Source organism: Podarcis cretensis (genome assembly GCF_951804945.1).
Source record: "Podarcis cretensis genome assembly, chromosome: 7".
NCBI lineage: Eukaryota > Metazoa > Chordata > Lepidosauria > Squamata > Lacertidae > Podarcis > Podarcis cretensis.
The window spans coordinates 30,226-316,274 of record NC_137176.1 but is presented as its reverse complement, the minus strand read 5'-3'; the positions used below and the strand labels follow the sequence as shown (position 1 = coordinate 316,274).

Here is a 286,049-nt window from a genome sequence, read left to right as displayed (position 1 = left end):
AAAAGAGGAAATCAAACCAAGGGAAACTCCCTAAATCATTTAATAACCTTCAAGAAAATCTGGATTTAATCGACGCCTGGAGGCATAAAAACCCAGTAACGAAACAATTCACGTATTTCTCAGAACCACACCAAAGTTGGGGCAGAATCGATCAGATATGGGTTTCAAGTGAGTTATCAATAAGCCTCAGCGCCTAGGGCTTGCCGATTGAAAGGTCGGCGGTTCGAATCCCTGCGGCGGGGTGCGCTCCCGCTGCTCAGTCCCAGCGCCTGCCAACCTAGCAGTTCGAAAGCACCTCCGGGTGCAAGTAGATAAATAGGGACCACTTACTGGTGGGAAGGTAAACGGTGTTTCCGTGTGCAGCTCTGGCTTGCCAGAGCAGCGATGTCACGCTGGCCACGTGACCCGGAAGTGTCTCCGGACAGCGCTGGCCCCTGGCCTCTTGAGTGAGATGGGCGCACAACCCCAGAGTCTGGCAAGACTGGCCCGTACGGGCAGGGGTACCTTTACCTTTACCTTTTTATCAATAAGAATAATGAAATGTGAAATACAACCCAGAACCCTTTCTGACCACAACCCAATAGTGTTGGAAATAAAATGCAAATCATCAGGCCCATATAGATGGAGATTGAATGAATATTTACTTGAAAATGAGGAGATAATTGAAAAGGCTAAGACTACCCTTAAAGAATACTTTGATATGAACCTGAATAAAGAAACAAAAATTAACGTGGTTTGGGACGCCAGTAAGGCGGTCCTAAGAGGATTTTTTATTCAGCAAAATACCTATAGAAAAAAATTAAGAGAATCAAAGAAGGAAGAAATAGTTAAACAATTGGGGGAATGTGAGAAAAAACTAATAGCGAACCCTAGAGACGAAAGGACCAAACAAATTTCTAAAACGCTGCAGACGCAATACTCGATATTAATAAGTCAAGAAGTAGAATGGAGAATTAGATCAATGAAGCAAAAGTATTTTGAGCATGCGAATAAAACGGGACGGCTATTGGCGTGGCAACTTAGAAAAAGGAAAAAACAGAATGTGATTAATAAAATTAAATTAGAAGAACAAATAACTGAGGACCCCGGTAAAATAGAGGAAAGGTTCCTTCAATTTTACGAAAATTTATATAAAAAGAATGAGGAAGACACGGAAGAAATAGATAAGTATTTGGAAAGGAATAGTGGAGAACAGATGACGGATGAGGAGAAAACCTACCTAAACAAACTAATAACGGTTGATGAGATCAAGGAAATGATTAAGAGGATGAAACCTGGGAAAACACCAGGCCCTGACGGGTTATCCCAAAAGTATTACAAAATCTTAGAAGAACATCTGGCCCCGGTCCTTTGTAAAGTGATGAACAATATTTTACTAGGAGGCTCGGTGCCCGACTCTTGGAAAGAGGCACACATCACGTTAATCCCCAAATTAGAATTGGATAAGCTGGACATAAGAAATTATAGGCCGATATCATTACTTAATAATGATTACAAATTATTTGCAGGAATAATGGCAAACAGGCTTAAAAAATACCTATCGAAATCTATCCACAAAGATCAAGCAGGATTTCTCCCTAACAGGTACTTAAAGGATAACGTAAGACACATAATAAACATCATTGAATACCTGGATCTTAAGATTGATATCCCCGCAGCTCTAATTTTCATTGATGCTGAAAAGGCATTTGATAACGTGTCATGGAGGTTTCTACTAAAAGGCATGGAGAGGGTTGGTATAGAGGGGCCCTTCCTGGAAGGTATAAGGGCGATATATGCAGAACAAAGGGCCAAATTGATTATCAATAATAACTTAACTAGCTCATTTGAGATCTCGAAAGGTACAAGACAGGGTTGCCCTCTATCCCCCCTACTATTCATTATGGTATTGGAAGTGATTACAAACAAGATCAGGGAAACCTCCGAAATAAAGGGAATCAGATTAGGGGACAAAGAATATAAACTAAAAGCTTACGCCGACGATTTGGTGATATCACTAGGGGATCCAGTAGTGAGTATTGACAAAGTTATAGAGTCGTTAGAGGAGTTTGGAAATCTGTCCGGCTTTAGACTAAATAAAGTTAAAACTAAAATGCTGACAAAGAACTTAACTGAAGAGCAAAGAAGTCAGTTAGAGTTGAAAACGGGAATTAAGGTGGTGAAAAAGGTGAAATATCTGGGCATTTGGATCTCCACGAAAAATATAAATTTAGTAGAAGATAACTACACAAAGACCTGGAAAGAGATTAAAAAAGACCTGGACACCTGGGGCAGGCTAAGACTGTCTTGGTCGGGTAGAATGGCCGCAGTTAAAATGAGTATTCTCCCAAAGCTGCTATTTTTATTCCAGAACATTCCGGTGATTAGGGGCACGACATCATTCAAAGACTGGCAGAGAACCCTGTCCAGATTCATTTGGCAGGGTAAGAGAGCAAGAATTAAATTTAAATTACTCACAGATCGTAGTGACAGGGGAGGATTTGCCGTCCCTAATCTGAAACTGTATTATGAGGCCGCGTGTCTGTGCTGGATCAAGGATTGGATTGTTTTGAAAAATGTAGATCTGCTGGATTTGGAGGGGTTTGACGCCAGATTTGGCTGGCACGTGTACCTATGGCAGGATAAGGAGAGGGCCCACAAAGGATTCTCCAACCACATAATCAGAGGTGCGCTACTTGAGGTTTGGAATAGAAATAAGAAACTTCTAGAAAAAGACACCCCATGGTGGCTATCGCCAGTCGACATTTTGACAATTAAAAAATCTAATATGGAAGGTCAAAGATGGACCTATGAGGATCTATTGGTAAAATCAGACAAAGGGTGGAAGCTTAGACCCTATGAAGAATTGAAGGATAAATTAACAACATGGTTGCAATTTTACCAAATCAATTCCCTATGGAATGAGCATAAAAAAACAGGGATGAGCGAAAGAAAGTCCAGATTTCAGGTGGAAATAATAGAAGGAAACTCCAAACTCCTATCTAAAATGTATAGTCAATTATTAGATTGGGATATGAAGGATGAGGAGGTAAAGGAGGTAATGACCAAATGGGCCATAGATCTTGGGTACAATCTGGACTTCGCCAGATGGGAAAAACTCTGGAATAAGGATATGAAATTCACAGCATGTGTTGACCTTCGAGAGAACCTACAAAAAATGATGTACAGGTGGTACCTTACCCCTGTGAAACTAGGAAAAATGTACAAGACGGGGGACAAGACTTGCTGGAAATGTAAGGTGAAAGAAGGAGACTTCCATCATATGTGGTGGGCCTGTGAAAAAGTAAAAAGGTTTTGGGGGCTTATTTATGACGAATTAAAAAAAATTTTGAGATACACCTTCCCCAAAAAGCCGGAAGCCTTCCTTTTAGGGATGGTTGGGAAGGAGATTAGGCAAGAGGACCAAACCATGTTCCAATACGCAACGGTAGCCGCCAGGATATTGCTAGCGAAAAACTGGAAAACCCCTAATATTCCAACCATCAGAGACTGGCAATCCAAATTATTTGAGTATATAGAGCTAGCAAGGATGACACAGAAGATCAGGCATCAGAAAAATGGAAAATTTATTAATGACTGGAGTAAATTCCTTACATATATGGAAACAAATTTAGGAAACATTAAAATCACAGTAGGCGATATATAAAGTCTGAGAGGTGTAAACAAAGGAGATAAAAAACACCCCGCAGGAAGATAGCGTGGGATTACAACTCAAGCCGTTTCTGAAGGGAAGTCAATCACTGTTAGGGGATGGGTGGGTGGTTTTTTTTTTTGTTTTTTTTTTGTTTGTTTTTTGTTTTGTTTTTCCCCTCTTCTTTTTCTTTTTTGTATTTGTTGGAGGGTTTGCACCTGTGTCTTCGTTACTTTTTGTCTGTTTTTTGTATGTATTGTAATATTGCTGCTAGGAATCTGTTTCGAAAATGTAAAACCAATAAATATATATATATATATATATATATATATATATATATATATATAGCATGGAGGAGAGGACAGAACCCGGAGGCACCCCTGAGGTGTGAATCTGAAAATACTTTTTTATTCATGTACTTATTAGGTCTTATTAAAGGTACCCCTGACTGTTAGGTCCAGTTGCAGACAACTCTGGGGTTGCGCGCTCATCTCGCTCTATAGGCCAAGGGAGCCAGCTTTGTCCGCAGACAACTTCCAGGTCAAGTGGCCAGCATGACTAAGCCTCTTCTGGTGAACCAGAGAAGTGCACAGATATGCCGTTCACCTTTCTGCCGGGGCGGTACCTATTTATCTACTTGCACTTGACGTGCTTTCGAACTGCTAGGTGGGCAGGAGCTGGGGCTGAACAACGGGAGCTCACCCCATTGCGGGGATTCAAACTGCCGACCTTCCAATCGGCAAGCCCTAGGCTCTGTGGTTTAGACCACAGGGCCACCCACACCCCATTATTAGGTCATTAGGTACCATCTAAATTTGAAATCACCTGAAGGCATGGGCGTAGCCAGGGTTTTTGTTTGGGGGGGCAAGCTTTTGTTAGGTTAGGGGGCAGAACCTCAGATTTGTATTGATTTAGGGGGCAGCTACCCCCTGCCACCTACCCTTAACTACACCCATGCCTGAAGGGCTCCAGCCCACACACTCCTGTATGAGCGTCTCCCCAACCAAGGGCTCTTGAACACCCTCCATTCTAGGCTGTGACACACTTTCGTTTACTCTGCATGCAATGTGATCCCACCACTTCTTTGGGAAGCGGTGTACACACAATGCCAGCTTCAATCCATATCCACCCTGTATCTACCCTGTCATGTCTCCAGCCCTTCCCTCAAGATAAGCCAGTATCTTTGACTTCTCACTCAAGCAGCTGGATGCTTCCATTTGTGTTTATTTCTGGTGGCCAGCAGCTGCTAAAGCAAAGACTCAGTATGGCCCCAGGGAAGAAAACTGCTCATGATGACAGCCCTGTGAAGAACATCAATTTTGATTTTAATTAATTTTTATAATATTTTTATAATGTTTATAATGTTGTACTACTTTAGTATTGTTAGCCGCCCTGAGCCCGGCTTCGGCTGGGGAGGGTGGGATATAAATAAAAATTATTATTATTATTATTATTATTATTATTATTATTATTATTATTATTATTAACATGCAGGCAATCTTAACATAGGAGTAGAACTTCTGTTTATTCAGTGGAGAGCCACACGTGGTGACTTTTACATTCTCCCCAAAGGAGACTGTGTTTCACATGCACCTTGGTTCATGTAGAGATGACTTCTCCCAAGGAACAGTATGTGAGGGCATCCCCTTAGTGAGACAGGGTGAAATAGGAATAATCGTAGTCCCTCCAAAAGGGTTCAGTTTCTTAAGGAAGACTGGACCTTCAGAAGAAGAAGAAGAGTTTGGATTTGATATCCTGCCTTTCACTCCCTTTAAGGAGTCTCAAAGCGGCTAACAATCTCCTTTCCCTTCCTCCCCCACAACAAACACTCTGTGAGGTGAGTGGGGCTGAGAGACTTCAGAGAAGTGTGACTGGCCCAAGGTCACCCAGCAGCTGCATGTGGGGGAGCGGAGACTCGAACCCGGTTCCCCAGATTACGAGACTACCGCTCTTAACCACTACACCACACTGGCATGCTTTGAGGCTCAAACCGGTTGGGACATAAACAGAGACCAGAACAGGATTTAGGGAAAGCAAAGCGGCTATCAGCCTGATCTTTATTAAAAATTGAACTGTTGGCAACAGGGTTCCCACTCACGTAGCAGGCGACGAAGAGAGAAGCTCAAACAAGAGAGAACTCTTACTTTTATACCTTTTAATTTCCATAGACATGAATCAGACAAGGAGGAAGACATCAGACAAGGCGTGGTGAGAGGATTAGAACATGTAAGTGGTGTGTTGGAAGGGGAAGAATCATGTTAATGGTTGTGTCACTGTTTGTGCTTGGTGTACAGAAAGGGGTGTTTGGGCTGGTTCCTGTTTTCCAGCGATCCTGCTAATGGCTATGTTTTCCTTTATTTACAGGGAAACTGTAGAACTGCCCCAGTGGGCTGACAAAGGAGATCGTTGACAGGATTTTATTTTGGGAGTTGCTTATCTCAGTGGGTGTGATGCCCTAGTCTGCATTTCTTTATTTGAATAAAATCTATAGACTGGTATATGTGTGTGTTTCATTTCAGGCACAGTAGATGGCGCTGGGTGTTTTACACTTAGTTTACATAGCAATATAAAGTTTGACACAAAGTTATAAAAACATAGTAAATAGCGATACAAAGTTATACAAAACTATATTTAAAATGCTTAGATGTTTTAACTATGTTCAAAGAGATAATATACACAAAACTAACAGTTTAAAGATACAGTTACATAGTGAATGGTAAAAGGCAATAGGCATAAGAATACAGTCTGGTCTGTATATAAATTTACTTAAAGATCCTCTCTCTGATCGTTGATTTTTCTTGCAACAAGGGCCTACCCTTAAAGAAGAGACAGGAAGAGAGGGAAATGCTGGAAGTAAATAAATGGCTGCTCAGATGGTGTCAAAGGAAAATACAGACAACCTGCATTTTAGGTGCCACGAATATGTGTGCAAATACTCACACATGCACAGCACCAAACCTGGAAGTGTTTCCACCAAAAAACCTTTCAGGGGAGCATTTGCAACTGTTTGGCTCCATTTTTGAGTGAATTGCAGAACGTCAGATTTTGGGTGAAATTGTGACCGCACGGCTTAGACATTTTTTCAAAAAAATGTTTTTCCGCAAGTTAAGACGTCGAGGACTAATTGTTTGTCCGATGATAAAAACCCTTCTGTTTCCAACGAAAAACATTTCAGGGGAGCATTTGCAACAATTTAGCACCATTTTTGAGTGAATTGCAGAACATCAGATTTTGGGTGAAATTGTGACTGCGCAGCTTAGGGATTTTTTTTTAAAAAAAATGCTTTTTCCACAATTTAAGTCATCAAGGGCAAATTGTTTGTCCAATGATAAAAACCCTTCTGTTTCCACCGAAAAACCTTTCAGGGGAGCATTTTCAACAGGTTGGCACCATTTCTGAGTGAATTTCGTAACGTCAGATTTTTTGTGAAATTTTGACCCCACGGGTTAGGGATTTTTTCAAAAAAATATTTTCTGCAGCTTAAGGCGTTGAGGCCTGATTTCTTAGCCTAGGATAAAAACCCTTCCATTTTGACCACCAAACCTTTCAGGGGAGCATTTTCAACAGGTTGGCACCAATTTTGCGTGAATTGCATAATGTGAGATTTTTGGTGAAATTCTGACCCTGTGGGTTAGAGATTTTTTCAAAAAAATATTTTCCGCACTGTAATGGTTCTAGGGTTGCTCATGCGTAAACCGGTGCAACAGCTGGCTGGGTTGCCTGAGTGAACCTTTTCTGTCCGGACAGCCACTCACCCGTGGCTGTCTCAATCACTGGCAGAATCCGTCAGTGGGCGTTTCTTGAACTTCTTCCAGCAAAGAAGCTCTTTGACGCCTAGTCTCCTCCTACTCTCCCTGCATGGAAGCCTTCTGCACAAGGAGGGTGTGGGCAGCAGAGGACCCTTACTCTCCCCGCTGGTCCCTGGCAAGGAGTCATGGGACCGCCTCGCCGATTCCCCCACCTGCCCCCCTTCTCCACTGGTGCTACGCTGATTCTCTTCCCCAGAAGATGGGCTGCCTCTCCCCATCCCGGAACGCTCTCTGGGACCCCTCCGGAGCCCGCTCTCTCCCTCCGGCCCTGATGGCAGTTCCCTGACATGCACCTTAAGGCTTTGAGGCCTGATTTCTTAGCCTAGGATAATAACCCTTTTGTTTTCACCGCCATACGTTTTAGGGGAGCATTTTCAACAGGTTGGCACCATTTTTGAGTGAATTGGATGATGTCAGAATTTTGGTGAAATTCTGACCCCGCAGGTTAGGGATGTTTTCAAAAAAAGTTTTTCCGCACCTTAAAGTGTCAAGGCCTGATTTCTTAGCCTAGGATAAAAACCCTTCTGTTTTCACCACCAAACCCACATTCTCAAACACAAACGTCGTTGTAGAATGATTAGCTTTATGTCTTGCCCATCCACCTTCTTAGGAAGGCTGCCCCCACTCCATAAGCACCTCTACAACATTCCAAACCAAACATTCCAAACCAAACTATGAAAAGCTCAGGGATGAGGAAGCACTGCTGATGGAGATATTTAGTGATCTCAATGGAATTTACCTCACCAGATTGTTATCCCCAAGATGGATGACCAGAATATCAGGATTAGGCTTAGGGCAGGGGATAGGTGAATGTTCAGGGTTAGAGTTAGTGCCTGGATTTTTTGTCATGCTTTTTAAGCTTCTAATGATATTGCTTCATTTTTATGAGACTGGATAATTCAAAAAACTAAGCAAACTACCTGAAACGTAGCAAAACTAAGAGAAATGCGAAAACCAAAAGTGAGATACCAGAAACCAAACAAGGAAGGAATTCATGAAAAATGAAAATTGCCAGACAGAGACTTCAATCAAATCATTACCAAACTCACCAGAATCCCCAAACCAATTGAAAAGAAGTAGAAATGTGAGAAGCAGAAGAAATACCACCAGAAACCCCCAACAAGAGGGAAAAAATAAATTGCGCATGTCAGAGCTGCTCCTAGGTCCCAGCTCACAGAGGACCAACGCGAGGCTGTCGTTATGTACAAAAGTCTTTATTGAGGTTCAGTTTCCATTTCAAAGCCGCAGCGCGCAGCTCTACGTCTTAAACCCTAGACCGGCGAAGTCCCGTCTGAATCTCCTCCCCTCTGACACCAGTTTAAGATCCTAGCCCTGCTCCACCTTTTCCGCTGCTTTCTCCTCCTCTGGGTCCTCCTGCCCGCTGGGGCATCCCCCTTTCTGGACTCTTCTGACGCTGAGTCGCTTAACTCCTCCCCCTGCCTCCGGCTGGCTTTAGGACCCGGTTCCCAATCCTCATTCTCTGCTGTCCCGCGCTCCTGTACATTTGAACTTGCCTCTCGCGCCAACCCAGTGACCTTCCTCCTGACCGTTACACTACTTCTGTCACTGCTTCCCTCTTCCGGGATACTGGCCGGATCTGACCTCCCCTCCGTTGTCTGACTCTCCGATGGAGGTGTGGCAAGCCCTGCCTTATCTTCTCTCCCTGGTGGGGAATGCACTGGCCCCGATCCTTGGGACTCTTCCCCCCCACTCTGCTCTGTACTTGTCGGGTACCGCTTGCAGCATGCCCAGTTGTAGCTGTGGGTCATCCTCTTGCCCCTCGTCTTCCTGGTTAGTCATGATGCAATGTTCTGCGCAGTAGGAGGAGCAGTAGGTCAATTTACGCTGGTACCATGCCAATGCCGGGCTGTGCCTGTCCAACCAGCTCATGCCCAATACTATGGGCGTGTCTGACAGGTGGGTGACATTGAAGCTGATGACTTCGCGGTGATTTCCTATTCGCATCACCATTGGCGGCGTTTGCTGTACCACCTGTCCCCCCAGCAATTCTCTTCCATCGACTGTCACTACTTTTAGGGGCATCGTGGCAGGCAGGAGCGCTATGCTATGTTGCTTGATGAAATCCACTCCTATAAAGTCTGCATTGCTACCAGAGTCAATGGTAATAGGGACTTCCATGGTGAGCCCAATGGGAAGCTGGAGTGCTGCGGTGAGCTGCACCACTGGTTTGGGCGGGAGGGGGTCTGTGGGCTGTAAGATTCCTGGGGACTGCTCCACTGACTCGTCTGGCTGGGCCCAAGTGGCTCTGCTTCCAGCCAGACTTCGTCGTTTCCCTGCTGTGGTTCTCTCTGCTGAACTGCTTCTGTTACTTTTGCTGAGGCTGCAGTATGCTTGTGGAGCCTCTGGGGGCACTCTTTTGCCATATGCTGAGCACTTTCGCAGATGTAACACTTCCTGTTCCCTCTAGGAGGCTTCACTTTGGCTGCTCCTGGTGCTAGGGCTCTGGTTGCTGACTGAGCCTTGGCACCACCTATCTCCATCGGCTCCTCTCCCCCTCCCAGTGGAGGCGTGGATTGAGCGCGCGCTGAGTCCCTGGGAAAGAAGGGAGGTGCTCTCGCTGGTGTGCGTCCCCAACGCCCTTCGTCTTTGCTCCAGGGACGTTCTTCCAGACGCACCCCAATTGTCAGCGCTCTCTGGACAACTTCTTGAGTGCTCTGGGGTCTCTCCCCCCCTTGCGATTTCGTCTTTCACAGCCCCGTTCAGCCCCTCCCAGAACAGGTCCCTGACGGCCGCTGAATCTTTTTCCCATCCCAGCGCGTTGACCAATGCAAAAAAGCGGGAATGATATTGCCTTACAGTGGCTCTGCCTTGTTTCAAACCATGAATCTCTCTTCTAGCGACATCCACATCTATCTCTGATAAAAAACAAGCGTCCATTGCCTTAATGAAGGCTTTTGCGTTTTGGAGGGCTGGATCATTATCTCTCCACAGATTGCGCAACCACGCTTTAGCTTCTCCATGGAGATGCGTATGAAGCCTACTTTCTCCTGCCCATCTCTAAAGTCCTTCTCCAGTAACTTTAGCGCAAAAACCACGTCTGCTCTGAAGTTAGGATAGTGCTGCCGACTCCCATCAAAATGAGACACAAGGCTGCCTCCTCTCTTTCCCAGCCCAATCCCCTCTGGTCTGGCTCCCGGTAGCCCCTGTTTAGTCAACATTTCCAACCTGGCTTGCAGATCCTTGCAGACAGCAGCTGCTTCCTCTTCTCTCCTCCTGGACGCTAGTATTTCTGCGTTAAGTTGTGTCACTGCATTTTGCAGGGCTGCCATTTGTTCTTCGGTAGTCATCTTGTGCTGCTTTCGTGAGCTCGCAAAGTACCAATCTTCGCCCCTCTCTGCGTCCACTCACGTTGTGAGGTTTATAAGGAGATGGGACTTACTGTCAGAGCTGCCCCTAGGTCCCAGCTCACAGAGGACCAACGCGAGGCTGTCGTTATGTACAAAAGTCTTTATTGAGGTTCAGTTTCCATTTCAAAGCCGCAGCGCGCAGCTCTACGTCTTAAACCCTAGACCGGCGAAGTCCCGTCTGAATCTCCTCCCCTCTGACACCAGTTTAAGATCCTAGCCCTGCTCCACCTTTTCCGCTGCTTTCTCCTCCTCTGGGTCCTCCTGCCCGCTGGGGCATCCCCCTTTCTGGACTCTTCTGACGCTGAGTCGCTTAACTCCTCCCCCTGCCTCCGGCTGGCTTTAGGACCCGGTTCCCAATCCTCATTCTCTGCTTGTCCCGCGCTCCTGTACATTTGAACTTGCCTCTCACGCCAACCCAGTGACCTTCCTCCTGACCGTTACACTACTTCTGTCACTGCTTCCCTCTTCCGGGATACTGGCCGGATCTGACCTCCCCTCCGTTGTCTGACTCTCCGATGGAGGTGTGGTCAGCCCTGCCTTATCTTCTCTCCCTGGTGGGGAATGCACTGGCCCCGATCCTTGGGACTCTTCCCCCCCACTCTGCTCTGGTGGGGAAGCTGGTCCTGATTTCCAACTACTGCTCTGGGAGTCCCTGCTGCCCCCTTGCTCCTGGGGCGTTCCCCTTGGGAACCCCCTACCCCTGGCCACTGGCGCCCCCTTCTGTGAATCTTCTGGTTCGCTGGAGAGGCTCATGGAATCCCTCGGTCCACTGTCCTCTTCTCCTACGCTCCCCTCGGATTCTTCCCCTTCGCTCTCCATCTCCTCTCTTCCCTGTGCCTCTGCTCCTGAGCCCCTGACAGCGCAGAAACCCCAAAGCCAGTTAAACCTTAGTTTTGCATGGTGTGGGGGTGATTTCACTTTTCCCTGAGATGTTTACTGTGTGGGTTTCTTGTGGTTCTATTCAATTGGTTTTCTCATCTTTGGTGGATGTGGTTTGTTTCTGTTGTTTCTGGTTCGTTTTGGGGATTATGTTGAATTTGTTTCTATTGGGGTGGTTTTCGTTTCATGGATTCTTTTATATAAGTTACGACTGTGAAATATACTCAGAGTCCTGTATGTATTTCATGCTCTTTATTGCCCACCCAAACATCAGGCTTTTATATACATTATTTACACAATGAGTCCCGTCTGACTGGCTAACTCTGCTTCCCTCCTGAAGCCTGGTTGGCCGGGAGGAAAAGACCAATCAGTTGTTGCATTCTAGGATCCTACTTGCCTATTTTTCTAGGATCCAAGGTTAGTACATAACAGATTGGGTGCTGGATTTATGGTGCGTTTGCTTCATTTCTAGGTTTTTTGGGTTTTGCACCTTTGAGTATATTAATTTTTATGAGATATGATAATCCCAAGAAAAAAAGGAAAACCACCAGAAATGAAGCAAAACCACCAGAAATGTCTAATCACCATTCCAACAATGAAGTCAACCACTAAAAACACAAAAACCTATTGAAAAGAAGCAGAAGAAACATGTAAAAGCAACATCAATAGAAAATGACAAAGAAGCCAACCAACCCCAAACAAAGCAGATCCACCAGAAACCCAAGCATTCAAAAGTATTACCACCAGAATGCAAAAACACGAAAACTTCTCAAAAGAAGCAATAAAGCAAAAGTCCAAAAAACAAGCGAAACCCATTGGAAGAGAAATGAAGCCAGCCGCAAAGCACATTCACCAGAAACCCAAGACTAAGTGAAAACTAGTATGCTATGTTGGTTAATTTCTGTTGCTTGAAGTGCTTTTGGACTCTGTGATAGGAATTTTATGGTCTTAGATATATGGTAATGTTCATAACTGCACATACATAGATCAAGACAGGAAGACCAACCTAGAACCATTTTGATTCCTAAACTGACCAAATGTTTTCTCTGCAAAGTCAAACTGGAAAAGCCTCCCCATTGCCATAAATTGCATGCTTGTTGAGTTTCTGGTTTTGCTTTTTAAAAATTGGTTTCCAGTTTCTTGTGGCATTGCTTTGTTATTGGTGGCTTTACTGCTTCTTTTTTGTTTTCTGCTGATTTGTTTAATTTGGGGTGGTTTTGCTTGTTTTTTGCATCTAATTGTTTTGCTTCTTTTACTTTGAATGGTTTTGCGGTTTTGGGTGAGATTGTTTCTTTTCCATTGATTTGGCTTGGTTTTCATTGGTTTTTGTGCTTCTCTTGGTATTTCTTCCATTTTATGACCAAACACCAGAACACCAGAACTCAAACACCAGAAACACAGAAACAAATCACAAACAAAACACGAGAAACACAGAAACAAATCACAAAGAAGCAGAACTACCAGAAACCCAAAGAAATACAAACCCATGGAAAGGCAAAATCATTGAGAACTGGCAAAAAAGCAAATTAATCAGAAATCCAAACAACCTATGAAGATGATGCAAATATCAAAAGAAACACAAAAGCCAATTAAAAAACTGCTAAATGAAGCAACACCACAAGAAACAAAGAAAGCATCATGACCTACAAAATGAAGCAATAACACAAAACAACACAAAAAGAAGCAAAGTGTTTAGGATTAGGGTTGGGTAAAGGTTAGGGTTACAGTGAGAGTTGGGTTTGAGTTGGATTAGGGTTAGGAGTTAGAGTTAGAGTTGGGTTTGAGTTACAGTAAGAGAAGAACAGCAGCAGGAGAAATATAATTTTATTACTTAGGGTTAGGGTTAAATTAGGTTTAGGTTTAGACTGAGGCTTAGGTCTGTGTTAAGGTGAGGGTTAGAGTGAGGATTAGGTTTGAGTTAGGGTGAGCATTAGGGTTAAGGTTTGGTATTGGGCTGGATTTGAGTTAGGCTAAGAGAAGAACAGCAGCAGGAGCAATATAATTTTATTATTTATACTCCACCCAAGTCACTTGTGGCCAGCTTTCAATAAAAGGTAAAAACATGAGCGCACTCAAAGTGAATGCTCATGAATGTAGAAACTCTCAATTCCCATAGAATTCCCAAAGACGACCTGGGAATTGTAGCTCTGAGCTTCTTTGCAGAGGGTTGGACTAGATGACCCTTGGGTTCCCTTCCATCTCTACCATTCTAGGATGCTCCCTGTCTTTCTCTCTCTCACACACACACACACACACACACACTCACTCACTCACTCACTCACTCACTCCTCCTCTTCTTTTCATGACAGGCTCACCTTTTCTGCACTCCTAGCTCGGAAGGGCGGAAGAGGCTGTGCTGCCGCCATGCTGGGCGAGGGCACGGGTACCGGAAGGAGGTGCCGCCGGAGGCGAGGCAAGAGGACAGGAAGGGGAGGGAAACGGGCGGAAGAGGCTGTGCTGCCGCCATGTTGGGCGAGGGCACGGGTACCGGAAGGAGGTACCACCGGAGGCGAGGCAAGAGGACAGGAAGGGGAGGGAAATGGGCGGAAGAGGCTGTGCTGCCGCCATGTTGGGCGAGGGCACAGGTACCGGAAGGAGGTACCACCGGAGGCGAGGCAAGAGGACAGGAAGGGGAGGGAAACGGGCGGAAGAGGCTGTGCTGCCGCCATGTTGGGCGAGGGCACGGGTACCGGAAGGAGGTACCACCGAAGGCGAGGCAAGAGGACAGGAAGGGGAGGGAAATGGGCGGAAGAGGCTGTGCTGCCGCCATGTTGGGCGAGGGTAGGATTACCGGAAGGAGGTGCCAGCGGAGGAGAGGCAAGAGGACAGGAAGAGGAGGGGAAAGAGGTGCTGCGACGTTGGGCCAGCAGAGACGTGCCAAGCCAGGCTGGCTCTCTCTCTTTCTCCCACCCACTCTCTCTCGACCCCGCTCTCCCCAGGGGGCAGCCCTGCCCTCCGGCCCGCCCTCACCTGCCTTTCTCCCCCAGTGGCCTTCCTCTCGTGCCCCTTGGCGGAGGGATGGTGCGGGTGGGCTGCGGAAGTTTATATACAGCAATATACATACCTAGATATAGGTGTGCGTTTGTAAATAGATATAAATAAAATGGATATATGCATATGTGTGTGTATATATGCAGTGCTTCTTTTCTAAAAATAATGTTTGGGGGTACTCTCATTTTGACTCAAGAAAATCACCATTTTATAGTTCTAACCGGGAAAAATAAATACAGTAAATGGACAAAAGTACATTCACAAAATGGTTAGGGGTATTCATTCCCCTGCGTCCCCCCCCCCCCCGAAAAAAGCACTGTATATGTTCTGCCAAGGGCAGGCTTATTTCTGGATCTGGGGCCACTAAGCACGCCAGTGGATGAAGAATAAGCAATGCTTTGTTTGCATAAGGTTAACAGATAGCAGCAGGCATACAAAACACAAATTACAGCATACCAGAGAGGAATCATATATATATAATTGATATATGTGTCAAAACAAAATAAAAAAATTCCTTCCAGTAGCACCTTAAAGACCAACTAAGTTAGTTCTTGGTATGAGCTTTCGTGTGCATGCACACACTTGGTATCTGAAGAAGGTGCTACTGGAAGGAATTTTTTACCAATCTGTAACTGATATATGTGTGTCAGTGCATATACAGTCAAACCTCAGTTCCCAAACGGCTCCGTTTTGGAATGTTTCGGCTCCAGAATGCTGAAAACCTGGAAGTAAATGCTCCAGTTTTTGGAAGCCAAACTTCCAACGCAGCCTCTGCTTGAGTGCAAGAAGCTCTTGCAGGCAATTGAAAGCCATGTTGTCTAATGTTTTGGAAGCCGAACAGGCTTCTGGAATGGATTATGTTCGACAACCAAGGTTTGACTGTGTCTGTGTGTGTGTGTGTGTACATAAAATGGATTTGTGGATATATGTATATGTATGTGTATCTATATATATGCATGGATATATGTATATAAATAAAATGGATGTATGGATGTGTGTGTGTGTGCATATATATATATATAAATATGGATATGTGTATGTATATGTGTGTGTGTCCATAGATAGATAATTTATATTGATCAACCATCTTCGTATGAAGGGCACTCTATATACAATGTACAGAGTGTCACAACAAGCCGTTTGGAAAGCTCTGGTGTAAAAATATATATATATAATTGTCAGGGACTCAGCGGGAGCGCAGGGAGGAGAGGAGATGGAGAGCGAGGGGGAGCAATCCGAGGGCAGCGTAGGAGAGGATGACAGCAGCCCGATAGATTCCGTGAGCCTCTCCAGCGAATCGGAAGATTCACAGAAGGGGGCGCCGATGGGCAGGGCAAGGGGGGACCCAAGGGGGACACCCCAGAAACAAGGGGCCAGCGGGGACTCCCAGAGCAGCAGTTGGAAATCAGGACCAGCTTCCCCACCAGAGCGTAGTGGGGGGGAGGAGTCCCAGGTATCAGAGCCCACATATTCACCACCAGCGAGAGAAGAGGAGTCAGGGGTGGCCACGCCTCCATCGGAGAGCGAGGGAACGGTCAAGAGGAAAGTTGCCGGCTGGGCGCGCACGCCAAGTTCAAATGTACAGGCGAGCGGCACAGAAGGTAGCCCGGATAGGGAACCAGGTCCTAAAGCCCGCTGGAAGGAGGGGGAAGAATCATCAGGGTCAGCGTCAGAGGAGTCCAGAAATGATGAAACCCTAGCGGGCAGGAGGGCCCAGAGGAGAAAGGAACTTAGGAAGAGGTGGAGCAAAGCAAGAGTGTTAAACTGGTGTGGAAGGGGTGGAGACTCAGACGGGACTTCGCCGGTCTAGGGTTGAGACGTAGAGCTGCGCGCTGCGGCTTTAAAATGGAAACTGAACCTCAATAAAGACTTTTGTACATAACTACAGCCTAGCGTTGGTCCTCTGTGAGCTGGGACCTAGAGGCAGTACTGTCAGAGCTGCCTCTAGGTCCCAGCTCACAGAGGACCAACGCTAGGCTGTAGTTATGTACAAAAGTCTTTATTGAAGCTTAGTTTCCATTTCAAAGCCGTAGCGCGCAGCTGTATGTCTTAAAGCCTAGACCGGCGAAGTACCGTCTCAGTCTCCTCCCCTATGACACCAGTTTAAGATCCTAGCCCGGCTCCACCTTTTACGCTGCTCTCTCCTCCTCTGGGTCCTCCTGCCCGCTGGGGCATTGCCCTTTCTGGACTCTTCCGACGCTGAGTCGCTTAGCTCCTCCCCCTCCCTCCGGCGGGCTTTAGGACCCGGTTCCCAATCCTCATTCTCTGCTGTCCCGCGCTCCTGTACATTTGAACTTGCCTCTCGCGCCAACCCAGTGACCTTCCTCCTGACCGTTACACTACTTCTGTCACTGCTTCCCTCTTCCGGGATACTGGCCGGATCTGACCTCCCCTCCGTTGTCTGACTCTCCAATGGAGGTGTGGTCAGCCCTGCCTTATCTTCTCTCCCTGGTGGGGAATGCACTGGCCCTGATCCTTGGGACTCTTCCCCCCCACTCTGCTCTGGTGGGGAAGCTGGTCCTGATTTCCAACTACTGCTCTCGGAGTCCCTGCTGTCCCCTTGCTCTTGTGACGTTCCCCTTGGGAACCCCCTACCCCTGGCCACTGGCGCCCCCTTCTGTGAATCTTCCGATTCGCTGGAAAGGCTCATGGAATCCCTCGGTTCACTGTCCTCTTCTCCTACGCTCCCCTCGGATTCCTCCCCCTCGCTCTCCATCTCCTCTCCTCCCTGTGCCTCTGCTCCTGAACCCCTGACATCCATCCCCCCCTCGAAGCCCCCCCTTCCCCCCTCCCTCTCTTCTGGCGTGGGTTCTGGGTGCTCCAATGTTGTGGGGGTGAGTGCAGGATACAGTTCTTCCCCCGTGGTGTGCCTCCAGCCGGGTAGATCCGGCCAGTCCTCCATGGGCTCGTCGACGTCGATCTCCTCAGCTTCCATCTCTCTGCCAGTGTGTTCGAACCCCAGATCCTCCCCCAACACATCCATGACCTCCTCTCCCCCTGTCGCCTGGGGTGACGCTGTGTGCGCGGGCCCGCTCGGCAGTTCATTGCGCCACCCCACCACAGGTTGATCTTCCCACCAATAAGAGCCCCCTGTTCCAAACCCTGAGAGGGACCCCTCTGGAGAGCTAGTCTCTGGCTTCGTGTCCTCCTCTGAAGAGAAACCCCGGAACGTGCTGGCTGAAAGTGTGGGTGTGAAAAGATATTCGTCGAAATAATCCTCCGGCATGGGCCTGTGTGGGAAGAGTGCATGGAACTCGTCTTTGAGGTAGTGCTCCTCCACCGCATAGTACGGTACCCAGCTGTTGGCGCTGGCCGGGGTACCTTCCCTGGTGAGGAGATATTCAACCCCCTCTTCCCCCCATCTCTAGTCCAAAATCTCCGTGACCTCGTTGAGCGGCCCCGCCCTCGGCGACCCCCCTGTCGTGGGTGCGTCTCTAAGCGGGATAGGAGCTGTCCCTGGCTCTTGAAACCTGTGAGGTGCCTTGTAGGGCATGAGCACCGATCTATGAAAGACCGGGTGCATTCTGGATCCCTCCGGTAGTGTCAACCGGAAGGCCACTGGGTTGATCTGTGCCTCGACTTGGTACGGGCCTAGCTGTTTGTGTCCGAGCTTCTTCTTAGCTAAGGATCTGGCCGGCACTGCCTGGGCTGCTAACCAGACCCAGTCCCCTACCCGTATGTCCTCCCCAACTCTCCTGTGTTTGTCTGCCTGCATCTTGTACACTTGTTTAGCGAGCTCCAACTGCCTTCGGAGCAGGGAGCTCGGATTGGGAGCCAGGTCCTAAAGCACGCCGGAGGCAGGGGGAAGAATCCGGGGACTCTTCAGCATCAGAAGAGTCCAGAAAGGGCAACACCCCGGCGGGCAGACGGACCCAGAGGAGGAAAGAACAACGGAAGAGGTGGAGTAAGGCTAGAGTCTTAAACTGGTGTCTAGGGGGAGGAGACTCAGACGGAACTTCGGCGGTCTAGGGTTTAAGACGTAGAGCTGCGCGCTACGGCTTTGGAATGGAAACTGAACTTCAATAAAGACTTTTGTATATAACCACGACCTGGCGTTGGTCCTCTGTGAGCTGGGATCTTGGGCAGCTCTGACACGTCCTTTTTCAATTGAGATGGAACCAGAACACCTATGCTTGATTTGGGCTGATAACAAACGTAACTGCGATTTTTGGGTGAATGTGCATTCTAAAAGATCCAAAAACACCAATTTGAAATAAGCCCAATCAGAGCTTTAACATCATCTTTTTATGTAGATGGAACCCAAAGGACCTTTTTGCTTTGGTTGTGGGTGATTCTGGTGCACTCCCAAAAAACACCATGCTGTCAGGGACTCAGCGGGAGCGCAGGGAGGAGAGGAGATGGAAAGCGAGGGGGAGCAATCCGAGGGCAGCGTAGGAGAATATGACAGCAGCCCGATAGATTCCATGAGCCTCTCCAGCGAATCGGAAGATTCACAGAAGGGGGCGCCGATGGGCAGGGCAAGGGGCGACCCAAGGGGGACACCCCAGAAGCAAGGGGCCAGCGGGGACTCCCAGAGCAGCAGTTGCAAATCAGGACCAGCTTCCCCACCAGAGCGTAGTGGGGGGGAGGAGTCCCAGGTGTCAGAGCCCACATATGCACCACCAGCGAGAGAAGATGAGTCAGGGTGGACCACGCCTCCATCGGAGAGCGAGTTAACGGTTAAGAGGAAAGTTGCAGGCTGGGCGCGCGCGCCAAGTTCAAAGGTACAGGCGAGCAGCACAGAAGGTAGCCCGGATAGGGAACCAGGTCCTAAAGCCCGCCGGAAGGAGGGGCAAGAATCGTCAGGGTCAGCGTCAGAGGAGTCCAGGAAGGATGAGACCCTAGCGGGCAGGAGGGCCCAGAGGAGAAAGGAATTTAGGAAGAGGTGGAGCAAAGCGAGAGTCTTAAACTGGTGTGGAGGGGGAGGAGACTCAGACAGGACTTCGCCGGTCTAAGGTCGGGACGTAGAGCTGCATGCTGCGACTTTAAAATGGAGACTGAATCTCAATAAAGACTTTTGTACATAACTACAGCCTAGCGTTGGTCCTCTGTGAGCTGGGACCTGGAGGCAGCTCTGACAGTAAGTCCTGTCTCTAATTTCAAAGAACCTCGCAACGTGAGAGGACGCAGCGAGGGGCGAAGATTGGTGCTTCGCGAGCTCACAAAAGCAGCACAAGATGACTACAGAAGAACGACTGGCAGCTTTGCAAGAAGCCGTGGTACAACTTAACGCAGAAATACGAGCGGCAAGGAGGAGAGAAGAGGAATCAGATGCTGTCTGCAAGGATCTGCAAAACAGGTTGGAAATGTTGACTAAACAGGGGCCACCGGCAGCCAAATCAGAAGGGATCGGGCTCGGGAAGAGAGGGGGGAGCCTGGTGTCGCATTTCGATGGGAGTCTGCAGCAATATCCTAACTTCAGAGCAGACGTAGTTTTTGCGCTAAAGTTGCTGGAGAAGGACTTTAGAGATGAGCAGGAGAAAGTAGGCTTCATACTAACGCATCTCCATGGAGAAGCTAAAGCGTGGTTGCGCAATCTGTGGAGAGATAATGATCCAGCCCTCCAAAACGCAAAAGCCTTCATTAAGGCAATGGACGATTGTTTTTTATCGGAGATAGATGTGGATGTCGCTAGAAAAGAGATTCACGGTCTGAAACAAGGCAGAGCCACTGTAAGGCAATATCATTCCCGCTTTTTTGCATTGGTCAACGCGCTGGGATGGGAAAAGGACTCAGCGTCCGTCAGGGACCTGTTCTGGGAGGGGCTCAACGGGGCTGTGAAAGACGAAATCGCAAGGGGGGAGAGGCCACGGAGCACTCAAGAAGTGGTCCAGAAGGCGCTGACGATTGGTGTGCGGCTGGAAGAACATCCCTGGAGCAAAGATGAAGGGCGTTGGGGACGCACGCCAGCAAGGGCACCTCCTTTCTTTCCCAGAGACTCAGCGCGCGCTCAATCCACGCCTCCACTGGGAGGGGGAGAGGAGCCGATGGAGATAGGTGGTGCCAAGGCTCAGTCAGCGACCAGAGCCCTCACACCAGGAGCAGCCAAGGTGAAGCCTCCTAGAGGGAACAGGAAGTGTTACATCTGCGAAAGTGCTCAGCATATGGCAAAAGAGTGCCCCCAGAGGCTCCACAAGCACAATGCAGCCTCAGCAAAAGTAACAGAAGCAGCTCAGCAGAGGGAACCGCAGCAGGGAAACGACGAAGTCTGGCTGGAAGCAGAGCCGCTGGGGCCCAGCCAGACGAATCAGTGAAGCAGTCCCCAGGAATCTTACAGCCCACAGACTCCTCCCGCCCAAACCAGTGGTGCAGCTCACCGCAACACTCCAGCTTCCCAATGGGCTCACCATGGAAGTGCCTATTACCATTGACTCTGGTAGCAATGCAGACTTTATGGGGGTGGATTTCATCAAGCAACATAGCATAGCGCTCCTGCCTGCCACGATGCCCCTGAAAGTAGTGACAGTCGATGGAAGAGAATTGCTGGGGGGACAGGTGGTACAGCAAACGCCGCCAATGGTGATGCGCATTGGAAATCACCGCGAAGTCATCAGCTTCAACGTCACCCAACTGTCAGACACGCCCATAGTGTTGGGCATGAGCTGGTTGGACAGGCACAGCCCGGCATTGGCATGGTACCAGCGTAAATTGACCTTCTGCTCCTCCTACTGCGCAGAACATTGCATCATGACTAACCAGGAGGACGAGGGGCAAGAGGATGACCCACAGCTACAACTGGGCATGCTGCAAGCGGTACCCGACAAGTACAAGGCGTTTTTGGAGGTCTTCTGCGAGAAGGAAGCGGACAAGCTGCCTCCCCACAGACCCTACGACTGCAAGATTGACCTCCTGCCGGGGGCAACGCTGCCAACCGGAAAACTGTACTCCATGTCTGAAGACGAACTGCAAGAGCTCAGGGAGTTCATAGATCACAATTTGAAGCGGGGATTCATCCGAGAATCCAAAGCAGTGGGGGGCAGTCCTGTGTTCTTTGTGAAGAAAAAAGACACGCCCCAGAAGAGGCTTGTAGTTGATTTCAGAATTTTAAATTCGAAAACCAAGCCCACGGCTTTCCCGATGCCCAAGATCGACGACTTGCTCGCGATGGTGAGGAAGGGACGCATCTTCACCAAGCTGGATCTACGAGGGGCGTACAATCTTATACGCATGCGGGAGGGCGACGAGTGGAAGACGGCCATGTTCACGCCCTTGGGCACCTATGAGTATAGGGTTATGCCTTTCGGTTTACAAAATGGCTCCCACTGCTTCCAAGCCTTCATGCATCACGTGTTAGCGGGGCTCCTCTACAAGAAGTGCGTCTGCTTCCTGGACGACATTCTGATCTTCTCGGAATCGCAGGAGGCTCACGAGAGAGATGTCAAGGAAGTCCTGCAAAGACTACGGGAGCACAGGCTTTACGCCAAGCTGGAGAAATGCCAGTTCGACATGACGGAGGTGGATTTCCTGGGCTACAAGCTGTCCGACAAGGGAATCGCCATGGACAGCGCCAAGGTACGATCAGTACTGGACTGGAAAAGCCCGCGCAATCGGAAGGAGGTCCAGAGGTTTGTCGGCTTTGCTAACTTTTATCGCAAGTTCATCAAGGGTTTTGCTATGCAGACGGCGGCCATCACGGACACCCTCAGCTCCAAGAAGAAGAAGTTCATCTGGACGGAGCAGGCGGAGCAGTCCTTTCAGAAACTCAAGCGTCTTTTCGCTTCCGAGGAACAACTGCTGCATGTGAACCCCAGCAAGCCCATGAGGGTGGAGACGGATGCCTCCGACAGAGCCGTGGGGGCAGTCCTGTTGCAGCGAGACCCGCAAGGGGATTGGAGGCCGTGTGCTTTCTACTCCAGGAAACTCAGCAAGTCGGAGCAGAACTACACCATCTGGGACAGAGAGTTGCTGGCCATTCATGCAGCATTCAAGGCGTGGCGGCACTTCCTCATCGGAGCCAAACACACGGTGCAAGTTCGCACGGACCATAAGAACCTGGAGTACTGGCGCACGGCGCGGTTCCTGAACCAGAGACACATCCGCTGGGCGGAGTTCTTTGCGGATTTCGACTTCAGGATAGAATATATCCCCGGAGACAACAACGTCATGGCTGATGCGCTATCCAGGAAGCCGCAGTATCTGGAGGAAGCAGCACCGGTAGCGGCCAAACACATTTTCGCACCCAAGGCGTGGGCATGCGCTTCTGCCACAGTAGACCTGGAAGCGATACGGCGCGAGCTGCGAACAGATTCCTTCGCGCGCTCCAAGATGGAGGAGGTGCGCAGCGGCACGGCAAAGGACGACGAGTTCCAGATACGCGACGGACTGCTCCTCCGCAAGGGGGCCATCTACGTACCGGGAGATGAACTCCGCGCGACAGTACTGCAACAGCTACACGACGCACCCAGCGCCGGACATTTCGGCAAGGAAAAGATGGTGGAATTAGTAGCCAGAGACTTTTGGTGGCCCAAGATGCGGGGAGAAGTCGCGGAATATGTCACGAGGTGCGACACCTGCCAAAGGGCCAAGCCAGTACACAGACCGCCGGCGGGACTGTTAGAACCGCTACAGACCCCGTCCGAACCGTGGGAGAGGGTAGCCTTGGACTTTGTCACTGACCTGCCCAGCTCGAGGGGCAAAACAGCAGTACTCGTGGTAGTCGACATGTTCACCAAGATGGCGCACTTCATTCCTTGCGCGAAGGTGGCCACAGCGGAACAGACAGCCAAGCTGTTCATAGACCACGTGTTCAAGGTGCATGGCCTGCCACGGTCTATCCTGTCCGACAGGGGGCGCCAGTTCATCTCGAGTTTCTGGCGGAAGCTGATGGGGATCCTGAACGTCAAGGTCAACCTAGCGTCGGCAAGACACCCGCAGACCAACGGACAAGCGGAGAGGGTCAACGCCGTCATGCAGCAGTACCTGAGATGTTACGCCAACCAGCAGCCCTCGACCTGGGTGGACTATCTGCCCCTGGCCGAGGTTTGCCTACAACAACACACAACACGTGTCCACGGGGGTGACACCGTTTTTTGCCAACCACGGGCGACATCCCAGGACCTTCCCGGGCTTAGAGAAAGAGGGGGAGGGGGAGCCACAGGGAGCAGAGGCATTGGCAGAGGAGTTACAGGAGGTCCATGAACAGCTCCGTAGACAGTTAGACCTAGCAAAACACGTATACAAGATGCAAGCAGACAAACACAGAAGAGTGGGGGAGGACATACGGGTAGGGGACTGGGTCTGGTTAGCGGCCCAGGCAGTGCCGGCCAGATCCTTAGCTAAGAAGAAGCTAGGACACAAGCAGTTGGGCCCTTACCTAGTCGAGGCACAGATCAACCCAGTGGCTTTCCATTTGACACTACCGGAGGGTTCCAGAATGCACCCGGTCTTTCATAGATCGGTGCTAACGCCCTACAAGGCACCTCACAGGTTTCAGGAGCCAGGAACAGCTCCCAGTCCGCTTAGAGATGCACCCATGACAGGGGGGTCGCCGAGGGCGGGGCCACTCAACGAGGTGACGGAGATTTTGGACTCGAGATGGGGGGAAGAGGGAGTCGAATATCTCATCGCAAGGGAAGGTGCCCCGGCCAGCGCCAACAGCTGGGTGCCGTACTATGCGGTGGAGGAGCACTACCTCAAAGACGAGTTCCACGCACTCTTCCCACACAGGCCCATGCCGGAGGATTATTTTGATGAATATCTTTTCACCCCCACACTCTCAGCCAGTACGTTTCAGGGGTTCTCCTCGGCTGAGGAGACGGTTCCAGAGACTACCTCGCCGGAGGGGTCGGTCTCAGACTTGGGTGCGGAGCGCTCTTATTGGTGGGACACTCAACCCGAGGAGGAGTGGCGCAGGAGACTGCTCAGAGGGCCCTGGCACGCAGACTACCCAGAGGAAATGGGGGAACAAGGGGGCATGGACGGGTTGGGGGAGGATCCTGGTTTCGAGCACGCCGGCAACGAGATGGAAGCGGAGGAGAGCGACGTCGATGTACCCGTCACGGACTGGCAGCATGCCAGGGGGGAAGACCGGTATCCGGCATGCACCCCCATAGCATTGGAGCACCCGGAACCCACGCCAGAAGAGGGGGAGGGGGAAGGGGGGGCTTCGAGGGGGGGATGGATGTCAGGGACTCAGCAGGAGCGCAGGGAGGAGAGGAGATGGAAAGCGAGGGGGAGCAATCCGAGGGCAGCGTAGGAGAATATGACAGCAGCCCGATAGATTCCATGAGCCTCTCCAGCGAATCGGAAGATTCACAGAAGGGGGCGCCGATGGGCAGGGCAAGGGGCGACCCAAGGGGGACACCCCAGAAGCAAGGGGCCAGCGGGGACTCCCAGAGCAGCAGTTGCAAATCAGGACCAGCTTCCCCACCAGAGCGTAGTGGGGGGGAGGAGTCCCAGGTGTCAGAGCCCACATATGCACCACCAGCGAGAGAAGATGAGTCAGGGTGGACCACGCCTCCATCGGAGAGCGAGTTAACGGTTAAGAGGAAAGTTGCAGGCTGGGCGCGCGCGCCAAGTTCAAAGGTACAGGCGAGCGGCACAGAAGGTAGCCCGGATAGGGAACCAGGTCCTAAAGCCCGCCGGAAGGAGGGGCAAGAATCGTCAGGGTCAGCGTCAGAGGAGTCCAGGAAGGATGAGACCCTAGCGGGCAGGAGGGCCCAGAGGAGAAAGGAATTTAGGAAGAGGTGGAGCAAAGCGAGAGTCTTAAACTGGTGTGGAGGGGGAGGAGACTCAGACAGGACTTCGCCGGTCTAAGGTCGGGACGTAGAGCTGCACGCTGCGACTTTAAAATGGAGACTGAATCTCAATAAAGACTTTTGTACATAACTACAGCCTAGCGTTGGTCCTCTGTGAGCTGGGACCTGGAGGCAGCTCTGACACATGCGAATTGAAATAAGCCCAATCAAAGCTTATTCGTCTTTCTACGCATATGGAAGCAAAAAGACGGTGTTGTGTTATTTTAGTCTCATTCCCACACACTTTGCGATTTCTGGGTCAATCTGCATTAACACCAAAGAGGTAAAGGTAAAGGTAAAGGTACCCCTGCCCGTACGGGCCAGTCTTGACAGACTCTGGGGTTGTGCGCCCATCTCACTTAAGAGGCCAGGGGCCAGCGCTGTCCGGAGACACTTCCGGGTCACGTGGCCAGCGTGACATCGCTGCTCTGGCGAGCCAGAGCCGCACACGGAAACGCCGTTTACCTTCCCGCTGGTAAGCGGTCCCTATTTATCTACTTGCACCCGGAGGTGCTTTCGAACTGCTAGGTTGGCAGGCACTGGGACCGAGCAGCGGGAGCGCACCCCGCCGCAGGGATTCGAACAGCTGACCTTTCGATCGGCAAGTCCTAGGCGCTGAGGCTTTAACCCACAGCGCCACCTGCGTCCCAACACCAAAGAACACGACTTGAAATAAGCGAAATCCAAGATTCTTCTTTCTATGTAGCTGGTACCCAAAACAACCTGTTTGGCTTTGTATAGGCTTATCACACTTCACTTTGCTGTTTGTGGGGCAATGAACACGAAAGAACAATCCAAGCTTATTCTTCATTTTTCAATTGAGATGGAACCAAAACACCTATGCTTGATTTGGGCTGATAACAAACATGTAACTGCGATATTTGGGTGAATGTTCATTCTAAAAGATCCAAAAACATCAATTTGAAATAAGCGCAATTAGAGCTTTATCATCTTTTTATGTAGATGGAACCCAAAGAACCTTTTTGCTTTGCTTGGGGCTGTTTCTGGTGCACACCCAAAAAACACCATGCGAATTGAAATTTGCCCAGTCCAAGCTTATTCGGTCTTTCTACGCATATGGAAGCGAAATGACGGTGTTGTGTTATTTTGGTCTCATTCCACACACTTTGCGATTTCTGCGTCAATCTGCATAAGCACCAAAGAACACAACTTGACATAAGCGAAATCCAAGATTCTTCTTTCTATGTAGCTGGAACCCAAAACAACCTGTTTGGCTTTGTTTGGGCTCACTACACTTCGCATTACTATTTCTGCGTGAATGAACACCTAAAGTACATGTCAGGGGCTCAGGAGCAGAAGCACAGGGAAGAGGGGAGATGGAGAGCGAACGGGAAGAATCTGAGGGCAGCGTAGAAGAAGATGACAGTGGCCTGAGAGATTCCATGAGCCTCTCCAGCGAATCGGAAGATTCACATAAGGGGGCGCCAGTGGCCAGGGCAAGGGGATTCCCAAGGGGCCAGCAGGGACTCCCAGAGTAGCAGTTGGAAATCAGGACCAGCTTCCCCACCAGAGCATAGTGGGGGGGAAGAGTCCCAGGTATCGAGGGCAGAGGATTCCACACCAGGGAGTGAAGATAAGTCAGGGCTGGCCACGCCTCCGTCGGAGAGCCAGACAACGGAGGGGAGGTCAGATCTGGCCAGTATCCCGGAAGAGGGAAGCAGTGACAGAAGTAGTGTAACGGTCAGGAGGAAGGTCACTGGGTTGGCGCGAGAGGCAAGTTCAAATGTACAGGAGCGCGGGACAGCAGAGAATGAGGATTGGGAACCGGGTCCTAAAGCCCGCCGGAGACAGGGGGAGGAGTCAGCCGACTCAGCGTCGGAAGAGTCCAGAAAGGGGAAAGCCCCGGCGGGCAGGAGGACCCAGAGGAGGAGAGAACAACGGAAAAGGTGGAGCAGGGCTAGGATCTTAAACTGGTGTCAGAGGGGAGGAGATTCAGACGGGACCTCGCCGGTCTAGGGTTTAAGACGTAGGGCTGCGTGCTGCGGCTTTGGAATGGAAGTTGAACTTCAGTAAAGACTTTTGTACATAACGACGATCGGGCGTTGGTCCTCTGTGAGCTGGGACCTAGGGGCAGCTCTGACAGTATAAAGTTTCTTCGTCCTTTTTCTATTGAGATGGATCCAAAACACCTATGCTTGATTTGGGCTGATAACAAACATGGGGGAATGTGCATTCTAACCTCAAAAACACGCCAATTTGAAATAAGCGCAATCAAAGGTTTATCATCTTCTTTTTATGTTGATGGAACCCAAAACACCTTTTTACTGTGGTTGGGGGGGTGAATCTGTTCCACACCCAGAAAACACCATGCGAATTGAAATAAGCGCAATCAAAGCTTATTCGTTGTCTTTCTAAGCATATGGAAGCGAAAAAACGGTGTTTTGTTATTTTGGTCTCATTCCACACACTTTGCGATTTTTGGGTCAATGTGCATTAACACCAAAGAACAACTTGAAATAAACGAAATCCAAGATTCTTCTTTCTATGTTAGCTGGAACCCAAAAAAACCTGTTTGGCATTGTTTGGGCTCACTACGCTTTGCTATTTGTGGGTGAATGAACACCGAAAGAACAATTCTAGCATTCGTCCTGTTTCATTTGAGATGGAAACAAAAAACCTATGTAACTGCGATTTTTGGGTGAATGTGCATTCTAAAATCCAAAAACACTAATTTGAAATAAGCCCAATCAGAGCTTTATCATCTTTTTATGTAGATGGAACCCAAAAGACCTTTTTGTTTGGTTGTGGGTGATTCTGGTGCACTCCCAAAAAACACCATGCGAATTGAAATAAGCACAATCAAAGCTGGTTCGTTGTCTTTCTAAGCATATGGAAGCGAAAAAACGGTGTTTTGTTATTTTGGTCTCATTCCACACTGCGATTTCTGGGTCGATCTGCATTAACACCAAAGAACACAACTTGAAATAAGCGAAATCCAAGATTCTTCTTTCTATGTAGCTTGAACCCAAAACAACCTGTTTGGCTTTGTTTGGGATCACTACACCTCGCTTTGCTATTTGAGGGTGAATGAACACCGAAAGAACAACCCAAGCTTATTCGTCCTTTTTCAATTGATATGGATCCAAAACACCTATGCTTGATTTGGGCTGATAACAAACATGTCACTGCACTTTTTGGGGGAATGTGCATTCTAACCTCAAAAACACATCAATTTGAAATAAGCGCAATCAGAGCTTTATCATCTTCTTTCTATGTAGATGGAACCCAAAGCACCTTGGTGTTTCTGGTGCACAACCAAAAAACACCATGCGAATTGAAATAAGCGCAATCAAAGCTTATTCGTTGTCTTTCTAAGCATATGGAAGCGAAAAAACGGAGTTTTGTTATTTTGGTCTCATTCCACACACTGCGATTTCTGGGTCAACTTGCATTAACACCAAAGAACACTTGAAATAAGCAAAATCCAAGATTCTTCTTTCTATGTAGCTTGAACCCAAAACAACCTGTTTGGCTTTGTTTGGGATCACTACACCTCGCTTTGCTATTTGAGGGTGAATGAACTCCGAAAGAACAATCCAAGCTTATTCGTCCTTTTTCAATTGATATGGATCCAAAAAACCTATGCTTGATTTGGGCTGATAACAAACATGTCACTCTGCACTTTTTGGGGGAATGTGCATTCTAACCTCAAAAACACACCAATTTGAAATAAGCGCAATCAGAGGTTTATCATCTACTTTTTATGTAGATGGAACCCAAAACACCTTTTTGCAGTGGTTGGGAGGTGAATCTGTTGCACACCCAAAAAACACCATGCGAATTGAAATAACCGCAATCAAAGCTTGTTGTCTTTCTAAGCATATGGAAGCGAACAAACGGTGATTTTTTTTTTTGTCTCATTCCACGCACTTTGCGATTTTTGGGTCAATCTGCATTAACACCAAAGAACACAACTTGAAATAAGCGAAATCCAAGATTCTTCTTTCTATGTTAGCTGGAACCCAAAACAACCTGTTTGGCGTTGTTTGGGCTCACTACACTTCGCTTTGCTATTTGTGGGTGAATGAACACCGAAAGAACAGTTCAAGGTTATTCGTCCTGTTTCATTAGAGATGGAACCAAAACACCTATTCTTGATTTGGGCTGATAGCAAACATGTAACTGCGATTTTTTGGTGAATGTGCATTCTAAAAGACCCAAAAACACCAATTTGAAATAAGCCAAATCAGAGCTTTATCATCTTCTTTTTATGTAGATGGAACCCAAAAGACCTTTTTGCTTTGGTTGCTGGTGATTCTGGTGCACATGCGAATTGAAATATGCCCAATCAAAGCTTATTCGTCGTCTTTCTACGCATATGGAAGCGAAAATACGGTGTTTTGTTATTTTGGTCTCATTCCACACACTGCGATTTCTGGGTCAATCTGCATTAACACAACCTGAAATAAGCGAAACCCAAGATTCTTCTTTCTATGTAGCTGGAATCCAAAAAAACATGTTTGGCTTTGTTTGGGATCACTACGCATTGCTATTTCTGGGTGAATGAACACCTGTCAGTGGTGTTCCCCCTCGCTCTGCATCTCCTCTCCTCCCTGCGCTCCTGCTGAGTCCCTGACACCTATGTTTGATTTGGGCTGATAACAAACATGTAACTGCGATATTTGGGTGAATGTTCATTCTAAAAGATCCAAAAACATCAATTTGAAATAAGCGCAATTAGAGCTTTATCATCTTTTTATGTAGATGGAACCCAAAGAACCTTTTTGCTTTGCTTGGGGGTGTTTCTGGTGCACACCCAAAAAACACCATGCGAATTGAAATATGCCCAGTCAAAGCTTATTCGGTCTTTCTACGCATATGGAAGCGAAATGACGGTGTTGTGTTATTTTGGTCTCATTCCACAATTTGCGATTTCTGCGTCAATCTGCATAAGCACCAAAGAACACAACTTGACATAAGCGAAATCCAAGATTCTTCTTTCTATGTAGCTGGAACCCAAAACAACCTGTTTGGCTTTGTTTGGGCTCACTACACTTCGCATTACTATTTCTGCGTGAATGAACACCTAAAGTACATGTCAGGGGCTCAGGAGCAGAAGCACAGGGAAGAGGGGAGATGGAGAGCGAACGGGAAGAATCTGAGGGCAGCGTAGAAGAAGATGACAGTGGCCTGAGAGATTCCATGAGCCTCTCCAGCGAATCGGAAGATTCACATAAGGGGGCGCCAGTGGCCAGGGCAAGGGGATTCCCAAGGGGCCAGCAGGGACTCCCAGAGTAGCAGTTGGAAATCAGGACCAGCTTCCCCACCAGAGCATAGTGGGGGGGAAGAGTCCCAGGTATCGAGGGCAGAGGATTCCACACCAGGGAGTGAAGATAAGTCAGGGCTGGCCACGCCTCCGTCGGAGAGCCAGACAACGGAGGGGAGGTCAGATCTGGCCAGTATCCCGGAAGAGGGAAGCAGTGACAGAAGTAGTGTAACGGTCAGGAGGAAGGTCACTGGGTTGGCGCGAGAGGCAAGTTCAAATGTACAGGAGCGCGGGACAGCAGAGAATGAGGATTGGGAACCGGGTCCTAAAGCCCGCCGGAGACAGGGGGAGGAGTCAGCCGACTCAGCGTCGGAAGAGTCCAGAAAGGGGAAAGCCCCGGCGGGCAGGAGGACCCAGAGGAGGAGAGAACAACGGAAAAGGTGGAGCAGGGCTAGGATCTTAAACTGGTGTCAGAGGGGAGGAGATTCAGACGGGACCTCGCCGGTCTAGGGTTTAAGACGTAGGGCTGCGTGCTGCGGCTTTGGAATGGAAGTTGAACTTCAGTAAAGACTTTTGTACATAACGACGATCGGGCGTTGGTCCTCTGTGAGCTGGGACCTAGGGGCAGCTCTGACAGTATAAAGTTTCTTCGTCCTTTTTCTATTGAGATGGATCCAAAACACCTATGCTTGATTTGGGCTGATAACAAACATGGGGGAATGTGCATTCTAACCTCAAAAACACGCCAATTTGAAATAAGCGCAATCAAAGGTTTATCATCTTCTTTTTATGTTGATGGAACCCAAAACACCTTTTTACTGTGGTTGGGGGGGTGAATCTGTTCCACACCCAGAAAACACCATGCGAATTGAAATAAGCGCAATCAAAGCTTATTCGTTGTCTTTCTAAGCATATGGAAGCGAAAAAACGGTGTTTTGTTATTTTGGTCTCATTCCACTTTGCGATTTTTGGGTCAATGTGCATTAACACCAAAGAACAACTTGAAATAAACGAAATCCAAGATTCTTCTTTCTATGTTAGCTGGAACCCAAAAAAACCTGTTTGGCATTGTTTGGGCTCACTACGCTTTGCTATTTGTGGGTGAATGAACACCGAAAGAACAATTCTAGCTTATTCGTCCTGTTTCATTTGAGATGGAAACAAAAAACCTATGTTTGATTTGGGCTGATAACAAATGTAACTGCGATTTTTGGGTGAATGTGCATTCTAAAATCCAAAAACACTAATTTGAAATAAGCCCAATCAGAGCTTTATCATCTTTTTATGTAGATGGAACCCAAAAGACCTTTTTGTTTGGTTGTGGGTGATTCTGGTGCACTCCCAAAAAACACCATGCGAATTGAAATAAGCACAATCAAAGCTGGTTCGTTGTCTTTCTAAGCATATGGAAGCGAAAAAACGGTGTTTTGTTATTTTGGTCTCATTCCACACTGCGATTTCTGGGTCGATCTGCATTAGCACCAAAGAACACAACTTGAAATAAGCGAAATCCAAGATTCTTCTTTCTATGTAGCTTGAACCCAAAACAACCTGTTTGGCTTTGTTTGGGATCACTACACCTCGCTTTGCTATTTGAGGGTGAATGAACACCGAAAGAACAACCCAAGCTTATTCGTCCTTTTTCAATTGATATGGATCCAAAACACCTATGCTTGATTTGGGCTGATAACAAACATGTCACTGCACTTTTTGGGGGAATGTGCATTCTAACCTCAAAAACACATCAATTTGAAATAAGCGCAATCAGAGCTTTATCATCTTCTTTCTATGTAGATGGAACCCAAAGCACCTTGGTGTTTCTGGTGCACAACCAAAAAACACCATGCGAATTGAAATAAGCGCAATCAAAGCTTATTCGTTGTCTTTCTAAGCATATGGAAGCGAAAAAACGGAGTTTTGTTATTTTGGTCTCATTCCACACACTGCGATTTCTGGGTCAACTCGCATTAACACCAAAGAACACTTGAAATAAGCAAAATCCAAGATTCTTCTTTCTATGTAGCTTGAACCCAAAACAACCTGTTTGGCTTTGTTTGGGATCACTACACCTCGCTTTGCTATTTGAGGGTGAATGAACTTCGAAAGAACAATCCAAGCTTATTCGTCCTTTTTCAATTGATATGGATCCAAAACACCTATGCTTGATTTGGGCTGATAACAAACATGTCACTCTGCACTTTTTGGGGGAATGTGCATTCTAACCTCAAAAACACACCAATTTGAAATAAGAGGTTTATCATCTACTTTTTATGTAGATGGAACCCAAAACACCTTTTTGCAGTGGTTGGGAGGTGAATCTGTTGCACACCCAAAAAACACATGCGAATTGAAATAACCGCAATCAAAGCTTGTTGTCTTTCTAAGCATATGGAAGCGAACAAACGGTGTTTTTTTTTTTTTTGGTCTCATTCCACGCACTTTGCGATTTTTGGGTCAATCTGCATTAACACCAAAGAACACAACTTGAAATAAGCGAAATCCAAGATTCTTCTTTCTATGTTAGCTGGAACCCAAAACAACCTGTTTGGCGTTGTTTGGGCTCACTACACTTCGCTTTGCTATTTGTGGGTGAATGAACACCGAAAGAACAGTTCAAGGTTATTCGTCCTGTTTCATTAGAGATGGAACCAAAACACCTATTCTTGATTTGGGCTGATAGCAAACATGTAACTGCGATTTTTTGGTGAATGTGCATTCTAAAAGACCCAAAAACACCAATTTGAAATAAGCCAAATCAGAGCTTTATCATCTTCTTTTTATGTAGATGGAACCCAAAAGACCTTTTTGCTTTGGTTGCTGGTGATTCTGGTGCACATGCGAATTGAAATATGCCCAATCAAAGCTTATTCGTCGTCTTTCTACGCATATGGAAGCGAAAATACGGTGTTTTGTTATTTTGGTCTCATTCCACACACTGCGATTTCTGGGTCAATCTGCATTAACACAACCTGAAATAAGCGAAACCCAAGATTCTTCTTTCTATGTAGCTGGAATCCAAAAAAACATGTTTGGCTTTGTTTGGGATCACTACGCATTGCTATTTCTGGGTGAATGAACACCTGTCAGGGCTGTTCCCCCTCGCTCTGCATCTCCTCTCCTCCCTGCGCTCCTGCTGAGTCCCTGACACCTATGTTTGATTTGGGCTGATAACAAACATGTAACTGCGATATTTGGGTGAATGTTCATTCTAAAAGATCCAAAAACATCAATATGAAATAAGTGCAATCAGAGCTTTATCATCTTCTGTCAGGGACTCATCGAAATGCATGATTCTTCTTTCTATGTTAGCTGGAACACAAAACAACATGTTTGGCGTTGTATGGGCTCACTACACTTTGCTTTGCTATTTGTGGGTGAAAGAACACCGAAAGAACAATTCGAGCTTATTCATCCTGTTTCATTTGAGATGGAAACAAAACACCTGTCAGGGACTCAGCGGGAGCGCAGGGAGGAGAGGAGATGGAGAGTGAGGGGGAGCAATCCGAGGGCAGCGTAGGAGAAGATGACAGCAGCCCGATAGATTCCATGAGCCTCTCCAGCGAATCGGAAGATTCACAGAAGGGGGCGCCGATGGGCCGGGCAAGGGGGGACCCAAGGGGGACACCCCAGAAGCAAGGGGCCAGCGGGGACTCCCAGAGCAGCAGTTGGAAATCAGGACCAGCTTCCCCACCAGAGCGTAGTGGGGGGGAGGAGTCCCAGGTATCAGAGCCCACATATGCACCACCAGCGAGAGAAGATGAGTCAGGGTTGGCCACGCCTCCATCGGAGAGCGAGGGAACGGTCAAGAGGAAAGTTGCAGGCTGGGCGCGCATGCCAAGTTCAAATGTACAGGCGAGCGGCACAGAAGGTAGCCCGGATAGGGAACCAGGTCCTAAAGCCCGCCGGAAGGAGGGGGAAGAATCATCAGGGTCAGCGTCAGAGGAGTCCAGAAGGGATGAAATCCTAGCGGGCAGGAGGGCCCAGAGGAGAAAGGAAGAGGTGGAGCAAAGCGAGAGTGTTAAACTGGTGTGGAAGGGGCGGAGACTCAGACGGGACTTCGCCGCTCTAAGGTCGAGACGTAGAGCTGCGCGCTGCGGCTTTAAAATGGAAACTGAACCTCAATAAAGACTTTTGTACATAACTACAGCCTAGCGTTGGTCCTCTGTGAGCTGGGACCTGGAGGCAGCTCTGACAACACCTATGTTTGATTTGGGCTGATAACAAACGTAACTGCGATTTTTGGGTGAATGTGCATTCTAAAAGATCCAAAAACACCTGTCAGGGACACAGCGGGAGCGCAGGGAGGAGGGGAGATGGAGAGCGAGGGGGAGCAATCCGAGGGCAGTGTAGGAGAGGATGACAGCAGCCCGATAGATTCCGTGAGCCTCTCCAGCGAATCGGAAGATTCACAGAAGGGGGCGCCAATGGGCAGGGCAAGGGGGGACCCAAGGGGGACACCCCAGGTATCAGAGCACACATATTCACCACCAGCGAGAGAAGATGACTCAGGGGTGGCCACGCCTTCATCGGAGAGCGAGGGAACGGTCAAGAGGAAAGTTGCAGGCTGTGCGCGCGCGCCCAGTTCAAATGTACAGGCGAGCGGCACAGAAGGTAGCCCGGATAGGGAACCAGGTCCTAAAGCCCGCCGGAAGGAGGGGGAAGAATCATCAGGGTCAGCGTCAGAGGAGTCCAGAAAGGATGAAACCCTAGCGGGCAGGAGGGCCCAGAGGAGAAAGGAACTTAGGAAGAGGTGGAGCAAGGCGAGAGTCTTAAACTGGTGTGGAAGGGGAGGAGACTCAGACGGGACTTCACCGGTCTAGGGTTGAGACGTAGAGCTGCGCACTGCGGCTTTAAAATGGAAACTGAACCTCAATAAAGACTTTTGTACATAGCTACAGCCTAGCGTTGGTCCTCTGTGAGCTGGGACCTAGAGGCAGCTCTGACACACACCAATTTGAAATAAGCGCAATCAGAGGTTTATCATCTACTTTTTATGTAGATGGAACCCAAAACAACTTTTTGCTGTGGTTGGGAGGTGAATCTGTTGCACACCCAAAAAACACCATGCCAATTGAAATAAGCGCAATCAAAGCTTGTTGTCTTTCTAAGCATAGGTTTCAGGGACTCAGCGGGAGCGCAGGGAGGAGAGGAGATGGAGAGCGAGGGGGAGCAATCCGAGGGCAGCGTAGGAGAAGATGACAGCAGCCCGATAGATTCCATGAGCCTCTCCAGTGAATCGGAAGATTCACAGAAGGGGGCGCCGATGGGCCGGGCAAGGGGGGACCCAAGGGGGACACCCCAGAAGCAAGGGGCCAGCGGGGACTCCCAGAGCAGCAGTTGGAAATCAGGACCAGCTTCCCCACCAGAGCGTAGTGGGGGGGAGGAGTCCCAGGTATCAGAGCCCACATATGCACCACCAGCGAGAGAAGATGAGTCAGGGTTGGCCACGCCTCCATCGGAGAGCGAGGGAACGGTCAAGAGGAAAGTTGCAGGCTGGGCGCGCGTGCCAAGTTCAAATGTACAGGCGAGCGGCACAGAAGGTAGCCCGGATAGGGAACCAGGTCCTAAAGCCCGCCGGAAGGAGGGGGAAGAATCATCAGGGTCAGCGTCAGAGGAGTCCAGAAAGGATGAAACCCTAGCGGGCAGGAGGGCCCAGAGGAGAAAGGAACTTAGGAAGAGGTGGAGCAAAGCGAGAGTCTTAAACTGGTGTGGAAGGGGCGGAGACTCAGACGGGACTTCGCCGGTCTAAGGTTGAGACGTAGAGCTGCGCGCTGCAGCTTTAAAATGGAAACTGAACCTCAATAAAGTCTTTTGTACATAACTACAGCCTAGCGTTGGTCCTCTGTGAGCTGGGACCTGGAGGCAGCTCTGACAGTAAGTCCCGTCTCTTTCAAAGAACCTCGCAACGTGAGAGGACGTAGCGAGGGGCGAAGATTGGTACTTCGCGAGCTCACAAAAGCAGCACAAGATGACTACAGAAGAACGACTGGCAGCTTTGCAAGACGCCGTGGCACAACTTAACGCAGAAATACTAGCGGCAAGGAGGAGAGAAGAGGAATCAGATGCTGTCAGCAAGGATCTGCAAACCAGGTTGGAAATGTTGACTAAACAGGGGCCACCGGGAGCCAAATCAGAGGGGATTGGGCTCGGGAAGAGAGGGGGGAGCCTTGTGTCGCATTTCGATGGGAGTCTGCAGCAATATCCTAACTTCAGAGCAGACGTGGTTTTTGCGCTAAAGTTACTGGAGAAGGACTTTAGAGATGAGCAGGAGAAAGTAGGCTTCATACTAACGCATCTCCATGGAGAAGCTAAAGCGTGGTTGCGCAATCTGTGGAGAGATAATGATCCAGCCCTCCAAAACGCAAAAGCCTTCATTAAGGCAATGGACGATTGTTTTTTATCGGAGATAGATGTGGATGTCGCTAGAAAAGAGATTCACGGTTTGAAACAAGGCAGAGCCACTGTAAGGCAATATCATTCCCGCTTTTTTGCATTGGTCAACGCGCTGGGATGGGAAAAAGAGTCAGCGTCCGTCAGGGACCTGTTCTGGGAGGGGCTGAACGGGGCTGGGAAAGACGAAATCGCAAGGGGGGAGAGACCACGGAGCACTCAAGAAGTGGTCCAGAAGGCGCTGACGATTGGTGTGCGGCTGGAAGAACGTCCCTGGAGCAAAGATGAAGGGCGTTGGGGACGCACGCCAGCAAGGGCACCTTTCTTTCCCAGAGACTCAGCGCTCGCTAAATCCACGCCTCCACTGGGAGGGGGAGAGGAGCCGATGGAAGTAGGTGGTGCCAAGGCTCAGTCAGCGACCAGAGCCCCAACACCGGGAGCAGCCAAAGTGAAGCCTCCAAGAGGGAAGAGGAAGTGTTACATCTGTGACAGTGCTCAGCATATGGAAAAAGAGTGCCCCCAGAGGCTCCACAAGCACAATGCAGCCTCAGCAAAAGTAACAGAAGCAGTTCAGCAGAGAGAACCACAGCAGGGAAACGACAAAGTCTGGCTGGAAGCAGAGCCACTGGGGCCCAGCCAGATGAATCAGTGAAGCAGTCCCCAGGAATCTTACAGCCCACAGACCCCCTCCCGCCCAAACCAGTGGTGCAGCTCACCGCAACACTCCAGCTTCCCAATGGGCTCACCATGGAAGTCCCTATTACCATTGACTCTGGTAGCAATGCAGACTTTATAGGAGTGGATTTCATCAAGCAACATAGCATAGCGCTCCTGCCTGCCACGATGCCCCTGAAAGTAGTGACAGTCGATGGAATAGAATTGCTGGGGGGACAGGTGGTACAGCAAACGCCGCCCATGGTGATGCGAATTGGAAATCACCGCGAAGTCATCAGCTTCAATGTCACCCAACTGTCAGACACGCCCATAGTGTTGGGCATGAGCTGGTTTGACAGGCACAGCCCAGCATTGGCATGGTACCAGTGTAAATTGACCTTCTGCTCCTCCTACTGCGCAGAACATTGCATCATGACTAACCAGGAGGACGAGGGGCAAGAGGATGACCCACAGCTACAACTGGGCATGCTGCAAGCGGTACCCGACAAGTACAAGGCGTTTTTGGAGGTCTTCTGCGAGAAGGAAGCGGACAAGCTGCCTCCCCACAGACCCTACGACTGCAAGATTGAGCTCCTGCCGGGGGCAACGCTGCCGACCGGAAAACGGTATTCCATGTCTGAAGACGAACTGCAAGAGCTCAGGGAGTTCATAGATCACAATTTGAAGCGGGGATTCATCCGAGAATCCAAAGCAGTGGGGGGCAGTCCTGTGTTCTTTGTGAAGAAAAAAGACACGCCCCAAAAGAGGCTGGTAGTTGATTTCAGAATCTTAAACTCGAAAACCAAGCCCACGGCTTTCCCGATGCCCAAGATCGACGACTTGCTCGCGACGGTGAGGAAGGGACGCATCTTCACCAAGTTGGATCTACGAGGGGCGTACAATCTTATACGCATGCGGGAGGGCGACGAGTGGAAGACGGCCATGTTCACGCCCTTGGGCACCTATGAGTATAGGGTTATGCCCTTCGGTTTACAAAATGGCTCCCACTGCTTCCAAGCCTTCATGCATCACGTGTTAGCGGGGCTCCTCTACAAGAAGTGCGTCTGCTTCCTGGACGACATTCTGATCTTCTCGGAATCGCAGGAGGCTCACGAGAGAGATGTCAAGGAAGTCCTGCAAAGACTACGGGAGCACAGGCTTTACGCCAAACTGGAGAAGTGCCAGTTCGACATGACGGAGGTTGATTTCCTGGGCTACAAGCTGTCCGACAAGGGAATCGCCATGGACAGCGCCAAGGTACGATCAGTACTGGACTGGAAAAGCCCGCGCAATCGGAAGGAGGTCCAGAGGTTTGTCGGCTTTGCTAACTTTTATCGCAAGTTCATCAAGGGTTTCGCTATGCAGACGGCGGCCATCACGGACACCCTCAGCTCCAAGAAGAAGAAGTTCATCTGGACGGAGCAGGCGGAGCAGTCCTTTCAGAAACTCAAGGGTCTTTTCGCTTCCGAGGAACAACTGCTGCATGTGAACCCCAGCAGACCCATGAGGGTGGAGACGGATGCCTCCGACAGAGCCGTGGGGGCAGTCCTATTGCAGCAAGACCCGCAAGGGGATTGGAGGCCGTGTGCTTTCTACTCCAGGAAACTCAGCAAGTCGGAGCAGAACTACACCATCTGGGACAGAGAGTTGCTGGCCATTCATGCAGCCTTCAAGGCGTGGCGGCACTTCCTCATCAGAGCCAAACACACGGTGCAAGTTCGCACGGAGCATAAAAACCTGGAGTACTGGCGCATGGCGTGGTTCCTGAACCAGAGACACATCGGCTGGGCGGAGTTCTTTGCGGATTTCGACTTCAGGATAGAATATATCCCCGGAGACAACAACATCATGGCTGATGCGCTATCCAGGAAGCCGCAGTATCTGGAGGAAGCAGCACCGGTAGCGGCCAAACACATTTTCGCACCCAAGGCGTGGGCATGCGCTTCGGCCACGGTAGACCTGGAAGCAATACGGCGCGAGCTGCGTACAGATTCCTTCGCACGATCCAAGATGGAGGAGGTGCGCAGCGACACGGCGAAGGACGACGAGTTCCAGATACGCGACGGACTGCTCCTCCGCAAGGGGGCCATCTACGTGCCGGGAGATGAACTCCGCGCGACAGTACTGCAACAGCTACACGACGCACCCAGCGCCGGACATTTCGGCAAGGACAAGACGGTGGAATTAGTAGCCAGAGACTTTTGGTGGCCCAAGATGCGGGGAGAAGTCGCGGATTACGTCACGAGGTGCGACACCTGCCAAAGGGCCAAGCCAGTACACAGACCGCCGGCGGGACTGTTAGAACCGCTACAGACCCCGTCCGAACCATGGGAGAGGGTGGCCTTGGACTTTGTCACTGACCTGCCCAGCTCGAGGGGTAAAACAGCAGTACTCGTGGTAGTCGACATGTTCACCAAGATGGCGCACTTCATTCCTTGCACAAAGGTGGCCACAGCGGAACAGACAGCCAAGCTGTTCATAGACCACGTGTTCAATGTGCATGGCCTGCCACGGTCTATCCTGTCCGACCGGGGGCGCCAGTTCATCTCGAGTTTCTGGCAGAAGCTGATGGGGATCCTGAACGTCAAGGTCAACCTAGCGTCGGCAAGACACCCGCAGACCAACGGACAAGCGGAGAGGGTCAACGCCATCATGCAGCAGTACCTGAGATGCTACGCTAACCAGCAGCCCTCGACCTGGGTGGACTACCTGCCCCTGGCCGAGTTTGCCTACAACAACACACAACACGTGTCCATGGGGGTGACACCCTTTTTCGCCAACAACGGGCGACATCCCAGGACCTTCCCGGGCTTAGAGAAAGAGGGGGAGGGGGAGCCGCAGGGAGCAGAGGCATTGGCAGAGGAGTTACAGGAGGTCCATGAACAGCTCCGTAGGCAGTTAGACCTAGCAAAACACGTATACAAGATGCAAGCAGACAAACACAGAAGAGTGGGGGAGGACATACGGGTAGGGGACTGGGTCTGGTTAGCGGCCCAGGCAGTGCCGGCCAGATCCTTAGCTAAGAAGAAGCTAGGACACAAGCAGCTAGGCCCTTACCTAGTCGAGGCACAGATCAACCCAGTGGCCTTCCGTTTGACACTACCGGAGGGTTCCAGAATGCACCCGGTCTTTCATAGATCGGTGCTAACGCCCTACAAGGCACCTCACAGGTTTCAGGAGCCAGGGACAGCTCCCAGTCCGCTTAGAGACGCACCCATGACAGGGGGGTCGCCGAGGGCGGAGCCACTCAATGAGGTAACGGAGATTTTGGACTCAAGATGGGGGGAAGAGGGGGTCGAATATCTCCTCGCAAGGGAAGGTGCCCCGGCCAGCGCCAACAGCTGGGTGCCGTACTATGCGGTGGAGGAGCACTACCTCAAAGACGAGTTCCACGCACTCTTCCCACACAGGCCCATGCCGGAGGATTATTTTGACGAATATCTTTTCACCCCCACACTCTCAGCCAGTACGTTTCAGGGGTTCTCCTCGGCTGAGGAGGCGGCTCCAGAGACTACCTCGCCGGAGGGGTCGATCTCAGACTTGGGTGCGGAACGCTCTTATTGGTGGGACACTCAACCCGAGGAGGAGTGGCGCAGGAGACTGCTTAGAGGGCCCTGGCACGCAGACTCCCCAGAGGAAATGGGGGAACAAGGGGGCATGGACGGGTTGGGGGAGGACCCTGGGTTCGAGCACACCGGCAACGAGATGGAAGCGGAGGAGAGCGACGTCGATGTAACCGTCACGGACTGGCAGCATGCCAGGGGGGAAGAACTGTATCCGGCATGCACCCCCACAGCACTGGAGCACCCGGAACCCACGCCAGAAGAGGGGGAGGGGGGAAGGGGGGGCTTCGAGGGGGGATGGATGTCAGGGACTCAGCGGGAGCACAGGGAGGAGAGGAGATGGAGAGCGAGGGGGAGCAATCCAAGGGCAGCGTAGGAGAAGATGACAGCAGCCCGATAGATTCCATGAGCCTCTCCAGCGAATCGGAAGATTCACAGAAGGGGGCGCCGATGGGCAGGGCAAGGGGGGACCCAAGGGGGACACCCCAGAAGCAAGGGGCCAGCGGGGACTCCCAGAGCAGCAGTTGGAAATCAGGACTAGCTTCCCCACCAGAGCGTAGTGGGGGGGAGGAGTCCCAGGTATCAGAGCCCACATATGCACCACCAGCGAGAGAAGATGAGTCAGGGTTGGCCACGCCTCCATCGGAGAGCGAGGGAACGGTCAAGAGGAAAGTTGCAGGCTGGGCGCGCGCGCCAAGTTCAAATGTACAGGCGAGCGGCACAGAAGGTAGCCCGGATAGGGAACCAGGTCCTAAAGCCTGCCGGAAGGAGGGGGAAGAATCATCAGGGTCAGCGTCAGAGGAGTCCAGAAAGGATGAAACCCTAGCGGGCAGGAGGGCCCAGAGGAGAAAGGAACTTAGGAAGAGGTGGAGCAAAGCGAGAGTGTTAAAGTGGTGTGGAAGGGGCGGAGACTCAGACGGGACTTCGCCGGTCTAAGGTCGAGACGTAGAACTGCGCGCTGCAGCTTTAAAATGGAAACTGAACCCCAATAAAGACTTTTGTACATAACTACAGCCTAGCGTTGGTCCTCTGTGAGCTGGGACCTGGAGGCAGCTCTGACAGTAAGTCCCGTCTCAAACAAGAACCTCGCAACGTGAGAGGACGCAGCGAGGGGCGAAGATTGGTGCTTCGCGAGCTCACAAAAGCAGCTCAAGATGACTACAGAAGAACGACTGGCAGCTTTGCAAGACGCCGTGGCATAACTTAACGCAGAAATACTAGCGGCAAGGAGGAGAGCAGAGGCATTGGCCGAGGAGTAACAGGAGGTCCATGAACAGCTCCGTAGGCAGTTAGACCTAGCAAAACACGTATACAAGATGCAAGCAGACAAACACAGAAGAGTGGGGGAGGACATACGGGTAGGGGACTGGGTCTGGTTAGCGTCCCAGGCAGTGCCGGCCAGATCCTTAGCTCAGAAGAAGCTAGGACACAAGCAGCTAGGCCCTTACCTAGTCGAGGCACAGATCAACCCAGTGGCCTTCCGTTTGACACTACCGGAGGGTTCCAGAATGCACCCGGTCTTTCATAGATCGGTGCTAACGCCCTACAAGGCACCTCACAGGTTTCAGGAGCCAGGGACAGCTCCCAGTCCGCTTAGAGACGCACCTATGACAGGGGGGTCACCGAGGGCGGAGCCACTCAATGAGGTAACGGAGATTTTGGACTCAAGATGGGGGGAAGAGGGGGTCGAATATCTCATCGCAAGGGAAGGTGCCCCGGCCAGCGCCAACAGCTGGGTGCCGTACTATGCGGTGGAGGAGCACTACCTCAAAGACGAGTTCCACACACTCTTCCCACACAGACCCATGCCGGAGGATTATTTTGACGAATATCTTTTCACCCCCACACTCTCAGCCAGTACGTTTCAGGGGTTCTCCTCGGCTGAGGAGACGGCTCCAGAGACTACCTCGCCGGAGGGGTCGATCTTAGACTTGGGTGCGGAACGCTCTTATTGGTGGGACACTCAACCCGAGGAGGAGTGGCGCAGGAGACTGCTCAGAGGGCCCTGGCACGCAGACTCCCCAGAGGAAATGGGGGAACAAGGGGGCATGGACGGGTTGGGGGAGGACCCTGGGTTCGAGCACACCGGCAACAAGATGGAAGCGGAGGAGAGCGACGTCGATGTACCCGTCACGGACTGGCAGCATGCCAGGGGGGAAGAACTGTATCCGGCATGCACCCCCACAGCAATGGAGCACCCGGAACCCACGCCAGAAGAGGGGGAGGGGGAAGGGGGGCTTCGAGGGGGGGATGGATGTCAGGGACTCAGCGGGAGCGCAGGGAGGAAAGGAGATGGAGAGCGAGGGGGAGCAATCCGAGGGCAGCGTAGGAGAAGATGACAGCAGCCCGATAGATTCCATGAGCCTCTCCAGCGAATCGGAAGATTCACAGAAGGGGGCGCCGATGGGCAGGGCAAGGGGGGACCCAAGGGGGACACCCCAGAAGCAAGGGGCCAGCGGGGACTCCCAGAGCAGCAGTTGGAAATCAGGACTAGCTTCCCCACCAGAGCGTAGTGGGGGGGAGGAATCCCAGGTATCAGAGCCCACATATGCACCACCAGCGAGAGAAGATGAGTCAGGGTTGGCCACGCCTCCATCGGAGAGCGAGGGAACGGTCAAGAGGAAAGTTGCAGGCTGGGCGCGCGTGCCAAGTTCAAATGTACAGGCGAGCGGCACAGAAGGTAGCCCGGATAGGGAACCAGGTCCTAAAGCCCGCCGGAAGGAGGGGGAAGAATCATCAGGGTCAGCGTCAGAGGAGTCCAGAAAGGATGAAACCCTAGCGGGCAGAAGGGCCCAGAGGAGAAAGGAACTTAGGAAGAGGTGGAGCAAAGCGAGAGTGTTAAACTGGTGTGGAAGGGGCGGAGACTCAGACGGGACTTCGCCGGTCTAAGGTCGAGACGTAGAGCTGCGCGCTGCGGCTTTAAAATGGAAACTGAACCCCAATAAAGACTTTTGTACATAACTACAGCCTAGCGTTGGTCCTCTGTGAGCTGGGACCTGGAGGCAGCTCTGACAGCGGTAAAGATGGAAATGAAAATAACAACAGCTGGCTCCTTCAGATGGAGAATGAATGACACCTTATTTAGAGATCCAGAGGTTTACCAAAAGGCCCAAAAGACTTTGAAGGACTACTTTGAGATAAATCTGAGGACAGAAGTGGAGGAACGAGTGATCTGGGACGCAAGCAAGGCCGTGATGAGGGGTTTCCTGATACAACAGAATTCCTTAAAAAGGAGGAAACAGCATGAGAAGAAAGATAAAATTTTGGAAAAGATAAAAGATAGTGAAAAGAAATTGAGATCTAAACCAAAGTCACATGAGATCTTGAGAGAAATTAAACTGTACCAGAAGCAATATATGGAATTGATGAACCAGGAGATTGAATGGAAAATTAAGCGAATGAGACAAAAGACATTCGAATCGGCAGATAAATGTGGAAAACTCCTATCATGGCAATTGAAGAAGAGACAGAAATTGAACACAGTCACAAGTTTGGAGGTAGATGGAAAGAACATTTCTAAACCAAATGAGATCAGCAATTGCTTTCAGAGTTATTTCAGAAGACTATACGCACAAGGGCCGGAAAACGAAAGAGAAATGGAAGAATTTCTCAAGAAATATGGATTACAAAAAATTTCGCAACAAAGTATGTTGCTCTTAAATGAGAAAATAACTGAACAAGAAATAGAGGGTGCCATTCAAAATATGCAATTGGCGAAATCTCCAGGGCCAGATGGATTAACCTCCAGATACTACAAAGCTTTGAAGGACTGGATAATACAGCCGCTTAAGGAGGTTTGTAACGAGATATTAGAGGGGAAAAGGGCACCTGAGACGTGGAAAGAAGCTTTTATCACACTTATACCAAAGACTGAGATTGATAAAAAACAGATCAAGAACTACCGCCCTATATCATTACTTAATGTGGATTACAAAATTTTTGCAGACATTTTGGCAAAAAGACTGAAGAAGGTGCTGGTGGAGGAGATTCACAAAGACCAGGCAGGCTTTCTCCCGGGTAGACATATATCTACTAATGTAAGGATTATAATTGACATTATAGAAATGTTGACAGTAAATATTAATAGAAAGGCAGTTTTAATCTTTGTGGACGCGGAGAAAGCCTTTGACAATATATCTTGGAAATTTATGAAGAAGAATCTCCATGGGATGGGGGTAGGCCAAAAGTTTGAAAATGGTATAAGTGCAATTTATTCTGAGCAAAAGGCAAAGTTAATTGTAAATAATGTGGTCATGGATGAACTACCTATTGAAAAAGGGACACGGCAGGGGTGCCCAATATCCCCATTACTTTTTATATCAGTCCTGGAGGTTTTGTTAAATATCATTAGGGGGGACCAGCTGGTAAAAGGGATTCAGGACGGAGCCAGACATTACAAATTGAAGGCCTTTGCAGATGACTTAGTATTGACCTTGCAAGAGCCAGACACTAGTACCAGAAGAGTTCTAGAATTAATTCAAGTATTTGGCCAGGTCGCAGGATTTAAGTTGAACAAACAAAAAACCAAGGTACTGGAAAAAAATTTAACAAATGTTGAAAGAGAGAGATTCCAAGAGGAAACTGGATTAGTGGTGGCAAAGAGTGTAAAATACCTGGGGATTAACATGACATCTAAGAATGTAAACCTATTTAAGGATAACTATGATAAGTGCTGGACAGAGATAAAGAAAGACTTAGAAATATGGTCGAACCTGAAGCTTTCCTTGTTAGGTTGAATTGCAGTAATTAAAATGAATGTATTGCCTAGAATGTTATTTTTGTTTCAGACATTACAAATTGTTGATAAATTGGACTGTTTCAAGAAGTGGCAGAAAGATATATCTAAATTTGTCTGGCAGGGCAAAAAGCCCAGAATTAAGTTTAAGATACTTACCGATTCTAAAGAAAGAGGGGGGTTTGCCCTGCCGGACTTAAGACTGTACTATGAATCGGCAGCTTTCTGCTGGTTAAAAGATTGGCTACTTCTTGAAAATGCAGACATTCTAGACTTGGAAGGATTTGATAATAACTTCGGTTGGCATGCATATATTTGGTATGACAAGGTTAAAGTGTACAAGGGTTTTAAAAATCACATTGTTAGGAAAGCACTATATAACGTTTGGATTCGGTATAAAGATTTATTGGAAAATAAAACTCCCAGGTGGTTTTCACCAATGGAGGCCAAGGAGGTAAAGAAACTCAATATGAGAACTAATTAGCCGAAATATTCTGAAATTTTAGAACAAGAAGGTGGTGAACTTAAACTACAAAGTTACGAGAAAATAAAGTCCAAGGTACGAGATTGGCTCCATTATTTTCAAATAATGGAGGCCTACAAACAAGACAGGAAAATTGGTTTCCAGGTGGAGAAATCGAAATTAGAAACAGAACTGTCAGAACCCAATACTAAGAATTTATCAAGAATGTATAACTTGCTGTTGAAGTGGAATACAATAGATGAGACAGTGAAGTCAGCTATGGTTAAATGGGCACAGGACATAGGTCATGACATTATGTTTGCTGACTGGGAGCAGTTATGGACCACAGGTATTAAATTCACGGCATGTAATGCCCTACGAGAAAACATTATGAAAATGATTTACAGGTGGTACATGACCCCAGTCAAGCTTGCGAAGATTTATCATTTGCCCAATAACAAATGTTGGAAATGTAAAGAGACTGAAGGTACCTTTTTCCACCTTTGGTGGACCTGCCCAAAGATTAAGGCCTTCTGGGAAATGATTTATAATGAGATTAAGAAAGTGCTTAAGTGCACCTTTCACAAGAAACCAGAGGCATTTCTCTTGGGTATGGTCGGCCAGCTGGTGACGAAGAAGGATAAGAATTTCTTTTTGTACGCTACTACGGCTGCAAGGATTCTCCTAGCAAAGTATTGGAAGACACAAGAGCTACCCACGCTGGAGGAATGGCAGGCGAAAGTGATCGACTTTATGGGACTGGCAGAAATGACCGGCAGAATCCGCGACCAAGAGAAAGAGACTGTGGAAGAAGATTGGAAGAAGTTTAAAATATATCTTAAGAGTTACTATAAAATTGAGGAGTGCTAAAATGCTGAGGGAGAGGAAGACGTAGAATTGCAGTGGTAAATTGTGTTTAATTTAGGGTGAAATTGAAAAGGAGAACGAATTTATATTTAATTGGCTAAGAAGGGCTGCTGAACAATTGTTTAAAATAAAGGATGCAAAAAGGGGAAGTGTCAGGGACTCAGCGGGAGCGCAGGGAGGAGAGGAGATGGAGAGCGAGGGGGAGCAATCCGAGGGCAGCGTAGGAGAAGATGACAGCAGCCCGATAGATTCCATGAGCCTCTCCAGCGAATCGGAAGATTCACAGAAGGGGGCGCCGATGGGCAGGGCAAGGGGGGACCCAAGGGGGACACCCCAGAAGCAAGGGGCCAGCGGGGACTCCCAGAGCAGCAGTTGGAAATCAGGACCAGCTTCCCCACCAGAGCGTAGTGGGGGGGAGGAGTCCCAGGTATCAGAGCCCACATATGCACCACCAGCGAGAGAAGATGAGTCAGGGTTGGCCACGCCTCCATCGGAGAGCGAGGGAATGGTCAAGAGGAAAGTTGCAGGCTGGGCGCGCGCGCCAAGTTCAAATGTACAGGCGAGCGGCACAGAAGGTAGCCCGGATAGGGAACCAGGTCCTAAAGCCCGCCGGAGGGAGGGGGAAGAATCATCAGGGTCAGCGTCAGAGGAGTCCAGAAAGGATGAAACCCTAGCGGGCAGAAGGGCCCAGAGGAGAAAGGAACTTAGGAAGAGGTGGAGCAAAGCGAGAGTCTTAAACTGGTGTGGAAGGGGCGGAGACTCAGACGGGACTTCGCCGGTCTAAGGTGGAGACGTAGAGCTGCGCGCTGCGGCTTTAAAATGGAAACTGAACCTCAATAAAGACTTTTGTACATAACTACAGCCTAGCGTTGGTCCTCTGTCAGCTGAGACCTGGAGGCAGCTCTGACAGTAAGTCCCGTGTCCTTCAAAGAACCTCACAACGTGAGAGGACGCAGCGAGGGGCGAAGATTGGTGCTTCGCGAGCTCACAAAAGCAGCACAAGATGACTACAGAAGAACGACTGGCAGCTTTGCAAGACGCCGTGGCACAACTTAACGCAGAAATACTAGCGGCAAGGAGGAGAGAAGAGGAATCAGATGCTGTCTGCAAGGATCTGCAGGTCAGGTTGGAAATGTTGACTAAACAGGGGCCACCGGGAGCCAAATCAGAGGGGATTGGGCTCGGGAAGAGAGGAGGGAGCCTTGTGTCGCATTTCGATGGGAGTCTGCAGCAATATCCTAACTTCAGAGCAGACGTAGTTTTTGCGCTAAAGTTGCTGGAGAAGGACTTTAGAGATGAGCAGGAGAAAGTAGGCTTCATACTAACGCATCTCCATGGAGAAGCTAAAGCGTGGTTGCGCAATCTGTGGAGAGATAATGATCCAGCCCTCCAAAATGCAAAAGCCTTCATTAAGGCGATGGACGATTGTTTTTTATCGGAGATAGATGTGGATGTCGCTAGAAAAGAGATTCACAGTTTGAAACAAGGCAGAGCCACTGTAAGGCAATATCATTCCCGCTTTTTTGCATTGGTCAACGCGCTGGGATGGGAAAAAGACTCAGCGTCCGTCAGGGACCTGTTCTGGGAGGGGCTGAACGGGGCTGTGAAAGACAAAATCGCAAGGGGGGAGAGACCACGGAGCACTCAAGAAGTGGTCCAGAAGGCGCTGACGATTGGTGTGCGGCTAGAAGAACGTCCCTGGAGCAAAGATGAAGGGCGTTGGGGACGCACGCCAGCAAGGGCACCTCCTTTCTTCCCCAGAGACTCAGCGCGCGCTCAATCCACGCCTCCACTGGGAGGGGGAGAGGAGCCGATGGAGATAGGTGGTGCCAAGGCTCAGTCAGCAACCAGAGCCCTAGCGCCAGGAGCAGCCAAAGTGAAGCCTCCTAGAGGGAAGAGGAAGTGTTACATCTGTGACAGTGCTCAGCATATGGCAAAAGAGTGCCCCCAGAGGCTCCACAAGCACAATGCAGCCTCAGCAAAAGTAACAGAAGCAGTTCAGCAGAGAGAACCGCAGCAGGGAAACGACGAAGTCTGGCTGGAAGCAGAGCCGCTGGGGCCCAGCCAGACGAATCAGTGAAGCAGTCCCCAGGAATCTTACAGCCCACAGACCCCCTCCCACCCAAACCAGTGGTGCAGCTCACCGCAACACTCCAGCTTCCCAATGGGCTCACCATGGAAGTCCCTATTACCATTGACTCTGGTAGCAATGCAGACTTTATAGGAGTGGATTTCATCAAGCAACATAGCATAGCGCTCCTGCCTGCCACGATGCCCCTGAAAGTAGTGACAGTCGATGGAAGAGAATTGCTGGGGGGACAGGTGGTACAGCAAACGCCGCCAATGGTGATGCGAATTGGAAATCACAGCTGTCAGGGACTCAGCGGGAGCGCAGGGAGGAGAGGAGATGGAAAGCGAGGGGGAGCAATCCGAGGGCAGTGTAGGAGAATATGAATGACAGCAGCCCGATAGATTCCATGAGCCTCTCCAGCGAATCGGAAGATTCACAGAAGGGGGCGCCGATGGGCAGGGCAAGGGGCGACCCAAGGGGGACACCCCAGAAGCAAGGGGCCAGCGGGGACTCCCAGAGCAGCAGTTGGAAATCAGGACCAGCTTCCCCACCAGAGCGTAGTGGGGGGGAGGAGTCCCAGGTGTCAGAGCCCACATATGCACCACCAGCGAGAGAATATGAGTCAGGGTTGACCACGCCTCCATCGGAGAGCGAGTTAACGGTTAAGAGGAAAGTTGCAGGCTGGGTGCGCGCGCCAAGTTCAAAGGTACAGGCGAGCGGCACAGAAGGTAGCCCGGATAGGGAACCAGGTCCTAAAGCCCGCCGGAAGGAGGGGCAAGAATCGTCAGGGTCAGCGTCAGAGGAGTCCAGGAAGGATGAGACCCTAGCGGGCAGGAGGGCCCAGAGGAGAAAGGAACTTAGGAAGAGGTGGAGCAAAGCGAGAGTCTTAAACTGGTGTGGAGGGGGAGGAGACTCAGACGGGACTTCGCCGGTCTAAGGTCGGGACGTAGAGCTGCACACTGCGGCTTTAAAATGGAGACTGAATCGCAATAAAGACTTTTGTACATAACTACAGCCTAGCGTTGGTCCTCTGTGAGCTGGGACCTAGAGGCAGCTCTGACAGTAAGTCCTGTCTCAGATTTCAAAGAACCTCGCAACGTGAGAGGACGCAGCGAGGAGCGAAGATAGGTGCTTCGCGAGCTCACAAAAGCAGCACAAGATGACTACAGAAGAACGACTGGCAGCTTTGCAAGATGCCGTGGTACAACTTAACGCAGAAATACGAGCGGCAAGGAGGAGAGAAGAGGAATCAGATGCTGTCTGCAAGGATCTGCAAAACAGGTTGGAAATGTTGACTAAACAGGGGCCACCGGCAGCCAAATCAGAAGGGATCGGGCTCGGGAAGAGAGGGGGGAGCCTGGTGTCGCATTTCGATGGGAGTCTGCAGCAATATCCTAACTTCAGAGCAGACGTAGTTTTTGCGCTAAAGTTTCTGGAGAAGGACTTTAGAGATGAGCAGGAGAAAGTAGGCTTCATACTAACGCTTCTCCATGGAGAAGCTAAAGCGTGGTTGCGCAATCTGTGGAGAGATAATGATCCAGCCCTCCAAAACGCAAAAGCCTTCATTAAGGCGATGGACGATTGTTTTTTATCGGAGATAGATGTGGATGTCGCTAGAAAAGAGATTCATGGTTTGAAACAAGGCAGAGCCACTGTAAGGCAATATCATTCCCGCTTTTTTGCATTGGTCAACGCGCTGGGATGGGAAAAAGACTCAGCGTCCGTCAGGGACCTGTTCTGGGAGGGGCTCAACGGGGCTGTGAAAGACGAAATAGCAAGGGGGGAGAGGCCACGGAGCACCCAAGAAGTGGTCCAGAAGGCGTTGACGATTGGTGTGCGGCTAGAAGAACGTCCCTGGAGCAAGGATGAAGGGCGTTGGGGACGCACGCCAGCAAGGGCACCTCCTTTCTTTCCCAGAGACTCAGCGCGCGCTCAATCCACGCCTCCACTGGGAGGGGGAGAGGAGCCGATGGAGATAGGTGGTGCCAAGGCTCAGTCAGCGACCAGAGCCCTCACGCCAGGAGCAGCCAAGGTGAAGCCTCCTAGAGGGAACAGGAAGTGTTACATCTGCGAAAGTGCTCAGCATATGGCAAAAGAGTGCCCCCAGAGGCTCCACAAGCACAATGCAGCCTCAGCAAAAGTGACAGAAGCAGCTCAGCAGAGGGAACCGCAGCAGGGAAACGACGAAGTCTGGCTGGAAGCAGAGCCGCTGGGGTCCAGCAAGACGAATCAGTGAAGCAGTCCCCAGGAATCTTACAGCCCACAGACCCCTCCCGCCCAAACCAGTGGTGCAGCTCACCGCAACACTCCAGCTTCCCAATGGGCTCACCATGGAAGTGCCTATTACCATTGACTCTGGTAGCAATGCAGACTTTATAGGAGTGGATTTCATCAAGCAACATAGCATAGCGCTCCTGCCTGCCACGATGCCCCTGAAAGTAGTGACAGTCGATGGAAGAGAATTGCTGGGGGGACAGGTGGTACAGCAAACGCCGCCAATGGTGATGCGCATTGGAAATCACCGCGAAGTCATCAGCTTCAACGTCACCCAACTGTCAGACACGCCCATAGTGTTGGGCATGAGCTGGTTGGACAGGCACAACCCAGCATTGGCATGGTACCAGCGTAAATTGACCTTCTGCTCCTCCTACTGCGCAGAACATTGCATCATGACTAACCAGGAGGACGAGGGGCAAGAGGATGACTCACAGCTACAACTGGGCATGCTGCAAGCGGTACCCGACAAGTACAAGGCGTTTTTGGAGGTCTTCTGCGAGAAGGAAGCGGACAAGCTGCCTCCCCACAGACCCTACGACTGCAAGATTGACCTCCTGCCGGGGGCAACGCTGCCGACCGGAAAACTGTACTCCATATCTGAAGACGAACTGCAAGAGCTCAGGGTGTTCATAGATCACAATTTGAAGCGGGGATTCATCCGAGAATCCAAAGCAGTGGGGGGCAGTCCTGTGTTCTTTGTGAAGAAAAAAGACACGCCCCAAAAGAGACTGGTAGTTGATTTCAGAATTTTAAATTCGAAAACCAAGCCCACGGCTTTCCCGATGCCCAAGATCGACGACTTGCTCGCGATGGTGAGGAAGGGACGCATCTTCACCAAGCTGGATCTACGAGGGGCGTACAATCTTATACGCATGCGGGAGGGCGACGAGTGGAAGACGGCCATGTTCACGCCCTTGGGCACCTATGAGTATAGGGTTATGCCCTTCGGTTTACAAAATGGCTCCCACTGCTTCCAAGCCTTCATGCATCACGTGTTAGCGGGGCTCCTCTACAAGAAGTGCGTCTGCTTCCTGGACGACATTCTGATCTCGGAATCGCAGGAGGCTCACGAGAGAGATGTCAAGGAAGTCCTGCAAAGACTACGGGAGCACAGGCTTTACGCCAAACTGGAGAAATGCCAGTTCGACATGACGGAGGTGGATTTCCTGGGCTACAAGCTGTCCGACAAGGGAATCGCCATGGACAGCGCCAAGGTACGATCAGTACTGGACTGGAAAAGCCCGCGCAATCGGAAGGAGGTCCAGAGGTTTGTCAGCTTTGCTAACTTTTATCGCAAGTTCATCAAGGGTTTCGCTATGCAGACGGCGGCCATCACGGACACCCTCAGCTCCAAGAAGAAGAAGTTCATCTGGACGGAGCAGGCGGAGCAGTCCTTTCAGAAACTCAAGCGTCTTTTCGCTTCCGAGGAACAACTGCTGCATGTGAACCCCAGCAAGCCCATGAGGGTGGAGACGGATGCCTCCGACAGAGCCGTGGGGGCAGTCCTGTTGCAGCGAGACCCGCAAGGGGATTGGAGGCCGTGTGCTTTCTACTCCAGGAAACTCAGCAAGTCGGAGCAGAACTACACCATCTGGGACAGAGAGTTGCTGGCCATTCATGCAGCATTCAAGGCGTGGCGGCACTTCCTCATCGGAGCCAAACACACGGTGCAAGTTCGCACGGACCATAAGAACCTGGAGCACTGGCGCACGGCGTGGTTCCTGAACCAGAGACACATCGGCTGGGCGGAGTTCTTTGCGGATTTCGACTTCAGGATAGAATATATCCCCGGAGACAACAACATCATGGCTGATGCGCTATCCAGGAAGCCGCAGTATCTGGAGGAAGCAGCACCGGTAGCGGCCAAACACATTTTCGCACCCAAGGCGTGGGCATGCGCTTCTGCCACAGTAGACCTGGAAGCGATACGGCGCGAGCTGCGAACAGATTCCTTCGCGCGCTCCAAGATGGAGGAGGTGCGCAGCGGCACGGCAAAGGACGACGAGTTCCAGATACGCGACGGACTGCTCCTCCGCAAGGGGGCCATCTACGTGCCGGGAGATGAACTCCGCGCGACAGTACTGCAACAGCTACACGACGCACCCAGCGCCGGACATTTCGGCAAGGAAAAGACGTGGAATTAGTAGCCAGAGACTTTTGGTGGCCCAAGATGCGGGGAGAAGTCGCGGATTACGTCACGAGGTGCGACACCTGCCAAAGGGCCAAGCCAGTACACAGACCGCCGGCGGGACTGTTAGAACCGCTACAGACCCCGTCCGAACCGTGGGAGAGGGTAGCCTTGGACTTTGTCACTGACCTGCCCAGCTCGAGGGGCAAAACAGCAGTACTCGTGGTAGTCGACATGTTCACCAAGATGGCGCACTTCATTCCTTGCGCGAAGGTGGCCACAGCGGAACAGACAGCCAAGCTGTTCATAGACCACGTGTTCAAGGTACACGGCCTGCCACGGTCTATCCTGTCCGACAGGGGGCGCCAGTTCATCTCGAGTTTCTGGCGGAAGCTGATGGGGATCCTGAACGTCAAGGTCAACCTAGCGTCGGCAAGACACCCGCAGACCAACGGACAAGCGGAGAGGTTCAACGCCATCATGCAGCAGTACCTGAGATGTTACGCCAACCAGCAGCCCTCGACCTGGGTGGACTATCTGCCCCTGGCCGAGTTTGCCTACAACAACACACAACACGTGTCCACCGGGGTGACACCGTTTTTTGCCAACCACGGGCGACATCCCAGGACCTTCCCGGGCTTAGAGAAAGAGGGGGAGGGGGAGCCACAGGGAGCAGAGGCATTGGCAGAGGAGTTACAGGAGGTCCATGAACAGCTCCGTAGACAGTTAGACCTAGCAAAACACGTATACAAGATGCAAGCAGACAAACACAGAAGAGTGGGGGAGGACATACGGGTAGGGGACTGGGTCTGGTTAGCGGCCCAGGCAGTGCCGGCCAGATCCTTAGCTAAGAAGAAGCTAGGACACAAGCAGTTGGGCCCTTACCTAGTCGAGGCACAGATCAACCCAGTGGCTTTCCGTTTGACACTACCGGAGGGTTCCAGAATGCACCCGGTCTTTCATAGATCGGTGCTAACGCCCTACAAGGCACCTCACAGGATTCAGGAGCCAGGGACAGCTCCCAGTCCGCTTAGAGATGCACCCATGACAGGGGGGTCGCCGTGGGCGGGGCCACTCAACGAGGTGACGGAGATTTTGGACTCGAGATGGGGGGAAGAGGGGGTCGAATATCTCATCGCAAGGGAAGGTGCCCCGGCCAGCGCCAACAGCTGGGTGCCATACTATGCGGTGGAGGAGCACTACCTCAAAGACGAGTTCCACGCACTCTTCCCACACAGGCCCATGCCGGAGGATTATTTTGACGAATATCTTTTCACCCCCACACTCTCAGCCAGTACGTTTCAGGGGTTCTCCTCGGCTGAGGAGACGGTTCCAGAGACTACCTCGCCGGAGGGGTCGGTCTCAGACTTGGGTGCGGAACGCTCTTATTGGTGGGACACTCAACCCGAGGAGGAGTGGCGCAGGAGACTGCTCAGAGGGCCCTGGCACGCAGACTCCCCAGAGGAAATGGGGGAACAAGGGGGCATGGACGGGTTGGGAGAGGATCCTGGTTTCGAGCACGCCGGCAATGAGATGGAAGCGGAGGAGAACGACGTCGATGTACCCGTCACGGACTGGCAGCATGCCAGGGGGGAAGACCGGTATCCGGCATGCACCCCCACAGCATTGGAGCACCCGGAACCCACGCCAGAAGAGGGGGAGGGGGGAAGGGGGGCTTCGAGGGGGGATGGATGTCAGGGACTCAGCGGGAGCGCAGGGAGGAGAGGAGATGGAAAGCGAGGGGGAGCAATCCGAGGGCAGTGTAGGAGAAGATGACAGCAGCCCGATAGATTCCATGAGCGATAGATAACAGCGAAACGGAAGATTCACAGAAGGGGGCGCCGATTGGCAGGGCAAGGGGCGACCCAAGGGGGACACCCCAGAAGCAAGGGGCCAGCGGGGACTCCCAGAGCAGCAGTTGGAAATCAGGACCAGCTTCCCCACCAGAGCGTAGTGGGGGGGAGGAGTCCCAGGTGTCAGAGCCCACATATGCACCACCAGCGAGAGAATATGAGTCAGGGTGGACCACGCCTCCATCGGAGAGCGAGTTAACGGTTAAGAGGAAAGTTGCAGGCTGGGCGCGCGCGCCAAGTTCAAAGGTACAGGCGAGCGGCACAGAAGGTAGCCCGGATAGGGAACCAGGTCCTAAAGCCCGCCGGAAGGAGGGGCAAGAATCGTCAGGGTCAGCGTCAGAGGAGTCCAGGAAGGATGAGACCCTAGCGGGCAGGAGGGCCCAGAGGAGAAAGGAACTTGGGAAGAGGTGGAGCAAAGCGAGAGTCTTAAACTGGTGTGGAGGGGGAGGAGACTCAGACGGGACTTCGCCGGTCTAAGGTCGGGATGTAGAGCTGCACGCTGCGGCTTTAAAATGGAGACTGAATCGCAATAAAGACTTTTGTACATAACTACAGCCTAGCGTTGGTCCTCTGTGAGCTGGGACCTAGAGGCAGCTCTGACAACCGTGAAGTCATCAGCTTCAATGTCACCCAACTGTCAGACACGCCCATAGTGTTGGGCATGAGCTGGTTGGACAGGCACAACCCAGCATTGGCATGGTACCAGCGTAAATTGACCTTCTGCTCCTCCTACTGCGCAGAACATTGCATCATGACTAACCAGGAGGACGAGGGGCAAGAGGATGACCCACAGCTACAACTGGGCATGCTGCAAGCGGTACCCGACAAGTACAAGGCGTTTTTGGAGGTCTTCTGCGAGAAGGAAGCGGACAAGCTGCCTCCCCACAGACCCTACGACTGCCAGATTGACCTCCTGCCGGGGGCAACGCTGCCGACCGGAAAACTGTACTCCATGTCTGAAGACGAACTGCAAGAGCTCAGGGAGTTCATAGATCACAATTTGAAGCGGGGATTCATCCGAGAATCCAAAGCAGTGGGGGGCAGTCCTGTGTTCTTTGTGAAGAAAAAAGACACGCCCCAAAAGAGGCTGGTAGTTGATTTCAGAATCTTAAACTCGAAAACCAAGCCCACGGCTTTCCCGATGCCCAAGATCGACGACTTGCTCGCGATGGTGAGGAAGGGACGCATCTTCACCAAGTTGGATCTACGAGGGGCGTACAATCTTATACACATGCGGGAGGGCGACGAGTGGAAGACGGCCATGTTCACGCCCTTGGGCACCTATGAGTATAGGGTTATTCCCTTCGGTTTACAAAATGGCTCCCACTGCTTCCAAGCCTTCATGCATCACGTGTTAGCGGGGCTCCTCTACAAGAAGTGCGTCTGCTTCCTGGACGACATTCTGATCTTCTCGGAATCGCAGGAGGCTCACGAGAGAGATGTCAAGGAAGTCCTGCAAAGACTACAGGAGCACAGGCTTTACGCCAAACTGGAGAAGTGCCAGTTCGACATGACGGAGGTGGATTTCCTGGGCTACAAGCTGTCCGACAAGGGAATCGCCATGGACAGCGCCAAGGTACGATCAGTACTGGACTGGAAAAGCCCGCGCAATCGGAAGGAGGTCCAGAGGTTTGTCAGCTTTGCTAACTTTTATCGCAAGTTCATCAAGGGTTTTGCTATGCAGACAGCGGCCATCACGGACACCCTCAGCTCCAAGAAGAAGAAGTTCATCTGGACGGAGCAGGCGGAGCAGTCCTTTCAGAAACTCAAGGGTCTTTTCGCTTCCGAGGAACAACTGCTGCATGTGAACCCCAGCAGACCCATGAGGGTGGAGACGGATGCCTCCGACAGAGCCGTGGGGGCAGTCCTATTGCAGCAAGACCCGCAAGGGGATTGGAGGCCGTGTGCTTTCTACTCCAGGAAACTCAGCAAGTCGGAGCAGAACTACACCATCTGGGACAGAGAGTTGCTGGCCATTCATGCAGCCTTCAAGGCGTGGCGGCACTTCCTCATCGGAGCCAAACACACGGTGCAAGTTCGCACGGAGCATAAAAACCTGGAGTACTGGCGCACGGCGCGGTTCCTGAACCAGAGACACATCGGCTGGGCGGAGTTCTTTGCGGATTTCGACTTCAGGATAGAATATATCCCTGGAGACAACAACATCATGGCTGATGCGCTATCCAGGAAGCCGCAGTATCTGGAGGAAGCAGCACCGGTAGCAGCCAAACACATTTTCGCACCCAAGGCGTGGGCATGCGCTTCTGCCACAGTAGACCTGGAAGCGATACGGCGCGAGCTGCGAACAGATTCCTTCGCGCGCTCCAAGATGGAGGAGGTGCGCAGCGGCACGGCAAAGGACGACGAGTTCCAGATACGCGACGGACTGCTCCTCCGCAAGGGGGCCATCTACGTACCGGGAGATGAACTCCGCGCGACAGTACTGCAACAGCTACACGACGCACCCAGCGCCGGACATTTCGGCAAGGAAAAGACGGTGGAATTAGTAGCCAGAGACTTTTGGTGGCCCAAGATGCGGGGAGAAGTCGCGGATTACGTCACGAGGTGCGACACCTGCCAAAGGGCCAAGCCAGTACACAGACCGCCGGCGGGACTGTTAGAACCGCTACAGACCCCGTCCGAACCGTGGGAGAGGGTAGCCTTGGACTTTGTCACTGACCTGCCCAGCTCGAGGGGCAAAACAGCAGTACTCGTGGTAGTCGACATGTTCACCAAGATGGCGCACTTCATTCCTTGCACAAAGGTGGCCACAGCGGAACAGACAGCCAAGCTGTTCATAGACCACGTGTTCAAGGTACACGGCCTGCCACGGTCTATCCTGTCCGACAGGGGGCGCCAGTTCATCTCGAGTTTCTGGCAGAAGCTGATGGGGATCCTGAACGTCAAGGTCAACCTAGCGTCGGCAAGACACCCGCAGACCAACGGACAAGCGGAGAGGGTCAACGCCGTCATGCAGCAGTACCTGAGATGTTACGCCAACCAGCAGCCCTCGACCTGGGTGGTCGAATATCTCATCGCAAGGGAAGGTGCCCCGGCCAGCGCCAACAGCTGGGTGCCATACTATGCGGTGGAGGAGCACTACCTCAAAGACGAGTTCCACGCACTCTTCCCACACAGGCCCATGCCGGAGGATTATTTTGACGAATATCTTTTCACCCCCACACTCTCAGCCAGTACGTTTCAGCGGGGACTCCCAGAACAGCAGTTGGAAATCAGGACCAGCTTCCCCACCAGAGCGTAGTGGGGGGGAGGAGTCCCAGGTATCAGAGCCCACATATGCACCACCAGCGAGAGAAGATGAGTCAGGGTTGGCCACGCCTCCATCGGAGAGCGAGGGAACGGTCAAGAGGAAAGTTGCAGGCTGGGCGCACGCGCCAAGTTCAAATGTACAGGCGAGCGGCACAGAAGGTAGCCCGGATAGGGAACCAGGTCCTAAAGCCCACCGGAAGGAGGGGGAAGAATCATCAGGGTCAGCGTCAGAGGAGTCCAGAAAGGATGAAACCCTAGCGGGCAGGAGGGCCCAGAGGAGAAAGGAACTTAGGAAGAGGTGGAGCAAAGCGAGAGTCTTAAACTGGTGTCGAAGGGGCGGAGACTCAGACGGGACTTCGCCGGTCTAAGGTCGAGACGTAGAGCTGCGCGCTGCGGCTTTAAAATGGAAACTGAACCTCAATAAAGACTTTTGTACATAACTACAGCCTAGCGTTGGTCCTCTGTGAGCTGGGACCTGGAGGCAGCTCTGACAGCCAAGCTGTTCATAGACCACGTGTTCAAGGTGCACGGCCTGCCACGGTCTATCCTATCCGACCGGGGGCGCCAGTTCATCTCGAGTTTCTGGCAGAAGCTGATGGGGATCCTGAACGTCAAGGTCAACCTAGCGTCGGCAAGACACCCGCAGACCAACGGACAAGCGGAGAGGGACAACGCCATCATGCAGCAGTACCTGAGATGCTACGCCAACCAGCAGCCCTCGACCTGGGTGGACTACCTGCCCCTGGCCGAGTTTGCTCCTCTGACGCTGACCCTGACGATTCTTGCCCCTCCTTCCGGCGGGCTTTAGGACCTGGTTCCCTATCCGGGCTACCTTCTGTGCCGCTCGCCTGTACCTTTGAACTTGGCGCGCGCGCCCAGCCTGCAACTTTCCTCTTAACCGTTAACTCGCTCTCCGATGGAGGCGTGGTCCACCCTGACTCATCTTCTCTCGCTGGTGGTGCATATGTGGGCTCTGACACCTGGGACTCCTCCCCCCCCACTACGCTCTGGTGGGGAAGCTGGTCCTGATTTGCAGCTGCTGCTCTGGGAGTCCCCGCTGGCCCCTTGCTTCTGGGGTGTCCCCCTTGGGTCGCCCCTTGCCCTGCCCATCGGCGCCCCCTTCTGTGAATCTTCCGATTCGCTGGAGAGGCTCATGGAATCTATCGGGCTGCTGTCATCTTCTCCTACGCTGCCCTCGGATTGCTCCCCCTCGCTTTCCATCTCCTCTCCTCCCTGCGCTCCCGCTGAGTCCCTGACAATAGGTGTTTTGGTTCCATCTCAATAGCAGACGAAATAGTTTGCATTGTTCTTTCCATGTTCTTTCCACCCACAAATAGCAAAGCGAAGTGTAATGAGCCTAAACAAACAGGATGCCTTGCGTTCCAGCTACATAGAAAGAAGAATCTTGGATTTCGCTTATTTCAAATCGTGTTCCCTGGTGTTAATGCACATTAAACCAGAAATCGCAAAGTATGTGTAATGACGCCAAAATAACATAAAACCGTCTTTTTCCTTCCATATGCGTAGAAAGAAGACGAATAAGCTTTGATTGGGCTTATTTCAATTCGCATGGTGTTTTATGGGTGTGCAGCAGAATCACCCCCAACCAAAGCAAAATGGTGTTTTGGGTTGCATCCACTTAAAAAGAAAGACGATAAAGCTCTGATTGGTTTTGTTGCAAATTGGTGTTTTTGGGGTTAGACTGCACATTCACTCAAAAATCTCAGAGTGAAATGTTTCTCAACAGCCCTAATCAAGCATAGGTGTTTTGGTTCAATCTCAATAGAAAGCAGACGAAAAAGTTTGGATTGTTCTTTCCATGTTCTTTTCACATAAAAATAGCAAAGCGAAGTGTAATGAGCCTAAACAAACCCAAACAGGTGGTTTTGAGTCCAGCTACATAGAAAGAAGAATCTTGGATTTCGCTTATTTCAAATCGTGTTCCTTGATGTTAATGCACATTAACCCAGAAATCGCAAAGTATGTGTAATGAGGCCAAAATAACACAAAACCGTCTTTTCGCTTCCATATGCGTAGAAAGAAGACGAATAAGCTTTGATTGGGCTTATTTCAATTCGCATGGTCTATTTTGGGTGTGCAGCAGAATCACCTCCAACCAAAGCAAAAAGGTTTTTTTGGTTCCATCCACTTAGGAAGGAAGACGATAAAGCTCTTGTCAGAGCTGCCCCTAGGTCCCAGCTCACAGACCAATGTGAGGCTGTCGCTAGGTACAAAAGTTTATTGAGGTTCAGTTTCCATTTCAAAGCCGCAGCGCGCAGCTCTACGTCTTAAACCCTAGACAGGCGAAGTCCCGTCTGAATCTCCTCCCCTCTGACACCAGTTTAAGATCCTAGCCCTGCTCCACCTTTTCCGCTGCTTTCTCCTCCTCTGGGTCCTCCTGCCCGCTGGGGCATCCCCCTTTCTGGACTCTTCTGACGCTGAGTCGCTTAACTCCTCCCCCTGCCTCCGGCGGGCTTTAGGACCCGGTTCCCAATCCTCATTCTCTGCTGTCCCGCGCTCCTGTACACTTGAACTTGCCTATCGCGCCAACCCAGTGACCTTCCTCCTGACCGTAACACTACTTCTGTCACTGCTTCCCTCTTCCAGGATACTGGCCGGATCTGAACTCCCCTCCGTTGTCTGACTCTCCGATGGAGGTGTGGTCAGCCCTCCTTATCTTCTCTCCCTGGTGGGGAATGCACTGGCCCCGATCCTTTGGACTCTTCCCCCCCACTCGGCCAGAGTGCGGCTTTAAAATGGAGACTGAATCTCAATAAAGACTTTTGTACATAACTACAGCCTAGCGTTGGTCCTCTGTGAGCTGGGACCTGGAGGCAGCTCTGACACCTATGCTTGATTAGGGCTGCTAAGAAAGATTTTTGAGTGAATGTGCATTCTAACCCCAAAAACACCAATTTGCAACAAAACCAATCAGAGCTTTATCGTCTTTCTTTTTAAGTGGATGCAACCCAAAACACCTTTTTGTACATAACTACAGCCTAGCGTTGGTCTTCTGCTATTTCTGGGTTAATGTGGTACTTTGGTACTTTGCTATTTCTGGGTTAATGTGCATTAAAACCACAGAACACGATTTGAAATAAGCGAAATCCAAGATTCTTCTTTCTATGTAGCTGGAACGCAAAACAACCAGTTTGGGTTTGTTTAGGCTCATTACACTTCGCTTTGCTATTTGTGGGTGGAAAACATGGAAAGAACAATGCAAACTTTTTCGTCTGCTTTCTATTGAGATGGAACCAAAACACCTATGCTTGATTAGGGCTGTTGAGAAACATTTCTGTCAGGGACTCAGCGGGAGCGCAGGGAGGAGAGGAGATGGAGAGCGAGGGGGAGCAATCCGAGGGCAGCGTAGGAGAAGATGACAGCAGCCCGATAGATTCCATGAGCCTCTCCAGCGAATCGGAAGATTCACAGAAGGGGGCGCCGATGGGCAGGGCAAGGGGCGACCCAAGGGGGACACCCCAGAAGCAAGGGGCCAGCGGGGAATCCCAGAGCAGCAGTTGCAAATCAGGACCAGCTTCCCCACCAGAGCGTAGTGGGGGGGAGGAGTCCCAGGTGTCAGAACCCACATATGCACCACCAGCGAGAGAAGATGAGTCAGGGTGGACCACGCCTCCATCGGAGAGCGAGTTAACGGTTAAGAGGAAAGTTGCAGGCTGGGCGCGCGCGCCAAGTTCAAAGGTACAGGCGAGCGGCACAGAAGGTAGCCCGGATAGGGAACCAGATCCTAAAGCCCGCCGGAAGGAGGGGCAAGAATCGTCAGGGTCAGCGTCAGAGGAGTCCAGGAAGGATGAGACCCTAGCGGGCAGGAGGGCCCAGAGGAGAAAGGAATTTAGGAAGAGGTGGAGCAAAGCGAGAGTCTTAAACTGGTGTGAAGGGGGAGGAGACTCAGACAGGACTTCGCCGGTCTAAGGTCGGGACGTAGAGCTGCACGCTGCGGCTTTAAAATGGAGACTGAATCTCAATAAAGACTTTTGTACATAACTACAGCCTAGCGTTGGTCCTCTGTGAGCTGGGACCTGGAGGCAGCTCTGACAATTTCACTCTGAGATTTTTGAGTGAATGTGCATTCTAACCCCTAAAACACCAATTGCAACAAAACCAATCAGAGCTTTATCGTCTTTCTTTTTAAGGGGATGCAACCCAAAACACCCTTTTGCTTTGGTTGGGGGTGATTCTGCTGCACACACAAAAAAGACCATGCGTATTGAAATAAGCCCAATCAAAGCTTATTCGTCTTTTTCTAAGCATATGGAAGCGAAAAGACGGTTTTATGTTATTTTGGCGTCATTACACACAATTTGCGATTTCTGGGTTAATGTGCTTTAAGAGCATGATTTGAAATAAGTGAAATCCAAGATTCTTCTTTCTATGTAGCTGTAACGAAAAACAACCAGTTTGGGTTTGTTTAGGCTCATTACACTTCGCTTTGCTATTTGTGGGTGGAAAGAACATGGAAAGAACAATGCAAACTATTTCGTCTGCTATTGAGATGGAACCAAAACACCTATGCTTGATTAGGGCTGCTAAGAAAGATTTTTGAGTGAATGTGCATTCCAGCCCCAAAAACACCAATTTGCAACAAAACCAATCCGAGCTTTATCGTCTTTCTTTTTAAGTGGATGCAACCCAAAACACCTTTGTACATAACTACAGCCTAGCGTTGGTCCTCTGCTATTTCTGGGTTAATGTGGTACTTTGGTACTTTGCTATTTCTGGGTTAATGTGCATTAAAACCACAGAACACCGTTTGAAATAAGCGAAATCCAAGATTCTTCTTTCTATGTAGCTGGAACGCAAAACAACCAGTTTGGGTTTGTTTAGGCTCATTACACTTCGCTTTGCTATTTGTGGGTGGAAAACATGGAAAGAACAATGCAAACTTTTTCGTCTGCTTTCTATTGAGATGGAACCAAAAGACCTATGCTTGATTAGGGCTGTTGAGAAACATTTCACTCTGAGATTTTTGAGTGAATGTGCAGTCTAACCCCAAAAACACCAATTTGCAACAAAACCAATCAGAGCTTTATCGTCCTTCTTTTTAAGTGGATGCAACCCAAAACACCTTTTTGCTTTGGTTGGGGGTGATTCTGCTGCACACCCATAAAACACCATGCGAATTGAAATAAGCCCAATCAAAGCTTATTCGTCTTCTTTCTACGCATATGGAAGCAAAAAGACGGTTTTATGTTATTTTGGCGTCATTACACATACTTTGCGATTTCTGGTTTAATGTGCACTAACACCAGGGAACACGATTTGAAATAAGCGAAATCCAAGATTCTTCTTTCTATGTAGCTGGAACGCAAGGCATCCTGTTTGTTTAGGCTCATTACACTTCGCTTTGCTATTTGTGGGTGGAACGAACATGGAAAGAACAATGCAAACTATTTCGTCTGCTATTGAGATGGAACCAAAACACCTATGCTTGATTAGGGCTGCTAAGAAAGATTTTTGAGTGAATGTGCATTCTAACCCCAAAAACACCAATTTGCAACAAAATCAATCAGAGCTTTATGCTTGATTAGGGCTGTTGAGAAACATTTCACTCTGAGATTTTTGAGTGAATGTGCATTCTAACCCCTAAAACACCAAACAAAACCAATCAGAGCTTTATCGTCTTTCTTTTTAAGGGGATGCAACCCAAAACACCCAAAAAACACCATGCGAATTGAAATAAAGCTTATTCGTCGTCTTTCTACGCATATGAGAGCGAAAAGACGGTTTTGTGTTATATTGGCATCATTACACTGCGATTTCTGGGTTAATGTGCATTAACACCACGGAACACAACACATAAGCTAAATCCAAGATTCTTCTTTCTATGTAGCTGGAACGCAAAACAACCTGTTTGGGGAGGTTTAGGCTCATTACACTTCGCTTTGCTATTTGTCGGTGGAAAGAACAATGCAAACTTTCGTCCGCTTTCTATTGTGAACCAAAACACCTATGCTTGATTAGGGCTGTTAAGAAACATTTCACTGAGATTTTTGAGTGAATGTGCATTCTAACCCCAAAAAGACTAATTTGCAACAAATTAGTCTTCCTTCTTTTTAAGTGGATGGTACCCAAAACACCTTTTTGCTTTGGTTGGAGGTTATTCTGATAAACACCCAAAAAACACCATGCGAATTGAAATAAAGCTTATTCGTGGTCTTTCTACGCAAATGGGAGCGAAAAAACGGTTTTCTGTTATATTGGCCTCATTACACACTTTGCGATTTCTGGGTTAATGTGCATTGACACCACGGAACACAACTTGAGATAAGCTAAATCCAACGCAAAACAACCTGTTTGGGGACGTTTAGGCTCATTACACTTCGCTTTGCTATTTGTGCGTGGAAAGAGCATGGAAAGAACAATGCAAACTTTTTCGTCCGCTTTCTATTTGTTAACCAAAACACCTATGCTTGATTAGGGCTGTAAAGAAACATTTCACTCTGATTTTTGAGTGAATGTGCATTCTAACCCCAAAAACACTAATTTGCAACAAAACCAATCAGAGTTTTATATTCTTTCTTTTTAAGGGGATGCAACCCAAAACACCTTTTTGCTTTGGTCGGGGGTTATTCTGCTGCACACACAAAAAAGACCATGCGTATTGAAATAAGCCCAATCAAAGCTTATTCGTCTTCTTTCTACGCATATGGAAGCGAAAAGACGGTTTTGTGTTATTTTGGCGTCACTACACATACTTTGGGATTTCAGGGCTAATGTGCATTAACACCAGGGAACACGATTTGAAATAAGCGAAATCCAAGATTCTTCTTTCTATGTAGCTGGAACGCAAAACAACCTGTTTGGGGAGGTTTAGGCTCATTACACTTCGCTTTGCTATTTGTCGGTGGAAAGAACATGGAAAGAACAATACAAACTTTTTCGTTTGCTTTCTATTGAGATGGAACCAATACACCTATGCTTGATTAGGGCTGTTAAGAGAGATTTTTGAGTGAATGTGCATTCTAACCCCTAAAACACCAATTTGCAACAAAACCAATCAGAACTTTATCGTCTTTCTTTTTAAGTGGATGGAACCCAAAACACCTTTTTGCTTTGGTTGGAGGTGATTATGGTGCACACCCATAAAACACCATGCGAATTGAAATAAGCCCAATCAAAGCTTATTTGTCTTTTTCTAAGCATATGGAAGCGAAAAGACGGTTTTATGTTTTTTTGGCGTCATTACACACAATTTGCGATTTCTGGGTTAATGTGCTTTAAGAGCATGATTTGAAATAAGTGAAATCCAAGATTCTTTTTCTATGTAGCTGGAAAGCAAAACCAGTTTGGGTTTGTTTAGGCTCATTACACTTCGCTTTGCTATTTGTGTGTGGAAAGAACATGGAAATAACAATCCAAACTTTTTCGTCTGCTTTCTATAGAGATGGAACCAAAACACCTATGCTTGATTAGGGCTGTTAAGAAACATTTCACTGAGATTTTTGAGTGAATGTGCATTCTAACCCCTAAAACACCAATTTGCAACAAAACCAATCAGAGCTTTATCTCTCTTTTTAAGTGGATGGAACCCAAAACACCTTTTTGCTTTGGTTGGAGGTTATTCTGGTGCACACCCAAAAAAAACCATGCGAATTGAAATAAAGCTTATTCGTGGTCTTTCTACGCAAATGGGAGCGAAAAAACGGTTTTGTGTTATATTGGCCTCATTACACACTTTGCGATTTCTGGGTTAATGTGCATTAACACCACGGAACACAACTTGAAATAAGCTAAATCCAAGATTCTTCTTTCTATGTAGCTGGAACGCAAAACAACCTGTTTGGGGAGGTTTAGGCTCATTACACTTCGCTTTGCTATTTGTCGGTGGAAAGAACAATGCAAACTTTTTCGTCCGCTTTCTATTGTGAACCAAAACACCTATGCTTGATTAGGGCTGTTAAGAAACATTTCACTGAGATTTCTGAGTGAATGTGCATTCTAACCCCAAAAACACCAATTTGCAACAAAACCAATCAGAGTTTTATCGTCTTTCTTTTTAAGTGGATGGAACCCAAAATTCACCGTTTTGCTTTGGTTGGAGGTTATTCTGGTGCACACCCAAAAAACACCATGCGAATTGAAATAAAGCTTATTAGTGGTCTTTCTACGCAAATGGGAGCGAAAAGACGGTTTTGTGTTATATTGGCCTCATTACACACTTTGCGATTTCTGGGTTAATGTGCATTAACACCACGGAACACAACTTGAAATAAGCTAAATCCAACGCAAAACAACCTGTTTGGGGACGTTTAGGCTCATTACATTTCGCTTTGCTATTTGTGGGTGGAAAGAGCATGGAAAGAACAATGCAAAGTTTTTCGTCCGCTTTCTATTGAGATGGAACCAAAACACCTATGCTTGATTAGGGCTGTGAAGAAACATTTCACTCTGAGATTTTTGAGTGAATGTGCATTCTAACCCCAAAAACACTAATTTGCAACAAAACCAATCAGAGTTTTATCTTCTTTCTTTTTAAGTGAATGGAACCCAAAACACCGTTTTGCTTTGGTTGGAGGTGATTCTGGTGCACACCCAAAAAACACCATGCGAATTGAAATAAAGCTTATTCGTCGTCTTTCTACGCATATGGGAGCGAAAAGACGGTTTTGTGTTATATTGGCCTCATTACACACACTTTGCGATTTCTGGGTTAATGTGCATTAACACCACGGAACACAACTTGAAATAAGCTAAATCCAACGCAAAACAACCTGTTTGGGGACGTTTAGGCTCATAAGGGACACGGGTGGCGCTGTGGGTAAAACCTCAGCGCCTAGGACTTGCCGATCGCATGGTCGGCGGTTTGAATCCCCGCGGCGGGGTGCGCTCCCGTCGTTCTGTCCCAGCGCCTGCCAACCTAGCAGTTCGAAAGCACCCCCGGTGTAAGTAGATAAATAGGGACCGCTTACCAGCGGGAAGGTAAACGGCGTTCTGTGTGCTGCGCTGGCTCGACAGATGCAGCTTGTCACACTGGCCACGTGACCCGGAAGTGTCTGTGGACAGCGCTGGCTCCCGGCCTATAGAGTGTGATGAGCACACAACCCTAGAGTCTGGCAAGACTGGCCCGAACGGGCAGGGGTACCTTTACCTTTACCTTTAGGCTCATTACACTTCGCTTTGCTATTTGTGGGTGGAAAGAGCATGGAAAGAACAATGCAAACTTTTTCGTCCGCTTTCTATTGAGATGGAACCAAAATACCTATGCTTGATTAGGGCTGTTAAGAAACATTTCTGTCAGGGACAGCGGGAGCGCAGGGAGGAGAGGAGATGGAGAGCGAGGGGGAGCAATCCGAGGGCAGCGTAGGAGAATATGACAGCAGCCCGATAGATTCCATGAGCCTCTCCAGCGAATCGGAAGATTCACAGAAGGGGGCGCCGATGGGCAGGACAAGGGGCGACCCAAGGGGGACACCCCAGAAGCACGGGGCCAGCGGGGACTCCCAGAGCAGCAGTTGGAAATCAGGACCAGCTTCCCCACCAGAGCGTAGTGGGGGGGAGGAGTCCCAGGTGTCAGAGCCCACATATGCACCACCAGCGAGAGAAGATGAGTCAGGGTTGACCACGCCTCCATCGGAGAGCGAGTTAACGGTCAAGAGGAAAGTTGCAGGCTGGGCGCGCGCGCCAAGTTCAAAGGTACAGGCGAGCGGCACAGAAAGCCCGCCGGAAGGAGGGGCAAGAATCGTCAGGGTCAGCGTCAGAGGAGTCCAGGAAGGATGAGACCCTAGCGGGCAGGAGGGCCCAGAGGAGAAAGGAACTTAGGAAGAGGTGGAGCAAGGCGAGGGTCTTAAAACTGGTGTGGAAGGGGAGGAGACTCAGACGGGACTTCGCCGGTCTAACGTCGAGACTTAGAGCTGCACGCTGCGGCTTTAAAATGGAAACTGAATCTCAATAAAGACTTTTGTACATAACTACAGCCTAGCGTTGGTCCTCTGTGAGCTGCGACCTGGAGGCAGCTCTGACAGTAAGTCCCGTATCGACTCAAAGAACCTCGCAACGTGAGAGGACGCAGCAAGGGGCGAAGATTGGTGCTTCGCGAGCTCACAAAAGCAGCACAAGATGACAACAGAAGAACGACTGGCAGCTTTGCAAGATGCCGTGGTACAACTTAACGCAGAAATACGAGCGGCAAGGAGGAGAGAAGAGGAATCAGATGCTGTCTGCAAGGATCTGCAAACCAGGTTGGAAATGTTGACTAAACAGGGGCCACCGGGAGCCAAATCAGAAGGGATCGGGCTCGGGAAGAGAGGGGGGAGCCTGGTGTCGCATTTCGATGGGAGTCTGCAGCAATATCCTAACTTCAGAGCAGACGTAGTTTTTGCGCTAAAGTTGCTGGAGAAGGACTTTAGAGATGAGCAGGAGAAAGTAGGTGTCAGAGCTGCCTCCAGGTCCCAGCTCACAGAGGACCAACGCTAGGCTGTAGTTATGTACAAAAGTCTTTATTGAGATTCAGTCTCCATTTTAAAGTCGCAGCGTGCAGCTCTACGTCCCGACCTTAGACCGGCGAAGTCCCGTCTGAGTCTCCTCCCCCTCCACACCAGTTTAAGACTCTCGCTTTGCTCCACCTCTTCCTAAGTTCCTTTCTCCTCTGGGCCCTCCTGCCCGCTAGGGTCTCATCCTTCCTGGACTCCTCTGACGCTGACCCTGACGATTCTTGCCCCTCCTTCCGGCGGGCTTTAGGACCTGGTTCCCTATCCGGGCTACCTTCTGTGCCGCTCGCCTGTACCTTTGAACTTGGCGCGCGCGCCCAGCCTGCAACTTTCCTCTTAACCGTTAACTCGCTCTCCGATGGAGGCGTGGTCAACCCTGACTCATCTTCTCTCGCTGGTGGTGCATATGTGGGCTCTGACACCTGGGACTCCTCCCCCCCACTACGCTCTGGTGGGGAAGCTGATCCTGATTTCCAACTGCTGCTCTGGGAGTCCCCGCTGGCCCCTTGCTTCTGGGGTGTCCCCCTTGGGTCGCCCCTTGCCCTGCCCATCGGCGCCCCCTTCTGTGAATCTTCCGATTCGCTGGAGAGGCTCATGGAATCTATCGGGCTGCTGTCATATTCTCCTACGCTGCCCTCGGATTGCTCCCCCTCGCTTTCCATCTCCTCTCCTCCCTGCGCTCCCGCTGAGTCCCTGACATCCATCCCCCCTCGAAGCCCCCCCTTCCCCCCTCCCCCTCTTCTGGCGTGGGTTCCGGGTGCTCCAATGCTGTGGGGGTGCATGCCGGATACCGGTCTTCCCCCCTGGCATGCTGCCAGTCCGTGACGGTTACATCGACGTCGCTCTCCTCCGCTTCCATCTCGTTGCCGGCGTGCTCGAACCCAGGATCCTCCCCCAACCCGTCCATGCCCCCTTGTTCCCCCATTTCCTCTGGGTAGTCTGCGTGCCAGGGCCCTCTGAGCAGTCTCCTGCGCCACTCCTCCTCAGGTTGAGTGTCCCACCAATAAGAGCGTTCCGCACCCAAGTCCGAGACCGACCCCTCCGGCGAGGTAGTCTCTGGAACCGTCTCCTCAGCCGAGGAGAACCCCTGAAACGTACTGGCTGAGAGTGTGGGGTGAAAAGATATTCGTCAAAATAATCCTCCGGCATGGGCCTGTGTGGGAAGAGTGCGTGGAACTCGTCTTTGAGGTAGTGCTCCTCCACCGCATAGTACGGCACCCAGCTGTTGGCGCTGGCCGGGGCACCTTCCCTTGCGATGAGATGTTCGACTCCCTCTTCCCCCCATCTCGAGTCCAAAATCTCCGTCACCTCGTTGAGTGGCCCCGCCCTCGGCGACCCCCCTGTCATGGGTGCATCTCTAAGCGGACTGGGAGCTGTCCCTGGCTCCTGAAACCTGTGAGGTGCCTTGTAGGGAGTTAGCACCAATCTATGAAAGACCGGGTGCATTCTGGAACCCTCCGGTAGTGTCAAACGGAAAGCCACAGGGTTGATCTGTGCCTTGACTAGGTAAGGGCCCAACTGCTTGTGTCCTAGCTTCTTCTTAGCTAAGGATCTGGCCGGCACTGCCTGGGCCGCTAACCAGACCCAGTCCCCTACCCGTATGTCCTCCCCCACTCTTCTGTGTTTGTCTGCTTGCATCTTGTATACGTGTTTTGCTAGGTCTAACTGCCTACGGAGCTGGTCATGGACCTCCTTTAACTCCTCTGCCAATGCCTCTGCTCCCTGTGGCTCCCCCTCCCCCTCTTTCTCTAAGCCCGGGAAGGTCCTGGGATGTCGCCCGTGGTTGGCGAAAAACGGTGTCACCTCCGTGGACACGTGTTGTGTGTTGTTGTAGGCAAACTCGGCCAGGGGCAGGTAGTCCACCCAGGTCGAGGGCTGCTGGTTCGCGTAGCATCTCAGGTACTGCTGCATGACGGCATTGACCCTCTCCGCTTGTCCGTTGGTCTGCGGGTGTCTTGCCGACGCTAGGTTGACCTTGACGTTCAGGATCCCCATCAGCTTCCGCCAGAAACTCGAGATGAACTGGCGCCCCCGGTCGGACAGGATAGACCGTGGCAGGCCATGCACCTTGAACACGTGGTCTATGAACAGCTTGGCTGTCTGTTCCGCTGTGGCCACCTTCGCGCAAGGAATGAAGTGCGCCATCTTGGTGAACATGTCGACTACCACGAGTACTGCTGTTTTGCCCCTCGAGCTGGGCAGGTCAGTGACAAAGTCCAAGGCTACCCTCTCCCACGGTTCGGACGGGGTCTGTAGCGGTTCTAACAGTCCCGCCGGCGGTCTGTGTACTGGCTTGGCCCTTTGGCAGGTGTCGCACCTCGTGACGTAATCCGCGACTTCTCCCCGCATCTTGGGCCACCAAAAGTCTCTGGCTACTAATTCCACCGTCTTTTCCTTGCTGAAATGTCCGGCGCTGGGTGCGTCGTGTAGCTCAGTGTTTCCCAACCTTTTTTGGGCAAAGGCACACTTGTTTCATGAAAAAAATCTCGAGGCACACCACCTTTTCTCCACCCACACGCCTCCCTTTACGGCGCGCTCCCTTCACCCCTAGGGGGATTCCCCCCTCCCCTTCCTGCTCTCTCTCTCTCCCTCCCTCCTTTTCTCCACCCACACGCCTCCCTTTACGGCGCGCTCCCTTCACCCCTAGGGGGATTCCCCCCTCCCCTTCCTGCTCTCTCTCTCTCCCTCCCTCCTTTTCTCCACCCACACGCCTCCCTTTACGGCGCGCTCCCTTCACCCCTAGGGGGATTCCCCCCTCCCCTTCCTGCTCTCTCTCTCTCCCTCCCTCCTTTTCTCCACCCACACGCCTCCCTTTACAGCGCGCTCCCTTCACCCCTAGGGGGATTCCCCCCTCCCCTTCCTGCTCTCTCTCTCTCCCTCCCTCCTTTTCTCCACCCACACGCCTCCCTTTACGGCGCGCTCCCTTCACCCCTAGGGGGATTCCCCCCTCCCCTTCCTGCTCTCTCTCTCTCCCTCCCTCCTTTTCTCCACCCACACGCCTCCCTTTACGGCTGCTCTGCGCGTGCGCGTTGCTGCGACGCTCTTCCAGTCTTTCCCTGCACCGTGGGAGGTAAGTGCTGGCTCCTGACGCGGGTGCGTGCGGCGCCCCCTCCCCCCCAACCGCCTTCCTCCCACGGCACACCAGGCAACGTCTCGCGGCACACTAGTGTGCCACGGAACACCGGTTGGGAAACACTGGTGTAGCTGTTGCAGTACTGTCGCGCGGAGTTCATCTCCCGGTACGTAGATGGCCCCCTTGCGGAGGAGCAGTCCGTCGCTGTCAGAGCCACCCTGGGTCCCAGCTCACAAGAGACCAAAGTCCAGTCCAAGTTATATACAAAAGGTTTTATTGAAGATCATTGTCGTCATTACATCCAAACTCCGTGGCTCCACATCTGTTACCCTTAGATGTTAGAAGTCCCCTCTGAGTCCGTCCCTCCCCTGCACCAATTTAAGAGGCTTGTGCTGCTCCACCTTTTCCTCTCCTTCCTTTTCCGCAGGGTCTTCCTGCCCCCCTGTGTTCCCTCTTTCCGGGACTCCCCAGAGGCTGAGTCTTCTCCTGCCTGCTGCCCCCTCCTTCGTGCTTTAGCACCAGGCTCCTCCCCAGAGCTCTCCCCACTTCCGCGCGCCTCCACATTTGAACTTGGCGCGCGTACGTTGCTCCTGACCTTCCTTTCAACAGCCACACTGCTCCCGGTACTGCTTTCCGCCCCTTCCGGCAGGACGTCTTGCCCCGATCTCCTTCCCCCCTCTGCTCCTTGTTCTGTTCCTCCCGACACACTGGTAACTCCACCCTCTTCACTCCGTTCCGGTGGAGAAGCAGGTCTCGATCTCCAACTCCCACTGGCGGTTCCCCCTACGTTCCCCTGCTCCTGACTGCTTCCCCCTTGGGCTCCCCTTGGCTTGACCAGGGGGGCTCCCTTTTGGGAATCCTCCGATTCACTGGACGGACTCATGGACCATCTCGGGTCATTGTCGTCCTCTTCCTCGTCAGGCTGGAATCCTTCTCCCTCACTCTCGGTCTCCTCCCTCCTCTGCGCCTCTCTCCCTGAACCCCTGACATCCATCCCCCCCTCGAAGCCCCCCCTTCCCCCCTCCCCCCCATCGGGTGCGGGTTGTGGGAACTGCAGCTCCTCGGAGGTAGATGCAGGATACAGTTCGGCTACGTCCATGACCTCTGCTGGCAGCTCGGTGTACGTGTGTTCGAATTCGGGTTCTTCACCCAAAATGTTCGCAGTTCCCTCTTCCATTGCTACTTCGTCTGGTGCTGCCGTCCAAGGCCCCTTCAGCCATTTCTTGCGCCAGGCTTCCTCTGGTTGCTCATCCCACCAATAAGAGGGCTCTGTGTCCACCCCCGAACACGATCCCCTGGGCGAGTTTGAGTTCGGTGTTCTTTCCTCGGCTGAAGAAAAGCCGTGGAAAGTGCTGCCTGAACATGTGGGGGTAAAGAGCCAGTCATCGAAGTACTCGGCTGGCATGGGTCTATGTGGGAAAAGGGCATGGAACTCGTCCTTTAAAAGAGGTTCGTCTAAAGCGTAGTCCGGCACCCACCCACTGGCACTGACTGGTGCACCCTCTCTGACTAGAAAGTATTCTATTCCCTCTTCCCCCCATCTCGAGTCCAGGATCTCTGTGACCTCGTTGAGTGGTTCGACCCTAGGCGATCCCTCCCTCCTAGGTGACTCTGTGCGTGGCTGCGGTACTGTTTCAGACTCCTGAAACCTGTGCGGGGCCTTGTAGGGAGTGAGCACCGACCTATGAAAAACCGGGTGGACTCTGGAACCTTCGGGGAGGGCCAGTCGAAAAGCCACGGGGTTGATCTTAGCCTCCACCTGGTATGGTCCTAGCTGCCTGTGCCCTAGCTTCTTCTTGGCCAACGACTTGGTTGGCATCGCCTGGGCCGCTAACCACACCCAGTCCCCCACCTGGATGTCCTCTCCCACTCTTCTGCCTTTGTCTGCCTGCACCTTATATGCTTGTTTGGCTAGCTCCAAATGTCTCCGCAGCTCCTCGTGCACCTCTTGTAGTTCTGCAGCGAACTGGTCGGCCTCTTGCGGCTCCCCCTCTCTTGGTGCTACGAACCCCGGGAAGGTCCTGGGATGACGTCCATTGTTCGCGAAGAACGGCGTCACCCCCGTCGACGCATGCTTCGTGTTGTTGTAGGCAAACTCCGCCATCGGTAGGTAGTCCACCCAAGCTGTGGGTCGCTGATTTGCATAACATCTCAGGTACTGCTGCATGATCGCGTTGACCCTCTCGGCCTGGCCGTTGGTTTGTGGATGTCTTGCCGACGCTAGGTTGATCTTGACGCGCAGGATACCTAGGAGCTTCTGCCAAAAATTGGAAATAAACTGGCGCCCCCTGTCGGACAGGATGGCCCGCGGCAGCCCATGCGCCCGGAACACGTGGTCGATGAAGAGCTTGGCGGTCTGTTCCGCCGTCGCCACCTTCGCGCAGGGAATGAAGTGCGCCATCTTGGTGAACAAGTCCACCACCACCAGTACCGCCGTCTTGCCTCTGGAACTGGGCAGGTCAGTGACGAAGTCCAGCGCCACCCTCTCCCACGGTTGCTGTGGTGTTTCCAGTGGTTCCAGCAAGCCCGCCGGCTTCTGGTGTACTGGCTTGGACCTCTGACAAGTGTCACATCTGGCGACGTACTCCGCTACTTCTCCTCGCATCTGGGGCCACCAAAAGTCCCTGGCCACCAGTTCTATTGTCTTCTCCCTGCCGAAATGGCCCGCACTGGGAGCGTCGTGCAACTGCTGCAGAACCTTTGCTCGGAGCTCGTCGCTCGGCACGTAGAGGGCACCCTTGTGAGTTAACAGTCCGTCGCGTAACTGGAACTCATCGTCTCTCAGCGAACCCCTACGCAGCTCCTCTATTTTGGATTGTGCAAACTGATCTACCTGCAACGCGCGTCGCACTGCGTCCAGGTCGACAGCGATGGCAGCGCACGCCCACGCCTGCGGTGCAAAAATGTGCCTGGCTGCTATTGGCGCCGCTTCCTCAAGATATTGCGGTTTCCTGGAGAGCGCATCGGCTATAACGTTGGAGTCCCCTGGGACGTACTCTATCCTGAAGTCGAAATCCGCGAAGAACTCTGCCCAGCGCATGTGTCTTTGGCTCTGGAGTTTCGCCGTGCGCCAATACTCTAAATTCTTGTGATCCGTGCGGACCTGCACTGTGTGCTTGGCTCCAATGAGGAAATGTCGCCACGCTTTGAACGCTGCGTGAATGGCTAACAGCTCCCTGTCCCATATGGTGTAGTTTTGCTCCGCTTTGCTGAGCTTTCTGGAGTAAAAGGCACCGGGTCTCCAGTTTCCATGTGGATCTTCTTGCAGGAGTACGGCTCCAACCGCTCTGTCTGACGCGTCGGTCTCTACTCGTATGGGCTTGCCTGGATTCACGTGCAGCAGCTGCTCCTCGGAGGCGAAAAGGCTTTTAAGCTTCTGAAAAGAGCGCTCCGCCTGTTCCGTCCACACGAACCTCTTTTTCTTGGAACTGAGAGTGTCCGTGATCGCTGCCGTCTCCTTTGCAAAACCTCTGATGAATTTGCGGTAGAAGTTGGCGAAGCCGATGAATCTTTGGACTTCCTTCCGATTGCGAGGGCTCTTCCAGTCCAACACCGCGCGGACCTTGGCGCTGTCCATGGCCAGCCCCTTGTCGGACAGCTTGTAGCCTAGGAAATCCACGTCCGTCACATCAAACTGGCACTTCTCTAACTTGGCGTAGAGCTTGTTCTCCCGTAGTCTCTGCAGGACTTCCTTTACGTCCTTCTCATGGGCCTCCTCCGTTTCCGAAAAGATCAGGATGTCGTCGAGGAAACACACGCATTTCTTGTATAGAAGTCCCGCTAGCACGTGATGCATAAATGCTTGAAAGACGTGAGATCCATTTTGGAGACCAAATGGCATCACTCTGTATTCGTACGTGCCCAGAGGCGTGAACATGGCCGTCTTCCACTCATCGCCCTCCCGGATGCGTATGAGGTTATACGCTCCACGCAGATCCAATTTGGTGAAGATCTTCCCCTTCCTTACGGTTGCCAGGAGATCATCTATCTTGGGCATGGGGAAGGCCTTGGGTTTGGTCTTACTGTTTATGAATCGATAGTCCACAATGAGTCTTTTTTGGGGCGTGTCCTTTTTCTTTACAAAGAAAACAGGACTGCCCCCCACCGCTTTCGATTCTCGGATGAATCCGCGCTTCAAATTGTGCTCTATGAACTCCCTGAGTTCTTGCATCTCGTCCTCAGACATGGAATACAGCTTTGCAGTCGGCAACTGCGCCCCTGGCACCAGGTCGATGGCACAATCATAAGGCCTGTGGGGCGGCAACTGGTCAGCTTCCTTCTCGCAGAAAACCTCCAGGAACCCCTCGTACTTGCGGGGTACTGCCTGCACCATGCCAAGTTGCAACTGCTGCTCAGCTCCCTCCTCCTGGCTGGACTGGATGCAATGTTGAGCACAGTACGATGAGCAAAAGGTGATCTGCCGTTGGTACCACGCTACAGCAGGACTGTGTCTCTCCAGCCAACTCATGCCTAATACTATAGGCGTGTCTGAAAGGCGGGTGACATTGAAGCTGATGACTTCTCGATGATTTCCAATCCTCATCACCATGGGAGGCGTCTGTTGCACAACTTGTCCTCCTAGCAATTTCCTGCCATCCACCGTGACTACGTTCAGAGGTGTTGTCGCTGGCAGAAGCGCTATGCGATGCTGCTTGACAAAGTGCGTCCCCACAAAATCTGCGTTGCTCCCAGAATCAATCGTGATGGGGACTTCCAGGGTGGTTCCATTCGGCAACTGAAGTGTTGCAGTGAGCTGCACCGCTGGCTTGGGTGGTAAAGGGTCTGTGCGTTGCAAAAGCGCTGGGGACTGCTCTACAGATTCGCCTGGCTGAGCCCCAGCAGCTCTGCTTCCAGCCAGGCACTGTCGTTTCCCTGAGGTTGCTCTGCTTGCATCATTTCTGCTGCAACAGTTGCTAAAACTGCAGTGTGTTTCTGCAGCCTCTGGGGACACCCTTTCGCCATGTGCTGTGCACTGTCGCAAATGTAACACTTCCTGGTCCCTCTAGGAGGCTGTGCCTTTACTGCACCGGAAGCTGGGGCTCTGGCTGTTGCTTGAGCCTTAGCACCACCAAGTTCCATGGGCTCCTCCCCCTGCCTTCCCAGTGGCGAAGGATGTGACTGACTGAACTCCCTGGGGATGAAAGAAGACGTCCTCGCTGGTAGACGCACCTGACGTTCTTCCTCAGTGTGCCAAGGACGTCCCTCGTGCCTTATCCCAATCGCCAAAGCCCTCTGCACAAGCTCCTCCAGGGTCTGGGGTCTGTCTCCCCTGGCAAGTTCATCCTTAATGGGACCGCTGAGCCCCTCCCAGAACAAATCCCTCACAGGTGCACAATCCTTCTCCCAGCTTAGCGCAGTCAGTAAAGCAAAAAATCTGGAATGGTACTGACGCACAGTGGCTTTGCCCTGCCGCAATCCAAAAATTTCCCTGCGTGCAAGATCCACATCTACAGTTGACTGGAAGCAGGCATCCATTGCTTTAATGAATTCATCTGCATCGCGGCGGGCAGGGCCATCTTCACGCCACAAATTGCGCAACCAGTCTCTGGCCGGCCCATGCAAGTGAGAAACAATAAACCCCACTTTCTCCTCCTCATCTTTAAAGTCATGACGAAGCAAGTGCAATGCATACAAAACGTCTGCTCTGAAACTGGGGTAGTGCTTCAGGTTCCCATCGAAGTGGGTGACTAGTCTGCCCCCCCTCCGTCCAAGTCCAATCCCTTCTGATCTGGACCCTGGGAACCCTTCCCTGCTTGCACGTTCCCACCTGGTTTGCAGGTCCTGGCGGCGCTTCTCCACTTCGTCATGCTTCTTCTGAGACGCAAGGACTGCAGCAGTGAGTTCGGAAACTGTAGTTCGCAGAGCTGTCAACTGCTCCTCCGCACTCATGGCTGTCACCGTTCGTGAGCTTTGCAAAAAAAAAATTTTGCGTTCTTTGGAGGGGACTTACTGTCAGAGCCACCCTGGGTCCCAGCTCACAAGAGACCAAAGTCCAGTCCAAGTTATATACAAAAGGTTTTATTGAAGATCATTGTCGTCATTACATCCAAACTCCGTGGCTCCACATCTGTTACCCTTAGATGTTAGAAGTCCCCTCTGAGTCCGTCCCTCCCCTGCACCAATTTAAGAGGCTTGTGCTGCTCCACCTTTTCCTCTCCTTCCTTTTCCGCAGGGTCTTCCTGCCCCCCTGTGTTCCCTCTTTCCGGGACTCCCCAGAGGCTGAGTCTTCTCCTGCCTGCTGCCCCCTCCTTCGTGCTTTAGCACCAGGCTCCTCCCCAGAGCTCTCCCCACTTCCGCGCGCCTCCACATTTGAACTTGGCGCGCGTACGTTGCTCCTGACCTTCCTTTCAACAGCCACACTGCTCCCGGTACTGCTTTCCGCCCCTTCCGGCAGGACGTCTTGCCCCGATCTCCTTCCCCCCTCTGCTCCTTGTTCTGTTCCTCCCGACACACTGGTAACTCCACCCTCTTCACTCCGTTCCGGTGGAGAAGCAGGTCTCGATCTCCAACTCCCACTGGCGGTTCCCCCTACGTTCCCCTGCTCCTGACTGCTTCCCCCTTGGGCTCCCCTTGGCTTGACCAGGGGGGCTCCCTTTTGGGAATCCTCCGATTCACTGGACGGACTCATGGACCATCTCGGGTCATTGTCGTCCTCTTCCTCGTCAGGCTGGAATCCTTCTCCCTCACTCTCGGTCTCCTCCCTCCTCTGCGCCTCTCTCCCTGAACCCCTGACAGTCGCGTATCTGGAACTCGTCGTCCTTCACCGTGCCGCTGCGCACCTCCTCCATCTTGGAGCGCGCGAAGGAATCTGTTCGAGGCTCGCATCGTATCGCTTCCAGGTCTACTGTGGCAGAAGCGCATGCCCACGCCTTGGGTGCGAAAATGTGTTTGGCCGCTACCGGTGCTGCTTCCTCCAGATACTGCGGCTTCCTGGATAGCGCATCAGCCATGATGTTGTTGTCTCCGGGGATATATTCTATCCTGAAGTCGAAATCCGCAAAGAACTCCGCCCAGCGGATGTGTCTCTGGTTCAGGAACCGCGCCGTGCGCCAGTACTCCAGGTTCTTATGGTCCGTGCGAACTTGCACCGTGTGTTTGGCTCCGATGAGGAAGTGCCGCCACGCCTTGAATGCTGCATGAATGGCCAGCAACTCTCTGTCCCAGATGGTGTAGTTCTGCTCCGACTTGCTGAGTTTCCTGCAGTAGAGAGCACACGGCCTCCAATCCCCTTGCGGGTCTCGCTGCAACAGGACTGCCCCCACGGCTCTGTCGGAGGCATCCGTCTCCACCCTCATGGGCTTGCTGGGGTTCACATGCAGCAGTTGTTCCTCGGAAGCGAAAAGACGCTTGAGTTTCTGAAAGGACTGCTCTGCCTGCTCCATCCAGATGAACTTCTTCTTCTTGGAGCTGAGGGTGTCCGTGATGGCCGCCGTCTGCATAGCGAAACCCTTGATGAACTTGCGATAAAAGTTAGCAAAGCCGACAAACCTCTGGACCTCCTTCCGATTGCGCGAGCTCTTCCAGTCCAGTACTGAACGTACCTTGGCGCTGTCCATGGCGATTCCCTTGTCGGGCAGCTTGTAGCCCAGGAAATCCACCTCCGTCATGTCGAACTGGCATTTCTCCAGTTTGGCGTAAAGCCTGTGCTCCCGTAGTCTTTGCAGGACTTCCTTGACATCTCTCTCGTGAGCCTCCTGCGATTCCGAGAAGATCAGAATGTCGTCCAGGAAGCAGACGCACTTCTTGTAGAGGAGCCCCGCTAACACGTGATGCATGAAGGCTTGGAAGCAGTGGGAGCCATTTTGTAAACCGAAGGGCATAACCCTATACTCATAGGTGCCCAAGGGCGTGAACATGGCCGTCTTCCACTCGTCGCCCTCCCGCATGCGTATAAGATTGTACGCCCCTCGTAGATCCAGCTTGGTGAAGATGCGTCCCTTCCTCACCGTCGCGAGCAAGTCGTCGATCTTGGGGATCGGGAAAGCCGTGGGCTTGGTTTTCGAATTTAAAATTCTGAAATGAACTACTAGCCTCTTCTGGGGCGTGTCTTTTTTCTTCACAAAGAACACAGGACTGCCCCCCACTGCTTTGGATTCTCGGATGAATCCCCGCTTCAAATTGTGATCTATGAACTCCCTGAGCTCTTGCAGTTCGTCTTCAGACATGGAGTACAGTTTTCCGGTTGGCAGCGTTGCCCCCGGCAGGAGGTCAATCTTGCAGTCGTAGGGTCTGTGGGGAGGCAGCTTGTCCACTTCCTTCTCGCAGAAGACCTCCAAAAACGCCTTGTACTTGTCGGGTACCGCTTGCAGCATGCCCAGTTGTAGCTGTGGGTCATCCTCTTGCCCCTCGTCTTCCTGGTTAGTCATGATGGAATGTTCTGCGCAGTAGGAGGAGCAGAAGGTCAATTTACGCTGGTACCATGCCAATGCCGGGCTGTGCCTGTCCAACCAGCTCATGCCCAACACTATGGGCATGTCTGACAGTTGGGTGACGTTGAAGCTGATGACTTCGCGGTGATTTCCAATGCGCATCACCATTGGCGGCGTTTGCTGTACCACCTGTCCCCCCAGCAATTCTCTTCCATCGACTGTCACTACTTTCAGGGGCATCGTGGCAGGCAGGAGCGCTATGCTATGTTGCTTGATGAAATCCACTCCTATAAAGTCTGCATTGCTACCAGAGTCAATGGTAATAGGCACTTCCATGGTGAGCCCATTGGGAAGCTGGAGTGTTGCGGTGAGCTGCACCACTGGTTTGGGCGGGAGGGGGTCTGTGGGCTGTAAGATTCCTGGGGACTGCTTCACTGATTCGTCTGGCTGGGCCCCATCGGCTCTGCTTCCAGCCAGACTTCGTCGTTTCCCTGCTGCGGTTCCCTCTGCTGAGCTGCTTCTGTTACTTTTGCTGAGGCTGCATTGTGCTTGCGGAGCCTCTGGGGGCACTCTTTTGCCATATGCTGAGCACTTTCGCAGATGTAACACTTCCTGTTCCCTCTAGGAGGCTTCACCTTGGCTGCTCCTGGTGTGAGGGCTCTGGTCGCTGACTGAGCCTTGGCACCACCTATCTCCATCGGCTCCTCTCCCCCTCCCAGTGGAGGCGTGGATTGAGCGCGCGCTGAGTCTCTGGGAAAGAAAGGAGGTGCCCTTGCTGGCGTGCGTCCCCAACGCCCTTCATCCTTGCTCCAGGGACGTTCTTCTAGCCGCACACCAATCGTCAACGCCTTCTGGACCACTTCTTGAGTGCTCCGTGGCCTCTCCCCCCTTGCGATTTCGTCTTTCACAGCCCCGTTGAGCCCCTCCCAGAACAGGTCCCTGACGGACGCTGAGTCTTTTTCCCATCCCAGTGCGTTGACCAATGCAAAAAAGCGGGAATGCTCTGCCTTGTTTCAAACCGTGAATCTCTTTTCTAGCGACATCCACATCTATCTCTGATAAAAAACAATCGTCCATTGCCTTAATGAAGGCTTTTGCGTTTTGGAGGGCTGGATCATTATCTCTCCACAGATTGCGCAACCACGCTTTAGCTTCTCCATGGAGATGCGTTAGTATGAAGCCTACTTTCTCCTGCTCATCTCTAAAGTCCTTCTCCAGCAACTTTAGCGCAAAAACTACGACAGGGGGGAGGCTGACTTCCTTTCTGCACCTCCCCCGCTCGCTCCGAATTTAAAATTTAAAATCTTTTCCCTTTTTAAGTCCAGTTTCCAATTACTCACGGATTGTTCTTTTAATCCGAATTTTCAATAGAAGAAGTCAGCGCTCTCCGCCAAATGGCATGCGGCTTCGCTCGGCAGGGGAACCGGAGGACTCATAGCACCACACCCCCCCCGGCACCCACTCCGTAGCCTTTAAAAAGGCTCCTTCGTGAGTCGGGGGATGCAAACGGTGCCCGCCGAGTCACCATGCCCATGGGTTTCAGCGCCCATGGTTTTTGAGGGTCCCCGCGACGCCGACACGGTAGAACCCAGCCTCTGCCGAGCAGGCTCCCTCCGGAGCTCAGAGGGAGTCCGCCATTCGGTGATGGCGCCAACCCGGAAGTGAAGTCCCCAGAGATCTTACAGCCCACAGACCCCCTCCCGCCCAAACCGATGGTGCAACTCACTGTGTCACTCCAGCTACCCAATGGACTTACCATGGAAGTTCCTATCACCATTGATTCTGGTAGTAATGCGGACTTTGTAGGAGTGGACTTTGTCAAGCAACATAGCGTAGCACTCCTGCCGGCCACGATGCCCCTGCACATTGTCACGGTCGATGGCAGAGAGCTACTGGGAGGACAAGTGGTACAGCAAACGCCGCCAATGGTGATGCAAATTGGAAATCACCGCAAAGTCATCAGCTTCAATGTCACCCAACTGTCGGACACCCCCATAGTGTTGGGCATGAGTTGGTTGGACAGGCACAGTCTGGCATTAGCATGGTACCAGCGCCAATTGACCTTCGGCTCCTCCTACTGCGCAGCAAACTGCATACTGCCTACCCAGGAAGATGAGGGGCAAGAAGATGGACCGCAGTTACACTTGGGCGTGCTGCAAGCGGTACCCGACAAGTACAGAGGGTTTTTGGAGGTCTTCTGCGAGAAGGAGGCGGACAAACTGCCCCCCCACAGACCCTACGACTGCAAGATTGACCTCCTGCCGGGGGCGACGCTGCCGACTGGAAAACTGTATTCCATGTCTGAAGACGAACTGCAAGAGCTCAGGGAGTTCATAGATCACAACTTGAAGCGGGGATTCATCCGGGAATCCAAAGCAGTGGGGGGCAGTCCTGTGTTCTTCGTGAAGAAAAAAGACACGCCCCAACGGAGGTTGATAGTTGATTACAGAATTTTAAACTCGAAAACCAAGCCCACGGCTTTCCCGATGCCCAAGATCGACGACTTGCTCGCGACGGTGAGGAAGGGACGCATCTTCACCAAGTTGGATCTACGAGGGGCGTACAATCTTATACGCATGCGGGAGGGCGACGAGTGGAAGACGGCCATGTTCACGCCCTTGGGCACCTATGAGTATAGGGTTATGCCGTTCGGTTTACAAAATGGCTCCCACTGCTTCCAAGCCTTCATGCATCACGTGTTAGCGGGGCTCCTCTACAAGAAGTGCGTCTGCTTCCTGGACGACATTCTGAACTTCTCGGAATCGCAAGAGGCTCACGAGAGAGATGTCAAGGAAGTCCTGCAGAGACTACGGGAGCACAGACTTTATGCCAAACTGGAGAAGTGCCAGTTCGACATGACGGAGGTGGATTTCCTGGGCTACAAGCTGTCCGACAAGGGACTCGCCATGGACAGCGCCAAGGTACGCTCGGTACTGGACTGGAAAAGCCCGCTGTCAGGGACTCAGCGGGAGCGCAGGGAGGAGAGGAGATGGAGAGCGAGGGGGAGCAATCCGAGGGCAGCGTAGGAGAATATGACAGCAGCCCGATAGATTCCATGAGCCTCTCCAGCGAATCGGAAGATTCACAGAAGGGGGCGCCGATGGGCAGGGCAAGGGGCGACCCAAGGGGGACACCCCAGAAGCAAGGGGCCAGCGGGGACTCCCAGAGCAGCAGTTGGAAATCAGGATCAGCTTCCCCACCAGAGCGTAGTGGGGGGGAGGAGTCCCAGGTGTCAGAGCCCACATATGCACCACCAGCGAGAGAAGATGAGTCAGGGTTGACCACGCCTCCATCGGAGAGCGAGTTAACGGTCAAGAGGAAAGTTGCAGGCTGGGCGCGCGCGCCAAGTTCAAAGGTACAGGCGAGCAGCACAGAAGGTAGCCCGGATAGGGAACCAGGTCCTAAAGCCCGCCGGAAGGAGGGGCAAGAATCGTCAGGGTCAGCGTCAGAGGAGTCCAGGAAGGATGAGACCCTAGCGGGCAGGAGGGCCCAGAGGAGAAAGGAACTTAGGAAGAGGTGGAGCAAGGCGAGAGTCGTAAACTGGTGTGGAAGGGGAGGAGACTCAGACAGGACTTCTCCGGTCTAAGGTTGAGACGTAGAGCTGCACGCTGCGGCTTTAAAATGGAAACTGAATCTCAATAAAGACTTTTGTATATAACTACAGCCTAGCGTTGGTCCTCTGTGAGCTGGGACCTGGAGGCAGCTCTAACAGTAAGTCCCGTCTCAAATTTCAAAGAACCTCGCAACGTGAGAGGACGCAGCGAGGGGCGAAGATTGGTGCTTCGCGAGCTCACAAAAGCAGCACAAGATGACTACAGAAGAACGACTGGCAGCTTTGCAAGATGCCGTGGTACAACTTAACGCAGAAATACGAGCGGCAAGGAGGAGAGAAGAGGAATCAGATGCTGTCTGCAAGGATCTGCAAACCAGGTTGGAAATGTTGACTAAACAGGGGCCACCGGGAGCCAAATCAGAAGGGATCGGGCTCGGGAAGAGAGGGGGGAGCCTGGTGTCGCATTTCGATGGGAGTCTGCAGCAATATCCTAACTTCAGAGCAGACGTAGTTTTTGCGCTAAAGTTTCTGGAGAAGGACTTTAGAGATGAGCAGGAGAAAGTAGGCTTCATACTAACGCATCTCCATGGAGAAGCTAAAGCGTGGTTGCGCAATCTGTGGAGAGATAATGATCCAGCCCTCCAAAACGCAAAAGCCTTCATTAAGGCAATGGACGATTGTTTTTTATCGGAGATAGATGTGGATGTCGCTAGAAAAGAGATTCACGGTTTGAAACAAGGCAGAGCCACTGTAAGGCAATATCATTCCCGCTTTTTTGCATTGGTCAACGCGCTGGAATGGGAAAAAGACTCAGCGTCCGTCAGGGACCTGTTCTGGGAGGGGCTGAACGGGGCTGTGAAAGACGAAATCGCAAGGGGGGAGAGACCACGGAGCACTCAAGAAGTGGTCCAGAAGGCGCTGACGATTGGTGTGCGGCTAGAAGAACGTCCCTGGAGCAAAGATGAAGGGCGTTGGGGACGCACGCCAGCAAGGGCACCTCCTTTCTTTCCCAGAGACTCAGCGCGCGCTCAATCCACGCCTCCACTGGGAGGGGGAGAGAAGCCGATGGAGATAGGTGGTGCCAAGGCTCAGTCAGCAACCAGAGCGCTAAGTGCCAGGAGCAGCCAAGGTGAAGCCTCCTAGAGGGAACAGGAAGTGTTACATCTGCGAAAGTGCTCAGCATATGGCAAAAGAGTGCCCCCAGAGGCTCTGCAAGCACAATGCAGCCTCAGCAAAAGTAACAGAAGCAGTTCAGCAGAGGGAACCGCAGCAGGGAAACGACGAAATCTGGCTGGAAGCAGAGCCGCTGGGGCCCAGCCAGACGAATCAGTGAAGCAGTCCCCAGGAATCTTACAGCCCACAGACCCCCTCCCGCCCAAACCAGTGGTGCAGCTCACCGCAACACTCCAGCTTCCCAATGGGCTCACCATGGAAGTCCCTATTACCATTGACTCTGGTAGCAATGCAGACTTTATAGGAGTGGATTTCATCAAGCAACATAGCATAGCGCTCCTGCCTGCCGCGATGCCCCTGAAAGTAGTGACAGTCGATGGAAGAGAATTGCTGGGGGGACAGGTGGTACAGCAAACGCCGCCAATGGTGATGCGAATTGGAAATCACCGCGAAGTCATCAGCTTCAACGTCACCCACCTGTCAGACACGCCCATAGTGTTGGGCATGAGCTGGTTGGACAGGCACAGCCCGGCATTGGCATGGTACCAGCGTAAATTTACCTTCTGCTCCTCCTACTGCGCAGAACATTGCATCATGACTAACCAGGAGGACGAGGGGCAAGAGGATGACCCACAGCTACAACTGGGCATACTGCAAGCGGTACCCGACAAGTACAAGGCGTTTTTGGAGGTCTTCTGCGAGAAGGAAGCGGACAAGCTGCCGCCCCACAGACCCTATGACTGCAAGATTGACCTCCTGCCGGGGGCAATGCTGCCGACCAGAAAACTGTACTCCATGTCTGAAGACGAACTGCAAGAGCTCAGGGAGTTCATAGATCACAATTTGAAGCGGGGATTCATCCGAGAATCCAAAGCAGTGGGGGGCAGTCCTGTGTTCTTTGTGAAGAAAAAAGACACGCCCCAAAAGAGGCTAGTAGTTGATTTCAGAATTTTAAACTCAAACACCAAGCCCACGGCTTTCCCGATGCCCAAGATCGACGACTTGCTCGCGACGGTGAGGAAGGGACGCATCTTCACCAAGCTGGATCTACGAGGGGCGTACAATCTTATACGCATGCGGGAGGGCGACAAGTGGAAGACGGCCATGTTCACGCCCTTGGGCACCTATGAGTATAGGGTTATGCCCTTCGGTTTACAAAATGGCTCCCACTGCTTTCAAGCCTTCATGCATCACGTGTTAGCGGGGCTCCTCTACAAGAAGTGCGTCTGCTTCCTGGACGACATTCTGATCTTCTCGGAATCGCAGGAGGCTCACGAGAGAGATGTCAAGGAAGTCCTGCAAAGACTACGGGAGCACAGGCTTTACGCCAAACTGGAGAAATGCCAGTTCGACATGACGGAGGTGGATTTCCTGGGCTACAAGCTGTCCGACAAGGGAATCGCCATGGACAGCGCCAAGGTACAATCAGTACTGCGCAATCAGAAGGAGGTCCAGAGGTTTGTCGGCTTTGCTAACTTTTATCGCAAGTTCATCAAGGGTTTCGCTATGCAGACGGCGGCCATCACGGACACCCTCAGCTCCAAGAAGAAGAAGTTCATCTGGATGGAGCAGGCAGAGCAGTCCTTTCAGAAACTCAAGCGTCTTTTCGCTTCCGAGGAACAACTGCTGCATGTGAACCCCAGCAAGCCCATGAGGGTGGAGACGGATGCCTCCGACAGAGCCGTGGGGGCAGTCCTGTTGCAGCGAGACCCGCAAGGGGATTGGAGGCCGTGTGCTCTCTACTCCAGGAAACTCAGCAAGTCGGAGCAGAACTACACCATCTGGGACAGAGAGTTGCTGGCCATTCATGCAGCATTCAAGGCGTGGCGGCACTTCCTCATCGGAGCCAAACACACGGTGCAAGTTCGCACGGACCATAAGAACCTGGAGTACTGGCGCACGGCGCGGTTCCTGAACCAGAGACACATCCGCTGGGCGGAGTTCTTTGCGGATTTCGACTTCAGGATAGAATATATCCCCGGAGACAACAACATCATGGCTGATGCGCTATCCAGGAAGCCGCAGTATCTGGAGGAAGCAGCACCGGTAGCGGCCAAACACATTTTCGCACCCAAGGCGTGGGCATGCGCTTCTGCCACAGTAGACCTGGAAGCGATACGATGCGAGCCTCGAACAGATTCCTTCGCGCGCTCCAAGATGGAGGAGGTGCGCAGCGGCACGGTGAAGGACGACGAGTTCCAGATACGTGACTGTCAGAGCTGCCTCCAGGTCCCAGCTCACAGAGGACCAACGCTAGGCTGTAGTTATGTACAAAAGTCTTTATTGAGATTCAGTCTCCATTTTAAAGCCGCAGCGTGCAGCTCTACGTCTCGACCTTAGACCGGCGAAGTCCTGTCTGAGTCTCCTCCCCCTCCACACCAGTTTAAGACTCTCGCTTTGCTCCACCTCTTCCTAAATTCCTTTCTCCTCTGGGTCCTCCTGCCCGCTAGGGTCTCATCCTTCCTGGACTCCTCTGACGCTGACCCTGACGATTCTTGCCCCTCCTTCCGGCGGGCTTTAGGACCTGGTTCCCTATCCGGGCTACCTTCTGTGCTGCTCGCCTGTACCTTTGAACTTGGCGCGCGCGCCCAGCCTGCAACTTTCCTCTTAACCGTTAACTCGCTCTCCGATGGAGGCGTGGTCCACCCTGACTCATCTTCTCTCGCTGGTGGTGCATATGTGGGCTCTGACACCTGGGACTCCTCCCCCCCACTACGCTCTGGTGGGGAAGCTGATCCTGATTTGCAACTGCTGCTCTGGGAGTCCCCGCTGGCCCCTTGCTTCTGGGGTGTCCCCCTTGGGTCGCCCCTTGCCCTGCCCATCGGCGCCCCCTTCTGTGAATCTTCCGATTCGCTGGAGAGGCTCATGGAATCTATCGGGCTGCTGTCATATTCTCCTACGCTGCCCTCGGATTGCTCCCCCTCGCTTTCCATCTCCTCTCCTCCCTGCGCTCCCGCTGAGTCCCTGACAGTGACGGACTGCTCCTCCGCAAGGGGGCCATCTACGTACCGGGAGATGAACTCCGCGCGACAGTACTGCAACAGCTACACGACGCACCCAGCGCCGGACATTTCGGCAAGGAAAAGACGGTGGAATTAGTAGCCAGAGACTTTTGGTGGCCCAAGATGCAGGGAGAAGTCGCGGATTACGTCACGAGGTGCGACACCTGCCAAAGGGCCAAGCCAGTACACAGACCGCCGGCGGGACTGTTAGAACCGCTACAGACCCCGTCCGAACCGTGGGAGAGGGTAGCCTTGGACTTTGTCACTGACCTGCCCAGCTCGAGGGGCAAAACAGCAGTACTCGTGGTAGTCGACATGTTCACCAAGATGGCGCACTTCATTCCTTGCGCGAAGGTGGCCACAGCGGAACAGACAGCCAAGCTGTTCATAGACCACGTGTTCAAGGTGCATGGCCTGCCACGGTCTATCCTGTCCGACCGGGGGCGCCAGTTCATCTCGAGTTTCTGGCGGAAGCTGATGGGAATCCTGAACGTCAAGGTCAACCTAGCGTCGGATCAACCCAGTGGCTTTCCGTTTGACACTACCGGAGGGTTCCAGAATGCACCCGGTCTTTCATAGATCGGTGCTAACGCCCTACAAGGCACCTCACAGGTTTCAGGAGCCAGGGATGGCTCCCAGTCCGCTTAGAGACGCACCCATGACAGGGGGGTCGCCGAGGGCGGGGCCACTCAACGAGGTGACGGAGATTTTGGACTCGAGATGGGGGGAAGAGGGGGTCGAATATCTCATCGCAAGGGAAGGTGCCCCGGCCAGCGCCAACAGCTGGGTGCCGTACTATGCGGTGGAGGAGCACTACCTCTAAGACGAGTTCTACGCACTCTTCCCACACAGGCCCATGCCGGAGGATTATTTTGACGAATATCTTTTCACCCCCCACACTCTCAGCCAGTACGTTTCAGGGGTTCTCCTCGGCTGAGGAGACGGTTTCAGAGACTACCTCGCCGGAGGGGTCGGTCTCAGACTTGGGTGCGGAACGCTCTTATTGGTGGGACACTCAACCCGAGGAGGAGTGGCGCAGGGGACTGCTCAGAGGGCCCTGGCACGCAGACTCCCCAGAGGAAATGGGGGAACAAGGGGGCATGGACGGGTTGGGTTCAAGCACGCCGGCAACGAGATGGAAGCGGAGGAGAGCGACGTCGATGTACCCGTCACGGATTGGCAGCATGCCAGGGGGAAAGACCGGTATCCGGCATGCACCCCACAGCATTGGAGCACCCGGAACCCATGCCAGAAGAGAGGGAGGGGGGAAGGGGGGGCTTCGAGGGGGGGATGGATGTCAGGGACTCAGCGGGAGCGCAGGGAGGAGGAGAGATGGAGAGCGAGGGGGAGCAATCCGAGGGCAGCGTAGGAGAATATGACAGCAGCCCGATAGATTCCATGAGCCTCTCCAGCGAATCGGAAGAGTCACAGAAGGGGGCGCCGATGGGCAGGGCAAGGGGCGACCCAAGGGGGACACCCCAGAAGCAAGGGGCCAGCGGGGACTCCCAGAGCAGCAGTTGGAAATCAGGACCAGCTTCCCCACCAGAGCGCAGTGGGGGGGAGGAGTTCCAGGTGTCAGAGCCCACATATGCACCACCAGCGAGAGAAGATGAGTCAGGGTTGACCACGCCTCCATCGGAGAGCGAGTTAACGGTCAAGAGGAAAGTGGCAGGCTGGGCGACTGCGCCAAGTTCAAAGGTACAGGCGAGCGGCACGGAAGGTAGCCCGGATAGGGAACCAGGTCCTAAAGCCCGCCGGAAGGAGGGGCAAGAATCGTCAGGGTCAGCATCAGAGGAGTCCAGGAAAGATGAGACCCTAGCGGGCAGGAGGGCCCAGAGGAGAAAGGAACTTAGGAAGAGGTGGAGCAAGGCGAGAGTCTTAAACTGGTGTGGAAGGGGAGGAGACTCAGACGGGACTTCGCCGGTCTAAGGTCGGGACGTAGAGCTGCACGCTGCGGCTTTAAAATGGAAACTGAAATCGCAAAGTGTGTAATGAGGCCAAAATAACATAAAACCGTCCTTTCGCTTCCATATACGTAAAAAGAAGACGAATGAGCTTTGATTGGGCTCATTTCAATTCGCATGGTGTTTTTTGGGTGTGCACCAGAATAACCTTCAGCCATGCAAAACGGTTTTTTTGGGTTCCATCCACTTAAAAAGAAAGAAGATATAGCTCTGATTGGTTTTGTTGCAAATTGGTGTTTTTGGGGTTAGAATGCACATTCACTCAAAAATCTCAAAGTGAAATGTTTCTTAACAGCCCTAATCAAGCATAGATGTTTTGGTTCCATCGCAATAGAAAGCGAAAAATTTTGGATTGTTCTTTCCATGTTCTTTCCACCCACAAATAGAAAGCGAAGTGTAATGAGCCTAAACAAACCCAAACAGGTTGTTTTAGGTTCCAGCTACACAGAAAGAAGGATCTTGGATTTCGCTTATTTCGTGTTCCTTGATGTTAATGCACATTAACCCAGAAATCGCAAAATGTGTAATGAGGCCAAAATAACATAAAACCGTCTTCGCTTCCATATGCGTAGAAAGACGAAGAATAAGCTTTATTTCAACTCGCATAGTGTTTTATGGGTGTGCACCAGAATCACCTCCACCCAAAGCAAAAAGGTGTTTTGGGTTCCATCCACTTAAAAAGAAAGATAAAGCTCTGATTGGTTTTGTTGCAAATTGGTGTTTTTGGGGTTAGAATGCATATTCACTCAAAAATCTCAAAGTGAAATGTTTCTTAACAGCCCTAATCAAGCATAGATGTTTTGGTTCCATCGCAATAGAAAGCGAAAAAGTTTGCATTGTTCTTTCCATGTTCTTTCCACCCACAAATAGCAAAGCGAAGTGTAATGAGCCTAAACAAACCCAAAACTGGTTTTTTTGCGTTCCAGCTACATAGAAAGAATCTTGGATTTCGCTTATTACAAGTCGTGTTCCTTGGTGTCAATGCACTAACCCAGAAATCGCAAAGTGTGTAATGAGGCCAAAATAACATAAAACCGTCCTTTCGCTTCCATATACGTAAAAAGAAGACGAATGAGCTTTGATTGGGCTCATTTCAATTCGCATGGTGTTTTTTGGGTGTGCACCAGAATAACCTTCAGCCATGCAAAACGGTTTTTTTGGGTTCCATCCACTTAAAAAGAAAGAAGATATAGCTCTGATTGGTTTTGTTGCAAATTGGTGTTTTTGGGGTTAGAATGCACATTCACTCAAAAATCTCAAAGTGAAATGTTTCTTAACAGCCCTAATCAAGCATAGATGTTTTGGATCCATCGCAATAGAAAGCGAAAAATTTTGGATTGTTCTTTCCATGTTCTTTCCACCCACAAATAGAAAGCGAAGTGTAATGAGCCTAAACAAACCCAAACAGGTTGTTTTGGGTTCCAGCTACACAGAAAGAAGGATCTTGGATTTCGCTTATTTCGTGTTCCTTGATGTTAATGCACATTAACCCAGAAATCGCAAAATGTGTAATGAGGCCAAAATAACATAAAACCGTCTTCGCTTCCATATGCGTAGAAAGACGAAGAATAAGCTTTATTTCAACTCGCATAGTGTTTTATGGGTGTGCACCAGAATCACCTCCACCCAAAGCAAAAAGGTGTTTTGGGTTCCATGCACTTAAAAAGAAAGACGATTAAAGCTCTGATTGGTTTTGTTGCGAATTGGTGTTTTCGGGGTTAGAATGCACATTCACCCAAAAATCTCAGAGTGAAATGTTTCTTAACAGCCCTAATCAATCATAGGTGTTTTGGTTCCATCTCAATAGAAAGCAAACGAAAAAGTTTGCATTGTTCTTTCCATGTTCTTTCCACCCACAAATAGAAAGCGAAGTGTAATGAGCCTAAACAAACCCAAACAGGTTGTTTTGCGTTCCAGCTACATAGAAAGAAGAATCTTGGATTTCGCTTATTTCGTGTTCTTTGATGTTAATGCACATTAACCCAGAAATCGCAAAGTGTGTGTAATGAGGCCAAAATAACATAAAACCGTCTTTTCGCTTCCATATGCGTAGAAAGACGAAGAATAAGCTTTATTTCAATTCGAATAGTGTTTTATGGGTGTGCACCAGAATCACCTCCAACCAAAGCAAAAAGGTGTTTTGGGTTCCATCCACTTAAAAAGAAAGATAAAGCTCTGATTGGTTTTGTTGCAAAATGGTGTTTTTGGGGTTAGAATGTACATTCACCCAAAAATCTCAGAGTGAAATGTTTCTTAACAGCCCTAATCAAGCATAGGTGTTTTGGTTCCATCTCAATAGAAAGCAGACGAAAAAGTTTGCATTGTTCTTTCCATGTTCTTTCCACCCACAAATAGAAAGCGAAGTGTAATGAGCCTAAACAAACCCAAACAGGTTGTTTTGCGTTCCAGCTACATAGAAAGAAGAATCTTGGATTTCGCTTATTTCGTGTTCCTTGATGTTAATGCACATTAACCCAGAAATCGCAAAGTGTGTGTAATGAGGCCAAAATAACATAAAACCGTCTTTTCGCTTCCATATGCGTAGAAAGACGAAAAATAAGCTTTATTTCAATTCGAATAGTGTTTTATGGGTGTGCACCAGAATCACCTCCAACCAAAGCAAAAAGGTGTTTTGGGTTCCATCCACTTAAAAAGAAAGATAAAGCTCTGATTGGTTTTGTTGCAAAATGGTGTTTTTGGGGTTAGAATGTACATTCACCCAAAAATCTCAGAGTGAAATGTTTCTTAACAGCCCTAATCAAGCATAGGTGTTTTGGTTCCATCTCAATAGAAAGCAGACGAAAAAGTTTGCATTGTTCTTTCCATGTTCTTTCCACCCACAAATAGCAAAGCGAAGTGTAATGAGCCTAAACAAACCCAAAACAGGTTGTTTTGCGTTCCAGCTACATAGAAAGAAGAATCTTGGATTTCGCTTATTACAAGTTGTGTTCCTTGGTGTCAATGCACATTAACCCAGAAATCGCAAAGTGTGTGTAATGAGGCCAAAATAACATATAACCGTCTTTTTGCTTTCATATACGTAGAAAGAAGACGAATGAGCTTTGATTGGGCTTATCTCAATTCGCATGGTGTTTTATGGTTGTGCACCAGAATCACCTCCAACCAAAGCAAAATGGTGTTTTGGGTTCCATCCACTTAAAAAGAAAGAAGATAAAGCTCTGATTGTTGTTGCAAATTGGTGTTTTTGGGGTTAGAATGTACATTCACTCAAAAATCTCCGAGTGTAATGTTTCTTAACAGCCGTAATCAAGCATAGGTGTTTTTGTTCCATCTCAATAGAAAGCAGACGAAAAAGTTTGCATTGTTCTTTCCATGTTCTTTCCACCCACAAATAGCAAAGCGAAGTGTAATGAGCCTAAACAAACCCAAAACAGGTTGTTTTGCGTTCCAGCTAGATAGAATGATGAATCTTGGATTTCGCTTACTTCAAGTTGTGTTCCTTGGTGTTAATGCACTAACCCAGAAATCGCAAAGTGTGTAATGAGGCCAAAATAAAATAAAACCGTCTTTTCGCTTCCATATACGTAAAAAGAAGACGAATGAGCTTTGATTGGGCTCATTTCAATTCGCATGGTGTTTTTTGGGTGTGCACCAGAATAACCTCCAGCCAATGCAAAACGGTTTTTTGGGTTCCATCCACTTAAAAAGAAAGAAGATATAGCTCTGATTGGTTTTGTTGCAAATTGGTGTTTTTGGGGTTAGAATGTACATTCACTCAAAAATCTCAAAGTGAAATGTTTCTTAACAGCCCTAATCAAGCATAGATGTTTTGGTTCCATCTCAATAGAAAGCAGACGAAAAAGTTTGCATTGTTCTTTCCATGTTCTTTCCACCCACAAATAGAAAGCGAAGTGTAATGAGCCTAAACAAACCCAAACAGGTTGTTTTGCGTTCCAGCTACATAGAAAGAAGAATCTTGGATTTCGCTTATTTCGTGTTCCTTGATGTTAATGCACATTAACCCAGAAATCGCAAAGTGTGTGTAATGAGGCCAAAATAACATAAAACCGTCTTTTCGCTTCCATATGCGTAGAAAGACGAAGAATAAGCTTTATTTCAATTCGAATAGTGTTTTATGGGTGTGCACCAGAATCACCTCCAACCAAAGCAAAAAGGTGTTTTGGGTTCCATCCACTTAAAAAGAAAGATAAAGCTCTGATTGGTTTTGTTGCAAAATGGTCTTTTTGGGGTTAGAATGTACATTCACCCAAAAATCTCAGTGAAATGTTTCTTAACAGCCCTAATCAAGCATAGGTATTTTGGTTCCATCTCAATAGAAAGCAGACGAAAAAGTTTGCATTGTTCTTTCCATGTTCTTTCCACCCACAAATAGAAAGCGAAGTGTAATGAGCCTAAACAAACCCAAACAGGTTGTTTTGTGTTCCAGCTACATAAAAAGAAGAATCTTGGATTTGGCTTATTTCAAGTTGTGTTCCTTGGTGTTAATGCACATTAACCCAGAAATCGCAGTGTAATGAGGCCAAAATAACATATAACCGTCTTTTCGCTTTCATATACGTAGAAAGAAGAATGAGCTTTGATTGGGCTTATCTCAATTCGCATGGTGTTTTATGGGTGTGCACCAGAATCACCTCCAACCAAAGCAAAAAGGTGTTTTGGGTTCCATCCACTTAAAAAGAAAGAAAGCTCTGATTGGTTTTGTTGCAAATTGGTGTTTTTGGGGTTAGAATGTACATTCACCCAAAAATCTCAGTGTGAAATGTTTCTTAACAGCCCTAATCAAGCATAGGTGTTTTGGTTCCATCTCAATAGAAAGCAGACGAAAAAGTTTGCATTGTTCTTTCCATGTTCTTTCCACCCACAAATAGCAAAGCGAAGTGTAATGAGCCTAAACAAACCCAAAACAGGTTGTTTTGCGTTCCAGCTACATAGAAAGAAGAATCTTGGATTTCGCTTATTACAAGTTGTGTTCCTTGGTGTCAATGCACATTAACCCAGAAATCGCAAAGTGTGTGTAATGAGGCCAAAATAACATATAACCGTCTTTTTGCTTTCATATACGTAGAAAGAAGACGAATGAGCTTTGATTGGGCTTATCTCAATTCGCATGGTGTTTTATGGTTGTGCACCAGAATCACCTCCAACCAAAGCAAAATGGTGTTTTGGGTTCCATCCACTTAAAAAGAAAGAAGATAAAGTTCTGATTGTTGTTGCAAATTGGTGTTTTTGGGGTTAGAATGTACATTCACTCAAAAATCTCCGAGTGAAATGTTTCTTAACAGCCGTAATCAAGCATAGGTGTTTTTGTTCCATCTCAATAGAAAGCAGACGAAAAAGTTTGCATTGTTCTTTCCATGTTCTTTCCACCCACAAATAGCAAAGCGAAGTGTAATGAGCCTAAACAAACCCAAAACAGGTTGTTTTGCGTTCCAGCTAGATAGAAAGATGAATCTTGGATTTCGCTTACTTCAAGTTGTGTTCCTTGGTGTTAATGCACTAACCCAGAAATCGCAAAGTGTGTAATGAGGCCAAAATAAAATAAAACCGTCTTTTCGCTTCCATATACGTAAAAAGAAGACGAATGAGCTTTGATTGGGCTCATTTCAATTCGCATGGTGTTTTTTGGGTGTGCACCAGAATAACCTCCAGCCAATGCAAAACGGTTTTTTGGGTTCCATCCACTTAAAAAGAAAGAAGATATAGCTCTGATTGGTTTTGTTGCAAATTGGTGTTTTTGGGGTTAGAATGTACATTCACTCAAAAATCTCAAAGTGAAATGTTTCTTAACAGCCCTAATCAAGCATAGATGTTTTGGTTCCATCGCAATAGAAAGCGAAAAATTTTGGATTGTTCTTTCCATGTTCTTTCCACCCACAAATAGAAAGCGAAGTGTAATGAGCCTAAACAAACCCAAACAGGTTGTTTTGCGTTCCAGCTACATAGAAAGAAGAATCTTGGATTTCGCTTATTTCGTGTTCCTTGATGTTAATGCACATTAACCCAGAAATCGCAAAGTGTGTAATGAGGCCAAAATAACATAAAACCGTCTTTTCGCTTCCATATGCGTAGAAAGACGAAGAATAAGCTTTATTTCAACTCGCATGGTGTTTTATGGGTGTGCACCAGAATCACCTCCACCCAAAGCAAAAAGGTGTTTTGCGTTCCATGCACTTAAAACGAAAGACGATTAAAGCTCTGATTGGTTTTGTTGCGAATTGGTGTTTTCGGGGTTAGAATGCACATTCACCCAAAAATCTCAGAGTGAAATGTTTCTTAACAGCCCGAATCAGGCATAGGTGTTTTGGTTCCATCTCAATAGAAAGCAGACGAAAAAGTTTGCATTGTTCTTTCCATGTTCTTTCCACCCACAAATAGAAAGCGAAGTGTAATGAGCCTAAACAAACCCAAACAGGTTGTTTTGCGTTCCAGCTACATAGAAAGAAGAATCTTGGATTTCGCTTATTACAAGTTGTGTTCCTTGGTGTCAATGCACATTAACCGAGAAATCGCAAAGTGTGTGTAATGAGGCCAAAATAACATATAACCGTCTTTTTGCTTTCATATACGTAGAAAGAAGACGAATGAGCTTTGATTGGGCTTATCTCAATTCGCATGGTGTTTTATGGGTGTGCACCAGAATCACCTCCAACCAAAGCAAAATGGTATTTTGGGTTCCATCCACTTAAAAAGAAAGAAGATAAAGCTCTGATTGGTCCCCCTCTCCCCCTGTTGCCTCGGGTGACGTTGCGTGGAAGGGCCCTCCCGGCAGTTCCCTGCTCCACCCCACTTCCGGTTGACCAATAAGAGCGGTCTGTGCCAAACCCTGAGATTGATCCCTCTGGGGAGGTAGTCTCTGTCGCCGTTTCCTCAGCTGGTGAGAACCCCTGGAACGTGCTGGCTGAGAGTGTGGGTGTGAAAAGATATTGTCAGTGGTTCAGGAGCAGAGGCACAGGAGGGAGGAGATGGAGAGCGAAGGGGAAGAATCCGAGGGGAGCGTAGGAGAAGAGGACAGTGGACCGAGGGATTCCATGAGCCTCTCCAGCGAATCGAAAGATTCACAGAAGGGGGCGCCAGTGGCCAGGGGTAGGGGGTTCCCAAGGGGAACGTCCCAGGGGCAAAGGGGCAGCAGGGACTCCCAGAGCAGTAGTTGGAAATCAGGACCAGCTTCCCCACCAGAGCAGAGTGGGGGGGAAGAGTCCCAAGGATCGGGGCCAGTGCATTCCCCACCAGGGAGAGAAGATAAGGCAGGGATGACCACACCTCCATCGGAGAGTCAGACAACGGAGGGGAGGTCAGATCCGGCCAGTATCCCGGAAGAGGGAAGTAGTGACAGAAGTACTGTAACGGTCAGGAGGAAGGTCACTGGGTTGGCGCGAGAGGCAAGTTCAAATGTACAGGAGCGCGGGACAGCAGAGAATGAGGATTGGGAACCGGGTCCTAAAGTCCGCCGGAGGGAGGGGGAGGAGCTAAGCGACTCAGTGTCGGAAGAGTCCAGAAAGGGCAATGCCCCAGCGGGCAGGAGGACCCAGAGGAGGAGAGAGCAGCGTAAAAGGTGGAGCAGGGCTAGGATCTTAAACTGGTGTCATAGGGGAGGAGACTCAGAAAGTACTTCGCCGGTCTAGGGTGTAAGACGTAGAGCTGCGCGCTGCGGCTTTGAAATGGAAACTGAACCTCAATAAAGACTTTTGTACATAACGACAGCCTAGCGTTGGTCCTCTGTGAGCTGGGACCTAGAGGCAGCTCTGACAGTTCTTTTTTTAATATATGAAATATTTTCCTCCTTTTTTCCGGAATGTTACAGCCATTTATATTCCAGCTCAGAAGTTGCAGAGACATCCTGACCAACGGACAAGCGGAGAGGGTCAACGCCATCATGCAGCAGTACCTGAGATGCTACGCGAATCAACAGCCCTCGACCTGGGTGGACTACCTACCGCTGTCTGAGGTTGCCTACAACAACACGAAGCACGTGTCCACGGGGGTGACACCGTTCTTCGCCAATAATGGGCGGCATCCCAGAACCTTCCCGGGATTAGAGAGAGTGGGGGAAGGGGAGCCACAGGGAGCAGAGGCCTTGGCAGCGGAGCTACAGGAGTTCCACGAGCAACTCCGACGGCAGTTAGACCTAGCAAAACACGTATACAAGATGAAGGCGGACAAACACAGAAGAGTTGGGGAGGACCTCCAGGTGGGGGACTGGGTCTGGTTAGCAGCCCAGGCAGTGCCGGCCAGATCGTTAGCTAAGAAGAAGCTCGGACACAAGCAGCTAGGGCCTTACCAAGTCGAGGCACAGATCAATCAAGTAGCCTTCCGGTTGACACTCCCGGAGGGCTCCAGAATGCACCCGGTCTTTCATAGATCAGTGCTCACACCCTACAAGGCACCCCACAGGTTTCAGGTGCCAGGGACCGCACCAGGCCCGCTCAGCGAGGCGCCCACGAAGGGGGGGTCACCGAGAGCAGAGCCACTCAACGAGGTCACAGAGATTTTAGACTCGAGATGGGGGGAAGAGGGGTTTGAATATCTCCTCGCCAGGGAAGGTACCCCGGCCAGCACCAACAGGTGGGTACCGTACTATGCCGTGGAGGACAAAGACGAGTTTCATTTACTCTTCCCACACAGACCCATGCCGGCAGATTATTTCGATGAATAGGGATAGGGAACCAGCTCCTAAAGCCCGCCGGAAGGAGGGGGAAGAATCAGGGGGGTCAGCGTCAGAGGAGTCCAGAAAGGATGAAACCCTAGCGGGCAGGAGGGCCCAGAGGAGAAAGGAACTTAGGAAGAGGTGGAGCAAAGCGAGAGTCTTAAACTGGTGTGGAAGGGGCGGAGACTCAGACGGGACTTCGCCGGTCTAGGCTTTAAGACGTAGAGCTGCGCGCTGCGGCTTTGAAATGGAAACTAAACCTCAATAAAGACTTTTGTACATAACGACAGCCTGGCGTTGGTCCTCTGTGAGCTGGGACCTAGAGGCAGCTCTGACAGTAAGTCCCGTCTCACTTAAAAACCTCGCAACGTGAGGGGACGCAGCGAGGGGCGAACATTGGTGCTTCGCGAGCTCACAAAAGCAGCACAAGATGACTACAGAAGAACGACTGGCAGCTTTGCAAGATGCCGTGGTACAACTTAACGCAGAAATACGAGCGGCAAGGAGGAGAGAAGAGGAATCAGATGCTGTCTGCAAGGATCTGCAAACCAGGTTGGAAATGTTGACTAAACAGGGGCCACCGGGAGCCAAATCAGAAGGGATCGGGCTCGGGAAGAGAGGGGGGAGCCTGGTGTCGCATTTCGATGGGAGTCTGCAGCAATATCCTAACTTCAGAGCAGACGTAGTTTTTGCGCTAAAGTTTCTGGAGAAGGACTTTAGAGATGAGCAGGAGAAAGTAGGCTTCATACTAACGCATCTCCATGGAGAAGCTAAAGCGTGGTTGCGCAATCTGTGGAGAGATAATGATCCAGCCCTCCAAAACGCAAAAGCCTTCATTAAGGCAATGGACGATTGTTTTTTATCGGAGATAGATGTGGATGTCGCTAGAAAAGAGATTCACGGTTTGAAACAAGGCAGAGCCACTGTAAGGCAATATCATTCCCGCTTTTTTGCATTGGTCAACGTGCTGGGATGGGAAAAAGACTCAGCGTCCGTCAGGGACCTGTTCTGGGAGGGGCTCAACGGGGCTGTGAAAGACGAAATCGCAAGGGGGGAGAGGCCACGGAGCACTCAAGAAGTGGTCCAGAAGGCGCTGACGATTGGTGTGCGGCTAGAAGAACGTCCCTGGAGCAAGGATGAAGGGCGTTGGGGACGCACGCCAGCAAGGGGACCTCCTTTCTTTCCCAGAGACTCAGCGCGCGCTCAATCCACGCCTCCACTGGGAGGGGGAGAGGAGCTGATGGAGATAGGTGGTGCCAAGGCTCAGTCAGCGACCAGAGCCCTCACACCAGGAGCAGCTAAGGTGAAGCCTCCTAGAGGGAACAGGAAGTGTTACATCTGCGAAAGTGCTCAGCATATGGCAAAAGAGTGCCCCCAGAGGATCCGCAAGCACAATGCAGCCTCAGCAAAAGTAACAGAAGCAGCTCAGCAGAGGGAACCGCAGCAGGGAAACGACGAAGTCTGGCTGGAAGCAGAGCCGCTGGGGCCCAGCCAGACGAATCAGTGAAGCAGTCCCCAGGAATCTTACAGCCCACAGACCCCCTCCCGCCCAAACCAGTGGTGCAGCTCACCGCAACACTCCAGCTTCCCAATGGGCTCACCATGGAAGTGCCTATTACCATTGACTCTGGTAGCAATGCAGACTTTATAGGAGTGGATTTCATCAAGCAACATAGCATAGCGCTCCTGCCTGCCACGATGCCCCTGAAAGTAGTGACAGTCGATGGAAGAGAATTGCTGGGGGGACAGGTGGTACAGCAAACGCCGCCAATGGTGATGCGCATTGGAAATCACCGCGAAGTCATCAGCTTCAACGTCACCCAACGGTCAGACACGCCCATAGTGTTGGGCATGAGCTGGTTGGACAGGCACAGCCCGGCATTGGCATGGTACCAGCATAAATTGACCTTCTGCTCCTCCTACTGCGCAGAACATTGCATCATGACTAACCAGGAGGACGAGGGGCAAGAGGATGACCCACAGCTACAACTGGGCATGCTGCAAGCGGTACCCGACAAGTACAAGGCGTTTTTGGAGGTCTTCTGCGAGAAGGAAGCGGACAAGCTGCCTCCCCACAGACCCTACGACTGCAAGATTGACCTCCTGCCGGGGGCAACGCTGCCGACCGGAAAACTGTACTCCATGTCTGAAGACGAACTGCAAGAGCTCAGGGAGTTCATAGATCACAATTTGAAGCGGGGATTCATCCGAGAATCCAAAGCAGTGGGGGGCAGTCCTGTGTTCTTTGTGAAGAAAAAAGACACGCCCCAAAAGAGGCTGGTAGTTGATTTCAGAATTTTAAACTCAAAAACCAAGCCCACGGCTTTCCCGATGCCCAAGATCGACGACTTGCTCGCGACGGTGAGGAAGGGACGCATCTTCACCAAGCTGGATCTACGAGGGGCGTACAATCTTATACGCATGCGGGAGGGCGACGAGTGGAAGACGGCCATGTTCACGCCCTTGGGCACCTATGAGTATAGGGTTATGCCCTTCGGTTTACAAAATGGCTCCCACTGCTTCCAAGCCTTCATGCATCACGTGTTAGCGGGGCTCCTCTACAAGAAGTGCGTCTGCTTCCTGGACGACATTCTGATCTTCTCGGAATCGCAGGAGGCTCACGAGAGAGATGTCAAGGAAGTCCTGCAAAGACTACGGGAGCACAGGCTTTACGCCAAACTGGAGAAATGCCAGTTCGACATGACGGAGGTGGATTTCCTGGGCTACAAGCTGTCCGACAAGGGAATCGCCATGGACAGCGCCAAGGTACGATCAGTACTGGACTGGAAGAGCCCGCGCAATCGGAAGGAGGTCCAGAGGTTTGTCGGCTTTGCTAACTTTTATCGCAAGTTCATCAAGGGTTTCGCTATGCAGACGGCGGCCATCACGGACACCCTCAGCTCCAAGAAGAAGAAGTTCATCTGGACGGAGCAGGCAGAGCAGTCCTTTCAGAAACTCAAGCGTCTTTTCGCTTCCGAGGAACAACTGCTGCATGTGAACCCCAGCAAGCCCATGAGGGTGGAGACGGATGCCTCCGACAGAGCCGTGGGGGCAGTCCTGTTGCAGCGAGACCCACAAGGGGATTGGAGGCCGTGTGCTTTCTACTCCAGGAAACTCAGCAAGTCGGAACAGAACTACACCATCTGGGACAGAGAGTTGCTGGCCATTCATGCAGCATTCAAGGCGTGGCGGCACTTCCTCATCGGAGCCAAACACACGGTGCAAGTTCGCACGGACCATAAGAACCTGGAGTACTGGCGCACGGCGCGGTTCCTGAACCAGAGACACATCCGCTGGGCGGAGTTCTTTGCGGATTTCGACTTCAGGATAGAATATATCCCCGGAGACAACAACATCATGGCTGATGCGCTATCCAGGAAGCCGCAGTATATGGAGGAAGCGGCACCGGTAGCGGCCAAACACATTTTCGCACCCAAGGCGTGGGCATGCGCTTCGGCCACCATAGACTTGGAAGCAATACGGCGCGAGCTGCGAACAGATTCCTTCGCACGATCCAAGATGGAGGAGGTGCGCAGCGGCACGGCGAAGGACGACGAGTTCCAGATACGCGACGGACTGCTCCTCCGCAAGGGGGCCATCTACGTGCCGGGAGATGAACTCCGCGCGACAGTACTGCAACAGCTACACGACGCACCCAGCGCCGGACATTTCGGCAAGGACAAGACGGTGGAATTAGTAGCCAGAGACTTTTGGTGGCCCAAGATGCGGGGAGAAGTCGCGGATTACGTCACGAGGTGCGACACATGCCAAAGGGCCAAGCCAGTACACAGACCGCCGGCGGGACTGTTAGAACCGCTACAGACCCCGTCCGAACCGTGGGAGAGGGTGGCCTTGGACTTTGTCACTGACCTGCCCAGCTCGAGGGGCAAAACAGCAGTACTCGTGGTAGTCGACATGTTCACCAAGATGGCGCACTTCATTCCTTGCGCGAAGGTGGCCACAGCGGAACAGACAGCCAAGCTGTTCATAGACCACGTGTTCAAGGTGCATGGCCTGCCACGGTCTATCCTGTCCGACCGGGGGCGCCAGTTCATCTCGAGTTTCTGGCAGAAGCTGATGGGGATCCTGAACGTCAAGGTCAACCTAGCATCGGCAAGACACCCGCAGACAAACGGACAAGTGGAGAGGGTCAACGTCATCATGCAGCAGTACCTGAGATGCTACGCCAACCAGCAGCCCTCGACCTGGGTGGACTACCTGCCCCTGGCCGAGTTTGCCTACAACAACACACAACACGTGTCCACGGGGGTGACACCGTTTTTCGCCAACAACGGGCGACATCCCAGGACCTTCCCGGGCTTAGAGAAAGAGGGGGAGGGGGAGCCGCAGGGAGCAGAGGCATTGGCAGAGGAGTTACAGGAGGTCCATGAACAGCTCCGTAGGCAGTTAGACCTAGCAAAACACGTATACAAGATGCAAGCAGACAAACACAGAAGAGTGGGGGAGGACATACGGGTAGGGGACTGGCTCTGGTTAGCGGCCCAGGCAGTGCCGGCCAGATCCTTAGCTAAGAAGAAGCTAGGACACAAGCAGTTGGGCCCTTACCTAGTCGAGGCACAGATCAACCCAGTGGCCTTCCGTTTGACACTACCGGAGGGTTCCAGAATGCACCCGGTCTTTCATAGATCGGTGCTAACGCCCTACAAGGCACCTCACAGGTTTCAGGAGCCAGGGACAGCTCCCAGTCCGCTTAGAGACGCACCCATGACAGGGGGGTCGCCGAGGGCGGAGCCACTCAATGAGGTAACAGAGATTTTGGACTCAAGATGGGGGGAAGAGGGGGTTGAATATCTCATCGCAAGGGAAGGTGCCCCGGCCAGCGCCAACAGCTGGGTGCCGTACTATGCGGTGGAGGAGCACTACCTCAAAGACGAGTTCCACGCACTCTTCCCACACAGGCCCATTCCGGAGGATTATTTTGACGAATATCTTTTCACCCCCACACTCTCAGTCAGTACGTTTCAGGGGTTCTCCTCGGCTGAGGAGACGGCTCCAGAGACTACCTCGCCGGAGGGGTCGATCTCAGACTTGGGTGCGGAACGCTCTTATTGGTGGGACACTCAACCCGAGGAGGAGTGGCGCAGGAGACTGCTCAGAGGGCCCTGGCACGCAGACTCCCCAGAGGAAATGGGGGAACAAGGGGGCATGGACGGGTTGGGAGAGGACCCTGGGTTCGAGCACACCGGCAACGAGATGGAAGCGGAGGAGAGCGACGTCGATGTACCCGTCACGGACTGGCAGCATGCCAGGGGGGAAGAACTGTATCCGGCATGCACCCCCACAGCATTGGAGCACCCGGAACCCACGCCAGAAGAGGGGGAGGGGGGAAGGGGGGCTTCGAGGGGGGGATGGATGTCAGGGACTCAGCGGGAGCACAGGGAGGAGAGGAGATGGAGAGCGAGGGGGAGCAATCCGAGGGCAGCGTAGGAGAAGATGACAGCAGCCCGATAGATTCCATGAGCCTCTCCAGCGAATCGGAAGATTCACAGAAGGGTGCGCCGATGGGCAGGGCAAGGGGGGACCCAAGGGGGACACCCCAGAAGCAAGGGGCCAGCGGGGACTCCCAGAGCAGCAGTTGGAAATCAGGACCAGCTTCCCCACCAGAGCGTAGTGGGGGGGAGGAGTCCCAGGTATCAGAGCCCACATATGCACCACCAGCGAGAGAAGATGAGTCAGGGTTGGCCACGCCTCCATCGGAGAGCGAGGGAACGGTCAAGAGGAAAGTTGCAGGCTGGGCGCGCACGCCAAGTTCAAATGTACAGGCGAGCGGCACGGAAGGTAGCCCGGATAGGGAACCAGGTCCTAAAGCCCGCCGGAAGGAGGGGGAAGAATCATCAGGGTCAGCGTCAGAGGAGTCCAGAAAGGATGAAACCCTAGCGGGCAGGAGGGCCCAGAGGAGAAAGGAAGTTAGGAAGAGGTGGAGCAAGGCGAGGGTCTTAAACAGGTGTGGAAGGGGCGGAGACTCAGACGGGACTTCGCCGGTCTAAGGTTGAGACGTAGAGCTGCGCGCTGCGGCTTTAAAATGGAAACTGAACCTCAATAAAGACTTTTGTACATAACTACAGCCTAGCGTTGGTCCTCTGTGAGCTGGGACCTGGAGGCAGCTCTGACAGCAGATGTTTTGGCAAGTAGACTTAAAAAAGTATTAAATGAAGTAATTCATAAAGACCAGGCAGGCTTTCTCCCAGGTAGACACTTGTTTGCTAACACAAGGAATATCATTGACATTTTGGAACTTGTGCAAACAGACATAAATACAAAAGCAGTGTTCATTTTTATAGATGCGGAGAAGGCCTTTGACAATATCTCTTGGAAATTTATGAAGGGAAATTTAAAAGAAATGGGAGTGGGACGGGGTTTTGAGAATGGGATTGATGCAGTATATTCAGAACAAAAAGCTAAATTGATAGTTAACAATGTGGTTACAGAAGAGTTTAAAATTGAAAAAGGAACACGACAAGGCTGCCCTATTTCCCCTTTGCTATTTATTTTGGTTCTGGAGGTGCTCTTGAATATGATCAGAGGGGACCGGTTGGTGGAGGGAATCCAGGTCGGAGCGAAACAATATAAACTTAAAGCTTTTGCAGATGACCTAGTTTTGACCCTGCAGGAGCCAGAATCTAGTACGAAAAGAGTGTTACAATTGATTCAAGACTTTGGTCGGGTGGCGGGATTTAAATTAAACAAACAGAAAACTAAGGTGTTGGGGAAAAATCTGACAGATACAGAGTCGGAACGGTTTCAGAGAGAAACAGAATTAACTGTGCTTAAAAAAGTAAAGTACCTAGGGGTTAATATAACAGCACAGAATCTGAGTCTATTTAAGGATAATTACGAAAAATGTTGGTCTGAAATTAAGAGAGACTTGGATAGTTGGACAAAATTGAAGCTTTCCTTGTTAGGCCGAATTGCTGCTGTTAAGATGAATGTATTGCCAAGGATGTTGTTTTTGTTTCAAACATTGCAGATTGTGGACAAGACGGAGTGCTTCCGGAAGTGGCAGAGAGATATATCTAAATTTGTCTGGCAGGGCAAAAAGCCCAGAATTAAGTTTAAGATATTAACTGATGCGAAAGAAAGAGGGGGCTTTGCCCTGCCAGACCTAAAGTTGTACTATGAGGCCGCAGCTTTCTGCTGGCTAAAAGACTGGCTACTTCTCGAGGACACTGATGTTCTGGACTTGGAAGGTTTTAACAATGCTTTTGGATGGCATGACAAGGTTAGGATCAATAAGGCCTTTAAGAATCATATTGTCAGAAAAGCAGTGTTTAATGTCTGGACAAAATATAAAGACTTATTGGAGAATAAAACTCCAAGGTGGCTTTCACCGCTGGAAGCTAAGGCCCGAAAAAACCCCAATATGGAGGTCAAATGGCCAAAATATTGGGAAATACTAGAAAAAGATGGAGACAATTGAAAATTGCAGAGTTTGGAGAAAATGAAGGATAAAGTGCGAGACTGGTTACACTACGCTCAGATTCAAGAAGTTTTTAAAAATGACAAAAAGTTAGGGTTCCAGGTGGAGAAATCAAAATTGGAAACAGAACTGTTAGAACCTAAGACTAAGGTACTTTCAAGAATGTATAACTTGCTGTTAAAATGGAACACACAAGACGAAATGGTTAAATCGGCTATGATAAAATGGGCACAGGATATTGGGTACAACATTATGTTTGAGGACTGGGAAAGGTTGTGGACCACTGGGTTGAACTTCACTGCATGTAATGCTTTGAAGGAAAATGTAATGAAAATGATATATAGATGGTACATGACCCCAGTCAAGCTTGCAAAGATATACCATGTGTCTGATAATAAATGTTGGAAGTGTAAAGAAGCCGAAGGAACATTCTTTCACCTCTGGTGGACTTGCCCTAGAGTGAAGGCTTTCTGGGAAATGATTTATAATGAACTGAAAAAGGTATTTAAGTATACTTTCCCTAAGAAACCAGAGGCCTTCCTCCTGGGTATTGTCGGCCAGAGGGTGTTAAGGAAGGACCAAACATTTTTTATGTATGCAACAACGGCAGCAAGGATACTCATCGCTAAACACTGGAAAACCCAAGATCTACCCACACTGGAAGAGTGGCAGATGCAGCTGATGGACTATATGCAACTGGTAGAATCTGAGACCTGGGAGAGGAGAGGGTTGAGGAGGACTGGAGGAAATTCAAGATTTATTTACAAAAATATTGTAATTTGGTTGAATGTTAAGAAGGATGCTAGATCATAAATAACTGCCTACCACTGAATTAGATCTGATTTTGACGATAAGTGAGATTAAGGAAAATATAATTTTTTTGGAGAATTGTTAGATTTTATTTAAATGAGTGGAGATAAGATTGTAAACAAGTGGGTAATTTGCTTGGAAAATTTTTTTTTTGTAACGATGTAAGTGGGAGCGGGAGATGCGAGGAAGTCCAAAGAAGTGATGAAACTATGCTATGATATAAGTAATGTTGTTTATTATTTATGCATTTGTTTTCAAAAAAATTTAATAAATATGTAATAAAAAAAAGATTCACAGAAGGGGGCGCCAGTGGCCAGGGCAAGGGGATTCCCAAGGGGGACACTCCAGGAGCAGGGGGCCAGCAGGGACTCCCAGAGTAGCAGTTGGAAATCAGGACCAGCTTCCCCACCAGAGCATAGTGGGGGGGAAGAGTCCCAGGTATCGAGGGCAGAGGATTCCACACCAGGGAGTGAAGATAAGTCAGGGCTGGCCACGCCTCCGTCAGAGAGCCAGACAACGGAGGGGAGGTCAGATCCAGGCAGTATCCCGGAAGAGGGAAGCAGTGACAGAAGCAGTGTGACGGTCAGGAGGAAGGTCACTGGGTTGGCGCGAGAGGCAAGTTCAAATGTACAGGAGCGCGGGACAGCAGAGAATGAGGATTGGGAACCGGGTCCTAAAGCCCGCCGGAGACAGGGGGAGGAGTCAGCCCACTCAGCGTCGGAAGAGTCCAGAAAGGGGAAAGCCCCGGCGGGCAGGAGGACCCAGAGGAGGAGAGAACAACGGAAAAGGTGGAGCAGGGCTAGGATCTTAAACTGGTGTCAGAGGGGAGGAGATTCAGACGGGACTTCGCCGGTCTAGGGTTTAAGACGTAGGGCTGCGCGCTGCGGCTTTGGAATGGAAGTTGAACTTCAATAAAGACTTTTGTACACAACGACGATCGGGCGTTGGTCCTCTGTGAGCTGGGACCTAGGGGCAGCTCGGACAGATGCCCATCAGCTTCTGCCAGAAGCTCGAGATGAACTGGCGCCCCCGGTCGGACAGGATAGACCGCGGTAGTCTGTGCACCTTGAACACGTGGTCTATGAACAGCTTGGCGGTCTGCTCCGCTGTGGCCACCTTCGCGCAAGGAATGAAGTGGGCCATCTTGGTGAACAAGTCTACTACCACGAGCACTGCTGTTTTGCCCCTTGAGCTGGGCAGATCAGTGACAAAGTCCAGTGCCACCCTCTCCCACGGTTCGAGCGGGGTATGTAGCGGTTCCAACAGTCCCGCCGGCGGTCTGTGCACTGGCTTGGCCCTTTGGCAAGTGTTGCACCTCGTGACGTAATCCGCGACTTCTCCCCGCATCCTGGGCCACCAAAAGTCTCTGGCTACTAATTCCACCGTCTTGTCCGCGCCGAAATGTCCGGCGCTGGGTGCGTCGTGCAACTGTTGTAGTACTCTCACGCGGAGGTCGTCTCCCGGTACGTAGATGGCCCCTTTGCGGAGGAGTAGGCCGTCGCGTATCTGGAACTCGTCGTCCTTCGCTGTGCCGCTTCGCACTTCCTCCATCTTGGATCGTGCGAAGGAATCTGTTTGCAGCGCGCGACGTACCGCTTCCAGGTCCATGGTGGTCGAAGCGCATGCCCACGCTCTAGGTGCGAAAATGTGTTTGGCCGCCACCGGTGCCGCTTCCTCGAGATACTGCGGCTTCCTGGATAGCGCATCAGCCATGATGTTGTTGTCTCCCGGGATATGCTCTATCCTGAAGTCGAAATCCGCAAAGAACTCCGCCCAGCGGATGTGTCTCTGGTTCAGGAACCGCGCCGTGCGCCAGTATTCCAGGTTCTTATGGTCCGTGCGAACCTGCACTGTGTGTTTGGCTCCGATGAGGAAGTGCCGCCACGCCTTGAAGGCTGCATGGATGGCTAGCAACTCCCTGTCCCAGATGGTGTAGTTCTGCTCCGACTTGCTGAGTTTCCTGGAGTAGAAAGCGCACGGCCTCCAGTCCCCTTGCGGATCTTGCTGCAACAGGACCGCCCCCACGGCTCTGTCTGAGGCATCTGTTTCAACCCTCATGGGTTTGCTGGGGTTCACATGTAGCAGCTGTTCTTCGGACGCGAAGAGACGCTTGAGTTTTTGAAAGGACTGCTCTGCCTGCTCTGTCCAGATAAACTTCTTCTTCTTGGAGCTGAGGGTGTCCGTGATGGCCGCCGTCTGCATAGCGAACCCCTTGATAAACTTGCGATAAAAGTTGGCAAAGCCGACAAACTTCTGGACCTCCTTCCGATTGCGCGGGCTCTTCCAGTCCAACACTGAGCGGACCTTGGCACTGTCCATGGCCAGTCCCTTGTCGGACAGTTTGTAGCCCAGGAAATCCACCTCCGTCATGTCGAACTGGTACTTCTCCAGCTTGGCGTAAAGCCTGTGCTCCCGCAGTCTCTGCAGAACCTCCTTGACGTCCCTCTCGTGAGCCTCCTGCGATTCCGAGAAGATCAGGATGTCGTCCAGGAAGCAGACGCACTTCTTGTAGAGGAGCCCCGCTAACACGTGATGCATGAAGGCTTGGAAGCAGTGGGAGCCATTTTGTAAACCAAATGGCATAACTCTATATTCGTAGGTGCCTAGGGGCGTAAACATGGCCGTCTTCCACTCATCGCCCTCCCGCATGCGTATAAGATTGTACGCCCCTCGTAGATCCAGCTTGGTGAAGATGCGTCCCTTCCTCACCGTCGCGAGCAGGTCGTCAATTTTGGGCATGGGGAATGCCGTGGGCTTTGTCCTCGAATTTATGACCCTATAATCAACTACAAGCCCCTTTTGGGGCGTGTCTTTTTTCTTCATCAAGAACACAGGACTGCGCCCCACTGCTTTGGATTCTTGGATGAATCCCCGCTTCAAGTTGTGATCTATGAACTCACTGAGCTCTTGCAGTTCGTCCTCAGACATGCAATACAGTTTTCCAGTCGGCAGCGTCGCCCCGGGCAGGAGGTCAATTTTGCAGTCGTACGGTCTGTGGGGGGGCAGCTTGTCCGCTTCCTTCTCGCAGAAGACCTCCAAAAACCCTTTGTACTTGTCGGGTACTGCTTGCAGCATGCTTGTAGCTGCGACCCATCCTCTTGCCCCTCATCCTCCTGGCTAGTCAGGATGCAGTGTTCTGCGCAGTAGGATGAGCAGAAGGTCAATGGACACTGGTACCATGCTAATGCCGGGCTGTGCCTGTGCAGCCAACTCATGCCCAATACTATGGGTGTGTCTGACAGGTGAGTGACGTTGAAGCTGATGACTTCGCAGTGATTTCCAATCTGCATCACCATTGGCGGTGTTTGCTGTACCACCTCCCAGTAGCTCTCTGCCATCAACCGTGACAACGTGCAGGGGCATCGTGGCTGGTAGGAGTGCTATGCGATGTTGCTTGATGAAGTCCACTCCTACAAAGTCTGCATTACTACCAGAATCAATAGTGATAGGAACTTCCATGGTTAGTCCATTGGGTAGCTGGATCGATGCAGTGAGTTGCACCACTGGTTTGGGCGGGAGGGGGGTCTGTGGGCCGTAAGATCCCTGGGGACTGCTTCACTGACTCGTCTGACTGGGCCCCAGTGCGTCTGTCTCCAGCCAGACTCCGTCGTTTCCCTGCAGTGGTTCCCCCTGCTGCACTGCTTCCTTTACTGTTGCTGAGGCTGCAGTGTGCTTGTGGATCCTCTGGGGACACTCTTTCGCCATATGCTGAGCACTGTCGCAGATGTAACACTTCCTGTTCCCTATAGGAGCCTTTGCTTTGACTGCTCCCGGTGTTGGGGCTCTGGTGGCTGTCTGAGCCCTGGCACCACCTATCTCCATCGGCTCCTCTCCCCCTCCCAGTGGAGGCGTGGACTGGGCGCGCGCTGTCTCTCTGGGAAAGAAAGGAGGTGATCTAGCTGGCGTGCGTCCCCAACGCCCTTCATCCTTGCTCCAAGGACGTTCTTCCAGCCTCACTCCAATCGCCAGCGCTCTCTGGACGACTTCCTCAGTGCTCTGGGGTCTCTCCCCCCTCGCAATTTCATCTTTCACAGCCCCATTCAGCCCCTCCCAGAACAGGTCCCTGACGGCGGCTGAGTTCTTTTCCCATCCCAGCGCGTTGACCAATGCAAAAAAGCGGGAGTGATATTGCTGTACAGTGGCTTTGCCTTGTTTCAGTCCATGGATCTCCCTTCTGGCCACATCCACATCCACAGCCGATAGAAAACAAGCACCCATCGCTTTAATAAAGGAATCCGCATTTTGGAGGGCTGGGTCATTATCGCGCCACAGATTGCGCAGCCATGCCTTTGCTTCCCCATGGAGATGAGTTAGTATGAAGCCCACTTTCTCCTGCTCATCTCTAAAGTCCTTTTGCAGCAACTTGAGCACAAAAACCAGGTCTGCTCTGAAACTAGGATACTGCTGTAGGCTCCCGTCGAAATGGGACACGAGGCTGCCCCCCCTCTTACCGAGACCAATTCCCTCCGGTCTGGCACCCGGCAACCCCTGTTTGATCAGCATTTCCAACCTGGTCTGCAGATCCTGGCAGGCGGCGGCTGCTTCATCCTCCCTCTTTCTGGATGCTGCTATTTCCATGTTGAGCCTTGTGACTGCTTCTTGCAAGGCTGCCATTCTTTCATCCGTACTCATCCTTCCCGATCTTCGTGAGCTCGCAAAGCACCAAGCTTCGCCCTTCGCCGCTTCAACTCACGCTGCGAAGGTTTATGGGGACGGGACTTACTGTCAGAGCTGCCCCTAGGTCCCAGCTCACAGAGGACCAACGCCCGATCGTCGTTATGTACAAAAGTCTTTATTGAAGTTCAACTTCCATTCCAAAGCCGCAGCGCGCAGCCCTACGTCTTAAACCCTAGACCGGCGAAGTCCCATCTGAATCTCCTCCCCTCTGACACCAGTTTAAGATCCTAGCCCTGCTCCACCTTTTCCGTTGTTCTCTCCTCCTCTGGGTCCTCCTGCCCGCCGGGGCTTTCCCCTTTCTGGACTCTTCTGACGCTGAGTGGGCTGACTCCTCCCCCTGTCTCCGGCGGGCTTTAGGACCCGGTTCCCAATCCTCATTCTCTGCTGTCCCGCACTCCTGTACATTTGAACTTGCCTCTCGCACCAACCCAGTGACCTTCCTCCTGACCGTCACACTGCTTCTGTCACTGCTTCCCTGCTGGCCCCTTGCTCCTGGAGTGTCCCCCTTGGGAATCCCCTTGCCCTGGCCACTGGCGCCCCGGTGGACAGGAGGACCCAGAGGAGGAGAGAACAACAGAAAAGGTGGAGCAGGGCTAGGATCTTAAACTGGTGTCAGGGGGGAGGAGATTCAGACGGGACTTCACCGGTCTAGGGTTTAAGACGTAGGGCTGCGCGCTGCGGCTTTGGAATGGAAGTTGAACTTCAATAAAGACTTTTGTACATAACGACGATTGGGCGTTGGTCCTCTGTGAGCTGGGATCTAGGGGCAGCTCTGACACCATGCGAATTGAAAGAAGTCCATTCAAAGCTTATTCGTCTTCTTTCTACGCATATGGAAGCAAAAAGACGCAGTTTTGTTATTTTGGTCTAATTACATAAACTTTGCGATTTTGGGGTAAATGTGCATTTTCACCAAAGAACACAACTTGAAATAAGCGAAAGCCAAGATTCTTCTTTCTATGTAGTTGGAACCCAAAACAACCTGTTTTGGCTTATTACATTTCCCTTTGCTATTTGTGGGTGAATGAAAAATTAAAGCTTATTTGTCCTCTTTCTATTGAGATGGAACCAACACACCTGTGCTTGAATTGGGCTGATAACAAACCTTTGCGATTTCTGGGTGAATGTGGATGCTAACCCCAAAAACAACAATTGGAAATAAGCCCCATCAGAGCTTTATCATCCTCTACGCATATGGAAGCAAAAAGACGCTGTTTTGTTATTTTGGTCTAATTACATAAACTTTGCTGTCAGGGACTCAGCGGGAGCGCAGGGAGGAGAGGAGATGGAGAGTGAGGGGGAGCAATCCGAGGGCAGCGTAGGAGAAGATGACAGCAGCCCGAGAGATTCCATGAGCCTCTCCAGCGAATCGGAAGATTCACAGAAGGGTGCGCCGATGGGCAGGGCAAGGGGGACCCAAGGGGGACACCCCAGAAGCAAGGGGCCAGCGGGGACTCCCAGAGCAGCAGTTGGAAATCAGGACCAGCTTCCCCACCAGAGCGTAGTGGGGGGGAGGAGTCCCAGGTATCAGAGCCCACATATGCACCACCAGCGAGAGAAGATGAGTCAGGGTTGGCCACGCCTCCATCGGAGAGCGAGGGAACGGTCAAGAGGAAAGTTGCAGGCTGGGCGCGCACGCCAAGTTCAAATGTACAGGCGAGCGGCACAGAAGGTAGCCCGGATAGGGAACCAGGTCCTAAAGCCCGCCGGAAGGAGGGGGAAGAATCAGGGGGGTCAGCGTCAGAGGATTCCAGAAAGGATGAAACCCTAGCGGGCACGAGGTGCGACACATGCCAAAGGTCCAAGCCAGTACACAGTCCCCTGTTGGAACCCTACAAGGCACCTCACAGGTTTCAGCAGCCAGGGACAGCTCCCAGTCCGCTTAGAGACGCACCCATGACAGGGGGGTCGCCGAGGGCGGAGCCACTCAATGAGGTAACGGAGATTTTGGACTCAAGATGGGGGGAAGAGGGGGTCGAATATCTCATCGCAAGGGAAGGTGCCCCGGCCAGCGCCAACAGCTGGGTGCCGTACTATGCGGTGGAGGAGCACTACCTCAAAGACGAGTTCCACGCACTCTTCCCACACAGGCCCATGCCGGAGGATTATTTTGACGAATATCTTTTCACCCCCACACTCTCAGCCAGTACGTTTCAGGGGTTCTCCTCGGCTGAGGAGACGGCTCCAGAGACTACCTTGCCGGAGGGGTCGATCTCAGACTTGGGTGTGGAACGCTCTTATTGGTGGGACACTCAACCCGAGGAGGAGTGGCGCAGGAGACTGCTCAGAGGGCCCTGGCACGCAGACTCCCCAGAGGAAATGGGGGAACAAGGGGGCATGGACGGGTTGGGGGACGACCCTGGGTTCGAGCACACCGGCAATGAGATGGAAGCGGAGGAGAGCGACGTCGATGTACCCGTCACGGACTGGCAGCATGCAAGGGGGGAAGAACTGTATCCGGCATGCACCCCCACAGCATTGGAGCACCCGGAACCCATGCCAGAAGAGGGGGAGGGGGGAAGGGGGGCTTCGAGGGGGGGATGGATGTCAGGGACTCAGCGGGAGCGCAGGGAGGAGAGGAGATGGAGAGCGAGGGGGAGCAATCCGAGGGCAGCGTAGGAGAAGATGACAGCAGCCCGATAGATTCCATGAGCCTCTCCAGCGTATCGGAAGATTCACAGAAGGGGGCGCCGATGGGCAGGGCAAGGGGGGACCCAAGGGGGACACCCCAGAAGCAAGGGGCCAGCGGGGACTCCCAGAGCAGCAGTTGGAAATCAGGACCAGCTTCCCCACCAGAGCGTAGTGGGGGGGAGGAGTCCCAGGTATCAGAGCCCACATATGCACCACCAGCGAGAGAAGATGAGTCAGGGTTGGCCACGCCTCCATCGGAGAGCGAGGGAACGGTCAAGAGGAAAGTTGCAGGCTGGGCGCACGCGCCAAGTTCAAATGTACAGGCGAGCGGCACAGAAGGTAGCCCGGATAGGGAACCAGGTCCTAAAGCCCGCCGGAAGGAGGGGGAAGAATCAGGGGGGTCAGCGTCAGAGGAGTCCAGAAAGGATGAAACCCTAGCGGGCAGGAGGGCCCAGAGGAGAAAGGAACTTAGGAAGAGGTGGAGCAAAGCGAGAGTGTTAAACTGGTGTGGAAGGGGCGGAGACTCAGACGGGACTTCGCCGGTCTAAGGTCGAGACGTAGAGCTGTGCGCTGCGGCTTTAAAATGGAAACTGAACCTCAATAAAGACTTTTGTACATAACTACAGCCTAGCGTTGGTCCTCTGTGAGCTGGGACCTGGAGGCAGCTCTGACATTTACGATTTCTGGGTCAATGTGCATTTTCACCAAAGAACACGACTTGAAATAAGCGACATCCAAGATTCGTCTTTCTATGTAGATGGAACCCAAAACAACCTGTTTTGCTTTGTTATGGCATTTTACACTTCGCGTTGCTATTTGTGGGTGAATGAAAACCGAAAGAAAAATCAAAGCTTAATAGTCCTCTTTCTATTGAGCTGGAACCAAAACACCAGTGCTTGAATTGGGCTGATAACAAACCTTTCAATCTGCGATTTCTGGGTGAATGTGCATTCTAACCCCAAAAACAACAATTGGAAATAAGCCCAATCAGAGCTTTATCATCTTTTTATGTAGATTGAACCCTAAACTCTTTTTTTCTTTGGTTGGGGGCGATTCTGGTGCACACGCAAAAAACACCATGCGAATTGAAAGAAGCCCAATCAAAGCTGTCATCTCTCTCATCCGCTCTCCATCTCCTCTCTTCCCTGTGCCTCTGCTCCTGAGCCCCTGACAGCAGAGAAAAACATAAATTAAGAGTTGGTAAATAGTAAAATAAAACCATGTGCCTCCCATTAAACTTGAGCCATATTTTCCTAAGGTTAAAAGGTCAAGAGCAAATGGAAAAAAGCAACTGGCTTGGCTGGAAAAGGGAGGTGTAAACAGAAGAAGAGGTTTTCTTCCTATTTTATTTTGAGGCTGTAAACCTTCCTGTCAGGGGTTCAGGAGCAGAGGCACAGGGAAGAGAGGAGATGGAGAGCGAAGGGGAAGAATCCGAGGGGAGCGTAGGAGAAGAGGACAGTGGACCGAGGGATTCCATGAGCCTCTCCAGCGAATCGGAAGATTCACAGAAGGGGGCGCCAGTGGCCAGGGGTAGGGGGTTCCCAAGGGGAACGCCCCAGGAGCAAGGGGGCAGCAGGGACTCCCAGAGCAGTAGTTGGAAATCAGGACCAGCTTCCCCACCAGAGCAGAGTGGGGGGGAAGAGTCCCAAGGATCGGGGCCAGTGCATTCCCCACCAGGGAGAGAAGATGAGGCAGGGCTGACCACACCTCCATCGGAGAGTCAGACAACGGAGGGGAGGTCAGATCCGGCCAGTATCCCGGAAGAGGGAAGCAGTGACAGAAGTAGTGTAACGGTCAGGAGGAAGGTCACTGGGTTGGCGCAAGAGGCAAGTTCAAATGTACAGGAGCGCGGGACAGCAGAGAATGAGGATTGGGAACCGGGTCCTAAAGCCCGCAGGAGGCAGGGGGAGGAGCTAAGCGACTCAGCGTCGGAAGAGTCCAGAAAGGGCAATGCCCCAGCGGGCAGGAGGACCCAGAGGAGGAGAGAGCAGCGTAAAAGGTGGAGCAGGGCTAGGATCTTAAACTGGTGTCATAGGGGAGGAGACTCAGACGGTACTTCGCCGGTCTAGGGTTAAGACGTAGAGCTGCGCGCTGCGGCTTTGAAATGGAGACTGAACCTCAGTAAAGACTTTTGTACATAACGACAGCCTCGCGTTGGTCCTCTGTGAGCTGGGACCTAGGGGCAGCTCTGACACTTCCTTTTATACTTTGAGAAGGTTTATTCTTCTAAAAAGCTATCTATGATAATGTATGCGTCAGGGGCTCAGGAGCAGAGGCACAGGGAAGAGAGGAGATGGAGAGCGAAGGGGAAGAATCCGAGGGGAGCGTAGGAGAAGAGGACAGTGGACCGAGGGATTCCATGAGCCTCTCCAGCGAATCGGAAGATTCACAGAAGGGGGCGCCAGTGGCCAGGGGTAGGGGGTTCCCAAGGGGAATGCCCCAGGAGCAAGGGGGCAGCAGGGACTCCCAGAGCAGTAGTTGGAAATCAGGACCAGCTTCCCCACCAGAGCAGAGTGGGGGGGAAGAGTCCCAAGGATCGGCGCCAGTGCATTCCCCACCAGGGAGAGAAGATGAGGCAGGGCTGACCACGCCTCCATCAGAAAGTCGGACAATGGAGGGGAGGTCAGATCCGGCCAGTATCCCGGAAGAGGGAAGCAGTGACCGAAGTAGTGTAACGGTTAGGAGAAAGGTCACTGGGTTGGCGCAAGAGGCAAGTTCAAATGTACAGGAGCGCGGGACAGCAGAGAATGAGGATTGGGAACCGGGTCCTAAAGCCCGCAGGAGGCAGGGGGAGGAGCTAAGCGACTCAGCGTCGGAAGAGTCCAGAAAGGGCAATGCCCCAGCGGGCAGGAGGACCCAGAGGAGGAGAGAGCAGCGTAAAAGGTGGAGCAGGGCTAGGATCTTAAACTGGTGTCATAGGGGAGGAGACTCAGACGGTACTTCGCCGGTCTAGGGTTAAGACGTAGAGCTGCGCGCTGCGGCTTTGAAATGGAGACTGAACCTCAGTAAAGACTTTTGTACATAACGACAGCCTCGCGTTGGTCCTCTGTGAGCTGGGACCTAGGGGCAGCTCTGACACTTCCTTTTATACTTTGAGAAGGTTTATTCTTCTAAAAAGCTATCTATGATAATGTATGCGTCAGGGGCTCAGGAGCAGAGGCACAGGGAAGAGAGGAGATGGAGAGCGAAGGGGAAGAATCCGAGGGGAGCGTAGGAGAAGAGGACAGTGGACCGAGGGATTCCATGAGCCTCTCCAGCGAATCGGAAGATTCACAGAAGGGGGCGCCAGTGGCCAGGGGTAGGGGGTTCCCAAGGGGAATGCCCCAGGAGCAAGGGGGCAGCAGGGACTCCCAGAGCAGTAGTTGGAAATCAGGATCAGCTTCCCCACCAGAGCAGAGTGGGGGGGAAGAGTCCCAAGGATCGGCGCCAGTGCATTCCCCACCAGGGAGAGAAGATGAGGCAGGGCTGACCACGCCTCCATCAGAAAGTCGGACAATGGAGGGGAGGTCAGATCCGGCCAGTATCCCGGAAGAGGGAAGCAGTGACCGAAGTAGTGTAACGGTCAGGAGGAAGGTCACTGGGTTGGCGCAAGAGGCAAGTTCAAATGTACAGGAGCGCGGGACAGCAGAGAATGAGGATTGGGAACCGGGTCCTAAAGCCCGCAGGAGGCAGGGGAAGGAGCTAAGCGACTCAGCGTTGGAAGAGTCCAGAAAAGGCAATGCCCCAGCGGGCAGGAGGACCCAGAAGAGGAGAGAGCAGCGGAAAAGGTGGAGCAGGGCTAGGATCTTAAACTGGTGTCAGAGGGGAGGAGACTCAGACGGGACTTCGCCGATCTAGGGTTTAAGATGTAGGGCTGCGCGCTGCGGCTTTGAAATGGAAATTGAACTTCAATAAAGACTTTTGTACATTACGACAGCCTAGCGTTGGTCCTCTGTGAGCTGGGACCTAGAGGCAGCTCTGACAGTATGAAATATATTGGCTTAAATGTAATTATGCAAAGGATTTAAGAAATGTTGGATTCTTATTTCATATAGTTGTAAGAGTTGTAACTATCCTGAAATTAAGTCAGCCATCAGCCCAGCCCCCCTGCCAAGCCGGAAACATCATTAGAGCACATATCTGGTTGTCAGGCCTTTGTTTAAAGACCTCCAAAAGAAGGAGATCTTTCAATGTTGATGTGAACTCAAGATCCTTGACATATGTTTAAGATAAAAATTTAAAACTAATATCCATCTGTTTTGGAGGGCAATAGGGCAAGGAGGACAAGGGGTGAGCTGGTAATTAAGGTTCCTTGTTGAGACAAATGTAAGATAAATGACTTATTTGTCATTTATAGATAGAAGAATATATAGCTTTTTGTTTCCCATAAAAGGCAAAAAGGAAATGAGTGTATCTTTTGTGATTGGTTCTAGCAAACAGCCAACAGGAATTTCAACCAGGCTGATTGGACAGAGGCAGCCACAGGAGGAGCAAGGGGGCTGGGTTAAGGAAATATAAGTGCTGGCCATAACGGCAGGAGGCCAGGCCAGAGCTTGGTAACCATATACCACTGTGCCTCATATTTATTTGTCCGACAAATAAATTATTATTTTAATTTCTCTATTGCTGCGTTGAATATTTCATTCCAGCTAAGCGTTAACCACAAGCAGGGTGCTACAGATCCAGGGCCCAAATCCTGGAGTCAGTGTTCAAGTTCAGAGGCAAGAGCATTTATGTTGCAGGCAAATCCTCACTGGTATCTGCAAGGGAGGCTGGGAGAGACCCCCACCATGCCACCTGAAGCCCTGGAGAGCAGCAGCCAGTCAGTGTAGAGGTGGTGTGGCATAGTGGTAAGAGCAGTGTTTCTCAAACTTGGGTCCAGACAACAGCTGGGAAGAAACAGTGGATCAGAATGTCGGTCTAGGGCCCGGGAGGCCGGGGTTCAAATTCCCGTCTGGCCATGAAGCTCACTGGGTGACATCTGGCCAGTCACTCACTCTCAGCCTGACCTCCCTCGCAGGGCTTTTGTGAAGACAGAATGAGCAGGAGTGGCAGAGCCTAGGAAAAGGGACGGGCCGTCTGTCGTTCTCTCACTTTAGCCTGGAGGCTGATGCCGTAGCTGGTGAAGGCATACTGGCAATGCAGCAGCCCCAGGTGGGTGATCAGGAGCCCACAGTAAGCGGTGAAGGTTGTGGTGAGGAAATGCCAGTAGAGAGCTCGGTCCAGAAACCAGATCTCAGAATGCAGGGTGACAACTGGAAGAGAGAAGAGAGACCGCAGGATGAGAAGAACAGACCACCCCACCTTTCAAGGGGGCCTAGGGATGACGAACTGGGCCTCGGTGCTTTCTACAAAGGATAAAGGCGTTTCCAAGGGAAATTCATCCTCTGAGGCCCTTCTTCGGGTGCCTCCTCCCCGAGAGGAGGGTGGCTACACAAGAACAGGCCTTTTCTGCAGTGGCTCCCTGTTTGTGGAAGGCTCTCTCCAGGGAGGCTCGCCTGGCACCTTCGCGACTTATCTGTAGGCGTCAGGCGAAAATGTTCCTGATATCTTTCTAAATATGTTGGGTGGGGGGATGCTTGTTTTTCTTCTTATTTTTATTATGCATTTTGTGTTTTTTATATTGCAGTTTTAGGTGGTAAACCACCCTGAGATTTGTGGATGAAGAGCGGTATGCAAATTTTAATAATAATAATAATAATAATAATAATAATAATAATAATAATAAAAAGATGAAAGCCAGGCATAGCTTGCTTCAGGAAGACTTCATCACAGGCCATGATAGAGAACAGCCTTTGTCAACCTGGTGCCCTCCAGATGTTTTGGACTATCCGTCCAAAGCCCATCAGTCTCAGCCAGCACAACTATGGTGCAAGGAACAGTAAAGGTAAAGGTAAAGGTAAAGGTAAAGGTAAAGGTAAAGGTAAAGGTAAAGGTAAAGGTAAAGGTAAAGGTAAAGGTAAAGGTACCCTTGCCTGTACGGGCCAGTCTTGCCAGACTCTAGGGTTGTGCGCTCATCTCACTCTATAGGCCGGGAGCCAGCGCTGTCCGCAGACACTTCCAGGTCACGTGGCCAGCGTGACAAGCTGCATCTGGCGAGCCAGCGCAGCACACAGAACGCCGTTTACCTTCCTGCTGGTAAGCGGTCCCTATTTATCTACTTGCACCTGGGGGTGCTTTCGAACTGCTAGGTTGGCAGGCGCTGGGACCGAACGACGGGAGTGCAGCCCGCTGCGGGGATTCGAACCGCCAACCATGCGATTGGCAAGTCCGGCGCTGAGGTTTTACCCACAGTGCCACCTGCGTCCCCTATGCGAGGAACAGTAGTTCTGCCCTATTCCATGACGGGGACTCAGAGAAATAAGAGGGGCTGAAGACCTATAGGGAGTGGGGAATGGGGCAATCTGTCGTCCAGGAATGGCCCTACTGCAGCTAGCGAACCTGACAAAGCTGGTAAAAGGCACTGCTAGCTCCCTGACACTTTCTATTAGCTCTTGCTAACATTGGATGAATTTGTAAGTCACAATAAATAGTTGATGCAAATGAGCCGCAGTTTCTCTCTGGCGCGCATTCTTCCCCCACCTCCTTTCCCCCCCAGACTTTTCCTTCTGGTTTTCCCTTAGCAACCCTTTCCTGTTTTGTGGGGGCAGTGGGGCGTCTTGCAGTAGGACCCCCTCCTAAAGTGGCTCTCTGCTATCAGCCTAGCTTCCTTCCGGGCTTGAGAATCTCCGCAGCCAGTTATTTCCTCCCAGCCTAACCTTCCTGCAGGGTCGTTGTGATGACAAAATGTGGGAGAAATTAATGACGTGCCCCATCTTGGGCTCCTCAGAGCAAAGGTGGGATATCAAGGTAATGGACAAAAATGCTCTAGGGCTACTTTTTTATTGCATTTTTATCCCACCTTTTCCTCCAAAGAGCCCAAGGTGGTTCTCTCCCTCCTCATTCAATCCCCACAACAGCCCTGTGAGGTAGACCAGGCTGACAGGCATTGACTGACCCCCCACCCCATGGTCGAACTCTGGTCTCCCAAGGGGCAAATTGTACAGGGAATGCGTACAATGGAATTTTATGAAAGCAAAACAGTACAGTTTAATGATTTTAAAAGCTGATCAAAATCCATATAAGAGACTGTCCTCAAAGAGTACTATTTACATGGACACCCTAAAAGCTGAGTAGAGAGTCTCTCTGAACAGAAGGCTGTTGTGTACCCCAATATTATCTATAAATATAGAAAAGTCTTGGAAAACTGCTTATAATGAGTACTATTTTAGGAAGACTAAGGACAGATCGTGAAGTTGAGGCTTCAATACTTTGGCCACCTCCTGAGAAGAGAAGACTCCCTGGAAAAGACCCTGATGTTGGGGAAGATGGAGGGCACAAGGAGAAGGGGACGCCAGAGGACGAGATGGTGGGACAGTGTTCTGGAAGCTACCAGCATGAGGGAGGCAGTGGAAGACAGGAGTGCCTGGCGTGCTCTGGTCCAGGGGGTCACAAAGAGGCGGACACAAATAACAACAACAGCAAACTAGCAGCTGGAACCTTGTCAGGAGATAGGAGGCAGATATTACCTTGGAAGGCAAGAGCTTGCTAATGAAGGGGAGTTAAAATAGCTCAAGGAAGACACAGGGCAACAAAAGAAAAAATGCCTTTAAAAGAAGCTTGTAAGATTTAAGATTGCTCAGAAGAGACCAAAAGGACAGAATGTACCCCCAAAGCTAATAGGGAGACCCCAACACTGAAAGAAGAGAACAGTAAGTGACTGCTCTTTAGGAAATCCTTGCGACCTAGGTCACATTCACCCAGGAAGCGAGAAAACTGGCCAACTCCGGAGAATGGAAGACCCTTTGAAGATAAGAAAGCAGCGTTGTAGAATTCCATCCTGTGTCATAAATGATGTCAGAGCAGCAGTTTTCATTGCTCCTACGTCATGAGGGGCTTGCCTTTCGAAATGGGTCCAAGGTCTGGCCTGAAGTGCATACATCGCTTCAGTCTCTCGAGATTAGAGACTCGTTGCAACTAATCAAGGGCAGCTTTCCCTCAAATCCTTGGTCATTTTGACTGGCTAAGAAACTCGTGCTTCAATTCCATCTTCCCCCAGATCTCTGGGAGATTGGCAGCTGATGGAAGCTGTCGTGCAGTGGTTGTCATGCAGCGGTGAGACTTGACTTGAGAAAATAAGCTTGCTCCTAAACAGCACAGCCAAAGAGCATACACAGAGTGCTCAGAGTGGCTCCTTACAGATTAACTGCAGTCCTGGAGCCACTCTGCCTTAGTTTACACAGCAGCAGCAGCAGTAGCCCAATTCCACAGACTTCTCCTGGCTGAGACACCCTCAGGCCCACAGAGCACGTGGCGACTATTTCAAGGGATGTTTAAAACAGAAATTTGAATGTTGTTTTTCTCCTGTCCTTGTTTATCTCCTCTCTGGCAGGTTACTTGATTGGATTGCTTGGGGAGCCCGGCCAGTCTTTCGTAATGATAAATACTTAGTTCCTGGGCTGGTCACAGGCTCACCCTATTCAAACAGAGACATACCCATAAAGACAGGATTTGTGAAGGAAAAGACAATGGGGAGGCTTTTCCATTTTCCTTTGACCTTGCAGAGAAAACATTTGGTCAGTTAGGGAATCAAAATGGTTCCAGGTCAGTCTTCCTGTGCTGATCTATGTACATGCTTGGTTGGTACACTTATGAACATTTAACATATATCTAAGACCTCAAAATTCCTATCACAGGGAGGAGTCCCATGTCTCAGGGACGCAGCATTTGACTGCTAACAGGCTGGAAAGATTTGTGCAGGCCTTGCCAGGCCTTCTAGGCCTTCCTGCTTCTGCTGACCAGAAGCTTGGTCTCAGGACAGGGGTGTCATGGACTGTCTGGATGCAGAGAATTGGGGGGAGGCCCAAGCTGGGGAACCCCCAGGGGAAGAAGGCTCTTAGAAGCAAAGAAAAGCCCTCAACGACTAGGACCCAAATGATTCCACCTCCCTCACGGAGAATCTCTGGTGGTTCCCAGCACCCCTGAGTTTCATCTAGTCTTCACTAGGGATGTACCCTTTAGTGTGACAAGCCAAGCCCTGTGGAACTCCCTGCTACTAGACGTTTGCGGGCACACACGCTAAACCCTGTTTGTGGTGCCTACCCCTTTTCCCAAATGATAAGACAAGAGACCAGAGTATGGGTTCAAATTGGCCACAACTTGATTGAGCTTCAGAAGTGGGGAACTTGGCACAGGCCTTGGCAGGCAACCCTCTCCACCCACCTGGCTGAGGATATGCAGGCAGTTGAGGCCCAGTGAGAGGGGACTGCAAAGCGCAAACTTACACAGCATGCCCTTCCACTGACCTCTTCTGGTGAGTTTGACCTACATGCCGCCGCTCTAGGGCCAGGGACTCCCGGTTTTGCCCTTCAATGGGCCCTACAAGCATGACTGCATCCCCCCCAACTTGATGTTAGACTAAAGGCTACCTTGCCAAGGCCTAGAACCGCCACTCGAGGCCCTAAGGGGCCTCGCAGCCAAGTCCCACAACCGAGGACCAATTAAACCCTGCAATCTATCCAGTCCCCAAGGGCTCGTCACAAGTCGTGGAGCCAGAAGTCATTGCCCAGTGGGGTCAGGTGCACCCCGTCCCCCCGGAATAGGTCAACTCTATCTGCTGTGATGATGGGATGTGGGATAGAGAACCCACCAATTTGGCGCATGGTGTTGCACATGGCCCTGCTAATTTTACTCACTGCATAACTGAGGCGAGAGGGATTGGAAGCCCCCCTCCAGTGAAGACGGGGTAGGAGATTGGACCAGCCGATGGTCATTGATGGGTACAAGGCATGCAGGCTTTTTAAATCTGCCTTTTTGCTCCACTAGATCGTTCTCCCCCACATGTATAATCAAGACCCTTGGAGGGCCATGGGTCGCTGCGGCACTACGCAGCATGGGCATCAAGCTCCGCCAAAGCATGCCCCGCTGGGCCATCCAACAAAAGCATACCTTGGGATGGATATTAAGGTTATGGCCACGATTTTGAGACTGTGCATAATCCGCTGCCCAATGGACAATGCTGTGGCCTATAACCCAGATCTTCATGGTGGGCAAACCTGTAAGACAATTAAATTGCAAGTGATAAGGAGGAGGAGCCGGGACGAATGTGACTTTTGTAGGCTGTTGAGCACCAGTGCCCCAGTGTCTTGATGTGTGCGGGGTCCCAACCCTGTATCGCCACTGAAGTGGCAGCCCCAATACGGAACAAGTGCCCGGAATATTCCTGGGGACTAACACTGCAAGCAGATAAGGCTTTGCGTAAGAACAGCAAAAGAGGCTTGAGCCCAGGAGTCAGCCTCTTTTCTTTTGGCCTTAGGCCCGCCCCTGGCCAGCCGTCCATTGTCCTCCCTGGCCGAGGGCAGGTCAAAGGCCAGCTCAAGCAGGTGGGTGGCACCCGCCCAGGTGAGCCTTGCTCGGTGCCGCAAACCCTGCCCCCTTGTGGGGAAGGGAGGGCGGATATTGTCAAGGAGCAGCCCTCCCTTCCTTCAGAGATCTTTGGAAAGCTTTGTTGGTTTGCTTAAACAGGCATCATGATTTTAACCAATGAGTATTGCTTGATATTCATTGACATTTTCGTGGATCTTTTGTTGATTCTCCCTTCTTCATTTTCCCACTTGCTATATTGCTACAAAGGGACGCGGGTGGCACTGTGGGTTAAACCACAGAGCCTAGGACTTGCCGATCAGAAGGTCAGCTTCACCTGGAAACCCTGATTCCCCTCCTCTGCTACCGTTCTACATTAAGAACACAAGAAGAGGCTGCTGGATCAGGCCCATGGCCCATGGAAGATGCCCTCAGAATACTGCTGCCCTACGATAGAGGGGATTTGGGTTTCCAGGTGAAGCTTGGCAGAACTGAATGGAGCATTTTCCAAAACCTTGCCCCAGCCTTTCGCCTCACAGCCATGCTCAGCTCCATGCCCCTCTGTCTATGGAGCGCAACCTTCTTCCACTTCAATCAGGCCTTATGGTTGCTTAAGAACAGAAGAAACAGAACAGAAGAAAAGGCTGTGCTGGGTCAGGCCAATGACCCATCTAGTCCAGCCTCCTGTTCTCACAGTGACCAACCGGATGGCCGTGGGAAACCAGCAAGCAGCACCTGAGCGCATGAGCCCTCTCTGCTCCTGAGGTTTCCAGAAACTGGGATTCAGAAGCATGGAGGCAGAGCAAAGCATTTCACATGCGCAGAGGTATTTGTCTGCTTGCACATGTGAGGAAACGCTTGTATCAGGTGGTCCGCCAGAAACAAAAGGGTCTCCTTGTGCTCAGGTCAGGAGCAAATGCAAGGAGCAGGTGTGGCAACAAGAGAGCACTCAACAAAATACCCCCCCCCACAAAACTGGCTGACTGACCGAACCCAAAGGGTGCTCATCAATGGTTCCTCTTCATCCTGGAGAAGAATGACTAGTGGGGTGCCACAGGGTTCTGTCTTGGGCCCGGTCTTATTCAACATCGTTATCAACGACTTGGATGATGGACTCAAGGGCATCCTGATCAAATTTGCAGATGACACCAAACTGGGAGGGGGGGCTAACACCCCAGAGGACAGGATCACACTTCAAAACGACCTTGACAGATTAGAGAACTGGGCCAAAATTACCAGCTCCAGCAAATAGGCTTTGTAAAATAGAAAATTAAGTTATAAGTAAGAAAAGGTCAAAATTTAAGGCAATATTTGGTTTAATTTTAAGGTATGAGCAATTGAAAAAAATTAGTCTAAATTTAGAAGTATAATATCTGGAAAGTACAAAATAAGGTATGAAATAAGGTAATAATTTGCTGACATTCTGATTATAAATAACGCAGGGTAAGGAGACGCGAGGAAGTCCAGTTAGTTATAGAAGAAAAGTTATATTGAATGGTTGGTTATATTTTTCTCTTTTTATTATGTATTTTGAAAATTTAATAAAATATTTATTAAAAAAAAAGAGAGAGAGAGAACTGGGCCAAAAGAAACAAGATGAATTTTAACAGGGAGAAATGTAAAGTATTGCACTTGGGCAAAAAAAATGAGAGACACAAATACAAGATGGGTGACACCTGGCTTGAGAGCAGTACATGTGAAAAGGATCTAGGAGTCTTGGTTGACCACAAACTTGACATGAGCCAACAGTGTGATGCGGCAGCTAAAACAGCCAATGCAATTCTGGGCTGCATCAATAGGAGTATAGCATCTAGATCAAGGGAAGTAATAGTGCCACTGTATTCTGCTCTGGTCAGACCTCACCTGGAGTACTGTGTCCAGTTCTGGGCACCACAGTTCAAGAAGGACACAGACAAACTGGAACGTGTCCAGAGGAGGGCAACCAAAATGGTCAAAGGCCTGGAAACGATGCCTTATGAGGAACGGCTAAGGGAGCTGGGCAATGTTTAGCCTGGAGAAGAGGAGGTTAAGGGGTGATATGATAGCCATGTTCAAATATATAAAAGGATGTCACATAGAGGAGGGAGAAAGGTTGTTTTCTGCTGCTCCAGAGAAGCGGACACGAAGCAATGGCTCCAAACTACAAGAAAGAAGATTCCACCTAAACATTAGGAAGAACTTCCTGACAGTAAGAGCTGTTTGACAGTGGAATTTGCTGCCAAGGAGTGTGGTGGAGTCTCCTTCTTTGGAGGTCTTTAAGCAGAGGCTTGACAACCATATGTCAGGAGTGCTCTGATGGTGTTTCCTGCTTGGCAGGGGGTTGGACTCGATGGCCCTTGTGGTCTCTTCCAACTCTATGATTCTATGATTCTATGTGTTGTGTATTGAGTCAAATGATTTTATATCTGTATTATTATTGTCTGTAATTGCATTAGGGTAAAGTAACTGCCTTTTGGTTCCAGAGGGTACAGCTACTATTGGTTCATTTAAGCTGCTGTATTTGGATCCTCTGTCTTATTGGTTGCCTCCAAAAGGCAGGACTGTGATTGCCTGATATTGTTCCCTCCAAAATGTATCCTTTCTAGCTACCGTATTTTTCGCTCTATAACACGCACCTGACCATAACACGCACATCGTTTTTAGAGGAGGAAAACAAGTGAAAAAACATTCTGAATGAAACAGTAGATGTATCATTTTTGTGCTTCATGCTGTGGCCACAGACATGTGATCTGATGGTGAATTTGGGGTGACCCAATGCAAAAATCCTGAGAATCCCTGTGGATCCATGCTTTGTAACCACGTTTTTGCACCATTGCAGCCCCAGGCAACAGTGGGTGTGTGATTTTGGGGGGGCAGGCTGTAGCCATGGACATGCTATGTGCTCTAATGGTGAATTTGGGCTGACCCAATGCAAAGCTCCTGTGGATCCATGTGGATCCATGCTTTTTAACCACGTTTTTGCACCATTGCAGCCCCAGGCAACAGTGGGTGCGTGATTTTTGGGGGGCAGGCTGTAGCCATGGACATGTTATGTGATCTGATGGTGAATTTGGGGTGACCCAATGCAAAGATCCTGAGGATCCATGTGGATCCATGCTTTGTAACCACGTTTTTGCACCATTGCAGCCCCAGGCAACAGTGGGTACGTGATTTTTGGGGGGCAGGCTGTAGCCATGGACATGCTATGTGATCTGATGGTGAATTTGAGGTGACCCAATGCAAAGATCCTGAGGATCCATGTGGATCCATGCTTTGTAACCACGTTTTTGCACCATTGCAGCCCTGTTTTTGCATCAGATCATTGCTATGTGATCTGATGGTGAATTTGGGGTGACCCAATGCAAAGATCCTGAGGATCCATGTGGATCCGTGCTTTGTAACCACGTTTTAAGTGGGGAGGGAAGGAAAAATATAGAAGGGACAAGGAGCATGAGAGGGGTGTGCGGAGAAGCTGGCTAAGAATGCAGGAGAGGGGTTTAAAGGGGGGGGGGGAAAGGAAGGCAAAAGTCCACCCATCCACTCAAGCCAGCCCTCTCTCTCTCTCTCTCTCTCTCATCTGCATGTTTTCCGCTGCCTGCCGAGTCCCCAGATGCAGCAGCAGCAGCAGCAGCACCGGAGCAGGGACGCTCTGCTTTCCTCTCTACTTGCCTGGAGGGGAGGGGTTGCCTGGAGGGGAGGGGATTTCACTGCTCTTTGTTCTGTCTGAGCAAACAGCAACCGAAACAGAACGGGGTGGGCAGTAAGACCCTGAGGCAGAATGCAGGAAAGCAGCAGCCTCCTCTCCTCCATGACGGCGCAATATGATTTTTGCCTGATCTTTGCCATGCACTTGGGACAAACGGCTCCAGGGACCACACATTCGCTCTATAACACGCACAGACATTTCCCCTTACTTTTTAGGAGAAAAAATCTGCGTGTTATAGAGGGAAAAATACGGTAGTTCCCTGTCCCTATAAATGTAGCTCTCCCCTCCTCAGGTCTTAGCCTTGTTGCTTTAATAAAGAAGTGTTACTAGAGAACTGTCTCCAGCATATTATGTCAAGAGAGCTGAAATCACAAACCCCACGTCACAACAACTGGCGTCGAGGATGGGATCCGGAATGCTGAGGAGCGGTTAAACGCAGCCCTGCCTCAGAGTCCGGATTGTAGCTAAGAACAAGACTCACTGGCCAGCTGAGAAGACGACCCTGCCCACAGGACAATGGAGAGTCCAAGGGTATTGGAGCCCTTCCAGCCATCAGGGCCCCACACGTGGGAAGACTACGTCAAACGCTTCGAGTTCTTCGCAGTGGCTCAAGGGATCACCGATGCCAGCAAAAGAAGGGCCACATTCCTGAGCTACTGTGGGCCTGAGATCTACTGTGGGCCTGAGATCTACTGAGACCAAGATGGCCTGGCGGATGGAGTTTCATAAGAGGCAGCAGCGTGCTGGGGAGTCTGCATCTGCATTTCTAGCTGAACTGCTGAAGCTCGCTCAGCACTGCGACTTTCAAGATCTGGAAGAGACTCTCCTGGATCGGTTTATCGGTGGTCTGAGCAGCAAGAAAGCCAGAAGACGCATCGTAGCTAAAGAAGTTACCCTTGCTTCAGCCTTGAAGGAGGCCACCGCCACGGAGAATTATGAAAGAGAGGAGCTTGATGCCAGTCGCAGGGCCCCTAAGCCACAGATAGAAGTTGCGCATGCCATGGACGAGCTAGAGGCTACTCCGAGCCAGAGCCCAGTCCGTGGGGTCGAGTCAGTGCGTCAGGCCTGCACAGTGCGCAAAGATCACAGAGGCAGGTGCCCTGGTTGTGGCGGAAACCATGAGCGGAAGAGTTGTCATTTCCGGGATGCTATGTGCCGGACGTGCGGAAAGACAGGTCACATCGCCAGGGTCTGTAGATCGGCGGCGTTGGGAGCGACTGGAGCACCTAGACTGGAGCATCGCAGATCGCCCACAGAAAACCATGTTCTAAAGGACTGCCACTACGTAACGGAGATCAACGGGAGGGTCGTGCAGTTTCCAGCGCAAGGCAAGGCACACGTCAAGGTGAAGATTGAGGGTCAGCTGTGCGACGTGGAGGTGGACTCCGGATCTGGATTCACTATCGTGTCGGACCAGACCGCGAGGACATTCTTCCCCAGGGGTAAGTTGCCCCCTCTGGAGCCCTTCCCGGCAACTTTGCAGTCATACTCAGCGGGCCGCATCCATGTCATGGGAATGTGTGCTGTGAGAGTACAGTTCCGGGACAAACAGGCGGTACTCAATCTGGTGATTGCGAAGGGCAGTCGCCCCAGTCTCCTGGGCACTGACTGGTTCCCCACCCTGGGACTGAGTATATCAGGGCTTAATTCAATCCAAACCTGCCCTGAGATGAGCAAGGCATTATGCAAAGAATTTGCTGGTCTCTTTAATGGAAAACTGGGTTGTTATAAAGGGCCCCCAGTTGACTTCGAATTGGACCCTGGGATGGCCCCAATCCGACTCAAACCAAGGCGAGTGCCATTTGCACTGCAACCCAAGATCGAAGCAGAGCTGCATAAATTGGTCAAGCAGGGAGTTCTCTCACCCGTGGACTCCGCTAAGTGGGAGACTCCAATCGTCACGCCCCTTAAAGCAAATGGGGAAGTCAGGATCTGTGCTGATTACAAATGTACTATCAATAAGGCACTCAGGGGAAACTCATACCCCATTCCAGTCGTATCACATCTGTTGGCTAAACTGGCTGGGGGCAAGGTGTTCGCCAAAATTGACCTGGCACAAGCTTACCAACAGCTGCCAGTAACCCCACAATCAGCGGAAGCACAGACTATTGTCACACATAAAGGGGCGTTCAGAGTTAACAGATTACAATTTGGAGTTTGTGTGGCCCCAGGGATTTTTCAAGGGCTCATGGAACGCCTGTTAAGAGGTCTGCCAGGGGTCTTGCCATTTTTTGATGATGTTTTGATTGCTGGAAAAGACCCACAGGAGCTGGTTGCGCGTGTCCGTGCAGTGTTGCTCAAGTTCAAGGAGGCGGGGTTGCAACTAAAAAAGGAAAAATGCAGTTTTGGGGTGCCAACTGTGGAATTCTTGGGGTTTAAAATTGATGCACCAGGCATCCACCCCACAGATGCTAAGGTTAAGGCCATCATCGAGGCACCACGACCACAGAACAAGACGGAGTTGCAGTCATTCCTGGGACTTATTAACTTTTATCATTTGTTCTTACCCCAGAAAGCTTCGGTAGCTGAACCATTACATAGACTGTTGCAGAAAAAGAATGTGTGGCGATGGGGGCAGGAGCAGCAGAAGGCTTTTGACTCCTTGCGAGGAATGCTGAGTAGCAAGAGCGTCCTGGCTCATTATGATGAATCGAAGCCGCTGGTCGTGGCATGTGATGCCTCTCAATACGGCCTGGGGGCGGTGCTGAGTCATAGGGAACCGGATGGGTCAGAAAAGCCCATCTCTTTCTATTCCCGTACGTTGTCGCCCACGGAGCGCAGCTATGCTCAAATTGACAAAGAGGCGCTTGCAATTGTGGCAGGAATCAAAAAGTTCCATGATTATGTGTACGGTCATCATTTCTCCATTGAAACGGACCACAAACCACTGTTGGGGTTGTTTAACCCGAACAAACAAACGCCACAAATTCTCTCCCCCAGAATGTTGCGTTGGTCTATATTCCTGAACGGGTTCCAGTACACCTTGACCCATGTGCTGGGGAAATGGTTGTGCCACGCTGATGCGCTGAGTCAATTGCCCCTTCCTGGCGGGAGCAATGAGGATCCTGCTCCAGCGGAGCACATAATGATGCTGGAAACACTTCCGGGGGCTCCTGTAACGGCTACTGATATTGCTGAGAAAACGAGGAAAGATGCTGTTCTCTCCCGTGTGCTCACTTGGGTGGGGAGGGGGTGGCCAGGTGGTCCGCATGAAGACAAATTCAGGCCTTATGCGACAAGGCAGCACGAGTTATCCATGCATAAGGGTTGTCTCCTGTGGGGAGATAGGGTGATCATCCCAGCACCACTGAGAAACAGGGTTCTTGAGACGCTTCACATGGGACACCCGGGAATGGTCAGGATGAAGCCGCTAGCCCGATGTTATGTGTGGTGGCCTGGAATGGACCAGAACGTAGAACAATGGGTACGAACATGCAAGGCATGCCAAGAGGTGCGGCCAGAAGTGGCCAGAGCACCAGTTCACTGGTGGGAGCAGTCCAGATCTCCCTGGAGCCGGCTGCACTTAGATTTTGCTGGGCCATTCCAGGGAAAGGTCTTTTTGGTTATCATCGATGCATATTCCAAATGGTTAGAAGTGGCGATGGTCCCTAGCATGGCATCAGCTGCCGTAATCAAGGTGTTGAGACAGCTGTTTGCAACCCACGGGTTACCTGAGACCATTGTATCAGATAATGGGGAAGCTTTTGTATCCCAAGAATTCAGGGCATTCTTGGCTGATAACTTCATAAGATGGGTCACATCCGTGCCCTTTCACCCATCCTCCAATGGGCAGGCGGAGCGCATGGTAAGAACAGCCAAAGAATCCATTGCGCGCTTAATGGAGGGTAACTGGTCAGCTCGCATCGTGCGAATGTTATTTTTGCAGCATGCGACGCCGTGCACTGCGACGGGCAAGTCGCCAGCTGAGCTGCTCTTGGGTAGAAGATTGGTAACGGTGCTGGATTATGTCCACCCGGATAAAATGCCAAACCGTAATTCAAGAGCAAACCCCCAGGCTGAGACTGACACAACAAGGTATTTCGCCCCTGAAGATCTGGTCTGGGTGAGGAACTATTCACGAGGTTCGCGGTGGGTGGCTGGTGTGGTCACCCGGGCTAGTGGACCTGTGTCCTATTATGAGACCTTGGAAAATGGGGAAGTTTGGAAGAGACATATAGATCAGCTGAGGCGCCGGGCGCTCAGCAGGGAAGAGTCTGATAATTCATCCCTGGCTAACGACGCAGAGCTGCAAGACCAGAGTGAAAATGGCCCAGAGGTGCATTCACCAGGGGCTTCAGCAAATGAACCAGGGTCTGCTAGTCCTCAGGATGACGAGGTACAGGTAGGGGACCCTGAGATGTCTGGGACTCCATCTGTTCCTGACGAAACCTCTATAGCAGCCCCCCTACCACAGGTGACACCCAATCCAGAACCGGCAACACCTGTTGTCAGGAGATCAAGTAGAAGTTGTAGGACCCCACAGTACCTGAGAGATTACATCTGCTGTGCTCACTAGGGGGGGAGGTGTGTTGTGTATTGAGTCAAAGGATTTTATATCTGTATTATTATTGTCTGTAATTGCATTAGGGTAAAGTAACTGCCTTTTGGTTCCAGAGGGTACAGCTACTATTGGTTCATTTAAGCTGCTGTATTTGGATCCTCTGTCTTATTGGTTGCCTCCAAAAGGCAGGACTGTGATTGTCTGATATTGTTCCCTCCAAAATGTATCCCTTCTAGCTAGTTCCCTGTCCCTATAAATGTAGCTCTCCCCTCCTCAGGTCTTAGTCTTGTTGCTTTAATAAAGAAGTGTTACTAGAGAACTGTCTCCAGCATATTATGTCAAGAGAGCTGAAATCACAAACCCCACATCACAACACTATGATTCTATGATTCTATGAAAAAACCCCCAGGGGTAGACTTTGGTGATATGGCGCCCTGAGCTAGGAAACAGCAGGGCTTGAGCTGACCTCTTTGAATTCCGAGGTGCCAGGAGAGAGCCCAGCTTCCATCTACCATAAGGCCTATTATGGGCTGGCATTGAAGTTACAGTGGCCTCTGCCAAAGCTGGCTTCTTCAAAGTACATTTGCAAGCCATTCTGAGGCTGCCTACCCAGAAGCTTAAAAATGGTTACAACTTCTTCTTTTTTTACAATTATATTTTATTGTTTCAATATTTTAAAAATCTAATACAGTCAAAACACAATTTTGACTTTTCTCTTAATTTTCGTCAACTTCCCACCCTGTTTTCCATGGAGTTGTTGTTTCTCTCCTGCTGCACCCCGTCTTCTGTTTGTCAAATCATAACCCCAGTATTATAATCCAATTACTTACGTTGCTCATAGCTCAAGTCCTCCTTACGAGTTCAGCGTACTATAATCCGAAAAAGGCCTATTTGCCCACAAAACTGCTAATTTTGCCAGTTCTGCATAGTCCATTATCTTACTTATCCCTTCTTTGGAACTTCTTTTTCCTTCCATTTCTGCGCATATAGAATCCTAGCTGCTGTTGTTACATATTGTCAGAGCTGCCTCCAGGTCCCAGCTCACAGAGGACCAACGCTAGGCTGTAGTTATGTACAAAAGTCTTTATTGAGATTCAGTCTCCATTTTAAAGCCGCAGCGTGCAGCTCTACGTCTCGACCTTAGACCGGCGAAGTCCTGTCTGAGTCTCCTCCCCCTCCACACCAGTTTAAGACTCTCGCTTTGCTCCACCTCTTCCTAAATTCCTTTCTCCTCTGGGCCCTCCTGCCCGCTAGGGTCTCATCCTTCCTGGACTCCTCTGACGCTGACCCTGACGATTCTTGCCCCTCCTTCCGGCGGGCTTTAGGACCTGGTTCCCTATCCGGGCTACCTTCTGTGCCGCTCGCCTGTACCTTTGAACTTGGCGCGCGCTCCCAGCCTGCAACTTTCCTCTTAACCGTTAACTCGCTCTCCGATGGAGGCGTGGTCCACCCTGACTCATCTTCTCTCGCTGGTGGTGCATATGTAGGCTCTGACACCTGGGACTCCTCCCCCCCACTACGCTCTGGTGGGGAAGCTGGTCCTGATTTGCAACTGCTGCTCTGGGAGTCCCCGCTGGCCCCTTGCTTCTGGGGTGTCCCCCTTGGGTCGCCCCTTGCCCTGCCCATCGGCGCCCCCTTCTGTGAATCTTCCGATTCGCTGGAGAGGCTCATGGAATCTATCGGGCTGCTGTCATATTCTCCTACGCTGCCCTCGGATTGCTCCCCCTCGCTTTCCATCTCCTCTCCTCCCTGCGCTCCCGCTGAGTCCCTGACATCCATCCCCCCCTCGAAGCCCCCCCTTCCCCCCTCCCCCTCTTCTGGCGTGGGTTCCGGGTGCTCCAATGCTATGGGGGTGCCTGCCGGATACCGGTCTTCCCCCCTGGCATGCTGCCAGTCCGTGACGGGTACATCGACGTCGCTCTCCTCCGCTTCCATCTCGTTGCCGGCGTGCTCGAAACCAGGATCCTCCCCCAACCCGTCCATGCCCCCTTGTTCCCCCATTTCCTCTGGGTAGTCTGCGTGCCAGGGCCCTCTGAGCAGTCTCCTGCGCCACTCCTCCTCGGGTTGAGTGTCCCACCAATAAGAGCGCTCCGCACCCAAGTCTGAGACCGACCCCTCCGGCGAGGTAGTCTCTGGAACCGTCTCCTCAGCCGAGGAGAACCCCTGAAACGTACTGGCTGAGAGTGTGGGGGTGAAAAGATATTCATCAAAATAATCCTCCGGTATGGGCCTGTGTGGGAAGAGTGCGTGGAACTCGTCTTTGAGGTAGTGCTCCTCCACCGCATAGTACGGCACCCAGCTGTTGGCGCTGGCCGGGGCACCTTCCCTTGCGATGAGATATTCGACGCCCTCTTCCCCCCATCTCGAGTCCAAAATCTCCGTCACCTCGTTGAGTGGCCCCGCCCTCGGCGACCCCCCTGTCATGGGTGCATCTCTAAGCGGACTGGGAGCTGTTCCTGGCTCCTGAAACCTGTGAGGTGCCTTGTAGGGCGTTAGCACCGATCTATGAAAGACCGGGTGCATTCTGGAACCCTCCGGTAGTGTCAAACGGAAAGCCACTGGGTTGATCTGTGCCTCGACTAGGTAAGGGCCCAACTGCTTGTGTCCTAGCTTCTTCTTAGCTAAGGATCTGGCCGGCACTGCCTGGGCCGCTAACCAGACCCAGTCCCCTACCCGTATGTCCTCCCCCACTCTTCTGTGTTTGTCTGCTTGCATCTTGTATACGTGTTTTGCTAGGTCTAACTGTCTACGGAGCTGTTCATGGACCTCCTGTAACTCCTCTGCCAATGCCTCTGCTCCCTGTGGCTCCCCCTCCCCCTCTTTCTCTAAGCCCGGGAAGGTCCTGGGATGTCGCCCGTGGTTGGCAAAAAACGGTGTCACCCCCGTGGACACGTGTTGTGTGTTGTTGTAGGCAAACTCGGCCAGGGGCAGATAGTCCACCCAGGTCGAGGGCTGCTGGTTGGCGTAACATCTCAGGTACTGCTGCATGACGGCGTTGACCCTCTCCGCTTGTCCGTTGGTCTGCGGGTGTCTTGCCGACGCTAGGTTGACCTTGACGTTCAGGATCCCCATCAGCTTCCGCCAGAAACTCGAGATGAACTGGCGCCCCCTGTCGGACAGGATAGACCGTGGCAGGCCGTGTACCTTGAACACGTGGTCTATGAACAGCTTGGCTGTCTGTTCCGCTGTGGCCACCTTCGCGCAAGGAATGAAGTGCGCCATCTTGGTGAACATGTCGACTACCACGAGTACTGCTGTTTTGCCCCTCGAGCTGGGCAGGTCAGTGACAAAGTCCAAGGCTACCCTCTCCCACGGTTCGGACGGGGTCTGTAGCGGTTCTAACAGTCCCGCCGGCGGTCTGTGTACTGGCTTGGCCCTTTGGCAGGTGTCGCACCTCGTGACGTATTCCGCGACTTCTCCCCGCATCTTGGGCCACCAAAAGTCTCTGGCTACTAATTCCACCGTCTTTTCCTTGCCGAAATGTCCGGCGCTGGGTGCGTCGTGTAGCTGTTGCAGTACTGTCGCGCGGAGTTCATCTCCCGGTACGTAGATGGCCCCCTTGCGGAGGAGCAGTCCGTCGCGTATCTGGAACTCGTCGTCCTTTGCCGTGCCGCTGCGCACCTCCTCCATCTTGGATCGTGCGAAGGAATCTGTTCGCAGCTCGCGCCGTATCGCTTCCAGGTCTACTGTGGCAGAAGCGCATGCCCACGCCTTGGGTGCGAAAATGTGTTTGGCCGCTACCGGTGCTGCTTCCTCCAGATACTGCGGCTTCCTGGATAGCGCATCAGCCATGACGTTGTTGTCTCCGGGGATATATTCTATCCTGAAGTCGAAATCCGCAAAGAACTCCGCCCAGCGAATGTGTCTCTGGTTCAGGAACCGCGCCGTGCGCCAGTACTCCAGGTTCTTATGGTCCGTGCGAACTTGCACCGTGTGTTTGGCTCCGATGAGGAAGTGCCGCCACGCGTTGAATGCTGCATGAATGGCCAGCAACTCTCTGTCCCAGATGGTGTAGTTCTGCTCCGACTTGCTGAGTTTCCTGGAGTAGAAAGCACACGGCCTCCAATCCCCTTGCGGGTCTCGCTGCAACAGGACTGCCCCCACGGCTCTGTCGGAGGCATCCGTCTCCACCCTCATGGGCTTGCTGGGGTTCACATGCAGCTGTTGTTCCTCGGAAGCGAAAAGACGCTTGAGTTTCTGAAAGGACTGCTCCGCCTGCTCCGTCCAGATGAACTTCTTCTTCTTGGAGCTGAGGGTGTCCGTGATGGCCGCCGTCTGCATAGCGAAACCCTTGATGAACTTGAGATAAAAGTTAGCAAAGCCGACAAACCTCTGGACCTCCTTCCGATTGCGCGGGCTCTTCCAGTCCAGTACTGATCGTACCTTGGCACTGTCCATGGCGATGCCCTTGTCGGACAGCTTGTAGCCCAGGAAATCCACCTCCGTCATGTCGAACTGGCATTTCTCCAGCTTGGCGTAAAGCCTGTGCTCCCGTAGTCTTTGCAGGACTTCCTTGACATCTCCCTCGTGAGCCTCCTGCGATTCCGAGAAGATCAGAATGTCGTCCAGGAAGCAGACACACTTCTTGTAGAGGAGCCCCGCTAACACGTGATGCATGAATGCTTGGAAGCAGTGGGAGCCATTTTGTAAACCGAAGGGCATAACCCTATACTCATAGGTGCCCAAGGGCGTGAACATGGCCGTCTTCCACTCGTCGCTCTCCCGCATGCGTATAAGATTGTACGCCCCTCGTAGATCCAGCTTGGTGAAGATGCGTCCCTTCCTCACCGTCGCGAGCAAGTCGTCGATCTTGGGCATCGGGAAAGCCGTGGGCTTGGTTTTCGAATTTAAAATTCTGAAATCAACTACAAGCCTCTTCTGGGGCGTGTCCTTCTTCTTCACAAAGAACACAGGACTGCCCCCCACTGCTTTGGATTCTCGGATGAATCCACGCTTCAAATTGTGATCTATGAACTCCCTGAGCTCTTGCAGTTCGTCTTCAGACATGGAGTACAGTTTTCCGGTCGGCAGCGTTGCCCCCGGCAGGAGGTCAATCTTGCAGTCGTAGGGTCTGTGGGGAGGCAGCTTGTCCGCTTCCTTCTCGCAGAAGACCTCCAAAAACGCCTTGTACTTGTCGGGTACAGCTTGCAGCATGCCCAGTTGTAGCTGTGGGTCATCCTCTTGCCCCTCGTCCTCCTGGTTAGTCATGATGCAATGTTCTGCGCAGTAGGAGGAGCAGAAGGTCAATTTACGCTGGTACCATGCCAATGCCGGGCTGTGCCTGTCCAACCAGCTCATGCCCAACACTATGGGCGTGTCTGACAGTTGGGTGACGTTGAAGCTGATGACTTCGCGGTGATTTCCAATGCGCATCACCATTGGCGGCGTTTGCTGTACCACCTGTCCCCCCAGCAATTCTCTTCCATCGACTGTCACTACTTTCAGGGGCATCGTGGCAGGCAGGAGCGCTATGCTATGTTGCTTGATGAAATCCACCCCCATAAAGTCTGCATTGCTACCAGAGTCAATGGTAATAGGCACTTCCATGGTGAGCCCATTGGGAAGCTGGAGTGTTGCGGTGAGCTGCACCACTGGTTTGGGCGGGAGGGGGTCTGTGGGCTGTAAGATTCCTGGGGACTGCTTTACTGATTCGTCTGGCTGGGCCCCAGCGGCTCTGCTTCCAGCCAGACTTCGTCGTTTCCCTGCTGCGGTTCCCTCTGCTGAGCTGCTTCTGTTACTTTTGCTGAGGCTGCATTGTGCTTGTGGAGCCTCTGGGGGCACTCTTTTGCCATATGCTGAGCACTTTCGCAGATGTAACACTTCCTGTTCCCTCTAGGAGGCTTCACCTTGGCTGCTCCTGGTGTGAGGGCTCTGGTCGCTGACTGAGCCTTGGCACCACCTATCTCCATCGGCTCCTCTCCCCCTCCCAGTGGAGGCGTGGATTGAGCGCGCGCTGAGTCTCTGGGAAAGAAAGGAGGTGCCCTTGCTGGCGTGCGTCCCCAACGCCCTTCATCTTTGCTCCAGGGACGTTCTTCCAGCCGCACCCCAATCGTCAGCGCCTTCTGGACCACTTCTTGAGTGCTCCGTGGCCTCTCCCCCCTTGCGATTTCGTCTTTCACAGCCCCGTTGAGCCCCTCCCAGAACAGGTCCCTGACGGACGCTGAGTCCTTTTCCCATCCCAGCGCGTTGACCAATGCAAAAAAGCGGGAATGATATTGCCTTACAGTGGCTCTGCCTTGTTTCAGACCGTGAATCTCTTTTCTAGCGACATCCACATCTATCTCTGATAAAAAACAAGCGTCCATCGCCTTAATGAAGGCTTTTGCGTTTTGGAGGGCTGGATCATTATCTCTCCACAGATTGCGCAACCACGCTTTAGCTTCTCCATGGAGATGCGTAGGTATGAAGCCTACTTTCTCCTGCTCATCTCTAAAGTCCTTCTCCAGCAACTTTAGCGCAAAAACTACGTCTGCTCTGAAGTTAGGATATTGCTGCAGACTCCCATCGAAATGCGACACCAGGCTCCCCCCTCTCTTCCCGAGCCCGATCCCTTCGGATTTGGCTGCCGGTGGCCCCTGTTTAGTCAACATTTCCAACCTGTTTTGCAGATCCTTGCAGACAGCATCTGATTCCTCTTCTCTCCTCCTTGCCGCTCGTATTTCTGCGTTAAGTTGTACCACTGCTTCTTGCAAAGCTGCCAGTCGTTTTTCTGTAGTCATCTTGTGCTGCTTTTGTGAGCTCGCGAAGCACCAATCTTCGCCCCTCGCTGCGTCCTCTCACGTTGCGAGGTTCTTTGAAATTTGAGACAGGACTTACTGTCAGAGCTGCCTCCAGGTCCCAGCTCACAGAGGACCAACGCTAGGCTGTAGTTATGTACAAAAGTCTTTATTGAGATTCAGTCTCCATTTTAAAGCCGCAGCGTGCAGCTCTACGTCTCGACCTTAGACCGGCGAAGTCCTGTCTGAGTCTCCTCCCCCTCCACACCAGTTTAAGACTCTCGCTTTGCTCCACCTCTTCCTAAATTCCTTTCTCCTCTGGGCCCTCCTGCCCGCTAGGGTCTCATCCTTCCTGGACTCCTCTGACGCTGACCCTGACGATTCTTGCCCCTCCTTCCGGCGGGCTTTAGGACCTGGTTCCCTATCCGGGCTACCTTCTGTGCCGCTCGCCTGTACCTTTGAACTTGGCGCGCGCTCCCAGCCTGCAACTTTCCTCTTAACCGTTAACTCGCTCTCCGATGGAGGCGTGGTCCACCCTGACTCATCTTCTCTCGCTGGTGGTGCATATGTGGGCTCTGACACCTGGGACTCCTCCCCCCCACTACGCTCTGGTGGGGAAGCTGGTCCTGATTTGCAACTGCTGCTCTGGGAGTCCCCGCTGGCCCCTTGCTTCTGGGGTGTCCCCCTTGGGTCGCCCCTTGCCCTGCCCATCGGCGCCCCCTTCTGTGAATCTTCCGATTCGCTGGAGAGGCTCATGGAATCTATCGGGCTGCTGTCATATTCTCCTACGCTGCCCTCGGATTGCTCCCCCTCGCTTTCCATCTCCTCTCCTCCCTGCGCTCCCGCTGAGTCCCTGACACATATAGAAACATCTTTAACTAATTATATCGAATAGCAGGTCACCACAACCAAAAGCTGCAGTATCTAGCTCACCATTGCAATGATAAACTCTAAAAATATAATTGAGACAAGACAATTAATCAGAAATTAATCAGAAACTATTCACTTTGGTTATTGTTAGTGGCTGTGGACATGCCATAACATTACAGCACATGACTCCTTCCCCCCGAGAATCATGGGAACTGTAGTTGACCTCTAAACACAGTGCTATAGGTCCCAGTGCAACACATGCCTGGCTTATCCTAGAGATCACTGTGTGCAAAATTTGCAATGCCACTTGAGCCTAATATTTACCCTGCAATGCCAACCACCTTTGCCCAGGACAATGTATGACACCCTGGACTCAGCTCTTCAAAAATTATTAGAATTTGGACTAAGAAACAGGAGAGTGTTCTGGAAGGAAGGATATTTTAAAATGACTAGAAGATCAGAATTATGAAATGGGGGGGGGGGAATATATTTTAAAAACTCTTCCAAAAATCCCTTTAAAAGAATCAAGTCTTTAAAAAAAAGTCCTAAAAAGTATTTAAAAGAATCCTTTCCAAAAAATTAAAAAATTGTACCGTAGCCCCTTAGAGGTAGGTGGTTGGTCTACCTAGCTGAATCTGGGGGGAAACAAGAGAGAAGAACGCAGGAACAAGTGAAATAAACTTTCTCCCGACAGCGAGAACATGGAAAGGCCTCCCCAAAATTTTTAGTTTGGAATGTATAATTGGCTTTATTGTTTGTATTATGATGTGGCAAGAATTGATTTGATTTGTTATCATTGGTATGTTACTGTCAGGGGCTCAGGAGCAGAGGCACAGGGAAGAGAGGAGATGGAGAGCGAAGGGGAAGAATCCGAGGGGAGCGTAGGAGAAGAGGACAGTGGACTGAGGGATTCCATGAGCCTCTCCAGCGAATCGGAAGATTCACAGAAGGGGGCGCCAGTGGCCAGGGGTAGGGGGTTCCCAAGGGGAATGCCCCAGGAGCAAGGGGGCAGCAGGGACTCCCAGAGCAGTAGCTGGAAATCAGGACCAGCTTCCCCACCAGAGCAGAGTGGGGGGGGGGAAGAGTCCCAAGGATCAGGGCCAGTGCATTCCTCATCAGGGAGAGAAGATAAGGCAGGGCTGACCACGCCTCCATCAGAAAGTCGGACAACGGAGGAGAGGTCAGATCCGGCCAGTGTCCCGGAAGAGGGAAGCAGTGACCGAAGTAGTGTAACGGTTAGGAGAAAGGTCACTGGGCTGGCGCGAATGTACAGGAGCGCGGGACAGCAGAGAATGAGGATTGGGAACCGGGTCCTAAAGCCCGCCGGAGACAGGGGGAGGAGCTAAGCGACTCAGCGTCGGAAGAGTCCAGAAAGGGCAATGCCCCAACGGGCAGGAGGACCCAGAGGAGGAGAGAGCAGCGTAAAAGGTGGAGCAGGGCTAGGATCTTAAACTGGTGTCATAGGGGAGGAGACTCAGACCGGACTTCGCCGATCTAGGGTTTAAGACGTAGGGCTGCACGCTGTGGCTTTGAAATGGAAACTGAACTTCAATAAAGACTTTTGTACATTACTACAGCCTAGCGTTGGTCCTCTGTGAGCTGGGACCTAGAGGCAGCTCTGACAGTTACTAATGGAGAATTAATTTTTAAAATATTCAATCCATTAAGAAGTTCTTAGTTCATCTTCGATGAAGGTTTGCCGGATCATAAATCAGCAAATATAATGTCAATAGAAAAAGAGATGAGCAAGAGGTCTCCTTTCCACTGACATCATCATTCCATCATGTTGTCATAGTGCTGTGACCTCATGTCTCCAGGGGCTTGCCCTTAGCAACGCTGGTACACAGCGACCTCCATAGAGAGTGAGTGTGTTTTCTTTTTCTCCCCAAAGTCAGTGTGGTATATTTAGTTTTAACTTGACATTTGTGTTCCCTTTTAATAAGAATAAGAATGAGAATTTTTTATTTGTATCCTGCCCTCCCCGGCTGAGGCCGGGCTCAGAGCGGCTAACATCATAAAAAAACCCCAGGAAGGACCTTTTAGGCAGAATTTTGTTCCAAAGCCAGAACCATTCAGCTCTTTCAGGGGTTGGCCAGGGTAAAATGTAGAAATTGGAGACAGAGCTATTTGTGGTGGTATCATTACTACTCATGGAATTCCTTACTAATTAAAGTCTCCCTGATTTCACAAGAGGAATAACCATTCTCTATATAGCTCATGTCTGGGAAAAGATGGCATTTTCCCAAGGTCTTACCATGAGGGTGCAGTAAATGAGAATTGGCCCTTAACAGCTTGCTTGGTTCCCTCCCCTGTACGTTTTAGGCTCACGTTCCCCTTTTCTCTGGGATGCGGTGCAGGCTGTGATTTGGGCTGACTTCCCAGAGAGCCTCTGTTGTAAATAAAAATTGCCCTTTTTCCTTATGGGGTATCCAAGAGCCCATATAGAGTCCTTACATGGGTTCCTTATTGGTAGGAGAAGATAGCAGAGGCCAACCAGAGAATATTGAGAAGCAAGGCAGCTAGTAAGCTTGATCTTTATTGATCTATTGCAACAGGGTGCTCCCCTCACCCGCAGGAGAGACGAGGAACCCAGAACAATGGTGCGCAAGGCCTTACATGGACTCTTGAAATTGCCACCCTGTAGACCAAGACCACCCCTGGAACATCATACATACATCACAGAAGGGGTGTAACCTAAGGCCACCCCTCAGATACATCACACCTACATCACAGAAAAGGCGGCCTAAACAGAAATTTAATGTTGGTTTTGTCCTTGTTTATCTCCTGTCTGGCAGGTTACTTGATTGGATTGCCTGGGGAGCCTGGCCAGTCTTTTGTAATGATAAATAGTTCCTGAGCCAGGTCACAGGCTCACCCTATTCAAACACAGACATACCCTTAAGACAGGATTTGTGAAGGAAAAGACAATGGGGAGGCTTTTCCAATTTGACCTTGCAGAGAAAACATTTGCTCAGTTTAGGAATCAAAATGGCTTCAGGTCCAGTTAAAAAAGATTTAGAAATATGGTCTAATTTGAAGCTTTCCTTGTTGGGTCGAATTGCAGTTATAAAGATGAATGTATTGCCAAAAATGTTATTTTTGTTTCAAACTTTACAGATTGTGGACAAGATGGATTGCTTCAAGAAGTGGCAGAGAGAAATCTCTAGATTTGTCTGGCAGGGCAAAAAGCCCAGAATAAAATTTAAAATATTAACTGATGCGAAGGAAAGAGGGGGGTTTGCCCTGCCGGACTTTAAACTTTATTATGAATCAGCAGCATTCTGCTGGTTGAAAGATTGGCTGCTTCTTGAGAACACTGACATTTTGGATTTGGAAGGCTTTAATAATGCTTTTGGATGGCATGCATATTTGTGGTACGACAAGGTTAAAGTGCACAAAAACTTCAAACACCATATTGTCAGGAAAGCATTGTTTAATGTCTGGATTAGGTACAAAGATTTATTGGAAAATAAGACCCCAAGGTGGTTGTCACCCATGGAAGCAAAGGCTCTGAAAAGACTCAATATGGAGGCCAAATGGCCTAAGTATTGGGAGATATTAGAACAGGAAGGAGATAAAATGAATTTGCAGAGTTTTGAGAAATTAAAAGACAAAGTGCGAGATTGGCTTCATTATTATCAAATAAGAGAGGCCTATAATTTGGATAAAAAATTGGGCTTCCAGGTGGAAAAATCAAAACTGGGGACAGAACTGTTAGATCCTAAAACTAAGATCCTTTCAAGAATGTATAACTTGCTGTTGAAACGGAACACTCAGGATGAAACAGTTAAACAGCCATGATTAAATGGGCACAGGACATAGGTCATAACATTTTGTTTGCTGACTGGGAAAAATTGTGGACCACCGGTATGAAATTTACGGCATGTAATGCCCTAAGAGAGAATATTATGAAAATGATCTATAGGTGGTACATGACCCCAGTCAAGCTTGCTAAAATTTATCACCTGCCTGATAACAAATGTTGGAAATGTAAAGAAACTGAGGGTATTTTCTTTCACCTTTGGTGGACGTGCCCGAAGATTAAGGCTTTCTGGGAGATGATATATAATGAACTGAAAAAGGTATTTAAATATACCTTCCTTAAGAAACCAGAGGCCTTTCTCTTGGGTATAGTCGGCCAATTGGTGTTAAAGACAGATAGAACGTTTTTTATGTATGCGACAACAGCAGCAAGAATACTTATCGCAAAGTATTGAAAGACACAAGATTTGCCCACCTTGGAAGAATGGCAGATGCAAGTAATAGACTGGCAGAACTGGCAGAAATGACTGGCAGAATCCGAGATCTGGGAGAAGAAGCGGTGGAAGAGGACTGGAAGAAGTTAAAGAACTACCTGCAGAAACACTGCAAAGTTTATGAATGCTAAAATGATGTTGGACATAAAAATAATATGGCATTAGTGATACAGTGTTAAAAAGTATGCAAAAATGCAATAGAAATAGGGTGAAAGACTAAAGTTATATTATGTCAAAAGTAAACAATATGCTAAAGGTGTTTAAACATAAGGAGGAAAGATCGGAGACATAATAGAAGTGATTTTAATAATTAGAAATGAGTTTTTTTATTTTTATTTTTTTTTTATAAATATTTATTGAAATTTTTTAAAATACAAAATGCAAAAATTATAAACAATATAGCATGGATCATAACACATTTTTCAGAACTTCTTTGGACTCCCTCGCGTCTCCCACTCCCACTTACATCGTTATAAATTTTTTCCAGCAATTTATCATCTTGTTTATATTCTTAAATTTTGTTCAGTTAATTTAATCTATTCTCCACAAATTTTATGTTTCCCTCAATCTCACTTATCGTCAAATTCAAATCTAATTCAATGGTAGGCAGTTATTTATGATCTAGCATCCTTCTTAGCATTCAACCAAATTACAATACTTTTGTAGATAGATCTTGAATTTCTTCCAGTCTTCTTCAACCCTCTCTTCTCCCAGGTCTCGAATTCTGCCAGTCATCTCGGCCAGTTGCATATAGTCCATCAGCTGCATCTGCCACTCTTCCAGTGTGGGTAAATCTTGAGTTTTCCAGCTCTTAGCGATGAGTATCCTTGCTGCCGTTGTTGCATACATAAAAAATGTTCGGTCCTTCTTTAACACATTCTGGCCGACAATGCCCAGAAGGAAGGCCTCTGGTTTCTTAGTGAAGGTATACTTAAATACCTTTTTCAACTCATTATATATCATTTCCCAGAAGGCCTTCACTCTAGGGCAAGTCCACCAGAGGTGAAAGAATGTTCCTTCGTGTTCTTTACATTTCCAACATTTATTATCAGACAAATGGTATATTTTGGCAAGTTTAACTGGAGTCATGTACCATCTATATATCATTTTCATTACATTTTCCTTCAAAGCATTACATGCAGTGAAGTTCAGCCCAGTGGTTCACAACCTTTCCCAGTCCTCAAACATAATATTATGCCCAATATCCTGAGCCCACTTTATCATAACCGATTTAACCATTTCGTCCTGTGTATTCCATTTCAGCAGCAAGTTATACATTCTTGATAATACCTTAGTTTTTGGTTCTAACAATTCTGTTTCCAACTTCGATTTCTCCACCTGGAACCCTACCTTTTTGTCATTTTTAAAAACTTCTTTAATCTGAGCGTAATGTAACCAGTCTCGCACTTTATCCTTCATTTTCTCCAAACTCTGCAATTTCCAATTATCTCCATCTTTTTCTAATATTTCCCAATATTTTGGCCATTTGGCCTCCATATTGGGTCTTTTTCGGGCCTTAGCTTCCAGAGGCGAAAGCCACCTCGGAGTTTTGTTTTCCAGTAAGTCTTTGTATTTTGTCCAGACATTAAAAACTGCTTTCCTGACAATATGGTTCTTGAAGACCTTATTGATCTTAACCTTATCGTACCATAGATATGCATGCCATCCAAAGGCGTTGTTAAACCCTTCCAAATCCAATACGTCAGTGTCTTCGAGAAGTAGCCAGTCTTTTAGCCAGCAAAAGGCTGCGGCTTCATAATACAACTTTAAGTCCGGCAGGGCAAAGCCCCCTCTTTCTTTCGCATCAGTTAATATCTTAAACTTAATTCTGGGCTTTTTGCCCTGCCAGACAAATTTAGATATATCTCTCTGCCACTTCCGGAAGCACTCTGTTTTATCCACAATCTGCAATGTTTGAAACAAAAACAACATCCTTGGCAATACATTCATCTTAACAGCAGCAATTCGGCCTAACAAAGAAAGCTTCAATTTTGTCCAACTATCCAAATCTCTCTTAATTTCAAACCAACATTTTTCATAGTTATCCTTAAATAGACTCAGATTTTTTGCTGTTATGTTTACCCCTAGGTACTTTACTTTTTTGACCACAGTTAGTTCTGTTTCTCTCTGAAACTGTTCCGACTCTACATCTGTCAGATTTTTACCCAACACCTTAGTTTTCTGTTTATTTAGTTTAAATCCCGCCACCCGACCAAAATCCTGGATCAGTTGTAATACTCTTTTTGTACTAGATTCTGGCTCCTGCAGGGTCAGAACTAGGTCATCTGTAAAGGCTTTAAGTTTATATTGTTTCGCTCCGACCTAGAAATGAGTTTTTAAAGAGGGTAAGGATTTGCTGTATTTGATTGGACAAAGAGGAACACAAAAAAGGGAGGCGTGAGGAAGTCAAGAAAGAAAGTTTTGTAAACATGAATTTAAAAATTGGAGTTTTTATTTTTAATTTTTTCTTTTTTCTTGATGTGTATCTGTGATTGTTTTTGCTGTTCTGTATTTTTCTGATGTTTCTTCTTTTTTTGTAAAAACAAATAAATATATTTTAAAAAAAACAAAACAAAATGGCTTCAGGTCGGTCTTCCTGTGCTGATCTATGTATGTGCGCCTATCACACCATCCCATGAGCGGTGTGAGTTGTTCAACTGCATTCTAAATGACATACAGCATTACCAAACCAATAAACAGAATATCTAGTCAACCTTCAGCGGTTCCGAACCTGGCGAGGAGTTGGGGTTGTGGGCTTCATGCCCACTCCATGTGCGCGGGGGTTGGTTCCAGCCCCCGTGAGACTGAGGGAATCCCAGCTGCGTCGTCAACCCAGCCAGCCAGTTGGGTGGCTGGGGGGCGTAGCCTGCCCTATTAGGGCCGGCGCGGACGGGGCTCACCCTCTTTTCACCTGGCCAGCCATCCCGCTTTGGTTTGTATTAATGTTGTTTTGTCTCTTGCTTACCTTTTCTTTAGGCTGTGTATCTCAATTCCTTCGGTGATTGATTTTCACTTGGATTTACCCGCGCATCGGTGTTGTGCCTCCCATCGGATTGCCTGCCTCAAGCCCACCCGTGTTCCAGGCAGCTGCTTTGGCAGCCAGAGCCATTTAGCTCTGAAACAGCAGGGCTGAAACTGCGCTGGAAAACCCCATCGACCGGGTGTTCCCTTCTCTCTGGGTGGCTTCTCTGCAGCGGAGCTTTGCGGAACGCGGTTTGCACGTTCAGCGCCAGCCCATCGCCGTTTAGTCCTTTTACTTGGAAGCGCACAGCTCGCCCGACAGATCAGGTTTGGCTGGGGGTTCTTATTTCTAGCCGCATTCGCAGGGTGGTGGGGCACCTTTAACGTTTGGGGGGAGCTTGGTGGAGCAAAAGGAGGGAGGCTTAAAAGGACACGTCTTTGTCGCTACCCCTTTGCATTTGGTACTGGCCGCGTTGCCTTTGCGTTCCAACGGTTGCTTCTTCACCATTATACCTTTCCAAGAACTTCAGCCAGACTTCCAGATTGGATTTTACCTCTTTAGATAGGCGAACCCTGTGATGGGGTGACCGCAAGCCTGCTGACAACCTCGCGAGGCAGCCGCAAAATGGGTGGCCTGGGGAAACCACCCAGCAAGCAAAGTTCAAATGGCCTAACAACGGCTGAATCTGCCTGAGCGTAACTTTTCTTTTCTTTTTTTTAATGAATATTTATTGGCATTTTCAAAAAACCACACAAAAACAAAAGTAGACAAAAATAACAAAAATACAAAAATCCAATTCTTAAAAAAACAATTAAAAACACATACAATTTCAGTTACATATTTTCATTTAACTTGTTTCTCAGACCTCCTTACACCTCCCCTTCTTGTATTCCAATTTAAATTATTAACTCAGCAAGTCCTTATTACTTATTTCTCAACTTTAACTTAATAATTTAATTTTAGCATGTTGCTATTTTACTTTTCCTCCTTCCATTTCCTCAATTTATTTTTGCAAACCTTATTTTCATTTAATTTAGACCATTTTAGAAACCAATTTTAACTTATCCAAACTTAAACCTCAATACTTATACATCATTACTCATTCTTAAACATTTTTCCTAAAGTCGACCAAAATTTCCCTTCCACGACTTTCCCAATTTCCATACAGATAGCAAAAAATAAAATAAAAACAGAGCAAGTTATAATTATATACCCTTTGGATTCCCAAACTCCACCCGCCCCTTTCCCGGTTTCAGTCCCCAACAAGTGTCCATCAGTTTCAATATACTGTTTAGCCTGGAGATCTCACATCCGAGGCTCTTAAATCTCTTTCAATTCCTCTCTGCTGGTCTTTTTGATAGTCCTTAATGTTAAACCCCAAATCTCGGAGAGGCTCCAGCCCAACAGGATCCATGTTTCTTCCAGCCAGACCTCCATACTTAAAAGTAAAGTCTATGGGGTACTCCAAATCTTGTTTCATACTCCTTTCAAATCCAAATGTCCCCAAAGCTTCAACTTCCATCTTAATCAAATTTATAATCCTTCGGTCTTCAGATCTCCACACAAGGAGATCTCTCAGTTTTCTGCTCTCCAATTCAGGCCAGACTTTCCACATCAGGTTTTTATTTTCCTTTGTTGCCATCATGTCAGGCCTCAAATTGCAGCTCTCCTTTAACATCTGCAAAATTACAGCTGCTCCTACCTTTTCTTCAGGGGCAACATATGTCTCCTCCATATTCTCATGGCTCTCAAGTTTCTCTATTTGTTCAATTGAATGGGCTTCCTGCTTCAAATCCTTATCAGATTCAACAATGTTATTTACTGTTAAGTCCAAAGTTGTGACGTTTATAGCCAAAACATCGATTTGGCCTTGTAACTTTCGCAAGAGAACAAATGTTCTATCCAATTCAGCCTGGATTTTCCCTCCTCCAGCCATTCTTGTAATGTCCCTAAACCCCCTCTAGGGGGATTTTGGTTCCTTAATGTTCCTTTCAGCTCAAATCCAAAAATCAAGTTAGTTTGTATCAGCCCTTCCTTATTTTCAACAAATTGTAACAAATATAACCAGCAGAAACAACAGAAACAAAGTTCTCCTTTTCCTTCTGACAGCTAACTTGACAGCTGTCAAACTCTTCAATACTTCATCAACAGGCTCTCTCGCGGGACGCTCCCGGGTCCGGGGGGGGGGGTGGAACTTCAGCTCCCAAAGTTAATCTTTTATCCTCCAGTAAAATTTCTTATAATGTCAGAACGTGAAAGTTAAAGTCTTTTAGAAAAAAGAAAGAAAAGATTCTCTTGACCTTAGTTAGCAGGTCCTTTGCTTTAGGTTATTTACAAAGGGGGGGGGCGGACTTCCTTTTTAACCCTTCCCCGCTCGTTCCTGATTCAACAAAATTTTCTTTAAATTCCAATTTCCGTACTACTCACGGGTTGTTACTTTAGAGTCCAATTGTTCCAAGGAGAAAGTCACTCCGCAGAAGGAGCAGTCTACTCACAGCACCGCGCCGCACCCTTGAAAAAGGCTCCTTCGCAGATTGGGGGGCGCAAATGGTGCCCACCGAGTCACCACGCTCACAGGCATCCACGCCTGTGATTTTTAAGGGTCCCCGCGTGGCTGCCGCGGACAAGACCCAATCCTGCGGAGCCGGTTCCCTCCGGAGCTCAGAGGGAATCCGCCATTAGACGATGGCGCTAACCCGGAAGTCCCTGAGCGTAACTTTTCTTAGAGGGAGAAGTTGCTGAATGAGGTCCCTAAGCGCAACCATTTTTTCACTAGGAAGTTTTGAAGTTTGGGCGACTGTGTCCAACTCAATGCCTAGGTAAACCATAGTTGTAGCTGGGCCCTCCATTTTATCTGCAGCCAAAGGTACTCCCAGCTGTCCTGCTAAAGATGTGAAGGCTTCTAGAAGGGCCGAGCACTTATGCCTACTATCAGCTATGAGAATAAAGTCGTCCAAGTAGCGCGACACACCCTCAGAGCCTATTCTAAAACGAAGTGCCCAGTCCAAAAAGGTACTAAATGCCTCAAAGGCTGCACAGACCACTGAGCAACCCATAGGCATTGCTTTGTCTACAAAGTAAGTAAAGGTAAAGGTACCCCTGCCCGTACGGGCCAGTCACGTCCAACTCTGGGGTTGCGCGCCCATCTCGCTTAAGAGGCCGGGGGCCAGCGCTCTCTGGAGACACTTCCAGGTCATGTGGCCTGCGTGACGAAGCTGCTTTGGCGAGCCAGCACCAACACAGCACACAGAAATGCCGTTTACCTTCCCGCTATAAAGTGGAACTTATTTATCTACTTGCACTTAAGAGTGCTTTCGAACTGCTAGGTGGGCAGGAGCTGGGACCGAACGACAGGAGCTCACGCCACCGCGGGGATTCGAACCGCCGACCATACGATCAGCAAGTCCTAGGCATTGAGGTTTTACCCACAGCGCCACCCGCGTCCTGTGTCTACAAAGTATGCCCCGTCAGATTTAAAACCCAGCCACCGGAAATCTTCCGGGTGGACTGGCAGGAGTCAGAAAGCAGACTCTATATCACATTTCGCCAGCAACGCACCTTTTCCAAATTTGCGAATAAGTTTAACTGCTTGGTCAAATGAGGCATACCTCACAGAGCAAAGTTCCTGAGGTATCACATCATTGACGGACCCTCCCTTTGGGTAGGATAGGTTGTGAATCATGTGAAACTCACTGGGTGCCTTTTTGGGGACGATGCCTAATGGGGATATATGCAAACCCTCTATGGGAGGGACAGAAAAGGGGCCGGCTGCCCTCCCTGCCTTAATTTCTTTAAGTATTTTCTTGCGCGCCACTTTGGGCATCTCTCTAACTGATTTCTGATTTGGTGGGTCACCTGAATTGGGGGGGGAAGCAGCTGGGATCCTAAAACCTAAACTAAAACCTTCCCAGAGAAATAATGCAGCTGTTCTGTTGGGATAGAGATCCAAAAGGGTTTTTAAGGCTCACGTACCCTTTTTGTCTGGGATGCGGTACAGGCCGTGATTTGGGCTGACTTCCCAGAGACATCACATGAGCGGTGTGAGTTGTTCAACCACATTTTAAATGACACACAGCATTACCAAACCAATAAACAGAATATCCAGTCAATCTTCAGTACCTATAAAAGAACTTCAGGGATAGGACCAGAAGCATTAGCCTCATCCTTAGGATCAGAAGCTGAGGCTCCCACTGATGAGTTGTTGTTTTCAACACAACAAAAGGGATAGTGTTTCACTCCTGCATCTGCTGGAGAACCGCCCCCCCTTCCAACTAACTGAAAGTACAACCTGGGAATATACACAGAAGCCCAAATGATTATTTGGAGGCGGAACAGGTACTGCTCGAAGCTGATGGGGTGCGGCTCTTCCCATGCGCCGGCTTCTTGAGAGCGGATCGGTGTCCTGAAGCGACTCTCTGTTGTCCATGCCTTCCCCTTTCTCCGGGGGGGGGGGGGAGAAGCCAGGGAGTGAAGGAGGTGAGGACAGGTGACCCCCCTAGGCCCAAAGTCACCCCAGGCCTCAAAACCAAATTTCCCCTTTCTCTCGTCTACAACAGCTTTTCTCTGCTCTTCTCTGCTTTCTCACAAGATGCTGCTGCATAAGCAAAAGGTTATTTTTTATCAGTACAAGAAGCCTTCAAAAAGCTAATGAATAGGCTCTGTCAATGCCAGGAATAAGCAGGTCTGGGAATTGAGTCTTATCTCATCCAGTTGCAACACATCTTGGACACGCTGAACGCAAGGCTTCTCAACCCTCTTGGCTTCTCATCCCTCTTTCCTGGAAAGGGCGCTAAGAGTCCCAAGAGTCCCAGGACAGGAGCTTTCTGTTCATGCTCAGGGAAACTCATGAGGCAGGACTCCTGAGGAGGGGGAGAAGGGGGAGGGAACTGGAGGGGAATATATGCTCTGTGCAAATGGCTGTGAACTTGTGCTTGTTTGTGAAGTTATCACACTAGCTCCTTCTACCAAGCCCGGATGATAGAAATAAAGCTCTTTCTCTGAAATTATCCCTTGAGTGCCTGTTTGACTCCCCTTTCCCTCTCCCGGGTGCAATGCTCTTCCCATCCGAGGGCAAAGCCTGAAGAGGCTACAGGAGTTGTGGCGTCCTCAGGCACAGAGGTTTTCCAGGTAGCTAGTCCCAAGGTCCACTTCTGCAGGCAGCGCGCCTCCACCCGCACACAAGACAAGCCGTCAGCAGGAGTCGACTCCTGCAAAGTGGCCCACCAAGGGGAGATCCTTCCAGCAAGGTTTCAGGGCAGACCTTCAGCCAGACCTAGTCTGTCCTGGGATCCACCCATAATGAGAAAACGAAAACAAAACTATTCACACAAAAGGCAGGCCTTACATCCAGGCTTTGACTGACCGTACATTAAAAGACCTTTTCACAAGAGATAATAAAACACAGCACCCAGAATTAGGAAGAGATAACCAGGCTGGAATAGTAGATCATGTCAGATCATTTTCCTCCACAAATTTTACAATATTCTTCCGCGGTATCCACTTCCTCCCCCCTTGGATCGCTTGCTATTTCCAGGTCTGTCAAATATTTGGTCATCCTTCTCACTCTGAGTAAAAAGACTTCCTCATTTCAATGTTTACAAATAAAAATACGATACCAAATACTTTGAATCATTCCCAGATTCTGTCAATATCCAGGATAATATTTCCCAATTGCTAAATTTCCAGCAATCAAAACTGGAATATCATATTCCAGTCTTAATAGATTACCTAAAAATGATACTTGTTATCCAGAGATTCTATTTATTTTTTTAAAATAATTTTTTTTTAAATTTTTTTTCCATGGATTCTACTTCTAACAATATATCTTTAACAATTTTTCATATTTCGACCCTCATCCCCTGGACTTCCCTCGTACTCACATTTTGTTTTATTTCCCTATTGTTCACCTTGCGTATTTGATGTTTCCCCAAAATTTCCTCAATACATATAGTCTTATTTTTTGTTGTAGACAGTTGTGATTGTTCACTGCCAATGAGTCCATTTCTTTATGTTGCCTCTTCATATATGTTGTAAATGGTTCCCATTCTCTTTTAAAGTCTTTGTTGTCCTTTTCATGTAATTTTTCTGTTAGTTTTGCCGGTTCTGCATATTCCATAAGTTTCCCTTGCCATTGTTCTTTCGTTGGTATTTCTTCTGTCTTCCAAGTTTGTGCTAATTAAATTCTTGCTGCTGTTGTTGCATACATAAATAATTTCCAATTTTCTTTTTTTACATCTTGGTCTAAAATTCCTAGAAGGAATGCTTCTGGTTTCTTAACAAAAGTATTTTTAAACAGTTTTTTCAATTCATTATATATCATTTCCCAATAATTCCTAATCTTTTTGCATCTTGCAGGATGGCTTTTTTTCTAAAAAGAAAAAAGAAGAACAAGATCTACCCCTCATATGAGGAGGAGGCCCCTGCCCTACTGCCGGCATTGGCAAAGCCTTCAACATCAGCCACAGAGGGCAGGAGGAGAAATCAAAAGATCTACCCCTCATATGAGGACGAGGCCCCTGCCCTACTGCCGGCATTGGCAAAGCCTACCCCATCAGCGGCAGAGGCCAGACCGGCAGAGGCCAGACCCCTCGTCTTGCCAGGGCTGGTGAAGCAAGACCCAAGCCAGCAGCGGCCCTCAAAAAAGAAGAGCCTTGAGGACTCTGGGCCAGCGTTCCCAGGTGAGTAGGCAGAACCAGATCCCTCTTGGGTTCCCCTTGGCCTTAGACTTAGTGTTTACCTCTACGGATGTTGGTGATCTGACACTAACTAAAAGCGAAACAAAAGAAGTGCCATGGTCAGATCACTTCCTGGTGCAACTGGACTTCTCCGCGACCCTTCCCCTCTGCAGGGAGGTGGGACCGATTCGGATGGTCCGCCCCTGCTACTTAATGGATCCAACTGGTTTCCAGAGAGCGGTAGGGGATGTTTTATCCCAAGTTGGTGGCCTCTTGGCTGATTCCCTGGTGGCCCGTTGGAATGCGGAGTTAACCAGGGCTATTGACTGTCTGGCTCCGAAACGCCCTCTCTGATTGCATGGAGCCTGGACAGCCCCATGGTTTTCTCCAGAGCTGAGGGCGATGAAACCATTGTTGAGATGGCTAGAGCGCTGGTGGCGGAAAACTCACTCTGAATCAGACTGGACACGGGCTAGAGCTCAACGTCGAGCCTACCAAGTGGCAATGCAGAAAACAGCAGCGGGAGACTTTTTCAGGTGGTTCACAATCTATCAGAACCACTTGCACTACCAGGGCCTGGTAGGGACCCCAAGATCTCCTGCAGTGCTTTTGCAAAGTTTTTTGCAGATAAAGTCGCTCAGATTCAGAAGGAGGTAGACTCCACCGTGGGAGCAGGGACAGGGCGGGAGAGTAGCACTGTCTAGTTCTGTCTAGTCCTGTTACATGGGATCAATTCCAATCTGTTACCTCCGAAGATGTGGACAGGCTGCTTGGACAAGTGAAACCAACCACCTGTCTCCTTGATCCTTGCCCATCCTGGCTGATAAAAACGAGCCGGGAAAGGCTGGGTGATGGGCTCTGCGGGGTAGTGAATGCTTCTCTCTGTGAGGCAGCCTTCCCAGACCCACTGAAAGAGGCGGTCATTAAACCGCTTCTTAAAAAAACTTTTTTAGACCCAGCCAATTTGGCCAACTATCGCCCAGTCTCAAATTTACCATTCTTGGGCAAGGTGGTTAAGCGGGTGGTTGCCGAACATCTCCAAGCATGCCTGGAGGATACGGACCATTTGGATCCCTTCCAATCGGGATTCAGGCCTCACCATGGGACTGAAACTGCCTTGGTCGCACTGGTTGATGATCTCCGGCGGGCTAGGGACAAAGGTGAGAGCTGTTTCCTAGTTCTGCTGGATCTCTCAGCGGCCTTTGACACCATCGACCATAACATCCTTCTGGACCATCTAGAGGGGCTGGGAGCTGGGAGCACTGTTATACGGTGCTTCCGCTCCTTTCTCCTGGGCCGTGCCCAGAAAGTGGTGTTGGGGAATGAGTGTTCAGACCCCTGGGCTCTCACGTGTGGGGTGCCTCAGGGTTCCGTCCTCTCCCCCATGCTTTTTAATATCTATATGAAGCCACTGCGAGAGATCATCAGGGGGTTTGGGCTGGGTGTTCATCAGTATGCAGATGACACCCAGCTTTACCTCGCCTTTAAATCAGAACCAGTGAAGGCGGTGAAGGTCCTGTGTGAGTGCCTGGAGGCGGTTGGAGGATGGATGGTGGCTAACAGATTGAGGTTGAATCCTGACAAGACTGAAGTCCTGTTTTGGGGGGACAGGGGGCTGGCGGGTGTGGGGGATTCCCTGGTCCTGAATGGGGTAACTGTGCCCCTGCGCAGCCTGGGAGTCACTTTGGACTCACAGCTGTCCATGGAGGCACAGGTTACTTCTGTATCCATAGCAGCTGTCTACCAACTCCACCTGGTAAGCAGGATGAGACCCTCCCTGCCTGCAGACTGTCTCACCAGAGTGGTGCATGCTCTAGTTATCTCCTGCTTGGACTACTGCAACGCACTCTACGTGGGGCTACGTTTGACGGTGACCCAGAAACTGCAATTAATCCAGAATGCGGCAGCTAGACTGGTGACTGGGAGCGGCCGCCGGGACCAAATAACACTGGTTCTGAGAGATCTGCATTGGCTCCCAGTACGTTTCCGAGCACAATTCAAAGTGTTAAAGCCCTAAACGTCCTCGGTCCAGTATACCTGAAGGAGCCTCTCCACCCCCATCATTCAGCCAGGACACTGAGATCCAGCACCGAGGGCCTTCTGGCGGTTCCCTCATTGCGAGAAGTAAGGTTACAGGGAACCAGACAGAGGGCCTTCTTGGTGGTGGCGCCCACCCTGTGGAATACCCTCCCTTCAGATGTGAAGGAAATAAGTAGCTATCCTATCTTTAAAAGACATCTGAAGGCAGCCCTGTTTAGGGAAGTTTTTAACATTTAACGCTGTATTGTTTTTAATACTTGATTGGGAGCCACCCAGAGTGGCTGGGGAAACTCAGCCAGATGGGCGGAGTATAAATAATAAATTATTATTATTATGATACAAGGTCAGGGTCTCTCTTGGTTTCCTTGATGTCTGGGTGGAAGTCCCCCCCCCCCATCCCACCCCTCCTTGTTCAGAGGCGTGTAACATGGAACAGGGACTTCCGGGTGGCTGCCCCTGTTCTGCATTGTTGGGGGTTGGACTAGTTGACCCCGCAGGTCCCTTCAGACGCTACAGTTCTATGATCCCTGTTCAGATATGGCATGCACCCGCTCATTGCAACAGGCGAGAAGCCCCCTGAGAAAGAACTTGCCGTCTTTTCTCATGTATAAGACGAGGTTTTTTACCCCCCAAATCAAGTGTCAAATTGGGGCTCCTCTTCTACAGGGGGAGTGCTGAGGGGGGACGGGCGCTTGATTGTAGCCGCCAGGAAGAGATTCCCAGCTATGATTTCTTTGCTGTGGAAAGGGCTGTTGTCAACTGGCAGACGATAGGTGACTTGGTGGTTGATGCCTGCCTGCAATTGTGCAATTTGATTAATGGCTCCCTCCCCCCCAAAAAAGCTCAACCACTCTGGGCAACCCCTCCCCAAAAAAGCTTAACAAGTCTTGGCAATCTGCCCCCGTTTTCTAAATTGTGAGTGCCCAGAAATAGGGGGCGTCTTATACATGGGGGCGTCTTATACATAGATAAACACGGTACCTTTCCCTCTCATCCGCCTCATTTACTCACCTCTCTCTCTCTCTTTCTTTCTGAAGAACTCTCTGATGAAAACTTAGAGTACTTGTTGGTGGGTAAGAAAATGCTGGGAGGAAGAACCGTCAGAGAAGCTTTGGAGATGATGGATGAAAGGGAGATTTTGGAGACCATCCTCCAACACCTCCAGCCACCTCCCCAGGTGTGTGTGATGCAGGGTGGATTTGATTGAAATCAAATCGATTTAAAGCATATTTTTACATTCTTGCTTGTATAATCTTAATATTTACAACCAGATGAAGGTTTCATTTTGGGAATAATAAATTTCCAGAGTAGTTTTTACTACTGATTTGGTTATACTGTTAGGAATGCATAGACAGATAATTATGAAATTATTGTGGGGTATAATAAGTTAACTGTGTACAGACGCTTCAGGTTACATACGGTTCAGGTTACAGACTCCACTAACCCAGAAATAGTACCTCGGGTTAAGAACTGCCATCGGCTCAGGGGCGAGAGGGGAAAAGCCGGGTGGATTACAGAGAGCCCCAAAGATCGTGGGAAGCAGCACTTCCTCAGCGGAGGAAGGAGAGGAGATGCAGGGGTCGGAGGAGGCAAGGCGGTGCCAGGACACCTTGCCTGAGCAAAGCGGGGAGGAGGGGGGCCCCCCATTACCCAAGCCTTCCTTGCGCAGTAGGCTTCCGCGCAGAGAGGGGAGGCGCAGACTGGGCCCCAAGAAATTACTCTGCTGGGGAAGGTTGAAGGGCCGCCCACTCTCAGATTCTGCCCGTGAATGAGCAAGACACGGAATAGAGGCGCTCTGCATTCTAAAGGTTTTGATCACTAAGAAGAAAGCTGGAAAACAGACTCTTGAGCCATATTTCCTGATTGCTCTCAAGCAACCAGCCGCTACCTCTAACAGTGGTGCTTCATGTTAAGAACAGTTTCAGGTTAAGAACGGACCTCCAGAAAGAATTACGTTCTTAACCTGAGCTACCATTGTATATTTGGACAACTTTTCTGCTGTACCTTATTGGAAGAAAAACAACCATTTTCTTAATTAGAATTTAAACAATTTATTTAACTAAAACAATAACATTATAGCATATATATCCATGTTTGTTAACTGATGTGGTTAACTTTTTTTTTTTTTAAATTCTTAGAATGAATTTTAGCATATATGAAAAACTTAAAATAAATCCTTACTTCCCAGTGAATAGCCGTTGGACTATAATGCAACTTAAAAAGAAAAATATATTTCGGAAGATTTTTCCTCCAAAAGCATTTTATTTTAGAAATCCAAATTAATTTTTTTAAAAATGTGATTTAAATCAAAGAAATCCATTTTTTAAAAAGGGGGTCATTGATTTTTAGCCACCCTGGTCTGATGTTGCGCAGCGTGAACCAGGATTCCCCAACCTGGTGCCCTCTAAATGTTCTGGACCATATGCTGCCTGGGGCTGGTGGGAGCATGTAGAAGGGGAACTGCCATGAACTATCACAGGCAAAGGCAAACCCAGCCCTCCAGCTGTTTTGGGACTACAGCTCCCATCATCCCTAGCAAACAGGACCAGCGGGTCAGGGGTGATGGGCATTGGAGTCCCCAAACAGCTGGAGGGCCGTGTTTGCCTCGGCCTGAACTATTGGGAGCCCAGCTTGGAGGAAGGTCCTATTTGCAGATGCAAGAGACGACTTTCTCCTGGTGGGGCTTGAAAAGAGGACCAGGCAAATTTGGGGAAGCAGAGAAGGCGATCAGTGCAGCATCTGTAGACCGGAAGAAGAACCAATCCATGAACTTGATTTGGTGGGATGACTTGGACCCCAGGAAATGTTGCATGTTTTTTTTCTTTAACTTTTGCAACTGATCGTTCCCGATATCTGGGAACGTTTGAGAATCCAATATTGTGCAGTAAAAGTTTTTGTGACTGTATTGTGCCTGATATGGCCAATATTTCCTCTTCGCTCTCAAGAGCAGTTAATTTGCCAGGCCTGGGCATTTGGCAGAGCAGGCAAGCAAATACTTTCTGCAACAGAAAATTTAATAAATAATCATACTGGGAGTGGTATTGTCTGTTTGTTATTATGGTATGTATTTTTGAGTTTTTATATTGTAAACCGCCCAGTGATCTTCGGATGAAGGGCAGTACAGAAATTTAATAAATAATAGTAATAGCCACAATGCCTAGATTCTGTTTGTTCATGGCAAGAAACAAAGTGCTTTAAATGAATGGTGTGTCTCCCAGTCCAGAGGATTTATTGAATCTTCTTTGGAGTGTTACTTTAAAAAAGAAGAAGAATTGATTGCAATAGATTTTACTCCAAATGATTTTTGCAAGAAGTCTATTTCTAGGCATGTGGGTTTTTTTTAGAGAAGACAAGTGGCAGATAGATGGCAACTGTTCTCTAGACAAGAAACATGACACTTTTCTTCATTTTATTCCCAGCAGAAGACATCCAAGCCTGGACACAACAAGGTAAGTCCTTGTCATGAATTCCTCGCGGCACTTTTAGTGGAATGCTCAGAGTCCCAGGTTCTTTAGTGCAGTATTTATTATTGTGAGCTCAATATATATACAAATATCTACAGAAGCAGTTCATCTAATCAGACAGAGTACCTGCACCTTGAGGCAAAAGAAGACTCCACACTCATCTACGCCACTCCACCACTATTGGACAGGCTTCAAATCAAATCAAAATGTTTATTCGGCTTTACGCCCATCATGAAACACAACACAACAAAACAAATCAAATAAAACAGCGGACTCGTACAAGCCACATGTAGTATAGCACAGTTTACAACTCACAAGGACAAATATCAGCCATTCATAAGAAAAAGTTTAAGATTAAGATTAAAATTTTTTAAAAAATTGCACTACACTAAAATCAGTATCTGATGTTGTTATAGAAAATTCTTATAACTATCAATAATCAGCTAACATTCCATTCCGTCTCTTGTACGAGAGGACGGCTGTTAGGAATTTAGCAACCTGTAGGGTAATATAAGGATCCACATCTTGAAGAAACCAGGCAAGCTGTAGGTCTACTGGTTTGTCAGCCATTGGCTGGATTATGGAGTTTAGTATGCTAGCACGGGCTGAACTGTACAAAGGGCAGATAAACATAACATGATATAGAGATTCAGATGTTTTCATTTCACAAGCACATGTTGAAGGGACTTGGCCCTTAGTGAATCTATGTCTCAGCACGTTTGTTGGAAAGACATTAAACCTAGTTCTAATGAAGGCATATCGGTGAGACGTGGCCATAAGCGATGTTAAGTAGGACGGAGTGCGGTAGATAGGGGTTATGCCGAAATTTAACGGCAAACAGGCTCCACCACCAGCTACAAAATTTTGGTATAGCTCTGCATCATCCAGCCTTTGATTTATACACCTTTTTGCCACATTTAGATCCAGTTTGAGCAATTCAGTGGGTGAGATCTCATAGTACTGCAATTTGGCAAGGATTTTTCCTGACCACAAATTTGTGAAGTCATCTTGCCACATGCATTGAATGAGATAGTGGTTCGGGAGTTTATGCCATAGGGATATCCAATAGATCAAAACTCTCCTCCTTATAACTAACTCCACTGACGGGATCTTCATTTCTAAACGAATAGCCGCGTTACTTACGCATGTTGGTAATTTTAAAAGTCGGCGTAAGAATTGGCTTTGAAGTGACTCTAATGGTGAGAGGTTTGCAAAGGCAGCCCATAAAGGTGCAGCATAGGCCATTGTGGCCATCACTTTGATGCTATACACTTTTAGGGCCGCAGGGATGAATAAGGCCCCCTCAGAGTAGAAAAAATGAAGGAGGGAGTGTGATAGGGCTTTTGTCTTGTTTTGAAGATATTCAACATGCGCTTTCCACCCTAAATTATATTGAAAATAAATTCCTAAATATTCCCTTTTAAACCGGTGACAGCCAATCACATTACTGCTGCGTCATTCTGACCCAGCACTTCCACAGAGAGTATTGGATCTGTAGCCTTATTGGAGTTCACTGATTGGGTCTGCATTGCTCCGGGACAGGAGGAAGGAAGCCAAATGACACCAAGGTTGATTCAAAGAAGAAAGAGTTTATTCTGCTCTCTGGATAGCAGAAGGTACTTGCGTGATCAAGTCCACAGCAAGTCCAAAGGAATTTTAGGTGGTTCACCGGGGAGTCCCCCGGTGTCTTCCGACACCGGTACGTTCTCCTGGTCAGTGTTATCAGCAAGCCAGATGTCTCTCCCTTTTTTTTAAATGATATTTATTAAAATTTCCAATAAAAACATACAAATACAAACAACAACAATAAAAACAAAACAAACAAAAAACAACAAGTATAATTTCAAACCTTGTTTTCTCAACCTATTTTCCCCGACTTCCTCATACCTCCCCGTTTTGTATTCTAATTTCATAATCCAATTAGCAAATCCATTCCCTTATTTCCCAAAAGTTTTTTAATTCCATTCCTTTTCTTGATCAAGATCTCTGAAAACCACATTATTTTTAAACCCCTGTCAAACTAGCATTCATTAATCTTATAGTATTTATTAAGGTAGTCTTTAAATTTCTTCCAATCTTCTTCCACTGTCTCCTTCTCCTGGTCTCGGATTCTGCCCGTCATCTCTGCCAGTCCCATATAGTCTGTCATTTTCATCTGCCATTCTTCCAAAGTGGGTAAATCTGGTGTCTTCCAATACTTTGCAATAAGGATTCTTGCTGCTGTTGTGGCATACAGAAACAAAGTTCTATCCTTCTTTAACACCACATGGCTAACCATACCCAGGAGAAAGGCCTCTGGTTTCTTCAAGAAGGTATATTTAAATACCTTTTTCATTTCATTATATATCTGTCAGAGCTGCCTCTAGGTCCCAGCTCACAGAGGACCAACGCTAGGCTGTAGTAATGTACAAAAGTCTTTATTGAAGTTCAGTTTCCATTTCAAAGCCACAGCGTGCAGCCCTACGTCTTAAACCCTAGATCGGCGAAGTCCCGTCTGAGTCACCTCCCCTATGACACCAGTTTAAGATCCTAACCCTGCTCCACCTTTTACGCTGCTCTCTCCTCCTCTGGGTCCTCCTGCCCGCTGGGGCATTGCCCTTTCTGGACTCTTCCGTCGCTGAGTCGCTTAGCTCCTCCCCCTCCCTCCGGCGGGCTTTAGGACCCGTTTCCCAATCCTCATTCTCTGCTGTCCCGCGCTCCTGTACATTTGAACTTGCCTCTCGCGCCAGCCCAGTGACCTTTCTCCTAACCGTTACAGTACTTTGGTCACTGCTTCCCTCTTCCGGGACACTGGCCGGATCTGACCTCTCCTCCGTTGTCCGACATTCTGATGGAGGCGTGGTCAGCCCTGCCTTATCTTCTCTCCCTGGTGGGGAATGCACTGGCCCCGATCCTTGGGACTCTTCCCCCCCACTCTGCTCTGGTGGGGAAGCTGGTCCTGATTTCCAGCTACTGCTCTGGGAGTCCCTGCTGCCCCCTTGCTCCTGGGGCATTCCCCTTGGGAACCCCCTACCCCTGGCCACTGGCGCCCCCTTCTGTGAATCTTCCGATTCGCTGGAGAGGCTCATGGAATCCCTCGGTCCACTGTCCTCTTCTCCTACGCTCCCCTCGGATTCTTCCCCTTCGCTCTCCATCTCCTCTCTTCCCTGTGCCTCTGCTCCTGAGCCCCTGACAATATCATTTCCCAGAAAGCCTTAATCCTTGGGCATGTCCACCAGAGGTGAAAGAATGAACCTTCATTTTCTTTACACTTCCAACATTTATTATCTGATAAGTGGTAAATTTTTGCAAGCTTGACTGGGGTCATGTACCACGTATAAATTATTTTCATAATATTTTCTCTCAAGGCGTTACACGCCGTGAATTTCATACCGGTGGTCCACAACTTTTCCCAGTCAGCAAACATAATATTGTGTCCAATATCTTGCGCCCACTTAATCATAGCTGATTTAACCGTTTCATCCTGCGTGTTCCATTTCAACAGCAAGTTATACATTTTTGACAAATTCTTAGTATTAGATTCTAACAGTTCTGTTTTCAATTTTGACTTTTCCACCTGGAAACCAATTTTCCTATCCAGCTTATACACCTCCATTAGTTGATAATAGTGAAGCCAATCTCGCACTTTGCCTTTTAGATTCTCAAAACTCTGCAATTTCCACTTATTGCCCTCCTGTTCTAGAATTTCACAATATTTTGACCATTTAGACTCCATATTAAGTTTTTTCAATGCCTTTGCCTCCATTGGTGACAACCACCTTGGAGTTTTATTCTCCAACAAATCTTTATATTTAATCCAAACATTATACAATGCTTTCCTGACAATATGGTTTTTAAAGCCTTTATGAACCTTAACCTTGTCATACCACAAATATGCATGCCACCCAAAAAAGTTATTAAAACCTTCCAAATCTAAGATATCTGTGTTCTCAAGAAGCAGCCAATCCTTCAACCAGCAGAAAGCTGCTGATTCATAGTAAAGTTTCAAGTCTGGCAGGGCAGACTTGCATCAGTTAAAATCTTAAATTTTATTCTGGGTTTTTTGCCCTGCCAGATAAATTTAGAGATATCTCGCTGCCATCTCTTAAAACACTCCATCTTATCAACAATTTGCAATGTTTGGAACAAAAATAACATTCTAGGCAATACATTCATCTTGATAGCTGTGATTCGACCAGACAAGGAAAGCTTCAAGTTTGACCAAATTTCTAGATCTTTTTTCACTTGATTCCAACATTTCTCATAATTATCTTTAAATAGATTCATGTTTTTAGCTGTCATATTAATCCCCAAATATTTTACACTCTTAACCACAGTTAAACCTGTTTCATTCTGAAACCTCTCCTTCTCCCCTGCTGTTAAATTTTTCTCTAATACCTTAGTCTTTGATTTGTTTAATTTAAATCCTGCCACTTGACCAAACTCTTGAATTAATTCCAAAACCCTTTCGGTGCTAGATTCTGGCTCTTGTAATGTAAGTACCAAGTCATCTGCAAATGCTCTCAATTTATATTGTCTCGCTCTGACCTGAACCCCTTTAACCAGCTGGTCTTTTCTTATCATGTTCAGCAAAACCTCCAGGACCGAGATAAAAAGTAGTGGGGAAATTGGGCACCCCTGACGTGTCCCTTTTTCTATCTTAAATTCTTCTGTAACTACATTATTTACAATTAACTTTGCTTTTTGTTCAGAATATATTGCGCCTATACCGTTTTCAAAACCTTGGCCTACCCCCATCCCATGGAGATTCTTCTTCAAAAAGGTCCAGGAAATATTGTCAAAGGCTTTCTCCGCATCCACAAATATCAGAACAGCTTTTGTGTTTATGTTAACTTCTAGCATTTCCAAAATGTCTATTATATTCCTTACATTGTCTGATAGATGCCTTCTCGGGAGAAAGCCCGATTGGTCCCTATGAATCTCCCCCATCAAAACTTTTTTCAGTCTCTTAGCTAAAATATCAGCAAAAATTTTATAATCCACATTTAGTAAGGAAATTGGGCGGTAGTTTTTAAGTTGAGTCTTTTCAGTCTCTGTCTTCGGTATAAGCGTGATATAAGCCTCTTTCCACGTTTCAGGTGCTTCTTTCCCCTCAAGAATTTCGTTGCAGACTTCCTTCAAAGGTTGTATTAGCCATTCTTTTAAAGTCTTATAATATTTGGAAGTCAGTCCATCAGGCCCCGGAGATTTGCCCAGTTGCATGTTTTGAATGGCACCTTCTATTTCTTGTTCAGTTATTTTCTGATTCAAAATTACTTTGCCTTCACTTGAAATTTCCTTCATCCCATTTTTCTCCAAAAATTGTTCTATGTCGGTGTCTTTTTGTGGCCCTTGTGCATATAATTGTTTAAAATATCTCTGGAAGCAGCTTCTAATTTCAATTGGATTGTTGATGTTCTTTCCATCCACTTCTAAATTTGTCACTGTATTTAGTTTCTGTCTCTTCTTCAATTGCCAAGCCAAAAATTTCCCACATTTGTCCGCTGATTCAAACGTTTTCTGTCTCATTTGTTTAATTTTCCATTCTATTTCTTGGTTCATCAGTTCCATATACTGAATTTGATATAATTTAATTTCTCTCAAGATCTCCTGAGACTTTGGTTTTGATCTTAATTTCTTTTCTCCTTCTTTATTTTTTTCCAAAATTTTATCCTTTTTCTCATTTTGGCTTTTCTTTTTTATTGCATTTTGTTGTATCAAGAAACCTCTCATAACCGCTTTGCTTGCGTCCCAGATTACTCTTTTTTCCACATTGGTCCTCATGTTAATCTCAAAGTAGTCTTTTAATGTTTTTTGGGCCTTTTTGCAGAATTCTTTGTCTCTGAATAATGTGTCATTCATCCTCCATCTGAAAGTGCCGGCTGTTGTTTGGTTCATCTCCATCTTCACGGCGTTATGGTCGGAGCAAGTTTTTGGGCAGATTTCCACTTTTTTTTATCTTTGATGCCAGTCCTCTAGTAACCCATATTTGGTCAATTCTAGTCCAGGTCACTTTGGCTTCAGAAAAAAAGATTCCTTCTCTTTCAAGAGGATATTTTATTCTCCAAATATCCACCAAGTCCATATTGTCAGTCATTTCAAAAAAGGTTTTTGGCAGTCTTCCATCTTTAGGGATCACTTGTCTTTGTGCTTTATCCATGTTTGTAGAAACTACTCCATTCATATCTCCCATCAAGATTACATTAGTGTCCAAATGATCCAACAGAATCTCATGCAACTTCTTAAAAAATTCAAATTTACCTTCATTCGGTGCATAAATTCCTAAAATCAAAAATTTCTGTCCTTGAACTTGAATTTCAATTGCCAGATATCTTCCTTGTTCATCTTTAAATATTTGTTTCGGCATCAATCTATCCTTTGCATATATGACCACTCCTCTTTTTTTCACTCTGTCTGATGAAATAAATTCCTGTCCTAATTTTTTATTAATAAGTAATTTTCTGTGTTTTCTTGTCACATGTGTCTCTTGCAAACAAATCAAGTCCAATTGTTGTTTCTGTAAAATATGAAAGACGTTCTTCCTCTTCCGAGGAATGTTCAAGCCATTGCAATTCCAACTCAATAGTCGCAAGGCCATGATGGGGTTATTTACTTATTCCTCCTACTGCTCCCAATTGTTGCTCTTCATCCGTTGGTGGCTGTAGTCCAAACGATAGATTTGCTAAGTCCAGTATTCCTTTTCCTGATAGTGTTGGCTCCTCTCCAATTTCCCCTTCCTTCACCAGGTCTTCTTCGTGGTCTCTCAAGAATTTGTCTTTATCGCTCAATGTCTTTATTTTGATTTTCTTTCCTCTGTATTTGAAAGATAGGCCTTGGGGGAATTCCCACCTAAAGAAGATTCTGCTTTTTTTCAGTAATAAAACCATGTCTTTGTAATCCCCTCTTGCATCTAAGATGGGCTTCGGAATATCTTTAAAAATCTCCACGAAGGAATCCTCAATTTGCAGTGTATTTTGATAGTGCAGATTTAAAATTTTATCTCTTTCCTCCTTTGATCCCAAAGTAATCAAGCAGTCTCTTGCCTTATTCTTTTTTTGTCTTATTCCAAGTCTGAATGCACTCACGATCTTGACCTCCTCCCCCTGCAGGCCCTCTTGCCAAAATTCAGAAAATTCTTTTGTAAGAAAGTCCACCAGATTGTCCTGTTCACTTTCCAGCACAAGTCTCAATCTTAAGCCGACTTGGCCACAGTGATCCATGCGACGGTCATCTCCAGGCTTGACTACTGTAATTTGCTCTATGCGGGGCTGCCCTTGAAGCTGTCCCAGAAACTCCAGCGGGTACAGAATGCTGCAGCGAGGCTCCTCATGGGGTCTCTGCCATGGGAGCATATTCACCCAGTGCTTTTCAAGCTGCACTGGCTCCCGGTGGAGTACAGGGTCAGATTTAAGGTGCTGCTTTTGACCTTTAAAGCCCTTCACGGCCTAGGACCCTCGTACCTATGGGACCGCCTCTCCCGGTATGCCCCACGGAGAGCCTCAAGGTCCATAAATAGCAACACCCTAGTGGTCCCGGGCCCTAAGGAAGTTAGATTGGCTTCAACCAGAGCCAGGGCCTTTTCAACTCTGGCTCCGGCCTGGTGGAACGCTCTGCCTCATGAGACCAGGGCCCTGCAGGATCTGATTTCTCTCCGCAGGGCCTGTAAGACAGAGTTGTTCCGCCTGGCCTTTGGCTTGGAGCCAATTTGATTCCCTCCCTCCCTCCCTCTCTCTCTCTCTCTCTCTCTCTCTCTCTCTCTCTTTTTTCTTTTCCTTCTCCTCCTGCGATGAGGCTACATTTTAATATTTTAATGTTCCATTATTTTAATGCTGTATTTTATTTTTGTTTTTAAGTTGTAATCATTCTTCTTGTTTTTATTATTGTTTGTAAGCCGCTCTGAGCCCGGCCTTGGCTGGGGAGGGCGGGGTATAAATAAAAAATTATTATTATTATTATTATTATTATTATTATTATTATTAAGTTGCGATCCCTCCTTTGCAGATCTATCATAGCAAAAGATAAGTCATGGTCCATCAGTTTCTTTTCAACCAGTGGTATTTTTCCCTGCGTTTCAGTTGCAATCTCCTTTGCCTCCTCGGCAATCTTTCGAGTAGTGGCTGATTCTTCTGAAAGTCTCCCAATATTCTGGGCATTAGCATTAACTTGTGTTCCCAGTTCTTTTAAACTAGAAGTGTTCAAGTCAAGTTTTTTTGAGATCTCGGCTACTTGTTTGCTTGTGTCAGTTCCTTGTCTCGTTAGAAGTTCCAAAGATTCATTTATTTTTCCAAGAGCTTTAGTCAAAGCATCTTCTGCAGACATAGTTTTGGATTTTATTTGCGAGGCCGCAGCTGCTCCTGTCACTGAGGCCCTTCTTTGTTGTGCAGTACTGTAGGTTTTGCCGGATCTGAGGTTTTTCTCCTGAGCCAGCTCTATCTTTCCTTTACCATCTGCCATGCCACTATCATGCCAGGCCAAGGTCAGTCTCACACTCCCGGATTTGTTTTTGCTAGTAAATTTCCAGTGGCTCAGCTTCTAGTTGCTTAGTTGTTTCCCACAAGGTAACAAAGTCTCCTCTAGAGGGGGGAATTCCCAGCCTGGTTTCACAGTTTTTACAACAGATATATTGTCTCAAGATTCCCCCCCATCTTTCATAAAGGAAGAAAAAATCCCCAGTTCCAACTCTTTTTCTAAATAGTTGCAAATATGTAGCAGTCTAAATAGAAGTCCTCAAAACTGTATCTTTCAAAGTTATTTTCAGGCTCACTCTTTTGACAGTTCAGAGTTCTTTTTCCTTACTTACAAAGCAGTCCGTCTCCAGGATACAAAAGACAGTGGGTAGAATTCAATCCTCTCCTTTCATGCAGGATATTTAATTCAGTAACAGTTCTCCCCGCCCCCGCCCCTGCCAGCTAAGTGGGGGGGGGGGGTTTAAATCTTATTTTTGAACAATGGATTTGTTATTCCAAATACAGGCTTCAAAGGTTTCAGCTTAATAGTCTCTTTGCTTTCTTCTATCTACAACGTGGGAAGACAGACTTCCTTTTTATGCCTTTCCCGTGGCGGTAAATCTTTTAAAAATTTAGAGTCCAATTTAAGCCTTTATTCCTACTCACGAGTAGATGCTTTCAGTTTCAATTTGCCGGAAGAAATCAGCGCTCTCTGATAATGGCGATGCGGCTTCACTCCATGGACTGGGTAGCGGCTCTCAGCACCACGTTCTCCCCGACACCGTTCCGGAGCCTTTAAAAAGGCTCTTTGGCAGTTGGGGGGGTCGCCAAGGTACCCGCCGAGCCTCCTTGTTTACAGGCTTCTCCACCTGTAATTTTTAAGGGTCCCCGCTTCGCCGTAGCGGCAGGACCCGAACCCGCAGAGCAGGCTTCTCCCGGAGCTCCGGGAGAAGTCCGCCATTAATCACTGGCGCCAACCGGAAGTCCAGCAAGCCAGATGTCTCTCGCACATGGACAGCTTGAGCGCATCCCACGCCTCACTTGCTGTCACCTTATCAGCTACGTAGACTAGCTGGCTGTCGTCCATTCCAAGGATGATCATAGCCAAAGCTTTCTCATCCTTTTCATCCTCCTCAGGGGGCTGCGGTGGATCTTCCACCACTTTCCACAGGCCCTCACGCTTGAGGAAGTGTTGCATGCGGACTGACCAGATGCTGTAGTTCATGGCCGTCAGCTTCTCCAGTAGCACGCCAGCTCTGGACTGCTCCATTGCTGCAGCTCCCCTCCAGCACCCATGGCTAGATAACAGCCACCTGTACTCATGCGCAGCAGAAGTGTGCTGGGCCCATAACCCTGTCACGAATTCCTCGCGGCGCTTTTAGCAGAAAGCTCAGAGTCCTAGGTTCTTTAGTGCAGTATTTATTATTGTGAGCTAAATATATATACAAATATCTACAAAAGCAGTTCATCTAATCAGACAGAGTACCTGCGCCTTGAGGCAAAAGAAGACTCCACACTCATCTACACCACTCCACCACTATTGGACAGGCTTCCCTTTTAAACCGGTGACAGCCAATCACATTACTGTGGAGGGAGGCTGGGGACACCTGTAAGAGGCTGCAGGTACAGGTATTAGTCCTCTAAAAAAGCGGGAAGAGCCTAGGGTCAGTGTATCTAGGACAAAAGTGTGTCATGAGAATGAAAGATGAGGCTGCTGGGTTAGACCAGCATCCTTATCTCACAGTGGCCAACCAGATGCCCATGGGAAACTGGAAAGCAGAATTCGAACACAGAGCCCTCTCCCCTTCCTGTGGTTTCCAGCAACTGGTATTCAGAAGCATTCCTGCCTCCAACAGTGGAGGCAGAGCAATTAGGACATGCTGAACTTGTCAACTTTCAAATTCCCCAAATGAGGAGTACTAAAGAGTTGTAATAGGGACGTGGGTGGTGCTGTGGGTTAAACCACTGTGCCGCTTGGGCTTGCCGATCGGAAGGTCGGCGGTTCGAATCCCTGCGATGGGGTGAGCTCCCGTTGTTCGGCCCCAGCTCCTGCCCACCTAGCAGTTCAAAAGCACATAGTGCAAGTAAATAATAATAATAATAATAATAATAATTTATTTATATCCCACCCTCCCCAGCTGAAGCCAGTACTGCTCCGGCTGGAAGGTAAACGGCATTTCCGTGTGCTGCTCTGGTTTCGCCAGAAGCGGCTTAGACATGCTGGCCACATGACCTGGAAAAACTGTCTGTGGAAGCGGACAAATGCCGGCTCCCTCGGCCTTAAAGCGAGATGAGCTTTAAGCCCAGAGTCGTTTGCGACTGGACTTAATTGTCAGGGGTCCCTTTACCTTTACCTTTAAAGAGTTGTAACGTGACTTGGGAATTCAGAAGATGTGTAAAATTGCATACAAATCATTAAAACAATTGCCTAGTACTTGCAATCTATTATTATTATTTAGTATTACCCGACATTTTCAGACGGTAAAATTGAAATTCTTTGGTTTTCCAAAAGCAGTTGATGTAGCTGGTGGGGTCTCCTCCCTGTGACTCACCCAAACCTTCCCCAACCCTTAGAACGCCCTCTATAGATACTATGGACTCAAGCTGCGGGATTCCAGGAGCGCAGAGACAGTCCACCAGTACCTGCACTTACTCCTGAGGTTGCCTCTCGAAGAGGAAGCAGACAGAGAGGTGAGTGAATGTGTGGGATGTCAGGGGGGAGGAGAGCCAGTGGGACTGGGACTGCGCTCACACGGAGACTGTCCTGGAAGAGCCTCCTCCTTCTGAACCCTCCTGATTCAAGCGCCTCCCCAGGCTGCTCCCCAGTGTCCCACCACCACAATCCAGGGTCCCCCACTCTTACTCATCCAGCCAGTCCCTGACATTACCCCACCAGCCCTCTGTCCTGATTTCCGGATTGGTCTCTGCTCATGACCTTCCTCCCTCCAAGGATTTTGTGCCCACCCACTCACCCCCTCAAAGCCTCTTACAGGAGCAACTGCTTTTCAGCATTCAACATATCTGGGCAGATTTGTTTAGTTTTGGGTTAGATCAGAGCAGCCAGCAAGTGGCCCTCAATGCCTTTCTTGGCAGCCCTCAGCAAGCTTGGAGGCACCCCTACACACCTGTAGGCCTTGCACTGCCTTCCCAAAGCTGGGTAAGGAGGTGCTGGGCTTGGGGAAGGAGGCAGGTGTGATCTGTCAGGGTCCTAGAGTCCTCAGTTAGCTCTTTCCCACCTTTGGCAAGAAGGTGGGAAGGCTCTAGGTCCCGCCAGAGCCTCGTGCCTCCTTCCCAAAACCCAGCGCCTCACCTGCCTACCTTTGGGAAGGCAGCATGCGGGCTGGGGCGTGTGTGTCAAATTGTGGCCTTGCTCCCCTCTCCCACACGACAAGTCAGTGTGCGGCCCACAGGTTCTGTGCTGAACTACTCTTGTGGCCCACTTGGTATGAGAAATTGGAGCACCCTGGTTTAGATGGTGCATATTCCTGCTCTGGCGCCTTTGGGTGAGTGGTGGATTACAAATACTTCCAGGGAATAAATGATGCATTTTAATGTAGTTGAGTGTTTAATGAAGCCAAGAACTGTATCACAAGATTTGAAAATGTCGGAATGCAAGGCATCCTTGCGTTGCAATCTGCACGAGTCTGGGAGGTGTGGTCTGGTCAGTTCACATCAGAATCCACAGAAATATCGTTCTTCAAACCACCCCTATTATTATCCGGGATGAAAGGATCTCTTCAAATTGGTTCTCTAAGTGTCTCATTTCTCCATTCTTAAATTTGGTTCCCCACATTTCGCAGGAATCTGCTTACAGAATCACATTTATCCTCCATCCCTCATGATCAGCTTAGCTTAATGGTTGCCATCAATTTCATTTTAATTGATTTTATTTAATTTTTATAATGAAATGTTTTTAGAATGTTGTACTATTTTATTGTTGTTAGCCGCCCTGAGCCCAGCTTTGGCTGGGGAGGGTGGGATATAAATAAAATTTATTATTATTATTATCACTAATTGCAATCAAGAAAACGACATGTTTGACGTGCCTCATTCTCCCTAGGGAATTTCTGAGGCTATCGGTGTGGCTTCAAGCACCCATATTTCACAGGTGCTGATGGCAGTGCGGGACTTCGGCCACGCAGCCATTGCAAGGAATACTGAGACGTCTGAGGTAAGGGTGTGAAGTGAGGAAGGAGCGTAGCAAGAGTGTAGGTCAGCCATCCCCAGCCTGGTGCCCCTTCCCCATCCGTGTGTTTTGAATTGGAACTCCCATCAGCCCCTGACAGCATGGCCAATGGTTAGACGAAGATCCTGGCGGATTGGATCCTTAGCGGCTCTTTACATCCACACCAAAGCATGTTGGAAAAGAGCGAATCCTGCCCCATTTCCAAACATGCTCTTTTTCAAGGGATGGGATCCTTACCATTCCAAAAAGGCAATTGGATCTGCTCTCAGTATGGAAGCCAGACAGCTTCCTCTGTGGGTATGTCTCAGTCATCCTTCTGAAGTGGGCTCCAGCAGTCCTGTCTCTGTGGCTCCAGATCCTAGATCTGATCTGATCCCTTGGCTCAGTCAGTCAGTCAAACAGATTCGTTAGAAACCATTGGTCACCCCCCAAAGTACACTGACCCCTGTTTTTAGGTTGGTTGTCAGATGGTTGGTTGGCATTTCTTCAATAGTGGAAGCTAATGGGGACCCCCAAGGGTCATCTAGTCCAACCCCCTCCGATGCAGGAATCTTAAGCATCCCTGAGAGATGGCCATCCAACCTCCAACGAAGGAGAGTCCACAACCTCCCAAGGGAGAGTGTTCTGCTGTCAGAAAGCTTTGAATGAAGAACCTCTTAGAGTTTGGAAGAGGGGACACCTCTCCAACTGAGGGGAGGGAGCAGAACCCAAGAGAGAAGGCAGGCGGCAGGCTGGGAGAGGCAGAGAGAAAGAGGGGAGAGGTTTCAGCTGCATCCCCTGCCAAATTTGCTCTCGTGCAAGAGTTCTTCTGCCTTACGGGAGTGCCTGCTGGCCCCATTCAACTATGTTCTAGAGTAGACCCACTGAATTTAATGAAGATGACTAAGTTAGGCCCATTCATTTCGACAGGTCTACTTGAAGCAAAGCATAGTTGAGTGTCGCTCTCTGTGTTCACCTCCATATATTTGTCAATTAAGCGAATTATTACAAAGGCATGTGAGGAGAATCAGAACTTACAGGGTTAAACAGTTCTGTGTGACGTCTCACATTCTGAGGCGTGGTTATGTTCACATACGGGAATCTTTCTTTGTGTGTGAGTTTCTTTCGTTTTTGGCTGAGAGGCGAAATGATGTCTGCTCTTTCGCCGGGCTGATTTATGATGTTTTTCTACTCATTAAAAGACTGTTGGAGTTTAGCAAGAAGCCTGCATTCAGTCTGATTTATTATCCACACACAAGGCAACAGTTTCTGCCGCTGCAAAACTCTGCTGAGGACTTTGCTAAGAGAGCTAAGGGAGCTCAAGTTTTCTATCGGCACAGACGTCCATCGGCGCAGCAGAAGTGTACTGGGCGCCATCTTATCTCACAAGGCATAGTAACTGCGTGTGGATCTAACAGTTCCATAACCTGAGGGGGCCTTGGGGTCATGTGCCCCCGACTCTCCAATTCTCCAACCCAGCTGGAAGGAGATCAGATCCTTTTCCTTCCACTTTCAGTTAACTTCCCTCAAGCTTCCGGTCTCCGTTTTGCAACTGTGCTAGAGGAGAAGGGAGCAGGAGCCGATGAGTCCAAGGCTCATTCACACAATAATAAACCATAGTTTATCACAGAGGTAACCAAAATGGTGCCCTTCAGATGCTACAGACTGCCACTCCCATCCCTCCTGACCTCTGGCCATGCTGGCTGAGGCTGATGGGAGCTAGAGGCCAACCTATGTTGATGCCCTCTGGTTTATTGTTACATCTGAACGCAGCCCTGAACTCTCTTGTGCTCTGCCATCCAAGAGAAATGAAACCCAGGAGTGTGGTACCTCTGGATTTTTGCTGTGAGTTGGTAAATGACCAAGGAAATTTCCCAACCCTCACTATGGAGAAGATGAGCAGATCCACCTGGTTCATTTTAATTTTTAAAAAGCAGCTCCCATGGAAAAGAGCACCAGTGGTCAGTCTACCCTACACTGTCCTGCACTTTCTCCCTGGTTGACTGACCGAACCCAAAGAGAACACCTTCATGGTTCCTCATCATCCTGGGGGGAAAGTGACCAGTGGGGTGTCACAGGGTTCTGTCCTGGCCCGTTGTTGTTCCACGTTTTTTTAAAATAAAAGACTTGGATGAAGGAATTGAGGGGATGCTCATCAAATTTGCAGATGACACCAAACTGGGAAGGGTAGCCAATGCCACAGAAGACAGAATCGGGATTCAAGATAACCTTAACAGATTGGAGAACTGGGCCCAAACTAACAAAATGAAATTCAATAGGGTCAAATGTCAGGCTCTACATTTAGGCAGGAAGAACCCGATGCACATATATAGGGTGGGGGAGCCCTGGCTTGCCAGCAGTTTGAGTTTCCTAATTTGTAAGTCTGCACAACAACTTGTTGTTGTTGCTTAGTCGCTTAGTTGTGTCCGACTCTTCATGACCCCCTGGACCAGAGCACGCCAGGCACTCCTGTCTTCCACTGCCTCCCGCAGCTTGGTCAAACTCATGCTGGTAGCTTCAAGAACGCTGTCCAGCCATCTCGTCCTCTGTTGTCCCCTTCTCCTTGTGCCCTCCACCTTTCGCACAACAACTTACTGACTACTAATATTTTCCCAGCTGCTAAAAGGTCCCAACTAAATGGTGATTTGTCTCCAATTGCACTTAAGGTTCCCAAACTCACTTTCCCCATCCTTTCCCTCCAGAATACTAGCGAGACGAATGCCAGTATCACCGTCATCCTTTGCTGTGGTCAAATGGCATCCGGGGCACGGCAGGATGACCTCCCCCTTTTTATAGACCTCATCACAGAGGAGCTCCTCTTCCAATTCCAGAACAGCAGGAAGGTATGGCTCTGATTATCACACGGACTCCTGTTGTTTGTTCTCTCAGCTATACCATACTTTTCCGTGTATAAGACGAGGTTTTTTTTTTTATTATTAAAAAATGATGTTTAAAAATGAGGGTCATCTTATACACAGAGAGTGCATAGGAGGGACGTGGGTTTGGTTGCCGCTGCAAGCCGGAGATAGTCAACAGCTATTGTGTGCGTTATTGGTGGCTGCGGCAAGGGGTGGTGTTGATTGGCTGTCGCTGCGGAAATTGGGAATGCGATTGGCGGTTTCTGCCGGCGAGGGACAGACAATAGGTGGGTTTTGCGACATGTGTGAGTGGCAGCATAGGTTCAGCGGGTGAGCAATTTTTGGAATCCCCTCCCCCAAATAGCTGAACACCTGTGGGTAATCCTACCCCCGAAAAGCTCAGCAACTCTGGGCAATCCTTCCCCCATTTTCTTAATTTGGAGTCCCCCCAAATAGGGGGTGTCTTATACTCGAAAAAATATGGTATATTCTGCCTTTCTCCTGTCATACGTCTCCAGGAGGTGTGCAACCATTTCCCCCGTGGTCACCATCCAGGCACTGAGCAGACCTCCTGAGCTCCATCAAGGTCCTTGCACCACATGCCTTCAGACTGTGCCCTAGGGCAGGGTTTTTGGCTTCATCCACCGAAGGGTTGTAGACTGGGGTGTATACTGGCTCCACACTTAGGACCAGATGGGGCATTACAGTGGTACCTTGGTTCTCAAACTTAATCCATTCTGAAACCAAAGCGTTCCAAACCAAGGCATGCTTTCCCATAGAAAGTAATGCAAAATGGATTAATCTGTTCCAGACTTTTTTTAAAGAAACCCTAAAACAGCAATTTAACATGAATTTAACTATCTAACAAGACCACTTCTGGGTTAGGGTTAATTTTTGGACTGGTATCTGAAGAAGTGTGCATGCACATGAAAGCTCATACCTGGAACTAACTTAGTTGGTCTTTAAGGTGCTACTGGAAGGAATTTTTTGTTTTTGGATTGGGTTAGTGTTAGGGTAAGGATTAGAATTAGGATTAGGTCAGTGTGGCTTTATGTTTCCTTGTGATTTTGATTCAAACTCAATTTTATAAAATCCCTTCTCCTTTCAGAATGAGGCTTTGAAGAAGAGCTTTATGAAGGCAGCAACTCTAACAACCAAGGCGCTTGTGCAATCGAATGTGGGATATGTCACCTTCCCCCACAAAGACGAGCTCACCTTCTGCATCACAGTGAGTAAAAAGAAAAAGAAAAAAAGGGGGGGAATCTCCTGGGGTTTCTTTTCAGAGCGTTTTTTCTTAAAAATAGCTGTGTAGGTCTAGCTCTGGGTTGCATGTTCTGATCATCTGGCCCCAAACCATTTCTGGGTGGTCACGTTCTGCTCCAACTCAAGTTTCCAAACCCACTTGAAAGGCAGCCCTACATTGTGGCAACCTCAGCAGGATGTCACCAGTGCCTAAGTAAAAGAGGCTAGGTTCTCCCAGGAGGAGAGGGCTGTCGATGGCTCCCAGCCATGATTGCTATGTTCTACCTCCACAGAGGAAGGAAGCAATGTTTCTGAATATAGTTGCTGGAAGCCACAGGCGGGGAGAGGGCTCTTGGGCTCATGGTCTGCTCCCTGGTTTCTCACAGACGTCTGGTTGGCCACTGTGAGAATGCTGTGAGGATGCTGGACTAGATGGGCCCTTGGCCTGGTCCAGAAGGCTGATCTTATGCTGTTCTTATGCGGTAGAGCTCTGCCCAGGAGAAAAAGGGATCTTATTCCCAGATCCAGGAAGCCCACTCTCCTCCCCTAGGAGGACCCACTTGCCAATTGCAAAGAAGTTGTCAAGTGGGCTGGATAGAGAGCACAACTCAGGGCTTGGTGTGGTGGCAGGGATGGCGCCTCCAGTTCCCTGACATGCTGTGTGCTTCCCCACCACAGGAGGTCATCAAAGAGGAGCCAATGGCATCACTCACCATCTTACACTCCGCAATGGAAACGATCATTCGCATGACGTAAGTACGGCCAGACACAGTACATATTTCTTCACCAGGTTTATGGACTGGTGGGTGCTGATCCTTTCCTCTCCCCTTCTTTCTCTTTTCAGTGCCTTGAGACCATGCATGGACCCCCTGCTCCGGTCTCAGCTGCTACAAAAAACCATCAGGAAGGTCTTCCAATTGCCATCATTGCAGGTTACGAAGGTCAAAGCTGGGAGCTCCGTGCCGGCAACACAGAGCCAGGTGACTGGACCTTCTGCTTCTGGAGGAAAATGGGGTTGCCAGGTTAAAGGATTTGAGGGCAAAGAGTCTGAGCCGTGTAAGCTGCAAAGAATGCTGCCCGAGACACTTGACCCATCACAATGATGTAACAGCCAGAGACTTGGGGTGTATATTTTTGATTTTAATCCTGTTTCCATATTTATTGCATTTCACCTTTGGCTAGAATGCATCCACGAATGATTCCTGCATGCCTGCATTTTGTGACTCTCATGCCTCCCTCCTACTCTACATTTAATTTTATTTGTTTGCTTGTTTGTTTATATGCTGCCCATCTGACTGGGTTACTCTAGCCACTCTGGGTGGCTTCCAACAAATTAAAACACAGCCAGACATCAAATATTTAAAACTTCCCTATGCAGGGCTGCCTTCCGATGTCTTCAGATGGAAGTATAATGATGTATCTCTCTGACATCTGATAGGAGGGTGTTCCACGGGGTGGGCCCCACCACCAAGAAGGCCCTCTGCCTTGGAACACCCCAAGGAAGTTGAGCCCAGTGTGGAGTCCTGTATCTTTATATCGCATGACCTGTAACCTTACATACATCAAGAAACGTTTGATGTTTATGACTCTTTGTGTGCCTTGCTTGAACCCCTGCATAAGCTTTGTTACGAATTTGGACTAGAAGGCTCCAGAGCGGACTTCCGGGTTGGCGCCATCGCCGAATGGCGGACTCCCTCCGAGCTCCGGAGGGAGTCTGCTCGGCAGGGGCTGGGTTCTACCGCGCCGGCGACGCGGGGACCCTCAAAAACCATGGGCGCTGAAACCCATGGGCATGGTGACTCGGCTGGCACCGTTTGCGCCCCCCCGACCACGCGAAGGAGCCTTTTTAAAGGCTGCGGAGCGGGTGACGGGGGGTGGTGGTGCTGTGAGTCCTCCGCTTCCCCTGCCGAGCGAAGCTGCATGCCATTTGGCGGAGAGCGCTGACTTCTTCCATTGAAAATCTGGACTTAAAAGAACAACCCGTGAGTAATTGGAATTTGGATTAAAAAGGGGAATAATTTTTTTCTTAAATTCGGAGCGAGCGGGGGAGGTATAAAAAGGAAGTCAACCTCCCCCCTGTTGTAGAGGAGCTAAAGCAAAGGACCTGATAACTAAGATCGAGCGCAACCTTTTCTTTTTGATAAAGTTATTAATTTCGCGATGGAAAACTATAAGCTGGGCTGGAGGAGAAAAGTGGAATGTGAATTAAAATACAAACCCCCCGGGAAACCCCGGGAGCGATCCGTGAGAGCGCCTGGAGAGGAGAAATAGAGGTTTTGACAGCTGTCAAAGGAGCTGCCAAAACTGAAGAACAAAAAGAGAACTTTGTTACGAGGACTTTGCTGGTTACATTTGTTATAAATTGGATATAAACTGTTTAAAAAAAGGAATAATAAGTTACTTTGACTGGTGGGTGAGATCGGGAATGAAACTGAGTTACTATAATCCCTCTAGAGGAGCTGTGGGTTATTACAAGTATCGTTGGCATGGAATTTGAATCGGACATTTTATCTCCTGGGAAACTGCAGAAATGGAACACTATTTTGTCTACAGAGGTCTACACACTAAAGGAGACAATAGATTTATCTATTGAAGAATGGAAGGGACTTGACGTAATGTTTTGTTCCTGAATAACAAAGCCTCTGTAGAGGAATTACAAGCTTTTTGGAATTAGAACATTTGTGCAGGAGAGCAGGGGGGGAAAAGAAAAAAAAAAAAAGAGGAGAAGAGAGAACAACAAGAACAACAAGAAAAACAAGAACTGGACAAAGTTGGAAGATAGATCCTTTCTAAGATTGGACATTTGAAATTAAAGATGATTAAAAGACGGTAAAGATTACTAAAAAGACGGCAAAGTGGACTGATGAAGGATTATGGCTTAGATTATGGTTCAGATGTGGGAGCTCCAGGAGACAGTGGATTTGATGGACATTGGGAACGCAACCGGGAAAGGGGGGAGGGAAATTTGGAATCCAAAGGGTGTTAAATTATATTTTATTCTTTTTTTAATTCTTTTATGTTAATCTGTACCTTATATTAAAGAGGGGAACTCGTGGAAGGGAACAGGTCGATTTTAGGGGATGGGGAAATATTTTTTAAATTGGGTTAATGATAATAATTTTAAAATTTGGGGTAAGAATTTGTTGAATCTATTTGAAAGAATTGGAATACAAGAGGGGGCGGGGAGGGGGAAGTCCTGGAAAGATGATATTGAAAATAAGGCCTTAAATTTGGATGTTTTTCTTTCTTTTGTTATATTTGAAAATCTTTAATAAATATTATTAAAAAAAAAAAAAAATAGAAGGCTCCAGAGCATATGGGATTTCCATGGGGGTCTTCAGCTTCTAACTGCTTTTGCTTCTCTCCTTCCAGGACTGTTATCAAGAGACGATCGACATCTGGCTCAACATGCTCACCAGCTTGCTGTCGGAGGCCCCCTCTCTGGAGACGCTGCAGAAGATATTAGTGGTAAGGGAGTCCCCAAGGTGTCAGAGCAGGGGGAAGCAGCAGCTCCCATGCCGGAGGACAGACCCTCTTGAAATGATTGCACGGGGGGCATCTGTGGTCAACTCGCTGGTTGTGGGTGCTGATGGTCAAGTGGGCCTCTGTTCTGCTAGCAATGCTTGTGCAAGGCACACAAGATATGTCCTCTGCTGATGGCATATGGGGAAGGGCCGTGGCTCGGGGCAGAGCATCTGTCTTACATGCCCAAGGTCCCAGGTTCAGTCCTCAGCATCTCCAGTGGGGCTGGGAAAAGGCTCTCTGTCTGAAAGGCCAAAGGGCCAACTGCCAGCCCTCATTACCTGTGGATCAATGGCTGGGCTTGGTCTAAGGATGCTTCCTGCATTCCATTGCTATGGCTGTGGTGAGGTGTATGTTGTATTGTTGTAATTATCACACACACAAACACACCAATGACAGGTCGCAGGGCGGTTCACAACATAAAAATACAAAATCAGAACAGAAAATGCATAATAAAACAAAAGCAACCCAAGAGCCAATTAATATCTAATTCTACTAAGCTGCCTCGAGTCCCTGTCTGGGAAAAAGGTGGGGTATTAATAATAATAATAATAATAATAATAATAATAATAATAAACAAATTGCAGCAAACTTTCTCCTTTACAAAACAACCCCCTTTTGCAATTTGTCCCCTCTATGAAGCTTTGTGAATTTGCAAACCTGGATTAAGGGTTGTCCTTCCATGTGATGACGATGATTTCTCTCCCGCAGCACACAAATGGCTGGATTGACTCTACAAAAATCAGTGAGAGGCAAAGAGCAGTCAAGACCACCAACGTACTCCTGAAATATGTCTCCGAGCATTTGGACTTTGATGTGAGTGACCAAGGCTTAACGCTGCAATTTCAAATCGTATTGCGTTGGAAAGTTCAGGTGTGAACTAGATGAAAGCTGTATGGCATGGCCATTCCAGGGGAAGGTGCCAGCCAGTGCTATTTTTCTAGAAAAAGAGGTGCCAGGACTCACCATAAACTCACCACCCTTGTTCTCTTATAATGGCAATAGTGCCCACCTGAGAGGTGCCAGTGTTAGCTTTTTGCAGTATAGTAGCACTGCAGAGAGCTTGCTGGGGAGACAATGCATAAAAAGGGACTCAAAAATAACTTAAACAAGATTTTAATAACAAAAACAAAAACTCCTTATACACTAAATACACCAACAACAAACCAGACCCAACCACCAACCCATCCCCCAGGGTAATGGGAAAGCTAGGTGCTGCTCCTTATATACTATACCCAAATGCTGACACAGTTTAATCAATACAACTCAGCACCTGCTATGTTTCACAGCTGTAAAGCTGGGTCTCGTTATTTTGCTCTGGCCCCTTAAAGACATACACAACTGGTGGAACAATGATGAACCTTTACATTTAAAGAAACCATTCAACATTTCCCCTGCGGTTCATCATTGTGGAACAAAAACATAAAGCATATTTTGTATATGTCTTTCATGTGTAACCTTTGGAAGTGCTTTAGTAAAAATGTCTGCAATTTGATTGTCACCTGGAACATATTGAAATACAATCATTTCATCAGCAATTAGTTTCTTTACTAACTGTAAACGTAACCTTAAGACTCTAGTGCGCTGCGTATTGGTCTCTGAAAACAGGATAGCGAGTCCGCTCTGGGAATCAAGGTAAACTCTTACTAGTAGTGTTACTTTCATCTGTAGGTCTGCAAATACTTGCAGATACCATTCCACATCACGAGTGGCCTGAACGCATGCACATAATTCACTCTCTGTTGTGGAGAGACAAATAATGGTTTGTTTCTGGGACTTCCATTCAAATGGACAACCTTTATAACAAAACACCATACCAGACACACCCCTGCAATTATTTTGTTCCACTGCATGAGATGCATCGCAGAAAATTTCAAAACCTTTGTCAATACATGATGTAAACTGCAACCTATAATGTTTGGTATGTTTAAGGTACATTACCACTCTCTTAAGAGCAGAGAAACATTGCGTAGTGGGCTTTTCCACAAATTTTGCCAGAAAGTGAAAAGCATAAGTTATATCTGGTCTTGAGATTCTTTGAATGAAATTTAGCTTGCCTATAGCAGAACGATACAAAGTTTTGTTAGGAAATGGCTTATCTTCACCTGTAAAGGTGAAACCACATACCATAGGCGTTTCCTTCCCATTTGCATTTTCTTAAACCCATTTTGAATCAATAAGTCTCATATCTGGGGTTTGTGGTACAAGAGACCAGGTGTTATGCTCTTTTAAAGAAGCTATCTCAGAGTTGATAGCTTTATACCAATTTACTTGGTGCTTAGGTAAATTCTGAACATCATTGTAGCTTTTTGGCTCAAAAACCGCTTTATTGGCATACACAGTATTTAAAAGTTCATCTGCAAAACATTGTGGCTTCTGTCTCTTTCTGTCTGAACGTCTCAGTCCGGAAGGAGAGTCAGACTCCTCAGACTTCATGGGACTAAGTAAACTACTAGTTTCAGGTTGTAAATCATCACTGTCAGACTGAAGAGGTGCCTGTAGGCTAAGATCACGGTCAGAAAACTCAAGAGAATCTAACCTCCCCTCGGGTGCCTGTGACTTTAAATCATCAAACAAATTATCAGATTTAACAGGCTTTTTGTCTTGTTCCATTAATTCAGAAGACCATTTCCTGCTGCTGCTTCTTCCTCTTCTTCCTCAGTATCATTTATACCGTTAGTATCTTGGAAAACAGCAACGCCATTCCAATTTACAGTTTGTATCATGCTTCTGGTAATATGAAATTTGCCAGTTGCTGGTATGTAAATTCTGTACGCCCCCTTCTGGTAGCCCATTAATTTTCTCAGAACACTACACTCACCCAATTTCTGCTTAGCGGGATAATGCATAATTACATCTGAATCCCAAATGCGTAGGTATTTCAGATTAGGGCGTTTTTTAAACAGCTTCTCATAGGGGGTGACATCTAAACCAGAATGATAACTGCGATTTCTAACGTAACAAAAGGCATTGAGCGCTTCAGCCCAAAAGACTTTGGGCAGATTAGTATTGTACAGATAAGTTTTAACCCCTGCCTGCAGGTCATGCTGCACAACTTCAACAAGCCCATTTTGCCAGGGACTTCGGGGGCAAGATAACTCGTGAGTAGGCCCCTGTGCCTCAGAAAAAAATTCCCCGCCCCGGTCAGAAAACAGATACTTAATTGGTTTGTTAAAATGCATTTTTACCCAGTTGCAAAAAGCTCTGTACTTCTCAAATGCTTGGGACTTCTCAGCTATTGCATAAGTCCAACAATATCTACTATACTGGTCTATCAGGGTAAGCCAGTACTTAGAACCTCCTAATGATGGTGGGAGTGGCCCAACTAAATCACAATGTACATGCTCAAATGGCTCAGTTATTTTCCTATCTGAGCACCTACCCTTGCGTGCAACCTTAATCTTATTCTTGCAACAGGATAGACATTGCATAAAGAATTTACATGGTTTTAAGTTTAGACCATTAACAATATTCTTTGTCTTAATTACATCAGCAAAATTCAGGTGTCCCAGAATTCTGTGTGCTTCATGGACACACCCGGAATGTGGCCTTACACTCCTCAACCCCTGGCTTGACTGTGCTGCTCTGCAATTTATAGGCGATTGGGAGTAGGTGTGAAAATACAGTCTATATAATCAGAGTCCCGGGCATACAATAGACGTTTGTTCCCATTGAAAAACTCACACATTGACTTTAAGAAACGCACAGTTATGCCTTGATGAGCAAAACTTCTTACTGACAATAAATTGTCCACTGACGGGCAGTAAATGCAGTTCGCTATCGTAATGTTTAAAGAGTCAAGTTTAATAGTACCCCTGCCAAGCGACTGCAAGACTTGTGAATTGGCTAAATGTACATTACCAATATCCTCTTCGAAAGAAATAAACAAGCTTCGATTGTTGCAAATGTGCTGAGATGCTCCTGAGTCCACAATAAAAGACTTCCACTTGGCACCTTTAATTCTTTTACGATCTGTAGTCCGAGCATGAAAAGCTCGCGGCTCGTTTCTGTCTTTACGGTACAATGTCGGCTGCTGGGCTGATGACTGTGACTGATGAACAGAAACAGACTTGGGAGTACTTTGCTTTCTTTTGGATCTGCAGTCCTTTGCAAAATGTCCCTGCTTATTGCAGAACCAACAACGCTTTGCAGCTTTAAATGCAGTCGTATCAACACAAGTTTGCATATGGCGTTCCTCATTGTTTCTGGAAATAGGAGTGCTTATGGCACAAGCCTCCCTTCTATCCAACTCGCCCATTAATCATGCCGTTATTTTTTTTTTAATAAATTTTTATTAAGATTTTAAAGGTTACAAAAAAATAAGAAAAAATACAGTCAAAAAAGAAAATAAGAAAAAAAACACAATACATATATCAAAATACAGAAAAAAGAAAGATAAAAAACAAAGGTAAAAAGAAAAAAAAGTAAAAAAGCAAATCAAACCTTTAACTCGCTTAGTTGCAATCACTTATTTCCTTGACTTCCTCATGCCTCCCATTTTTGTATTCTAATTCTGTTAGATATTCTAGCAAATCCTTCCAACCTTGTTTTTATCCTAATAGTTTATCTTAACATACTATACTTCCCCTCTTTATATTTTAATTCATATAAATATTTCAACACATCCTTGATCTTAATTTTATCCTCATATCTTATCTTAATATACTGTAATTTTCCATTCTTTCCTTCACCAAGTTATCATCCACTTTAACTTTGTTTAATCTTATTTCCCATTAAAACTTATATATCTGTACTTATTCTTAAGACATTTCCCCTAAGGTCAAAGAAAAAATTCAATTCCGCGATTTTCCCATCTCTCATTAAAAAAAAACAAATTTATATTATATATACTTTAGATTCCCAATTTTCTTTCACCAAATCCCCTCCCCAGTTTCGGCCCTTCAATAGTTCCATTAATCTCGGAAAACCATCAGCCCGGAGATCTTAAATCCGAGGCTCTTAAGTCTCTCTCCTGTCCCCTGTGCCAGTCTTTTTGATAGTCTTTAATGTTGAAAATCAGATCTTGGGGAAGCCCCAAACCAACAGTCATCATATTACTTCCTGCCAAACTTCCATAGTTAAAAGTAGGGCCTATAAAGTATTCCAAATCTTGTTTCACACTCTTTTCAAATCCAAAGGCCCCCAAAGCTCCAATCTTCCAATCTCCACCTGGCTCGGATTTATATTCCAAAGGTCATTTGATCTCCACATAGGGTGATCTTTCATCTTCCAGGCCAAACCAGGCTTCCATCTCCAAATATTTACTTCTCCTAGCTGTCATCATGTAGGGCCTCAAGTAGTAATCCACTATTTGCCTCTGTAGGGTTACGGCTCCCCCTTTCCTCACTTTGCTCACAACAAGATTCTCCTTTTCAAATTTTTCAATTTGTTCAGTTGAAAGAGGTTCCTGTGCTTGGTTCTTGTCCACTTCTTTGCCAAAACCTACTTTTGTTTCCAAGATTACCACGTTAGTAGCCATAACATTTATCTGGTCTTGCAGCTTTCCCAAGAGATAAAATGTCCTGTTCAGTTCACACTCGATTTCCTTCCTACCAGCCATACTTAAATAGTCCAAGGTCAAAAACTAGTTTCTCAAGGCTTTTATCTTTAGCTGCATCCTTACGACAATAACCCAAAGCTCCCTCTAGAGGGATTCAAATTCTTTTTCACTCCTTCCAGCACAGACCCAAAGGTCCCATACATTGAATTATAACAGTTCCTTTCTTCCTTTTAAACATAAAGTTGTAACAAAAACAGGCAGTAGAAACAAAGTCCTTCTTTTGTATCCTAACAGCTAACTTGACAGCTGTCAAATCACTGTCAACGGGCTCACACAGACCACTCCCGGGTCTGGGGATGTGGCACTTCAATTTCACGGATTTTAACCTTCTCCTGCAGGTTCCCCTGCTTCCAAAAAAGATATTGATGATAGTTTCAATCAATGGAATTTAGGTCCTTTACACAAAACTCTCCATGACCTTAGTTAACTGGTTCTTTGCTTCAGTTTATTTACAGAAAGGGGAGGCGGACTTCCTGTTTGGACCTTCCCTGATCGGTACCATTTTTTTTTAAAAAAAAAACTTTAAATACTTTAGAATTCCAATTTCCGTTCTACTCACGGGTTGTTGTTTAAAATCCATTTGTCCACAAGAAAAAGTCAGCGCTCTCTGGCAACGGCTACGCGGCTTCACTCCGTAAAAATAGCAGTCGATTCAAAACACCGCGCCGCTCACCCCACGTCACTTCGGAACCCCCGAAAAGGGGTTTCCCTGTGGGTAGGGGGGCGCTCCTGGTGTCAACCGAATCCCACGTTCCCAGGCTTCATCCGCCTGGGATTTCTAAAGGGTCTCTGCCTTCACCGTGGCGGTACGACCCGAATTCCACGGAGCGGGTTCCTCTCAGTCAGAGGAATGCTGCCATTGCCGATGGCGCTAACCCCTTCCACGGTTAATTGTGCTGGTGGAACGGCAGATATTTGGCTAGCTACACCATCAAAGTCCTCATTAAGGGAAGAAAGAATGATAAAAACATACTGAATATAAGGTATCTCCATGTCCCTTCGAATTAATTCGCAGTGTATTGCCTCCAGACGTCTCAAGTGTGCTGCCAAATCACTACCAGGCTGCAACTTGGTCTGGTACAGCTGCTTGAAAAACGTCAATGCAGACACTGACTCTTTTCTAATATGCACTGCTGCAAGACTGTCCCACATTTCTTTGGCAGTTTTCTTATTTCTTATATAGACTACTTGCTGGTCGCCGACTGCCAAATTAATTATTGCCCTGGCTTTTGCATCTCCTTTTGACCAAGCATTAGTTACAGGGTCAGGAGGGTCATCAGTTACATAGGTCCATACTTCTCTAGAGGTCAAAAGCGCCTCCACCCGAAAAGACCATAAACTATAGTTCTCATCTGTTAGCTGTGGGAACACCAGAGCCTTCTCAGCTTCTGGAACCCGGTCAACCATTCTGGAACTCTTCCAGACCCACAGAAACTACACTAGCAGGAGAAGGAGTTTTCAAAGCTTTCTCAGAGTCCAAAAATATGCAGTCATCCACTCAGCAGCTGGGCCCATAACCAAAGATGTTAGCTATTTGCAGTATAGTAGCACTGCAGAGAGCTTGCTGGGGAGACCATGCATTAAAAAGGGACTCAAAAATAACTTAAACAAGGTTTTAATAACAAAAACAAAAACACTAAATACATCAACAACAAACCAGACCCAACCACCAACCAATCCCCCAGGGTAATGGTAGAGCTAGGTGCTGCTCCTTATATACTACACCCAAATGCTGACACAGCCATTCAACATTCAACCATTCAACATTCAACCATTCAAGAGCCAGAACTGAGTTCCAGTGAGTTCTGGCTGGGGAAAAAGCCCTGGGGCAAGCCTAGGGAGGGCCACCTAAGCACAGCTCTCTTGCCCTGTGCCCCTCTGCCACCTTTGCCGACTGAGAGCCAGTGTGGTGTAGTAGTTAAGAGTGGTAGTCTCCTAATCTGGGGAACCGGGTTCACGTCTCCGCTCCTCCACATGCAGCTGCTGGGTGACCTTGGGCCAGTCACACTTCTTTGAAGTCTCTCAGCCCCACTCACCTCACAGAGTGTTTGTTGTGGGGGAGGAAGGGAAAGGAGAATGTTAGCCGCTTTGAGACTCCTTAAAGGGAGAGAAAGGCGGGATATCAAATCCAAACTCTTGGGGACTTTCGGGTTAGCGCCATCGGTAATGGTGGAATCCTTCTGACTAGGAGGGATCTGCCTCGAGGAAATCGGGTCTGTACCGCTACGGCGAAGTGGAGACCCTTCAAAAATCACAGGCGGGAGAAGCCTGTGAGTGTGGGATTCGGCGGGCACCTTTTGGGGCCCCCCAATTCGCGGGGAATACCGATTACGGTTCCAGAGCGAAGCGGGGTGAGCGGCACGGTGCTGTGAATCAACTGCTTTTTCCTTGGAGCGAAGCCGCACAGCCGTTACCGGAGAGCGCTGACTTCTTCCTGTGACAATTCGACCTCAAAAGCAACTACCCGTGAATAGGAAAAATTGGAAGTATAAAAGGACGAAAAAGACTTAATTTGGCACCAATGCGGGGAGGTTTAAACAGGAAGTCCGCCTTCCGCTTTTGTAAATAGATCAAAGCAAAGAGACTACAAGCTAAAGTTTTGGAAATCCGACTGGAAAGGATTAATTTCCTAACACAAAAAGTATCAACCCCCCCAGGAAGCAGGGGAAGGAGGGGGGAGTTTTGGACTATATATACCTGCAAGAGAGAGGGAAAGAAGTTAAAATCCACTGCTCAAAACTTGGGAACGGGCTGCCAATAGACAAAGACTGTTGTGCTTTGAACTGCGTATTAACTGTGAATAGACGACTTGCTGACAGCTAGCTCAGCAAGAGAGATACATTGTGGTTAGTTGTCCTCTTCTGCTCTTAAAAAGGAGGGAAAGTAACTGGAAAGTAACAAAAAATTGGAAATGTTTATTTTTTTTATTTGAGTTTAAAAGGTGTCATTTTGGACTATTGCAACTGTTTCCACCTAGAGGAAGTTTCTGAAATTGATACTAGGGGAATTTTCCACTTGCAAAGAGAAACTGTGTAGCTGGGATTGACCTTGGCTCTTCTATTGTTTAAGTGTTATGGCACATGGGAAAGAAAAAGTAGACTCGTCATTCCCAGACAAAACAACAAGGTCTGGGAAGATTTGGCAGTGAAGACCATCAGCTGTTGGTCTCCCTACCCCATCTGCAACTGTACCAACACAATCTAAGCCTAGTGGAATGTCATCAGAAGATGTTTTAGCGATTGCACTGGCCAAGATTAATGAATCTTTGGAGCAACTTAATAAGAGGGTCGAAGAGACAAATAAGACGGTTGAAGAGACAAAGATGACAGTGGATGAGGCAAAAGTGAAGGTAGACGCAGCAACCACTAAAATTGACTTAAATACAGAAAGCTTAAATAGCTTGGGACAAAAGGTGAACACTAATACAGAATCTATTCAGAAATTGTTGCAGGAATCTACTTTGATCCGACAGACTGCAGATGAAGCTAAGGAAAAAGCTGCTGCTGTGGAATTTAAGATAACACAATTGGAAACAGAGAAAGTCCCAGATCTACAGAGGCAAATTGAGGACCATAAATTGACACTTTCTATGATTGAACTTAAGGAAAAACAGACGAATTTAACGATTAGAGCTGTACCTGAATTAGAGAAGGGCAGTTTGATAGAATTTCTGACACAGGAATTTGCAGAGTTCTGGAAGTTGGATTTGAAACAAGAAGAATTCAAAATTGTGAGGGCCTTCAGACTTGGAAGAGGAGGAAACAAGAATAAAATAAGGGACTGTCTGATTACTCTCCAATCTAAAGAAGAGAGAGATAAAATTTTGGGTCTGCACTTTCAGAATTCTTTGACAATTCTGCAGTCAAGAGTGGAAATCTTTAAAGATATACCGAAACATCTGTAATGGTTATAAGAGGTTACTTGTGCGTAAGTTGCCGTCACTTTTGGCTAGATTGCCTGGCTAACCATGCTTTTGGCTGAAAGCCCTCACTCCGTGGTCGTTCAGTCGCTTGCAGAATCCGTCAGTGGGCGTTTCTTGAACCTCTTCCAGCATAAGAGCTGTTTGACGTCAAGTCTCCGCCTACTCTCCCTGCGTGGGACTCTTCTGCGCAAGGAAGGAGTGGGCAGAGGCGTGCCCGTGCTCTCTCCACTGGTCTCAGATGAAGGGTCCTGGAGACCTCTCTCTGAATCCTCCATCTCCCTCCCTTCTCTACTGGTGTTACGTTGAATTCCTTCCCCCCTGCTGGTCCCCTCTCCTGCATCGCTTTGGAGCCCAGCCTCCACCTCACGCTCCAATGTCTGGTCCCTGACAACATCTTTTGGATCTTAGGTCCAACTTTGGAGATTTGGTTGCCCTGTTGAGAAGGAACAAAATCATCTTCAGGTGGGAATTTCCCCAAGGCCTATTCTTTAGCTTTAAAGGAAGAAAGATAAAGATAAGATCAGTGGAGGAAAAAGATAAGTTTTTGGGAAACCATGGAGAAGATCTGCAGAAAGAACTTGGAAAAGAGCCAGGAGTTTTGGACAGAAGTTCACCAAAAAGAGGGAAATCAACACCACTGACAGAAATAGATAAAGTACTAAGTGCTGTTGGAGGAGAAGCAGAGTAACTACATCATGGCACTGCAAGTATTAAGCTGGAATGTGAATGGACTCAACTCCCCGGAAAAAAGGCAAGAGTCTTTCATTTATTAAAAAAAGAACAATTGGATTTGATTTGTCTACAAGAAACACATGTGATAAGGCTACACAGGAAGATATTGAGCAATAAAAGATTGGGACATGAATTTATTTCATCAGACAAAGTTAAGAAAAGAGGAGTAGTACTTTATGCAAAATGAAATTGATGAATCAGGAAATAGAATGGAAGATCAAACAGATGAGACAGAAGACATTTGAATCGGCAAATAAATGTGGGAAACTGCTGGCTTGGCAAATGAAAAAAGACAAAAACTTAATACTATTACTAATTTGGAAGTGGAGGGAAAGAATATACAGAATCCAGTGGAGATCAGGAAGTGCTTTCAGAGGTATTTTAAACATCTATATACACAGGAGACTCAGAAAGAAATGGACATTGATCGATTTTTGAAAATAAATGGATTACAAAAAATCTCTCAAGAAAATAAGCTAATGTTGAATTATAAAATAACAGACCAGGAGGTAGAAGGAGCCATTCAGAACATGCAATTGGGCAAATCCCCAGGGCTGGATGGTTTCACTTCAAGATATTATAGATCCTTGAAAGAATGGCTAGTACAGCCTTTAAAGGAAGTTTGCAATGAAATACTGGAAGGGAAAAAGGCACCAGAGTCATGGAAGGAAGCTTATATTACACTTATACTGAAAACAGAGTCTGAGAAGACACAGCTTAAGAACTACCGCCCCATATCTTTGCTCAATGTGGATTACAAAATTTTTGCTGATATTATGGCTAAAAGACTAAAAAAGGTACTAGTAGAAGAAATCCATAAAGATCAAGCGGGCTTTCTCCCGGGGAGACACTTGTCTGACAATACGAGGAATATAATTAACATTTTAGAAAAATTACAAGTGAATATTAACACCAAAGCAGTTTTGATATTTGTGGACGCGGAGAAAGCCTTTGACAATATTTCTTGGAGTTTCATGAAGAAAAATTTACAGGGAATGGGGGTAGGTCAAGGTTTTGAAAATGGTATGTTGTTGTTGTTTAGTCGTTTAGTCGTGTCTGACTCTTCGTGACCCCATGGACCAGAGAACGCCAGGCACTCCTGTCCTCCACTGCCCCCCGCAGCTTGGTCAGACTCATGCTGGTAACCTCGAAAACACTATCCAACCATCTCGTCCTCTGTCGCCCCCTTCTCCTTGTGCCCTCCATCTTTCCCAACATCAGGGTCTTCTCCAGGGAGTCTTCTCTTCTCATGAGGTGGCCAAAGTACTGGAGCCTCAGCTTCACAATCTGTCCTTCCATTGAGCACTTAGGGCTGATTTCCTTCAGAATGGAGAGGTTTGATCTTCTTGCAGTCCATGGGACTCTCAAGAGTCTCCTCCAGCACCATAATTCAAAAGCATCAATTCTTCGGCGATCAGCCGCCTTTATGGTCCAGCTCTCACTTCCATACATCACTACTGGGAAAACCATAGCTTTAACTATACGGACCTTTGTTGGCAAGGTGATGTCTCTACTTCTCAAGATGCTGTCTAGGCCTGTCATTGCCCTTCTCCCAAGAAGCAGGCGTCTTTTAATTTCGTGGCTGCTGTCACCATCTGCAGTGATCATGGAGCCCAAGAAAGTAAAATCTCTCACTGCCTCCATTTCTTCCCCTTCTATTTGCCAGGAGGTGATGGGACCAGTAGCCATGATCTTCGTTTTTTTGATGTTGAGCTTCAGACCATATTTTGCACTCTCCTCTTTCACCCTCAATAAAAGGTTCTTTAATTCCTCCTCACTTTCTGCCATCAAGGTTGTGTCATCTGCATATCTGAGGTTGTTGATATTTCTTCCGGCAATCTTAATTCTGGCTAGGGATTCATCCAGCCCAGCCTTTCGCATGATGAATTCTGCATATAAGTTAAATAAGCAGGGAGACAAAATGCAGCCTTGTCGTACTCCTTTCCCAATTTTGAACCAGTCAGTTGTTCCATATCCAGTTCTAACTGTAGCTTCTTGTCCCACATAGAGATTTCTCAGGAGACAGATGAGATGATCAGGCACTCCCATTTCTTTAAGAACTTGCCATAGTTTGCCATGGTCGACACAGTCAAAGGCTTTTGCATAGTCAATGAAGCAGAAGTAAATGTCTTTCTAGAACTCTCTAGCTTTCTCCATAATCCAGCGCATGTTTGCAATTTGGTCTCTGGTTCCTCTGCCTCTTCTAAATCCAGCTTGCACTTCTGGGAGTTCTCGGTCCACATACTGCTTGAGCCTGCCTTGTAGAATTTTAAGCATAATCTTGCTAGCGTGAGAAATTAGTGCAATTGTGCGATAGTTGGAGCATTCTTTGGCACTGCCCTTCTTTGGGATTGGGATGTAGACTGATCTTCTCCAATCTTCTGGCCACTGCTGAGTTTTCCAAACTTGCTGGCATATTGAGTGTAGCACCTTAACAGCATCATCTTTTAAAATTTTAAATAGTTCAGCTGGAATACCATCACTTCCACTGGCCTTGTTATTTGCAGTGCTTTCTAAGGCCCATTTGACTTCACTCTCCAGGATGTCTGGCTCAAGGTCAGCAACCACACTACCTGGGGTATATGAGACATCCGTTTCTTTCTGGTATAATTCCTCTGTGTATTCTTGCCACCTCTTCTTGATGTCTTCTGCTTCTGTTAGGTCCTTTCCACTTTTGTCCTTTATTATGGAAATCTTTGTACGAAATGTTCCTTTCATATCTCCAACTTTCTTGAACAGATCTCTGGTTCTTCCCATTCTATTGCTTTCCTCTATTTCTTTGCATTGCTTGTTTAAGAAGGTCTTCTTGTCTCTCCTTGCTATTCTTTGGAAATCTGCATTCAATTTCCTGTATGTTTCACGATCTCCCTTGCATTTTGCTTGCCTTCTCTCCCCCGCTATTTGTAAGGCCTCATTGGACAGCCACTTTGCTTTCTTGCATTTCCTTTTCATTGGGATGGTTTTCGTTGCTGCCTCCTGTATAATGTTACGAGCCTCCATCCATAGTTCTTCAGGCACTCTGTCCACCAAATCTAAATCCTTAAACCTGTTCCTCACTTCCACTGTGTATTCATAAGGGATTTGACTTAGATTGTATCTTACCGGCCCAGTGGTTTTTCCTACTTTCTTCAGTTTAAGCTTGAATTTTGCTATAAGAAGCTGATGATCTGAGCCACAGTCAGCTCCAGGTCTTGTTTTTGCTGACTGTATAGAGCTTCTCCATCTTTGGCTGCAGAGAATATAATCAATCTGATTTCGATGCTGCCCATCTGGTGATGTCCATGTGTAGAGTCGTCTCTTGTGTTGTTGGAAAAGCGTGTTTGTGATGACCAGCTTGTTCTCTTGACAGAACTCTATTAGCCTTTGCCCTGCTTCGTTTTGATCTCCAAGGCCAAACTTGCCAGTTGTTCCTTTTATCTCTTGACTCCCTACTTTAGCATTCCAATCCCCTATAATGAGAAGAACATCCTTCTTTGGTGTCACTTCTATAAGGTGTTGTAAGTCTTCATAGAATTGGTCAATTTCAGTTTCTTCAGCACCAGTAGTTGGTGCATAAACTTGGATTACTGTGATGTTAAAAGGTCTGCCTTGGATTCGTATCGAGATCATTCTATCATTTTTGAGATTGCATCCCAGTGCAGCTTTTGCCACTCTTTTGTTGACTATGAGGGCCACTCCATTTCTTTTACGGGTTTCTTGCCCACAGTAGTAGATATGATGGTCATCCGAACTGAATTCACCCATTCCCGTCCATTTTAGTTCACTGATGCCCAGGATGTCAATATTTATTCTTGCCATCTCATTTTTGACCACTTCCAACTTACCCATGTTCATGGTTCTTACATTCCAGGTTCCTATGCAATATTTTTCTTTACAGCATTGGACTTTCCTTTCGCTTCCAGGCATATCCGCAACTGAGCGTCCTTTCGGCTTTGGCCCAGCCGCTTCATCAGCTCTGGATCTACTTGTACTTGCCCTCCGCTCTTCCCCAGTAGCATGTTGGACGCCTTCTGACCTGAGGGGCTCATCTTCCAGCGTCATAACTTTTATATGCCTGTTGTCTTTGTCCATGGAGTTTTCTTGGCAGGGATACTGGAGTGGCTTGCCGGTTCCTCCTCCAGGTGGATCACGTTTGGTCAAAACTCTCCACTATGACCTGTTCATCTTGGGTGCCCTGCTCGGCATAGTTCATAGCTTCTCTGAGTTCTTCAAGCCCCTTCGCCACGGCAAGGCAGTGATCCATGAAGGGGATAGCTAAATTAAAGCTAAATTAATTGTAAACAATGTAGTCACAGAGGAGTTTAAGATTGAGAAAGGAACACAACAAGGTTGCCCAATCTCTCCATTGTTTTTTACATCGGTCCTGGAGGTTCTGCTTAGTATGATTAGAAAGGACCAATTGGTTAAAGGTATACAAGTCGGAGCTAAACAGTACAAATTGAAAGCATTTGCTGATGATTTGGTATTGACACTACAGGAGCCAGAATCTAGTACCAAAAGAGTATTGGAATTGATTCAAGAATTTGGTCAGGTTGCAGGATTTAAGTTGAATAAGTTGAAAACTAAGGTTTTAGAGAAAAATCTAACAGTGATTTAGAGAGAGAAGTTTCAGAAGGAGACAGGATTAACATTGGTTAAGAAAGTGAAATACTTAGGGGTTAACATGACTGCTAAGAATGTGAATTTATTTAAAGATAATTATGAAAAATGTTGGACGGAAGTGAAAAAGGATCTAGAAATATGGACAAATTTGAAGTTATCATTGCTAGGCCGAATTGCTGCGATAAAAATGAATGTATTGCCAAGGATGGTGTTTTTGTTTCAAACACTGCAAATTTTGGACAAAATGGATTGTTTCAAGAAGTGGCAGAAAGATATCTCTAGATTTGTCTGGCAGGGCAAGAAATTTAAGATACTAACTGATGCTAAAGAAAGAGGTGGATTTGCCCTGCCAGACCTTAAGCTTTATTATGAATCAGCCGCATTTTGTTGGCTGAGAGAATGGCTGCTTCTTGAAAACATAGACATTTTGGACCTAGAAGGTTTTATAATGTATTTGGGTGGCATGCATATCTGTGGTATGACAAGGTCAAAGCACATAAAGCGTTTAAAAACCATATTGTCAGGAAAGCACTGTTTAATGTCTGGATAAGATATAAAGATTTGCTTGAAAACAAAACTCCAAGGTGGTTGTCACCAATGGAAGCAAAGGCTCAGAAAAAGCTCAATATGGAGGCCAATTGGCCGAAATATTGGGAAATTTTGGAACAAGAAGGGGACAGATTAAAACTGCAGAGTTTTGAAAAACTAAAAAACAAAGTACGAGATTGGCTTCATTATTACCAAATAATGGAGTGTCAGGGGCTCAGGAGCAGAGGCACAGGGAAGAGAGGAGATGGAGAGCGAAGGGGAGGAATCCGAGGGGAGCGTAGGAGAAGAGGACAGTGGACCGAGGGATTCCATGAGCCTCTCCAGCGAATCGGAAGATTCACAGAAGGGGGCGCCAGTGGCCAGGGGTAGGGGGTTCCCAAGGGGAACACCCCAGGAGCAAGGGGGCAGCAGGGACTCCCAGAGCAGTAGCTGGAAATCAGGACCAGCTTCCCCACCAGAGCAGAGTGGGGGGGAAGAGTCCCAAGGATCGGGGCCAGTGCATTCCCCACCAGGGAGAGAAGATAAGGCAGGGCTGACCATGCCTCCATCAGAAAGTCGGACAACGGAGGAGAGGTCAGATCCGGCCAGTGTCCCGGAAGAGGGAAGCAGTGACCGAAGTACTGTAACGGTTAGGAGAAAGGTCACTGGGTTGGCGCGAGAGGCAAGTTCAAATGTACAGGAGCGCGGGACAGCAGAGAATGAGGATTGGGAACCGGGTCCTAAAGCCCGCCGGAGGGAGGGGGAGGAGCTAAGCGACTCAGCGTCGGAAGAGTCCAGAAAGGGCAATGCCCCAGCGGGCAGGAGGACCCAGAGGAGGAGAGAGCAGCGTAAAAGGTGGAGCAGGGCTAGGATCTTAAACTGGTGTCATAGGGGAGGAGACTCAGACGGGACTTCGCCGATCTAGGGTTTAAGACGTAGGGCTGCACGCTGTGGCTTTGAAATGGAAACTGAACTTCAATAAAGACTTTTGTACATTACTACAGCCTAGCGTTGGTCCTCTGTGAGCTGGGACCTAGAGGCAGCTCTGACCTGGAGGCTTACAATTTGGATAAGAAAATTGGCTTTCTGGTGGAAAAATCAAAATTGGAAACAGAACTGTTAGATCCAAAACTAAGAATTTGTCAAGAATGTATAACTTGCTGTTGAAATGGAATACTCAGGATGAAATGGTGAAATCTGCTATGATTAAATGGGCACAAGATGTTGGACATAACATTATGATGGCTGACTGGGAACAGTTATGGACCACAGGCATGAAATTCACGGCATGTAATGCCCTAAGAGAAAACTTAATGAAAATGATTTACAGGTGGTACATGAAACCAGTCAAGCTTGCAAAAATTTATCATTTGCCCGATAATAAATGTTGGAAATGTAAAGAGACTGAGGGTACATTTTTTCACCTTTGGTGGACATGCCCAAGGATTAAGACTTTCTGGGAGATGATCTATAATGAAATGAAAAAGGTATTGAAGTATACCTTTCAGAAGAAACCAGAGGCCTTTCTCCTGGGCATGGTCGGCCAATTGGTGTCAAAGAAGGATAGAACTTTCTTTATGTATGCCACAACAGCAGCAAGAATACTCATTGCAAAATATTGGAAGACACAAGGTCTACCCACCTGGGAAGAATGGCAGATGAAGGTGATGGACTATATGGAACTCGCAGAAATGACTGGCAGAATCCGAGACCAAGGAGAAGAGTTGGTGGAAGAAGATTGGAAGAAATTTAAAGTTTATCTACAGAAACATTGTAAAATTAAGGAATGTTAGAAGGATGTTGGAATGAAGTTATGTGGTTTTAGCAGAAATGATATAAAGGTCTAAGTAAAAATGGATTGTTAATTGGTGAAAGAAGAGAATGTAAATTATAGTTGTCAGAGCTGCCTCTAGGTCCCAGCTCACAGAGGACCAACGCCAGGCTGTCGTTATGTACAAAAGTCTTTATTGAGGTTTAGTTTCCATTTCAAAGCCGCAGCGCGCAGCTCTACGTCTTAAAGCCTAGACCGGCGAAGTACCATCTGAGTCTCCTCCCCGATGACACCAGTTTAAGATCCTAGCCCGGCCCCACCTTTTACGCTGCTCTCTCCTCCTCTGGGTCCTCCTGCCCGCTGGGGCATTGCCCTTTCTGGACTCTTCCGATGCTGAGTCACTTAGCTCCTCCCCCTCCCTCCGGCGGGCTTTAGGACCCGGTTCCCAATCCTCATTCTCTGCTGTCCCGCGCTCCTGTACATTTGAACTTGCCTCTCGCGCCAACCCAGTGACCTTCCTCCTGACCGTTACACTACTTCTGTCACTGCTTCCCTCTTCCGGGATACTGGCCGGATCTGACCTCTCCTCCGTTGTCTGACTCTCCTATGGAGTTGTGGTCAGCCCTGCCTTATCTTCTCTCCCTGGTGGGGAATGCACTGGCCCTGATCCTTGGGACTCTTCCCCCCCACTCTGCTCTGGTGGGGAAGCTGGTCCTGATTTCCAACTACTGCTCTGGGAGTCCCTGCTGCCCCCTTGCTCCTGGGACGTTCCCCTTGGGAACCCCCTACCCCTGGCCACTGGCGCCCCCTTCTGTGAATCTTCCGATTCGCTGGAGAGGCTCATGGAATCCCTCGGTCCACTGTCCTCCTACGCTCCCCTCGGATTCTTCCCCTTCGCTCTCCATCTCTCTTCCCTGTGCCTCTGCTCCTGAACCCCTGACAATAGTATATTAAGATAATTTTTTAGGATAAAAACAAAGATGGAAAGGATTTGCTGAAATATCTAATTGAACTAGAATACAAAAAAGGGAGGTGTGAGGAAGTCAAGGAAATAAGTAAAGGAAAGAAAGTTATGTAAAGGTTTGATTTGTTTTTTTTAATTGTCTGTTTTTTATTTTTTTTGTTTAAATTGATATTTGTTTATCTTTTTTTTCTAACCTTTAAAATCTTAATAAAAATCCATTTAAAAATAAATAAATCAAATCCAAACTCTTCTTCTTCTTCTTCTGAAAGCATGCCAGACGGTTTTCTCTTGCTGGGCTCTGTGGGACGAGGGCTGACTGTGCATCTCTCTCTCTCCACTTCTTAGGTATCCCAGGATTTCCCCCTTCTTGGACAGCTGGTGGCGCTCTTGTCCCTTCACCTCACAGACAACGTGAAGGAGATTGGCCTGCAGTCAGCGGAGGCCTTGTACCATCTCCATTACATCATGATAGCCAAAATGGGTGAGGGGGATGCTGGGAAATGGCTTGTTTCTTGTAAGCCGCAGGGTGGGAGATCTGTAGCCCTCCAGAGGCTGCTCCAACTCCCATCATCCCTGAGTGTTGCCCATGCTGGCTGCTGCTGGGGTTGATCAGGGAGTTCAGGAGGGCCAGAATTGTGCTAGCACTGGCCTAACGCCAACACCCCGTTGGCCAGAGATGAGAGGGCAGTCTTGGGGGAGGAATTCACTGCTGATGTTCATCAGAAAAGCCTTCTGGACCTGACCAGTGGCCCAGCCCAGTCCAGCATCCTGTTTCCACAGGGGTTGATCAGATGCTTGTGGGAATCCAGCAAGCAGAATTCAAGCTCTTTCTACTCCTGTACTTTGCTGCCTCTGACCATGGAGGCAGAGCATAGCCATCCTGGCTAATAGTCATGGGTAGCCTTCTCTTCCATGAATTTGCCTCATCTTCTTTGAAAGCCATCTTGGTCCGTGGCCATCAGTGCCTCCTGTGGCAGGGAGTTCCAGAGTTTAGCTGTGCATTGCAAGAAGAAGGACCATCCTGAAACTTCAGTTTCATTGGAGGTCCAGTTGTTCTCATGTTATGAGGGCAAGAGAGAAAGCTTTCTCTCTCCACTTTCTCCAAGCCATACATTGTGTCTCCACTTCCTCGCCGTTTTTCTAAACGGAACCGCCCCCCAAATACTGCAACCAGCATTTGCTCCACAAGCACCCCAGTCCTTTTGGTTGCCCCCTTCTGAACCTTTTTTCCAATTCTGAATTATAATTTTTGAGGTGAAACCAATAATTGTTTTTGTTGGTCCCAGCGGGAAAACTGGAGGTTTTGAGCAGGGAGCACTAATGCTGGGTTCTTTTGCATGCATATTCCAAAACCCGACCCTGCTTAGGTAAGGAACTGGAGAAGAGGAGGAATAAAAATAAGAAAGGCAACATGGTTAGATGGGTCCGAGAAGACTTCTTCATCCCTGGGCCGTCCCTCTTCCACTACAACATCGCAAAAGTGGCCAAGGTAGGGGTGGCCTTTTGTACTCTTTATTGCTAAGACCGCAGCCACTCCCAGTTAGCAAAGATTTGCTCACTCGGGCCAATGGGGCCCTGCCCCACCAACTTCAGCCTGCCCTCAGGCAGCCCACGCCTTCTAGGGATGAGGGAGAGATTCAGAGCAGTTCACACTGGAAGCCAAAGCTATCAAATCAAGGCTTTCAGAAACATCAGGAGAACTGAAACACAACCCGCCTTTGAAATTCACATGTCCTTGAATTTCGCAATGCCAAACAGTGTGTAAAAAATCCATGCGTGAGCTATTAGTGTAAATAACATTCAGAAATGCATTGTATTAGAATAAATTGCTCAAAGACAAGTGCCCGGTAGCCTAAACTGCATGCAGAATTCTACTTACTGAAATTCTACTAGGTGCTGGGAGACCTAGGGTTCAGATCCCCACTCACGAGTCAGTCACAGTCTCTCAGTCTAACCTACCTCATGAGACTAAAACAGGGAGGAGAGAGAACCATGCATTGCCACCTTGGGCTCCTCAGGGCGGAAAAAGAATAGGAAAAGTTGACTCATTCAATGCATCTTTCACAAGGCACTGCCAAGCCAATGGACTATGCCAACCTTGTGGTGGGTGTTTTTGTTGTATATTTAGAACTAAACACACAGCCGGCAGGTTCCCACCCAGTCTGTTTGGCATTGGTTATATAACGGATAGCCACTATTATTCACCCTCTCTGTTCCTGGAGGAATTTTTTTTTTTAATTTTCTAGTCTGATTTTAGATTGAACCTCTTAATGTTCAAATGTCATAACCAATTTAAGATGTGGATCGAAAATAGCAAGGTGTCACCTGACTTTTAGTTTTGTTTGTTGTAAAATCTTTCAGTTACTTAAATAAACACATAAATAGAATCACCAAATTGTAGAGTTGGAAGGGACGTGGGGGTCACTTAGTTCAACCCTCTCAAGGCAGAGTGGAGATGTCTTTCACTTGGTTTGTGAAGGCACCCTTGGACTACTGAAACGTGGTCAGAGTGTGGAGCAGAAGAAAACTCCCTCTTCTTTCTTCTTTGTGCCAGGCTTTTGGGGAGCACCTCACGCCCAGCCAGATCAACGAAGTTGTGTTGAAGGCGATTGACAACCTGACAGTGGAAGACAGAGCCGTCTCTCAGGCTGCAGGAAAGCTCCTGAGGTCCTTCCTTGAGGAATGCGGCATGGAAATGGAGGACGTAAGGCTCAAAACGGAGGCAGGGGGAGCAGGTTTCCTCTAAATCAAACATTCTCTTCGGACTTAGAATTAGCTTGTTTCTGGGAAGTAAGAAGAGCCAGTGTGGTGTAGTGGTTAAGAGCGGTAGACTCGTAATCTGGGGAACCGGGTTCGCGTCTCCGCTCCTCCACATGCAGCTGCTGGGTGACCTTGGGCCAGTTACACTTCTTTGAAGTCTCTCAGCCCCACTCACCTCGCAGAGTGTTTGTTGTGGGGGAGTTACAGATAGGTAGCCGTGTTGGTCTGCCATAGTCAAAACAAAAAATTCCTTCCAGTAGCACCTTAAAGACCAACTAAGTTAGTTCTAGGTATGAGCTTTCGTGTGCATGCACACTTCTTCAGATACACTGAAATAGAAGTCACCAGACCCTTCTATATAGTGAGAAGGTGGGGAGGGGTATTACTCAGAAGGGTGGTGGGATTGGGTGATTGGCAGATAGCTGTGATGAGCCTGTTGACGACTCTTAACGGCTGCAATAGGTCTTACAGGAAAAAGCAAGGGGTGAGAAGGTGAAAAATGGCTTTTAGTTATAGATAGGTAGCCGTGTTGGTCTGCCATAGTCAAAACAAAATAAAAAAATTCCTTCCAGTAGCACCTTAAAGACCAACTAAGTTAGTTCTAGGTATGAAGAAGTGTGCATGCACACGAAAGTTCATACCTAGAACTAACTTGGTCTTTAAGGTGCTACTGGAAGGAATTTTTTAATTTTGTTTTAAAAATGGCTTTGTCATGTATAATGAGATAAGAATCCAATGTCTTTGTTCAGACCAGGTCTCTCCATGGTTTTAGGTTTGTTAATAAGTTGCAATTCAGCAGCTTCTCTTTCCAGTCTCTTTCCTGCTTTTTCCTGTAAGACCTATTGCAGTCGTTAAGAGTCGTCAACAGGCTCATCACAGCTATCTGCCAATCACCCATTCCCACCACCTTCTGAGTAATACCCCTCCCCACCTTCTCACTATATAGAAGGGTCTGGTGACTTCTGTTTCAGTGTATCTGAAGAAGTGTGCATGCACACGAAAGCTCATACCTAGAACTAACTTAGTTGGTCTTTAAGGTGCTACTGGAAGGAATTTTTTGTTTTGTTGTGGGGGAGGAAGGGAAAGGAGAATGTTAGCCGCTTTGAGACTCCTTTGGGTAGTGATAAAGCGGGATATCAAATCCAAACTCTTCTTCTTCTTCTTCAATTTCCATGTCTGTGGCTCGCGCCTCTGTTTCCATCCTGCTGCAGTTCGGCTTCCAAAAATCAACCACCCTGTTTTTCATCTCGCTGTCTGCTTTGGCAGTATTTTAATTACATTATTCCACCCTGTTCATTTCAGTGCAAAGGAAACACAATATGGACAACACTGAGGTCAATTAATAAAACTTTGCTATGATCAAAATGATCACCCTCCCAAAACTAACCTACCTATTCCAAACCCTCCTGTCAGAGCTGCCTCCAGGTCCCAGCTCACAGAGGACCAACGCTAGGCTGTAGTTATGTACAAAAGTCTTTATTGAGGTTCAGTTTCCATTTTAAAGCCGCAGCGCGCAGCTCTACGTCTCAACCCTAGACCGGCGAAGTCCCGTCTGAGTCTCCGCCCCTTCCACACCAGTTTAACACTCTCGCTTTGCTCCACCTCTTCCTAAGTTCCTTTCTCCTCTGGGCCCTCCTGCCCGCTAGGGTTTCATCCTTTCTGGACTCTTCTGACGCTGACCCTGATGATTCTTCCCCCTCCCTCCGGCGGGCTTTAGGACCTGGTTCCCTATCCGGGCTACCTTCTGTGCCGCTCGCCTGTACATTTGAACTTGGCGCGCGCGCCCAGCCTGCAACTTTCCTCTTGACCGTTCCCTCGCTCTCCGATGGAGGCGTGGCCAACCCTGACTCATCTTCTCTCGCTGGTGGTGCATATGTGGGCTCTGATACCTGGGACTCCTCCCCCCCACTACGCTCTGGTGGGGAATCTGGTCCTGATTTCCAACTGCTGCTCTGGGAGTCCCTGCTGGCCCCTTGCTTCTGGGGTGTCCTCCTTGGGTCCCCCCTTGCCCTGCCCATCGGCGCCCCCTTCTGTGAATCTTCCGATTCGCTGGAGAGGCTCACGGAATCTATTGGGCTGCTGTCATCCTCTCCTACGCTGCCCTCGGATTGCTCCCCCTCGCTCTCCATCTCCTCTCCTCCCTGCGCTCCCACTGAGTCCCTGACACCTCCCAATCTGGATTCCCCCAACACAACTCCGCAGATGGCAGAGAAAACTATACTCTTTTGGACTTCCGGGTTAGTGCCATCTGTAATGGCGGAATTCCTCTGATCGGGAGGAATTTGCCTCTTGGGAATTTGGGTCTGGCCGCCACGGCGAAGGCGGAGACCAATTAAAAATCATAGGCGCTGAAGCCTGTGAACGTGGGATTCGGTGGGCACCTTTTGCGCCTCCCCTACCCGTGGGGAAACCCAATTTCGGGGAGCCGGAGCGACGTGGGGTGAGCGGCGCGGTGCTTCGAATCAACTGCTTTTTCTTTTTTCTTTTTTTTAAAAAAAATATTTATTCAAAGTTTACAGGTTACAAAAAAATAGTAAAAGAGAAAAAAGAAAAAGAAAAGAAAAGAAAAAGGAGAAAAATACACAAAAGATAAAAAAGGAACAAATCAAACCTTTACATATTTACCTTTCTTAACTTATTTCCTTGACCTCCTCACACCTCCCATTTTTGTATTCTAATTCAAATTGTTAATTCAGCAAATCCTTCCAACTTTGTTTTTATCTTAATAATTTGTTTAAAATGCTATAATTTTACATTCTCTCTTTCATTAATTCATTTTTACTAAATCTTTACGTTATTCCTGCCAAACCGCATAATTTTCTTTTTCAACCATCTTTCTAATCCTTAATTTTACCATTTTTTACTTTCCAATCTTAACTCTCATCCAAACCAATATATCTATACTTATTCTTAAAACGTTTCCCTAAGGTAAAAAAAGATTCCATTCCACAAATTTTCCAACTTTCATTAAAAACAAAAAACAAAAAAACAGATTGTATTATATGCACTTTGAGTTCCCAATTTCCATTCCACCAACTCCCCTCCCGGTTTCAGTCCCCAGCATAGGTCCATCAATCCCAAAAACCATCAACCCGGAGATCTTAAGTCTGAGGCTCTTAAATCAGTTTCATGACCCCTCTGCCAGTCTTTTTGATAGTCTTTAATATTAAAAGCCAATTCTCGGGGGAGCTCCAACCCAGCAGCATCCACATTCCTTCCTGCCAAACCTCCATGGCTGAAAATAGGGCCTATAAGATGTTCCAAGTCCTGTTTCACACTCCTTTCAAATCCAAAGGTCCCGAAAACTCCAATCTCCACCTGGGTCATTTTGTAATCCAAAGGTCATCTGGTCTCCACATAAGGAGATCTCTCCATCTTTCATTTTCCAATTCAGGCCAGGTTTCCATCTTCGAAAATTTACTTCTCCTTGTTGCCGTCATGTCAGGCCTCAAATTATAACTCGTCTTTTGCATCTGTAGGGTGACGGCTCCCCCTTTCTTCACTTCAGTCGCAACATGATTTTCCTTTTCAGAATTTCCTGTTTGTTCAGTTGAATAAATTTCCTGTGCCGAGATCTTACCAAGCTCTTTACTAGTGTCCACTCTTGTCTCCAAAGTTATAACATTCGAAGTCAAAACATTTATCTGACCTTGCAGCTTTCCCAAGAGAAAGAATGTCCTGTTCAATTCAAGCTGAGTTTCCTTCCCGAGCACCATTCTTAAACAATCCAAGGTCAAAAAACAGTTTCTCAGCTGTTCCTTAAAGCAATATCCCAAAGCTCCCTCTAGAGGAATTTAAATTCCTTTTCACTCCTTTCAGCACAGACCCAAAGGTCCCATAAGTTAAATTGTAACAGTCATACCTTCATTGTATATATAAACTTGTAGCAAATATAGACAATAGAAACAAAGTCCTCTTTTGTATCTTGACAGCTAGCTTGACAGCTGTCAAATTGATCTATTCAGCATCAACGGGCTCTCACGGACCACTCCCGGGTCCAGGGGGGTGGCACATCAAATCTCAAATTTTATTCTTCTCCTGCAGGCTCCCCTGCTTCCAAAAAAAATTTCTAATAGTCTCAATCAGTAGAATTAAAGTCCTTTACATAAAACTCTCCATGACCTTAGTTGACAGGTTCTTTGCTTTAGCTTATTTACAGAAAGGGGAGGTGGACTTCCTGTTTGGACCTTCCCCGATCGATACCAAATTTGCAAATATTTTAAGAGTCCAATTTCCGTTTTACTCACGGGTTGTTGTTTGAAATCCAATTATCCACAGGAAAAAGTCAGCGCTCTCCGGCAACGGCTGTGCGGCTTCACTCCGCAAAAATAGCGGTTGATTCGGAACACTGCGCCACTCTCCCCACGTCACTTTCGGAGCCCCCGAAAAGGGGTTTCCCTGTGAGTAGGGGGGTGCTCCTGGTGTCCGCCAAATCCCACGTCCCCAGGCTTCCACCGCCTGGGGTTTTTAGAGGGTCTCCGCCTTCGCTGCGGTGGCAAGACCCGATTTTTGCGGAGCGGATTCCTCTGAGTCAGAGGAATTCCGCCATTTGCCGATGGCGCTAATCCGAAAGTCCGAATCAACTGCTTTTTCCATGGAAGGAAGCCACATAGCCGTTGCCGGAGGGCGCTGACTTTTTCCTGTGGACAATCGGACATTAAAGTAACTACCTGTGAGTACAGCGAAGTAGGAGAATTGGACTTTTTTTTTTTAAAAAAAATTGATTTGGCATCGAAACGGGGGGAGGCTCAACACAGGAAGTCCGCCTTCCCCTTTTGTAAATAGACTGAAGCAATGAGGTTGTAAGCTGAAGCCTTGGAAAGCCTATCTGTAAAGGGCTAAACTTTCATCGGTAGAAAATATTAATATTAAACCCCCCTTGGATGCAGGAGAAGGGGGGGGGGAGATTTGGACTGAGTTTGCCTGCAGAAGAGAGTGGGAAGAGAGTTAAAAGCACCACCGCTCTGACCCTGGAAACGGGCTGCTACTGACGTGCTTTGGAACGTTTGTTGACAGCTAGCTAAACAAGAGAGATACATTGAAATACATCGTTGCGACTGTTTCCGTCTGTGTTAAAAAGGACTAAAAGTCAAAAATTGAAACTAAGTTTATTGTTTGAACTGTATTTGGACATTTGGACATTACGGATTAATACAAATGGAAACTGTTTCCCCCTAGAGGAAGCTGCTATTGTTACAAGAGCTGGGCTAGGGAATTTCCACTGTAAGATAAAAACTGTGGGACTGTGGGACTGACCTTGAATCTTTAAGTGTTATGGCAGATGGAAAGGAAAAAATAGATCAACCAACTTCTGAAAAAACATTAAGGTCTGGGAAGACTTGGCAGCAACCAAGGAGAGCTTCAACATCAGGTCCCCTTCCTCTGCAGCTGCTGTGTCAGTACATTCCAAATCGAAAGGAATGTCAACAGAAGACGCTTTAGCGGTGGCACTAAGTAAGATAAGTGACTCTTTGGATCAGCTTAATAAGAAAGTTGATGCGGCAACTACTAAAATTGATTTAAACAGAGAAAGTATAAATTTAAACACAGAAAGTATAAATAACTTGGGACAAAAAGTGAATACTAATACAGAGACTATCCAGAAATTGGTACAGGAGTCTACTTTGATACGGCAGACAGCGGAGGAAGGCAGGGAAAAAGCTGTTGCTGTGGAATGTAAAGTAACACAACTAGAGAGAGAAAGAGTTCCATACTTGCAGAGGCAACTTGATGACCATAAGTTGACGCTTTCTGTGATTGAACTTAAAGAAAAACAGACGAACTTGAGGATCAGAGCTTTACCTGAATTGGAGAAGGAAAGTCTGATAGACTTTCTTATGCAGGAATTTGCTGACTTTTGGGATGTGTATTTGGATCAAGAGGACTTTAGAATTGTGAGGGCCTTTAGACTTGGAAGAGGAGGGAAAAAGAGAAGACTAGAATAAGAGATTGCTTGATTACCCTTCAAACTAAAGAAGAGAAAGACAAAATTTTGGGTTGGCACTATCAGAAGAATTTAGAAGTACAACAGTCAAGAGTGGAAATCTTTAAAGATGTCCCAAAATATCTTTTGGATCTTAGGCCTAATTATGGAGATTTGGTTGCCCTGCTGAGAAAGAACGAAATTAAATTTAGGTGGGAGTTTCCCCAAGGTTTATCCTTCAGTTTCAAAGGAAGGAAAATTAAAATAAGATCAGTAGAAGATAAGGTAAAGCTTTTGTACAAATACGAAGAAGACCTGCAGAAGGAAGTTGGAAAAGAGCCAAGAGCACCTGTCAGGGGCTCAGGAGCAGAGGCACAGGGAAGAGAGGAGATGGAGAGCGAAGGGGAAGAATCCGAGGGGAGCGTAGGAGAAGAGGACAGTGGACCGAGGGATTCCATGAGCCTCTCCAGCGAATCGGAAGATTCACAGAAGGGGGCGCCAGTGGCCAGGGGTAGGGGGTTCCCAAGGGGAACCCCCCAGGAGCAAGGGGGCAGCGGGGACTCCCAGAGCAGTAGTTGGAAATCAGGACCAGCTTCCCCACGAGAGCAGAGTGGGGGGGAAGAGTCCCAAGGATCGGGGCCAGTGCATTCCCCACCAGGGAGAGAAGATAAGGCAGGGCTGCCCACGCCTCCATCGGAGAGTCAGACAACGGAGGGGAGGTCAGATCCGGCCAGTATCCCAGAAGAGGGAAGCAGTGACAGAAGTAGTGTAACGGTCAGGAGGAAGGTCACTGGGTTGGCGCAAGAGGCAAGTTCAAATGTACAGGAGCGCGGGACAGCAGAGAATGAGGATTGGGAACCGGGTCCTAAAGCCCGCCGGAGGGAGGGGGAGGAGCTAAGCGACTCAGCGTCGGAAGAGTCCAGAAAGGGCAATGCCCCAGCGGGCAGGAGGACCCAGAGGAGGAGAGAGCAGCGCAAAAGGTGGAGCAGGGCGAGGATCTTAAACTGGTGTCATAGGGGAGGAGACTCAGACGGTACTTCGCCGGTCTAGGGTTAAGACGTAGAGCTGCGCGCTGCGGCTTGGAAATGGAAACTGAACATCAATAAAGACTTTTGTACATAACGACAGCCTGGCGTTGGTCCTCTGTGAGCTGGGACCTAGGGGCAGCTCTGACAATTACCAACAGAAGAAGAGCAAGCAGTTGGAGAAAAAGCAGAGTAATTACACTATGGCGTTGCAAGTGTTGAGCTGGAATGTGAATGTACTGAACTCCCCGGAAAAGAGGCGGAGAGTCTTTCATTTATTAAAACAAGAACAATTGGATTTGATTTGTCTACAAGAAACACATGTGATAAGGCTACACAGGAAGATATTGAGCAACAAAAGATTAGGGTCATGAATTTATCTCATCAGATAATGTTAAAAAAAGAGGAGTAGTTCTTTATGCAAAAGAAAGCCTATCACCAAAATTTATATTCAAAGATGACCAAGGAAGATCTGTTGCAATTGAAATTCAATCACAAGGAGAGCAATTCTTGATAGTAGGCATCTATGCACCAAATGAAGGAAAATCGGAATTTTTAAAGAAACTACATGAGACTCTGATGCACTATATGGATTACAATATGATCTTGATGGGAGACATGAATGGAGTGGTGTCTACAAATATGGATAAGGCTCAGAGACAGGTAGTCACCAAAGATGGTAGACTACCAAAAACCTTTTTTTGACATGACTGAAAATATGGACTTAGTTGATATTTGGAGAATAATAAAGAATCCTCTGGGAAGAGAGGGAACTTTCTTCTCTGAGCCTAAAATGACATGGACAAGAATTGACCAAATCTGGGTAACTAGAGGACTGGCTCCAAAGACCAGCAAAGTGGAGATTTGCCCCAAGACTTGTTCTGATCATAATGCAGTGAAGATGGAAATGAAATTGACGCCAATTGGTTCCTTCAGATGGAGGATGAATGATACTTTGCTTAGGAATGAAGAAGTGATGAAGGCGGCCCAAAAAGCTCTGAGAGACTACTTTGAGATAAATATGAACACAACAGTGGAAAAAAGAGTAATCTGGAATGCAAGTAAGGCAGTTATGAGAGGATTCCTGATACAACAGAATGCAATTAAGAAGAGAACCCAAAATGAAAAAAAAGATAAAATCTTGGAAAAAATAAAGGAAGGAGAGAAGAAGCTGAGAGCAAAACCAAAATCACAGATCCTGAAAGAGATAAAGTTATATCAAGTACAATATATGAAATTGATGAACCAGGAAATAGAATGGAAGATTACAAAATTTTTGCAGATATTTTGGCTAAAAGATTAAAAAGGGTGTTAGTAGAAGAAATTCATAAAGACCAAGCGGGCTTTCTCCCGGGCAGACATTTGTCTGATAATACGAGGAATATAATTTATATTCTAGAAAAATTACAAGTGAATATCAATACTAAGGCAGTTTTGATTTTTGTGGATGCAGAGAAGGCCTTTGACAACATTTCTTGGAGTTTTATGAAGAAGAATCTACAGGGGATGGGGGTAGGTCAAGGTTTTGAAAATGGTATAGGTGCAATTTATTCAGAACAAAAGGCAAAATTAATTGTGAACAATGCAGTGACAGAAGAGTTTAAGATTGAGAAAGGAACACGACAAGGTTGCCCAATCTCTCCATTGCTTTTTATATCGGTCCTGGAGGTTTTGTTAAATATGATCAGAAAGGACCAATTGGTTAAGGCATACAAGTGGGTGCTAAACAGTACAAACTGAAAGCATTTGCTGACGATTTAGTATTGACTTTGCAGGAGCCAGAATCTAGTACCAAAAGGGTACTGGAATTGATTCAAAACAAAGATCACCACAGCCAATCACAAACAAACAACCACACCCTAGGCCAACCCCAACCTCTCTTACCACCAAAGGAACACAAGTGAACGGCAGAGAACCGGCACGAGTAATGCTGACACCAAACCCTACATACATTAAGCAAAATAGAAACAGGTTCACCACACTTTCTCATCCTGGTCTTCTTTTATCTTCTTCCAGCTGCCTATGGTTGTGAAGGAGATTTACAACGGTCTCCACCAGATCCCCGACACCCGCACTAAGGAAGTGACACTTTCGGCTATTGTCAGCCTAGCCACCAAGCGCATGCAGCCGGTCGTAGACAGCCTGTTGGACTGTTCGATGGAGTGTGATGAGTAAGTTTTTGTGATGTGAAAATGGGGAGGGGTAGATTTAAGGGGTTTCTTAATTTATATTTATTTATATTGAATTTCGTACTTGCAAAAAATTGTGCTCCGAGTTGTGGTTTCTTTCTTTGCTAATGTATGTGCAATATAAAGAAAATATCAAAGGCCTGACTTTTTTTAAGAAAAGGAAAAAGGAAAAATTCTGTTTTGAAAAATTGCAGAAGTGCCACGGTGATCTGGAAGGCCTTGGTCGCTGATCAGTATTCCAGCGTCAAGCTGCTGAGACCCCTCCTGAAAAGGCTGCAGGATGAAGACACCAAAGCGGAAGTCACTTCCAGGCGACGCAGCACTTCTCAAATGCCAATGGCGGTACGAAACCACTCATTTTCTCTCTCCTGGATTGTTTTGAATGGGAGCTGGATGGGGCTGGGGGCTTCTTGCTGGGAGGGGGGTGCATCTTAATAAGTGGTCCATCCTGTGAGCACCTGCTTTGTATGCAGAAGGGCCCCAGCATCTCCATGTCGGGGAGTTCCTTGCCTGAAACCCTGGACAGCCACTGCTAGTCAGTGTAGACAACACTGAGGGAGATGGACCGGGGCTCTGAGTCGCGTCTGAGTCTGAGATCTTGATCTGACGATGACCTCTGCTGAATGCCGTTCTCCTGTCCTTGTCCCTCCAGGCTACCAACGCTCTGTGTCATATCCTGTCGTTCCCTGAGGCTGCAGGTATCCTGAAGAGCAAGTTCCACCACCTGCTGTTTGCACTTAGCACTCAGATCTGTTTTGTCCATGAGGCGAGAAGAAGAGGTTCGAGGGCGGCAAGTCTAATCCCGGAGCCCTCTTCGCATCTCGATCCACTGATGTAAGGGACCTGCTAATGCATTTGGGGGGGCCCTCCCTTCTCTCTCTGACCCATAGCGGTGATGGCTCAGCCCTCCCCCAAGAGATAGGCTTCATTTGGACATGGAGGTTCTGCTTAGGTTAGATAGCTAGGAGACCCAGGCTTCCCCAACCCCTGTGCTCTTCAGTCACTTTGGACCACAACTCCCACCAGCCCCAGCCAGCACAACTGGGCTGAAGATGGGAGTTATTGTAGCCCAAAACATCTGAAGGACACTAGGATGGGAGAGGATGTTGGAGACTCTCCCGCACGATGGGCTGATTTGGGTGTGGTGGGACTCACGTGTCATGAAACCTTAAGTCCCCATCACAGCCGAAAGGTTGCCGCTTGTGCTGGAAACATGGGGGAGGCTGCAGGGGGTGATGGTTGGGGTTGGACTGCAAGATGTCAAGGACCTAAAACTCCCCAGATGAACCTACCCAGACCTTGCGCTCATCATCGGAAGCCCCTCTTCACGTGCCTCCTCCACACAAGAAGGGGCCTTTTCTGTGGTGGCTCCCCATTAGTGGGTTGCTCTCCCCAGGGAGGCTTGCCTGGTGCCTTTAGATGCCAGGCAAAAATGGTCCTCTTCAATCACGCCATTGGCTGATTAATCTCCTATGCCCTTTCAACTGCGTTTGTTGGAGGGAGAGGAGTTATTGGTTTGCTTTGGTTCTTGTTTTTATTCTGTATTTTGTGCTTTTTAACTTGCATTTTTATGTTGTGAACTGCCCGGAGATCTACGGGTGAAGGGCAGTATACAAATTTTTAAAATATAATATTCTTAATTCCTTCACTTGACTCAGGACCGCTGTGCAGGCCCTGAAACAACTGATTGGGCGTGCTGAATACCTTGACGAATTTGAGGTTTTGGGGTTGCAAAGCTGCTGGGATATGCTGTCAAGTCCAGAAAGCTTTTTCAAAGGCATTCGTCTTCTGGCAAGGTAAGAAGGTGAAAAGGACTGGCAGGTGAGGCATGAAGAGCAAGGCCTGCTTTCTGGGGAAATGGGGATAAACTTCTTATTTATTTCAGAAAATGTACCATATTGTTCACTCTATAAGACGCACTTTCCCCCTCCTAAAAAGTAAGGGGAAATGTGTGTGCGTCTTAGGGAGCGAATGCAGGCGGGAGGCTCTGCTCAGCGTTCAAGTAACCTGGTGGTGGTTGTTGTTGTGCAGGAACGCTGGGTGGTTCTTCCTGCCAGCTTCAGACTTGTGAATTCTTTGTCTCTTACTCTTATGTTTCAGGACCTTGTTCACCTCTTCAACAGAACAGTACCAGAGGATTGCCCGATTGGCACGGGAATATATGTGCTGTCCGAACAACAAGAAGAGAGCCATTGGCATGGCGTTTTACTTGGAGGTAGGAACTGGAAACAGGGAATGCCTGTTCTAATGTTTCTAATGGTTTCTTTATTCCTCACAATTTAACTGTCAAATGTTCTTTAGTATTTACACATTTTTTATTTAATTGTACAACTTCAGCTGCATTCACTGCTATCATGTCTAATATATATGGACAGTGTTTTTTTGATAGAAGATGAATGTATACATAATAAAAGATGCACTTACAGTGGCTTTGCTCCAACTTAGGGGATGTCTGACTCCGATACGGACACTTCCGTGACCTAGTGCGCAAGTTACTGCAGGCAGCAATCATACAGGTATTCCGTTAATGGGTGAGCAAGTCTTCACCTTTGGAAGGCTAAGATTTTTCTTAAAATTACATTTTTATATGTACTATTGGAAACACCTTAAAGCTGGTATAAGTTCATATGTGTTTATTTTTGCCTGCTTTAAAGATTGATTTTTGTATGTCTGCTGGTTTATTATATATCTTTTTTTCTCTTTGTTCCGCTATGTATTGGGGTGGGGAGACATAACAACAACAACAACAACAACAACAACAACAACAACAACAACAACAACAACAATTCTTTGCTCGTCCAAATAAGCTTTTTTAATATATTTATTGAGGCCACTAAGTCTTTGAACTGAAGAGATTTCTCCAGTTTCAAGCGTCATCTCATGCTCTTTATGAGCCAAGTCCAAACCCTCCTGCAGTTCAGACCCAGCTTAGGATGTGTTTGGTTCAGCATGATTCCAACCAGCTCATACTCTTTCTTTCCCTTTCCCACCAAAATGTACCTGACTGTGAGAGCAGATTGGGAGGGCCATGCCCAGCCCTAGAGGTTGGAAGGCGGGGTCCAGGCCCACCAGAAACCAGCAGAGAACTCCATAGTTCCAAATGGAAGCACCAGCCTAGCTTCTGCTGCAGCCACGTTGGGATGAGAAGGGGCAGGAGGGGTCATGCGTGGCTGGGTGCTTCTTGCTGGAGACCATTGAACTGAAGTGAGCTGCTTTGGGGGCCAACCTGAATCAATCCCAAAATAACCCGTTCAAGAGGTGCTTTTTAGAAACTGAGCTCACACTAAAACTGTAAAACCATGAAAATATATTGTCAGAGCTGCCTCCAGGTCCCAGCTCACAGAGGACCAACGCTAGGCTGTAGTTATGTACAAAAGTCTTTATTGAGATTCAGTCTCCATTTTAAAGCCGCAGCGTGCAGCTCTACGTCTCGACCTTAGACCGGCGAAGTCCTGTCTGAGTCTCCTCCCCCTCCACACCAGTTTAAGACTCTCGCTTTGCTCCACCTCTTCCTAAATTCCTTTCTCCTCTGGGTCCTCCTGCCCGCTAGGGTCTCATCCTTCCTGGACTCCTCTGACGCTGACCCTGACGATTCTTGCCCCTCCTTCCGGCGGGCTTTAGGACCTGGTTCCCTATCCGGGCTACCTTCTGTGCCGCTCGCCTGTACCTTTGAACTTGGCGCGCGCGCCCAGCCTGCAACTTTCCTCTTAACCGTTAACTCGCTCTCCGATGGAGGCGTGGTCCACCCTGACTCATCTTCTCTCGCTGGTGGTGCATATGTGGGCTCTGACACCTGGGACTCCTCCCCCCCACTACGCTCTGGTGGGGAAGCTGGTCCTGATTTGCAACTGCTGCTCTGGGAGTCCCCGCTGGCCCCTTGCTTCTGGGGTGTCCCCCTTGGGTCGCCCCTTGCCCTGCCCATCGGCGCCCCCTTCTGTGAATCTTCCGATTCGCTGGAGAGGCTCATGGAATCTATCGGGCTGCTGTCATATTCTCCTACGCTGCCCTCGGATTGCTCCCCCTCGCTTTCCATCTCCTCTCCTCCCTGCGCTCCCGCTGAGTCCCTGACATATATGCTTATGAAATACATGATATTTGTTGTCTGATAAGGGGGGGGGGGGCAGCTCTATACCTTCCATGGGTCACAACAAGCCTGGGGGTCAAAACAAAGCACCACCATCTTAGGTGAATATCAGGATTGAGTCCATTGCTCAAGTTTATCTGGTGTCACTTAGGCTCTGCCAGTGAGACCACTTGTGCTGCTGCCACTGCCCTGTCTGGCTGTCAAAGCCTCGACGACCTGCGCTGCTGCCTCTTCCTGCCTCCGCCTCTTCTGGCTGTCAAAGCCTTGACAACCTGTGCTGCTGACGCTTCTGGCTGTCAAAGCCTCGACGACCTGCGCTGCTGCCTCTTCCTGCCTCCGCCTCTTCTGGCTGTCAAAGCCTTGACAACCTGCGCTGCTGATACTTCTGACTGTCAAAGCCTCGACGACCTGCTGCCGCTGCCCCTTCTGGCTGTCAAAGCCTCGACGATCTGCGCTGCTGCCTCTGCCTCTTCTGGCTGTCAAAGCCTCGACAATCTGTGCTGCTGCCTCTGACTGTCAAAGCCTCAACGACCTGCACTGCTGCCTCTTTCTTTTCTGGCTGTCAAAGCCTCGACGACCTGCGCTGCTGCCACAGCCCCTTCTGGCTATCAAGGCCTCAACGATATGCGCTGCTGCCTCTGCCTCTTCTGTCTGTCAAAGCCTCGACGACCTGTGCTGCTGCCTCTGCCACTTCTGGCTGTCAAAGTCTCGACAACCTGCTCTGCTGCCGCTGCCCCTTCTGGTTGTCAAAACCTCAACGATCTGCGCTGCTGCCTCCGCCTCTTCTGGCTGTCAAAGCCTCGATCACCTGCGCTGCTGCTGCTGCCCCTTCTGGCTGTCAAAGACTCGACAACCTGCGCTGCTGCCTCCGTCTCTTCTGGCTGTCAAAGCCTCGATGACCTGCACTGCTGCCGCAGCCCCTTCTGGCTGTCAAAGCCTCGACAGCCTGTGCTGCTGCCTCTGCTTCTTCTGGAAGTCAGAGACTCGATGACCTTTGCTGCTGCCGCTGCCCCGTCTGGCTGTCAAAGCCTCAACGACCTGCTCTGCTGCCGCAGCCCCTTCTGGCTGTCAAAGCCTCAAGGATCATCGCTGCTGCCTCTGCCTCTTCTGGCTGTCAAAGCCTCGACGACCTGCACTGCTGCCTCTTCCTTTTCTGGCTGTCAAAGTCTCAATGATCTGCGCTGCTGCCTCTGCCTCTTCTGGCTGTCAAAGTCTCGATGAGCTGCACAGCTGCCTCCGCCTCTTCTGGCTGTCAAAGCCTCGACAATCTGCGCTGCTGCCGCAGCCCCTTCTTGTTGTCAAAGTCTCGACAACCTGTGCTGCTGCCTCTGCTTCTTCTGGAAGTCAGCGACTCGATGACCTTTGCTGCTGCCGCTGCCCCGTCTGGCTGTCAAAGCCTCAACGACCTGCTCTGCTGCAGCAGCCCCTTCTGGCTGTCAAAGCCTCAATGACCTTTGCTGCTGCCTCTGCCTCTTCTGGCTGTCAAAGCCTTGACGACCTGCGCTGCTGCCGCTGCCCCTTCTGGCTGTCAAAGTCTCGACGACATGTGCTGCTGCCTCTGTCGCTTCTGGCTGTCAAAGCCTCAACGATCATCGCTGCTGCCTCTGCCTCTTCTGGCTGTCAAAGCCTCGACGACCTGCACTGCTGCCTCTTCCTTTTCTGGCTGTCAAAGCCTCAACGATCTACGCTGCTGCCTCTGCCTCTTCTGGCTGTCAAAGCCTCGATGACCTGCACTGCTGCCTCCGCCTCTTCCGGCTGTCGAAGCCTTGACAACCTGCGATGCTGACGCTTCTGGCTGTCAAAGCCTCGACGACCTGCTGCCGCTGACCCTTCTGGCTGTCAAAGCCTCAACAATCCGCGCTGCTACCTCTGCCGCTTCTGGCTGTCAAAACCTCGACGATCTGCGCTGTTGCCTCTGCCTCTTCTGGCTGTCAAAGCCTCGACAATCTGTGCTGCTGCCTCTGCCTCTTCTGGCTGTCAAAGCCTCGACGACCTGCACTACTGCCTCTTCCTTTTCTGGCTGTCAAAGCCTCGACGACCTGCGATGCTGCCTCTTCCTTTTCTTGTTGTCAAAGCCTCGATGACCTGCGCTGCTGCCTCTGCCTCTTCTGGCTGTCAAAGTCTCAACGATCTGCGCTGCTACCACAGCCTCTTCTGGCTGTCAAAGCCTCAACGATATGCACAGCTGTATCTGCCTCTTCTGTCTGTCAAAGCCTCGACGACCTGTGCTGCTGCCGCTGCCCCTTCTGGCTGTCAAAGCCTCAACGATCTGCGCTGCTGCCTCTTCCTGTTCTGGCTGTCAAAGTCTCGACAACCTGTGCTGCTGCCGCTGCCGCTGCCCCTTCTGGCTGTCAAAGCCTCAACGACCTGCGCTGCTGCCACAGCCTCTTCTGGCTGTCAAAGCCTCAACATCCTGCACTGCTGCCTCTTCCTTTTCTGGATGTCAAAGTCTCGACAACCTGCGCTGCTGCCGCTGCCCCTTCTGGCTGTCAAAGCCTCAACGACCTGCGCTGCTGCCGCTGCCCCTTCTGGCTATCAAAGCCTCGACGACCTGCGCTGCTGCCGCTGCCCCTTCTGGCTGTCAAAGCCTCAACGATCTACGCTGCTGCCTCTGCCTCTTCTGGCTGTCAAAGCCTTGACAACCTGCGCTGCTGACGCTTCTGGCTGTCAAAGCCTCGACAATCTGCGCTGCTGCCTCTGCCGCTTCTGGTTGTCAAAGTCTCGACAACCTGCGCTGCGGCCTCCGCCTCTTCTGGCTGTCAAAGCCTCAACGACCTGTGCTGCTGCCTCTTCCTTTTCTGGCTGTCAAAGTCTCGACGACCTGCGCTGCTGCTGCTGCCCCTTCTGGCTGTCAAAGCCTCAACGACCTGCGATGCTGCCTCCGCCTCTTCTGGCTGTCAAAGCCTCAACAACCTATGCTGCCGCCTCTGCCCCTTCTGGCTGTCAAAGCCTCGACAACCTGTGCTGCTGCCTCTGCTTCTTCTGGAAGTCAGAGACTCGATGACCTTTGCTGCTGCCGCTGCCCCGTCTAGCTGTCAAAGCCTCAATGACCTTTGCTGCTGCCTCTGCCTCTTCTGGCTGTCAAAACCGCGACGACCTGTGCTGCTCCCTCTTCCTTTTCTGGCTGTCAAAGCCTTGATGACCTGCACTGCTGCCGCTGACGCTTCTGACTGTCAAACCTCCATGACCTGCGCTGCTTCTTCTGCCCCTTCTGGCTGTCAAAGACTCCACAACCTGCGCTGCTGCTGCTGCGCCTTCTGGCTGTCAAAGCCTCGATGACCTGCGCTGCTGCCTCCGCCTCTTCTGGCTGTCAAAGCCTCGACGACCTGTGCTGCTGCCGCAGCCACTTCTTGCTGTCAAAGCCTCGACAACCTGTGCTGCCGCCTCTGCCTCTTCTGGCTGTCAAAGCCTCGACAACTTCTGCTGCTGCCTCTTCTTCTTCTGGCTGTCAAAGCCTCAACGACCTGCTCTGCTGCTGCAGCCCCTTCTGGCTGTCAAAGCCTCAACGATCTGTACTGCTGCCACAGCCCCTTCTGGCTGTCAGAGCCTCAACAATATGCGTTGCTGCCTCTGCCCCTTCTGGCTGTCAAAGCCTCAACGATGTGCGCTGCTGCCACAGCCCCTTCTGGCTGTCAGAGCCGCAAAGATATGCGCTGTTGCCTCTGCCTCTTCTGGCTGTCAAAGAGTCGACGACCTGCGCTGCTGCCTCTGCCTCGTCTGGCTGTTAAAAGCCTCGATGAACTGCGCTGCTTCCTCCGCCTCTTCTGGCTGTCAAAGCCTCGATGATCTGCGCTGCGGTCTCTGCCCCTTCTGGCTGTCAAAGCCTCGACGATCTGCGCAGCTGCCTCTGCCTTTTCTGGCTGTCAAACCCTCGATGACCTTCGCTGCTGCCTCCACCTCTTCTGGCTGTCAGAGCCTCGACAATCTGCCCTGCTGCCTCTGCCGCTTCTGGTTGTCAAAGCCACGACGACCTGTGCTGCTGCCACTGCCCCTTCTGCCTGTCAAAGCCTTGAGGAACTGTTCTACTGCCTCTGCCTCTTCTGGCTGTCAAAGCCACGATGACCTGCGCTGCTGCCTCTGCCCCTTCTGGCTGTCAAAGACTCGACAACCTGCGCTGATGTCTCTGCCCCTTCTGGCTGTTAAATCCTCGATGGCCTGTGCTGCTTCCACAGCCCCTTCTGGCGGTCAAAGCCTCAATGACCTGCGCTGCTGCCTCTGCCTCTTCTGGCTGTCAAAGCCTCGATGACCTTCGCTGCTGCCTCCGCCTCTTCTGGCTGTCAAAGCCTCGACAACCTGCGCCGCTGCCGCTGCCCCTTCTGGCTGTCAAAGCCTTGAGGACCTGTTCTACTGCCTCTGCCTCCTCTGGCTGTCAAAGCCACGACGACCTGCGCTGCTGCCTCTGCCTCTTCTGGCTGTCAAAGACTCGACAACCTGTGCTGATGTCTCTGCCCCTTTTGGCTGTTAAGTCCTCGATGGCCTGTGCTGCTTCCACAGCCCCTTCTGGCGGTCAAAGCCTCAATGACCTGCGCTGCTGCCTCTGCCTCTTCTGGCTGTCAAAGCCTTGATGACCTGCGCTGCTGCCTCCGCCTCTTCAGGCTGTCAAAGCCTCGACAACCTGCGCTGCTGCCGCTGCCCCTTCTGGCTGTCAAAGCCTTGAGGACCCTGTTCTACTGCCTCTGCCGCTTCTGGTTGTCAAAGCCTCGACAACCTGCGCTGCTTCCTCCGCCTCTTCTGGCTGTCAAAGCCTCGATGATCTGCACTGCTGCCTCTGCTTTTCTGACTGTCAAAGCCTCAATGACCTTCGCTGCTGCCTCCGCCTCTTCTGGCTGTCAGAGCCTCGACAATCTGCGATGCTGACGCTTCTGGCTGTCAAAGCCTCGACGACCTGCTGCCGCTGCCCCTTCTGGCTGTCAAAGCCTCAACAATCCGCGCTGCTACCTCTGCCGCTTCTGGCTGTCAAAGCCTCGATGACCTGCGATGCTGCCTCCGCCTCTTCTGGCTGTCAAAGCCTCAACGACCTGCGATGCTGCCTCTGCTTCTTCTGGAAGTCAGAGACTCGATGACCTTTGCTGCTGCCGCTGCCCCGTCTAGCTGTCAAAGCCTCAATGACCTTTGCTGCTGCCTCTGCCTCTTCTGGCTGTCAAAACCGCGACGACCTGTGCTGCTCCCTCTTCCTTTTCTGGCTGTCAAAGCCTTGATGACCTGCACTGCTGCCGCTGACGCTTCTGACTGTCAAAGGCTCCATGACCTGCGCTGCTTCTTCTGCCCCTTCTGGCTGTCAAAGACTCCACAACCTGCGCTGCTCCTGCTGCGCCTTCTGGCTGTCAAAGCCTTGACGACCTGCGCTGCTGCCTCCGCCTCTTCTGGCTGTCAAAGCCACGATGACCTGCGCTGCTGCCTCTGCCCCTTCTGGCTGTCAAAGACTCGACAACCTGCGCTGATGTCTCTGCCCCTTCTGGCTGTTAAATCCTCGATGGCCTGTGCTGCTTCCACAGCCCCTTCTGGCGGTCAAAGCCTCAATGACCTGCGCTGCTGCCTCTGCCTCTTCTGGCTGTCAAAGCCTCGATGACCTTCGCTGCTGCCTCCGCCTCTTCTGGCTGTCAAAGCCTCGACAACCTGCGCTGCTGCCGCTGCCCCTTCTGGCTGTCAAAGCCTTGAGGACCTGTTCTACTGCCTCTGCCTCCTCTGGCTGTCAAAGCCACGACGACCTGCGCTGCTGCCTCTGCCTCTTCTGGCTGTCAAAGCCTTGAGGACCTGTTCTACTGCCTCTGCCTCCTCTGGCTGTCAAAGCCACGACGACCTTCGCTGCTGCCTCCGCCTCTTCTGGCTGTCAAAGCCTCGACAACCTGCGCTGCTGCCGCTGCCCCTTCTGGCTGTCAAAGCCTTGAGGACCCTGTTCTACTGCCTCTGCCGCTTCTGGTTGTCAAAGCCTCGACAACCTGCGCTGCTGCCTCTGCCTCTTTGGCTGTCAAAGCCTCGACGACCTGCGCTGCTGCCTCTTCCTTTTCTGGCTGTCATGGCCTTGATGACCTGCGCTGCCGCCGCAGCCCCTTCTAGCTGTCAAAGCCTCGATGTCCTGCGCTGCCGCTGCTGCCCCTTCTGGCTGTCAAGCATCGGCGATATGCGCTGCTGCCTCTGCCTCTTCTGGCTGTCAAAGCCTTAATGAACTGTGCTGCTGCCTATGCCTCTTCTGGCTGTCAAAGCCTCGATGAACTGCGCTGCTTCCTCCGCCTCTTCTGGCTGTCAAAGCCTCGATGATCTGCACTGCTGTCTCTGCCTCTTCTGGCTGTCAAAGCCTCGACGACCTGCGCTGCTCCCTGTGCTTTTCTGACTGTCAAAGCCTCGATGACCTTCGCTGCTGCCTCCGCCTCTTCTGGCTGTCAGAGCCTCGACAATCTGCGATGCTGACGCTTCTGGCTGTCAAAGCCTCGACGACCTGCTGCCGCTGCCCCTTCTGGCTGTCAAAGCCTCAACAATCCGTGCTGCTACCTCTGCCGCTTCTGGCTGTCAAAGCCTCGACGACCTGCGATGCTGCCTCCGCCTCTTCTGGCTGTCAAAGCCTCAACGACCTGCGATGCTGCCTCCGCCCCTTCTTGCTGTCCAAGCCTCAACAACCTATGCTGCCGCCTCTGCCCCTTCTGGCTGTCAAAGCCTCGACAACCTGTGCTGCTGCCTCTGCTTCTTCTGGAAGTCAGAGACTCGATGACCTTTGCTGCTGCCGCTGCCCCGTCTAGCTGTCAAAGCCTCAATGACCTTTGCTGCTGCCTCTGCCTCTTCTGGCTGTCAAAACCGAGACGACCTGTGCTGCTCCCTCTTCCTTTTCTGGCTGTCAAAGCCTTGATGACCTGCACTGCTGCCGCTGACGCTTCTGACTGTCAAACCTCCATGACCTGCGCTGCTTCTTCTGCCCCTTCTGGCTGTCAAAGACTCCACAACCTGCGCTGCTGCTGCTGCGCCTTCTGGCTGTCAAAGCCTTGACGACCTGCGCTGCTGCCTCCGCCTCTTCTGGCTGTCAAAGCCTCGACGACCTGTGCTGCTGCCACACCCACTTCTTGCTGTCAAAGCCTCGACAACCTGTGCTGCCGCCTCTGCCTCTTCTGGCTGTCAAAGCCTCAATGACCTGCGCTGCTGCCTCTGCCTCTTCTGGCTGTCTAAGACTTGACAAGCTGCGCTGCTGCAGCCCCTTCTGGCTGTCAAAGCCTCAACGATCTGTGCTGCTGCCACAGCCCCTTCTGGCGGTCAAAGCCTCAATGACCTGCGCTGCTGCCTCTGCCTCTTCTGGCTGTCAAAGCCTCGATGACCTTCGCTGCTGCCTCCGCCTCTTCTGGCTGTCAAAGCCTCGACAACCTGCGCTGCTGCCGCTGCCCCTTCTGGCTGTCAAAGCCTTGAGGACCTGTTCTACTGCCTCTGCCTCCTCTGGCTGTCAAAGCCACGACGACCTGCGCTGCTGCCTCTGCCTCTTCTGGCTGTCAAAGCCTCGATGAACTGCGCTGCTTCCTCCGCCTCTTCTGGCTGTCAAAGCCTCGATGATCTGCGCTGCTGTCTCTGCCTCTTCTGGCTGTCAAAGCCTCGACGACCTGCGCTGCTGCCTCTGCCTTTTCTGACTGTCAAAGCCTCGATGACCTGTGCTGCTGCTGCTGCCCCTTCTGGCTGTCAAAGCCTCGACGATCTGCGCAGCTGCCTCTGCCTTTTCTGGCTGTCAAACCCTCGACGACCTGCGCTGCTGCCTCTGCCTTTTCTGACTGTCAAAGCCTCGATGACCTGTGCTGCTGCTGCTGCCCCTTCTGGCTGTCAAAGCCTCGACGATCTGCGCAGCTGCCTCTGCCTTTTCTGGCTGTCAAACCCTCGATGACCTTCGCTGCTGCCTCCACCTCTTCTGGCTGTCAAAGCCTCGAAGACCTGTGCTGCTGCCTCTGCCGCTTCTGGTTGTCAAAGCCACGACGACCTGTGCTGCTGCCACTGCCCCTTCTGGCTGTCAAAGCCTTGAGGAACTGTTCTACTGCCTCTGCCTCTTCTGGCTGTCAAAGCCACGATGACCTGCGCTGCTGCCTCTGCTCCTTCTGGCTGTCAAAGCCTCGACGACCTGCGCTGCTGCCTCTTCCTTTTCTGGCTGTCATGGCCTTGATGACCTGCGCTGCCGCCGCAGCCCCTTCTAGCTGTCAAAGCCTCGATATCCTGCGCTGCCTCTGCTGCCCCTTCTGGCTGTCAAGCCTCGACGATATGCGCTGCTGCCTCTGCCTCTTCTGGCTGTCAAAGCCTTAATGAACTGTGCTGCTGCCTATGCCTCTTCTGGCTGTCAAAGCCTCGATGAACTGCGCTGCTTCCTCCGCCTCTTCTGGCTGTCAAAGCCTCGATGATCTGCACTGCTGTCTCTGCCTCTTCTGGCTGTCAAAGCCTCGACGACCTGCGCTGCTGCCTCTGCCTTTTCTGACTGTCAAAGCCTCGATGACCTTCGCTGCTGCCTCCGCCTCTTCTGGCTGTCAGAGCCTCGACAATCTGCGCTGCTGCCTCTGCCTCTTCTGGCTGTCAAAGCCTCGAAGACCTGTGCTGCTGCCTCTGCTGCTTCTGGTTGTCAAAGCCTCGACAACCTGCGCTGCTGCCGCTGCCCCTTCTGGCTGTCAAAGCCTTGAGGACCTGTTCTACTGCCTCTGCCTCTTCTGGCTGTCAAAGCCACAACGACCTGCGCTGCTGCCTCTGCCTCTTCTGGCTGTCAAAGACTCGACAACCTGCGCTGATGTCTCTGCCCCTTCTGGCTGTTAAATCCTCGATGGCCTGTGCTGCTTCCACAGCCCCTTCTGGCGGTCAAAGCCTCAATGACCTGCGCTGCTGCCTCTGCCTCTTCTGGCTGTCAAAGCCTCGACTATCTGCGCTGCTGCCTCTGCCTCTTTGGCTGTCAAAGCCTCGACAACCTGTGCTGCTGACTCTGCCGCTTCTGGCTGTCAAAGCCTCGACGACCTGCGCTGCTGCCTCTTCCTTTTCTGGCTGTCATGGCCTTGATGACCTGCGCTGCCACCGCAGCCCCTTCTAGCTGTCAAAGCCTCGATGTCCTGCGCTGCCGCTGCTGCCCCTTCTGGCTGTCAAGCCTCAACGATATGCGCTGCTGCCTCTGCCTCTTCTGGCTGTCAAAGCCTTAATGAACTGTGCTGCTGCCTGTGCCTCTTCTGGCTGTCAAAGGGTCGACGACCTGCGCTGCTGCTGCTGCCCCTTCTGGCTGTCAAAGCCTTGATGGCCTGCACTGCTGCCGCTGCCCCTTCTGGCTGTCAAAGCCTCGATGACCTGCGCTGCTGCCGCAGCCCCTTCTGACTGGGAATCTGGAGACCCATTAAAAATCACAGGCGGGTGAAGCCTGTGAACGTGGGATTTGGCGGGCACCCTTTGCACCTCCCCTACCCGCGGGGAAACCCAGTTTCAGGTATCCGGAGCGACGTGGGGTGAGCGGCATGGTGCTTCGAATCGACTGCTTCTTCCACGGAGCGAAGCCGCTATGCTGTTGCCAGAGAGCGCTGACTTTTTTCTTGTGGACAATTTGACTTTAAAGCAACTACCCATGAGTAGAGCTGAAGCAGGAGAATTGAATTTTTAAACGTCTAATTTGGTATTGAAACGGGGAGGTTCAACACAGGAAGTCCGCCTTCCCCTTTTGTAACTAGACTGAAGCAATGAGGCTGCAAGCTGAAGTCTTCGAAAGCCTATCGTAAAGGACTAAATTCCCATTGGTAAAAAACATTAAACCCCCCTTGGAGGCTGGAGAAGGGGGGAGGGAGTTTTGGATGGAGCATGTCTGCAAGAGAGAGCGAAGAGAGTTAAAATACCACTGCTCCTACCCTGGAAACGGGCTGGTAGCAGGACTGACGTTCATTGACAGTGATTAGAACGTTCATTGACAGCTAGCTAAATAAGAGAAATACATTGTTTCCACTGTCTCCGTCTGCTCTTAAAAAGGAGTAAAAGTAACTGAAAATTGAAACTAACTTCATTGTTTGAACTGTGTTTAAAAGGGGACATTACGGATTAATATAAATAGAAACTGTTTCCCCCTAGAGGAAGCTTTTGAAACTGTTACAAGTGCTGGGCTGGGGGAATTTCCAGCTGCAAGATAAAAAACTGTGTGACTCTGGGACTGACCTTGAATCTTTTAAGTGTTATGGCAAATGGAAAGGAAAAAACAGACCAGTCAATTCCTGAAAAAACATTAAGGTCTGGGAAGACTTTGCAGCAACCCAGGAGAGCCTCAACATCAGGCCCCCCTGCCTCTTTGGCTGCTGTACCAGCATACTCAAAATCAAGAGGAATGTCAACAGAAGAGGCCTTAGCGGTTGCATTAAGCAAGATAAATGATTCATTGTAACAGCTTAACAAGAAAGTGGATGTGGCAACCACTAAAATTGATTTAGTATAAATAATCTGGGTCAAAAGGTGAATACCAATACAGAAACCATTCAGAAATTGATACAGGAATCTACTTTGATACAGCAGACTGTGGAGGAAGCCAGGGAAAAAGCTGTTGCTGTGGAATGTAAAGTAACACAACTGGAGAGAGAGAGAGTCCCAGCCCTACAGAGGCAACTTGATGACCATAAGTTGAAGCTTGCTATGATTGAACTTAAAGAAAAACAGACGAATCTGAGGATCAGAGCTTTACCTGAATTGGAGAAGGGAAGTTTGATAGACTTTCTCACGCAGGAATTTGCCAACTTTTGGGACTTGGACTTGGGCCGAGAAGAGTTTAGAATTGTGAAGGCCTTCAGACTTGGAAGAGGAGGGAAAAAAGAGAAGAATAGAATAAGAGATTGCTTGATTACCCTCCAAATCAAAGAAGAGAGAGACAGAATATTGGGTTGGCACTACCAGAAGAACTTAGAAGTACAACAGTCAAGAGTGGAAATTTTTTAAGACATCCCGAAATATCTCTTGGATCTTAGGCCTAACTACAGAGACTTGGTTACCCTGCTGACAAGGAATAAAATCATCTTTAGGTGGGAGTTTCCCCAAGGTCTATCGTTCAGTTTCAAAGGAAGGAAAATAAAAATTAGATCAGTAGAAGATAAAGTAAAGTTTTTGTATAAATACGAAGATCTGCAGAAGGAACTTGGAAAAGAGCCACGAGCATCGTATAGAAGATCACCAGATAGAGGACTAGAGCAAAGAGCATCGGATCACCAAATAGAGGAATATTGGATATATCAGCATTACCCTTTGGATTGGATCCCCCAGTGAACGTGTCACCAACACCACCAACAGAAGAGCAAGCATTGGGCGTAGTTGGAGGAATATCAGTGTAATTACATCATGGTGTTGCAAGTTTTGAGCTGGAATGTAAATGGACTGAACTCCCCAGAAAAAAGGCGGAGAGTCTCATTTATTGAAAAAAGAACAATTGGACTTGAACTGTTTACAAGAAACACATGTGATAAGGCTACACAGGAAGATATTGAGTAATAAAAGATTGGGCCATTAATTTATCTCATCAGATAAAGTTAAAAAAAGAGGAGTGGTCCTTTATGCAAAGGAGAGCCTATCACCGAAATTTATATTCAAAGATGACCAAGGAAGATTTGTTGCAATTGAAATTCAATCACAAGGAGAGCAATTCTTGATAGTAGGCATCTATGCACCAAATGAAGGAAAATCGGAGTTCTTTAAGAAGTTACATGAAACTCTGATGGATTATATGGACTATAATATGATTTTGATGGGAGATATGAATGGAGTGTTGTCTACAAATATGGACAAGGCACAGAGACAGGTAGTCACTAAAGATGGTAGACTACCAAAAACCTTTTTTGACATGACTGAAAATATGGACTTAGTTGACATTTGGAGAATGAAGAGTCCTCGGGGAAGAGAGGGAACTTTCTTCTCTGAGGCTAAAATGACATGGACAAGTGTCAGAGCTGCCTCCAGGTCCCAGCTCACAGAGGACCAACGCTAGGCTGTAGTTATGTACAAAAGTCTTTATTGAGGTTCAGTTTCCATTTTAAAGCCGCAGCGCGCAGCTCTACGTCTCGACCTTAGACCGGCGAAGTCCCGTCTGAGTCTCCGCCCCTTCCACACCAGTTTAACACTCTCGCTTTGCTCCACCTCTTCCTAAGTTCCTTTCTCCTCTGGGCCCTCCTGCCCGCTAGGGTTTCATCCTTTCTGGACTCCTCTGACGCTGACCCTGATGATTCTTCCCCCTCCTTCCGGCGGGCTTTAGGACCTGGTTCCCTATCCGGGCTACCTTCTGTGCCGCTCGCCTGTACATTTGAACTTGGCGCGTGCGCCCAGCCTGCAACTTTCCTCTTGACCGTTCCCTCGCTCTCCGATGGAGGCGTGGCCAACCCTGACTCATCTTCTCTCGCTGGTGGTGCATATGTGGGCTCTGATACCTGGGACTCCTCCCCCCCACTGCGCTCTGGTGGGGAAGCTGGTCCTGATTTCCAACTGCTGCTCTGGGAGTCCCCGCTGGCCCCTTGCTTCTGGGGTGTCCCCCTTGGGTCCCCCCTTGCCCTGCCCATCGGCGCCCCCTTCTGTGAATCTTCCGATTCGCTGGAGAGGCTCATGGAATCTATCGGGCTGCTGTCATCTTCTCCTACGCTCCCCTCGGATTGCTCCCCCTCGCTCTCCATCTCCTCTCCTCCCTGCGCTCCCGCTGAGTCCCTGACAACAAGAATTGACCAAATTTGGATAACTAGAGGACTGGTTCCGAAGACTAGCAAAGTGGAGATTTGCCCCAAAACTTGTTCTGACCATAATGCTGTGAAGATGGAAATTAAATTGACGCCAATTGGTTCTTTTAGATGGAGGATGAACGATACATTGTTCAGGAATGAAGAAGTGACCAAGAAGGCCCAAAAAACTCTGAGAGACTATTTTGAGATAAATATGACTACTACAGTGGAAAAAAAGAATAATTTGGGACGCAAGTAAAGCGGTTATGAGAGGATTTTTAATACAACAGAATGCAGTTAAGAAGAGAACTCAAAATCAAAAAAAGGATAAAATCCTGGAGAAAATAAAGGAAGGAGAGAAGAAACAGAGAGCAAAACCAAAGTCACAGGAGATCCTGAAAGAGATAAAGTTATACCAAGTACAATATACGAAGCTGATTGTCAGAGCTGCCCGAGGTCCCAGCTCACAGAGGACCAACGCCGGGTCGTGGTTATATACAAAAGTCTGTATTGAAGTTCAGTTTCCATTCCAAAGCCGTAGCGTGCAGCTCTACGTCTTAAACCCTAGACCGCCGAAGCTCTGTCTGAGTCTCCTCCCCCTAGACACCAGTTTAAGACTCTAGCCTTACTCCACCTCTTCCATTGTTCTTTCTTCCTCTGGGTCCGTCTGCCCGCCGGGGTGTTGCCCTTTCTGGACTCTTCTGATGCTGAAGAGTCCCCGGATTCTTCCCCCTGCCTCCGGCGTGCTTTAGGACCTGGCTCCCAATCCGAGCTCCCTGCTGTCCCGCGCGCCTGTGCATTTGAACTTGGCGCGCGCGCCCACCCGGCCACCTTCCTCCTGACCGTTACACTGCTCCTGTCACTGCTTCCCCCTTTGGGGGGGCGAGCTGGATCTGACTTCCCCTCCGTTCCCTCACTCAGCGATAGGGGCGTGGTCAGCCCTGACTCATCTTCTCTCCCAACTGGAGGGGAAGTCTGCCCTGACACATGGGACTCTTCCCCCGCTACGCTCTGGTGGGGAAACTGGTCCCGATCTCCAGCTGCTGCTTTGGGAGTCGCTGCTGGCCCCTAGCTTCTGGTGCGCCCCTCCCGGGACCCCCCTTGCCCTGGCCATCGGAGCCCCCTTCTGTGAATCTTCCGATTCGCTGGAGAGGCTCATGGAATCTCTCGGGCCACTGTCATCTTCCCCTACGCTGCCCTCAGATTCTTCCCCTTCGCTCTCCATCTCCCCTCTTCCCTGTGCTTCTGCTCCTGAGCCCCTGACACTGATGAATCAGGAAATAGAATAGAAGATTAAACAGATGAGGCAAAAGACATTTGAATCGGCAAATAAGTGTGGAAAATTGTTGGCCTGGCAAATGAAAAAAAGACAAAAACTTAATACTATTACTAATTTGGAAGTGGAAGGAAAGAATATACAGAACCCAGTGGAGATTAGGAAGTGCTTTCAGAGGTATTTTAAACAACTTTATACACAGGAGAAGCAGAAAGAAATGGATATTGATTGATTTTTGAAAATAAATGGACTACATAAAATCTCTCAGGAAAGCCAGCTAATGTTGAATTACAAAATAACAGATCAGGAAGTGGAAGGGGCCATCCAGAACATGCAATTAGCTAAATCTCCAGGACCGGATGGTTTGACTTCAAGATATTACAGACCTTTGAAAGAATGGTTAATACAACCATTGGTGGAAGTCTGTAATGAAATATTGGAGGGGGAAAGGGCACCAGAGTCGTGGAAGGAAGCTTATATTACACTTATACCGAAAACAGAGACTGAAAAGACACAGCTTAAGAATTACCGCCCCATGTTGCTGCTTAATGTGGATTACAATTTTTTTGCAGATATTTTGGCTAAAAGATTAAAAAAGGTGTTAGTAGAAGAAATTCATAAAGACCAAGCGGGCTTTCTCCCGGGCAGACATTTGTCTGATAATATGAGGAATATAATTAATATTCTAGAAAAATTACAAGTGAATATCAATACTAAGGCAGTTTTGATTTTTGTGGACGCAGAGAAGGCCTTTGAGAACATTTATTGGAGTTTTATGAAGAAGAATCTACAGGGGATGGGGGTAGGTCAAGGTTTTGAAAATGGTATAGGTGCAATTTATTCAGAACAAAAGGCAAAATTAATTGTGAACAATGTAGTGACAGAAGAGTTTAGGATTGAGAAAGGGACACGACAAGGCTGCCCAATTTCTCCATTGCTCTTTATATCGGTCCTTGAGGTTTTGGTAAATATGATTAGAAAGGACCAAGAGGTTAAAGGTATACAACTGGGATCTAAACAGTACTAAACAGTACAAACTGAAAGCATTTGCTGATGATTTAGTATTGACTTTACAGGAGCCAGAATCTAGTACTAAAAGAGTACTGGAACTGATTCAAGAATTCAGACAGGTAGCAGGTTTTAAGTTGAACAAGATGAAAACTAAGGTTTTAGAGAAAAACTTAACTGTGAATGAGAGAGAGAAGTTTCAGGAGGAGACAGGACTAACATTGGTTAAGAAAGTGAAATATTTAGGGGTTAACATGACTGCTAAGAATGTGAACTTATTTAAGGATAATTATGAAAAATGTTGGATTGAAGTGAAAAGGGACTTAGAAATATGGTCAAATTTGAAGTTATCATTGTTAGGCCGAATTGCTGTGATAAAAATGAATGTATTGCCAAGTTGTTTTTGTTTCAAACATTGCAAATTCTGGACAAGATGGATTGTTTCAAGAAGTGGCAGAAAGATATTTCTAGATTTGTCTGGCAGGGCAAGAAGCCTAGAATAAAATTTAAGATATTAACTGATGCTAAAGAAAGAGGTGGATTTGCCCTGCCATAGTAAAAAACTTTACTATGAATCAGCTGCTTTTTGCAGGCTGAGAGAATGGCTGCTTCTTGAAAACACTGACGTGCTGGATCTAGAAGGTTTCAATAATGCATTTGGTTGGCATGCATATTTGTGGTATGATAAGGTAAAAGCACATAAAGCGTTTAAAAACCATATTGTTAGAAAAGCACTGTTCAATGATTGGATAAGATATAAGGATTTGTTAGAAAAGAAAACCCCAAGATAGTTGTCACCAATGGAAGCGAAGGCACAGAAAAAACTCAATATGGAGGACAAATGGCCGAAATATTGGGAAATTTTGGAACAAGATGGTGACAGAATAAAACACAGAGCTTTGAAAAATTGAAAAATAAAGTGCGAGATTGGCTCCATTATTACCAAATAATGTAGGCATAAAATTTGGACAAAAAAGTTGGCTTCCAGGTGGAAAAATCAAAATTGGAAACAGAATTGTTAGATCCAAAAACTAAGCATTTGTCAAGAATGTATAACTTGTTGCTGAAATGGCACACTTAGGATGAAACGGTGAAATCTGCTATGATTAAATGGGCACAAGATGTTGGACACAACATAATGATGGCTGACTGGGAACAGTTATGGACCACAGGCATGAAATTCACGGCATGTAATGCCCTAAGAGAAAACTTAATGAAAATGATTTACAGGTGGTACATGACACCAGTCAAGCTTACTAAAATTTACCATTTACCTGACAATAAATGTTGGAAATGTAATGAGACTGATTGTACATTCTTTCACCTTTGGTGGACATGCCCAAGGATTAAGACATTCTGGGAAATGATTTATAATGAAATGAAAAAGGTATTCAAATATACCTTCCTGAAGAAACCAGAGGCCTTTCTCCTGGGCATGGTCGGCCAATTGGTGCCAAAGAAGGATAGAACATTTTTAATGTATGCAACAACAGCAGCAAGAATACTCATTGCAAAGTATTGGAAGACACAAGATTTACCCACCCGGGAAAAATGGCAGATGAAGTTGATGGACCACATGGAACGGGTGGAAATGACTGGCAGAATCCGAGACCAGGGAGAAGAGTTGGTGGAAGAAGACTGGAAAAAGTTTAAAGATTATTTACGGAAATATTGTGAAATTAATGAATGTTAGGAAAATGTTGGAATGAAGCTATATGGCTTTAGTAGAAATGTTATAAGGAATTAAGTATAAACGGATTAATAGAGTATTAAAGGGGAAAAAAAGGTTAGAATGTGTTAAGATAATTATAGGATAGAAAACAGAGGAAGATGGAAAGGAATTGCTGAAACAATTAATAGAAGTGGAATACAAAAAGGGAGGTGTGAGGAGGTCGTGGAAATAAGTGAATGAAAGATAAGATACTGAAATTATTTGATGTGTTTTAAACTGTTTTTGTTTTGTTTTGTTAGTTTAATGTGTTAGTGTTATGTAGTGTTTTTGTATTGTATTGTATTGTTTTTCTGTTTTGTAGTGTTTAAATTGTTGAAAAAGTAATGAATATTGTTTTTTTAAAAAATGAAGAAAGTAGGAAAAACCACTGGGCTGGTAAGATACAATCTAAATCAAATCCCTTATGAATACACAGTGGAAGTGAGGAACAGGTTTAAGGATTTAGATTTGCTGGACAGAGTGCCTGAAGAACTATAGATGGAGGCTCGCAACATTATACAGGAGGCAGCAACAAAAAACATCCCAATGAAAAGGAAATGCAAGAAAGCAAAGCGGCTGTCCAACAAGGCCTTACAAATAGTCGGGGAGAGAAGGCAAGCAAAATGTGAGGGAGATAGTGAAAGATACAGGAAATTGAATGCAGATTTCCAAAAAATAGCAAAGAGAGACAAAAAGGCCTTCTTAAATGAGCAATGCAAAGAAATAGAGGGAAACAACAGAATGGGAAGAACCAGAGATTTGTTCAAGAAAATTGGAGATATGAAAGTAACATTTCGTCCAAAGATTACCATAATAAAGGACAAAAGTGGTAAGATGCTAGCAAGGTTATGCTTAAAATTCTACAAGGAAGACTCCCAGAAGTGCAGGCTGGATTTAGAAGAGGTAGAGGAACCAAAGACCCAATTTAAAGATGCGCTGGATTATGAAGAAAGCTAGAGAGTTCCAGAAAGACATCTACTTCTGCTTCATTGACTATGCAAAAGCCTTTGACTGTGTTGACCACAGCAAACTATGGCAAGTTCTTAAAGAAATGGGAGTGCCTGATCACCTCATCTATCTCCTGAGAAATCTCGATTGGTTCAAAATTGGGAAAGGAGTACGACAAGGCTGTATATTGTCTCCCTGCTTATTTAACTTATATGCAGAATTCATCATGTGAAAGGCTGGGCAGGATGAATACCTAGCCGGAATTAAGATTGCCGGAAGAAATATCAACAACCTCAGATATGCAGATGAAACAACACTGATGGCAGAAAGTGTGCAGGAATTAAAGAACCTTTTAATGAGGGTGAAAGAGAAGAGCGCAAAATATGGTCTGAAGCTCAACATCAAAAAAATGAAGATCATGGCCACTGGTCCCATCACCTCCTGGCAAATAGAAGGGGAAGAAATGGAGGCAGTGAGAGATTTTACTTTCTTGGGCTCCATGATCACTGCAGATAGTGACAGCAGCCATGAAATTAAAAGCTGGAGAAAGATGGGGAAAGATGGAGGATGCAAGGAGAAGGGGACAACAGGACGAGATGGTGGGAGAGTGTTCTTGAAGCTACGATCATGCGGGAGGCAGTGAAAGACAGGAGGGCCTGGCGTGCTCTGCTCCATAGGGTCACGAAGAGTAGGACATGACTAAATGACTAAACAACAAAAATCCATTAGTCTTCAAAGCAGGGGTTGCGAACCTTTGGCTTGTGAGCCAAATTTCAGCCAGCACAGGTCTCACTTTGACATGTAAGGCTCTTTTTTCCCAAACCACAAACCTGTCCTATAATATGCGACATCAAGTGTGCGGCACAGGCAGCAGCACAGGTCGTTGAGGCTTTGACAGCTAGAAGGGGCAGCGGCGGCAACGCAGGTCATCGAGATTTTAACAGCCAGAAGAGGCAGAGGCAGCAGTGAAGGTCACCGAGGCTTTGACAGCCAGAAGAGGCAGAGGAAGCAGCACAGGTCGTCGAGACTTTGACAGCCAGAAGGGACAGTCGCAGCAGCGCAGATTGTCGAGTATTTCACAGCCAGAGTAGGCAGAGGCAGCAGCAAAGATCGTCGAGGCTTTGACAGTGAGAAGAGGTGGAAGCAGCAGCGCAGGTCATTGAGGCTTTGACAGCCAGAAGAAGCAGAGGCAGCAGCACAGGTTGTCGAGTTTCTGACAGCCATAAGAGGCAGAGGCAGCAGCGCAGGTCATCGAGGCTTTGACAGCCAGAAGTGGCAGTCGCAGCAGCGCAGGTTGTTGAGTCTTTGACAGCCAGAAGAGGCAGAGGCAGCAGCGCAGATCATCAAGGCTTTGAGAGCAAGAAGATGCAGAGGCAGCAGCACAGGTCGTCGAGGCTTTGACATCCAGAAAGGGCAGAGGCAGCAGGGCATGCCATCGTGGCTTTGACAGCCAGAAGAGACAGAGGCAGCAGCACAGGTCGTTGAGGCTTTGACAGCCAGAAGGGGCAGAGGCAGCAGCGCAGGTCGTCGAGGCTTTGACAGCCAGAAGAGGCAGAGGAAGCAGCGCAGGCCATCGAGGCTTTGACAGCCAGAAGAGGCAGAGGCAGCAGCGCAGGTTGTCGAGTATTTGACAGCCAGAAGAGGCAGAGGAAGCAGCGCAAGTCGTCGAGGCTTTGACAGCCAGACGGGGCAGCGGCAGCAGCACAGGTCGTTGAGGCTTTGACAGCCATAAAGAGGCATAGCAGCAGCGCAGGTTGTTGAGTCTTTGACAGCCAGAAGAGGCAGAGGCAGCAGCGCAGGCCATCGTGGCTTTGACAGTCAGAAGCAGCTGCGGCAGCAGCGCAGGTCGTCGAGGCTTTGACAGCCAGAAGCAGCTGCGGCAGCAGCGCAGGTCGTCGAGGCTTTGACAGCCAGACCGGGCAGCGGCAGCAGCGCAGGTTGTCGAGGCTTTGACAGCCAGAAGATGCAGAGGCAGCAGCGCAGGTCGTTGAGGCTTTGATAGCCAGACGGGGCAGAGGCAGCAGCGCAGGTCATTGAGGCTTTGACAGCCAGAAGGGGCTGCGGCAGCAGCGCAGGTCGTCGACTCTTTGACAGCCAGAAGAGGCAGAGGAAGCAGCGCAGGCCATCGAGGCTTTGACAGCCAGAAGAGGCAGAGGCAGCAGCGCAGGTTGTCGAGTATTTGACAGCCAGAAGAGGCAGAGGCAGCAGCGCAGGTTGTTGAGTCTTTGACAGCCAGAAGAGGCATAGGCAGCAGCGCAAGTCGTCGAGGCTTTGACAGCCAGACGGGGCAGCGGCAGCAGCACAGGTCGTTGAGGCTTTGACAGCCAGAAGAGGCATAGCAGCAGCGCAGGTTGTTGAGTCTTTGACAGCCAGAAGAGGCAGAGGCAGCAGCACAGGTCCTTGGGGCTTTGACAGCCAGATGGGACAGCGGCAGCAACACAGGTCATTGAGGCTTTGACAGCCAGAATGGGCTGCGGCAGCAGCACACGTCGTTGAGGCTTTGACAGAGAGAAGGGGCAGCGGCAGCAGCACAGGTCGTTGAGGCTTTGACAGTCAGAAGGGGCTGCGGCAGCAGCGCAGGTAGTTGAGGCTTTGATAGCCAGACAGGGCAGAGGCAGCAGCGCAGGTCATTGAGGCTTTGACAGCCAGAAGGGGCTGCGGCAGCAGCACAGGTCATTGAGGCTTTGACAGCCAGAAGAGGCAGAGGCAGCAGCGCAGGTCATCGAGGCTTTGACAGGCAGAAGAGGCAGAAGCAGCAGCGCAGGTTGTTGAAACTTTGACAGCCAGAAGAGGCAGCGGCAGCACAGGTCGTTGAGGCTTTGACAGCTAGAAGAGGCAGAGGCACCAGCGCAGGTTGTCGAAAATTTGACAGCCAAAAGAGGCAGAGGCAGCAGCCCAGGTCCTTGAGGCTTTGACAGCCAGACGGGACAGCGGCAGCAGCACAGGTCACCAAGGCTTTGACAGCCAGAAGAGGCAGAGGCAGCAGCGCAGGTCATCGAGGCTTTAACAGGCAGAAGAGGCAGCGGTAGCAGCACAGGTCGTTGAGGCTTTGACAGCTAGAAGAGGCAGAGGCACCAGCACAGGTTGTCGAATCTTTGACAGCCAAAAGAGGCAGAGGCAACAGCACAGGTCCTTGGGGCTTTGACAGCCAGACAGGACAACGGCAGCAGCACAGGTCACCGAGGCTTTCACACCCAGAAGAGGCAGAGGCAGCAGTGCAGGTCGTCGAGGCTTTGACAGCCAGACGGGGAAGGGGCAGCAGCGCAAGTCATCGAGTGTTTGACAGTCAGAAGGGGCTGCGGCAGCAGCGCAGGCCGTCGATGCTTTGACAGCCCGAAGAGGCAGAGGCAGCAGTGCAAGCCATCGAGGCTTTGACAGCCAGAAGAGGCAGACGCAGCAGCGCAGGTCGTCGAGGCTTTGACAGCCAGACGGGGCAGAGGGAGCCGCACAGGTCGTCGAGGATTTGACAGCCAGAAGTGGCTGCGGCAGCAGCGCAGGTCATCGAGGCTTTGACAGCCAGAAGGGGCTGCGGCAGCAGCACAGGTCATCCAGGCTCTTAAACCCAGGAGAAGCAGAGGCAGCAGCACTGGTCATTGAGGCTTTGACAGCAAGAAGAGGCGGAGGCAGCAGCAGAGGTCGTCGAGGCTTTGACAGCCAGAAGAGGCAGCGGCAGCAGCAGAGGTCGTTGAGGCTTTGACAGCTAGAAGACGCAGAGGCACCAGCGCAGGTTGTCGAATCTGTGACAGCCAAAGGAGGCAGAGGCAGCAGCACAGGTCGTTGAGGCTTTGAAAGCCAGATGGGACAGCGGCAGCAGCACAGGTCACCGAGGCTTTGACAGCTAGAAGACGCTGAGGCACCAGCGCAGGTTGTCGAATCTGTGACAGCCGGAAGAGGCAGAGGCAGCAGCGCAGTTCATCGAGGCTTTGACAGCTAGAAGGGGCTGCGGCAGCAGCAAAGGTCATGCAGGCTTTTAAAGCCAGAAGAAGCAGAGGCAGCAGCACAGGTTGTCGAGTCTTTGACAGTCTGAAGAGGTAGCGGCAGGAGCACAGGTCATTGAGGCTTTGACAGCCAGAACAGGCAGAGGAAGTAGCGCAGGTTGTCCAGTCTTTGAAAGCCAGAAGAGGCAGAGGCAGCATCGCAGGTCGTTGAGTCTTTGACAGCCAGAATAGGCAGAGGCAGCAGCACAGGTCATCAAGGCTTTGACAGCTAGAAGGGGCTGCGGCAGCAGCGCAGGTCATCGAGGCTTTGAAGGGCTAGAAGGGGCTCCGGCAGCACCAAAGGTCATGCAGGCTTTTAAAGCCAGAAGAAGCAGAGGCAGCAGCACAGGTCGTCAAGGCTTTGACAGCCAGAAGAGGCTGCGGCAGCAGTACAGGTCGTCGAGGCTTTGACAGCCAGAAGGGGCTGCGGCAGCAGCACAGGTCATGCAGACTTTTAAAGCCAGAAGAAGCAGAGGCAGCAGCACAGGTTGTCGAGTCATTGACAGCGAGATTAGGCAGCGGCAGCAGTACAGGTTGTTGAGGCTTTGACAACAAGAATAGGGAGAGGCAGCAACGCAGGTTGTCGAGTCTTGGACAGCCAGAAGAAGCAGAGGCAGCAGCACTGTTCGATGAGGCTTTGACAACCAGAATAGGGAGAGGCAGCAACGCAGGTTGTCGAGCCTTTGACAGCCAGAAGGAGCTGTGGCCGGAGCGCTGGTCGTTGAGGCTTTAACAGCCAGCTGGGGCAGCGACAGCAGCACAGGGCGCCGAGGCTTGGACAGCCAGACGTGGAAGAGGCGGCAGCACAGGTCATCAAGGTTTTGACAGCCAGAAGTGCCAGAGGCAGCAGCACAGGTCGTAGAGTCTTTGACAGCCAGAAGGGGCTGCGGCAGCAGCGCAGGTCATCGAGGCTTTAACAGCCAGAAGAAACAGAGGCAGCAGCACAAGTTGTCGACTCTTCGACAGCCAGAAGAGGCAGAGGCAGCACAGGTCGTCGAGGCTTTGAAAGCCAGAAGGGGCAGCGGCTGCAGCACAGGTCGTCGAGTCTTTGACAGCCAGAAGATGCAGAGGCAGCAGCACAGGTTGTCGAGTCTTCGACAGCCAGAAGATGCAGAGGCAGCAGCGCAGGTCATGGAGGCTTTGACAGCCAGACGGGGCAGCGGCTGCAGCACAGGTCGTCGAGTCTTTGACAGCCAGAAGAAGCAGAGGCAGTAGCACAGGTTGTCGAGTCTTCGACAGCCAGAAGATGCAGAGGCAGCAGCGCAGGTCATGGAGGCCTTGACAGCCAGACGGGGCAGCGGCAGCAGCACAGGTTGTCGAGGCTTTGACAGCCAGAAGAGGCAGAGGCAGCAGCGCAGGTCATCGAGGCTTTGACAGCGAGAAGGGGCTGTGGCAGAAGCACAGGTCATCGAGGCTTTTACAGCCAGAAGAAGCAGAGGCAGCAGCGCAGGTTGTCGAGTCTTGGACAGCCAGAAGAGGCAGAGGCAGCAGCGCAGGTTGTCAAGTCTTTGACAGCCAGAAGATGCAGGGGCAGCAGCGCAGGTCGTTGAGGCTTGGACAGCCAGAAGAGGCTGCGGTAGCAGCACAGGTCATCGAGGCTTTGACAGCGAGAAGTGGCTGCGGCAACAGCACAGGTTGTCAATTCTTTGACAGCCAGAAGAGGCAAAGACAGCAGCACAGGTCGTCGAGGCTTTGACAGCCAGAAGAGGCAGAGGCAGCAGCACAGGTCATCGAGGCTTTGACAGTCAGAAGGGGCTGCGGCAGCAGCACAGGTCATCGAGGCTTTGACAGTCAGAAGGGGCTGCGGCAGCAGCACAGGTTGTCGAGGCTTTGACAGCCAGAAGGGGCGGTCGCAGCAGCGCAGGTTGTCGAGTCTTTGACAGCCAGAAGGGGCTGTGGCAGAGGCCAGAAGAGGCAGAGGCAGCAGTGCAGGTCATTGAGGGTTTCACAGCCAGAAAGGGCTGCGGCAGCAGCGCAGGTTGTCGAGTCTTTGACAGCCAGAAGAGGCAGAGGAAGCAGCACAGGTCGTCGAGACTTTGACAGCCAGAAGGGACAGTCGCAGCAGCGCAGATTGTCGAGTATTTCACAGCCAGAGTAGGCAGAGGCAGCAGCAAAGATCGTTGAGGCTTTGACAGTGAGAAGAGGCGGAGGCAGCAGCGCAGGTCATCGAGGCTTTGACAGCCAGAAGAAGCAGAGGCAGCAGCACAGGTTGTCGAGTCTTTGACAGTCTGAAGAGGTAGCGGCAGGAGCACAGGTCATTGAGGCTTTGACAGCCAGAACAGGCAGAGGAAGTAGCGCAGGTTGTCCAGTCTTTGAAAGCCAGAAGAGGCAGAGGCAGCATCGCAGGTCGTTGAGTCTTTGACAGCCAGAATAGGCAGAGGCAGCAGCACAGGTCATCAAGGCTTTGACAGCTAGAAGGGGCTGCGGCAGCAGCGCAGGTCATCGAGGCTTTGAAGGGCTAGAAGGGGCTCCGGCAGCACCAAAGGTCATGCAGGCTTTTAAAGCCAGAAGAAGCAGAGGCAGCAGCACAGGTCGTCAAGGCTTTGACAGCCAGAAGAGGCTGCGGCAGCAGTACAGGTCATCGAGGCTTTGACAGCCAGAAGGGGCTGCGGCAGCAGCACAGGTCATGCAGACTTTTAAAGCCAGAAGAAGCAGAGGCAGCAGCACAGGTTGTCGAGTCATTGACAGCGAGATTAGGCAGCGGCAGCAGTACAGGTTGTTGAGGCTTTGACAACAAGAATAGGGAGAGGCAGCAACGCAGGTTGTCGAGTCTTGGACAGCCAGAAGAGGCAGAGGCAGCAGCACTGTTCGATGAGGCTTTGACAACCAGAATAGGGAGAGGCAGCAACGCAGGTTGTCGAGCCTTTGACAGCCAGAAGGAGCTGTGGCCGGAGCGCTGGTCGTTGAGGCTTTAACAGCCAGCTGGGGCAGCGACAGCAGCACAGGGCGCCGAGGCTTGGACAGCCAGACGTGGAAGAGGCGGCAGCACAGGTCATCAAGGTTTTGACAGCCAGAAGTGCCAGAGGCAGCAGCACAGGTCGTAGAGTCTTTGACAGCCAGAAGGGGCTGCGGCAGCAGCGCAGGTCATCGAGGCTTTAACAGCCAGAAGAAACAGAGGCAGCAGCACAAGTTGTCGACTCTTCGACAGCCAGAAGAGGCAGAGGCAGCACAGGTCGTCGAGGCTTTGAAAGCCAGAAGGGGCAGCGGCTGCAGCACAGGTCGTCGAGTCTTTGACAGCCAGAAGATGCAGAGGCAGCAGCGCAGGTCATGGAGGCTTTGACAGCCAGACGGGGCAGCGGCTGCAGCACAGGTCGTCGAGTCTTTGACAGCCAGAAGAAGCAGAGGCAGTAGCACAGGTTGTCGAGTCTTCGACAGCCAGAAGATGCAGAGGCAGCAGCGCAGGTCATGGAGGCCTTGACAGCCAGACGGGGCAGCGGCAGCAGCACAGGTTGTCGAGGCTTTGACAGCCAGAAGAGGCAGAGGCAGCAGCGCAGGTCATCGAGGCTTTGACAGCGAGAAGGGGCTGTGGCAGAAGCACAGGTCATCGAGGCTTTTACAGCCAGAAGAAGCAGAGGCAGCAGCACAGGTTGTCGAGTCTTGGACAGCCAGAAGAGGCAGAGGCAGCAGCGCAGGTTGTCAAGTCTTTGACAGCCAGAAGATGCAGGGGCAGCAGCGCAGGTCGTTGAGGCTTGGACAGCCAGAAGAGGCTGCGGTAGCAGAACAGGTCATCGAGGCTTTGACAGCGAGAAGTGGCTGCGGCAACAGCACAGGTTGTCAATTCTTTGACAGCCAGAAGAGGCAAAGACAGCAGCACAGGTCGTCGAGGCTTTGACAGCCAGAAGAGGCAGAGGCAGCAGCACAGGTCATCGAGGCTTTGACAGTCAGAAGGGGCTGCGGCAGCAGCACAGGTCATCGAGGCTTTGACAGTCAGAAGGGGCTGCGGCAGCAGCACAGGTTGTCGAGGCTTTGACAGCCAGAAGGGGCGGTCGCAGCAGCGCAGGTTGTCGAGTCTTTGACAGCCAGAAGAGGCATAGCAGCAGCACAGGTCGTTGAGTCTTTGACAGCCAGAAGGGGCTGTGGCAGAGGCCAGAAGAGGCAGAGGCAGCAGTGCAGGTCATTGAGGGTTTCACAGCCAGAAGGGGCTGCGGCAGCAGCGCAGGTTGTCCAGTCTTTGACAGCCAGAAGAGGCAGAGGAAGCAGCACAGGTCGTCGAGAATTTGACAGGCAGAAGGGACAGTCGCAGCAGCGCAGATTGTCGAGTATTTCACAGCCAGAGTAGGCAGAGGCAGCAGCAAAGATCGTTGAGGCTTTGACAGTGAGAAGAGGCGGAGGCAGCAGCGCAGGTCATCGAGGCTTTGACAGCCAGAAGAAGCAGAGGCAGCAGCACAGGTTGTCGAGTTTCTGACAGCCATAAGAGGCAGAGGCAGCAGCGCAGGTCATCGAGGCTTTGACAGACAGAAGAGGCTGCGGCAGCAGTGCAGGTCATCGAGGCTTTGACAGCCAGAAGTGGCAGTCGCAGCAGCGCAGGTTGTTGAGTCTTTGACAGCCAGAAGAGGCAGAGGCAGAAGCGCAGGTCATCGAGGCTTTCACAGCCAGAAGGTGCTGCGGCAGCAGCGCAGGTCGTTGAGGCTTTGACAGCCAGAAGAGGCTGCGGTAGCAGCACAGGTCATACAGGCTTTGACAGCCAGAAGTGGCTGCGGCAACAGCACAGGTTGTCAATTCTTTGACAGCCAGAAGAGGCAAAGACAGCAGCTCAGGTCGTCGAGGCTTTGACAGCCAGAAGAGGCGGAGGCAGCAGCGCAGGTCATCGAGGCTTTGACAGCCAGAAGAAGCAGAGGCAGCAGCACAGGTTGTCGAGTTTCTGACAGCCATAAGAGGCAGAGGCAGCAGCGCAGGTCATCGAGGCTTTGACAGACAGAAGAGGCTGCGGCAGCAGTGCAGGTCATCGAGGCTTTGACAGCCAGAAGTGGCAGTCGCAGCAGCGCAGGTTGTTGAGTCTTTGACAGCCAGAAGAGGCAGAGGCAGAAGCGCAGGTCATCGAGGCTTTCACAGCCAGAAGGTGCTGCGGCAGTAGCGCAGGTCGTTGAGGCTTTGACAGCCAGAAGAGGCTGCGGTAGCAGCACAGGTCATAGAGGCTTTGACAGCCAGAAGTGGCTGCGGCAACAGCACAGGTTGTCAATTCTTTGACAGCCAGAAGAGGCAAAGACAGCAGCACAGGTCGTCGAGGCTTTGACAGCCAGAAGAGGCAGAGGCAGCAGCACAGGTCATCGAGGCTTTGACAGCCAGAAGGGGCTGCGGCAGCAGCACAGGTCATGCAGGCTTTTAAAGCCAGAAGAAGTAGAGGCAGCAGCACAGGTTGTCGAGGCTTTGACAGCCAGAAGGGGCGGTCGCAACAGCGCAGGTTGTCGAGTCTTTGACAGCCAGAAGAGGCATAGCAGCAGCACAGGTCGTTGAGTCTTTGACAGCCAGAAGGGGCTGTGGCAGAGGCCAGAAGAGGCAGAGGCAGCAGCGCAGGTCATTGAGGGTTTGACAGCCAGAAGGGGCAGAGGCAGCAGCGCAGGTTGTCGAGTCTTTGACAGCCAGAAGAGGCAGAGGAAGCAGCACAGGTCGTCGAGAATTTGACAGCCAGAAGGGACAGTTGCAGCAGCACAGATTGTCAAGTATTTCACAGCCAGAGTAGGCAGAGGCAGCAGCAAAGATCGTCGAGGCTTTGACAGTGAGAAGAGGCAGAGGCAGCCGCGCAGGTCATCGAGGCTTTGACAGCCAGAAGAAGCAGAGGCAGCAGCACAGGTTGTTGAGTTTCTGACAGCCATAAGAGGCAGAGGCAGCAGCGCAGGTCATCGAGGCTTTGACAGCCAGAAGAGGCTGCGGCAGCAGTGCAGGTCATCGAGGCTTTGACAGCCAGAAGTGGCAGTCGCAGCAGCGCAGGTTGTTGAGTCTTTGACAGCCAGAAGAGGCAGAGGCAGCAGCACAGGTTGTTGAGTTTCTGACAGCCATAAGAGGCAGAGGCAGCAGCGCAGGTCATTGAGGCTTTGACAGCCAGAAGAGGCTGCGGCAGCAGTGCAGGTCATCGAGGCTTTGACAGCCAGAAGTGGCAGTCGCAGCAGCGCAGGTTGTTGAGTCTTTGACAGCCAGAAGAGGCAGAGGCAGAAGCGCAGGTCATCGAGGCTTTCACAGCCAGAAGGTGCTGCGGCAGCAGCACCGGTCGTCAAGGCTTTGACAGCCAGAAGAGGCAGAGGCAGTGGCAGCAGCACAGGTCGTTGAGGCTTTGACAGCGATAAGAGGCAGAGGCAGCAGCGCAGGTTGTCGAGTATTGGACAGCCAGAAGAGGCAGAGGCAGCAGCGCAGGTAGTTGAGGCTTTGACAGTCAGAAGTAGCAGAGGCAGCAGCACAGGTCGTCGAGGCTTTGAAAGCCAGAAGAGGCAGCGGCAGCAGCACAGGTCATCGAGGCTTTGACAGCCAGACGGGGAAGAGGCAGCAGCACAGGTCGTCGAGTCTTTGACAGCCAGAAGGGGCTGCTTCAGCAGCGCAGGTCATCGAGGCTTTGACAGCCAGAAGAGGCTGCGGTAGCAGCACAGGTCGTCGAGTCTTTGACAGCCAGAAGGGGCTGCGGCAGCAGCGCAGGTCATCAAGGCTTTAACATCCAGAAAAAGCAGAGGCAGCAGCACAGGTTGTCGAGTCTGTGACAGCCAGAAGAGGCAGAGGCAGCATCGCAGGTCATCGAGGCTTTGACAGCCAGAAGAGGCTGCGGTAGCAGCACAGGTCGTCGAGGCTTTGACAGCCAGAAGGGGCTGCGGCAGCAGCACAGGTCATGCAGGCTTTTAAAGCCAGAAGAAGTAGAGGCAGCAGCACAGGTTGTCGAGGCTTTGACAGCCAGAAGGGGCGGTCGCAGCAGCGCAGGTTGTCGAGTCTTTGACAGCCAGAAGAGGCATAGCAGCAGCACAGGTCGTTGAGTCTTTGACAGCCAGAAGAGGCAGAGGCAGCAGCGCAGGTTGTCGAGTCTTGGACAGCCAGAAGAGGCAGAAGCAGCAGCGCAGGTTGTCAAGTCTTTGACAGCCAGAAGATGCAGAGGCAGCAGCGCAGGTCGTCGAGGCTTTGACAGCCAGAAGAGGCAGAGGCAGCGGCAGCAGCACAGGTCGTAGAGGCTTTGACAGCGAGAAGAGGCAGAGGCAGCAGCGCAGGTTGTCAAGTCTTTGACAGCCAGACGGGGCAGCGGCAGCAGCACAGGTCGTCGAGGCTTTGACAGCCAGAAGAGGCAGAGGCAGCGGCAGCAGCACAGGTCGTCGAGGCTTTGACAGCCAGAAGAGGCAGAGGCAGCAGCGCAGGTTGTCAAGTCTTTGACAGTCAGAAGGAGCTGCGGCAGGAGCGCTGGTCGTTGATGCTTTAACAGCCAGACGGGGAAGAGGCAGCAGCACAGGTCTTCGAGGCTTTGACAGCCAGACGGGGAAGAGGCAGCAGCACAGGTCTTCGAGGCTTTGACAGCCAGACGGGGAAGAGGCAGCAGCACAGGTCATCGAGGCTTTGACAGCCATAAGTGGCAGAGGCAGCAGCACAGGTCGTCGAGGCTTTGACAGCCAGAAGAGGCAGAGGCAGCAGCGCAGGTCATCGAGGTTTTGACAGCCAGAAGGGTCTGCGGCGGCAGCACAGGTCATGCAGGCTTTTAAAGCCAGAAGAAGTAGAGGCAGCAGCACAGGTTGTCGAGTCTTTGACAGCCAGAAGAGGCATAGCAGCAGCACAGGTCGTTGAGTCTTTGACAGCCAGAAGGGGCTGTGGCAGAGGCAGCATCACAGGTCGTTGAGGGATTGACAGCCAGAAGGGGCGGTCGCAGCAGCGCAGGTTGTCGAGTATTTGACAGCCAGAAGTGGCAGAGGCAGCAGCTCAAGTTGTCGAAACTTTGAAAGCCAGAAGGGTCTGTGGCGGAAGTACAGGTCATCGAGGCTTTAACAGCCAGAAGAAGCAGAGGCAGTAGCACAGGTTGTCGAGGCTTTGACAGCCAGAAGAGGCAGAGGCAGCAGTGCAGGACGTTGAGGCTTTGACAGCAAGCAGAGGCAGCGGCATCAGGGCAGGTCGTCAAGGTTTTGACAGCCAGAAGTGGCAGAGGCAGCAGTGCAGGTCACCGAGGCTTTGACAGCCAGAAGAGGCAGAGGTAGCAGCACAGCTTGTCAAGGCTTTGAAAGCCAGAAGGGACTGCGGCAGCAGCGCAGGTATTCGAGGCTTTGACAGCCAGAAGAGGCAGAGGCAGCAGCGCAGGTCATCGAGGGTTTGACAGCCAGAAGGGGCAGAGGCAGCAGCGCAGGTTGTCGAGTCTTTGACATCCAGAAGAGGCAGAGGAAGCAGCACAGGTCGTTGAGGCTTTGACAGCCAGAAGGGACAGTCGCAGCAGCGCAGATTGTTGAGTCTTTCACAGCCAGAGTAGGCAGAGGCAGCAGCAAAGATCGTCGAGGCTTTGACAGTGAGAAGAGGCGGAGGCAGCAGCGCAGGTCATCGAGGTTTTGACAGCCAGAAGAAGCAGAGGCAGCAGCACAGCTTGTCGAGTTTCTGAAAGCCAGAAGAGGCAGAGGTAGCAGCGCAGGTCATCGAGGCTTTGACACCCAGAAGAAGCAGAGGCAGCAGCGCAGGTCATCGAGGCTTTGACAGCCAGAATTGGCAGTCGCAGCAGCGCAGGTTGTCGAGGCTTTGACAGCCAGAAGAAGCAGAGGCAGCAGCACAGGTTGTCGAGTTTTTGACAGCCAGAAGAGGCAGAGGCAGCACCGCAGGCCATCGAGGCTTTGACAGCCAGAAGGGGCTGCGGCAGCAGCACGGGTCATCGAGGCTTTGAAAGCCAGAAGGGGTTGCCGAAGCAGCACAGGTCATGAAGGCTTTTAAAGCCAGAAGAAGTAGAGGCAGCAGCACAGGTTGTCGAGTTTTTGACAGCCAGAAGAGGCATAGCAGCAGCACAGGTCGTTGAGGCTTTGACAGCCAGAAGAAGCAGAGGCAGCAGCGCAGGTCATCGAGGCTTTGACACCCAGAAGAAGCAGAGGCAGCAGCGCAGGTCGTTGAGGCTTTGACAGCCAGAAGTGGCAGTCGCAGCAGCGCAGGTTGTCGAGGCTTTGACAGCCAAAAGAAGCAGAGGCAGCAGCACAGGTCGTCGAGGCTTTGAAAGCCAGAAGAGGCAGCGGCAGCAGCACAGGTCGTCGAGGCTTTGACAGCCAGAAGAGGCAGAGGCAGCAGCACAGGTCATCGAGGCTTTCACAGCCCGAAAGGGCTGCGGCAGAGGCACCATCACAGGTCGTTGAGGGATTGACAGCCAGAAGGGGCGGTCGCAGCAGCGCAGGTTGTCGAGTCGTTGACAGCCAAAAGAGGCATAGCAGCAGCACAGGTCGTTGAGTCTTTGACAGCCAGAACGGGCTGTGGCAGAGGCAGCATCACAGGTCGTTGAGGGATTGACAGCCAGAAGGGGCGGTCGCAGCAGCGCAGGTTGTCGAGTCTTTGACAGCCAGAAGTGGCAGAGGCAGCAGCGAACGTTGTCGAAACTTTAACAGCCAGAAGTGGCAGTCGCAGCAACGCAGGTCGTCGAGGCTTTGACAGCCAAAAGTGGCAGTCGCAGCAGCGCAGGTTGTCGAGTCTTTGACAAGCAGAAGATTCAGAGGCAGCTGCGCAGGTCATCGAGGCTTTGACAGCTAGAAGAGGCAGAGGCAGCAGCGCAGGTCATCAAGGCTTTGACACCCAGAAGAAGCAGAGGCAGCTGCGCAGGTGGTCGAGGCTTTGACAGCCAGAAGAGGCAGAGGCAGCAGCACAGGTCGTCGAGGCTTTGACAGCCAGAAGAAGCAGAGGCAGCAGCACAGGTTGTCGAGTTTTTGACAGCCAGAAGAGGCAGAGGCAGCACCGCAGGCCATCGAGGCTTTGACAGCCAGAAGGGGCTGCGGCAGCAGCACGGGTCATCGAGGCTTTGAAAGCCAGAAGGGGTTGCCGAAGCAGCACAGGTCATGAAGGCTTTTAAAGCCAGAAGAAGTAGAGGCAGCAGCACAGGTTGTCGAGTTTTTGACAGCCAGAAGAGGCATAGCAGCAGCACAGGTCGTTGAGGCTTTGACAGCCAGAAGAAGCAGAGGCAGCAGCGCAGGTCATCGAGGCTTTGACACCCAGAAGAAGCAGAGGCAGCAGCGCAGGTCGTTGAGGCTTTGACAGCCAGAAGTGGCAGTCGCAGCAGCGCAGGTTGTCGAGGCTTTGACAGCCAAAAGAAGCAGAGGCAGCAGCACAGGTCGTCGAGGCTTTGAAAGCCAGAAGAGGCAGCGGCAGCAGCACAGGTCGTCGAGGCTTTGACAGCCAGAAGAGGCAGAGGCAGCAGCACAGGTCATCGAGGCTTTCACAGCCCGAAAGGGCTGCGGCAGAGGCAGCATCACAGGTCGTTGAGGGATTGACAGCCAGAAGGGGCGGTCGCAGCAGCGCAGGTTGTCGAGTCGTTGACAGCCAAAAGAGGCATAGCAGCAGCACAGGTCGTTGAGTCTTTGACAGCCAGAAAGGGCTGTGGCAGAGGCAGCATCACAGGTCGTTGAGGGATTGACAGCCAGAAGGGGTGGTCGCAGCAGCGCAGGTTGTCGAGTCTTTGACAGCCAGAAGTGGCAGAGGCAGCAGCGAACGTTGTCGAAACTTTAACAGCCAGAAGTGGCAGTCGCAGCAACGCAGGTCGTCGAGGCTTTGACAACCAAATGTGGCAGTCGCAGCAGCGCAGGTTGTCGAGTCTTTGACAAGCAGAAGATTCAGAGGCAGCTGCGCAGGTCATCGAGGCTTTGACAGCTAGAAGAGGCAGAGGCAGCAGCGCAGGTCATCAAGGCTTTGACACCCAGAAGAAGCAGAGGCAGCTGCGCAGGTGGTCGAGGCTTTGACAGCCAGAAGAGGCAGAGGCAGCAGCACAGGTCGTTGAGTCTTTGACAGCCAGAAGCGGCTGTGGCAGAAGTACAGGTCATCGAGGCTTTAACAGCCAGAAGAAGCAGAGGCAGCAGCACAGGTCGTCGAGGCTTTGACAGCCAGAAGTGGCAGTTGCAGCAGCGCAGGTTGTCGAGTCTTTGACAAGCAGAAGAGGCAGAGGCAGCAGTGCAGGTCATCGAGGCTTTGACAGCCAGAAGAGGCAGAGGCAGCTGCGCAGGTGGTCGAGGCTTTGACAGCCAGAAGCGGCTGTGGCAGAAGTACAGGTCATCGAGGCTTTAACAGCCAGAAGAAGCAGAGGCAGCAGCACAGGTCGTCGAGGCTTTGACAACCAGAAGAGGCAGCGGCAGCAGCACAGGTCGTCGAGGCTTTGACAGCCAGAAGAGGCAGAGGCAGCAGCGCAGGTCATCGAGGCTTTCACAGCCCGAAAGGGCTGCGGCAGAGGCAGCATCACAGGTCGTTGAGGGATTGACAGCCAGAAGGGGCGGTCGCAGCAGCGCAGGTTGTCGAGTCTTTGACAGCCATGAGGGGCAGAGGCAGCAGCACAGGTTGTCAATTCTTTGACAGCCAGAAGAGGGGGAGACAACAGCACAGGTCGTCGAGGCTTTGAAAGCCAGAAGTGGCAGAGGCAGCAGCACAGGTCATCAAGGCTTTGACAGCCAGAAGGGGCTGCGGCAGCAGCACAGGTCATGCAGGCTTTTAAAGCCAGAAGAAGTAGAGGCAGCAGCACAGGTTGTCGAGGCTTTGACAGCCAGAAGGGGCGGTCGCAGCAGCGCAGGTTGTCGAGTCTTTGACAGCCAGAAGAGGCATAGCAGCAGCACAGGTCGTTGAGTCTTTGACAGCCAGAAGAGGCAGAGGCAGCAGCGCAGGTTGTCGAGTCTTGGACAGCCAGAAGAGGCAGAAGCAGCAGCGCAGGTTGTCAAGTCTTTGACAGCCAGAAGATGCAGAGGCAGCAGCGCAGGTCGTCGAGGCTTTGACAGCCAGAAGAGGCAGAGGCAGCGGCAGCAGCACAGGTCGTTGAGGCTTTGACAGCGAGAAGAGGCAGAGGCAGCAGCGCAGGTTGTCAAGTCTTTGACAGCCAGACGGGGCAGCGGCAGCAGCACAGGTCGTCGAGGCTTTGACAGCCAGAAGAGGCAGAGGCAGCGGCAGCAGCACAGGTCGTTGAGGCTTTGACAGCGAGAAGAGGCAGAGGCAGCAGTGCAGGTTGTCAAGTCTTTGACAGTCAGAAGGAGCTGCGGCAGGAGCGCTGGTCGTTGATGCTTTAACAGCCAGACGGGGAAGAGGCAGCAGCACAGGTCTTCGAGGCTTTGACAGCCAGACGGGGAAGAGGCAGCAGCACAGGTCTTCGAGTCTTTGACAGCCAGACGGGGAAGAGGCAGCAGCACAGGTCTTCGAGGCTTTGACAGCCAGACGGGGAAGAGGCAGCAGCACAGGTCATCGAGGCTTTGACAGCCATAAGTGGCAGAGGCAGCAGCACAGGTCGTCGAGGCTTTGACAGCCAGAAGAGGCAGAGGCAGCAGCGCAGGTCATCGAGGTTTTGACAGCCAGAAGGGTCTGCGGCGGCAGCACAGGTCATGCAGGCTTTTAAAGCCAGAAGAAGTAGAGGCAGCAGCACAGGTTGTCGAGTCTTTGACAGCCAGAAGAGGCATAGCAGCAGCACAGGTCGTTGAGTCTTTGACAGCCAGAAGGGGCTGTGGCAGAGGCAGCATCACAGGTCGTTGAGGGATTGACAGCCAGAAGGGGCGGTCGCAGCAGCGCAGGTTGTCGAGTATTTGACAGCCAGAAGTGGCAGAGGCAGCAGCTCAAGTTGTTGAAACTTTGAAAGCCAGAAGGGTCTGTGGCGGAAGTACAGGTCATCGAGGCTTTAACAGCCAGAAGAAGCAGAGGCAGTAGCACAGGTTGTCGAGGCTTTGACAGCCAGAAGAGGCAGAGGCAGCAGTGCAGGACGTTGAGGCTTTGACAGCAAGCAGAGGCAGCGGCATCAGGGCAGGTCGTCAAGGTTTTGACAGCCAGAAGTGGCAGAGGCAGCAGTGCAGGTCACCGAGGCTTTGACAGCCAGAAGAGGCAGAGGTAGCAGCACAGCTTGTCAAGGCTTTGAAAGCCAGAAGGGACTGCGGCAGCAGCGCAGGTATTCGAGGCTTTGACAGCCAGAAGAGGCAGAGGCAGCAGCGCAGGTCATCGAGGGTTTGACAGCCAGAAGGGGCAGAGGCAGCAGCGCAGGTTGTCGAGTCTTTGACATCCAGAAGAGGCAGAGGAAGCAGCACAGGTCGTTGAGGCTTTGACAGCCAGAAGGGACAGTCGCAGCAGCGCAGATTGTTGAGTCTTTCACAGCCAGAGTAGGCAGAGGCAGCAGCAAAGATCGTCGAGGCTTTGACAGTGAGAAGAGGCGGAGGCAGCAGCGCAGGTCATCGAGGTTTTGACAGCCAGAAGAAGCAGAGGCAGCAGCACAGCTTGTCGAGTTTCTGAAAGCCAGAAGAGGCAGAGGTAGCAGCGCAGGTCATCGAGGCTTTGACACCCAGAAGAAGCAGAGGCAGCAGCGCAGGTCATCGAGGCTTTGACAGCCAGAATTGGCAGTCGCAGCAGCGCAGGTTGTCGAGGCTTTGACAGCCAGAAGAAGCAGAGGCAGCAGCACAGGTTGTCGAGTTTTTGACAGCCAGAAGAGGCAGAGGCAGCACCGCAGGCCATCGAGGCTTTGACAGCCAGAAGGGGCTGCGGCAGCAGCACGGGTCATCGAGGCTTTGAAAGCCAGAAGGGGTTGCCGAAGCAGCACAGGTCATGAAGGCTTTTAAAGCCAGAAGAAGTAGAGGCAGCAGCACAGGTTGTCGAGTTTTTGACAGCCAGAAGAGGCATAGCAGCAGCACAGGTCGTTGAGGCTTTGACAGCCAGAAGAAGCAGAGGCAGCAGCGCAGGTCATCGAGGCTTTGACACCCAGAAGAAGCAGAGGCAGCAGCGCAGGTCGTTGAGGCTTTGACAGCCAGAAGTGGCAGTCGCAGCAGCGCAGGTTGTCGAGGCTTTGACAGCCAAAAGAAGCAGAGGCAGCAGCACAGGTCGTCGAGGCTTTGAAAGCCAGAAGAGGCAGCGGCAGCAGCACAGGTCGTTGAGGCTTTGACAGCCAGAAGAGGCAGAGGCAGCAGCGCAGGTCATCGAGGCTTTCACAGCCCGAAAGGGCTGCGGCAGAGGCAGCATCACAGGTCGTTGAGGGATTGACAGCCAGAAGGGGCGGTCGCAGCAGCGCAGGTTGTCGAGTCGTTGACAGCCAAAAGAGGCATAGCAGCAGCACAGGTCGTTGAGTCTTTGACAGCCAGAACGGGCTGTGGCAGAGGCAGCATCACAGGTCGTTGAGGGATTGACAGCCAGAAGGGGCGGTCGCAGCAGCGCAGGTTGTCGAGTCTTTGACAGCCAGAAGTGGCAGAGGCAGCAGCGAACGTTGTCGAAACTTTAACAGCCAGAAGTGGCAGTCGCAGCAACGCAGGTCGTCGAGGCTTTGACAGCCAAAAGTGGCAGTCGCAGCAGCGCAGGTTGTCGAGTCTTTGACAAGCAGAAGATTCAGAGGCAGCTGCGCAGGTCATCGAGGCTTTGACAGCTAGAAGAGGCAGAGGCAGCAGCGCAGGTCATCAAGGCTTTGACACCCAGAAGAAGCAGAGGCAGCTGCGCAGGTGGTCGAGGCTTTGACAGCCAGAAGAGGCAGAGGCAGCAGCACAGGTCGTCGAGGCTTTGACAGCCAGAAGAAGCAGAGGCAGCAGCACAGGTTGTCGAGTTTTTGACAGCCAGAAGAGGCAGAGGCAGCACCGCAGGCCATCGAGGCTTTGACAGCCAGAAGTGGCAGTTGCGGCAGCAGCACGGGTCATCGAGGCTTTGAAAGCCAGAAGGGGTTGCCGAAGCAGCACAGGTCATGAAGGCTTTTAAAGCCAGAAGAAGTAGAGGCAGCAGTACAGGTTGTCGAGTCTTTGACAGCCAGAAGAGGCGGAGGCAGCAGCACAGGTCATTCAGGCTTTTAAAGCCAGAAGAAGCAGAGTCAGCAGCACACGTTGTCGAGTCTTTGACAGCCAGAAGGGGCTGCGGCAGCAGCGCAGGTCATCGAGGCTTTGACAGCCAGAAGGGGCTGCGGCAGCAGCACATGTCATGAAGGATTTTAAAGCCAGAAGAAGTAGAGGCAGCAGTACAGGTTGTCGAGTCTTTGACAGCCAGAAGTGGCAGAGGCAGCAGCACAGGTCATCGAGGCTTTGACAGCCAGAAGAGGCAGAGGCAGCAGCGCAGGTTGTCGAAACTTTAACAGCCAGAAGAGGCAGAGGCAGCATCACAGGTTGTTGAGGCTTTGATAGCCAGACGGGGCAATGGCAGCATCACAGGTCGTTGAGGGATTGACAGCCAGAAGGGGGGTCGCAGCAGCGCAGGTTGTAGAGTATTTGACAGCCAGAAGAGGCAGAGGCAGCAGCACAAGTCGTCGAGGCTTTGACAGCCAGAAGGGGCTGCGGCAGCAGCGCAGGTTGTCGAGGCTTTGACAAGCAGAAGAGGCAGAGGCAGCAGCGCAGGTCATCGAGGCTTTGACAGCCAGAAGAGGCAGAGGCAGCTGCGCAGGTGGTCGAGGCTTTGACAGCCAGAAGAGGCAGAGGCAGCAGCACAGGTCGTCGATGCTTTGACAACCAGAAGTGGCAGTCGCAGCAGCGCAGGTTGTCAAGTCTTTAACAAGCAGAAGAGGCAGAGGCAGCAGCACAGGTCGTCGAGGCTTTGACAGCCAGAAGAGGCAGCGGCTGCAGCACAGGTCATCGAGGCTTTGACAGCCAAAAGAGGCAGAGGCAGCAGCGCAGGTTGTCGAAACTTTGACAGCCAGAAGATGCAGAGGCAGCATCACAGGTTGTTGAGGCTTTGATATCCAGACGGGGCAACGGCAGCAGCACAGATCGTCGAGGCTTTGACAGCCAGAAGGGGCAGTCGGAGCAGCACAGTTCGTTGAGGCTTTGACAGCCAGAAGGGGCTGCGGCAGCAGCGCAGGTTGTCGAGGCTTTGACAGCCAGAAGAAGCAGAGGCAGCAGCACAGGTTGTCGAGTTTTTGACAGCCAGAAGAGGCAGAGGCAGCACCGCAGGCTATCGAGGCTTTGACAGCCAGAAGGGGCTGCGGCAGCAGCGCAGGTCATCGAGGCTGTGACAGCCAGAAGGCGCTGCGGCAGCAGCGCCGGTCATCGAGGCTTTGACAGCCAGAAGGGGCTGCGGCAGCAGCACAGGTCATGCAGGCTTTTAAAGCCAGAAAAAATAGAGGCAGCAGTACAGGTTGTCGAGTCTTTGACAGCTAGAAGAGGCAGAGGCAGCAGCACAGGTTGTTGAATTTTTGACAGCCAGAAGGGGCTGTGGCAGAGGCAGCATCACAGGTCGTTGAGGGATTGACAGCCAGAAGGGGGGTCGCAGCAGCGCAGGTTGTCGAGTATTTGACAGCCAGAAGAGGCAGAGGCAGCAGCGCAGGTCATCGAGGCTTTGACAGCCCGAAAGGGCTGTGGCAGAAGTACAGGTCATCGAGGCTTTAACAGCCAGAAGAAGCAGAGGCAGTAGCACAGGTTGTCGAGTATTAGACAGCCAGAAGAGGCAGAGGCAGCAGCACAGGTCATCGAGGCTTTGATAGCCAGAAGAGGCAGCGGCAGCAGCACAGGTCATCGAGGCTTTGACAGCCAGAAGAGTCATAGCAGCAGCACAGGTCGTTGAGTCTTTGACAGCCAGAAGCGGCTGTGGCAGAAGTACAGGTCATCGAGGCTTTAACAGCCAGAAGAAGCAGAGGCAGCAGCACAGGTCGTTGAGGCTTTGACAGCCAGAAGAGGCAGCGGCAGCAGCACAGTTCGTCGAGGCTTTGACAGCCAGAAGAGGCAGAGGCAGCAGCGCAGGTCATCAAGGCTTTGACAGCCCGAAGGGGCTGCGGCAGAGGCAGCATCACAGTTCGTTGAGGGATTGACAGCCAGAAGGGGCGGTCGCAGCAGCGCAGGTTGTCGAGTCTTTGACAGCCAAAAGAGGCATAGCAGCAGCACAGGTCGTTGAGTCTTTGACAGCCAGAAAGGGCTGTGTCAGAGGCAGCATCACAGGTCGTTGAGGGATTGACAGCCAGAAGGGGCGGTCGCAGCAGCGCAGGTTGTTGAGGCTTTGACAGCCAGAAGTGGCAGTCGCAGCAACGCAGGTTGTCGAGTCTTTGACAAGCAGAAGAGGCAGAGGCAGCAGCGCACGTCATCGAGGCTTTGACAGCTACAAGAGGCAGAGGCAGCAGCACAGGTCATCAAGGCTTTGACACCCAGAAGAAGCAGAGGCAGCTGCGCAGGTGGTCGAGGCTTTAACAGCCAGAAGAGGCAGAGGCAGCAGCCCAGGTCGTCGAGGCTTTGACAGCCAGAAGAGGCAGAGGCAGCAGCGCAGGTTGTCGAAACTTTGACAGCGAGAAGAGGCAGAGGCAGCATCACATGTAGTTGAGGCATTGATATCCAGACGGGACAACGGCAGCAGCACAGATCGTCGAGGCTTTGACAGTCAGAAGGGGCAGTTGCAGCAGCACAGGTCGTTGAGGCTTTGACAGCCAGAAGTGGCAGTCGCAGCAGCGCAGGTTGTCAAGTCTTTGACAAGCAGAAGAGGCAGAGGCAGCAGCGCAGGACATCGAGGCTTTGACAGCCAGAAGAGGCAGAGGCAGCAGCACAGGTCGTCGAGGCTTTGACAACCAGAAGTGGCAGTCGCAGCAGCGCAGGTTGTCAAGTCTTTAACAAGCAGAAGAGGCAGAGGCAGCAGCACAGGTCGTCGAGGCTTTGACAGCCAGAAGAAGCAGAGGCAGCAGCACAGGTTGTCAAATTTTTGACAGCCAGAAGAGGCAGAGGCAGCACCGCAGCCCATCGAGACTTTGAAAGCCAGAAGACGCAGACGCAGCAGCGCAGGTCATCGAGTCTTTGACAGCCAGAAGGGGCTGCGGCAGCAGCACAGGTCATGCAGGCTTTTAAAGCCAGAAGGGGCTGCGGCAGCAGCGCAGGTCATCGAGGCTTTGACAGCCAGAAGGGCCAGAGGCAGCAGCGCAGGTCATCGAGGCTGTGACAGCCAGAAGGTGCTGCGGCAGCAGCGCAGGTCATCGAGGCTTTGACAGCCAGAAGGGGTTGCCGCAGCAGCACAGGTCATGAAGGCTTTTAAAGCCAGAAGAAGTAGAGGCAGCAGCACAGGTTGTCGAGTCTTTGACAGCCAGAAGAGGCAGAGGCAGCAGCACAGGTCATTGAGTCTTTGACAGCCAGAAGAGGCAGAGGCAGCAGCACAGGTCGTCGAGGCTTTGACAGCCAGAAGTGGCAGTCGCAGCAGCGCAGGTTGTCAAGTCTTTAACAAGCAGAAGAGGCAGAGGCAGCAGCACAGGTCATCGAGGCTTTGACAGGCAGAAGAAGCAGAGGCAGCAGCACAGGTTGTCGAATTTTTGACAGCCAGAAGAGACAGAGGCAGCACCGCAGGCCATCGAGGCTTTGACAGCCAGAAGACGCAGACACAGCAGCGCAGGTCACCGATGCTTTGATAGCCAGAAGGGGCTGCGGCAGCAGGGCAGGTCATCGAGGCTTTGACAGCCAGAAGGGTCTGTGGCAGCAGCACAGGTCATGCAGGCTTTTAAAGCCAGAAGAAGCAGAGGCAGCAGCACAGGTTGTCGAGTCTTTGACAGCCAGAAGAGGCAGAGGAAGCAGCAGAGGTTGTTGATGCTTTGATAGCCAGAAGAAGCAGAGGCAGCAGCACATGTCGTTGAGACTTTGACAGTCAGAAGGGGCAGTCGCAGCAGCGCAGCTCGTTGAGGCTTTGACAGCCAGAAGAGGCAGAGGCAGCAGCGCAGGTCATCGATGCTTTGACAGCCATGAGGGGCTGCGGTAGCAGCGCAGGTCATCGAGGCTTTGACAGCCAGAAGTGGCAGTCACAGCAGCGCAGGTTGTCGAGTCTTTCACAAGCAGAAGAGGCAGAGGCAGCAGCGCAGGTCATCGAGGCTTTGACAGCCAGAAGAGGCAGAGGCAGCAGCACAGGTCGTCGAGGCTTTGACAGCCAGAGGTGGCAGTCGCAGCAGCGCAGGTTGTCGAGGCTTTGACAGCCAGAAGAAGCAGAGGCAGCAGCACAGGTTGTCGAGTTTTTGACAGCCAGAAGAGGCAGAGGCAGCACCGCAGGCCATCGAGGCTTTGACAGCCAGAAGGGGCTGCGGCAGCAGCGCAGGTCATCGAGGCTGTGACAGCCAGAAGGTGCTGCGGCGGCAGCGCCGGTCATCGAGGCTTTGACAGCCAGAAGGGGCTGCGGCAGCAGCACAGGTCATGCAGGCTTTTAAAGCCAGAAAAAATAGAGGCAGCAGTACAGGTTGTCGAAACTTTGACAGCCAGAAGAGGCAGAGGCAGCATCACATGTAGTTGAGGCATTGATATCCAGACAGGACAACGGCAGCAGCACAGATCGTCGAGGCTTTGACAGTCAGAAGGTGCAGTTGCAGCAGCACAGGTCATCGAGGCTTTGACAGCCAGAAGGGGTTGCCGCAGCAGCACAGGTCATGAAGGCTTTTAAAGCCAGAAGAAGTAGAGGCAGCAGCACAGGTTGTCGGGTCTTTAACAGCCAGAAGAGGCATAGCAGCAGCACAGGTCGTTGAGTCTTTGACAGCCAGAAGAGGCAGAGGCAGCAGCACAGGTCGTCGAGGCTTTGACAGCCAGAAGAGGCAGAGGCAGCAGCACAGGTTGTCGAATTTTTGACAGCCAGAAGGTGCTGCGGCAGCAGCGCCTGTCATCAAGGCTTTGACAGCCAGAAGGGGCTGCGGCAGCAGCACAGGTCATGCAGGCTTTTAAAGCCAGAAGAAATAGAGGCAGCAGTACAGGTTGTCGAGTCTTTGACAGCCAGAAGAGGCATAGCTACAGCAAAGGTCGTTGAGTCTTTGAAGGCCAGAAGGGGCTGTGGCAGAGGCAGCATCACAGGTCGTTGAGGGATTGACTGCCAGAAGGGGGGTCGCAGCAGCGCAGGTTGTCGAGTATTTGACAGCCAGAAGAGGCAGAGGCAGCAGCACAGGTCGTCGAGGCTTTGACAGCCAGAAGAGGCATAGCAGCAGCACAGGTCGTTGAGTCTTTGACAGCCAGAAGCGGCTGTGGCAGAAATACAGGTCATCGAGGCTTTGACAGCCAGAAGAGGCAGAGGCAGCAGCGCAGGTCATCGAGGCTTTGACAGCGCGAAGGGGCTGCGGCAGAGGCAGCATCGCAGGTTGTCGAGTCTTTGACACCCAGAAGAAGCAGAGGCAGCAGCGCAGGTCGTCGAGGCTTTGACAGCCAGAAGTGGCAGTCGCAGCAGTGCAGGTTGTCGAGTCTTTCACAAGCAGAAGAGGCAGAGGCAGCAGCGCAGGTCATCGAGGCTTTGACAGCCAGAAGAGGCAGAGGCAGCAGCGCTGGTCATCGAGGCTTTGACGCCCAGAAGAAGCAGAGGCAGCAGGGCAGGTCGTCAAGGCTTTGACAGCCAGAAGTTGCAGTCGCAGCAGCGCAGGTTGTCGAGGCTTTGACAGCCAGAAGAAGCAGAGGCAGCAGCACAGGTTGTCGAGTTTTTGACAGCCAGAAGAGGCAGAGGCAGCACCGCAGGCCATCGAGGCTTTGACAGCCAGAAGAGGCAGACGCAGCAGCACAGGTCGTCTAGGCTTTGACAGCCAGTAGTGGCAGTCGCAGCAGCGTAGGTTGTCAAGTCTTTAACAAGCAGAAGAGGCAGAGGCAGCAGCACAGGTCGTCGAGGCTTTGACAGCCAGAAGAAGCAGAGGCAGCAGCACAGGTTGTCGAATTTTTGACAGCCAGAAGAGGCAGAGGCAGCAACGCACGCCATCGAGGCTTTGACAGCCAGAAGACGCAGACGCAGCAACACAGGTCATCGATGCTGTGACAGCCAGAAGGTGCTGCGGCAGCAGCGCCGGTCATTGAGGCTTTGACAGCCAGAAGGGGCTGCGGCAGCAGCACAGGTCATGCAGGCTTTTAAAGCCAGAAGAAATAGAGGCAGCAGTACAGGTTGTCGAGTCTTTGACAGCCAGAAGAGGCAGAGGCAGCAGCACAGGTTGTCGAGTCTTTGACAGGCAGAAGAAGCAGAGGCAGCAGCACAGGTTGTCGAATTTTTGACAGCCAGAAGAGGCAGAGGCAGCACCGCAGGCCATCGAGGCTTTGACAGCCAGAAGACGCAGACGCAGCAGCGCAGGTCACCGATGCTTTGATAGCCAGAAGGGGCTGCGGCAGCAGGGCAGGTCATGCAGGCTTTTAAAGCCAGAAGAAGCAGAGGCAGCAGCACAGGTTGTCGAGTCTTTGACAAGCAGAAGAGGCAGAGGCAGCAGCGCAGGTCATCGAGGCTTTGACAGCCAGAAGAGGCAGAGGCAGCAGCACAGGTTGTCGAATTTTTGACAGCCAGAAGACGCAGTGGCAGCAACGCAGGCCATCGAGGCTTTGACAGCCAGAAGACGCAGACGCAGCAACACAGGTCATCGATGCTGTGACAGCCAGAAGGTGCTGCGGCAGCAGCGCCGGTCATCGAGGCTTTGACAGCCAGAAGGGGCTGCGGCAGCAGCACAGGTCATGCAGGCTTTTAAAGCCAGAAGAAATAGAGGCAGCAGTACAGGTTGTCAAGTCTTTGACAGCCAGAAGAGGCAGAGGCAGCAGCAGAGGTTGTAGATGCTTTGATAGCCAGACGGTGCACTCGCAGCAGCACATGTCGTTGAGGCTTTGACAGCCAGAAGGGGCAGTCGCAGCAGCGCAGCTCGTTGAGGCTTTGACAGCCAGAAGAGGCAGAGGCAGCAGCACAGATCGTCGAGGCTTTGACAGTCAGAAGGGGCAGTTGCAGCAGCACAGGTCGTTGAGGCTTTGACAGCCAGAAGTGGCAGTCGCAGCAGCGCAGGTTGTCGAGTCTTTGACAAGCAGAAGAGGCAGAGGCAGCAGCGCAGGTCATCGAGGCTTTGACAGCCAGAAGAGGCAGAGGCAGCAGCGCAGGTTGTCGAAACTTTGACAGCCAGAAGAGGCAGAGGCAGCATCACATGTAGTTGAGGCATTGATATCCAGACGGGACAACGGCAGCAGCACAGATCGTCGAGGCTTTGACAGTCAGAAGGGGCAGTTGCAGCAGCACAGGTCGTTGAGGCTTTGACAGCCAGAAGTGGCAGTCGCAGCAGCGCAGGTCGTCGAGGCTTTGACAACCAGAAGTGGCAGTCGCAGCAGCGCAGGTTGTCAAGTCTTTAACAAGCAGAAGAGGCAGAGGCAGCAGCACAGGTTGTCGAATTTTTGACAGCCAGAAGAGGCAGAGGCAGCACCGCAGGCCATCGAGGCTTTGACAGCCAGAAGGGGCTGCGGCAGCAGCACAGGTCATCGAGGCTTTGACAGCCAGAAGGGGCTGCAGCAGCAGCACAGGTCATGCAGGCTTTTAAATCCAGAAGGGGCTGCGGCAGCAGCGCAGGTCATCGAGGCTTTGACAGCCAGAAGGTCCAGAGGCAGCAGCGCAGGTCATCGAGGCTGTGACAGCCAGAAGGTGCTGCGGCAGCAGCGCAGGTCATCGAGGCTTTGACAGCCAGAAGGGGTTGCCGCAGCAGCACAGGTCATGAAGGCTTTTAAAGCCAGAAGAAGTAGAGGCAGCAGCACAGGTTGTCGAGTCTTTGACAGCCAGAAGAGGCAGAGGCAGCAGCACAGGTCATTGAGTCTTTGACAGCCAGAAGAGGCAGAGGCAGCAGCACAGGTCGTCGAGGCTTTGACAGCCAGAAGTGGCAGTCGCAGCAGCGCAGGTTGTCAAATCTTTAACAAGCAGAAGAGGCAGAGGCAGCAGCACAGGTCATCGAGGCTTTGACAGGCAGAAGAAGCAGAGGCAGCAGCACAGGTTGTCAAATTTTTGACAGCCAGAAGAGGCAGAGGCAGCACCGCAGGCCATCGAGGCTTTGACAGCCAGAAGACGCAGACGCAGCAGCGCAGGTCACCGATGCTTTGATAGCTAGAAGGGGCTGCGGCAGCAGGGCAGGTCATGCAGGCTTTTATAGCCAGAAGAAGCAGAGGCAGCAGCACAGGTTGTCGAGTCTTTGACAGCCAGAAGAGGCAGAGGCAGCAGCAGAGGTTGTTGATGCTTTGATAGCCAGACGGTGCACTCGCAGCAGCACATGTCGTTGAGGCTTTGACAGCCAGAAGGGGCAGTCGCAGCAGCGCAGCTCGTTGAGGCTTTGACAGCCAGAAGAGGCAGAGGCAGCAGCGCAGGTCATCGATGCTTTGACAGCCATGAGGGGCTGCGGTAGCAGCGCAGGTCATAGAGGCTTTGACAGCCAGAAGTGGCAGTCGCAGCAGCGCAGGTTGTCGAGTCTTTCACAAGCAGAAGAGGCAGAGGCAGCAGCGCAGGTCATCGAGGCTTTGACCGCCAGAAGAGGCAGAGGCAGCAGCCCAGGTCATCAAGGCTTTGACACCCAGAAGAAGCAGAGTCAGCAGCACAGGTCGTCGAGGCTTTGACAGCCAGAGGTGGCAGTCGCAGCAGCGCAGGTTGTCGAGGCTTTGACAGCCAGAAGAAGCAGAGGCAGCAGCACAGGTTGTCGAGTTTTTGACAGCCAGAAGAGGCAGAGGCAGCACCGCAGGCCATCGAGGCTTTGACAGCCAGAAGGGGCTGCGGCGGCAGCGCAGGTCATCGAGGCTGTGACAGCCAGAAGGTGCTGCGGCAGCAGCACAGGTCATGCAGGCTTTTAAAGCCAGAAAAAATAGAGGCAGCAGTACAGGTTGTCGAGTCCTTGACAGCCAGAAGAGGCATAGCAGCAGCACAGGTCTTTGAGTCTTTGAAGGCCAGAAGGGGCTGTGGCAGAGGCAGCATCACAGGTCGTTGAGGAATTGACAGCCAGAAGGGGGGTCGCAGCAGCACAGGTTGTCGAGTATTTGACAGCCAGAAGAGGCAGAGGCAGCAGCGCAGGTCATCGAGGCTTTGACAGCCCGAAAGGGCTGTGGCAGAAGTACAGGTCATCGAGGCTTTAACAGCCAGAAGAGTCATAGCAGCAGCACAGGTCGTTGAGTCTTTTTTTTTTTTTTTTAATGATTTTTATTAATTTCCAATTTTTTATCACAAACAAAAAAACAACATAAGAACAAACAAACAACAAACTCATATTTTCTTAACCTTATTTTCATAACCCTCTTTTCCCGGACTTCCCCATACCTTTCCCTTTTTGCATCCTTAATTTAGTACCATTATTCAGCAACCTTTCTTGCCCAGTTAAATATAAATTCATCCTCTTTTTCTACTCCACCCTAAAATTTAAACCCAATTAACGCTGCAATTCTACGTCTTCTTTTCCCTCAGCATTTTAACACTCCTCAGTTTTATAATAATTCTTAAGATACATCTTAAATTTCTTCCAATCTTCTTCCACAGTCTCTTTCTCTTGGTCGCGGATTCTGCCGGTCATTTCTGCCAGTCCCATAAAGTCAATCACTTTCGCCTGCCATTCCTCCAGCGTGGGTAACTCTTGTGTCTTCCAATACTTTGCTAGAAGAATCCTTGCTGCCGTAGTAGCGTACAAAAAGAAATTCTTGTCCTTCTTCGGCACCAGCTGGCCGACCATACCCAAGAGAAATGCCTCTGGTTTCTTGTTAAAGGTGCACTTAAGCACTTTCTTAATTTCATTATAAATCATCTCCCAGAAGGCTTTAATCTTTGGGCAGGTCCACCAAAGATGGAAGAAGGTACCTTCAGTCTCTTTGCATTTCCAACATTTGTTATTGGGCAGATGATAAATCTTCGCAAGCTTGACTGGGGTCATGTACCACCTATAAATCATTTTCATAATATTTTCTCGTAAGGCATTACATGCCGTAAATTTAATACCTGTGGTCCATAACTGCTCCCAGTCAGCAAACATAATTTCATGACCTATGTCCTGTGCCCATTTAACCATAGCTGACTTCACTGTCTCATCTATTGTATTCCACTTCAACAGCAAGTTATACATTCTTGATAAATTCTTAGTATTGGGTTCTAACAGTTCTGTTTCTAGTTTCGATTTCTCCACCTGGAAACCAATTTTCCTGTCTTGTTTATAGGCCTCCATTATTTGAAAATAATGGAGCCAATCCCGTACCTTGGACTTTATTTTCTCATAGCTTTGTAGTTTAAGTTCACCACCTTCTTGTTCTAAAATTTCAGAATATTTCGGCCAACTAGTTCTCATATTAAGTTTCTTTACCTCCTTGGCCTCCATTGGTGAAAGCCACCTGGGAGTTTTATTTTCCAATAAATCTTTGTACCGTATCCAGACATTATATAGTGCTTTCCTGACAATGTGATTTTTAAAACCCTTATACACTTTAACCTTGTCATACCAAATGTATGCATGCCAACCAAAATTATTATCAAATCCTTCCAAATCTAGAATGTCTGGATTCTCAAGAAGTAGCCAATCTTTTAACCAGCAGAAAGCTGCCGATTCATAGTAAAGTCTTAAGTCCGGCAGGGCAAACCCCCCTCTTTCTTTAGAATCAGTAAGTATCTTAAACTTAATTCTGGGCTTTTTGCCCTGCCAGACAAATTTAGATATGTCTTTCTGCCACTTCTTGAAACAATCCAGTTTATCAACAATTTGTAATGTCTGAAACAAAAATAACATTCTAGGCAGTACATTCATTTTGATCACTGCAATTCGACCTAACAAGGAAAGCTTCAGGTTTGACCATATTTCTAAATCTTTCTTTATCTCAGTCCAGCACTTATCATAGTTGTCCTTAAATAAGTTCACATTCTTAGATGTCATGTTAATCCCCAGGTATTTTACACTCTTTGCCACCACTAACCCAGTTTCCTCTTGGAATCTATCCCTTTCAACATTTGTTAAGTTCTTTTCCAATACCTTGGTTTTTTGTTTGTTCAACTTGAATCCTGCGACCTGGCCAAATATTTGAATTAATTCCAAAGCTCTTTTAGTACTAGTGTCTGGCTCTTGCAAAGTCAGTACTAAGTCATCTGCAAAGGCCTTTAATTTGTAATGTCTGGCTCCGACCTGAATCCCTTTTACCAGCTGATCTCCCCTAATCATATTTAACAGGACCTCCAGGACCGATATAAAAAGTAATGGGGATATTGGGCACCCCTGACGTGTCCCTTTTTCTATAGGAAGCTCATCCATAACCACATTATTCACAATTAACTTTGCCTTTTGCTCAGAATAAATTGCACTTATACCATTTTCAAACCTTTGGCCTACCCCCATCCCATGGAGATTCTTTTTCATAAATTTCCAAGATATATTGTCAAAGGCTTTCTCCGCATCCACAAAAATTAAAACTGCTTTTGTATTAATGTTCACTGTCAGCATTTCTATAATGTCAATTATATTCCTTACATTGGTAGATATATGCCTACCCGGGAGAAAGCCTGCCTGGTCTTTATGGATCTCCTCCACCAGCACCTTCTTTAGTCTTCTTGCCAAAATGTCTGCAAAAATTTTGTAATCCACATTAAGTAGTGATATAGGGCGGTAGTTCTTGATCTGTTTTTTATCAACCTCAGTCTTTGGTATAAGTGTGATGAAGGCTTCTTTCCACGTCTCAGGTGCCCTTTTCCCCTCTAATATCTCGTTGCAAACCTCCTTAAGTGGCTGAATTATCCAGTCTTTCAAGGCTTTGTAATATCTGGAGGTTAGTCCATCTGGCCCTGGAGATTTCCCCAGTTGCATGTTTTGAATGGCACCCTCGATTTCTTGTTCAGTTACTTTCTCATTTAAAAACGCTGTACTTTGTTGCGAAATTTTTTGTAATCCATATTTCTTAAGAAATTCTTCAATGTCTCTTTCGTTTTCCGGCCCTTGTGCATACAATCTTCTGAAATAGCTCTGAAAACAGTTGCTGATCTCATTTGGTTTCGAAATATTCTTTCCATCTACCTCCAAACTTGTAACTGTGTTCAATTTCAGTCTCTTCTTCAATTGCCATGACAGGAGTTTCCCACATTTATCTGCCGATTCAAATGTCTTTTGTCTCATTCGTTTAATTTTCCATTCAATCTCCTGGTTCATCAATTCCATATATTGCTTCTGATACAATTTGATTTGTCTCAAGATCTCATGTGACTTTGGGTTGGATCTCAGTTTCTTTTCACTGTCTTTTATCCTTTCCAAAATTTTATCTTTCTTCTCCTGTTGTTTCCTCCTTTTCAAGGAGTTCTGCTGTATCAAGAAACCCCTCATCACGGCCTTGCTTGCGTCCCAGATCACTCGTTTCTCCACTTCTGTCCTTAGATTTATCTCAAAATAGTCCTTCAAAGTCTTTTGGGCCTTTTGGTACACCTCTGGATCTTTAAATAGGGTGTCATTCATTCTCCATCTGAAAGAGCCAGCTGTTGTTGTTTTCATTTCCATCTTTACTGCATTGTGGTCGGAGCATGTCTTTGGGCAGATTTCCACTTTCTTTATCTTAGGAGCCATCCCACTAGTAATCCATATTTGATCTATTCTTGTCCAGGTCATCTGTGATTCTGAAAAGAATGTTCCCTCCCTCTCAAGGGGGTTTCTTGTTCTCCAAATGTCGATCAAGTCCAAGTTGTCAGTCATTTCAAAAAAAGTCTTAGGTAGTCTCCCGTCCTTGGAGATCACCTGTCTTTGCGCTTTGTCCATATTTGTAGAGACAACCCCATTCATATCGCCTAATAAAATCACCTTGTAATCCAGATAATTTGTTAATGTCTCATGTAATTTCTTATAAAATTCTGCCTTCCCTTCATTTGGTGCATAAATTCCAAATATCAAAATTTTTTCTCCTTGGATCTGTATCTCAATTGCCAGGATTCTGCCCTGTTCATCTTTAAAAATCTGTCTTGGAGCCAATTTCTCTTTTGCGTATATCACCACTCCTCTTTTCTTAACTTTATCTGATGAAATAAATTCTTGTCCCAATCTTTTATTTATAAGTAGTCTTCTGTGTGCTCTTGTCACGTGGGTTTCTTGTAAGCAAATCAGATCCAATTGTTCTTTCTTCAAAATATGAAAAACCTCACGCCTTTTTCTGGGAAGGTTCAGTCCATTACAGTTCCAAGTTAAAATTCTCAGAGACATTGTTAATTAGTTACCTCCAACTGCACCCTGCAGCTGTTCTTCGTCCGTTGGTGATTTGAGTCCAAATGTCAAATTCCCCAAGTCTGTATCTGCAGTTGAGTTGAGGACCCCTTTCACCAGGTCTTCTCCGTATTTGTGTAGGAACTGTTCTTTATCTTGTACAGTTTTTATCTTGACTTTCTTTCCTTTGAAGTTGAAAGACAAACCCTGTGGAAATTCCCACCTGAAAGGTATGTTATTCTTCTTCAGCAGGTCCACCAAAGTCTTGAACTGAGTTCTCACCTCCAAAATATATTTTGGGATATCCCTGTAGATTTGCACAGAGACGTTTTGAATCTGTAGTGTTTTCTGGTAATGCAAACTAAGTATCTTGTCTCTCTCCTCTTTCGACCTCAATGTAATCAGGCAGTCCCTTGGAATCTTCCTGCCTTGCCTTCTACCCAATCTGAAGGCGGTTGTAATCTCAAATTCTGTTCCCTCTAGGTTTTCCTGCCAGAAGTCTGAAATTTCTTTTGTGAGAAAGTCCACTAGGTTGTCCCCCTCACTCTCAGGAACCAACCTAAGTCTTAAGTTCTTCTCCTTACGCTGCATGTCCCATAAAGAAAGGGTCGCCTCATGCTGGTCAAGCCTCCTACAAACAGGAACTAAATTTTCCTGTGTGGATTCCGCAGTAGATTTAGCCTCTTCTGCAATTTTCCTTATTGTGGCGTTCTCCTCTACCAACTGTTGTATAATCTGTGTATTAGACGTTACGCTCTTCGTGTTCAATTCCAATTTTGCCGTTAGATCTGCCAATTGCTTGGTATTTTCTGTACTCTGTTTGTTCAATCTTTCTAAAGATTCATTTATCTTCAATAATGCCTGCGTCACTGAGTCTTTGACAGCCAGAAGTGGCTGTGGAAGAAGTACAGGTCATCGAGGCTTTAACAGCCAGAAGAAGCAGAGGCAGCAGCACAGGTCGTCGAGGCTTTGACAGCCAGAAGAGGCAGAGGCAGCAGCGCAGGTTGTCGAAAATTTGACAGCCAGAAGAGGCAGAGGCAGCATCACATGTAGTTGAGGCATTGATATCCAGACGGGACAACGGCAGCAGCACAGGTCGTCGAGGCTTTGACAGCCAGAAGAGGCAGAGGCAGCAGCACAGGTCGTCGAGGCTTTGACAGACAGAAGAAGCAGAGGCAGCAGCACAGGTTGTCGAGTTTTTGACAGCGAGAAGAGGCAGAGGCAGCACCGCAGGTCACTGAGGCTTCGACAGCCAGAAGAGGCAGAGGCAGCAGCACAGGTCGTCGAGGCTTTGACAACCAGAAGTGGCAGTCGCAGCAGCGCAGGTTGTCAAGTCTTTAACAAGCAGAAGAGGCAGAGGCAGCAGCACAGGTCGTCGAGGCTTTGACAGCCAGAAGAAGCAGAGGCAGCAGCACAGGTTGTCGAATTTTTGACAGCCAGAAGAGGCAGAGGCAGCACCGCAGGCCATCGAGGCTTTGAAAGCCAGAAGACGCAGACGCAGCAGCGCAGGTCATCGAGGCTTTGACAGCCAGAAGGGGCTGCGGCAGCAGCACAGGTCATGCAGGCTTTTAAAGCCAGAAGGGGCTGCGGCAGCAGCGCAGGTCATCGAGGCTTTGACAGCCAGAAGGGCCAGAGGCAGCAGCGCAGGTCATCGAGGCTGTGACAGCCAGAAGGTGCTGCGGCAGCAGCGCAGGTCATCGAGGCTTTGACAGCCAGAAGGGGTTGCCGCAGCAGCACAGGTCATGAAGGCTTTTAAAGCCAGAGGAAGTAGAGGCAGCAGCACAGGTTGTCGAGTCTTTGACAGCCAGAAGAGGCAGAGGCAGCAGCACAGGTCATTGAGTCTTTGACAGCCAGAAGAGGCAGAGGCAGCAGCACAGGTCGTCGAGGCTTTAACAGCCAGAAGTGGCAGTCGCAGCAGCGCAGGTTGTCAAGTCTTTAACAAGCAGAAGAGGCAGAGGCAGCAGCACAGGTCATCGAGGCTTTGACAGGCAGAAGAAGCAGAGGCAGCAGCACAGGTTGTCGAATTTTTGACAGCCAGAAGAGGCAGAGGCAGCAGCACAGGCCATCGAGGCTTTGACAGCCAGAAGACGCAGATGCAGCAGCGCAGGTCACCGATGCTTTGATAGCCAGAAGGGGCTGCGGCAGCAGGGCAGGTCATTGAGGCTTTGACAGCCAGAAGGGTCTGTGGCAGCAGCACAGGTCATGCAGGCTTTTAAAGCCAGAAGAAGCAGAGGCAGCAGCACAGGTTGTCGAGTCTTTGACAGCCAGAAGAGGCAGAGGCAGCAGCAGAGGTTGTTGATGCTTTGATAGCCAGACGGTGCACTCGCAGCAGCACAGGTCGTTGAGGCTTTGACAGCCAGAAGTGGCAGTCGCAGCAGCGCAGGTTGTCGAGTCTTTGACAAGCAGAAGAGGCAGAGGCAGCAGCGCAGGTCATCGAGGCTTTGACAGCCAGAAGAGGCAGAGGCAGCAGCGCAGGTTGTCGAAACTTTGACAGCCAGAAGAGGCAGAGGCAGCATCACATGTAGTTGAGGCATTGATATCCAGACGGGACAACGGCAGCAGCACAGATCGTCGAGGCTTTGACAGTCAGAAGGGGCAGTTGCAGCAGCACAGGTCGTTGAGGCTATGACAGCCAGAAGTGGCAGTCGCAGCAGCGCAGGTTGTCGAGTCTTTGACAAGCAGAAGAGGCAGAGGCAGCAGCGCAGGTCATTGAGGCTTCGACAGCCAGAAGAGGCAGAGGCAGCAGCACAGGTCGTCGAGGCTTTGACAACCAGAAGTGGCAGTCGCAGCAGCGCAGGTTGTCAAGTCTTTAACAAGCAGAAGAGGCAGAGGCAGCAGCACAGGTCGTCGAGGCTTTGACAGCCAGAAGAAGCAGAGGCAGCAGCACAGGTTGTCGAATTTTTGACAGCCAGAAGAGGCAGAGGCAGCACCGCAGGCCATCGAGGCTTTGAAAGCCAGAAGACGCAGACGCAGCAGCGCAGGTCATCGAGGCTTTGACAGCCAGAAGGGGCTGCGGCAGCAGCACAGGTCATGCAGGCTTTTAAAGCCAGAAGGGGCTGCGGCAGCAGCGCAGGTCATCGAGGCTTTGACAGCCAGAAGGGCCAGAGGCAGCAGCGCAGGTCATCGAGGCTGTGACAGCCAGAAGGTGCTGCGGCAGCAGCGCAGGTCATCGAGGCTTTGACAGCCAGAAGGGGTTGCCGCAGCAGCACAGGTCATGAAGGCTTTTAAAGCCAGAAGAAGTAGAGGCAGCAGCACAGGTTGTCGAGTCTTTGACAGCCAGAAGAGGCAGAGGCAGCAGCACAGGTCATTGAGTCTTTGACAGCCAGAAGAGGCAGAGGCAGCAGCACAGGTCGTCGAGGCTTTGACAGCCAGAAGTGGCAGTCGCAGCAGCGCAGGTTGTCAAGTCTTTAACAAGCAGAAGAGGCAGAGGCAGCAGCACAGGTCATCGAGGCTTTGACAGGCAGAAGAAGCAGAGGCAGCAGCACAGGTTGTCGAATTTTTGACAGCCAGAAGAGGCAGAGGCAGCACCGCAGGCCATCGAGGCTTTGACAGCCAGAAGACGCAGATGCAGCAGCGCAGGTCACCGATGCTTTGATAGCCAGAAGGGGCTGCGGCAGCAGGGCAGGTCATTGAGGCTTTGACAGCCAGAAGGGTCTGTGGCAGCAGCACAGGTCATGCAGGCTTTTAAAGCCAGAAGAAGCAGAGGCAGCAGCACAGGTTGTCGAGTCTTTGACAGCCAGAAGAGGCAGAGGCAGCAGCAGAGGTTGTTGATGCTTTGATAGCCAGACGGTGCACTCGCAGCAGCACAGGTCGTCGAGGCTTTGACAGCCAGAAGTGGCAGTCGCAGCAGCGCAGGTTGTCGAGTCTTTGACAAGCAGAAGAGGCAGAGGCAGCAGCGCAGGTCATCGAGGCTTTGACAGCCAGAAGAGGCAGAGGCAGCAGCGCAGGTTGTCAAAACTTTGACAGCCAGAAGAGGCAGAGGCAGCATCACATGTAGTTGAGGCATTGATATCCAGACGGGACAACGGCAGCAGCACAGATCGTCGAGGCTTTGACAGTCAGAAGGGGCAGTTGCAGCAGCACAGGTCGTTGAGGCTATGACAGCCAGAAGTGGCAGTCGCAGCAGCGCAGGTTGTCGAGTCTTTGACAAGCAGAAGAGGCAGAGGCAGCAGCGCAGGTCATTGAGGCTTTGACAGCCAGAAGGGGCTGCGGCAGCAGCACAGGTCATGAAGGATTTTAAAGCCAGAAGAAGTAGAGGCAGCAGTACAGGTCATCGAGGCTTTGACACCCAGAAGGGGCAGTCGCAGCAGCACAGCTCGTTGAGGCTTTGACAGCCAGAAGAGGCAGAGGCAGCAGCACAGGTCGTCGAGGCTTTGACAGCCAGAAGAGGCAGAGGCAGCAGCACAGGTTGTCGAGTTTTTGACAGCCAGAAGAGGCAGAGGCAGCACCGCAGGCCATCTAAGCTTTGACAGCTAGAAGACGCAGACGCAGCAGCGCTGGTCATCAATGCTTTGACAGCAAGAAGGGGCTGCGGCAGCAGCACAGGTCATGCAGGCTTTTAAAGCCAGAAGAAGCAGAGGCAGCAGCACAGGTTGTCGAGTCTTTGACAGCCAGAAGAGGCAGAGGCAGCAGCGCAGTTCGTCGAGGCTTTGACAGCCAGAAGAGGCAGAGGCAGCAGCGCAGGTCATTGAGGCATGACAGCCAGAAGTGGCAGTCGCAGCAGCGCAGATTGTCGAGTCTTTGACAAGCAGAAGAGGCAGAGGCAGCTGCGCAGTTCGTCGAGGCTTTGACATCCAGTAGAAGCAGAGGCAGCAGCACAGGTTGTCGAGGCTTTGACATCCAGAAGAGGCAGAGGCAGCAGCACAGGTCGTCGAGGCTTTGACAGCCAGAAGTGGCAGTCGCAGCTGCGCAGGTTGTCAAGTCTTTGACAAGCAGAAGAGGCAGAGGCAGCAGCATAGGTCGTCGAGGCCTTGACAGACAGAAGAAGCAGAGGCAGCAGCACAGGTTGTTGAGTTTTTGACAGCCAGAAGAGGCAGAGGCAGCAGCACAGGTCGTCGAGGCTTTGACAGCCAGAAGAAGCAGAGGCAGCAGCACAGGTTGTCTTGGCTTTGACAGCCATAAGAGGCAGAGGCAGCAGCCCAAGTCACCGATGCTTTGACAGCCAGAAGGGGATGTGCCAGCAGCGCAGGTCATCAAAGGCTTTGACAGCCAGAAGGGGCTGCGGCAGCAGCACAGGTCATGAAGGATTTTAAAGCCAGAAGAAGTAGAGGCAGCAGTACAGGTTGTCGAGGCTTTGACAGCCAGAAGAGGCATAGCAGCAGCACAGGTCATCGAGGCTTTGACACCCAGAAGGGGCAGTCGCAGCAGCACAGCTCGTTGAGGCTTTGACAGCCAGAAGAGGCAGAGGCAGCAGCACAGGTCGTCGAGGCTTTGACAGCCAGAAGAGGCAGAGGCAGCAGCACAGGTTGTCGAGTTTTTGACAGCCAGAAGAAGCAGAGGCAGCAGCACAGGTTGTCGAGTCTTTGACAGCCAGAAGAGGCAGAGGCAGCAGCAGAGGTTGTTGATGCTTTGATAGCCAGACGGTGCACTCGCAGCAGCCCAGGTCATCGATGCTTTGACAGCCAGAAGGGGCTGCGGTAGCAGCTCAGGTGATCGAGGCTTTGACAGCCAGAAGGGCCAGAGGCAGCAGCGCAGGTCGTCGAGGTTTTCATAGCCAGCAGACGCAGAGGCAGCAGCACAGGTCGTCCTCGAGGCTTTGACAGCCAGAAGAGGAAGAGGCAGCAGCGCAGGTCGTCGAGGCTTTGACAGCCAGAAGCGGCAGAGGCAGCAGCACAGGTCGTCGAGGCTTTGACAGACAGAAGAAGCAGAGGCAGCTGCGCAGGTCGTCGAGGCTTTGACAGCCAGAATTGGCAGTCGCAGCAGCGCAGGTTGTCGAGTCTTTGACAAGCAGAGGAGGCAGAGGCAGCAGCGCAGGTCATCGATGCTTTGACAGCCAGAAGGGTCTGCGGCAGCAGCGCAGGTCATCGAGGCTTTGACAGCCAGAAGGGGCTGCGGCAGCAGCACAGGTCATGAAGGATTTTAAAGCCAGAAGAAGTAGAGGCAGCAGTACAGGTTGTCGAGGCTTTGACAGCCAGAAGAGGCATAGCAGCAGCACAGGTCATCGAGGCTTTGACACCCAGAAGGGGCAGTCGCAGCAGCACAGCTCGTTGAGGCTTTGACAGCCAGAAGAGGCAGAGGCAGCAGCACAGGTCGTCGGGGCTTTGACAGCCAGAAGAGGCAGAGGCAGCAGCACAGGTTGTTGAGTTTTTGACAGCCAGAAGAGGCAGAGGCAGCACCGCAGGCCATCTAGGCTTTGACAGCTAGAAGACGCAGACGCAGCAGCGCAGGTCATCAATGCTTTGACAGCAAGAAGGGGCTGCGGCAGCAGCACAGGTCATGCAGGCGTTTAAAGCCAGAAGAAGCAGAGGGAGCAGCACAGGTTGTCGAGTCTTTGACAGCCAGAAGAGGCAGAGGCAGCAGCGCAGGTCGTCGAGGCTTTGACAGCCAGAAGAGGCAAGAGGCAGCAGCACAGGTCGTCGTGGCTTTGACAGCCAGAAGTGGCAGTCGCAGCAGCGCAGGTTGTCGAGTCTTTGACAAGCAGAAGAGGCAGAGGCAGCAGCACCGGTCGTCGAGGCTTTGACAGCCACAAGAAGAAGAGGCAGCAGCACAGGTCGTCGAATTTTTGACAGCCAGAAGGGGCTGCGGCGGCAGCACAGGTCATGCAGGCTTTTAAAGCCACAAGAAGCAGAGGCAGCAGCGCAGGTTGTCGAGTCTTTGACATCCAGAAGAGGCAGAGGCAGCAGCGCAGGTCATTGAGGCTTTGACAGCCAGAAGTGGCAGTCGCAGCAGCACAGATTGTCGAGTCTTTGACAAGCAGAAGAGGCAGAGGCAGCAGCATAGGTCGTCGGGGCTTTGACACCAAGAAGAAGCAGAGGCAGCTGCGCAGTTCGTCGAGGCTTTGACATCCAGTAGAAGCAGAGGCAGCAGCACAGGTCGTCGAGGCTTTGACATCCAGAAGAGGCAGAGGCAGCAGCACAGGTCGTCGAGGCTTTGACAGCCAGAAGTGGCAGTCGCAGCAGCGCAGGTTGTCAAGTCTTTGACAAGCAGAAGAGGCAGAGGCAGCAGCATAGGTCGTCAAGGCCTTGACAGACAGAAGAAGCAGAGGCAGCAGCACAGGTTGTCGAGTTTTTGACAGCCAGAAGAGGCAGAGGCAGCAGCACAGGTCGTCGAGGCTTTGACAGCCAGAAGAAGCAGAGGCAGCAGCACATGTTGTCTTGGCTTTGACAGCCATAAGAGGCAGAGGCAGCAGCGCAAGTCACCGATGCTTTGACAGCCAGAAGGGGATGCGCCAGCAGCGCAGGTCATCAAAGGCTTTGACAGCCAGAAGGGGCTGCGGCAGCAGCGCAGGTCATCGAGGCTTTGACAGACAGAAGGAGCAGTCGCAGGAGCGCAGGTTGTCGAGTCTTCGACAGCCAGAAGAGGCAGCAGCAGCAGCGCAGGTCTTCGAGCCTTTGAAAGTCAGAGGTGGCTGCGGCAGCAGCACAGGTTATCGAGGCTTTGACAGCCAGAAGGGGCTGTGGCAGCAGCGCACGACGTCACGGCTTTGAAAGCCAGAAGAGGCGGAGGCAGCAGTGCAGGTCGTTGAGGCTTTGACAGGCAGAAGAAGCAGAGGCAGCAGCACAGGTTGTCGAATTTTTGACAGCCAGAAGAGGCAGAGGCAGCACCGCAAGCCATCGAGGCTTTGACAGTGAGAAAGGGCTGCGGCGGCAGCACAAGTTGTCGATTCTTTGACAGCCAGAAGAGGCGAACGCAGCAGTGCATGTCATTGAAGCTTTGACAGCTAGAAGTGGCAGTCGCAGCAGCACAGGTCGTTGAGTCTTTGACAGCCAGAAGAGGCAGAGGCAGCAGCACAGGTCGTCGAGGCTTTGACAGCCAGAAGAGGCATAGCAGCAGCACAGGTCGTTGAGTCTTTGACAGCCAGAAGAGGCAGAGGCAGCAGCACAGGTCGTCGAGGCTTTGACAGCCAGAAGTGGCAGTCGCAGCAGCGCAGGTTGTCAAGTCTTTAACAAGCAGAAGAGGCAGAGGCAGCAGCACAGGTCGTCGAGGCTTTGACAGGCAGAAGAAGCAGAGGCAGCAGCACAGGTTGTCGAATTTTTGACAGCCAGAAGAGGCAGAGGCAGCACCGCAGGCCATCGAGGCTTTGACAGCCAGAAGACGCAGACGCAGCAGCGCAGGTCACCGATGCTTTGATAGCCAGAAGAGGCTGCGGCAGCAGGGCAGGTCATCGAGGCTTTGACAGCCAGAAGGGTCTGTGGCAGCAGCACAGGTCATGCAGGCTTTTAAAGCCAGAAGAAGCAGAGGCAGCAGCACAGGTTGTCGAGTCTTTGACAGCCAGAAGAGGCAGAGGCAGCAGCAGAGGTTGTTGATGCTTTGATAGCCAGACGGGGCACTCGCAGCAGCACAGGTCGTCGAGGCTTTGACAGCCAGAAGAAGCAGAGGCAGCTGCGCAGGTCGTCGAGGCTTTGACAGCCAGAATTGGCAGTCGCAGCAGCGCAGGTTGTCGAGTCTTTGACAAGCAGAAGAGGCAGAGGCAGCAGCGCAGGTCATTGATGCTTTGACAGCCAGAAGGGTCTGCGGCAGCAGCGCAGGTCATCGAGGCTTTGACAGCCAGAAGGGGCTGCGGCAGCAGCACAGGTCATGAAGGATTTTAAATCCAGAAGATGTAGAGGCAGCAGTACAGGTTGTCGAGTCTTTGACAGCTAGAAGAGGCAAGAGGCAGCAGCACAGGTCATCGAGGCTTTGACACCCAGAAGGGGCAGTCGCAGCAGCACAGGTCGTCGAGGCTTTGACAGCCAGAAGAGGCAGAGGCAGCAGCACAGGTCGTCGAGGCTTTGACAGACAGAAGAAGCAGAGGCAGCAGCACAGGTTGTCGAGTTTTTGACAGCCAGAAGAGGCAGAGGCAGCACCGCAGGCCATCTAGGCTTTGACAGCTAGAAGACGCAGACGCAGCAGCGCAGGTCATCGATGCTTTGACAGCAAGAAGGGGCTGCGGCAGCAGCACAGGTCATGCAGGCTTTTAAAGCCAGAAGAAGCAGAGGCAGCAGCACAGGTTGTCGAGTCTGTGACAGCCAGAAGAGGCAGAGGCAGCAGCGCAGGTCATCGAGGCTTTGACAGCCAGAAGAAGCAGAGGCAGCAGCACAGGTCATCGAGTCTTTGACAGCCAGAAGAGGCAGAGGCAGCAGCACAGGTTGTTGAGGCTTTGGTAGCCAGACGGGGCAGTCGCAGCAGCACATGTCGTTGAGGCTTGGACAGCCAAAAGGGGCAGTCGCAGCAGCGCAGGTTGTCGAGTCTTTGACAAGCAGAAGAGGCAGAGGCAGAAGCACAGGTCGTCGAAGCCTTGACAGACAGAAGAAGCAGAGGCAGCAGCACAGGATGTCGACTTTTTGACAGCCAGAAGAGGCAGAGGCAGCACCGCAGGCCATCGAGGCTTTGACAGCCAGAAGACGCAGACGCAGCAGCGCAGGTCATCGATCCTTTGACAGCAAGAAGGGGCTGCGGCAGCAGCGCAGGTCATCGAGGCTTTAAGACCCAGAAGAAGCAGAGGCAGCTGCGCAGGTCGTCGAGGGTTTGACAGCCAGAAGTGGCAGTCGCATCAGCACAGGTTGTCAAGTCTTTGACAAACAGAAGAGGCAGAGGCAGCAGCACAGCTCGTTAAGGCTTTGGCAGCCAGAAGGGGCAGAGGCAGCAGCACAGGTTGTCGAGTCTTTGACAGCCAGAAGAGGAAGAGGCAGCAGCGCAGGTCATAGAGGCTTTGACAGCCAGAAGAGGCAGAGGCAGCAGCGCAGTTCGTCGAGGCTTTGACAGCCAGAAGAGGCAAGAGGCAGCAGCACAGGTCGTCGAGGCTTTGACAGCCAGAAGTGGCAGTCGCAGCAGCGCAGGTTGTCAAGTCTTTGACAAGCAGAAGAGGCAGAGGCAGCAGCACAGGTCGTTGAGGCTTTGACAGCCAGAAGAAGCAGAGGCAGCAGCACAGGTCGTCGAGGCTTTGACAGCCATAAGAGGCAGAGGCAGCAGCGCAAGTCACCGATGCTTTGACAGCCAGAAGGGGATGCGCCAGCATCGCAGGTCATCAAAGGCTTTGACAGGCAGAAGGGGCTGCGGCAGCAGCGCAGGTCATCGAGGCTTTGACAGACAGAAGGAGCAGTCGCAGGAGCGCAGGTTGTCGAGTCTTCGACAGCCAGAAGAGGCAGCAGCAGCAGCGCAGGTCATCGAGGCTTTGACAGCCAGAAGGGGCTGTGGCAGCAGCGCACGTCGTCACGGCTTTCAAAGCCAGAAGAGGCGGAGGCAGCAGTGCAGGTCGTTGAGGCTTTGACAGCCAGAAGAGGCAGAGGCAGCAGCACAGGTCGTCGAGGCTTTGACAGCCAGAAGGGGCAGTCGCAGGAGCACAGGTTGTCGAGTCTTCGACAGCCAGAAGAGGCAGAGGCAGCAGCGCAGGTCATCGAGGCTTTGACAGTGAGAAAGGGCTGCGGCAGCACCACAAGTTGTCGATTCTTTGACAGCCAGAAGAGGCGGACGCAGCAGTGCAGGTCATTGAGGCTTTGACAGCCAGACGGGACAGCGGCAGCAGCACAAGTCACCGAGGCTTTGACAGCCAGAATAGGCAGAGGCAGCATCACAGGTCATCGAGGGTTTGACAGCCAGAATGGGCTGTCGCAGCAGCGGAGATTGTCGATTCTTTGACAGCCTGAAGGGGCAGAGGCAGCAGTACGGGTCATCGAGTCTTTGACAGCCAGAAGAGGCTGCGGTAGCAGCACAGGTCATCGAGGCTTTGACAGCCAGAAGGAGCTGCGGCAACAGCGCAGGTTGTCAATTCTTTGACAGCCAGAAGAGACAGATACAGCAGCACAGGTCGTCGCGGCTTTGACAGCCAGAAGGGGCTGCAGCAGCAGCGCACGTTGTTGTGGCATTGACAGCCAGAAGAGGCGGAGGCAGCAGCGTAGGTCGGTGAGGCTTTGACAGCCAGAAGAAGCAGAGGCAGCAGCGCAGGTCATTGAGGCTTTGACAGCCTGGAGAGGCAGAGGCAGCAGCGCAGGTTATCAAGGCTTTGACAGCCAGAAGGGGCTGCGGCAGCAGCACAGGTCATCGAGGCTTTTACAGCCAGAAGAAGCAGAGGCAGCAGCACAGGTTGTCATGTCTTTTACAGCCAGAAGAAGCAGAGGCAGCTGTGCAGGTGGTCGAGGCTTTTACAGCCAGAAGACGCAGAGGTTGTCGAGGCTTTGACAGCCTGAAGGAGCATAAGCACCAGCGAAGGTCGTCGAGGCTTTGACAGCCAGAAGAGGCAGAGGCAGCAGCGCAGGTCGTCGAGGCTTTGACAGCCAGAAGGGGCAGAGGCAGCAGCACATGTCGTTGAAACTTTGACAGCCAGAGGGGCAGCGGCAGCAGCACAGGTCATCGAGGCTTTGACCGCCAGAAGAGGCAGAGGCAGCAGCGCAGGTCATCGAGGCTTTGACAGCCAGAATGGGCAGAGGCAGCAGCACATGTTGTCGAGTCTTTTACAGCCAGAAGAAGCAGATGCAGCAACACAGGTTGTCCAGTCTTTGACAGCCAGAAGAGGCAGAGGCAGCAGCACAGGTCGTCGAGGTTTTGACAGCCAGAATGGGCAGAGGCAGCAGCACAGGTTGTCGAGTCTTTTACAGCCAGAAGAGGCAGAGGCAGCAGCTCTTAGATAGTAGATGATTTATTGCTCAGATAAGCCCTGGTGTCCAGCCCACTTCGGCTGCACAGCTCTGCTGGACTTCAAAGGCCACATTCCAAAGGCTCTGAGCAAAAAAACGCAGAGTTTACGCAGCAAGAGAAAGCTGCAAAAACTTCTTCAGAGCTTTCTTCAGTGTGCTAAAATAAAGTCCACTCAGGATATTAGCAGCTAAAAGCAGTTTATTTACAGCAGACTATCCATTATCTATCACAGCGAACAGCATCGTGAAAACACGTCCTCTCTCCTCAAAAGCGAAAGTAGAGGAAAAGAACAAAGACTGGAGACTCTCGGACATGACGTAGAATCTCCCCCCTCCCAACAGTGGGCAGTGCGTACACTCTGAGCTGTTTTAACCCTGTAAGCTCAGGTTATCCTCACACCCCCTCTCGCGCTGCACCACTGTGGGGGGAGTAAGTACAGAACTTACCCCCAACTCCAAACCACCACAAAACTCCCCATGACGCTGGAAGCTTAAAGGTTTGGTGAATCCATCGGCCAGGTTACTGTGACTGGCACAATACTTCAGCCGAATCAAACCTGACTGAACACTCTGACACACATTTTGGAAACGTATGTCCAGATGCTTGGTTCTGGCCTTAAATTGCGTAGATTCAGCCAATTTCAAACAAGGTTGATTGTCTTCCCAAACCGTGATGGGCAAGCTACAATCTCCATAGATCTCTTGCACCAAGCATCTATAGAACTCTAGTTCCCGGCACAAATCTGACAATGCACTGAATTCAGCCTCAGTAGAAGACAGCGCAATGAGACTTTGCTTCCGGGACTTCCACCCAACTAGTGACTTCCCAAACTTTACCACCAACCCAGACACAGACTTGCGGTCCTGCGAATTCGCCCAGTCGCTGTCCGCATAGCATGTGAGCTTCGCCTCACCTTCAGCTGGCAGCTTAAGACAGAAGTCTTTGGTATGCTGCAGGTAGCGCAGTACCCGCTTGATACCGTGCCAAGCACTCACACTGGGCTTTGACGCTTCCCTACTTAACAGATTGGTAGCAAAGGCAATGTCTGGTCTGCTCCATTGGGACAGATACAACAGACTACCTAGAGCTGACTGAAAGAGCTCAGCATTCTCAAACTCGACACTTTCTGCTTGCTGGCTATCTTTCACGAAGTTCGTCTCCATGGGTGTCCGAACTCCTGCACAATTGGACATTCTGAACTTCTCAAGCAACTGTTCAATCTTGCCTTTCTGACTGAGCAAGAAGCTACCATCCTCAGTTCTCGCTATCTGCACGCCTAGGTAGATCTTTACTGCACCCAGGTTCTTGAGCTGAAACCGCTTCCCAAGCTCTTTGGCAAACTTCTGCACCTGTTTGTCTGTCTTTCCAATATGGATGATGTCATCAACAAAGAATAACACCAGTTCCTGTGAGTCTCCTGATCCTCTAAGGAACAAGCAACTGTCAGCAAGACTCTTCCTGAAACCTAGCTTCTCCAAAGCTTCATTCAGGCACAAGTTCCAATTCCTGGCCGACTGTTTCAGGCCGTAAATTGACTTGTGAAGTTTCCACACAGTACCTCGCTCATTGCCCTCAAACCCTGGAGGAGGAAGCATGTACAAATCCTCCTGGAGGTCTGAGTTCAAGTAAGCAACGTCCACATCAAAATGATGCACCAGCAACCCTCTTTGTGCAGCTATGGCCAAAAGCAAACGTAGAGATTCACTCCTACAGGTGGGAGCATACGTTTCCGTGTAATGCAACCCCCTGCGCTGCGTGAATCCTCTCGCCACTAATCTGGCCTTATACTGCGGTTCTCCTGTCGCTGTAGGCTTAAGACGGTAAACCCAGCGGCTACCCACGGCTCACAACCAAAGACTCACAACCAAAAACACGAAAATAGTGCAGTTTCGGTTGCTTTCCGTGCAACAAGAAGTACGGGGTGTCACCTACCACTGAATTGAACGACCTGTTCAGAACAAAGTTGGCCGTTCGCCAAGCCTCCCCCCAAAAGCGCTGTGGGAGCCCGGCATCAAACAAAAGAGCTGCAGACATCTCCCCTAGAGTCCTGTTCCGTCTTTCCGCAATCCCATTCTGTTGGGGAGAGTGCGGAGAGGTCAATCTGTGTTGAATCCCCTTTTTGCGGAAGAAACTTTGCAGTGCAGACCCGGTGAACTCCCCACCGCGATCGCTCTGAAAGCTTTGCACCCGTGTGGAAAACTGCAGTTCCACAGCCGCAATCCAATCTTTAATTAGAGGTGCAGCCTCACTTTTGTGTTGGATCGTGAAGGTCCAAGAGTTCCGAGTATGGTCATCAATCAGAACCAGCGCATATTTGGCTCCGCCCAAACTGGTCACAGACATGGGACCTGACAAATCTGCATGAATTAATTGAAAAGCCCTAGTGGTCACCCTTTCAGACCTTGGGTATGTGCACGTTTTTACCTTTGCAGACTTGCACGCTCTGCAATCTAGAAACTTAGCACAAGGTTTCATTTTGCACCCTTGCGTACACTCTGGGATCTTCTTCACTGACCCCCAGGACACGTGAGCCATGCGTCGGTGCCATAAGTGAGCACACGCATCATGAACTGGAACGTTGGCACACTGTGCTTGAGCCACCTCCGTGCCACCTGTACCTGCAAAAGAAGCATTTATCACAAACAACCTGTCTTTACATTCAACACTGACTAGGTGCTGTCCATTCTTAGAAATAGAACACTTATTGTTCTCAAAACACACTTTGTAGTTTTCAGCAAGAAGGGCGCTGACAGACAGCAACGCGCAAGACAGTCCTGGAACAACAAAAGCCTGGATTGAATCCTGTAAGAAAGAACAAAACAGTGAGCCAGTCTGCGTGAGTGGGTGTTTACTCCCATCTGCTAAACACACAGTCTTCCCAGAAGTTACAGAGGTGCAGTTCTCCAGGAATCCTGCAGATGGCACTAAGTGATGCGAAGCTCCACTGTCTATAACAAAAGTCAGCACAGCATCCTGTTGACAACTCTTGACAGCAGCCATAGAGGCTGCCAAATGTTTACATTCAGTGTCTCTGCCAGCTGCCTTCGGCTTGCCTTTCCCACGCTTTGAAGAAGAGCTCTTTATCTGGTTGCTACGGGAGATGGCCTTCGGCTGTTCCTGTGCCTCGACTGGACAGTCTCTCACCAGATGGGAGGGGGAGCCACAGCGATAACAGCGGCGACGCGTAGCAACAGCTCTCACAGCTCCCTCTTCAGCCATTCCTTTGTTCCCAGCACCCCCACCTTTGGGTGCACAGCCTGGGCCTGCACGCTCCCCAGCACTCTGGTTGTAGGCCTCAACATCACACGGCCCCTCGGAGACAAAGCAGCTACTCCCAGCTGTAACTTCAGGAACATGGCCAGCAGCCCCCTCCGGGCTCTCCGCTTCCTCCCTGTTCTCGGCTTTCTTAAGGCCCTGGTCTCTTGCTGAGCTTGCACACAGACTCCTCAGCAACTGCCAAGCGGCCTGAGCCGACTCAACGCCCTCCAAGTGGGGCAACAGCGAAACATTTACGCTGGCTTTCAACATGCAGAGCTCCCTTTGCATTCTCTGCTGTCTATCCTCCAGCAAAGCAGCCTCAAAGCCTGCTGCGTCATCTTCAGAAGTAAGTGGCATGGGTGGGGCCGGCTCCTTCTGGGCTATGCTCCAGAGCCCTGTGGCCAGAAACCACCCCCTTACTCTTCTAACCCAGATATCCCAGGACTGGGCTGTGAGCTTTTCAAACGGGACATCATAAAAGTCCTGGAGCTCAGCCATCTCCTCCCCCAGTGCTCCCATGGGGCTTGAAGTACTCACACGTTCCAGCCAGCTTCAAAGGAGAGGCATCCAGCGACTCTTTGCAGCACACAGCTTGCAGCCAGTCTCCCTGCTTTCTCCCAGGCAGAGCAGGTCTTTTTTTCTTCCGGCAGCAAAAACAGCAGCGTCTCACTTTTTACAGCCTTTGTAAGCACACAGCATTCCAAACAGGCTCTCCACCGGACATCAAAGCAGCTTCCTCTAATTGCAATTACCGTCCATAACCTCTTAGATAGTAGATGATTTATTGCTCAGATAAGCCCTGGTGTCCAGCCCACTTCGGCTGCACAGCTCTGCTGGACTTCAAAGGCCACATTCCAAAGGCTCTGAGCAAAAAAACGCAGAGTTTACGCAGCAAGAGAAAGCTGCAAAAACTTCTTCAGAGCTTTCTTCAGTGTGCTAAAATAAAGTCCACTCAGGATATTAGCAGCTAAAAGCAGTTTATTTACAGCAGACTATCCATTATCTATCACAGCGAACAGCATCGTGAAAACACGTCCTCTCTCCTCAAAAGCGAAAGTAGAGGAAAAGAACAAAGACTGGAGACTCTCGGACATGACGTAGAATCTCCCCCCTCCCAACAGTGGGCAGTGCGTACACTCTGAGCTGTTTTAACCCTGTAAGCTCAGGTTATCCTCACAGCAGCGCAGGTCATCGAGGCTTTTACAGCCAGAAGAAGCAGAGGCAGCAGCACAGGTTGTCAATTCTTTGACAGCCAGAAGAGGCAGAGGCAGCAGCACAGGTTTTCGAGACTTTGACAGCCAGAAGGGGCTGCGGCAGCAGCTCAGGTTGTCTGGTCTTTGACAGCCAGAAGAGGCAGAGGCAGCAGCACATGTCGTTGAAACTTTGACAGCCAGAGGGGCAGCGGCAGCAGCACAGGTCATCGAGGCTTTGACCGCCAGAAGAGGCAGAGGCAGCAGCGCAGGTCATCGAGGCTTTGACAGCCAGAAGGTGCTGTGGCAGCAGAACAGGTCATCGAGGCTTTGACAGGTAGAAGAAGCAGATGCAGCAGCACAGGTTGTCGAGTCTTTGACAGCCAGAAGAGGCAGAGGCAGCAGCACAGGTCATCGAGTCTTTGACAGCCAGAAGGGGCAGAGACAGCAGCGCAGGTTGTTGAGTCTTTTACAGGCTGAAGAGGCAGAGGCAGCAGCACAGGTCGTTGATGCTTTGACAGCCAAAAGAGGCAGAGGCAGCAGCACAGGTCATCGAGGCTTTTACAGCCAGAAGAAGCAGAGGCAGCAGCACAGGTTATCAATTCTTTGAAAGCCAGAAGAGGCAGAGGAAGCAGCACAGGTTCTCAAGGCTTTGACAGCCAGAAGGGGCTGCGGCAGCAGCGCAGGTCGTTGAGGCTTTGACAGCCAGACGGGGCAGCGGCAGCAGCGCAGGTTGTCGAGTCTTTGACAGCCAGAAGAGGCAGAGACAGCAGCACATGTCGTTGAGCCTTTGACAGCCAGAGGGGCAGCGGCAGCAGCACAGGTCATCGAGGCTTTGACAGCCAGAAGAGGCAGAGGCAGCAGCGCAGGTCGTCGAGGCTTTGACAGCCAGAAGGGGCAGAGGCAGCAGCACAGTTTGTCGAGTCTTTGACAGCCAGAAGGGGCTGCAGAAGAGGCAGCAGCACAGGTCGTCGAGGGTATGACAGCCAGAAGGGGCGGAGGGAGCATCGCAGGTCATCGAGGCTTTGACAGCTAGAAGAGGCAGAAGCAGCAGCGCAGATCGTCGTAACTTTAAACTTTTCTAGTCTTCTTCCACCGACTCTTCTCCCTGGTCTCGGATTCTGCCAGTCATTTCCGCCAATTCCATATAGTCCATCAACTTCATCTGCCATTCTTCCCGGGTGGGTAAATCTTGTGTCTTCCAATCCTTTGCGATGAGTATTCTTGCTGCTGTTGTTGCAGACATTAATAATGTTCTATCCTTCTTTGGCACCAATTGGCCGACCATGCCCAGGAGAAAGGCCTCTGGTTTCTTCAGGAAGGTATATTTGAATACCTTTTTCATTTCATTATAAATCATTTCCCAGAATGTCTTAATCCTTGGGCATGTCCACCAAAGGTGATAGAATGTACCTTCAGTCTCATTACATTTCCAACATTTATTGGCGGGTAAATGATAATTTTTTGCAAGCTTGACTGGTGTCATGTATCACCTGTAAATCATTTTCATTAAATTCTCTCTTAGGGCATTACATGTCGTAAATTTCATACCTGTGGTCCATAACTGTTCCCAGTCAGCCATCATTATGTTATGTCCAACATCTTGTGCCCATTTAATCATAGCAGATTTCACCGTTTCATCCTGAGTGTTCCATTTCAGCAACAAGTTATACATTCTTGACAAATGCTTAGTTTTTGGATCTAACAATTCTGTTTCCAATTTTGATTTTTCCACCTGGAAGCCAACTTTTTTGTCCAAATTTTATGCCTCCATTATTTGGTAATAATGGAGCCAATCTCGCACTTTATTTTTCAATTTTTCAAAGCTCTGCAATTTTATTCTGTCACCATCTTGTTCCAAATTTCCCAATATTTCGGCCATTTGTCCTCCATATTGAGTTTTTTCTGTGCCTTCGCTTCCATTGGTGACAACCATCTTGGGGTTTTCTTTTCTAACAAATCCTTATATCTTATCCAATCATTGAACAGTGCTTTTCTAACAATATGGTTTTTAAACGCTTTATGTGCTTTTACCTTATCATACCACAAATATGCATGCCAACCAAATGCATTATTGAAACCTTCTAGATCCAGCACGTCAGTGTTTTCAAGAAGCAGCCATTCTCTCAGCCAGCAAAAAGCAGCTGATTCATAGTAAAGTTTTTTACTATGGCAGGGCAAATCCACCTCTTTCTTTAGCATCAGTTAATATCTTAAATTTTATTCTAGGCTTCTTGCCCTGCCAGACAAATCTAGAAATATCTTTCTGCCACTTCTTGAAACAATCCATCTTGTCCAGAATTTGCAATGTTTGAAACAAAAACAACTTGGCAATACATTCATTTTTATCACAGCAATTCGGCCTAACAATGATAACTTCAAATTTGACCATATTTCTAAGTCCCTTTTCACTTCAATCCAACATTTTTCATAATTATCCTTAAATAAGTTCACATTCTTAGCAGTCATGTTAACCCCTAAATATTTCACTTTCTTAACCAATGTTAGTCCTGTCTCCTCCTGAAACTTCTCTCTCTCATTCACAGTTAAGTTTTTCTCTAAAACCTTAGTTTTCATCTTGTTCAACTTAAAACCTGCTACCTGTCTGAATTCTTGAATCAGTTCCAGTACTCTTTTAGTACTAGATTCTGGCTCCTGTAAAGTCAATACTAAATCATCAGCAAATGCTTTCAATTTGTACTGTTTAGTACTGTTTAGATCCCAGTTGTATACCTTTAACCTCTTGGTCCTTTCTAATCATGTTTACCAAAACCTCAAGGACCGATATAAAGAGCAATGGAGAAATTGGGCAGCCTTGTCGTGTCCCTTTCTCAATCCTAAACTCTTCTGTCACTACATTGTTCACAATTAATTTTGCCTTTTGTTCTGAATAAATTGCACCTATACCATTTTCAAAACCTTGACCTACCCCCATCCCCTGTAGATTCTTCTTCATAAAACTCCAAGAAATGTTGTCAAAGGCCTTCTCTGCATCCACAAAAATCAAAACTGCCTTAGTATTGATATTCACTTGTAATTTTTCTAGAATATTAATTATATTCCTCATATTATCAGACAAATGTCTGCCCGGGAGAAAGCCCGCTTGGTCTTTATGAATTTCTTCTACTAACACCTTTTTTAATCTTTTAGCCAAAATATCTGCAAAAAAATTGTAATCCACATTAAGCAGCAATATGGGGCGGTAATTCTTAAGCTGTGTCTTTTCAGTCTCTGTTTTCGGTATAAGTGTAATATAAGCTTCCTTCCACGACTCTGGTGCCCTTTTCCCCTCCAATATTTCATTACAGACTTCCTTCAATGGTTGTATTAACCATTCTTTCAAAGGTCTGTAATAGAATCATAGAATCATAGAATCATAGAGTTGGAAGAGACCACAAGGGCCATCGAGTCCAAATCCCTGCCAAGCCGGAAACACCATCAGAGCATTCCTGACATATGGTTGTCACACCTCTGCTTAAAGACCTCCAAAGAAGGAGACTCCACCACACTCCTTGGCACAAATTCCACTGTCGAACAGCTCTTACTGTCAGGAAGTTCTTCCTAATGTTTAGGTGGAATCTTCTTTCTTGTAGTTTGGAGCCATTGCTCCGTGTCCGCTTCTCTGGAGCAGCAGAAAACAACCTTTCTCCCTCCTCTATGTGACATCCTTTTATATCTTTGAACATGGCTATCATATCACCCCTTAACCTCCTCTTCTCCAGGCTAAACATGCCCAGCTCCCTTAGCTGTTCCTCATAAGGCATCGTTTCCAGGCCTTTGACCATTTTGGTTGCCCTCCTCTGGACACGTTTCAGTTTGTCAGTGTCCTTCTTGAACTGTGGTGCCCAGAACTGGACACAGTACTCCAGGTGAGGTCTGACCAGAGCAGAATACAGTGGCACTATTACTTCCCTTGATCTAGATGCAATACTCCTATTGATGCAGCCCAGAATTGCATTGGCTTTTTTAGCTGCCGCGTCATACTGTTGGCTCATGTCAAGTTTGTGGTCAACCAAGACTCCTAGATCCTTTTCACATGTATTGCTCTCAAGCCAGGTGTCACCCATTTTGTATTTGTGCCTCTCATTTTTTTTGCCCAAGTGCAATACTTTACATTTCTCCCTGTTAAAATTCATCTTGTTTGTTTTGGCCCAGTTCTCTAATCTGTCAAGATCATTTTGAAGTGTGATCCTGTCCTCTGGGGTGTTAGCCACCCCTCCCAGTTTGGTGTCATCTGCAAATTTGATCAGGATGCCCTTGAGTCCATCATCCAAGTCATTGATAAAGATGTTGAATAAGACCGGGCCCAAGACAGAACCCTGTGGCACCCCACTAGTCACTCTTCTCCAGGATGAAGAGGAACCATTGATGAGCACCCTTTGGGTTCGGTCAGTCAGCCAGTTACAAATCCACTGAGTGGTAGCATAGTCAAGCCCGCATTTTACCAGCTTCTTTACAAGAATATCATGGGGCACCTTGTCAAATGCCTTGCTGAAATCATGGTAGGCTACATCCACTGCATTCCCTTCATCTACCAGGCTTGTAATTCTGTCAAAAAACGAGATCAGGTTAGTCTGACATGACTTATTTTTCAGAAATCCATGCTGACTATTGGTGATCACAGCATTCCTTTCTAGGTGCTCACAGACTGTTTGCTTAATGATCTGCTCCAGAATCTTCCCTGGTATTGATGTCAGACTGACTGGGCGGTAATTATTTGGGTCCTCTCTTTTCCCCTTTTTGAAAATAGGGACAACATTTGCCCTCCTCCAGTCTGCCAGGACTTCGCCTGTTCTTCAGGAATTCTCAAAGATGACTGCCAGTGGTTCTGAGATCACATCTGCCAGTTCTTTTAATACTCTTGGATGCAGTTCATCTGGCCCTGGAGACTTGAATACATCTAAACTAGCCAAGTATTCTTGTACTATCTCCTTAGTTCTTCTGGGCTGTGTTTCCTCTGCTGAATCATTTGCTCCAAATTCTTCAGGTCGGGCATTGTTTTCTTTATCAGAGAAGACTGAGGCAAAGATGATTGTCAGAGCTGCCTCCAGGTCCCAGCTCACAGAGGACCAACGCTAGGCTGTAGTTATGTACAAAAGTCTTTATTGAGGTTCAGTTTCCATTTTAAAGCTGCAGCGCACAGCTCTACGTCTCGACCTTAGACCGGCGAAGTCCCGTCTGAGTCTCCGCCCCTTCCACACCAGTTTAACACTCTCGCTTTGCTCCACCTTTTCCTAAGTTCTTTTCTCCTCTGGGCCCTCCTGCCCGCTAGGGTTTCATCCTTTCTGGACTCCTCTGACGCAGACCCTGATGATTCTTCCCCCTCCTTCCGGCGGGCTTTAGGACCTGGTTCCCTATCCGGGCTACCTTCTGTGCTGCTCGCCTGTACATTTGAACTTGGCGCACGCGCCCAGCCTGCAACTTTCCTCTTGACCATTCCCTCGCTCTCCGATGGAGGCGTGGCCAACCCTGACTCATCTTCTCTCGCTGGTGGTGCATATGTGGGCTCTGATACCTGGGACTCCTCCCCCCCACTACGCTCTGGTGGGGAAGCTGGTCCTGATTTCCAACTGCTGCTCTGGGAGTCCCCGCTGGCCCCTTGCTTCTGGGGTGTCCCCCTTGGGTCCCCCCTTGCCCTGCCCATCGGCGCCCCCTTCTGTGAATCTTCCGATTCGCTGGAGAGGCTCATGGAATCTATCGGGCTGCTGTCATCTTCTCCTACGCTGCCCTCGGATTGCTCCCCCTCGCTCTCCATCTCCTCTCCTCCCTGCGCTCCCGCTGAGTCCCTGACAATGATGATGATGATGATTAATTAAATTGATATACTGCCCTTCATCTGAAAATCATAG

The 286,049-nt window shown here is 50.0% G+C and overlaps 1 protein-coding gene and 2 long non-coding RNA genes across 3 annotated transcripts; all 3 read left to right on the top strand.

The window, feature by feature from the left end:
- Positions 1–152,355: 152,355 nt before the first annotated feature.
- LOC307219539 (maestro heat-like repeat-containing protein family member 1) lies at positions 152,356–285,093 on the top strand (the record flags this gene model as incomplete). The annotated part of the gene is made up of 12 exons (XM_079982797.1): positions 152,356–152,378; positions 154,419–154,720; positions 157,795–157,934; positions 160,177–160,206; positions 171,222–171,338; positions 172,708–172,818; positions 175,515–175,655; positions 176,779–176,898; positions 177,591–177,664; positions 177,757–177,892; positions 180,285–180,380; positions 284,951–285,093. 12 exons carry the CDS (start codon positions 152,356–152,358, stop codon positions 285,014–285,016), a joined length of 1,356 nt encoding a protein of 451 aa, XP_079838923.1. The 3' UTR covers positions 285,017–285,093.
- Positions 181,171–199,937, top strand: LOC307220065. The gene is made up of 3 exons (XR_013840677.1): positions 181,171–181,250; positions 198,859–198,994; positions 199,881–199,937. It is a non-coding gene; the product is annotated as an uncharacterized lncRNA (long non-coding RNA).
- On the top strand, positions 212,532–213,367 carry LOC307220079. The gene is made up of 3 exons (XR_013840694.1): positions 212,532–212,625; positions 212,856–212,926; positions 213,240–213,367. It is a non-coding gene; the product is annotated as an uncharacterized lncRNA (long non-coding RNA).
- Positions 285,094–286,049: the final 956 nt, after the last annotated feature.